The sequence below is a fragment of the Chelonia mydas genome, chromosome 3 (genome assembly GCF_015237465.2).
Source record: "Chelonia mydas isolate rCheMyd1 chromosome 3, rCheMyd1.pri.v2, whole genome shotgun sequence".
In the NCBI taxonomy this organism is placed as follows: domain Eukaryota; kingdom Metazoa; phylum Chordata; order Testudines; family Cheloniidae; genus Chelonia; species Chelonia mydas.
Window position 1 is genome coordinate 30,629,314 of NC_057851.1, and position 288,358 is coordinate 30,917,671.

General features: G+C 42.5%; 2 protein-coding genes across 9 annotated transcripts; one reads left to right on the forward strand and one right to left on the reverse strand.

Annotated features, from left to right (window-relative positions):
• The first annotated feature begins 421 nt into the window (after positions 1-421).
• KIDINS220 (kinase D interacting substrate 220) lies at positions 422-175,482 on the forward strand. 8 transcript variants are annotated; one of them, XM_043542281.1, is made up of 31 exons: positions 422-2,282; positions 22,612-22,759; positions 27,447-27,545; positions 29,499-29,597; positions 31,394-31,492; positions 32,338-32,439; positions 35,475-35,573; positions 37,404-37,601; positions 40,289-40,387; positions 44,751-44,849; positions 45,645-45,743; positions 48,654-48,831; positions 49,654-49,818; positions 51,131-51,310; positions 53,136-53,301; positions 54,538-54,689; positions 59,703-59,992; positions 62,421-62,561; positions 63,082-63,325; positions 63,511-63,599; positions 73,879-74,023; positions 85,184-85,346; positions 136,744-136,922; positions 138,367-138,593; positions 146,728-146,838; positions 147,821-147,877; positions 151,346-151,378; positions 159,557-159,703; positions 169,533-169,631; positions 170,476-170,724; positions 173,012-175,482. In XM_043542281.1, exons 2-31 carry the CDS (start codon positions 22,652-22,654, stop codon positions 174,281-174,283), a joined length of 5,388 nt encoding a protein of 1,795 aa, XP_043398216.1. In that variant the 5' UTR covers positions 422-2,282; positions 22,612-22,651; the 3' UTR covers positions 174,284-175,482. The 8 variants fall into 8 exon arrangements, with proteins under 8 accessions (XP_043398216.1, XP_043398218.1, XP_037750042.1 ...); XM_043542283.1 differs by lacking the exons at positions 147,821-147,877; positions 151,346-151,378 and adding an exon at positions 17,210-17,282; XM_037894114.2 differs by lacking the exon at positions 151,346-151,378.
• A 61,667-nt stretch (positions 175,483-237,149) lies between these two features.
• Positions 237,150-240,103, reverse strand: ID2 (inhibitor of DNA binding 2). Its single transcript, XM_007053184.4, has 3 exons — positions 239,111-240,103; positions 238,528-238,592; positions 237,150-237,791 (listed from the first exon to the last, which is right to left on the reverse strand). The coding sequence occupies exons 1-2, from the start codon at positions 239,456-239,458 to the stop codon at positions 238,536-238,538; spliced, it is 405 nt and encodes a 134-aa protein (XP_007053246.1). The 5' UTR covers positions 239,459-240,103; the 3' UTR covers positions 237,150-237,791; positions 238,528-238,535.
• Positions 240,104-288,358: the final 48,255 nt, after the last annotated feature.

Consider the following 288,358-nt stretch of genomic DNA (forward strand, 5'->3'; position numbering starts at 1 on the left):
TTTTTTTTTGCTGGGCTGTTTTTTTAAAGGATGGTTAACATAGTGTTATTGCAAGTGAGCTATACATCTTTCACAAGGTCCTGGATTTGAGACTCAGTCCTTCATTCCCTTCCTCTCTCCCACACATGCATATGTGTGCACACACAAACTATCAAAGCAACTTGCTTGTAGTCAGATGGTAGAACCTCTGAAGAGGTGGAGTTCCATATCACATTGCTTGAATCAGGTTGTAGACTGAGTTGGATCCTTTCCCAGTTTTTCTGTTTGTGTTCAACCCCTGCCCCCAAACTTAATTTTAACATATGCAACATAAACTTCAAATATAAATCCTTGATGGGGGGAAGAGGAGGTAAATGTGCTGGGTGAAAGAATTTTTTAGGTTTTTGTGGACCATATCCCCCACTGCACTAGTTTACAAGCATTAATATTTATCATACTATATTTATAAACACCATAAGGGTATGGTAAATGGCACTTTACAAACTCTGAAAACATCCCTAGCCTGAGCAGCTAGCAATCTAGCTCAGACAAATGTACACTGGATGACATAACAAATTCAAGATGATGTTGGGACGTCTTTTGAGATTAGTGTTTAAGGTTTTACAGAAAAAATTGGATTTGAAGGAGAAGGATGATGCTTAGGGTTGAAATCCTGGCCCCACTGGAATTCAGTGGAAGTCTGGCATTGACTTCAATAGTGCCTCTGTGTGAGGCAAGGGACAGCTGTTCCATGAGTAGGTGATAGCATAAAAGTGAGACAGGGCTGTAGGAGTATTGAGAGCAAAAGAGATCAGAAAATATATATAGGTAGGACAAAATTGTGAAGAACCTAGAAGATGAGGACAAATTGGAAAAAGATGGGAACCTTGTGAAGGGACTTGAAAACGGGGGTGGCGGTAGTGAAGTTGGAGATGATTTTAGAAGCAACATTGTTGATAAACTACAGACGTAATATGTGCAGAAGGCTAAAATCAATAACTTTCTGCATAGCATCACCAAGTCCTCCAGCTACTTAGATTCAGACAAACAGTGGAACACTTTGAATTGTGAAAAGAGCTAATTATGTCTGGGAAATGTTTGAAACTCCATAAAGCTCAGGAGGTTAACACAAGAGAGAGGGTACACTAATGGAACTACTTATGTGGATAAAATCTTGTGGGTGTTTCAAGAATCATGACCTGGCACTGACGCTCTTCAGCACAGGGAGCCGGTTATCTTGCCTTTGTTTGTAAACCCTTAGGTGCACCTCACTTCTCAGATGACCGCTGCTAGCTGAACGCTCAGAAATAACAATTCCTTTTGCTCTTAAAATGTTTGAGTTCAAGCTCATTTAAATGAATTCACAATGAGGCGCATCTCCCTTGTGAATTTAGATTACGGAGCTGAGCACAACGACTGCAGCTTTCTTTTCTGGCGATTTCAAAACAAAATTAATCAGGTCTGTGTTTATACATGCTCAGAACCCCTATCGTGGGGGTTGCACAAGTTGACTGGCTATATTCGTCGTGTAGCATCAGCTGGCCTTGAGACAAGATTGCAGTTGCAGTCTCTGCTGCAGGGACTCCTCTGGCCCCAGACACCACGGTGAGAGGCGTGCGGTGGAAGAACCCGTTCGTTAAAATAACGTCTGACAACCACCCAACAGCACAGTGGTCAGAGCTCGGTCTTCTGGGGCGGGCAGCGCCTCAGCCCGCCTGCTGCCGGCCCACACACCAACTTGCTTATCTCACTCGCCCTCTCAGCAGCCAAACGACACGCTCCTGGTGCTGGGACCGCTGAGGCCGGGAACATTTAGCAGCCGGGCAAATCCCGCCGCTCTGCCCAGGGACCAGCGGCCACGGCCCGGTGGGTGCAGCCTGAGGCCAGCGGTGGCGCTGGCGCAGAACTCCGAGCGGGGCGCCCCCGGGCAGGTTTCTCAGCCGGCAGATGCTGAGGCGGAGTCTGTTGAAGGAGGAATTACTCAGAGGAGAAGGGGAGGCTGCTGGGTTCCCGCTGCCCCCGCGGGGGTTCGAACCCCGCCCCTCCAGCTCCGAGTCTGGCACTAACGGCTAGGCCAGCCGCCTTCCTGGCATCCCCCGCCCCTCCTGTGCCCAAGGCGACGGGAGGGCTCACGTGACCGGCTCCGAGAAGGGAGTGGGGGGGACAAGGAGGAGGCAAGATGGCCGACGCCGCTGCCGGGTGCAAGTGAGGAGCCCTTTGCGCTGCCACCCCCGCCGCCGCCTCGGCAGAATCTCCCAGGACCGGAGAGGCCGCCCGCGGGGGTCGAGTCCCGCCGGCTAAGGGTAAATAGCGGGAGAGCGCGGAGCTGTCACACAAAGGGCGCGACGGAGCCGCCTTGAGCCCTCGGCGGCGGCTGCCCTGTCTACGGCCGGACGCTGGGTAGCGTCCCGGCCCCGAGTGCCGCTCGCTGCCTGGGCTGGGCAGGGCGGCGGTGAGGCTGTCCAGAGAGAGGCACCGCCCGCCTGCTCTGTCCCTCCAGCTCCCTCAGCCGCTGTGTAGGGCAAGGCAGAGCGCTGCCCGGGCCCATGAAAGGGCCCGTCCTTGGTCCATTTACACCCCTGTGCAGTGAATTTTCATTTATACCCTTCCACCACCACCCCTGTGTAGGGAATTTTCATTTACACCCCACCACCACACGCGCTTGCCCATGCACAAGCACACATTTAATGAACAGCTCATGGGACACTACGGTCATGAACAAGCACGGTTGTCAGCCACACTAGAGCATCTGTCTTCTAATGTTTTTTTTTTTTTTTCATTATTGCTAATGTGCGAAGACAAACATGGTCTTGATGCAAGGTATAACTCTCTGTCAAACCTGCTTACTCATGCCATGTTGCAGAAAATTTTAAAAAAATAAGCTGCAGAGCAGGTGGAAAGACAACATAACAAGAGGAAAGGGAATTGCTCTTCAATCCAAAAACCATATAAAAAAGTAAAAGTAATTAATTATTGATTTACTGGGTAGATGCTTTTTAAATGTCTAAAATATATTTGAGAGACGGGGTGAGGTAATATCTTTTATTGGACCAACTTCAAGAACGTTAACATCTGTAAGGCAAGTAATATAATTTTTTTTAAAGGGTTAAACGTATTCACATTATAGAGACAGTGTCATTTGAAGGAGCCATTGAAGTGAATTCATAGATTATAGCATATATGAAATGCTATAATCTAACAATTTTCTGTTTTACAGATTGTTAGTAGGATAAATATGAGAAATAAAGAAGTCTCTGTCTTTTTGAAATCTCATTACATGATAAAAAGAAATGAGTTAACAGTAAACATGTAAAGATGGGAAACTGACAAGGAGATGGGAAACTGACAAGGAAACTGCTGCAAGGAGTTAGTCTAAAACATAGATAGCACAAGATGCACTAGGTGACACACAGTGGTAAGTTAGGCTCCAATCCAGTAAATGTATCACCGCGGGTAGACTCTCGCGTTGGCATGAAGCACCGGTGAATTCACTGGGGCTCCATGTTAAGCACAGAGGTTTGCCCATATGGATCAGTTGGAAAGATAGGGGTCTAGGGATTTTTCATGGTGAATAAACCTGTTCATACATACAAGATAAGAATCAAAACAATTTTTAAAAACCTTAGATCTTTAGATTTTAATATATTATATGTCATTTTAATTTTGTTTGATTATCTTCAGTAATTGTTGTCAGAATAGCTGTAAATGTCAATTTTTTTGCATGTATCTAGATTGTTTTGTTGGCAGTTGGAGTCAGAGTTGAACACCTTGTTTTTCTTGTTAATTTAAAAGTTTATGGACTTGTCATTAACGCTATATGGGATATGTGTATGATGAGTAGTGTTAACGTTGCAAGCTAACAAATGATAAAATACTCTAGTGGAATATGGTATAGACTCAGTGTTCGCTTTTTTACCAGAGCAGAAAGTAATCTGAGCTATTACTGTACAAAATAGCAGAATGGTTGTGTATCAGAAATTAGGTCATTGGTTCTGTGTGTAGACAAAGAATTGTACATATAATTGTTCCCTATAATCATAGATCATATATCTTTTTTTATGAGTATTTCTTCCCCATTGCACATCTGAGGCACAAGTGTAGATTTTAGTAACTATGTACTATAAAATGCACTGTCTGTTTAAGGAGTCAACTAGGCATTTACTGTTAATAAAGAAAAAGATCTTAGCAGTAACATGTTGGGAATGAAAAGATGCGAGCAGAAATCCATGAAACGAGAAAGGAGTAGTGAGTGAGTCAAGGCAAGACATAACCCATGCATGAATCCAGTGCTGGTTAAGATGGAGAGGAATGATCTGATCTTTTGGCTGAATATCATGGAAAACTTCCTGAAGAGAAACTATTCCAAAGTCTAATAAGCACTATGTTGCTTGGCAGGCTAAAATCTGGTCAAAATATTAGAAAGTTTACTACAGACAACTATCTTGTTCTGGCAGGGAGATGAGATGCTTCCGTCATTAGGTCCTATGATCTTGAATGAGGCTGACTTGTTTTTCTTGGGGGGAAAAAAACCCCAAAACAGCCAAATGGGAAAGTCATGATTTTTACATAAGAACGGCCATACTGGGTCAGAGCAAAGGTCCGTCTAGCCCAGTATCCTGTTTTCTGACAGTGGCCAATGCCACTTGCCGCAGAGGGAATTAACAGAACAGGTAATCATCAAGGTATCCATCCTCTGTTGCCCATTCTCAGTTTCTGGCAAATAGAGGCTAGGGACACCATCCCTGCCCATCCTGGCTAATAGCCATTGATGGACTTATCCTCCATGTATTTATCTAGTTCTTTTTTGAATCCTGCTATAGTCTTGGCATGGCAAGAAGTTCCACATGTTGAGTGTGCATTGTGTGAAAAAATACTTCCTTTTGTTTGTTTTATACTTGCTGCCTATTAATTTCATTTGGTGACCCCTAGTTTTTCTGTTATGAGAAGGAGTAAATAACACTTCTTTATGCACTTTCTCTACACAAGTCATGATTTTATAGACCTCAATCATATCTCCCCTTAGCCATCTCTTTTCCAAGCTGAAAAGTCCCAGTCTTATTAATCTCTCCTAATACGGAAGCCGTTCCATACTCTGAATCATTTTTGTTGCCCTTTTCTGAACTTTTTTCAAGCCCAATATATCTTTTTTGAGATGGGGCGACCACATCTGCATGAGTATTCAAGAGGTGGGCGTATGGATTTATATAGAGGCAATATGATATTTTCTGTCTTATTATCTATCCCTTTCTTAATGATTCCCAACATTCTGTTCACTTTTTTGACTGCCGCTGCACATTGAGTGGATGTTTTCAGTGAACTATTCACAATGACGCCAAGATCTCTTTCTTGAGTGGTAACAGCTAATTTAGACCCATCATTTTATATGTATAGTTGGAATTATGTTTTCCCATGTGCATTACTTCGCATTTATCAACGTTGAATTTCATCTGCCATTTTATTGCCCAGTCACTCAGTTTTGTGAGATCCTTTTGTAGCTCTTCGGAATCTGCTTGGGACTTAACTATCTTGAGTAGTTTTGTATCATCTGCAAATTTTGCCACGTCACTGTTTACCCTTTTTTCCAGATCATTTATGAATATGTTGAATAGGACTTGTCCCACTATAGACCTCTGGGAGACATCACTCCTTATCTCTCTCCATTCTGAAAACAGACCATTTATTCCTACCCTTTGTTTCCTATCTAACCAGTTACCAATCCATGAGAGGACCTTCCCTCTTATCCCATGACTGCTTACTTTGCTTAAAAGCTTTTGGTGAGGGACCTTGTCAAAGGCTTTCTGAAAATCTAAGTACTCTATATCCTGAATGTGATTTAGAGAATCATGTTGTCAGCAAGAAATATTGTGATAAGAACATTATTAAGCAGGCTTATTTTCTGGGCCACAGTTGGGTTCCACTTGGTGCAAAGATCACACAGAATGGATTATTCTTCCTTACTACAGTCATTTGAGATAGTTCACATTGGTACTTTTGTTTGCTTTGAAACTTTATTTTTCTTTAAAAGAATTGTTTGAAACAGAAAATGACAGTAATTACCATGCTTTTATTATGTAGAAGTTTTCAGTATATTATAGGAAATAGGTAGTGCAATATATTACTAAAATCCAAATGTATTGGATCAATCACTTGTTGTTCATCCACCAATATTTAAATTCTGTCTTAAGAGTGCAAGATTTTTCTGGCAAGATTTATGCTTTAAAAACCCTTGTCACATACTGTTCATGGGTCTGTTATCTGCTAGATGTTTATTTTCTTTTAATGTTTGCTCTTTTTATTAAGCAGGGAAGTTAGACTTATAAGGTAGTAATTACCACTTTTTAGCCTTTGTTTAAAATATATACTGCATTTGCTTTGTTCCAGTCTTTTGGTACCTTCCCAATTCTCAGTGACTCTTCATAAATTTTTTGACTCTGATATGTAGTTTTTATAAAGGCTGTCTGATTTCTCCTTGTTCCTTAACTGACTCATTCAAACATGGGGAGGAAAAAATGCTTTCAAATGCTGAGAAAAGATAACAATCAACATAGGGTATTAGTCAGGAGGGGAATTGAGACAAGGGGGAGATGATTCAGGAGAGGATTACTGAGGTGTTCTCACAAACATTCATCCTGCCTTTTCCTGAGGGCCAGAATTAGATCTCCCCAAGCCCTTGTCTTCAACCTCTTGTCCATCATTTGGCGGGAGGGCTGTATGAAAATTTGACTATAATTAGATGTTAATTAGAATTCTGACCAAAAAACTTATATTGGTCCTCAGGACCTACTGAAGTGTATTTAAAAGGAGGCAGCACTTCTTACACATGGTACCTGCAACATTACCTAGTTTGTGATACAGTATTGGTTATTATAATACTCTGGTACTTCCTGGTGAAAATAGTTGCTGCTTTTCTATTCCATATGATCAGTTCAAGTTGAACCCTTTTGCTCCTTCCACTGTGTCAGGCAGTCCCTGCTCCAATATTAGCTATTCTTCTTCATCTATTAGACCCTCAGATGGGTTGGATACTATGTCAGTAAATCATATTTGTTATCAATTGAATAACCATTAAATACATTAGGAGCAAGAGAAACATGAAGTAAAGTGTAGGTCCACTATTAGCATGGCAGGATAGCTAATAACTGATGACATCAAAATGGCTGAGGTGTTTGATGCCGGTTTTGCTTTAGTCTTCACCGAAAAGTTTAATGGTGAGCAGATATGTAAGACAATTACCATTAACAACCAGGGGAAAGAACACAAGCCAAAATAGTGAAAGAACAGGTTAAAGACTATTTAGATGAGTCGGATGTCTTCAAGTTGGAAGGTCCTGATAAAATTCATTCTAAGTACTTACGGTACTGAAGCAATCTTGGAACCATTAGCAATTATCTTTGAAAACTCCTGGAGGATGGGTGAGGTCCCAGAAGACTGAAGAAGGGAAAATATAGTACCTATATTTAAAAAGAACAGAGAGGATCTGGGAAATTATAGACTGGTCAGCCTAACTTCAATGCCTGGAAAGATACTGGAACAAATTATTAATCAATTTGTAAGCACCCAGAGGATAACGGGTTTATAAGGAATAGTCAGCATGGATTTGTCAAGAACAAATTATGCCAAACCAACCTAACATCCTTCTTTGACAGGGTTCCTGGCCTAATGAGTAGGGGGAAAGCACTAGACATGTTGTATTTTAATTTTTTTAAGGCTTTTCACACAGTCACATATGACATTCCCATAACTAAGAAACTAGGAAAATGTGGTCTAGGTGAAATTACTGTTAAGGTGGGTGAAAAACTGTACTCAAAGAGTAGTTATCAACGGTTTGCTGTCAAACTGGGAGGGCATGTCTGGTTGAGTACCACAGGGGGCAGTCTTTGGTCCAGTACTATTCAACATTTTCATTAATGACTTGGATAATGGATTGGAGAGTATTTGCGGATGACACCAAGCTGGGAGGGGTTGCAAGCACGATGGAGGACAGGATTAGAATTCAAAATGATCTTGACAAATTGGAGAATTGATTTGAAATCAACAAGACTACCCGCTCAAAGGTGACCAAGAATGCTTCTTGGTTGCCCCCGGGCCCATTTTTGAGAGTCTGATGGGCTGCCTGCTGGGTGGAGGACATTATCTGAGGGTCCTGGTGCCATGGCATTAGATGCAACCTGCGGCTGCAGGAGTGTTGCTGCCTGCTGAATTAGGTGTGGCTATAGTTCCTGCTGCTTTGCTACCAGCTCTTGGAGTAGCTGCTGCTGCTGTTGGGCCGCTTGCTGTTGCTTCTGGGCAGTAGCTGACCCTGCTGTTGCTGGACTGCCTGCTGTTGTTGGCTCTCTTCTTGGGCCGATATGCTGGCACGTCTGCTGTCCTTCTAACAGGACTGGGCTGGTGCCTGCATTCTCCTTCAGTTATCACTGGGGGTGGAGTGGGGTGGGGAAGGGATTTGCATCAGAGTCCAGTGGTATCAGCCTGTGATGAGAGTCTGTGGGGCTGGGGGTAGGGAAACCCAGGCCTGTCCTGCTTCATCAGGTTCCATCAGGCCCTGTGATTGGCACATTGGATATGTGACCTGGGGGCGGATGCCACAAGCCTGCTCCCTGAGTCACTTTCTACCTGTTGTCAGGGGGGTTCTCCCTGACAGTGATTTGGAGGCCCGCTGTTTCTGGTCTCAATGGGGCAGCTCAGAAACAGGGTCTGGTCTGGGTAGTGTGGAGCTCCTCCGGCCTCTCTGCAGGAGCAAACAGTTTAGGATTTCTCCCTTACTCTGCCCGGCTTTGTGTCCTCCGTTTTGAACATGTCCAGCAGGTGCAGCTGGGTGGGGCCTTCTGGGCCCGGAGCTCCTCTTTAATCCTTGGTTCCCCAATGTGGGGCTTATACACCCCGTCACACGGATATGTAGGTTAGATATAAGGAAAAACTTACTTACTGTAAGAGTAGTTGAGCTCTGAAATAGGCTTACATAAGAGGTTGTGAAATCCCCATCGCTGGAGGTTTTTAGGAACAGGTTGGAAAAACACCGTTCAGGGATGGTCTAGGTTTACTCGGTATAGCCTCAGTGCAGAGGGAAGGATTTGATCACTTCTGAGGTTCCTTCTAGCCCTACATTTTACTCTGATGCTATTATTGCAAAATATGGAATGATAGGGAAAAAATGTTTAAAATTAGACTAGGCAACTCAGACAGTAAATTGCAGCATTTTTTTGTAAAGCCCACATTTACTCTCAGTAAAAACAGCAATGATTTGCTGATTTACCAAAAATCTAGTCTATCTAAACTGCAAGAGCTCCTAAAGCTAGCTGCACAGGTCCTGACAAACAAAACCTGTAAGCTTCTATTTACTCTCACAATCCTACTCACACCAGTTTCAAATTCCATAGAGGGAAAAAAATGTTATTTCATGTTAACCTTTGCAGTCACTCAGTATACTCTCTCATAGATCTCTCATGTTTTTAAGATCACGGATGAGTTTTGCCTATTTGGTTTTTCAACTTTGAATGAACTAGTTGAATCAGCTGAAATGATTTCAAAATATTTTCTCTGTACCTGCAGAAGAAGCTACTGAAGTCAAAAATAATTTGGTACTTCAACAAATTCTCCACTAGTTCAGTGGTTTGACTTTCTATAAAACGTTGACAGCACAGATTAACTGCTTGAATAGTAAGATTAGGCCTTAACATAGGTTGTCATAATTTCAAATTTAACATTAAGTAGGTTTATTTTAAAAACGAAAAATAAACATTTTTGATTTAAATAAATTATTTTTGTATAAAACTTGAATTTTATCCACTTGACTTCTCTATTCAAAATTTACAAAAGAAACCAAAATAAAACTATACAAAATTCAAAGAGCATAAAAACTACCCCGTGTGAAATTCCACACTGATTGACCTACTGCTTTTAGACTTAACAGGAATTTCTCCCATTTTGAGCCCAATTAAGAATGCAGTCCTAATTTATGGAGTTGCAACTGGGTGCCTCCATATTTACTTCAAAGAGACCTCAATCAGGAGGATCACTGCTGTTGCAGTAGTTTACTGTACAGATGCTGATTGATCGCCTGCCTCAAAGAACTTAAAAGAAAAAATGGCTAATGGAGGAAGAACAATTTAGAAATTAGGCTTAATCATACTTTCAGGATTTTATTCCTAAAAGGAGAGAGTCTTAATTTTAAGGAGGTAATTATTTTATGTCCGTGACATGTGGGAACCCTAAACAACAGTTTTACTGTGCTGTTAAGAAATGGTTTATTTCCTGGTGCTTAGCATTTCAAAAAGTAAAACTTCAGAGTACATCTAACATAACAGATTTGTTTAAGCCACTGTTGATATTTTTTTTTTGAGGACTGCAATGTCAGTTATTTAGCTATTTCCTGAAGGTTTAATTGATATCTGAGGGATAAAAATCTACATTAAATCAGAATGTTCACCAGTTGAATAATTTACAAGGCTGTGCATTTATCTACAGTGCAACAGGACTGTCTTTGCACTTTTGAAATGTGGAAGTCAGTGACATTAAGGGAAGAATCTTGCTTTCAGTAGGGAAGGTATGCTGAATACTGTGTTCCCTCATACTCACTGTAGAATTGCTAACTGAGAATTTGCTGATAAAATGTTGACCACAAATACGTAGTGTAATTTATTCTGAAAACATTCACCATTTTTTGCTAATACATTTTATTTATTGCAACTTTTTTTTGGTATAGAAATATTTGTTCCTCTGGCAGAATGTTTTCAAGAAAATGTCAGAATATAATAATATGTAGAAAATGACAGAGTAGAAGGCTAATCAGTAGACTTTAAAAAAAATAGTAGTTTTGTTGGAATTACAAAATATAATTTTAAAAGTTTAATATTAACTGAAAAGTTTTGTGTTTGCAGTGCCTATTGTTGCAATGGTTGATAAATGTTACTGTGGCAGTCTTTTCCTTATTGGGCTATTAGGCCTTCTTACAGCAAGGTACTTAACCCTTGTTTAACTTTAAGCATGTGGATATTCCATTTGGCATGGGATTAAGTACCTTGTGAATTAGAGCTGTAGTGCTAAAAACAGTGGATGGAAGTAATGTTTTACTTAGGCCTAGTCTACACCGTGGCAATGCTTTAACGTGGCTTGTGTAGTCACGGCATTTTAAAAAACCACCTCCATGAGCGGCGTAGCTACCAGCGCTGGGGGCAGAGCTACCAGCGCTGGTGCACTGTCTACACTGGCGCTTTACAGTGCTGAAACTTGTAGTGCTCAGGGGTGTGTTTTTTTCACACCTCTGAGCAAGAAAGTTGAAGTGCTGTAAAGTGCCAGTGTAGACAAGCCCTAATTCTGTTGATGCCTTTTATATGATTTTGTTTGAGGGGATATCAAACCCCTTTGTATGTTGGCCACATCATAGCATGCTCAGGATGTGAACTTTAGATTGTCTGTATTGTTCCTCTTTGTGATACATTGTGGCAGCTGACTACGCATCCATAATTTCTTATGGGATGGAAAAAACTCACATTTCTGTTTTTCTCCTGTGACTGTCAAGCCCTCATGGCAACAAAGCGACAAAAGCTGATAGGAACCACTGCAGAAATGGCTGAAGCAGGGACTGCTGCACTGGGAGAAGGGAGGGGGGGGACAATGGGCCCCAACCAGGGCTACCCCAACACAATCCATACCCAGAACTGTGCAGGGGAGACACTTCTTTCCCAAGCACTAGGAACCAACCTGCTATCTGGCCTTGAGAAAAGAAACTGCACGCCCAAGCCAGCCAGAAACTAGCTGATAGGAGCAGCGAAAGGGGGGGACTCCTATACGCTGATCTCTGAGAAATTTCTGCAGTTTTGACCAAACTTACTCTGCCTTGTGCTGATTAACAATTTGCTCCAACTCCCATCTGCCCCCTCTCTAACAGTTTCTTAATTTCAGCCTCACTCCATACCTACCCCTCTTGCCTTTCTCTTTGCCCCTGCCCTAATCTGCTCATCACCTTCACTTTTCTTTAATTTTAGCTTAAGATTTCCTAACTATCCCCTAACACAGATTTCAGAGTAGCAGCCGTGTTAGTCTGTATTCGCAAAAAGAAAAGGAGTACTTGTGGCACCTTAGAGACTAACCAATTTATTTGAGCATCCGATGAAGTGAGCTGCTCACGAAAGCTTATGCTCAAATAAATTGGTTAGTCTCTAAGGTGCCACAAGAACTCCTTTTCTTTTTCCCTAACACAGAGGTTCTCAACCTTTTTCTTTCTGAGGCCCCCCCAAACATGCTATAAAAACTCCACAGGCCACCTGTACCACTATAAGTGGTTTTTTGCATATAAATGCCAAGGCCAGTATTAGGAGGTAGCAAGCAGGGCAATTGCCTGGGGCTCCATGCCACAGGGGCCCCCACAAAGCTACATTGCTCAAGCTTTGGCTTCAGCCCCGGGTGGTGGAGCTCAGGGCCCTGGGCTTCAGCCCCATGCAGTGGGGCTTCGGCTTTCTACCCTGGGTTCCAACAAGTCTAATGCTGGCCCTGCCTAGTGGCCCGCCAGTGGGTCCCAGACACCGGATTGAGAACCACTGCCCCGGAACACTACCTCCACAAGTGGAATTAACAGGATATTTGCCACCATCACATTGTTCATTGTGCTTGTATATTATATTCCTTTCACATACCCTGTGTCTGATATGTCTATTTAGATAGTCTCTGCCCCAAAGTATGCACAATCTACTTTCGTGCTTGTATAGAACCTAGCACAATGGGGCCCATTATTATAATAATGGATGCTTATATACTAATTATCCTGTTTGTCTGGAATGGATTGTAATTTTTAAATCATGTCTGTTGGAATTATTAATAATATAAATTTTTAATATTAATATGGGAGACCACCAGACACCAATTTAACCACGAATTCTTTAAGTAGTCTAAAGACCAAATAGTGCTTTGTATAATTGCTCCAAACAGCCTAAAAATAAGTAGTCACTACATCCAATACACTAACAAGGTATTCATAAGCATGTGATCAGTATACTCATAAATAGCCCAGACTTAGGAAAACTGTCTCATCCTGGTATGCTCCAGCATGATGAGATAGGGTCTGACAAAGAACCCACAAATTCGTAACAAGAGTTATACCCTTTAACAAACAAATGGCATAGCCAATTACCATTTTAGCTAACAAACCAATTTGAGACAGTTCCGCCATCTTTATTTCCAGATTTAATTTAGATAACATTTCCAACCTCCTTTCTCCCTAAGGTCTTTTCTCGTTGCCTCTTCTGCTGACCAACACCTTTTTTTGTTTTGTTTTGTTTTTTTGGTCAGACCTGGTTTCAAATAGGCTTCACTTTTAAGATAACGCTGGTATGTGATGTAGAAAGGTCTATGTTGGCTCCTTTTAAGACATTCTTGTTTTCTTATTTAAAACCATCTGTAGTCACCCCTATTTGTCAGAGTGAGGTCTTCTTTTTAGAAATTCCCCTTATCTCATTAGTTATTCTTTTAACCAGACATCTTCCCTGCTTCATTCTGTCTGGCTTTATAACTCATTATTTTCAAGTCCTTCCTTCTACTTGCTGGTCAGGGTCTTTCTTTACAACACACACACTGTGACGTTCCCCTCCAGTGTTATCCGGACTGGCGATCTGCTAGGTCACTTCAATCCTTGAATCTGGGAACCAGCCTTACCCTGCTCTGCTGTGAGAACCCCCACCCCTGGGCTGTTCACGCACAGCTTCTGGCATGTAAACTGCTCTGGGATTGTGCAACTGAATGACACTAGACAATATCTCCAGTCCCAGACACAACCCTAGGAACCTCTGTCATGCAGTGCCCAGTTATGCCCACTGGACGCTGCAAGCTTATATGAGTTTGTCAATTTAACAAAGAAATGGATACGTACTAGGCCTGTTATCCCAAGGGGAGCCTCTGACATGCTTCAAACCAAACACGCTGCTTCAGGTAGAATAAACAAACACATTTATTAACTATAAAGATAGATTTTAAATGATTGGTTTAAGAGTAGCAGCTGTGTTAGTCTGTATTCGCAAAAAGAAAAGGAGTTACCCATTACCATAAACCCATTGTTTCATGTTATCTATGTATATAAATCTCCTCACTGTATTTTCCACTTTATGCATCCGATGAAGTGAGCTGTAGCCCACGAAAGCTTATGCTCAAATAAATTTGTTAGTCTTTAAGGTGCCACAAGTACTCCTTTTCATTTTAAATGATTATAAGTCAAAACATAACAAGTCAGATTTGGTCAAATGAAATAAAAGCAAAATGCATTCTAAGCTGATCTTAACACTTTCCATGACCTTACAAACTTAGATGCTTCTCATCACAGGCTGGCTGGTTCCTCTTCAGCCAGGCGCTCCCCTTTGATCAGTGCTTCAGTCGCTTGGTGTGGTGTCTGTAGATGTAGGTGAAAGAGAGAGGAAGAGCATGGCAAATGTCTCTCCCTTTTATCATGTCCTTTCTTTCCTCTTGGCTTTGCCCCCCCCCCCTTCAGAGTCAGGTGAGCATTACCTCATCGCAGTTCCAAACTGACCAGAGGAAGTGGGGTGACTCCCTCGAGAGTCTAACAGATTCTTTTGTTGTTGCCTAGACCAGTGTCCTTTGTTCCTGTGAGGCTGGGCTGGGTTTGTCTCATACCTGCCCTGATGAGGTGTGAACTGCCTCTCTGCTCTTGGAGAGTTTTTCTCTGGGCTTATTTTAAGCCATGAAGGATGCATTTTCAGCCTCATAACTATATACATGAAATTACAACCTATAACAACATTACTATAACATCACTGTAACAACAATGCTCAGTGCATCATGAGCCTTCCGAAGACACCCGACATGACAAACTTTGCATAGGATACCACACAATCATTTTACAAGGATGAACATGGGGGTGCTGGGTGTTCCCCCGAGGTGCAGAGTGTCACACACACACATTAGCTAATTCTAATTCTTTAATTTTGTATTTATCCTAAGTGGCCTTCCATAATGTCATTAAATCATGACTTTCAGATGGAGAATTGAGGTATGTAGAGATTAAGTGACTAGCCTAAAGTCATGCAGTCTATGGAAGAGTTGTAAATAGAACCCAGTTCTTTTCCAGTGTCCTAGTCCACTGCCCGAATCACAAGATCATCCTCATTCTTGTGGATGAGGACAGCAGCATAAAATGAATCCATAGCAGCTTTGAGATTGTTCTGCCTTTTCTGTGATTATGTAGAGATGTTTGAGTAGAAAATTTGCTAAGCTTCATTAAACGCTGGGCTGCCTGGGTAAAGTTTTTGGTGTCTGTGCTGACTACAGGAAATTATACCCTTCTGGATATCACATGACTTTCTGTCATTGAGGAATTGCTGTTATCTATTATGTACATGGCATGTGCAGCAGGCATGGGTGAAGATGCCAAGATTTGTCACCAACCTAATTAATGAGGTAGACAGAATCACTGTAGAGCAGGTAGCATTGATTTGCATTGCCATAATTACTGGATGTTATCAGCACAGCAGCCAAGAAGAATTGGGATGATATGCTTACCTATCCTCATTAAGGACATGAAGGGTTACATTTTAGTTGTGAGGAGACATATGGTATTGGTCCATTAGTAGATGGAAATGGTATAGTTGTAAACAGTAAGGCAGAAGCATTTTAATATTTCTGTTCTATTTTTGGGGACAAACAGATGAGATTGTTATCGCCATTTCATGAGACTTTCTTTCCATTCCACTAGTATCTCTGGAGGATGTTAAACAGAAGCTTCTAAAATTAGACATTTTCATATCAGCAGATCCAGATAACTTTCATCCACGAATTTTAAAAGAGCTGGCTGAGATGCTCATTGAACCATTAATATTGATTTCAATAAGTCTTGGAGCACTGGAGAAGTTCCAGAAGATTGGAAAGAAAGCTAATGTAGGGCCCTATGAAATCCCTTTTATTATTGTGGATTTTTGGATTTATTTTCTGATTTTGTTTTTTTCCATTTTTATGGTATTTTTTAAATCAAAACTGTTTGATACATTGACAACAAATAAGTAGCCTTACTATAAATGCATGAAAGTGTTCAGAATTGGACTGCAGTGTGAAAAACTGATTTTGCAAAAAAAAAACCCCAAAACCCTACAATTTAAACAGATATACAGTATAAGTATATGGTAAAAGTAACATATTTTAAATCACTTTTTAAAGTAGTACTTGGTAATATGACCAAACTGACATTGTTGACAGTAACACAAGAAGTCCACTGACCTGTGTGTGGGGGAGGAGGGAGTGTGTGTGTGGAGTGAGGGAGTGTGTCCACTGCTTTCTTGTTAAGCACAGCACTTGCCAGCTTGAACGCTTGTTCAGACAACTGCAACCGCTCCTGAGCCTGAGGCTAGTGCACAGACAGGTGCTCCCCTATCCCCCTACCCTGGCTCAGCAGAGACCAGGTATACAGGCGGGGGACACCCTGACAGCCCCCTATCCTCCCCAGCTCTGCACAGCAGATCAGGAGGCTCTGATCCAGACCAGCTTGACTCTCTTAAGTGCAGCTGCACGTAGCTCAGTTGTGCAGCCCGCCCTGTCTGCCTGCCTCTGTGGTTCTGGTGCCGGAGAAAGCAGGATTCCACATTAATGTTTTGATTCTGTGATTTGGTCTGTGTTCTCATTAACACAGATTTCATAGGGTACTATTAATGTTGTGCCAGTTTTTAAAAAGGGTAAATGGGACGACCCGGGTAATTACTGGCCTGTCAGCCTGACATTGATCCCAGGCAAGGTAATGGAGTGGCTGATATGGAACTTGCTTAATAAAGAATTAAAGGAGGGTAATGTAATTCATGCAAATCAACATTGGCTTATGGCAATACCTTTCAACCTTTGGTCTGTGGGCCCCTGGGGGGTCCGCTGACTATGTCTAAAATTTTCAAAGAGGTCTGCATACCCATTTGAAATTTTTTAGGGGGTCTGTAAATGAAAAAAAGGTTGAAAACCACTGCTTTATGGAAAACAGATCCTGTCAAACTAACTTGATTTTTTTTTTAAATGAGGTTACAAGTTTGCCTGACAAAGGTAATAACGTTGATGTAGCATATTATGACGTGGTACCACACAATATTTTGATTAAAAAACTAAAATGATATAAAATTAACATGATGTACACAAAAACTGGCTAACTGGTGTCAAAATGTAATTGTAAATGGGGAATTGTCATTGTATCACAGTGTTTTCAGTGGGGCCCTCAGGGATCAATTCTTGACCCTATGCTATTTGACATTTTTTTCAGTGATCTGGAAGAAATCATCAAAATTATCACTGATAAAGTTTGCAGATAACACGACACAAAAATTAGGGGAGTGGTAAGTAATAAAGAGGGCAGGTCACTGATTCAGAGGGATATGGATCGCTTGCAAACTAAGTGCAAGCAAACAATATGCATTCTAATACAGCCAAATGTAAATGTATACATCTAGGAACAAAGAGTGTAGGCCATACTTCAAGGAGGGGGGACTCTCTCTTGGGAAGCAGTGACTCTGAAAAAGATTTGGGGGTTGTGGTGGATAATCAGCTGAACATGAACTCCTAGTATGACGCTATGGCCAAAAGAGTTAATGCGATCCTTCGATGCAGAAACGGGGGAATCTCAAGTAGGAATAGAGAGGTTATTTGATCTCTATGTTTTGGCATTGGTCCAACTGCCACTGCTCTCTACAATTCAAAAGGATGTAGATAAACTGGAGAGGTTGGTTGAGAGAAGAGCCACAAGAATGATCATTAAAGGATTAGAAAACAGTCCTTAGAGCGATGAGCTCAATCTGTTTAGCTCAACATTCTAGCACATTAGAAGCAAGAGGAAGACCAAGGATAGGGTAGGCCTGTTACTCAATGAAGCGGGAAAAACAATAACAGAAAATGTGGAAATGGCAGAGATGTTTAATGACTTTGTTTCGGTTTTCACCAAGAAGGTTGGTGGTGATTGGACGTCTAACATAGTGAATGCCAGTGAAAATGAGGGAGGATCAGAGGCTAAAATAGGGAAAGAACAAGTTAAAAATTATTAAACAAGTTAGAGATCTTCAAGTCACCAGTGCCTGATGAAATGCATGCTAGAATACTCAAGGAGTTGACTGAGGAGATATCTGAGCCATTGGCAATATCATTGAAAAGTCATGGAAGATGGGAGAGATTCCAGAAGACTGGAAAAGGGCAAATATAGTGCCAATCTATAAAAAGGGAAATAAGGACAACTTGGGGAGTTACAGACAAGTCAGCTTAACTTCTGTACCCGGAAAGATAATGGAGCAAATAATAAAGCAATCAATTTGCAAACGTCTAGAAGATAATAAGGTGTCAGGGTTCCCTCCCCACTCTGAACTCTGGGGTACAGATGTGGGGACCCACATGAAAGACCCCCTCAACTTATTTCTACCAGCTTAGGTTAAAACTTCCCCAAGGCACAAATCCCTTCTTGTCCTTGGACGGTATTCGCTGCCACCACCAAGTGAGTTAGACAGAGATTCAAGGAAAAGAATCACCTGGTGTTCGTGTTCTCCAAAATATTCCCCCCCAAACCCCTTTACCCCCTTTCCTGGGGAGGCTTGAGAATAATATCCTCACCAATTGGTACAGGTGAGCACAGACCGAATCCCTGGGTTTTTAGGACACTAAAACCAATCAGATTCTTAAAAAAAAAACAACTTTATTATCAAGAAAAAAAGTAAAAGAAGCTCCTCTGTAAAATCAGGATGGAAGGTAATTTTACAGGGTAATCAGATTCAAAACACAGAGAATTCCCCTCTAAGCAAAACTTTAAAGTTACAAAAAACAGGGATAAACCTCCCTCTAAGCATAGGGAAAATTCACAAGCTAAAACAAAAGATACTCTAACGCACTTCCTTGCTATTACTTACTATTCCTGTAATTTTAGATGTATCATTCAGTAGGAGCTGGATTACTTGTTTGATCTCTCTCTCTGTCTCCCTAGAGAACACATACAGAGCACAAAAACAAAGCCCCTCCCCTCCCAGATTTGAAAGTATCTTCTTTCCCCATTGGTCCTTCAGGTCTGGTGCCAACCGGGTTAATTGAACTGATTAACCCCTTACAGGTAAGGGGATTCTGTACCTCTGGCCAAGAGGGATTTTATTTTCATAGAATCATAGAATATCAGGGTTGGAAGGGACCTCAGGAGGTCATCTAGTCCAACCCCCTGCTCAAAGCAGGACCAATCCCCAATTTTTGCCCCAGATCCCTAAATGGCCCCCTCAAGGATTGAACTCACAACTCTGGGTTTAGCAGGCCAATGCTCAAACCCTTGAACTATCCCTCCCCCCACAACCTTTACTGCATACATAAAGGTTGTTACCCTTCCCTTTATATTTATGACATAAGGTGATAAGTAACAGTCAGCATGGATTTGTCAAGAACAAATCATGTCAAACCAACCTGATAGCTTTCTTTGACAGGGTAACAAGCCTTATGGATGAGGGGAAGTGGTAGACGTGGTATATCTTGATTTTAGTAAAGCTTTTGATACTGTCTTGCATGACCTTATCATAAACAAACTAGGGAAATGCAACCCAGATGGAGCTACTATAAAGTGGGTGCATATCTGTGGTTCACAGTCATGCTGGAAGGGCATGATGAGTGGGGTCCCACAGGGATCAGTTCTGGGTCCGGTTCTGTTCAATATCTTCACCAATGATTTAGATAATGGCATAGAGAGTATACATATAAAGTCTGTGGACAATACCAAGATGGGAGGGATTGCAAGAGCTTTGGAGGATAGGATTACGATTCAAAATGATCTGGACAAACTGGAGAAATGGTCTGAAGTAAATAGGATGAAATTCAACAAGGACAAATGCAAAGTACTCCACGTAGGAAGGAACAATCAGTCACACACATACAAAATGGGAAATGACTGCCTAGGAAGGGGTACTGTGGAAAGGGATCTGGCGGTCACAGTCAGTGTTCCTTCTAATTTTTCCCACCCATGTGTGGAATGAATTTTGTTATGTGCACCAATATGGAGGTGATGTGTGACATATCACCTCCATATTGGTGCACATAACAAAATTCATGTGGTGGGGGTGTGGCTGAGGGGTTTGGAGTGCGGGAGGGGGCTCAGGCTGGGGCAGAGTGTTGGGGTGTGAGGGCTCCAGCTGGGGGTGTGGGCTCTGGGATGGGGCTCGGGATGAGGGGCTCAGGACTGGGGCAGAGGGGTTTGGGGTGTAGGAAGGTGCTCCAGGGCTACAGCGGGAAGAGAGGTCTCTCCCAGGACCTGGGCTGGCGGGGAGAGGTGCGTCTCCCTGCCATGGGAGCTCTGGGGCTGGGGCTGCAGGATAGGTGCCCCTTCCCTGGCCGCAGCAGGGCCAGGCCACGCCTGGGTAAGGGTTGGGCCTGGGCCGGGCTGGGCCACTCTGGCCGTATGTCGGGTCAGGCTGCCCGCGTCTGGGGCCCGCAGCAAAGTTGGGGCCAACAGAGGGGTGCCTGGTCGTGGCAGGTTGGGGTGGGGGTGGGGCACCCCTGCGCCGGTCCATCCCCAGCTGCGGCAGGTACTGGGTGGGTTTCCTGAGCGCTTGCACAGTGCTAAATAGGCTGCTGTGCAGCTGTGCAGCTGACAGGGAGATTAGGTCATAGTGGACCAGAAGCTAAATATGAGTCAACAGTGTAACACTGTTGCAAAAAAAGTGAACATCCTTCTGGGATGTATTAGCAGGATTGTTGTAAGCAGGACAAGAGAAGTAATTCTTCTGCTTTGCTCCGCACTGATTAGGCTTCAACTGGAGTATTGTGTCCAGTTCTGGGTGCCACGTTTCAGGAAAGATGTGGACAAATTGGAGAAAGTCGAGAGAAGAGCAACAAAAATGATCAAAGGTCTAGAAACCCTGACATTTGAGGGAAGATTGAAAAAATTGGGTTTGTTTAGTCTGGAAAAGCAAAGACTGAGAGGGGACATAACGGTTTTCAAGTACATAAAAGGTTGTTACAAGTGGGTGGGAGAAAAATTGTTGTTCTTAACCTCTGAGGATAGGACAAGAAGCAATGGGCTTAAACTGCAGCAAGGGAGGCTTAGGTTGGACATTAGGAAAAACTTCCTAACTGTCAGAGTGGTTAAGCCCTGGAATAAATTGCCTAGCGAGGTTGTGGAATCTCCATCATTGGAGATTTTTAAGAGCAGGTTAGACAAACACCTGTCAGGGATGATCTAGAACAGAGGTGGGCAAACTTTTTGGCCCAACTGCCATATCGGGATGCGAAACTGTATGGAGGGCTGGGTACGGAAGGCTGTGCCCCCCCTAAACAGCCTGGGCCCCTCCCACTTCCCACCCCCTGACTGCCCCCCTCAGAACGCCCCACCCATCCAACCCCACCACTCCTTGTCCCCTGACCGCCCCCTCCCGGGACCCCCACTCATAACTGTCCCCCTGGAATCCCCCCATCCCTTGCCTCCGCTCAAGAACCTCTGCCCCATCCAACTGCCCCCTGTTCCCTGTCCCCTGAATGCCTCCCGGAACCCCCTGCCCCTTACCCAACCCCCCCACCCCCTTACCATGCTTCTCAGAGCAGCATGTCTGGCAGCTGTGCCGCCGGGCCAGAGCTAGACACGCTGCCGCTCTGCGCTGCAGGAGCGCATGGCCCCGCCGCCCAGAGGGCTGCCTGCGCAGCGACGTGGCTGCAGGGGAGGGGGGACAGTGGAGGAGGGGCCGGGGACTAGTGCTCAGGGGCCGGGCAGGACGGTCCTGTGGGCCAGGTGTGGCCCGTGGGCCATAGGTTGCCCACCTCTGATCTAGAATGATAATACTTAGTCCTGCCATGAGTGCAGGGGACTGGATTAGATGACCTCTTGAGGTCCCTTCCAGTTCTGTGATTCTAGGAACATAAAGAAGATTAAGGGGTGACTTGATTACAGTTTATAAGTATCTGCACAGGGAACAACTATTTAATAGTGGGCTTTTCAATATATTAGAGATTGGTATAACACAATCCAATGGCTGGAAGTTGAAGCTAGACAACTTGATGACAAATTCAGGGTAGAAATAAGTCATAAATTTGTGATGGTGAGAATAATTGACCATTGGAATAATTTACCAAGGGTCATGGTGGATTTTCCATCACTGATCACTTTTAAATCAACATTGGATATTTTTCTAAAAGATACGCGCTAGGAATTATTTCGGGGAAGGTCTATTTCCTGTGTTATAGAGGAAGTCAGACCGGATGATCACAGTGGTCCCTTCTGACCTTGGAATCGATGCATCTATTAGGGGCAGAACTCTTAAAAATAACTGAAATGATTGAGTTTGGTATATAGTTTGTGGCCAACTGTGCTGCAATTGAGTTCCTATATACTAAGAAATATGCAACACAGGTAATACCTTTCAGGGGGACAAGAACATTTGTACAGTCCTGTACGGTACATATATAAACTGTGAAAGAATATTATCTGTTTCCTTCAGAACCTGTTGTTCCTGCACAATGCTAAGGATAGGGTAAACCCTTGAATTTTCAAAGAACTGCAAAAGATTTAGCAACTCGGTCTTCATTTAAATGTCGATTTAGAGTTGTTAGTCACGGAAATGTTTTATTGCTGAGAGTCGCAGATACTTATGTGCAATCAGCAGTTTGGTTTCTGTAATAAAATCAAATCTTGTTTACTAATACTTTTTTTTTTTTTAAATACAGGTATATATTGTTATAGAAGTACTTGAAGTACTATCTAAAAATGGCAAGTCTCATGACTCAGAGTCTTGTGACCTATGTGGAAGAGGAAAATGTTCCTGCTCTAAAAGCACTTCTTGAGAAGTGCAAAGATGTGGATGAAAGAAATGAGGTAAGATGAGTTTTTCAAAGATTTCTTGAATATTGTTACATGTTAATTGCAGGATGAATAACTGATATGATATCACACTGGCTATTTAACGATGATAAATTCCTATCCAGTCATTTTCTTCTGTGGTCCTTTCTTTGTCCTTGAATTGTACTCTCAGCTCATAAGAGCCATACTGTGGCCTATCTATCTTAGGTATTTAGATGGTCTCCATTGATGTAGTATCTGACTGCCTCACAATCTTTCAGTATATTTCTCCTCACAACACCCTTGTGAGGTAGGAAAATAATATTATCCTCATTTTAGATATGGGGAATTGATGCACAAAGAAACTAATGGTTGTGTGACATTCTCCAGAGTGCAACCTGGACTGCTGTGTTCCCTTACCTCTCCAGCCTGGAATGCTTTTTACACTGCTTTGCTGGTGAACGGCAAACCACTCCAGGCTCTGCTCACTCACAGCCACCAGCATGAAAAGTCACACCCAGCTGAATACATGAATGCTCTCCCAGCCATCCATGAATAACATGCAGGGTGACATCTCCATATTTCCAGCCTTGCACCCAGAAATGTGTGTATTACACTGTTCAGTACCTTCCTGAACAGTGTAAGCTCATATATCGTCTGTCATTCCAACAATGGGAATGATTATGCACCAGCTTTTGTTATCTCAAGTAGAGGTTTACCAAACACTTCAATCAAACACACTAGTTTAGGTAAAACAATAAAGCAAGTTTATTAACTAGAGAGAGAGAAATTTTAAGTGATTACAAGTATGGATGTATATAAGTCAGTATTGGTTACGAAAGAAATAAAAAGGTAAACACACAAGCTAATTATTAAATTTTACCAAGGTAATAGGTTTAAAAGCAAAAGGTTTGTCTCACCATGAACTGCCATACATTTTGCTGGCTGTATCCCTTTTCAGCATGGGACCACTCCTCCCTTTGTTCAGTTCTTTGAGAGTTGTTGTTGTCATGAGAAGAGAGATGGAGAGAGGAGGCTAGGGGCAATTTCCCTCTCTTCTTATACTCCAACCCTTTGTTCTGGAAAAATCCTTGCTGGGTGTTGGAGGCAAGCAGTTCCATTATGTATGTGAGCTCCAAACTGTCCTTCAGGTGAATTGTAAATTCTTTGTTTATACCTCCCGCCTTGCTTGTGAATAACTGATTAAATAGGTAATGGCCCTTTAGCACTTTGCTGGTGTGCCAGTGTGTCTTTGTCTCTGAGAAATTGGTTTGTGGGTGTTACCCAGAATTACAACATATTCCAGTAACAATCATACAGTTAAATCTCCTACATTTTCACAGTGTTGTTATGCACATCTTAATAGGACAATTATATTCAACAGTTTGAGTTTTCAAATGATACCTCACAGGGCAAACTTTGTACAAAATATATCATAACCATATAAAAGTTGTGAACATGGGGTACAGGGTGTCATATGAGATATAGGGTATCACAGGCTGTCGAGATTTTGGCTACTAAATGCCTAAATCCCTTTTGAAAATGAGACATAGTCTCCTGAATCAGTTAGACGTTGCAACACTGAGTACAGAAATGCTTAAATAACTTTAAAAATCTGGGCTTAAATGACTTGCTCAAGGCCTTACAAGAAGTCTGTGACAGAATACGGAATTGAACCTGGATCATCTTATTCCTGGTCTAGCACCCTAATCACTAACCATTTCTCTCTCTCTTTTTAAGGGATCGAGTTTGATTTTGTCTAATTATAACATAGCAACAATGCTAAAGTACTGAGGATGCAACGCAGACAGTCAGCTATATTGTAGTTTTCTTAGGCAGTCCAGCGGATGCTTACAAAAATCATTTTTTCTTTGAGTTTTGTACATTTATGCTACTGTGATACTTTTGGTTTTGTATCTTTGTCACTTTATTAAGGGTTGAGAAACATGATTTGACTAATTGATTATTACAGAGTATTGGAACTTCTGAGAAGAGGCGATGGCTAGTGTTTAGCATAATAACTTCTTTCTTTGAGTCTTTTTCGTTTTACATTAAAAACATGGATTTCACAAACATTATTTTTTTAGCAAGCAGCATCAACATAGAAGCATGTCCTCTAGCATATGAATGTTTAGCATATCTGGCACATAAATACATTGCAATGCCAGCTACAAAAGTGCCATGTGAATGCCTGTTCTCACTTTCTGGTGACATAAGAAGTAGGTAGAATTATCTCCTGTAAATGTAAACAAACGTGTCTCTCTTAGCCTGGCTGAACAACAAGTAGAGTGGACTTGTAGGCTCTAGAGTTTTACATTGTTTTCTTATTGAGTTCAGTTATGTAACAAAATAAGAATCTGCATTTGTAAGTTGCACTTTCACAATAAAGAAAATGCACTACAGTACTTATATGAGGTGAATTGAAAAATACTATTTCTTTTGTTTATCATTTTTACAGTGCAAATATTTGTAATACATATAATATAAAGTGAGCACTGGCAACTTTGTACACTGTGTTGGAATTAAAATAAATATATTTAAAAATGTAGAAAAACATCCAAAATATTTAATAAATTTCAATTGGTATTCTATTGTTTAACAGCGTGACTAAACTGCGATTAATCGCGATTAATTTTTTTTAGTTAATCGTGTGAGTTAACTGCAATTAATCGACAGCCCTAAAAATATGTTTTTATTATTGAAAAATATTAATATAGCACCATACACTTACTTGGCATTTTACAGATATACAGTCATGTTTTCTTCCCAGAAGAACTTACAATTTATTACACTGTAAGATATGCCCTGTAGTGCAAAATGTACAACTGTGATAATTATTCATAGTGATACTATCTGGAAAAATCCAATTTAAGCTAATTTAAGGAAAATGCCTGTTACAGCAGAAATCTCTCCTGGATGAGTCAATGCATTTCCATCGTTCATCGTACCAAAAGCAGAAGAAAGGACCGATAATATATATTCCTTAATTAAGTAGTCAGCAGCAAGTGATTAGTAACCTTAACTAAAGCCACTGTAATCAGATAAGGTGATTCATCTTGTTAGTAGTTTACATTTTCAGGAAAAACATGGAGTTTTTATGGCACCTTAGAGACTAACAAATTTATTTGGGCATAAGCTTTTGTGGGCTAAAACCTACTTCATCAGATGCATAGAGTGAAAAACACAGTAGGCAGGTGTATATATATTACAGCACATGAACAGATGGGAGTTGCCTTACCAAGTGGGGGGGTCAGTGCTAACGATGCTAATTCAAACAGGGTGGATGTAGCCTATTCCCAACAGTTGACAGGAAGGGGTGAGTATCAATAGAGAGAAAATTACTTTTTGTAGTGACCAAGCCACCCCCAGTCTTTATTCAGGCCTAATTTGATGGTGTCAAGTTTGCAAATTAATTCCAGTTCTGCAGTTTTTTGTTGGAGTCTGTTTTTGAAGTTTTTTTTTGTTGAAGCATGGCAACTTTCAGGAAAGTTACTAATGTACTTCTTACAATGACACGGCTGTTGTAGGCAGGCATTCAGTGCATATTACTAAAACTGAGGGAATTTGGATGCTGTTCTTTGCATCTTTAAGGGAAGCAATGATCCATTCAGATGTAGGGTAACTTCTAGCTTGAAGATGGAGCAAGGTGGGAGGAGGGTAGGGAGAAATCCATCATCTCACAGTGGCCAGCTGTAGGCACTTTCAGACAAATTCTGTTATCTGCAAACTCACCATAACCTTGAGTTTATCAGATTCTCTCTCTCTCTCCCTTCCCCACTTTCCCCAAAGTCTATTCTTCCTCACAATCAGAAATTATTTTCTACGATGCCCTAATGGATTGTGGAGAAACCATCATACAGGAAAGCCCTTGTATGGACTCTTTCTCATAGCTAACGTGACTTATGGATTGAGAGAGGATGCAAAGGATGGTGTCTAACAGCAAGCAATGTTATCTGGGTTAGTTCTTTTGTTCCTTGTGCTGGGAGAGATACTTTTCTCCGAGAAGGCATCTCCGTAGAACGGAGTCAGCTTTGTATCAGGTTTTTTTTATTATCCCTGATGGCTTGATCATGCAAGATGCTAAATGCCTTCCAGTCTTGTTTGTTTCAGTGAGATGAGACCTTGCAGGATAAGATTAATAAACTCTAAGTTGCTCAGTTGTCTGGTACAATGACAAGCATATTGTCTGTGTTCAGAAAATAATACATGTGTAACTGAACTATGTTTTCTGGACTTCCAAAAGAAATTTCAGTGTGGACTTTTGGTGCTCTGCAGATTCCAATTCATTGGTTGGACTATGGTCTTTCTAACTGTATGGCTAAGCTTCTTCAAGCTGTGAGTAAGGAAGAAAAAACTCTGGACCTCCAGATGTGTTAGGTGGACAAATGAGTTGTGCACTGTTATGCTTTTAGTGTATTGCAATTATTTTCTAAAAGCCACTCTTTAAATATTTGAAACCACTTACTATACTATATGGACTACTATATGGACAGATTTAATATTGTGTTGCCATTTCTTTTTTCACCAACTTTTTTCGCATGTTTGAATATGTTAAGTTTTACCAGTGTTTCCCATATACTGAATCTAAGCATAAATTAAGTGAGCAGTACCTGAACTTCCTTTATAGATGATGGTACTTCACTGGTTGTTTATATAACTATGGGATTTTAAAGATGTATCAACTTGTCTAAGTAGTTCAGTTGTAACTATCATTTGATTACAGAATGGTCAAACCCCATTGATGTTGGCTGCTGAGCAAGGCAATTTAGAAATTGTCAAAGAATTGCTCAAGAAAGGAGCTAACTGCAACCTGGAAGATACAGTAAGTATTAGTGTCATTTTCTTTTTCCAGGATGGTTCCTTAACTAGCACTAATGTGTCTGGCCCTAAATTATCATGTAGTTCTGCTTCAGGTCTGTTAAGTGAAGCACCTTTGCGGCTGAGTTCAGATCAGTTATAATGGTAAAATAGTTAACACGTTTACCACTGTAACTGATCCACAAGGAAGCTCTCTTGACTAGGTAGGTGCTGGTTCCTTCTTTGTAGCAGCATAGAACAGCAGTGTATAGCTATTGGTCATGTAGCATCACAAAGCAGGCTGTGTCCTGGCATTTCCATATTTAAACTGAGGCCACTATGAAAGTTTGTGTATTTGGAAATACAGTACAGCTTTATTTTATGAGGTGTCTTTCATGGCTTATCTCAATTTTTTTTACAAAGCTGTAGTAAAGAATTATTACAGAATTACATAATAGCAGAGGGGAAAGAAATCACAAGGCATAGATGAGGAAGATTGCTTAGCTGAGTTTTGAAAAAAAAATGGAGAATGGATGAAGTAGAGAGATAAAAGGCAGCTAATTCAATATGGGAGGAGCAACACTGGAGAGAGCTCTTGCATCAGCAGTAGCAAGTTTGCATGGAAAGATCCAGAGATAAGTGCTAGATAAGCAGGGGACTTGAGGAGTGGCAAAAGAAACAGGCAGGGTGGAGGAAGATTTAAAGACAAGATGGGAAATTTTGAACTGAATCCTGAAATGAATGGAGAGGCAGATAGGTTTATTGATGATAGAAGTGATGTCATTCAGCTGCTTTAAACCTGTTAGAAGCTATGCAGAATACTGCTGCTAGTTTGAATTTGGGAGGCAATAGAGATGAGTAGCAATAGTTAAGGTGGAAGATAAATGGATATATTAATATTACATCAGAGGTGTGGAGCAGGGGCAGTTTTATACATAGCCAGTGTTGTGGGGTTGGTGACAGGAAGATTTTACAAATATAAATATGAGAGGAGAGAGTTCAGAGTCAAGTATGTTTTCAAGTTATAGACAAAGGAGAGGTGAATGGAAGATAGAGTTATATGGATTCTCCTTCCCTGCTGCTCATGAGAATGAAAACTCCTGAGACTTAGTTTACTTGTTTGAACAATCAGTGAAAGAGAACAGATGGATTTTGAACGCTAAGTACATTACAGTTCAAAACTATAAATGGAAAAAAGTGAAAGGTGGAGAAATGATGACCAAGAGGGAGAAGTTAGACAGACAGGTGTAGATGGCTGATGATGGAGCTTTGTGGAATTTGGGAAGAAGTGTCTTGGCACAGGAGAGAAACCACAACCATCAAAAGAGTTAAGTCTGAGGGAAATCAAGAGACACACATACCTATGTATAAAAAACGGGGAGTACTTGTGGCACCTTAGAGACTAACAAACCTGACACACACCTATGTATGTAGATTCTAGAAAGCTGAAATGTTTTAGCGTTGAAGGCTGCATTGAAGTGAAAAAGAACCATATATTTTTAACTACACAGAAGAGAGTAATTCCCATCCTTTGGTCATGGAAAAACTCAGAACTATAAACTTGTGATGGGGGAATCTCAACATGCTGGTTGTTAGTTTTGTTAGTTCTAGTAAGTATTGATACAGATTTGAGTTTAAGCCATCTTTATCCTCTTGGCTTATTAGTCAGTATGATGAAGGCTTCCATTTGAAAAAACAGACTTCACAGTTTGGAAATACATTAAATCTTGCATTATATTGAACACATACCCACAATTTCACAGTGGGTGTATATTGTCATTAGTTGAATAAATCAAGCACATTATAAACATGAATTTGTACTTTATACTAAAAATGATACTTGATAGCTCTAAGGGAACCACTGTACACTGGGACTAGTAGCTTCGTATGTAAAACCTTCATATTGTATCCTCTGTAAATATCACTGATTGAATTTTTAAAAAACCAACTACATCTTTCAACATTTTTCTTGTTGTAGGATAACTGGACAGCTCTTATTTCGGCAGCTAAAGAAGGATATGTAGACATTGTAGCAGAGTTATTTAACTGTAATGTAAATTTGGAGCACCGGGATATGGTATGAATTTTTTTCTAGTTTTAAAATGGAATAGTTATGCTAATAGGGACAAATATGGAGTTGATTTTCCAGCTATGCAAAACAGAATGAAGATCTTCTATTGTTTGTTGAGTACTTTAAAATGTAAAGAAGTTCTGCTTTAAAATGTTTGTCTAATGATAGAAAAGAACATACCTTTTCTGGGGTGGTTTTCTTTTTCTGTACATTAGAATTTCTTCTAGAGTTTAAACTAAAATACTGTAACTGTCTGTGAAATGTAAACTGTATTATGCTTGAGACTTTCTTGCATGCTGGAGGAATCTCAGGTCTTGAAAGTTTTAACCATTTTATTTAAACATATAAAATTAATTATATTTAATCTTTGCAAATGTAAACTAGGAAGAGGCAAAGTAACAAGCACTCCAATGGTTGATTTTGTTAGCTGGGTGAAGAATGCATCCTAAAGGATAAATTTAAATCACTCCAGCAAGTTCAGTATAGTTTAGGGGCTTGGTTATCTGGGCAATTGTATGTATAACTGATAGGATAGTCTCCTTATGTGGCATATGTTAGGGATAATTAATCTCATTAAATTGCAAAGTCCAACTCTTTAAATTCTTAGGATTCTGGGGATTTGATTTTGCTGGGGAAGGTAGCTAAAGAGAAAAATACTTTTTGTTGTTGTTTTTCTTCAGTAAAATAAATGTTAATATGGTGCTCTGGGTAGGGATAAAACCATTTAGAGTAACTCCTCACTTAACCTCCTAATTATGTTCTTGAAAAATGCAACTTTTAGCGAAACGATGTCAAGCGAATCCAATTTCTCCTTAAGAATTAATGTAAATAGGGGGAGTTAGGTTCCAGGGAATTTTTTTTCTCCAGACAAAAGACATTATATACATATACAGTATAAGTTTTAAATAATTTTAAACAAACAATTTAATACTGTACTCACCAATTATGATTTTGAAGCTTGGGGTCGGGGCGTTGGGGCTTGCCCGGTCCCTGGCTGAAATGCTGGGTGGACAGCGTGGGGTGCCCTGACCCACCTCCCCAGCAGGCGCACCGGGCGGGTGGAGTGGAGCAGGAGCCCTGGGAGGGTGGAACAGGACAAGCCCCCACACTCTTCCTGGCTGGAATGCCTGGCGGGCGGAGCGGGCAAGCCCCGGGCCCCGGCAGGAGCACCGTGCAGGCGGAGTGGGGGAGCCAAACAAGGTTATAAAGGAACATTGCAGGACTTTAAAGGAGTATGTTCTCTAATAGATCAGCAACCTAATAACGAAACAATGTAAACCAGTACAAGCTTAAGTGAGGAGCTACTGTATACTTTTCCTTTATGGAAACATGCACATTCAAGTGGCAAGCCATGCTCTTGAACTCCGTCTGTTTAGTTTTATAGAACAGTGAATTCAGATTTGTCCGTGAGTTTCCCAATAACTTTTATTCAACTGTAACATTGGCAGGTTTGTCCACTTTCATTTGAGAGCCATTATGGAAGCATCTTATTCAAACTAGATTCCGCAGTGCTTTTGTTTGAAGTCTGATTTTATCTGCGGCAAGTTTGATAAAATCATTTAGGAGAGCATTTTTCTTCCTCCTCCCCACCTCCTGCCCTAAGTTCTGTATGTTGCAGCAAAAAAAGTTTAATTTTAAATGTTACATGTTTGAATTTTTAGACTAGTTAGATGGCAACATTTGTCACTATTGCTTGTGATAGGCTCATAAACAGGAGTCTAAGAACAGGTGTGCAACAAAAAATGCATAAATATAGGTTTTAAATAAATCTCTCTAATATTTTTCTTTGTTGTGTTTGACAGGGAGGGTGGACAGCCCTAATGTGGGCATCATATAAAGGTTGTACTAAAGTAGCTGAGCTGCTTCTTGAGAAAGGAGCAAACCCAAACATCACTGGGCAGGTAAGGTTTGATCTTTGAGAAGAGAAATATTCCTCAAAAACCTGAATTGTGTAGTAGTAGTCTCTTGAGAAGAACTATGAGTTTTATACAAAATTTTATACTGCATTTCATGGCAATAAAGTGATAGTTTTATGATTTAGTGTCATTGGAGCAGATGATGTTAAAGATTTCAGTAAAGTTTACATCAGGAAGATATTAAGATAGTGACAGTAATTTCTATGTGTATTAAGCCATGTACAGTAGAAGGAGAATTCTATTCAGTTTTAATTACTTTATTTCTAGAAATCAATAATTGAATAAACATTTATATAATTAAGAGTAGTAACATCTCTTGTTTTAATTATTTCTCGGTAACTAACAAATAGTGTGGGTTGTAACTGTGTCATATATACAGATACTCCTGAGAAGACTAGTCATGATACTGATTTTTGGGGCTCTATTCTGTCTTCTGCATGTGTTGGCATTATTAGCTCCCATTGATGTTAGAAGGTGTATATGGTGTATATGTACGTGGTGTATACGTACGTAGTGCGTTTTATGTTCTGTTTGTCATTACAACTGTGTAAATAGTGAGCTATTAGGATATAATCTTTTTAAATCCTTGTTAAGAATAACTGTTTCCAAACAATACATGACTTTTCTACTACTGACTAATCCATTTAATTGGCAACAGTTACTGAAGTATGATCAATAGATAATTTTGTGTGTATTTCCTTTCATGTTTTATGAAGACTGAGGCCATTCTAATAGATATTAATGTATAAATAATGTATAAAACAAGTAGAGTTAAGAATATGTTTTTGTTTCCATGGCTTAGTTTTTATATTGTTGTTATCTGATCCAAGCAATATAGCGTTTATCCAATCATTTGGGCAGCAGGACGTGGCCACTCGGATATAGTACATCTGTTACTGCAACATGGAGCTAAAGTCAACTGCTCTGATAAAGTAAGCTATGATGTTTGTTTAGCATTTTTATATTATTACAGAATTGTTTGTACAGCCCAGGAAAGAGTGTTAAACGTCAAGGAAATTATCTAGCATATAATATCCAGAATTTCTCTTCATTAAACATTTCATTTATGCAAGAATTTCAAAATTTATACATTTTCTGACTAAAACATCTGTCACTGATTCTGAAAAATTTGACTAAATTACATTTTTTTGCTCACATGGTTAAAATCCCTGTGGTATGGACCAAGTCACTGGCTTGGCAAGTATCCTTTGCAAATCTTGCTTCATAGTATATAATAGTTTACAGTGAGTAATATACTAAATATAATATCAAAATATTGCAGTGAACACTGATTGCCTTAAATCATGTTTTTCTCCTTTTGCTTCTATAGCTTTTGGAAACAGTGCTAACCTGACTTGCATACATATATAATTCTGGTATCTAGAAGCCTGTGAGAAAGGAGTTAAAATTGCAAGCATTTAAAATGTGGTAACTTCATTTTGTGAAGTGTAGCTTTTTGACCAGTTAGCTGATCACTGTTCCATAGCAAATAGCTTCTGAAAACACAGCTTCAGATTAAATAAAAAAACACAGCTTCAGACTAAATAAATAAACTTAATAGGCCAGGTGAGAGAACACCACCTGCATCTTATTGCTTTCACAAATAAGTTTGATCACCTAATAAAGATGAGATCATAAAAAAACTTTAAAATAAATAATATTTATTTTTAAGGTTTAGTTGAAATATTCAGGAGAAATTGGATGACAAAATTATTTTTTTAATTCAAAGTTACTTCCTGGACGATTAAATATTCTTTGGATTTTTTTAAAAGTTCCTGTTCCAAGGCATGGGTCAGTGTGATAATGAAAATGCAGATTGATGACACTTAACCGAAGGAAGAAAATGGAAGTAAATTACTAAGTACTGAGTTTTGAAACAAACATTTCATTTCGTTTTCCATTTTGCAAACTGGAAGGTCATTTAAAAAAAAAAGAACTTAATATTTTAACTTTCTATATTGTTTTTCATTGTCCTGAATAACAATACAACATCAAAACATTGCTTGTTCTTTTAATCCCCGACTCTGTCTCATCTTAAGGGACATATTATTTATTAGGGAAGCTTACTTTTGAAATTTGGGTTGTTAATTTTAAGTCCTCGATGAGACTCTTAGAGTTACAGGAATAAAACCCTTTCCTCACACAAGCTCTTTACACTTCCATCTGTAAAAACTGACTCGGTTGCTAGTCAGTTTCCTTTTATAAACAGCTGCTATTAAGTGACCCCTTTGTGGTGCTCAGGATGTCTCTGTCTAAAAACAGATTGTATGGCTCTCCATAGAGTAAAATAATAATTTTTTAAAAATTGCATGTGTCTGAAAATACTCCTCAGATTGATCTTTCAAACAATCTTTTTCCCGATGAAATTAGTAGTCATTAATTATAGGATTTTATTCCTTGTATTAAGTAACTTTCAAAGAACAGCTGTACAGGATTTCCTACAATATATATCTTTATTTTTTAAATGTAAAAGCTGCCTTTCATGAAATCTTGATGCTTATACACACTGATTAATACAAAAATTAACCAAACACTGTTCTCAATCACAGGTTAAATTATTAATCTGAAAATAAATTCCCTTCCCTATCTGAACTGTAGTTTTCAACCAAACCCTTCATAAAATGCCTAAGAAATTAGATGCATGTTGAAGCATACTCTGAAATTTTGGGGCTAGGGTAGGGAGGAGGAATTGAGTTTGTCAAGGATCCCTCCAAAAAAAAAAAAAAAAAAGTCTTACCATAAGCGCTCTCTCTCTTATTTCAAAAGCAGAGGACTAAAAGGTCATTGCCTAAGCTTACCACACTAGCAGCAATATTACATGGGGAGGGAGGTGGTCTCTCAAATGGGAAAGACTGAAATCATTTAATCCCTTATCTAACAAATGCCTTAAACACATACTTAACTTTTAGCATGAGCATATTCCCATTGAAGTCAATGGGCCTACTATTCACATGATTTAAAGTAAAGCATATGCTTAGTTACTTTGTTGGACTGGGGCCTTGTGGTTTTGTAAATCAAATCCTGCACCTCAGAGTCCTTCGGAAACTAATACACAGCTCTTGCAGACTGTTGAGACCTTATTGAAACTTTGATGAATCCAGAATACTTGTTCAGTCCTCCATAGTCTTCTAACTTGAAATACTATAGGATCTTCAGTAACTGCCCTTATGCTTGCACTACATCTTCCCCTGATCCACCGAAAATACATCCATCACCACTTTGTGCACTTCCCTGTTTCTTTCCTGCCCCCGGTAAACCCCTTGTGCACTGCTTTATGTTTAAATTTCTTGACACTATAGCCCCAAATGCTTACATTGTGGGTCTTATCTTCCCCTATTCTGTCTTTCTACCAGTGATTTTAGCATCACTAAAAAGAAAAGGAGTACTTGTGGCACCTTAGAGACTAACCAGTTTATTTGAGCATGAGCTTTCGTGAGCTACAGCTCACTTCATCGGATGCATAGCATATCGATATGCTATGCATCCGATGAAGTGAGCTGTAGCTCACGAAAGCTCATGCTCAAATAAACTGGTTAGTCTCTAAGGTGCCACAAGTACTCCTTTTCTTTTTACGAATACAGACTAACACGGCTGTTACTCTGAAACCTGTCAATTTAGCATCACTGTGCTGTTAATTCCTTCTCCAGCTCTCACCTCCATGAATTTTCACATGTTGCCTCCTATCCAGGGAATAACCCAGTATGCTAAGATACCAGTGTCTTCTCAAAACTTTTCCCTAAAACTCCACTCCTATGATATGCATCTGTTGCGATTATGAGGGGTGTATCTTTTTTTTTATACTGTAAAATAATTGGGGAAGGCAAGGCCTGTCTTTATTTTTGTGTATTTTATAGTGCCGAGCACACTCTGCTAGACAGTATAGGACACTAGTCCATTCTTGACATTAAATACAGTAACTCAATTTGAAGAACATATTAATAAATTTTGTGATTGATTTTGTTTATAGTATGGAACCACACCATTGATTTGGGCTGCTAGGAAGGGTCATTTGGAATGTGTGAAATACTTGCTGCAGATGGGTGCTGATGTTGATCAAGAAGGGGCTGTAAGTAACTAATTTTGTTTTCCATGGTAAGATGTGTCCACATCTCTTGTTTCTAGCATAAACAGATTGACCTTTCTGGTGTGCAAAAATAAAACAAAGCAATGAAGAAAAAGCAATTTATTGGCCTTGATCTGTGTGCAGGTTATTTTTTAAGATCTAATCAAAAAGACATACAAGAAATCAAACTATCAGAGAGCTTTTTATGACTATGGATTTTGTACTCTCAGCTGTGACATTGCTATATAATTTTTTAAATGATGAATTTTAAATTTAACAGATACATTACAGAAGTAGTGGAAAATAGTGGCACACATTTAATTTCTTTGGATTTATACAATGAAAAGGAACATCTGTGCTATGTTTTAAGAGTCACAACTTAATAGATTGTCAGTTGCTATTTTTAGAGATTTAACTGCTGTGTCAAAGCTCAATGATAGGCAGAATCTTGGTAGGCCAAGCACCTATCACATGTTGCTATTTGAATAATAAATCATATATAAAAGTTGCTGTGGCTCTTCATGTTTTCCAGATAATATGTTTAAAACTTATTGCTTTAATTGCCTGTTTTGTCTTATAACTGAAAGGCTGTTTTTATTTTAAAATAGTTATTGAACAGTGTTCGATATTTGAATTGAAAATAATGTAATTAGTTCATTTAGAAAGGTGACCTCTCTGCATAAAATGTTCAATAAAAATTCCATAAGAACACACAGTACTTACATTAAATACATACGGCAGCAGTCTTTGTCATCTTTAGTCCTGCAAAGGAAACATGCAGGCAAACCCCTACACCTGAGCAGTTCTCTTTACAGGATTGGGGCCTAATGTGATAGAATAAGCTGACAGTTCCCAAGAATTCATGTAAATGAATTGCATCCTGAATTCAGAAACAATGTTGTGCTTTGATGAAGACAAATGTTGAGTTTGAGTGTAGTAGTGCACTTTCTCAGTATACACTGTATGTTGATGCATGGGTACTGAAATAATAGTCAAGCCCTAAACTAGTAAAACAGGAATTCTATTTGGCGTCACAACACATGGATTTTTGATGAAAATGAATATTTAAATTGCTCTAATTATACAGGTTAAAGTGGGTGCTGCGAATAACCCCTACAAAAAAACAAAAAAAGTTACCCCCCCCCCCCCAAAATGTTTCAGCATTCGTCTTATAATTTAAACATTTCATATCACTCACATTTAAATTGTGATATTCTTACTCTGAAAAGTACTTCAAATACTCTTTAAATAATCCTACTGAAATTAGTGAGACTGCTCAAGAAGAAACATACTACTTAATGTAAGGGTATTAGTCTAGTTGCTGGTGAAAACTTTGCTATCTCATTAGCATTTCATTCTAGATAACTCTTCAGATGGTTGGAGGAGGGACAGTGGAGGGTAATATTCTCACTTCAAAGTGTGCAATAAAAAAACAGTTTGTTCTGGGGTAAACAAATAAAAAAAGTGGTTCTAATTTATTTTTCTGAAGTGGAATTGGCATATTTAGTGCACTGATATGATTTTCATAATAATGCAGAAAGATTGTACAGTTCATATTTTTTTCAGAAGTTATGACAAATTGCTTTAGGATTTCACACTTGCATTTAGAAAGCTCTTTGAGATAGTGCCTGTTTATTTTTAAACTTTATAAAGTACATACTGCCATATATGGTACATTTAATAAATATCTGTGCTAACATTTGAATGCTCGAGAAAGTATTTGATACTTTCATGAGAAATCTTTCATTCTTCTTTAGATAGCTTGCAGTGTTCAGGTATTGTAATTATTTGTATTTCTTATTTAGGGTGTAATAATTTCTTCTTTTTTTTCAGAACTCTATGACTGCACTTATTGTGGCAGTAAAAGGTGGTTACACTGACTCAGTAAAGGAAATTCTGAAAAGGAACCCAAATGTAAATTTAACAGATAAAGATGGAAATACAGCTTTGATGATTGCATCGAAGGAAGGGCATACTGAAATTGTTCAGGATCTACTTGATGCAGGAACTTATGTGAACATTCCTGATAGGGTTAGTAAGTGCTCTGATGATAAACTTGGTGTCAAACATATGCCTGATATATTAGCCTGCATAACTTTATATAGTGTATAGTGGTGTTATTAACTCATATGTAAACTACGTATTTTCATATTTATTTTTTAATTTTCTGCAACTAGGTGGCAGACTTTTGTGTTACCATTTTAAATCAGCCATGGGCAACGTGCTTGATAGGAAAAAGAAATGTTATTTGTATAGAGCTAAAGAAAGTCTAACATTCTTCTGGCATTACCAGTTGCCACTAACGTATAGGTGGACTAATGTCACCTCTTCAGCATGCCTTTTTCCAGCTCCCTTGGTTTGTAAGAGTCATGAAATCCATTCAGGGCCTGGGTTAACACAGCAGTGCAATACACTGTGGGACTATCCACTTGAGTTTCTTAACAGATGCTCCTTTTTGTTTTTTGATGTCCTTCCAAAAGATATGCTGTAGATCAACCATAGTATATTGAACTCAGGATTCATTTATTGGGTGGTGAAGAATAATACCCTCCCTTGCTGGAATTACTGGTTGATATTCTATGTTCTTTGTTATTCAGCAAATAAGAATAAGGGATCAGGGTTGTCCCTTCTAGCATTAATATTAATTAAATAAATATTGTTTACCAGAAAGTCACTTTCTTTTAATTTTCAATGCCTTTTTCACTTTTAACAGAGATCAGTCTTTTTTTTCCTGACACAGCAGGTGCTTAGAAAAATGTAAGGGGTCTGGAGGCAGTTTTAATAGTTTCTAAAGTGTTTCTAGCACTGTCAAGTTACAAGGTAGAGTCATTCTGGATTGACATCTTGCTTTTTCTTTCTTCAGTAGTGATAGAAATTTAGCAGCTAATATTTCACAAGCTGTTATGATTGGAAATCAAAGTGTTAAGCATTCTTTTCTAGTTCTAAAACAAAGGACATTGGCTCAGTTTGAAAGTATATAGGCAAAACTGATGCATAAAAATGCTAGGAATCATTTTACAGCAGCAGTAATGATCGCAGTGAATTATATCTATGCTACTACCTCTTGTGACTCCACTGCTCTAGTGTTTTTTTGATAGCAGAGGCTTAAATCATATTGAAAGTCATTTGGCGACGGCTGCAGGAGGTGGGGGAAGATAGTAATCAGAATGAGGTTATTGTAAGGTCTGATATCTTTGAGCTTGACAGAATTAGTAGGCATTGATCTATACTATTAAACAGCTAATATTTTGTTCTGCTAAATACTAACACATAATACATTTGGCTCAGTGACAAAAACTCTCAATGGTTGCTGCCAGAGTTCAAAAAGTCAAAAAAAAATTTTTTTTGCCGCTAATGGTTTCCACACTTAAATATCCACTTCATGTGTCTCCTAAACAGTTTTGTACTAAACTGCAGTGTGTGTCTGATGGCGTATGTGGCATGAAAAATTATTGGTCTTACAGAAACAAAGGTTAAAATACTTAATACTCTCACCTTCTGTTAGGAGCCAGATATGTAGTGACTTCTAATTGGCATGGATTGGAATTCCTCATTCTTAAATTTTCTGATTTGGGTCCCAATTTGAGGTATGGTATTGGTTGAGTAATTATTTCACAGTTCCAAAGGATACTTAATTTTATTATATGCTCTCCCATCCCCTATCCCCCCTTTTCTTTTTGGTACAAATTACTGTGACAAAAAGAAAAGAAAAAAAGAAAATTTTGAGATAGAATAATACTATTTTGATTCTGGTTGTCGCTGCAAATGAAAACAGTTTTATACAGAGGGATTTAAAATAGTGAATAGTGGGAGCACTAGCACCGATTTTGACTTGGTGCATTTAAGTTTAGTATTTTGCTACTAAATACTAAAGGAGGGGATGTTACTGAAATTCACGCCCTTAGACTGCTTATACAAAATGGTGATTATGTTTAGATACTTGTTCATTTACTGATGGCATTTATTTTCTCTGTTTCACTGTGGAAAAAAATTAGACATGTCATATCAGTTCATGGCTTCAGTTTTTGTATGTTATAACAATTACAAATTATGTGAATTGAGAGGAGTTAAATAAAATTTATATTGGATTTTAGGCCTTATTCTTCAGATTGTATACTCATATAATTCCAATAACTTCTGCGAAGTTACGTCTTCTTTTTTATGTTGGAGTAACTGAGACCAGAATCAGCCCCATGTGCACAGCATTTATTTATCAAAAAAAAAACCCATTGCTCTATGAAGAAAAAGCACAAATTCCTGAAGGACTTCAGAATGATTTTTCTGTATGAACACCTATGAATTAACACAGAATTAAGCAAGAAAAATTTATCTTTTCCCATATTTATTCTTTCTTGTTCTTTCTATGCTTGCTTTATTTTAAGATTTGGTTCCTCAAATTGTAATCTTGCACATGATTAGGTTTTACTTCAAACGCTTAATGTTTGACCTCTTTGCAATAAAAATACTTGTTGAAAAATGGAAGCTTTTTCTACTCTCTGAGTATATTTAACCAGTGTAAACTACTAATAGGTAATCTGAATTTCATTACATAAAGATTTAGTAAAAATTGACATGATTTATATGTTCATAGGCTATAATTTGTCACCTAATGTGATTTTCAGGCAAAATATTATGTTTTCTTTTTGGTAAATCATTTTAATCAAATGAGGGAAGATTAACCTATTGCTCCTGTTTTCTATCATTTAATTTATTTTCAGAGTGGAGACACTGTGTTGATAGGGGCTGTTAGAGGAGGTCATGTTGAAATTGTGAGGGCCCTGCTACATAAATATGCTGACATAGACATTAGAGGTCAGGTAAGTACAATGGCGGTGTTTTGTTTTGTTTTTTATGGTGGAATGGGAAGTTGAGAATTGTACAGTTCCCTGAAAAATACAGCTTGAAAAATTTGTCCATAGTCTTACCAGCCAGAGGACAAAGTCTACTAACTAGTATGAAGAAAAAAAATCTCTTCTGACACTGCTCTTGCTCTTGAAGGAATACATCTTATATGCTGTATTTAATAAAAATATGTTGTCAACCAACTTTTTACTTTTAATTACCTAAAAGAAAAAATATTTATTGAATATATTTGATGCATTTTACCAGTATTCCCATAACATATTTGCTGAATAAATTATATTAAATATATTGTTGTCAGTACTATTTGACCGGGCCTACTCAAAACATGTTTCTTGTTTTTGTTAGAACTTCTTTCCCTTCCTGGCTTAACTCCACTTTTTTTTTTTCTTTTAATACTCTGCATTATTATCAATTACTGTTAGTTTTTTCTTCCACACTGTGCTTCTACTCACTTTTTCTATCTTCTTCCATGTCTTCTTCCTCTTCTTTCTTCTCCCTCTAAAGCCTCTCTCCCAATACTGTATTTCTGTTTTCAAGCTTGTCACATCCAATCGTTCCTTCTACTCCTTTAACCTTTCCCCACCACCTGTATGTTGGCGTGTAGTAAAGCACCCATGCACTACTTGCTAGAACACTAAACTTACTAGCCACAAAAAAAATAGATTTGGTGCCTCAGTGTCTGTGCAATGACCAAGAGAGAAGCCAAGCTGTCTCCCCCAGCAGCTATGAAAGGGGGAGGGTTTTTTTAGGCCTCCTTCCAGCATGCTGTCACTGGACCCTGCTTGTGAGTTCCGTCTTTGTCATATCAGCTTTTGTCTACTACATGTCTGATAAATTTGGAGCCCTTCAATGTCCTCAGGATACTGGAATGGAAAAGGAAAACGTTCTTGTAGTTGCTTGGCTGCTACATTGAAGAGGGAAGGTTGGGTCACCACTGCTTGACCTCCTTCCCCAAGTCTCTGTTTTTTACTTCTTCCTCACTGAACAGCTTCTGGGGAAGGTCAGAGCTTTTCCAAGCAACAGTGGGACAAAGCTGGCCTGATTCTCTGGTGTGAATTCTCTGCCAGTGAAAACAGACTAAAGCCAGATAATTTTTCATTGTACTGTAGCTTGCTAAAATTATAATGAAAAGTAGAGATGAAGTAGACTACTTCAGTAGTCTGTTGGCAGACTTAGACAACACTACATCGATTCATATATGGTTAGTTTTTGAAGGGTTATCAGGTTATCTTCTCAGGCAAAAGAGCTAGAATATTATTTTTAAAGAAAATCTTTTGATTCTGCAAAAGTTGATGATCATTGCCTATAAAAGTTTCCTGCTTGTCCTTGGGGAGTAAACAAGTGGATTTTTTCCCCAAGCTCTGCTTGGAGAAATTGTATGACTTGTAGACCAAGTTTTAAATCTAAATTTAAAAATGACTGTATTTTTTGGCTAAATATTTAAACCCCAGGCCATGCAAATAGGCCAGAGTTCTCAGTGGGTCTGCCAGCACACTAAACAAAATGACTATGTACGTATAAGCTAACTCTCTAGTGGTGAGACCTTCCATTCTTTCTTGACCATAAATCTGGAACCCCTTGATCCTGCCTAAGCACAACATAGTCAGGCACTGAACTGATCACCAGAGCCAGTCTCTTATACTAGTGGTTCCAGTACTGTAGACTGTGAAGCATTTTCTTCTGGTCCTTTGTGCTGGCTCTAACTTCTACTGCCTTCTGTACATGCAAAGAAAGAGCTTGGAGACCTGTAAAACAAAGAGTAGCTTCTGCTACTAGAAGCTCTTGTGACAGGGAGAAGAAAAAGGAGCTGCTCCTCAGACCTGGAGCTACTTTTGTGATTGGATGTATGAACCATCAACATGAGAGGAATTCCAACAGAAACAGTCCAGTTGGCTGGACACCATACCAATCCAAAAATATCTACAACTGGAAATCTACCACATGTATACAATGGCAACTGACATGATGGAACTCTGTATTGCAAGCCTTCATGTCTCTTCCCTGGCTCCCAATTCATGAACTACTTGCAAGCCCAGCAGATAGTTCCCCACTAGTGCCCTTCTTTGAACTTGAGAGTGGATGGGAAAAAAAAACATACATAGGGTGGGACAGGAAGTCGAACCCATGTCTTGGATCTGCTTGTACAGTCACCAAGGTGTCTGACCAAATTAGGATGGCTTGAAGGCTTTGTTGCATTGGCCAGCACAGTTCCCATCATTGCCCTGTGCACTACATCTTGGGTGGTACTCAGGCCTCATAGAGATGAATCATCCAATCAGATTGCCTTGCATGCTCGTCTCTCTGTAGGCTTCCTTTCTTTCCCCATTAATGTTACATAGTGTGTGAGAATTCCCCATTTGTCCCTGCCCTACTGCTTCCAGCAAGCCAGTCCTGGGTGAAGGGATGGACTGAATTGTTCATTAGCTCTTGGCTGACTACATGTTCACGATTTATTTTTCATAGCTATCTAAAAACTCAGTACAAAGATCTCTGATCTTGCAAGTGAAGAAGATTTGGGCCTTTTCTGTATTTGGATTGTAAAACCTATCTGAGAAAGCCTAGCAATCTGCAAGAAATGGTGTTGATTTTTCCATAGGTAGTACATTTCCCTCTGAGTCATGACTGAAGCAATGCCCTAGTATGGTGTTAGGAATTGCTGTGTTGTTGGAAATGCCATCTTTTGGATTAACCAATTTATTTGAGCATAAGCTTTTGTGAGCTACAGCTCACTTCATCGGATGCATACTGTGGAAAGTATAGAAGATCTTTTTATACACACAAAGCATGAAAAAATGGGTGTTTACCACTACAAAAGGTTTTCTCTCCCCCCACCCCACTCTCCTGTTGGTAATAGCTTATCTAAAGTGATCACTCTCCTTACAATGTGTATGATAATCAAGGTGGGCCATTTCCAGCACAAATCCAGGGTTTAACAAGAACGGCCGGGGGGGGGGAGAAAAAACAAGGGGAAATAGGTTACCTTGCATAATGACTTAGCCACTCCCAGTCTCTATTCAAGCCTAAGTTAATTGTATCCAATTTGCAAATGAATTCCAATTCAATAGTCTCTTGCTGGAGTCTGGTTTTGAAGTTTTTTTGTTGTAATATCGCAACTTTCATGTCTGTAATCGCGTGACCAGAGAGATTGAAGTGTTCTCCAACTGGTTTATGAATGTTATAATTCTTGACATCTGATTTGTGTCCATTTATTCTTTTACGTAGAGACTGTCCAGTTTGACCAATGTACATGGCAGAGGGGCATTGCTGGCACATGATGGCATATATCACGTTGGTGGATGTGCAGGTGAACGAGCCTCTGATAGTGTGGCTGATGTTATTAGGCCCTGTGATGGTGTCCCCTGAATAGATATGTGGGCAGAGTTGGCAACAGGCTTTGTTGCAAGGATAGGTTCCTGGGTTAGTGATTCTGTTGTGTGGTATGTGGTTGCTGGTGAGTATTTGCTTCAGGTTGGGGGGCTGTCTGTAGGCAAGGACTGGCCTGTCTCCCAAGATTTGTGAGAGTGTTGGGTCATCCTTCAGGATAGGTTGTAGATCCTTAATAATGCGTTGGAGGGGTTTTAGTTGGGGGCTGAAGGTGACGGCTAGTGGCATTCTGTTATTTTCTTTGTTAGGCCTGTCCTGTAGTAAGTGACTTCTGGGAACTCTTCTGGCTCTATCAATCTGTTTCTTCACTTCCGCAGGTGGGTATTGTAGTTGTGCTGGATTTGTGCTGGAAATGGCCCACCTTGATTATCATACACATTGTAAGGAGAGTGATCACTTTAGATAAGCTATTACCAGCAGGAGAGTGGGGTGGGGGGAGAGAAAACCTTTTGTAGTGGTAAACACCCATTTTTTCATGCTTTGTGTGTATAAAAAGATCTTCTATACTTTCCACAGTATGCATCCGATGAAGTGAGCTGTAGCTCACGAAAGCTTATGCTCAAATAAATTGGTTAGTCTCTAAGGTGACACAAGTACTCCTTTTCTTTTTGCGAATACAGACTAACACAGCTGTTACTCTGAAACCTATCTTTTGGATGGTACTTAAAGCAGGTCCTAACTATTTTGAGTAGTTAAAGATCCTCCTGGCATCTTATAGAGGTGTTATCCCCTATTTTCTAGCCAAATTCTGGTGTAAGGAATTACCTTCCTTGAAGTTTTAGTTGGATGTGGTAGTGTCCTCTGCCTTTCCTGAACTGTGATATAATTTTGCCGTTACTTTAAATAGTGATTATCCCATATGGTCTACAAAATGGATGCTGCTGGATGAAAAGTGCTATGTAAATCGAAAATGTTGTTGTTTTTGTTTTGTAGGATAGCAAAACTGCTTTATATTGGGCTGTTGAAAAAGGAAATGCTACAATGGTGAGGGATATCTTGCAATGCAATCCTGATACTGAAATGTGTACAAAGGTAAGTGACTGGGATTGTAACCACAGATATGGTGTGTTCGTTTTTTGTCTTCCTCCTGAATGGATTTGAGACCGTACCAGCAAATTCCAATTTCATTGGCAAGACAGACAGTTCACTCTTACAATACTGGTTAATTTCAGCTTTATATTTCTGTGCTATATAATCAGTGCTCTGTACCCTCTGTAGTCATGCCTTTTGCTGGTAGAAACCAATCAGTGCTCAGTAAGAGCCATTCTGGAGGGAAACTGAGAGACTCTTGTTGGTGATGCTTGTGTTGCTGAGGTAAAGTGAATGGCAGTTAATGTGGTGAGGGAGAAGGAGAGACTGTGCTAATAAGTAATAAACTTGAGCTCTGACAGTCAGTGATTGCATGTACAGGAATTGAAAAGAGAGAATACTATACATAGCAACGATTTAACTTTTTCCCCAAATGCATTGGTAGCCATATTTTGGGAATTCCCCACCCCCACCCCCCCCGCCCTTTAGACTGTTATGAAAGCAACTGGCTTTGGACTGTGTAATAAAGTGGCTGTAGAAAGGCATTTACATTGCTTATGATGAATGCCTTTGATCAGTTTACTCTGTTCTTGAACAGTAAGTGCATTTTTAAGGGAAAAATTGGGAAGCACTATTTTTTTATGTTGTGATGGTTCTAGAATGATAAAAGTGTCCTCTCTTAAAAGTAAAGAATTTAGTTTTTTAAAACATTCCAATTATGGTTGCTCAAAAGGAATGATTTTGTATGGAGGTTTTTATATTTGTTTTTATAAGTTTTCTTCTATTTTTTACTTTTAGGATGGAGAAACACCTCTTATAAAAGCAACCAAGATGAGAAATATTGATATAGTAGAGCTTCTGCTGGATAAAGGAGCTAAGGTTTCTGCTATTGACAAGGTAAAGAATATTTGGTAACTGATTTATAGCATGTCTAGTCATGTTAGTTTTGTACACAAGTTTGGTAGTGAATCGTGAGTGTTTTTTGAAGCCAGATAGAGCCCTGTCTTTTGGGAGCAATCCATGGACTTCTCCGTCCTATACCCTATATTTTATTTTAGTTCTTACACTGTAGCCATCATCATGGTATCTTAAGCAACATGAGTTCTACCAATGGTTGGACTGCTGGTGTGCTGAGGCTACAGCCTATGATGCTGACCAGTAAGTTCTCATTGTTTTCTTGTAGTACTCAGTCTGTCTGTATCCGTCTGTTGCCTCTTGTCTTATACTTGGACTGTAAGCTCTTTGTGGCAGGGGATTCTTGGTTTTCTCTTTGTACAGTCCTAGCACAATGAGGTCCTGGTCTATGATTGGGCTCCTAGGCACTGTAGTAATAGCCCTCTCCCCCTGCAAACAGGTTTCTGTGTAGAGTCCATTCAAAATTAAAGGACCTGCTGGTAGATACCACATTGTTCAGCAGTTCAGAGTTTTTCAGTGTTAATGGCCCTTGAGTGTTCTGTGTCAGCTTCTTTTACATAGTCTAAGGCAGAGTCTGTCCACTTGGTGTCAAGTCTGTGCTACAAAATGGATGCTCTGATCTACAGTGAAGGTTACAGTCATAAATAGGGTTGCTGCAAGGGCTCCCCGCCGTTCACTCTATCTCCCCTCCCTCTGTCACTCGCTGTCTGCCCTCCCCCCCCCATTTTCACTGGGCTGAGGCAGAGGTTTGGGGTGCAGGGGGGATGAGGGCTCTGGCTGGGGGTGCGGGCTCTGTGGTGGGGCTGCAGATGAGGAGTTTGAGGTACAGGAGGGGGCTCCACGCTGGGGGGTGGTGGGGCTGAGGGGTTCGGAGTGTGGGAGGGGGTTCTGAGCTGGGGCAGGGGGTTGGGGTGCGGGAGGGAGTTTGGGGTGCGAGCTCCGGGAGTGAGTTTGGGTATGGGAGTGGGCTCTGGGCTGAGGCAGGGGGTTGGAGTGTGGGAGGGGCTATGGGCTCTGGGCTAGGTGTGTGGGCTCCGGGGTAGGCCAGAAATGAGGGGTTGGAGTGTGGGAGGGGGCTCCCGGCTGGTGCGAGGCAGGAGGGGTGTGAGGACTCCAGCTGGGGGTGTGGACTCTGATGTGGGGCCAGGGATGAGAGGTTTGCGGTGCAGGAGGGGGCTCTGGACTGGGGCTGAGGGGTTTGGAGTGCAGGAGGGGGTTCCGAGCTGGGGCAGGGGAGGGGATGTACAGGAGGGGATCAGGGGTGCAGGCTCCGGGTGGCAATTACCTCAGGCGGCTCCCGGAAGTGGTGGCATGTCCCTCCAGGCCGCTCCTAGACAGAGGCACAGCCAGGCAGTTCTGCGCGCTGCTTCCATCTGCAGGCGCCATCCCAGCCAATGGGAGCTGCAGGGCCAGTGCTCAGGGCAGGGGCAGCACGTAGAGCCCCTTGGCTGCCCCATGCCTGCCCCATGCCTAGGAGCCACAGGACATGTCGTTGCTTCCGGGAGCTGTTCAGAGCCCCGCTGCACCGCCAGCTGGACTTTTAGCGGCCCAGTTAGCGGTGCTGATTAGAACCGCCAGGGTCCCTTTGACCGGTTGAAAACCAGACGCCTGTCAACCCTAGTCATAAATGGAATTCACAAGACAAAATGCAATTCATAAGTTGACATACACATTTCCTCAAGCAGTCACATTATGTGTAAGCTGAGCTGATTATGCTTGATAAAAACACTAGAAAATAAAACCTTTATAGGTTCTGTCCATTAACATTCATACTTTCAAAGTGTTAATTTGTATTGTCTTCAGTGATATACAATACCAGAAGAAGTTAAATTTTACATTCATGCATAAGAAGGAATTTCACAAATACAATAAAACTTTCAAAAACAAGCAAGTTCCAATTGAGTAATTCTGCCAGGAGTACAAGTCTGGACAAGCAATTCCAAAGAATCATAACACAACTTAACCCGAGGACCAATAGTGATGAGGTGGACAAAATAATGTGGCCAAATCTGTCTTCTTTCTCTCTGTTTAGATCAGTGTTATTGTTTGGCACTCATATTTGGTTTTGATTGATACTCTAATAATAATTAAATAAGTGAGTCAAAGGACTAACATGATGTACTCTACTGCCCATAATAACCCCATAACCTTTTCTGTGTATTTCTTCTTGCTATTTTCTTCTTCCTTCCACTCCTGTCTTCATCTTTCTCTTTGTGTTGTCCATTTACATTGCAAGCTTTTTGGGGAGAGAGGCTTGTTTTATTTTACATCTGTAAAGCACTGAACACATTTTTGTGAGGTAAATAATAATAACAAAATTAATGTGGTATTGATTTGTTGTTTTGGGAAACTTTAAGACTGTGAAAATGCTTTCCTAGTTAAAGCTGTCAGTGTAACACAGTTTTATACAGCAGAAAATAGCATAACCGGGTTTCAACTGTCTGATGTTACTAGTTTCACAGTGGTAGCTGTGTTAGTCTGTATCAGCAAAAACAACAAGGCGTCCTTGTGGCACCTTAGAGGCAGGACTCCTCGTTGTTTTTTTTGATGTTACTAGAAGATTGATGTTAATAGCAACTTTTGGTTTCACGGGCCTTAAAATATGGAGAGAGACTACTTAAGATAGCTGCATTTTTTAAAATGTATTTTTACTATTATTATCCTTCTCCCTTGCCTACATGTTGTTAACTTTTTGGTGAATTTCTTCAATGTTACATTAGGGAGCATGTACCAGGGAGGGGTTTATGTCATTAAGATTCCTTTTAAAATATGTTTTGTTTCAGTGAACTACACCACAGTAATATTTTGGAATATGTACTACATTCAAAATCTCACTTTTCAAAATAAACACCCATAGCTATTACTAGAGTTTTTCACTTGATGTAATTACAGAAAGGAGATACTCCACTTCATATCGCCATTCGTGGAAGAAGCCGTAAACTTGCAGAACTGCTTTTAAGAAATCCAAAAGATGGCAGACTGCTTTATAGACCCAACAAAGCAGGAGAGACACCTTATAACATTGACTGTAGTCACCAGAAAAGTATTTTAACTCAGATATTTGGTGCCAGTAAGTGTGAACATTATTTGTCTTTTCCTTAAGTATTGATATCTGCTTTTGAAAGGAATGGAGCTCCTACTAGGATTTAAAGGACTAAATAACTAGCAAAAAGAAAAGGAGTACTTGTGGCACCTTAGAGACTAACCAATTTATTTGAGCATAAGCTTTCGTGAGCTACAGCTCAGTACATTAGAAGAATCTTCTAAGGCCATGTTTCTGCTTATCCCGTTGTATGATGAAAATTGAGTGTAGTTTAGAAATGTGCAAATTTAATATGGGGAAAGGTTGTGATCTGTAAAGAAAATTAGAGCTTCACAGGAATATAGTAGGAAAATCCATTATTCCAGAGCTCTAATACGGTTAGAATTAACCTTTTGTCATTTGTTTCTGAACAGGAAACTAATGTGAGATGTGAAAAGAAAAGGCGTACTTGTGGCAGCTTAGAGACTAACCAATTTATTTCAGTATAAGCATAATTTATTTGAGATGTGTCGACAATGACTCCCATGCATTTGGTTTTGGCTATATTTAGTCCTTGTTTTTGAGAGGAATTAATTTGCTTTAACTTGCTGTGACTGTGGGATATTGTCTGAGTCCTTGCATACTAAATGTTAATAGTTTTAACAACTGTACAGTTCCTATGAGCTGCATCCTATATTCTTACTATACTGTGTATACACTTACGGTTGAAATCCAGTTGAGCAAGAATATATAAACAAAAACAATGATTTTTTTGTTTTGAATTACTTATTATACAAGTAAATTTGTCATGATTTCAAGTAATTGTATGAAATATATAATATGAAAAAACAATGTATATTTACATTGCAGGACATTTATCTCCTACTGAAACTGATGGAGACATGCTGGGTTATGATCTCTATAGCAGTGCCTTGGCTGATATTCTCAGTGAGCCAACCATGCAGCCACCTATCTGTGTAGGGCTGTATGCCCAATGGGGAAGTGGGAAATCTTTTTTGCTCAAAAAACTGGAAGGTAACATTTGATTTTTAGCTTTTTCGTATGGTTAGATACATAGTCTATAAAATATCACATAGGTGTTTCTACACTGAGGTAGACCATCTAGTCCAATATCCTTTCTCTGGTTCGATAATATATAACTCTTCTCTGAAACTCTCCCACCCCCTCATATTGCACCCATCAATCAGGGAAAATATAAAACATGAGGACTGATAACCTTTAATTTAGCTAGTGCTGCCATAAATTTGTACATTTTATACAATATTTAACCGGTTTTTAAATCTTGCTAACCTATTAGTCTGCAAGGCTTCCTGCGGCAGTGAATTCCCCCATATGGTAATTCTTTTGCTTTGAAAGTATTTCATTTTGTTAGTTTGGAATTTTACTTTCAATTTTAAGTTAGTTTATCTTTGTATTATAGGAAAGGGTGAATATTGATGGCTATTTCTTTGAGATATTATTTGCTCTTTTTACATGTATCACCCATCTTGCTAGTTTATCTTTCAAAATTAAATTCTGGTATTTTAATTCTCTTATGTAAGTGTTCTTTGATTCTAGTAATTTGCGTTGCCATTTTCTGGACATTTTTGTTTCAGAGGTTAACTTTTTGAGAGCACATAATCATGCTGACTGCAATATTTGAAGAGAAAATCACCATTAACTCATTTAATACCATTTAAACATTTTCCATGTATTCTCTATCCTCTTTGTAATGCATGTAAACTCTTATTTACTGCTGCTCATTGAGATTTCCAGGTTGACCCTGTAAATATTTGAGATGTTCCATCTAATTCATAAGTTAAAGTATCACCTTACTTCTGAGATGTATTATAATGATCTCTTCAATTTAATTCATCATCCTGGTGCCCAGTCACTCAAACTTACTCATATCTGCTTACAATTTTTATGGTTTGAATAACTTAAATAATTATTACTTGAGTGGATATATCCATTCACTCATCCACCTTATCATTCCCATCATAAATAAAAGTAATGTACGTTATTGGTGCTAATATCTACCCTAAGTTAACTTTTCTATTTGGAGAACTTTTGTTTATTCTCAATCTTTGTTAGCTGTTCCTCAGTCATTTTTTAATTTATGCCACAATTTTTTTACCTCTCACTCCATGGATACTAAATATGTGTTGCAGGAATTCTCATTTGTATGAACTTAAACTGAAAACCAGAAATAAATACATAATATAATGGTTTTTATACTATGATGGTTATTATCAAGGTTCTAACACAATTGGTTTGCAGGAATTTATTTTTTGTCATAAAAATATACAACTAAGGTTGACTTTTCTGTATGCTTTTTCTGTTCTAGATGAAATGAAAACTTTTGCAGGACAGCAGATTGAACCACTGTTCCAGTTCTCTTGGCTTATTGTATTCCTTACGGTCTTGCTGTGTGGAGGGCTGGGTTTATTGCTTGCTTTCACAGTGGACACAATGCTCGGAATAGCTGTGGCACTGAGCTTATTAGCAGTTCTATACATATTCTTTAGTAAGTTTGTTTTCACTTCATATAAAACATACTGGTTCCATCTATTTTTAGAGTTCAGTATTTATTCATAAGCAAATGCTGTGCTTCTGAAAAAAGTCAAGTCATTTTGCAAAAAATACAAAGAAAATTGAGATTGTTTATTTTCATTGTTTTTAATAATAAACATTGGAGAATAAACTTAGTAAGAACAACAAAATAATGCATTTGACTTCATTAATATGAGTTAGAACAATAGCTGTTAAGTAAAAATTCATTGACTCAACTCCCATATCTTAATTTTATGTCACTTCAGTTCTGGAACTGAATATTTTTAACAGAAGTTCTTAATATTCAGGCAATAGCAAGGTTTTAAAAGTGTAGGGCTCAGTTTTAAAAATGAACACATAATACTTCAAATGATTGAAAGGGTGTGATTAAAATTGCAGAAATATTTAAAAGCAGTTGGAAAAAATATATTAAGATGGAGTTAAGATATATATCAAATTAACGATAAAATATTATATAAAATGTAATTGTCACCAAAACTGGCATTGCAAATCCAGGAAATTCAGAGATAAATTAAACTGAAAAGATGCCCATATGTGGTAAAGTGCAGAAATGCTCAGTTTAAGTCCCCAGAATACCTGTATCTCTGCTTCATAGTGATGTCATGATGGGGGCAGGGAGGATTAAAAATAATTATTTTTTAAAATTGGCTTTAAATTAATTTGATAACAGACATTAATATGCCGTAAACATAATTGTATGATTATTGCTTGCTATCACTATAGGACTGAATTAAGGTTGCATCTGTGGAACAGCACAAAGCAGCTGGAGTATACTGGTGAATCTTACTCTTAATTTGCTAGCATGAAGCCACAGAACTTCTAAGAGCAGTAATAGTTGGGGCCAGTCTAGTGATATCTGGCAGCTAAGTAATCTATGAATGAGAACTCGTGACATACATTCACTTTCACTCTACTAACTCATATCAATTAATTGAATTACAGCATGCACATTAACTGGAGAGGAAAGATGGTGATTGGTTGAGTTACTGCAGATGTCATAATTACCCCATATAAGTTACCTGAGCTACTGGCCTGGACCTGTTTTAGTCTATAACTCTAACAGATACAACTGTTAGCAGCATAACTTTATTGCAATCTGATTTTTTCAAACATAGACAATACACAAGATTTCAATGATTTTTAACTAGTTTAAAGATTTTGTTTTAGTAACTGTCCATTATTAAGAAAAAGAATGGTTTGATGCTCAATTTCTTCAGGGACCCATTTTTGGTTTGTTTTAACTTAATTTAGAGTATTTACTTAACTATGGAGTCATGACTAGCATTTCCATAATAAAATATGAGAAGCAGTTTCTCATTGGCTTTCTTTCCAAGCTCTGAGTTTGACACTCTGTGTATGTACAGATCCCTTTGCATACCTGACAGTGTTCTCAAAGCCACCTTTGTTTTCTTGCTTTAAAATCCCATCTCAGTCATGAGAGTTACATTGCAGCTGCTATTCTTGTGATCAAACAAGACTGGATAGGGCCAACTTTAGAACCCAGAAATGCATGTTTTCATTTGGTCAAGGGACCACTGTTGCGTGTAACAAGGCCATTATACTTCTGTGGCTTCAGCTAACTGCTTCCACAACACTTAGTTCAGGCCACTAGTGTGGAATTGGGTGTGAATAGAGGCTAATTCTTTCTTTTTCATGACAATTCCAAGAACTACAACAAAGCCACTTGGCTTCATTTGTTCTGCAAGTATTAAGGTCCTATCTGTTCAAACTTTCATGACTTTTTTATATTGAGATGTTAAGAAAGTATTTTATTACAGCTGTGATTTACTTTGGTGGCCGAAGAGAAGGAGAAAGCTGGAACTGGGCCTGGGTATTAAGTACAAGGTTGGCAAGACATATTGGGTACTTGGAGCTGCTTCTCAAACTGATGTTTGTGAACCCACCAGAATTACCAGAGCAAACCACTAAAGCTTTACCTGTCAGGTTAGAGTTATTTCATATGTACTTTTCTCTCTCTTTCCTACGTAATTCAGCTTCACACTGGTAACAATCTGTAAACTGTACAGTGAAGTAGGAATCTAACAGGATTAAGTATGTGTAGTTTACTCTCCTTCAAATAACTCTTTATGCTCTAGTAAGAAAAAGAGAGTAATTATAGATCGAGATAGTTTGAAGAAAATAATATTGGTTACCAAGATAACCATGCAAGATTTGTTCATATTAAAAATCACTTGAAATATGCAACAGATGCATATTTTATGATATTTTAAGTACTGTATATATGTTTTTAATGATCATCACATTCAAATGAATAGTATTTGTATTTCTAGAATGATACCAAATATTAACCCTAACTTTTATGATTGCTAGTAGAGTCCCTTATGCTGTACTGAGGAGCTAATAAAATTACTTTATGCTACATCTCAATTTGTACACCGCAATTTAACTAGCAATGAAATTTAGGTTAAAATTGTAGTGTTATAGTTTGGAGTTATGATTTAGTTTCATTCTTCCTTTTCCTCATGTAGGTTAGTAAATCTCAACATAAAATAGCTGCCCTATCACTAGTGCATGTATAGATTAAGTCTAGTAAAATTTCAAGTAGTCACAGCATGACCATATACTTCTTAAAATTATGTATATACTTTTCAATATATTACATCAGAAAGGCTGATATGGATCCTTTGTTGTTCATTAGTTATGCATTTTTCTATCTTTGATTACTAGTGCAGTCTGATGCTGTACATATATCAATTAGAATTTTACTTTCATGCCTTTTAATTCACCATGAAACTGCTGACATACTGGTATTGTATTGTCTTGTTTTTGTATTTTTTATCCTGGGTACATATGAGAGAATCCTGCACAATGTTGTTGATGGATTAGTCTTTTTTTTTTTGTGGATTGTGATAATTAAAATTTCGTCTTTTATATTTGCACTCTGAGAGACTGCAAGACAAGTATTTCAATAAATCAAATGCTAAAATAAGACAGGGATGGAGGCAAAGGAAAGGTTGAAAATGGGGGAGAAGGAGGCAGGGAAAAGAGACTAAATTGCTACAAGAGCAGTGGTATACCTTAAAGAAATTCTTATTGAAATGTTCATTCTGCTGCATTTGAAAGGGTACCCTTCAGTTGTAGGGGAAAAGGAAGGTTTTATTTTCACTAGCCAAAAAGGATTCTACATACAAGATACATCTTCTTTTTGTGTCACTTCAGATTTCTGTTTACTGACTACAATAGACTGTCCAGTGTAGGTGGTGAAACTTCAATGGCTGAGATGATTGCTACCCTCTCTGATGCATGTGAAAGGGAGTTTGGTTTCTTAGCAACAAGACTTTTTCGAGTATTCAAGACAGAAGATACACAAGGTATTTATTACTCAAATGACTTTTCTGATTTTTCCATTTGACTGCAGTTGTAAAGTGTTCTGTTTTTTCACATCGGTACATTGTTTATGTTTAAACTGTAAGTTTTTGATATGTAGAAGATAGACTACTGCTGTAATTGTACCCTTTCCATTCACCTTGGAAAAATAAGCTGAGAAACCATAGTTTTTTATGTAGAAAGATTATAGAAAAACAATTAGCTGAAAGCAAAAGGTATTCTTGAGCATAGTTGAGAATTTTTCATGAATATAGAGCTCATTAGAGGTTGCAATTATTTTCCTTGCCATTTAAATCACCTCCTTTTTGACACGTGCAAAGCAAAGAGCATTGGAGAGATGGGTTAACGGCAACCAGTGTTGCTCAGCAAATAGGCTTCTGCATTCTATCTCAGTTGTAGATTTTTCAGGATGTGTGACTTTATTTGTGGGAATAATGGATTGCCAAAACTGAGCTTAGAAGACCCAAAAGCACATATTGTAGAATCATAGGACTGGAAGGGACCTTGAGAGATCATCTAGTCCAGTCCCCTGCACTCATTGCAGGATTAAGTATTATCTAGACCATCCCTGACAGGTGTTTGTCTAACATGCTCTTAAAAATCTCCAATGATGAAGGTTCCACAACCGTCCTAGGCAATTTATTCCAATGCTTAACCACCATGACAGTTAGGAAGTTTTTCCTACCTAAACCTCCCTTGCTGCAATTTAAGCCCATTGCTTCTTGTCCTATCCTCAGAGGTTAAGAAGAACAATTTTTCTCCCTCTTTCTTGTAACACCCTTTAATGTACTTGAAAACTGGTGTCATATCCTCTCTGTCTTCTCTTTTCCAGACTAAACAAACCCAATTTTTTCAATCTTCCCTCATAGGTCATGTTTTCTAGACCTTTAATCATTATTGTTGCTCTTCTCTGGACTTTCTCCAATTAGTCCACATCTTTCCTGAAATGTGGCACCCAGAACTAGACACAGTAATCCAGCTGAGGCCTAATCAGCATGCAGTAGAGCAGAAGAATTACTACTTACCTTGCTTACGACACTCCTGCTAATACATCTGTAACCATGCCTGAGTGCGTCACAACTGAGGATGCCAAATTCAGGACGAACTGCTGAGAAATAGGGAAAACACAACCCAAAACTGGTGCTTATTCTTTTATAAGATATACCAAACCAGCCACAAAAGTAAACTCCTGTTTCGCCATGCTGGCTAACAAGAAAACATAAAGGCAGGCATTCCAGTTCTTATATCACCACTAGAAACACTGGATTCAGAGATGAGTGGTTCTTTACAACCAGTCTCATCAAATAATAGGTTCTTCTGATCCCAAAGGACCAGCCGCACACCCAGGTCAGTATATAACTTAGATCTTACCCAAAAATCACGCTGATGCCAGTCCTTTAGTATCTAAAATCTAAAGGTTTATTCATAAAAAGAAAGAAAGGTGAGAGTTAAAATTGGTTAAAGGAATCAATTACATACAGTAATGGCAAAGTTCTTGGTTCAGGCTTGTAGCAGTGTTGGAATAAACTGCTGGCTTAAGTCAAGTCTCTGGAGTACATCCACAGCTTGGATGGGTCATTCAGTCCATTGTTCAGAGCTTCCGTTTGTAGCAAAGTTCCTCCAGAGGTAAGAAGCAGGATTGAAGACAAAGTGGAGGTGTTTCCAGAGCCTTTTATAGATTTTGCCATGTGGAGGGCATCCCGTTGTGGAAAATTACAGCAATAAGATGGAGTTTGGAGTCACATGGGTAAGTCACATGTTCATGCTCAATTTCCCTCAGTCACTGCAGGAAGCCATTACCTACATTCCAGACAGCATGTTTACATGACAGTCCACTCAGTGAAGATGGGCGTCTCCCATGGTCCATATTCAACCAAGTGTTTTCTTGATGAGCCACTTAATTCAAATAGTCCCTCCAAGATGTGCTGGGCGTTACCCCAGGAGCAAACATTTGAAATCCAAGTATAGAGCCAATACTTATAACTTCAAATACAAAAATGATACATGCATACAGATAGGATAATCATAACCTTTTCATAGACACCTTACTTGATGATCGTTGTACAAGATTTGATGCAAATATATAACAGTGGTTGCAACAATGATCTGTATGGTCATAGTTTAATCAGATAACGTCACAACATCACAGAATGACGATAGCTTTTTTTGGAACAGTGTTACAGTATTGACTCATATTTAGCTTGTGATCCACTATGACCTCCAGATCCCTTTCCACAGTACTCCTTCTTAGGCAGTCATTTCCCATTTTGTATGTGTGTGACTGATTGTTCATTCCTAAATGGAGTACTTCATATTTGTCCTTATTGAATTTCATCTTATTCACTTCAGACCATTTCTCCAGTTTGTCCAGATCATTTTAATTTTAATCCTATCCTCCAAAGCACATGCAACCCCTCCCAGCTTGGTATTGTCCGCAAACTTATTTTTAGAAGAGTGCTCTCTATGCCATTATCTAAATCATTGATGAAGATATTGAACAGAACCAGATCCAGAACTGATCCCTGCGGGACCCCACTCGTTATGCGCTTCCACCTCTATCACTGTGACCAACTCTGTGACAGAAGTAGGACAGAATCTTCTGGCTGACCACAAATGGAAAAGGGTGGACTCTTCTCACCCATAGATATTTGTACTTCCAGTAGCAGTGAGGAGTTCAAAAGCATTCCAAGGCTGCTGACTGACTTGACAGTCAGAGGGAAGACATTCTCAACAGAATGGGATGTTGTAGGGAAGATGAGTTCTTCAAAGCACTTCTCAATTCACTCAAATATTTCCTCCATCTTGCCTGAGTTCAGCTTTAGCCAACTGCTCTTCAGCTAGCTGCACCTGCTGCTTTTGGCCAGGCACTGAGGAAGCTGGTATGTGATGCTGTTTCGTTGATGATAGAGATGATGTGGTGGGTGTAATCTGTGTACGGCCGGCACTCCAGCCATGCTGTTTATTCCACTTTACACAGTGGCTTCATATAGGTACTGAATATGATGGGCAGAGGTTTGAACCTTGAGAAACACCACAGGTGAGGGCTCTGGAGATTGAAGGAATAATTGCTCATTGTTACCCGCTGGGTTTGGTTTGAGAGAAAGGAGAAGGAATTTCATTTCATCCCTGCAAGCTCTCAGGCATCAAACAGGAGTATGCAATTGGTGTTAAATGCAGTCAGGAGAATCAACAGGAGTGCAAATATTACATCATTTGTCCACGGGCAAAAGAATAATCCATCAACAAAAACAGTTATTTTTTCTGTTCCATGCCCCTCCCCTTACTGACGGGGATCTAGGATACTAGCACTTGTCAAATGAAGTTGGAGACGTTTTTGCTGGCTTCTTGATCATCTTAGTCAGAAGTGGAAAGTTTCCTACTTCACAGGAGGAATCATCTGTTAGTAGAAGGTCCTAGATGTTCTTGACTCTTTTTCACTAGGTAGTAGGGCATGGATAAAAAAAATCACAGATTGTGGCTTAGATGGTCACTTCATACTTCTGAGACTTCTTTTTGTATTAGTAGTTGAATATCTGTCAGTTTTGAACTTAAAACCAGGTAGTTAGCAATCTAATTTGTTTGTACACATGAAAATTTTGCAAACTGATCCCACAAAAGGGAAGGGAGGGTTTGGAAAATTTAATCCAATAATATTTAGGTATATATTCTGTGACAAAGCTCTGTCCTTGCCTCCATGGGTCCCGCGTTTCCTGGTGGATTTCGCTAGCCTCAGAGGCTCACTGTGACCCTCCACGTAACCCTTCTTTCTCTAGAGACAAGGGTCACAGTCTACTGAGCCATTTTCATCATAAGCGGGCAAGGGAGGTGAGGAGAAGTTATCCTTCCTTGCACAGTCTCTGTTGTCTCCCAGTCTCAGTGACTAATCAGGGGGCAAAGGTGGTGGTGGGGAGCCCGGGCCCACCCTCTACTCCGGGCTCCAGCCCAGGGATCCTAATAGTATCAGCTATGGTAGCTGACCTTTTAGAAACATGTCATGTACAATTCCCTGGGCTACTTCCCCCACAGCAGCCCTCACTTCCTCAAGCTCCACTTCACCCTTCCTTCAGGGTCTCCTTCCTTGTGCCTGATATGGTGTGTACTACTCAGCCTCTCCAACAGCGCAACTTCCTTCCACAGCTCCTGACATGCACCCCCACCTGACTGACTGGGAGGCTTTTAACTAGTTTCAGCCAGCCCCTGATTGGCTTCAGGTGTCCCAATCAACCGAGCATTCTCCTTGCCTTCTGGAAAGTTCTTAATTGGCCCCAGGTGTCTTAACTGACCTGGAGCAGCTTCCATTTCACTTAACCTGGTACCAGGGATTTGTTTAGCCTGGAGCTAATATATCTATCTCCCACTACTTTTCTATAGCCATCTGGCCTTGCCCTGTCACAATTCACGTTCACTCACCCTGCAGGCTTTGAGCAAACAGTTGCCAGTGCTTAATAAATAATCATAATGAATAATAAACTGCTGAGATTAAATCTTAATGAAAACAAAAATAGTTTTTTCAGCCCTCCTCCTATGAAAATAAAAAAAGTGAAAGGAAGGGAGTTTGTGCATGGATAGTGTAAATCAGATGACAGAAATAGACTTCAGAACAAGAAATTTTTATAAATCTATGCCCTTATCCTGCAGCGATCCTATTTCTCCTCTGCCATAGAGGCAGTGTTGTCAGACTTTGCAGAACTCGTGAACACAGACTGCCTCTGCTTCACACATGAGCCCAGGACTTCTCACTGTGAGAAGCTATCAGCCTGTTTCACAGCGAAGACTACCCGCATACAGGATGGGTCTCTTCGACAAGAGAAACTGCAAACTGAAGACTGGATTGGTACCCCAACATCCTCTTTGCAAGAATTTGGCCAAACTTAGCCCACCATTTTTAGACTGTTATAATCCTATACAGAGTTTACAAACTTGAGCATTTTTATATTAAATTGGATAGAAAATTTAGAGATGCATGCAACATCCAATGACTATTTTATGTTTTACAGGTAAAAAGAAATGGAAGAAAACCTGCTGTCTTCCATCCTTTGTTATCTTTCTCTTCATACTTGGTTGCGTTATTGCTGGGATCACACTGCTGGTCATTTTTAATGTAGATCCAAAGAACATGACAGTGAATGCTATTCTGATATCGGTTGCATGTGTTGTTGGTTTGGCCTTTATCTTGAACTGTCGTACATGGTGGCAAGTGTTGGACTCAGTCTTAAATTCCCAGAGAAAACGTCTTCATAATGCTGCTTCCAAGCTTCACAAACTGAAAAGTGAAGGGTTCATGAAGGTAAGGATCGATATTATGAATCATTCATTAACACAAAGAAGTATAATAATCCTCTTACTATAGAATGTCATCCATCTGATCAAACCAAACCTCTCAAACATTAGAACAAGTTTTCAAATAAATGAAAATTGCTGTCATCTGAAAATTATATTCAGTGCATATGATCTGTCTCTTCAACCAAGGATTACTTGATTGGCTAAACACATTTTCAGTTTACAATTTTACTTTCTTGTAGAAAGACACAATACTCTAGACAATAAATTATCTAAATGACCTTGTAAAGGGGTCCCACTCACCACAGGGTGCTCCTTATTGTGGTTGGGTCTGGGAATTAGATCTCGCGTCTTCTGGCACGCCCTTCATTGGTTGTTTGCACCGTGGCCCCTCTTCCTCTTGGGCCTCAGGGTGCTCTGTCTTTGTGAGTTGACACTCCAGTCATATCACCGTATAGTGTCCTCCTCTCAAGGGTAGCAAAGTCCCGCCAGACAAGCTGTCTGGATGCTGCCTCAAAAGGTCTTCCATTTCATGTCTCCAGTGCTGTGCCACTTTCCCAGTGGCTGATAGGGGAACGTGGGTCCATCCACTACTCCAGGTTCCAGTTCAGGAACCCTATGACTAGCAATTCAGGTCTGCTCAGACTTGCACCCTGTTGCTGTTTCCCTGGGCCATTTCCTACTCTACCTCTCCATCTCCTTGGCTTTCTCTGGGTTTACCACTGGACATTCCTCTGCTCCCTGTGGCTGCTTCACCCGTCTCAACCTCTTGCCAGACTCCCCCTTCAGGGCAGGACCCCAGAGCTTATTCTCCTCCTGGGTCTCCTTTTTGTTTCTGGACAACTTTCTTTCTCTCTAGGGAGTGACTGCAGACCTCCTCCTGGCAGCCCCCTCCTGCTCTCACTTCCTGGCTTTATACTCCTATCCTGGCTCCTCCCCCAGCTGTGCTTCTTCTGCCACTAGGCCCTTTCAATCCGTCGTTCCCCTCCAGGTGCAACATGTGATGTTAGTTGGCCACTCCTGGCCCACATTAGCCTGCTCAGGGCATGTGTGAGTTGGGCACCCCATCATAGGACCTGCAGTAATGTGATAAAAGCAATTGCTTCAAGTACTGTTAAGATTCAATATAATCATAGAAACTTTACCACAAAGTTAATAACGAATAAATTACTTTGAGCATTGTCAGTCATTTGCCATCCATAGTATCTTTGGTTAAGAAAAGAATGCAGCCAATGATAGAGTGACTTAATTTTTAAGAGCCAGTTAAACACTTGGTAGCAAAAGTGATAGCATTTACTGGTGTTGCTACTGTTTATGGAGAAGCCCGGTGGGGACTCCATAGTTATGGTTGCATTCTAAAATGTGATTAAAATGGGGCTTAAATTCCTGTTTGGCCACTTTTTTCAAAGAGGAAAATCAGTGTTAAATTTCTCAGAGGGTTATATTTTTATACCCTTTGAATTTTTATATAGTTTTTGTTTAGTTTTTCTTAAATTTTTAAGAAGTCTTTGAAATTAGGCGCTGGCTAAAATTTGTTCATGACTGTCTCTTTTCCTTGATCAAAACTTACGTGCTCTGTACCTAAACTTGTTTGTTTGGGGCTGGGTTCTCATGAAATCTTGTCTGTCCGATTTAAGTTAGGAGCTACACAGTTCCATCATATTTATCTTACAGTGGAGCATGTTCCATGCACAGCTATTTATGAAGAAAATCATTTCCATCAGGAACTGCACTTGCATCCTTTTGTCCCGCAGTCCACTCCCACTTAAACTTTAAAAAAAACACTAAAAAATTTACTGACAATATTTATTGTGACGCGTTTAAGGTTTCTACACAAAGCTACAAAAGACATTCAAACAGGAAGGCAGATAGCGTAAATTTTATGCAAAGAGTTTTCTTAAGTAATTCTTCTATTTCACTGGAAAAATTAGAAGAAGCTACAGATGTTTTGAACTCTTTTGACTCACTCTTGAAATGCTGAGTTACTGCAAATGTGTATTAATTTATCACTGTTAAATGAAGCTAGTATTGTATTAACTTATGACAGTCTGTGACCAGACCAAAACTACAGAAACAAAAAATATTCATCCTTTCAGAACAGCCCTCTTAAACTCTCTTTAAGGAAGAAAAAAATCCCGTTTCAAATAAATAACTGTGTTTTCATGGTTATTTAACTGATTTCTTTTTTAATTCCATTGTATTTATCTTTTCCCCTTTCAGTAATTAAAGTTTTAGTTAATAATATTAAAATATTGTTGGGATGGATAGATAATTTTTAAAAGGAATGACATTTTAAAAAATATATAAAACTTCATTAAAACTAGAATTGTGCTTAGAAAGCCTTTGCCCCAAATCTAAAATATGCCCCATATTTCCACTAAATAGCTTCTATTCTTTCTTTTAATTTTTAAAGGTTCTTTTTTTAACTTTTTTAGGTTCTGAAGTGTGAAGTGGAACTGATGGCCAAAATGGCAAAAACTATTGATAGCTTCACTCAGAATCAGACAAGACTTGTCGTAATTATAGATGGACTGGATGCTTGTGAACAAGACAAAGTTCTACAGATGCTTGACACAGTGAGTTGTTGTTTTGCAGAGATGATTTTTGCCTACCTCCTAGGGAACAGATCCTCAGCTTGTGTAAATTGGCCTAGCTCCAATAGAACCTGTAACTGTTTACACCAGTGAAGGATCTGCTCCCAGAAGTGTTGAGAATAACTCTTTAATGAATAAGTGCTTTGAGATCTAAGGCGCTATGAATTAGTGTCATCTTGAGCTTAGTTTTTTTGGTTGAAGAGTTTTTTCAAACTTCTCAACTAAAATTTGTATAAATTAAAAGGATATTTTAGCTGACAAATTTTCAGGAGTTACAAATTTGGTATTAATTTGTAGTGGTATATCAAGCATATTATTTTCATGGTACTATTTAATATAATTACTTCTGACAGTAAATGTAGTAGAAAAAATATGTTGTGTTCCATATAGTTTGTCTATTGAACTCATCAAAACAAAATAAATATAAAATTTTAACTATAAGAATGTTTAATGGCACATAGTAAAAAACCAATTTACAATCTACCTTTTTTTCTGATTGCAGGTACGAGTGCTGTTTTCAAAAGGCCCATTTATTGCCATTTTTGCAAGTGACCCACATATTATTATAAAGGCAATTAACCAGAACCTCAATAGTGTGTTACGTGATTCGAACATAAATGGACATGATTACATGAGAAATATTGTCCATTTGCCTGTCTTTCTTAACAGTCGTGGGCTCAGTAGTGCAAAAAAGCTGATGGTAGCTTCAACTACCAATGGAGATATTCCATACACAGATACTTCAGGTAAATTTATAATGCAAGGAGACTATAACAAGGTTATAAAATAAGTAATCTTGAAACCATTAATCTTTAGCTTTTTAATAATATCTTGTGCAAATATTTGGTAACTTTAGACATTTTACAGTTGGAATAAGCAGATGAAATGGAAGAGTGAAATGTATTTTAATGGGGAAAATGTCATTCTTTAGGAATACATGAAGAAGTTGACAGAAGAGTTTCTCAGAATAGCCTTGGAGAGATGACCAAACTTGGCAGCAAAACTGCTCTTAATAGACGGGTGAGAAAGATAGTAACATAAAAGAAGAGATATTTATAATATGTATCTATTTTTGATTTAATTATGGTAATTCAAAATAATTTTATCACAATATCACCTTCAAAGGCACATCAAACCCTCTCCTTGAAATCAACAAAAATCATCCATTAATAAAAAGTCTGACTTGAAGGTCAGCAAACTCAGGCTTGGGCAGAGCAGCTGAGAAGCACATTTCAGAGTCTATCCAATTATGGAGACAGCTATTCCACAAACATTTAAATTAGGGCTGTCAGGCGATTAATCACACTGTTAAACAATAATAGAATACCATTTATTTAAATATTTTTGGATGTTTTCTACATTTTCAAATATATTGATTTCAGTTACAACACAGAATACAAAGTGTACAATGCTCACTTGATATTTATTTTTGATTACAAGTATTTGCACTGTAAAAGAACAAAAGAAATAGTAATTTTCAGTTCACCTAATAGAAGTTCTGTAGTGCAGTCTCTTTATCATGAAAGTAGAATTTACAAATGTAGAATTATGTAAAAAAAAACAAACAAACTTCATTAAAAAATAAAACAATGTAAAACTTTACAGCCTGCAAGTCCACTCAGTCCTACTTCTTGTTCAGCCAATCGCTCAGACAAACCAGTTTGTTTACGCTTGCAGGAGATAATGCTGCCTGCTTCTTGTTTACAATGTCACCTGAAAGTAAGAAGAGGTGTTCTCATGGCACTGTTGTAGCCAGCGTCACAAGATATTTACATGCCAGATGCGTTAACAAAAAAAAAAATCTACATTTGTAAATTGCACTTTCACGAAGATTACACTGCAGTACTTGTATGAAGTGAATTGAAAAATACAATTTCTTTTGTTTATCATTTTTACAGTGCAAATATTTGTAATAAAAATAATACACACTGATTTCAATTACAACACAGAATACAATATATGTGAAAATGTAGAAAAACATCCAAAATATTTAATAAATTTCAATTGGTAGTCTGTTATTTAACAGTGCGATTAAAACTGCGATTAATCACAATTTTTTTGAGTTAATCGCGTGAGTTAACTGTGATTAATCGACAGCCCTAATTTAAATCTAGGGGCTGTTAGCTGGAGTGCCTCAAGCTAATCTCAAATGCTAGGATGAGACACAAGAAGAAAGGTAATAATTTTCAAATTACTCAGACTTAGATCCATATTTGACTTTGTAGATCCCTCTTTGTAGCCTAACCTTTCATCGTCAGTGGTTGGTGCTTCAGAAGCAGGACTCTATCAAGAAGAGTAGCCTGGAACAATGTAGATGCACAGCTTTGATTTCTCTACTTGTTATTCTGTGCAGAGCTTCTCTGTAGTCTCTGCACTTCTGGACAAGGAGAATTAATGTTATAATCTGTAAACCCAGTAGTAGAAATAAACAGCTCCTGTAAAGCTGGTTCTTCTTTGAATAGTGTCCCTATGGGTGCACCACTGTAGGAGTGCTTGTGTCCCTGCATTTGATTTAGTTAGTATTGGTCCTGCTTTGAGCAGGGGATTGGACTAGATGACCTCCTGAGGTCTCTTCCAACCCTAATATTCTATGACTCTATGATTACTGATTGGAGAACTTTGGTAACAGTGTCCGTTAGGACCGCACATGCGCTGACTCTCCTTGAGCCCCGCCTTGAAGCTGCCCCTCCTCAGTTCCTTTTCAACTGCCCCTGCCTAGAGTTAGCAGTCTATTTGCGACCATTTGCTGCTTTAACATTTCTGTAGTTAGTCTCCCCAGTGTTAGCTGTAGTTTTTTTCTCTTTATTTTTTCTTCCCGAACAAAAACAAAAGAAACAAGATTTTATTTCCTCCCCTTTTTTTCTGGAGGATCCTTCTCCCAACGGGGTATGCCTGGTTCGCCAGGCTTCGAGAAGTGCCTCTCCTGCAAAGAGGCCAGCTCTGTCGCAGACAAGCAGTCCTGGTGCATACACTGCTTTGGGGAAGGCCACATCTCACAGAAGTGTGGTCTCTGCAAGCAACTCAGACCCAGGTCTTGAAAGGACAGGATGTTGAGACAAAAGATCATCTTCATGGAAGCAGCCCTCCAACCTCACCTCAGACCTGTGCTGAGAGTCCCTGGAAAACGTGAGTCTTCCCCACAGCACTCAACATCCAAGGACCGTGAGTCTAAGAAATCAGCCCCAGACCCCTCTCATAAGTCATCAAAAAAGAGAGTGGGAAGTCCCCAGATTGAGCCCCGAGCCAGCCATAAAAAATCTCCAGCATGCTTGGTACCGTTAACACCAAGACAATCCCAGCATCCATGGCTCATGAAGATCTGGAGTGGCAGGTACCATTTATGCTCCTAAAGATCCCATGGGCACAGGCACCGAGTCAGTGGTATCAACGGACAAAGATAGGAGCCAGCACTCCAGTAAGAAGATGCTGCCGGTACACACTGTACCATCGGTGCTGTCATCAATGCCCCATCCAGCCCTGGGGTATTTGGTGCGGGCAAGATTCCCAACTCCATTGGTACCACCAGTGGCACCAGGTTGATCAGCACTGCCAGAATTCCAGCACTTAAGAGACCTCCAGGTATCTGATGTACCAGAGTCTCCTCTTCTTGACACCGGGACCTCAGCACCAAGTCTTCTCCACACACCTCCCCTCTTCAGTGCAGACTCAGACAGCAAGACGGAGGAGGCCGTTTCCCACTATTCCTCTCATACTCCCTATGGTACCCTCTACTAAGAGGCCCCCCGAGCATACCCTCAGACAGCCCCACTACCACATGGAAACCACCACCTGCTTTAGTCCACTGCCCAAGTGGCCATGCTGGGATCCTTGGGCTGTATATTACCCCCACGTTTCTCGGGCTTCCAGTTTTACTCGTGAACCCCTGAGACGTGACCCCTTGGCCATGGCATCCAGAATCTTGGAACCTCCAGAAGAGATTGTGGAGGAACAGGAGGGTGGCACTGAGGAAGAGGTGACTTGGAGGACCAACATATCTTCCTCCTCCCAAGATAAGGCCCGTCATGCCTCCACCAGTGTCCTTAGCTGAAGTCTTCCAGCTTTTCCAGGACTTGGCAAACAGAGTTGCAGATACACTGCAGATTCCCTTGGAGGAAGTCAAGGACACCCATCACAAAGCTCATGTATTACGCTCCTCCTCATCCTCTAAAATAGCCCTTCCCATTGATGAGGCTCTCCTGGACCCCTCAAAAACCATCTGGCAAACCTCAGCATAGGTGACATCTATTTGTAAGTGGGCTGGGGAAAAAAATTATGCCTTGGTGGGGAGGCGGAATTCTTCTTCTCCTAGGTTCCCCCCAACTCCATTGTCGTCTATGTGTTAAACTCTTGTGGCTGTAATACCAAATGAGGTCCACTCCCTATGAATGGGATTGGAAACGCTTGGACCTCTTCGGGATCAAAGCCTATTCCTTGGCCACAGTACAGTTCCGAATCAATAATTATGAAGCCTTAATGGCGAAATATGACTGTCAACTATTGGAAACTTAGCAACTTTATTGATCAGCTTCCTGAGTCACAGCTCGACCAGTTCAAAGCTGGCATCCGGGAGGGAGAGCTAGTAGGCAAAACAGCACTAAAGTCTGCCTTCAGTGCAGCTGACACAGTGACCCAGTCCATTTCCACGGTAGTGGTTATGTGGCTGTGCCGTGGTTACATCTTTCAGACTTCCCTAAAGAGCTAGTTGACTGTCAGAGACCTTCTCTTTCAAGGCACCAGGCTCTTCGGAGAAGACGGACCCATCTCTTCATACTATTAAAGATTCTAGGGCTGCTGTTCACTTGTTAGGGATCTACACGCCCAGACAAAAGACAGAATTCAGTCTGCAGTCCCAACACAAATCACACACCTCCCAATACACGACTCAGCGCTATTATAGAATCAGAGAATATTAGGGTTGGAAGAGACCTCAGGAGGTCATCCAGTCCAATCTCCTACTCAAAGCAGGACCAAAACCAACTAAATCATCTCAGCCAAGGCTTTGTCAAGCCAGGCCTTAAAAATCTCTAAGGATGGAGATTCCACCACCTCCCTAGGTAACCCATTCCAGTGCTTCACCACCCTCCCAGTGAAATAGTGTTTCCTAATATCCAACCTAGACCTCCCCCACTGCAAATTGAGACCATTGCTTCTTGTTCTGTCATCTGTCACCACTGAGAACAGCCTCGCTCCATCCTCTTTGGAACCCTCCTTCAAGTAATTGAAGGCTGCTATAAAATCCCCCCTCACTCTTCTCTTCTGCAGACTAAATAACCCCAGTTCCCTCAGCCTCTCCTCGTAACTCATGTGCCTCAGCCCCCTAATCATTTTCTTGCCCTCCACTGGACTCTCTCCAATTTGTCCACATCCCTTCTGTAGTGGGGGGACAAAACTGGATGCAGTACTCCATGTGTGGCCTCACCAGTGCTGAATAGAGGGGAATAATCACTTCCCTCGATCTGCTGGCAATGCTTCTACTAATATAGAGCCCAATATGCCATTGGCCTTCTTGGCAACAAGGGCACACTACTGACTCATATCCAGCTTCTCTTCCACTGTAATCCCCAGGTCCTTTTCTGCAGAACTGCTGCTTAGCCAGTCAGTCCCCAGCCTGTAGCTGTGCATGGGATTCTTCCTTCCTAAGTGCAGAACTCTGCATTTGTCCTTGTTGAACCTCATCAGATTTATTTTGGCCCAATCCTCCAATTTGTCTAGGTCACTCTGGACCCTATCCCTACCCTCCATTGTATCTACCTCTCCCCCCGCAGCTTAGTGTCATCTGCGAACTTGCTGAGGGTGCAATTAATCCCATCATCCTGATTACTGATAAAGATGTTGAACAAAACCGGCCCGAGGACTGTCCCCGGGGCACTCTGCTTGATACCAGCTGCCAACTAGACATCGAGCCGTTGATCACTACCCGTTGAGCCTGACAATCTAGCCAGCTTTCTATCCACTTTATAGTCCATTCATCCAATCCATACTTTTTTAACTTGCTGATAAGAATACTGTGGGAGACCATATCAAAAGCTTTGCTAAAGTCAAGATATATTACATTCACCACTTTCCCATAGCTGTAGAGCCAGTTATCTCATCATAGAAGGCAATCGGGTTGGTCAGGCATGACTTGCCCTTGGTGAATCCATGCTGACTGTTCCCGATCACCTTCCTCTCCTCCAAGTGCTTCAAAATGGATTCCTTGAGGACCTGCGCCATGATTTTTTCAGGGACAGAGGTGAGGCTGACTGGTCTGTAGTTCCCCGGATTCTCCTTCTTCCCTTTTTAAAAGATGGGCATTATATTTGCCTTTTTCCAATTGTCCAGGACCTCCCCCAATCACCACGAGTTTTCAAACTTTTCCAAAGTTTTCAAGTTACGAACTTCAGAGAAAGAAATCTATGTTACCCGGGCATAAACCATTTGGCCCATAGTCTTCCATGTTGCAACCAACCACTTCCAAACACAGATTTTGATGTATTGGTCGAGGCATCAACAGACCACTCCCCCCAACTGCTACAGCTGACCAACTCTTCCTACTGCCTTGGAATGTTCCGCAGCACTTGGGAACACATAACACTGGACCGATGGATCCTGGAAATTGTTCATAATGGGTATTCCATCCACTTTACCTTCCTCACCCCTCCACAAAACCCTTCCCTATACCTCTTACAAGAGTTTACTACAACAAGAGATAGTCTCCTCCAGTTAGGAGCCATAGAACCAGTACCTCAACATCTATGAGGCAAAGGTTTTTACTCTTGCTATTTCCTAATACCCAAGTGGAAGGGAGGTTGGAGACCCATGCTAGATCTCAGAGCACTCAACAAGTTAAGCAAAGCTCAAAAATTCAAAAAGGTCAATCTAGCTACGATTATTCCAGCATTGGAACAGGGATACTGGTTTTCGGCCCTCGACCTTCAGGATGCCTGCGTCCATATCGCAATCCTATCATCCCACAGACGATTGCTTAGATTTACCCTGGGACAAGACCACTATCAGTACAGAGTACTCCCCTCTGGGCTATCATAAGCTCTGAGAGTATTCTGCAAGGACCTCTCAGTGGTGGCTGTGCATCTATGCTCCCAAGGAATCATGATTTACCTCTACCTGGATGATTGTCTCCTCACAGCCCGGTCCTTTCAAGACGCTTGCTGAGTCACCAAATCCACAATACACTTGTTCACAGAGCTGGGCCTATAGATCGACGCCCAGAAATCAACCCTCACTCCAGTGCAGCACCTGGAATTCATAGGCTGCAACCTTGACTTGTAGGCCAGAGTGCTCTTACTCCGCCCCCGGTCATTGCTTCTCATAGGATACCTCATAGGATGGGGCACACATCTAAATGACCTCACAGCAAAAGGCCAGTGATCATCCACGGAGATATCCCTTTACATCCTCTTCGAGCTCAGGGTGGTCAGGAATGCCTGTGCCCATTTCCTCCTGCTGATCAAGGGATCACACATGAGAGTCCTAACAGACAACATAGCATGTATGTATTACATAAACCAAAAAAGGGGAGCCAGATCACCTTCCCTCTATGCAGAAGCAATAAAACTATGGAACTGGTGCTTCTCCCATAATGTTACGCTAGCAGCAGCTTACCTTCTGAGCACACAAAACTTGATAGTGGACAGTGTCAGTCGCAAGTTCCCGCACGACCACAAATGGGAGATAAACCCATCAGTACTCCATGACCTATTCGGGCGGTGGGGGACACCAACCACAGACCTGTTTGCCACTTACCTGAAGAAGAAATATCCATGTTACTGCTCTAGATCAGGGATGGGGCAACACTCCTTGTGCAATGATCTCCTTCTTCCCTGGGACAGGGAACTTCTCTGCATCTTTCCTCCATTTCCCTTACTGTTGAAAGTCCTATTAAAAATAAAAAGAGAAGAAGCACACGTCATACTGATTGCTTCCACTTGGCCAAGACAGACTTGGTACTCTTACCTGTCACAACTTGTGACATGCCCACAGATCTCTCTCCACTCCACTCTGTACCTCCTCTCGCAGAACGAAGGATGCACTCTACACCCCAGTCTGGGGATTCTTCACCTCAAGATGTGGCTCCTTCATGGTTCCAGTGCATAAAGATCTCCTGCTTGAAGGAGGTACAAGAGGTATTGCTACACAGTAGGAAGTCCTTGACAAATCTTATTTACCTGCAGAAATGGTCCAGGTTGCGGATTTGGTGTACTTCCCAACAAATCTCCATGACATTGCAACTCTTCCAAAGATCCTAGACTATGTACTGACTCTAAAAAGATCAGGACTGTCTCTCAGTTCTCTCCTGATCCACCTAGCAGCTATAGCAGCCTTCCATCGACAAGTAGAGGGATACTCAGTGCTATCATACCCAACCACTAAATGATTCCTTGAGTTGACTTTTCTCACAACCCCAGTATCCTACCCCTACATGGGATCTAAACCTGGTGTTGAAAGGCCTGACTAGACCTGCTTTCGAACCCATGGCCACCTGTTCACTTACACACCTCTCAATGAAAACGGCCTTCCTGATAGCAATCACCTCGGCTAGAATAGGACAAATAGTGGTTTTGATGGCTCCTTCCTACACACTATTCTTTAGGGACAAGGTTATGCTCAGGCCACATCCAAAATTCATCTCTAAGGTAACCTCCCCCTTCCACACAGACCAATTTTCTACCCAAGCCTCACCACCACAACAGGGAGGCTATATTACACACATTAGATGTCAGAATAGCCCTAGCCTTCTACCTAGACAGGACAAAGGCTTTAGGAAGTCTCCTAAGCTTTTCCTTTCTATTGCGGAAAGATCCCAGGGCTCAGCAATATGAGCCCATATACTCTCCAAGTGGGTCTCAAACTGCATTAGACACTATTATCAGGTTCACAACATGACCCCGCTAGAGAGTATTTGCACACTCTCCACGAGGTCTATCTCCTCATCCGCTGCCTTTTTCAGGAATGTCCCTATCTCAGAAATCTATTGAGTGGTGACAGTACGGTCATCTGTAACTGACCTGACTCTGAAGTCCCAGCCCTCCAGTGGGATACTGTTTGGAAGTCACCTACACTGGAGCACCCCTAGGGAGACTACTCAAAGAATAAGTAGTTATTAACTTGTTCAGTGACGATGGTTCTTCGAGATGTGTGTGCCTATGGGTGCCCCACAACCCACCCTCCTCCCCTCTACTTTGAAATTTTTGTCTATGACTCTGGGGTAGAGAAATAACTGAGAAGGGTCAGCCCGCGTGCGCTAACTAGCCTCCTGGCAGGGCACAAGGAGAGACAGCACATGTGTGGGCCTAACGGACATTGCTATCAAAGTTCTCCGATTAGCAGTGCAGGGACACAAGCGTATCTACGGGGGAGTACCCAGAGGGACACACATCTTGAAGAACCATCATTACTGCAGAAAGTGAGTAACTTCTTCCCTTCACAGCTCCCCACACATGAGCAGAGTCCTTCTATCCCATTTGCAAAGAAAGAAAGGTACTTTTTATGTCCTTAACCACAAAAGCAAAAACTACTACTACTAGCACGGTACTGTGTTGCTGTCTCTCTTCTGCCTCCTATATCAGTTTTTTCATATTTATAACTTATTAATTTTTCCAAATATAACAAATATACCAAAATACCAGATTCATCACACTACACAAAGTAAATAAAGAGTTAGGAAAAAGGGAGGGGAGGGGAATCGACAAAACTGTTTTCAGGGTCTACATTATCATAGACTGCTAAAAAATCAGCCAAAATTGCTTGGAATTTTTCAGACATTCTCTTCCTGCGGAATTCCAGTCATTTGTTAGCCGTGAGGTCAGCTATGTCACCGAGGCAGGCATCAGTATTAGATGGGGATCAACTTTTCCATTTTTTCAGGTTTAATTTTTTTAGTGACCAAAGCTGCATGATGGAAGCATGCCACCTTGTTACCAGGTAACTGCCAGATAGCAGAAATATATAGAAGAATGAAACTTAAGGGGATTAGCTCCAATTTAGCATCCAATATCAGACTGTTCCTTTGACCCATCTCATACGAGAAAATTCTTGATACAAGGGCACTCCGAAAGTCCATGAGCTAATGTAGCATCAAAGAAATTACATTTTCAACAGGGGCAGGCATTTATGAGGCCCATTACTATTAAGCTGTGTGGGGACCAGTATATTTGAAAAAGTGTCTTTTGGTGAATAAGCCATAGTCTCATGTCTATAGTTGCTTTTTTAACATTAGATACAATTATATTTCGTTGATTTGGAGATAGTTGCATATCTAAATTTCTATTCCAAGTGACTTGCAAATTATGAATCCTTGGCAGAGTTTTTTTGGGCCAGAAAATCCTAAAAGGATAACTCTGGCCAGGAAGTTTTTTTTCAATATAATAAAAGTTCTGGAGGTTGTGGAGCTCCCAATGGATCTCGTCCAAATGTATTTGTAAGTAAATGCTTTAGCTGGAGATATTTCCATGGTCTGGAGCAGGGCAAGCCAAATTGTTGCTGAAGATCTAGATCTGGTTTAAATGTATCATTGTCAATTAGCTGTGACAGTCATCATTCCTCTCTCCATCCAATCCCTTCACATCAAGATTTTGCCACAGATTTTAAGGATAGGATTGCTCTGTAGGACCACCTCTACATGAAAGAATGGATGGCAGCAGAACTTTCTAGTCAAGTTTGACCAAGCTTGCCTAACAGCTGTTATTGTTGGAGCCATCTAATCTATAGTAATTTGATTCTACAATGCCTGAAAGGGAGAGAGAGAGTATACAAATTCTTGTTCAATCTGTACCCAAGGTGGAGTCTGGGGGGTCATATCTAACAACCACAAAGAGGCTGGGCTTAGCAACTGCCTCCTATATCAGTTTCTGTGTGACAGATGCTAGGGCTATGAATGAGGATTTTTTGATTCCTCCAAAGCAAAGATATGCTCTTTTGTGGTTTTTTTTGCCTTAATTTAAAAAGTGGTTTTATCAATGTTAAAAATTGTGTTCGTACAAAATATTGTGACTTACCATTGTATTTTGTCATTCATAATTGTGGTGTGAAAAAACTCTGCTGTTGTTTGTAAGGCATAGTAATGTGGCTTATTAGAAATAATTTACAACTTGTGTTGCTTGTATTGAATATTATATAGTTTAACCAAAGAACATTTTTTTTCTGTGAAAATATTTTCATTGTATTTGAGAACAAATCTGTGCCTTTGGCTGAACTTGTAAAAATTAGAATATTTTTAAGCACAAAACCTGAAATGAGAAGCCCTTCAGGTATGTACAGTTTGGAGAAACTAATCATTATTTTGTTTTTTTTTATTTGTCAGGATACTTACCGAAGACGACAGATGCAGCGGACTATTACACGCCAGATGTCTTTTGATCTGACCAAGCTTCTGGTTACAGAGGACTGGTTTAGTGATATCAGTCCTCAAACCATGAGAAGATTACTCAATATTGTTTCCGTGACAGGTGAGTTTGACGTGTTCATTGTGCACTCTAAGCAGTTTGTTGTGGTGATTGATCAGAATTGTAGGGTGCTCTCAGGAATGGTGCAACACACTGACCTGCATGCTTACTGTAATATTAGTACAAAAAAAATCACAGAAAAGCACTGTATAAAAATTTAAAATAAGCTATGAATACTCCAAAATACTTAGTATGAGGCACTATTTAAAAGGTTGTAGGTGAAAGAGTAATGTATATGAAGGGCAAAATTCATGCATTTGTTTCCAAATGTTTTTTAAAAAATCCTATTTCTAAGGTAAGATGCTTTCCTAGAATGCTAGCAGATATGGCCAAAAAGAGATTCAGTGGCTTCATATTTCAAAAACTAGAACAAAACTAAATGTTCACTTGGAAATTTAAATGTAACCTGAGCATTTTGTAAATCTTCTTTTTAAAAAAAGTCATGTGCTGGGTTTAGTTGTTGGTCATTAACGTTAATGGGAGCCAGAGGGCTAAAATCCTGCTGAAATTATTAGAAAACGTATTCCCGTGTGTATGATACATTTAGACTATACTTTTGACATGAAGCATAGTATTCTCATAAGCAAGCTAGGGAAACGTGGTCTACATGAAATTACTATAAGGTGGGTGCACAAATGGTTAAGGGTAGTTATCAATAGTTTGTGATCAAATTGGGAGGGCATATCTACTGGAGTCCTGCAGGGGTCAGTCTTGGGTACTAGTCAGTATTTTCATTAATGACTTGGTTAATGGACTAGAGAATATGCTTATAAAATGTGCAGATGACACCAAGTGGGAGGGGTTGTAAGCACGTTGGAGGACAGGTTGAAAATTCAAAATGACCGTGGAAAATTGGTGTGAATTCAGGAAGATGAAATTCAATAAAGTCAAGTGCAAAGTATTTCATGTAGAAAGGGAAAATCAAATGCACAACTAAAAAATGGGGAATAACTGTCTAGATGGTAGTACTGCTGAAAAGGATCTGGGGGTTATAGGGACCACAAACTGAATATGAGTCATCAATGTGATGCAGCTGCAAAAAAGGCTAATATGATTCTGGGGGAGTATTAACAGGAGTGTTGTAAGACACAGGAGGTAATTGTCCCACTCTGCTAGGTATTGGTGAGTCCCCTGCTCGAGTTCTGTCTCCAATTCTGAGCACCTCAATTTAGGAAAGATATGGACAAATTGGAAAGAATCCAGAGGAGAGCAATAAAAATGATAAAATATTTAGGAAACCTGACATATGAGGAAAGGTTTAAAAAAAAGTGTGCCTGTTTAATCTGGAGGAAAGAAGACTGAGGGGGAGACCTGATAATGGTCTTCCAATATGTTAAAAGCTGTTATAAAAAGGATGATGCTCAATTGTTCTGAATGTCCCCTGAAGCTAGGACAAGAAGTAATGAGCTTAATTTTTAGCAAGGGAGTTTTGGGTTAAATATTAGGAAAAACTTTCTAACTATCAGGGTAGTTAAGCTCTGGAATAGGCTTCCAAGGGAGGTCCTGGGTTCCCATCATTGGAAGCTTTTAAAAACAAGTTGGACAAACACCTGTCAGGGATAGTCTACGTTTACTTGTCCTGTCACAGTGCAGGGGGCTGGACTTGATGAATTCTCAAGGTCCCTTCCAGCCCTACATTTATCTGATTCTATGATTTAAAAGCGGCAAAGAGTCCTGTGGCACCTTATAGATTAACAGACGTATTGGAGCATAAGCTTTCGTGGGTGAATACCCACTTCATCGGATGCATGGCTACCCTTCTGATACTATGATTTAAATATATTTCCAGATTGTACAATATGGTGTAATGAAAAATGATCACACAGCTAGTACCTTAAGGTGAACTGCAAGGCAAAAATAACAAAAAAATGTTTTTTTTTGATGTATAAAGAAGGCCTCAAAGGTTTTTTATTATTCTTAATTCTTGGCTTTTATGCCCATATTTTTGAGGGGACTAGTGGAATACAGCATCATTGAAGACTAGAACCTGGAGCTGCAGCCTTTAGTTGCGAAGTGAATAGATGTTGTTCTTCGAGTAGTGCCCTTAAGAGCACTCCACTCCAGGTCTGAATGTGCCCCACATGCCGTCAAATGGAGATTTGCACTGGCAGCGTCCATTTGGCTCGTGTATGTGTCCTACACTGAGATTATATAGGGCTGTGTGAGTGAACTGCCCTTATTTTCTTCTCAGCTGCCTCAGCCTGAGGTGGCGCTCGAGCACGCCTCCACTAAAAGAGTTTTTTCTTTTAGTTGCTAATTTAATTTTAGATAGTTTGCTTGCTAGTTAGGTTAGTTTGGTAGTTGAGAGAATTAGATTTATTCCTCTCCCCTCTAAGGAGGCTTGCCTTCCTTGGAAGGGCATATCCGGCTCACTGGGGTTAAAACACTGGCTTACTTGCTGGGAGGACATCCTAGTTAGCAGCAGTCACACATTCCTCAGAAGTGTAACTTCTGTCTGGTCCTTAATCTCCCAGTTTTACCTTGCTTAGGATTTAAACTGAGGCTACTAATGATGAAGCACTCTCTTTTCCTCACTTCAGAGCCAGGTCAGAAGAACCACTGTATACACACTGCTCTCTGGGTAGATCCAGAGCTCCTTTGACCTCACCTCAGCTCTCTCTTGGTAAGGGGAAAACTACAGAGATCTCCTTGAAGAAGAGGAGCTGCACCTCCCTTCATAAGGAGCCTGCTCCTTAAAGACCTCAGTCCCCCAGCAGGTCAACGGTCTCAGAAGCTTCAACCTCTTGACTTGGTATCATAGCGACAAAGGACTCCTCCGGTACCTGCATGTCTGGAAAGCCCTTAAGCTCTTCCAAGAGGAAACACATCTGTGACCGAGCCTCAATACTGTCCAGATATGACAAAGAAGGCAAGGAGAAACATTCTTTGAGACTGATACCATCAGACTCATCCTTATCGCTGGTGCCTCCCTAGATGGGTTCCTTGGTACTGTGTAAGCCTAAGGCCCTTACTCCATTGGCACCTGCCTCAGAATGCTCTAAATCTTCAGTACTGTCTACTTCTAGAGACACAAACACCGTCATATTAGTACTGCCTTTCTGTTTGGTACAACAAGAGTTCAGGTCCACAGAGGATTTAACAGAGATAGATGAACCAGAATCTCCACTGCTTATGGGTACTGAGTATCTTGTGGTACCAAGACCTTCTCAATCACCGGACTCCCATCTGTCTCTAGTACTACCCGATTCACCACGTTTTCAGCTGGGCCTCCTCTTCTGGATGATATAGAGGATGATGATGGAGACCTCCCTTTAGTCTCCTCTATCTCGGTGCAGGGCTCTCCTACACATCCATACAGGGACCCATTCTTTGAAACACCTGCAGAGAGAGAGAGGACTTTCAGAGGAGAGGACTTTCAGGGGACCAATCTTGGATGCCATTTCTTCTCCTACATGGCCCCCCACAATGGCCATACTGTGATCCCTTGGCAGCAAACCAACAATTTCCCAAGTTTCTGAGTCTTGCCCACTGGGACGATAGATACACACAGCTCCCCCCCACCCGCCCCAGCCTATTCCTCAGGAGGAGACGTTCAAGGAACAGAATGTAAGAGCAGATAAGGAAGCTACCCCTCAAACTACACTATCCTCATCCTCTCCAGATGAGGTGGTTGTGTGTCCACCTCTGTCTGTGACAGAAGATTTTCAGCAATTTCAGGTCCTCCTAAAATGGATGGTGAAAAATCTGCAGATACCACTCAGTGAGGTCAAGGAACCACAATGTAAGCTGTTGGACATTCTGCAGTTGGCAACATTGACCAGAGTTGTGTTACCTATCAATGATGGACTTTTGGATCCTGCGCAGATAGTTTGGCAGACCCCAGCAACAGTACCACCAGATTGTAAATGGGAGATAAGAAAATATGTTGTCCCCCCAACGACTCCAAATTTTTATTCTCTTGCCTCCCACCTAAATCTTTGGTAGTGGATGCGCTGAATGAACAAGGGAAGGAACACCACACCAAGCCAATCCCAAATGACAAAGACCAGAAACTTCTGGACCTTTTTGGATGGAAGTTTACTCAACTGCAACCCTACAATTTTGGATCACAAATTACAAGGCAATCATGGCAAAATACGATTACCTTTCCTGCGTGAAATTTACTGCTTTTATTAAGCACCTTCTACCACAGCAAAGAAAGCAATTTCAAGCCGTCATTGCTGAGGAACAGTTACTGGCCAGGACATCCCTTCAAGGAGCAGATGCTGTAGCCCATTTCATCTCTAGTGTGGTGTTTATGCACAGGGCATCCTGGCTCCAATTGTCAAGCTTTCCCAGAGAGGTCCAAAGCACTGTAGAAGACCTCCCCTTTGATGGTCTGAAGTTGTTTTTAGAGACAACAGATGAGTCCCTACGTACTTTAAAAGACTCCAGGGCCACTATGATTTCTAGGAATTTACACCCCTACAAATAAATTTAGTAGGTAGCAAACCACCCAGAGATCTTGTCCAATCCAATTCTCTAGGCTCCAAAAAACCCACTGAACCCCTCAGAAAGAAATGTAGATTCCAGAGGAAAAGAACCACTCATCCACCTGGCCCAAATATTCGGCATCAAAACACCAGTTTTAATGAGTTGATTGAGGGTTCAAATCCTCCACAGTCTTTACTTCACCATCTGGAGACTGACTTTCCCATTTTCAGCATACATGGGAATGGATTCTTACAGACAAATGGGTCTTGAAGATTGTAACATTGGACTTACATCATCCACTTTCCCTTCCTCCCTCTTTTCTACCACCTTTCCTCATCCCTCTTCAGGGATCTCTCTCATAAGCTTTTTAGTGAGTCAGGAAACACACTCCCACCTTCGTTTAGGAGTGCTGGAGCCTGTCCCTGCTCAACACAAGGGAAAGGATTTCTACTCAAGGTACTTCCTCGTAGCAAAAAGAAAGACAGAGCGTGGAGACTAATTTTAGATTTAAGGCAACTAAATACATTTGTAAAGTCTCTGAAGTTCAGGATGATGACTCTGGCAGCTATAATTCCTTCACTAAATTCAGGGGATTGTTTTTTTGCCCTTCACCTACAAGACACATTTCCATGTAGTGATACACACATCTCACAAAAAATACTTTTAGTTATAGGCCAGGATCATTTTCAATACTGGCTGCTCCCTTTTAGAGCTTCCTTGGCTCCGAGAGCTTTTTCAAAAGTTTTAGCAGTGGTGGCTGCTTATCTTCATTGAGAGGCGGTTTTAGTATTCCTGTACCTCAGTGATTGGCTGTTCAAGGGTTGGTCTTACAAAATAGTGCTGTCATCCACCCAGAGGACCTGTTCTTTTTTCCTGAAATTGGGTCTTCAACTCAATGTAAAAAAATCCATGTTTATTATTGTATGGAAAATGTAGTTCATTGTGGTATCCTTGGATTTGTTGACAGCCAGGACCTACCTTTCCATTGACAGATTCATAAGACAATCAGATCTAGTCAGGACTATTCACAGGAGCACTCAAACCTCAGTGAGAAACTGCCTCCAACTCCTATGTCACATGTAGCTTTGGGAAAGCTGTAGTTTGGGTAATTGTTCTAAGCTGTCACCTATTCCTTTGTAGTTCTCAAATCCTCCAAAATAACAAAAGTCAAGACTTCAGTATTCCTGATACTTCTAAGGTGTAAAATTATTTGTGAATGTGAAACAATCAAAGAGCAGTAAGAAAGGGTGCATGCAAAGTAATTTGGCCTTTTGCATTTCACTATTAACATAAAATCTCTGACACTCTTGACGCATCCCCTCCCTCAGATACAAAGAGGGTACAGAGAAAATCGAAACTAATGATTGTGCTCTGGATCGAAGGAATGAAATATACATATAATTTTGGATACAAGTATGAGAAGTTCCTTACCTTTACAACTTACTGTACTTTAAATGTAAAATCAATATAGCATTTCTGTCAACTAAAAAAAGTAGTAATGGAAAGGACCTATTTGCTCCTCTCAGAATAGAAAGTTTTTCAGAGTAAAATGTTCTCTGTATGGTCTTGTCTGTGTATGGAGCAGCCTGTAGGGTATGGGTAGCTACATGCTGCAGTGAAAACCAGGCTGTGTCCACACTGCAGTGAAAGGCTCTGGCAGAGGGTAGGCAGTGGAGGAAGGCCTTTCCTCACTGCCTTTCCCCTCTGCTGGAGCCTTTCCCAGTGGTGGGGAAAAGCTCCAGCAGGATCTCGCTGCTAGAGCCTTTCACTGGGGTGGGGAAAGGCTTGGGCAGTTCATTGTGGCAGGGAAAGGGTCCAGCTTTGGGGAGCTGTTGGCACCTTTCCCCGCTGCCTTGACCCAGGGGTTTTCCTGCTCTGGCACAGACCACTACACTGCTGGAAATAGTGGTGTAGATGGGGGAGGAACCGCTTGGGTGTGTAGAGAGCCGTGTAGCATATGCCAGAAACTTACAGTATATGTCTTTACTGTACTTGCCTAAGCAGTGTCCCACCATCTACACTGCTACTTATACTTGTTGTAGGTGGGCATGCTGTGTCTGTACTTGACACACCACTGTAAGTTGTAGACACAGTGTATGATTCACCAACGGGGTAAAATTGGAAAAAGTTTGAGTCAACTTTAAAGTTCTTGTTAATTTTTGTTTTGATGTAAGGCAATTGTACCTCACTATCCAAATGGATCAGATTTGATTCCCGCCCCACTTTATTACATGTGTCCCAGCATCGAAAGCATTTGGCTCTGAATGACTGTGATTTTAATAAGATTAGAGAGTATTGCTTTTTTAGAAAATTGCATTTGTAGACAAGTTGCTAATGCCAGTATTTCCATTGCATAGAAATGAGATGCAATATAGTATTAACCTTTTTTAAAAACTACTGGGTAACAGTAAATATTAAGTATTTACAAATGTGACTTTCATATGCTCTTTATTGCTTAAATAGATTTTTGATAGTATTTAGCATAAATATTTAATGTACAAATATGAGTTCATTAGGTAGTGTTGGCAGGATAAAAATAGGAAAATTAATAAGTGAAGATGTGTCAAACTACCCGGAGAATATTTGGGTGCTGGCAGACAGGCATAGCTCCTGGTGTACAGATTACTAGAGAAATTTCCTATTCATAACAGAATCCTTCTATTAAAAAAAAACTGCTCCTAATTTTAAATTTGTCAGATCCGGTTAGTTGGGAACATGTTGAATTTCTAAATAAAATTATATTATACAAATTTTCTCTCATCAGACAAGCTTTTCAGGTTTTTGCTTGTAGATTCTCTTGTTTATAGTCTAATCTGGTTCAACAGGAATGTTACACTAATTATTGTGTGTAAGATATATAAACTCATGGAATCATAGAAATGTAGGTCTGGAAGGGACCTTGAGAGGTCATCAAGTTCAGCCCACTGCCCTAAGGCAGGGCCAAGTAATACCTAGGCCATCCCTGACAGGTTTTTGTCCAATCTGTTCTTAAAAACGTCCAATGGTGGGGACTCTACAACCTCCCTTAGAAGCATATTCAAGAACTTAAGTACCCATTTAGTTTGAAAGATTTTCCTAATATCTAACCTAAATCTTCTTTGCTGCAGATTAAGTTGATTACTTCTTGTCCTCTCTTCAGTGGATATAGAATCATAGAATTGTAGGACTGGAAGGGACCTCAAGAGGTTGTCTAGTCCAATGGTTCTCAACCAGGGGTATGCAGAGGTCTTTCAGGGAGTACATCAACTGATCTAGATATTTGCCTAGTTTTTCAGTAGGCTACATAAAAAGTACTAGCAAAGTCAGCACAAACTAAAATTGCATACAGACGATTACTTGTTTATACTGCTTTATATACTATGCACTGAAGTGTAAGTACAATATTTATATTCCAATTGATGTATTTTATAATCATATGGTAAAAATGACAAAGTAAGCAATTTTTCCGTAATAGTGTGCTCTGACACTTTTGTATTTTTATGTCTGATTTTGTAAGCAAGTAGTTTTTAAGTGAGGTGAAATTTGGGGTATGTACTCCGGATGAATTCTGCGCCCCTGCGGGGGCACAGAATTCATATAGTCCACATATTTCTGTGCCCCCTGCACAGAAAAATGCAAAAGAACTCTGCTGGGGGACAGGTGCCTCTTCCCTTCCCTGGCATGCCTGGAGCAGCCTCAGAGAAGCAAACCACTGTCGGGAGAGGGGGGCTGGGCGTGCGTGCCTGTGGGGGAGATGATTACCTTCCAGGGGGTGGGGCTGGCCAACAAGCGAGAGAGATTCTGTCCCTCTCACTACTGAGGCTCGCTGGGTGTGGAAGGGGGCAGGTCTTTTTATTATGCAAAAGGAAGGCTGTTTCCTCAAGGCAGAAATGTAGCAGTCTGCCTACTAGTTAACTGATCTCATTCTTTGAGGCAGAAATGTAGCAGCCTGCCTGCCTAGTAACGTGTCTGTAACTTCTTGAGAATCGAAAAAACATTTAATTAAATATTAGTATCAAGTTACTAATCAAAAATTGTTTGTTTTTAAATCAAAGAAAATAGCTTTTGTTAAAAACCAATAAACCCACATTTTGTTAATGTTGCTGTTGATGGTTAATTGATCCTATTCTCTGAGGCAGAAATGTAGCAGCCGGCATGTGTAGTAACATTGTTAATGATCCTGTTGTTAGTTAACTGTTCCTATTCTCAATCAATTCCCCCAGGAGCATAAAACCTGTAAAAGTTTTAAGACGCCTACATTGCCAGACTGATGTAAAGCCTTATAAATGACAGTAAGGGAGTCCACTAGGAAGATCTATGTGCTTTCTCACTTTTTTCCTGTGCCAAAGTGGCACAATGGGGTTAGATTACAGCTCAGGATTTATTTTACTTACCCATTTTAAAAAAAAAGGCTTTGAGGGCAAATAAAACATTTACCAAGCAGTCAAAAAAAAAAAAATGTCAGGACCATCACAGCCAAGCACTTCTCAAAGTACCCAGCTAGGTCCAGAACAATGATTAGCAAAATTGTATGACTTTCATGTGTGAAAGTCTGAGCAATTGAAGGGGTTCCTCCAAAGGACTGTTTAAAGGTGGATCATAGCACACATCCTGTGGATATGTGACACCAGGTGTGAAACTTACTCCTGGGGGAATTCTGCACCAAAAATTAAAAATTCTGCAGCAAAAAAATTCTGCACACGATATTGAAAATACTTCAAAATTCTGCATATTTTATTTGTCAAAATAATGCAATATAATCATGCTAGTTTCAATTATTTTGGTAATGTATTTCAAAATATCTGTCAGCAAGTATGTCTGTAACAATACAGACCAAAAAAAAAAATTCTAGTAAATGTTTTTGACCAATAGATTTCTTACTAGATTTATTAATACAGAACTTTGTGTGTGTAATTAATTTAAATTACAATACAGAACTGTATTTTCTGCACCTGTCAGAAGCAGTGCAAAGACTTGGGGGAGTCAGAGGTAATGGAGAAGCTGAGGGAGAGGGAAGGAGCTTAAGAGTGAACCTGGAGGATGTTGGGTGTGGGTAAGAGAAGGGTTGTTTTTTGTTGTTGTTGTTGTTTTTTTTGGGGGTGGGGATTGTTAGAGCTTTGGGAAGCCTCCCCTATGCAGACCCTGGCTGACCCCCAAGCCTCTCCCATTCTGTCAGGCATGTCTGTCCCTGCACCGCCCACGGGTCTTTGCAACCTCTCTCTTCCCCACCCCTAGGCTCAGCGCTGTCACCCCACAGCTCCTGAGCCCATGCACCAGTCTGTACCCCCAACTAGACATTCTGAACTCCAGTGTGTGACCCCCTCAGCAGCCCTGTGTGCCCCATTCTGTCCTAACCTGGCTCTGTGGGCAGGGTGCTGTGATGAACTTCTACTTCTGGGGGAATTCTGCAGCACTGGACATAGAATTTTGTATTTTCCTGCATAAAATACATTTTGCCTAAGAAGTGCTGTAGTCCTGCCCTTTGTCCACCAGAGGCCACTGTGGCTCCAGAACAGCTAGCATGAACACAGCCGGCTGTTTTGGTGCCACAGTGGTCTTTGGTGTGCAAAGACAGCACTTCTTAGGCAAAGTGTATTTTATGCCGGAAAATACAAAATTATGTGAGACAGACGAATTCTGCGCTTCTGCAGCTGCACAGAATTCCCCCCAAGAGTGAAAACTAAAACTGTATAAAATCTATAACCATGAGATATTTGTGTACACTAATATAATTTAACTACAGACATCATAATGGGATCTTTAAGGGTGATAAATTATGAACCACTTTAGCAATCTTAGTAATGCTACTTCAACAAAAAAAAAACCACCACAACCCAAATGCAAAGAAAGTGGACACAATAGGAATACAATATTAAAGTGTGAGATTCATATGTAGAATGGATTCACAATGTGTGGTTTGCAGAAGGTGGAGTCTTTAATATGAACTTGCATCAAAAATTCATATAGAATCTTGTTACCTGTGATTTAGAAGTTTGACAGTATTCTGAAAGTGTTAACTGAATACTCTTTCTTCAGCACATGCAAATCAGAATTCATCTTAGTAAAGAAACCTCTTGTCATATTGTTCTCATCAGAATGTTGAATGTCAACTACATGAACTGATTTTAGATCCCTTTTTCTGCCTTTAATAATATGCTATATTCGTAAACCCAAACCTTGCCTTTCTTGTTAATGAAGTACTGCCTTTTGTTTCCAGCTTTGAGATTTTCTTGATTTACTATTCAGGATACCAATTATCTGCCTGTTTGCTATAACCATGAGTGATATCTTCCTGGTGGAAACAGACAGAAAATCTCTTTGGATGAAATAATGAATTTTTTAAAAATGTTCTGAAATACAGTATAAATGTAGTGCTGTAGAATGTTGCTAGAGTCGGGCAGAATTACGGTCAGGCACTGCACATACTTTGCCCCACAACTCTGCTAATGCACATTAATTCTTACTTGTAACAGGCTGGTAGTTGTAATCCAGTGCCTGGCCGAGCAGAGGCTGATAGTCATGGTGGGTTTTGAGATATACACAGATATCCAGTAGGATTTTTTATTAGACTACCAAATTAGATATTTTACATGTGACCCAAAACAAATTTGAACTCCATAGAACTAATCTAACCTTTTCCACTTTCTGCTGTTAGGAGAATACATGATTTTCATCTGTTATAGAGAGTGACAAAAGATCAAGCTATTAAAAGAGTTTCTTCCTTTCTCACCCCCCTTCTTGTATTTTTAGGACGTTTATTGAGAGCTAATCAGATCACTTTCAATTGGGATAGACTGGCTAGCTGGATTAACCTTACAGAGCAGTGGCCATACAGGACATCCTGGCTCATATTGTATTTGGAAGAGACTGAAGGTGTTCCAGATCAGCTTACTTTAAAAACCATCTACGAGAGGTAGGTATGGTTCTAGTGATGACATAAATTTCTAATAACTGCTATTAAAAAGTCCGCATTTGCCAATATTTACCACCCAAGTCTTTTCCCCTATATTTAAAATCTTTAAGTATTGGCAAACGTTGTTGTTGTTGTTTTTTAAATGTCTTTCACTGCTAATTAAAGCAGGTGTACTGTTTATATATGTCTGTGTTTATTTTATTAAGATCTGTACTGGGTGGTCATACATAGTTGGTTAGCACAGCTATTTTGGGTTTTCATAATCTAATTTTCATCCCAACAAGACGACATTTTCTTTGCCAATCTATAGGTAATAAAGTATAACTTTTAAAATATTAAAAGGGCCATAATATAATATGAAATGGTGTTATTTTATTTGGTAATTTATTCTTGAAATTCTATCTAGACTTCTCAGTGGAGCTTTCAGTGGTTTATTATAGGGAGGGCTGATAGCATCATCTGTTAGGATTGTCCAGCACTTTCCCATTATAAGATCCTGTTTTCATTTGCTTATAACTTTGCTAAACTTTAATAACGTGTACTGGAATTTTACATGCCAGGTTGTTATACCAATAAAATAAAAACCAGCAGGATCTTATTAAAGGGGAAAATGCAAAATGCCACATTTATTGTGAATACAGAAAGAATCATAGTAAGCAGTTAGTTATAGCTATAACATTCCATTCAATTTCATATTTATTCACACATTCATTCACACACACACATACACACACACACAAGTTCTGCGAGGTTGTTATCATAGTTACCAGCCTTAGAGTTGCTCATGCCAAGCCACTGGCCAGGTGGCCTGGCCATGAGGAGGGAGCAGGGCCTTGTCAGATCCTCATCTGATGCTCCTGGAAGTTGGTTTGCAGAATCAGACCCCAAAGTTCTCACTTTCTAGAGTCCATTTTTATAGGAATTTCTTCCTATGCCAGTCTATGGGAATTGCTTCATCATGCTGTTGCTGAATCAATCAGCAGATGGCACATTCCTGACGGCTCCGTGCTGCCAGATGTTATCTTGCTCTTTGGTTCTCCCATTCTTGAGGCTGTTGGATGGATTCCAGTCTGCCCTCCGGGAGTCCTCTGGTTATTTCCACTTAACACCTTCTTCAGCCGATGGACACTGGATTCTTAGGCTGGCACCTCCCTGATCATTCAGTTATTATCCACACCAAGCATCCATCCACATACATTCTCTATCTCTATTTTAATCACAATTGTTAACAAAGCGAGATGAATACAACAAAAGGGCGGGGAGTCTCTGGGTGCTGTTTCTGTTGTTACAGAGCATTGCTTTGAGTCTCTCTCTGTGTGAGTAGTTGTTGTTGCAAAGAATTGCTTTGAGAACAGATTCTGTCTTAGAATGTACTAACACAATTAGCAGCTTGCAAGTTTCACACATAGAGGGAGAGAAACAGTACCAAAAACCGAGAGACCTCTTAGTTTAAATTCCAGGGTATTACTAGTTATGGGGAATCAAACTCATTTGTGATTTTAATACAGAACTTCTTTAATATGATCCAACAAGATGTCTATCTCAGGATGAACTTGTGTGGGAAAAATTTAGCCAAAATGGTTCAGCCATTTCCAAGAATGAGAGTAGGGAAAAACATGTTTTGCCTGTTGTAAGAAAAAAAGTCTGGTGACCTTTTTTTTATTAAAAAGTTCTCAGGTTCCTATGCTTTGAAATGGGGATGTAAAATTTGGCAAGCAGGTGGTCTTTGTGTCAGGGATTTGCCTTCCTGCACGCGTGAAAATCTGCCCATGTTTGGCCGAGGTGTAAGACTGAAAAATCGCAGTTGACGCAGACTTGTACCAGCAACTCCTTCACCCTTGCTTCCCTTTAGGAGCTAAAATCTCCAAAGATTCACTCCTCACTGAGCATGTTCAAGCCTCTCACAGTTCCTAGGGCTGACCAGACTGCACATGCACCATTCCCACAAAGCAACTGAACATGCTTCATCCTCTCATAACTCTTATATGCGACCTGATCTCATGTGTGTCATCACCACAGAGCAATTACAGCTCAGCTTGCAAAGCATGGGCATACTCTGTACGACCCAGGGGCAAAACCAGACTTACCCTGTAATGACTGCTTCTGGCCAGAGTGGGGCCATGTACTGGAACTGATGGCAGAGAGCCTGTTGTTCTTGTGCTCTCAATGAATCCATTGCTGGTACCCAGACGGCATGGAGGAAGAAGCCATCTGATTCAAAAGCAGAGAGGACAACAGCCAGACAGGGAGGAAGGGAAAGGAGTAGATTGGAATAAGAAGTCTGCTGAAACTGGGACTGGAGTGGAGGAAGGGAAAAGAAACCTGGACTGGCTGGGTAAGGAAGACTGATATTTAGGAGGTTTTCAGGGGGAACACATGGAAACTGATGAGGGGAAGGGGGAACTGGAATGGGGAAAACACTGACCTCAGATGAGGAGCTAGAGGAAGCAGGAATGTTGAGAGTAGAAACTGGTATGGGGTGGAAAATGGGTGGTGAGGAGGGGAAACAGATCTGACAAGGCGTTGCGGGGATGGAGTAGAACTAGAATTGGCTGGGCAAAAAGACTGTGATAAGAAGCAAAGGATGGGAATTGTATGAAGAGCCCAGAAAAGGAGATTAACAGCGAATGAGTGTGGAAGGAGGGGAGAGAGAGATTGGATGAGGAGCTGGGAGCAGGGAAAATGGGACTGGCTGGAGAAGGAGACTGGGAGTGATGGGGATAGACTGGGAGTTGTGGGAGACTAGGACTTGGACAGCAAACCTGGAGGGGGGAGACTAATACTGGAAGGGTAAGAAGACTGGAACTGGGATGAGAAGCCTGAGGGCTGGAGATAGGGACTGAGTATGCAAGGAAAATGGGACTGGGACAAGGAGCCATGGGTGAAAAAAGATACGACTGAATTAGGAACAGGTTGGAGAGAATGAGGAAAGGGATCAATCTTAGGAGGAATGGGTAGAAGAGTCTGTACCCACTAGAGCACACTCCCATCCAGAACCTGGAATGGAACCCATGGTTCTTTAGTCTCCCAATTCCTCTGCTGCCAGCAAATAGCTGTGAAACCAATTGACAGAGTGTGTGTTTCATCCCCCTCCAGTGATGGGTGACAAAGGATGACAAAATTCTACTGCTATCAGTTACTGTGTTAGCTCAAGTGGCAGAGGTGTGTATAGTGGATCTGAAGTGTCCAACACAGCTGATGATCCCTGTGGGTGTCTGTCACAGGGTCCGCACAGGTTTCCTCCTTCTCCCCCTGTGCCCTGTGCTTAGGCTGGCCAAATAAGAGTCCTCATCCCTTCTTCCGGTGTTTCACCCTTGTGCTTTTATTTACAGTGCTACAGTGTAGTCTCCCTTTATCCCCCAACAGTTATCCCCTTTCTAACCCGTTCCAGGGTCTCCTGGCCCATGAGGCTCCCTTCCTGTGGAGAGGAGACAGAGCTGTAGCCTCCTATCCCCTCCCAGGCTAGCCTCCTGACTGAGCTTTCTCTAGGGCTTTTATAAAGCCCTTCCCTTCCTCAGCCCAGCTGCTGCTACTTAGCTCAAGTCCTTGCTGTGAGCCGGCCCTCATTAGGGCCTGCAGCTGGGCTCTCTGCTGACTGCCTGGGCCCCTGCATCTGGCTTCCCTATCAGAAAGCAGGGCTTAGCCAGCATTTTGGCAGGGCATTCAAGGGGTTTTACCCCTGCCCTGCCACAGTGTCGATATGATGCAACATGATGGAAGTTCCTTTTTTTCCCTAGTTTAAAAAACTCCCTGAAAATAACACACACAAACTACATTAAAAGTACATCATTAAGGTTTCAAAGTCAAGGATTCAATATTTAGGAAAAGCCATAATTAGAATTTCCTGTGCAACTTTAATTTGGTCCCCTAGAGCATATGCATTATGATTAAGGCTAAGATTTTGTCATGAATATTTTTAGTAAAAGTCATGGACAGGTCACGGGCAATAAACAAAAATTCATGGAAGCCATGACCTGTCTGTGACTTTTGCTACTCTATGATTTCCCCTGCCACCGTGGTGGCTGGGAGCTGTGGGGTTCCCCCTCTGCCCTGGTGGCTGGGAGCTGCAGTGTGACCGTATTTCCCAAAGAGAAAACAGGACACTCCTGGCCACTTGCCCGAGGCATCCCTGTTTTTTCCCTGCCTGTCTTTCCTAAGCAAGCTGTACCCTTCTAAACCAATATTCCAGTCATGTGTATTATCCCACCAAGTCTCTGTGATGCCATCTGTCATAGTTGTGATTATTCACTAGTATTTCTAGTTCTTCCTGTTTATTCTCCTTCTTGTATTAGTATACAGACATCTAAAATACTGATTTGATTTCCTTTCTGTGTACCTTCTTATCTCTTCTTTGTCCCTACTATAATTGCTCATTCTCCCCACAGACTCTGACCCTTCTCCCAAGTCTCCATCTTTTTGACTTACCTGTGGGCTTTTGTTTCCTTCCCCCATTGAATCTAGTTCAAAGCCCTCCTCACTAGGTTAGCCATACTGTATCCAAAGATACTCTTCCCCTTCCGTGATAGGTAGACCCCATCTCCGCTCAGCAGTCTTTATTCCTGGAACAGCATCCAGCATCCCATGGTCAAGGAAGCTAAAGCCCCCCTGCTGACACCATCGGCGCAGCCAGGCATTCACCTCACCGATGCATCTGCCTGTGCCCTTACCCTTGACTGGAAGGATCAAAGAGAACATCACTTGTGCCACCAACTCCTTCACCCTTACTCCCAGAACCCAGTAGTCACTTCTGATCTGCTCAAGGTCATGCCACAGTATTATTGCCCATATGGACAGGTGGCATGGGATAGTAGGGCTGGATGATCCTCGACAATCCCTATGTAATGTCTCTATTCCGGCCCTTGGGAGGCAGCACAATTCTCAAGTGCCACGTCAGACCAGTAGATGGATGCCTCTGACCCCCTCGGAAGAGAATCACCGACCACCACTACCCTGCGTTTCTTCTTGGGAGTGGTGGCTGTGTTCCAGCTGTTGGGGTACAGAGCTTCTCCTCCTCCAACTTTGAGAACGATTACTCATCCCTCGTTGCCAGGGCAGTATAATGATTCTTCATCTCTGTGGTCGGTGAGGTGGGAGCAGGGGTGGAGCACTGCCTGGCACCCCAAGTAACCAGAAGCCAGCATCCTCCTTGTGACAGAGCCATAGCTTCCTCACCCTGTGGTGTGACAGCAGTCTTCTCTAGCTGGGTAGCTTCCTCAGCCTTGAAGGTCTCCATATGATCCATATGTGACCCCTCATAGGAGACTGCACCTCCGAGTGCTCCAGGTTTGGCTCAACTCAGTCTCTCACTCCTAGATTCACTATTTGGACTTACTTGTAAGCATTCTGCTGAAGGAATGGTCCTCACTAGATTGGTGGATGAACCAGGACAATGTATGTTGTGGAGTCCCATTTGCTCTGCCTACTCTGTCCATGATTTTAGTAATGAACCCTTCAACCATGGGTTGGGAGTGCATTTGGGCATCTTCCAAGCCCATGGGCTTTGGTCTCCTCAAGAAGCAAAATTACACGTAAATGTCTTCAAGCTAAGAGCAATTTTCTGTGCATGCCAAAGCTTTCCACCTCATAAATGGGATAAGATTCTCCAAGTACACATCGACAACATTACAGTGGTGTTTTGCATCAACAAGCAAGGGGTCACAAAGTCAAACAGACTGTGAAAGTAGGCAATCAATTTGTGGAATTTCTGCATACAGAACTCCATACTCTCAGGACATCTCACTTACCGGGAATTCAGAATACTCTGGGAGACCATTTAGCATGTCTTTCACCTCAAAGTAGGAGTGGCCACTTTAATATCCTGGCTATGGTGTTTCATATGGGGGTTTCCGAAAGTGGGGACCTGTTTGCACCTGACAGGACAGGGAATGTCCTGAATTTTGTTCCAAGGCAGGTCACAGCCTCGGGTCAATCTAGGATGCTTTCCTTCTTTCCTGGAGCAAGGTCTGATTGTATGCTTACTCATTAGTGCCCCTAATTCCCAGGGTCATCCTCAAAACTGAAGCGAGTTTGAGGAATAATGATCCTTATAGCTCCAGGATCATTGGGATAAATGTGGTATTCTGAGCTCCAGCACATATCTGCCAGGGAGTCTCTGCTTCTGCGATTTAATAAATAATCTTATGATCACACAGAATCATGGGCGTGTGCTGCATCTGAATCTTCAGAAGCTGCATCTGACAGCGTGGTTCATAAGTAGTTAAATGCAGAAGAAGCATGTTGCTCAGTGGCAGTCCAGGATGTCCTCCTTAGTAGTAGGAAGACTGTCTACAAGGACTAGTTACGTGACTAAGTGGAAATGTTTCTTTTTCTGAGCAGCGTCCCACAAACTATTACCTTCACACATGTAGATTCAAGAAATTTTAGACTGTCTCTCTCATTAAGCAATATAGTCTGTCCCTAAACCCTCATACAGTTCATTTGAATTCAGTTTCAGCATTTCATCCTAAAATCAATGATAAAACTGTGGTCACTAACCCAATTCCTTAAAGATGTAAATAGATTATTTCCTTCTGTTCATGGCCCAGTGCCCACTTGTGACTTAAATTTAGTATTGTCTGTTCTTATGAGTCCCCCACTCGAGCTGTTGGCGTCTTGTTCGTTTTTGCATCTCTCAGTGAAGGTAGCCTTTGTAGTGGCTGGTTTCAGAGTAACAGCCGTGTTAGTCTGTATTCGCAAAAAGAAAAGGTGTACTTGTGGCACCTTAGAGACTAACCAATTTATCTGAGCATAAGCTTTCGTGAGCCACAGCTCACTGTAGTGGCTATCACCTTAGTCAGGAGAGTGGGGGAATTACAGGGGCTTGTCATGGATCTGCAACACACTTTTTTATAAGGACAAAATTCAGCTAAGACCTCATCCTAAGTTTCTGTCAAAGGTGGTTTCCAATTTCCACCTTAATCAACCTATATATTTACCATTTTTTCCCCACAAAGCCACGTGCTCAGAAAGGTGAACAAAAGCTGCACGTCCTAGATTTGCATTGAGCTTTCTCTTTTTACCTGGGCAGAAAAAAACCTTTCAGGGTCTCTGCCCAGTAACTTGTTTCCTGTGCAGAATGCAAGAAAGGGGTACTTGATTACAACCCAGAGAGTCTCAAAATGGATTACCAGTTGCATCTCTGTGTCTTATGTGGCAGTGGACAGGATGCTACCTGAAGAGTTAACAGCACACTGTACCAGAGCATGTGCAGCATGGGGCATGTCCCTATTCTGGACATTTGTGGCGCAGCAACGTGGTCTTTGAGCCACATGTTTACTAGTCACTATGCTCTTATGAAGAGATGAAGTGAAAGTGGGAAAAGCAGTCTTGCGCTCCCTGTTCTGATGAGCCTCAGAGCCCTAGTGCCCTTGATAATAGCTTGGGAGTCACCGACAGTATAATGGACATAAGCAAGCACTCTAAGAAGAAAAACAGTAACTTACCTCCTAACTGTTGTTGTTCAAGCTGTGTTGCATACATCCATTACACGACCCTCCTTTCTTCCCTAATACATCAGTGTCTACCATCTGTTTTTGGTGTGAAGGAACTGAAGGAGGTGCAGGGCGACTCCACCCTTTATACCCTTGGTACAGAGCATGAGAAGCCAGGGTGGGTGGAGGCAACCCAATGAGTACCACTAGGGAAAACTCTCCGATGCTGATGTATGAGACAGACAGACACAAACCTACAAAAAGAACAGAAGTACTTGTGGCACCTTAGAGACTAACAAATTTATTTTAGAGCATAAGCTTTCATGAGCTACAGCTCACTTCATCGGATGCATAGAATGGAACATATAGTAAGATATATACAAACACACACACACACACACACACACACATACATACATACATACATACATACATACATACATACATACATACATACAGATAAGTTGGAAGTTACCATACAAACTGTGAGAGGCTAATTAGTTAAGATGAGCTATTATCAGCAGGAGAAAAAAACTTTTGTAGTGATGATCAAGTTGGCCCATTTAGACAGTTGACAAGAAGGTGTGAGGATACTTAAATGGGGAAATAGATTCAATATGTGTAATGACCCAGCAACTCCCAGTCTCTATTCAAACCCAAGTTAATGGTATCTAGTTTGCATATGAATTCAAGCTCAGCAGTTTCTCATTGGAGTGATGAAGTGAGCTGTAGCTCACGAAAGCTTATGCTCAAATAAATTTGTTAGTCTCTAAGGTGCCACAAGTACTCCTTTTCTTTTTTCATTGGAGTCTGTTTTTGAAGCTTTTCTGTTGCAAAATTGCCACCCTTAAATCTTTTACTGAGTGGCCAGAGAGGTTAAAGTGTTCTCCTACCAGTTTTTGAATGTTATGATTCCTGATGTCAGATTTGTGTCCATTTATTCTTTTGCGTAGAGACTGTCTGGTTTGGCCAATGTACATGGCAGAGGGGCATTGCTGGCACATGATGGCATATATCATATTGGTAGATGTGTAGGTGAACGAGCCCCGATGGCGTGGCTAATGTGATTAGGTCCTATGATGGTGTCACTTAAATAAATATGTGGACAGATTTGGCATCGGGCTTTGTTGCAATGATAGGTTCTTGGGTTAGTGTTTTTGTTGTGTGGTGTGTGGTTGCTGGTGAGTATTTGCTACAGGCTGCTGTCTGTAAGCGAAGATTGGTCTGTCTCCCAAGATCTGTGAGAGTGAGGGATCATTTTTCAGGATAGGTTGTAAATCTTTGTTGATGTGCTAGAGAGGTTTTAGTTGGGGGCTGAAGGTGACAGCTAGTGGCGTTCTGTTGTTTTCTTTGTTGGGCCTGTCCTGTAGTAGGTGACTTCTAGGTACCCTTCTGGCTTTGTCAATGTGTTTTTTCACATCAGCAGGTGGGTATTGTAGTTGTAAGAATGCTTGATAGAGATCTTGTAGGTGTTTGTCTCTGTCTGAGGGATTGGAGCAAATGCGGTTGTATCTTACAGCTTGGCTGTAGACAATGGATCGTGTGGTGTGTCCTGGATGGAAGCTGGAGGCATGTAGGTAAGTATAGCGGTCAGTAGGTTTCTGATATAGGGTGGTGTTTATGTGACCATTGCTTATTAGCACAGTATTGTCCAGGAAATGGACCACTTGTGTGGATTAGTCTAGGCTGAGGTTGATGGTGGGATGGAAATTGTTGAAATCATGGTGGAATTTCTCAAGGGCTTCTTTTTCCATGAGTCCAGATGATGATGATGTCATCAATGTAGCACAAATAGAGTAGGGGAGTTAGGGGACGAGAGCTAAGGAAGCATTGTTCTAAGTCAGCCATAAAAATGTTAGCATACTGTGGGGCCATGCGGGTACCCATAGCAGTGCCACTGACTTGACACCTACAGTGTAATGGACATATGAAACAGATCTTGAAGAACCACAGTTATGAGAATGAGAGTAACCTTTTTTTTCCAGTACAGTTTTGTATATTCTAATACTTCATATCAACATGAGCTAGCCATTCTCTGTTGCTAGATTCTACTAGTAGACCTTATCTGCTCAGAGATAAAACTTTGTGGTGTACTTTGCTAATTTAGGCTTAAATTGTCTTGGTTAATATTCTTGTCAAAGTAAGTTGCAATGTGTTTTTAACAGTAATTCAGTGAAAATAAGTAGGATACCAAGTACAATACCAAGCTGGGAAGGGTTGCAAGCTCTTTGGAAGACTGCTGTGAAGAGCAGGGTGATAAATTGTTCTCCTTATCCAGTGAGGAAAGGACAAACAGTAAAGGGCTTAAATTAGAGCAAGGGAGATTTAGGTTAGACATTAAGAAAAACTTCCTAACTGTAAGGAGGATTAAGCACTGGAACAAATGATCTAGTGAGGTTGTGAAATCTGTGTCACTGGAGGTTTTTAAAACAGGTTAGACAAATACTTGTCAGAGATGGTCTAGATAATACTTAGCCCTGCCTCAGTGCAGGGGACAGGACTAAATGATATATTAAAGTCCCTTTCAAGCCTATATTTCTATGATTCTATGATAATTGAAATTAATATTTATTGAGCAAATTTGTTACTGGTTTTTAAAAAAGAGTATATTTGCCCATTTACATCTTGAGTTTCTAATTTTGGGTTTAAAATATTCTGCTGCTGCCTAGAAATTTTCTTGCTAAATCCATTGACACTTTTTTTAATCTAACAAATACTGAACCTTATCAAGATGAGCTGTCTAATTTTAAACAGCTCTGTATCGTCCTTCTTCTTAGATAGTTCTACCTGACTTGTTTTCAATTCCATACCAAAAATGGACATGAAACTGAAAACAGGAACCCAGAAAATCCATAGTAATGTCAATATAATCCAAATCCCAAGAAAAGTTTTATCTTTGACACTGTGATGAAAGAACCAAAACTAACTTCATTCAAAACATGAAATAGATTTAAATTGATCAAATATGGGGCAAAACTAAAGGATAACACTGTTCTTTGAAGTGATTAAACTATAAGGCATGCCACTAGAAAATGGTCTATGCCACTGTTTCTCACTCTATAGGGTCTCAGTACTCATAGATTGAGTTCATTCTGCCTCACATTCAACAAAAGCTGAAGGAACACAAAAATAGTACCTCCCCGGAGCAAACAGCTGGGCTTTTGAAATGCTTGATTGTGCCCATAATCTGCTAGAATTTTCCACTAAGCACCTTTATGCTGGAGAAGAATGGAGTTTTTTTGCCCCTGATGGCCCTGGATCACTTTGGATACAGGGTTTTGAACATTGCCAAGTGGGTGTACTGAATTTGTTTCATCACCTTCCTTTGGTTTGCTCTCTCAAGACTAGCAATTTAAGGAAAATGTATTGTAAGAAATTCAGTTCTTGTCAACGAATAATGGCATGCTTATGCCACCGAGCAAAAGAAGGAATAGATTTTATTCCACATAACACTGTCAAGGGGAGAGATGACCAAGACAGACAGCAGGGTTAGGGTTTAACATTATGGTTACTGGAGGGAAAGATTGATGACTTGCTGAGTTACCTATGATGTCAGTGCTACTGCTCAAGCTCTTCTTTCTGTGGTTCCAAATGGGCACTGTCAAGAGTAAATTGTTGTTATGAAACTGAAGAAAAGAAGAAGAGCAAATTTACAACAAATATACAACAATATTTAGGCTTACTGGCAGTATCCATTAAAATTGTTTCAGGTTCAGGGTAGAGGCTGCATTCCTGCCTCTCCCACCACTTGCTATCTCGACCAAATAAGCAGCAAGGTGTGTGAATCTCTAGTCCTGATTTCCTTCCAGAAATTAGATGTGATCTTAGTAATATTTTTCTCCATAGAATCATAGAATCATAGAATATCAGGGTTGGAAGGGACCTCAGGAGGTCATCTAGTCCAACCCCCTGCTCAAAGCAGGACCAATCCCCAATCAAATCATCCCAGCCAAGGCTTTGTCAAGCCTGACCTTAAAAACTTCCAAGGAAGGAGATTCTACCACCTCCCTAGGTAACGCATTCCAGTGTTTCACCACCCTCTTAGTGAAAAAGTTTTTCCTAATATCCAACCTAAACCTCCCCCACTGCAACTTGAGACCATTACTCCTTGTCCTGTCCTCTTCTACCACTGAGAATAGTCTAGAACCATCCTCTCTGGAACCACCTCTCAGGTAGTTGAAAGCAGCTATCAAATCCCCCCTCATTCTTCTCTTCCGCAGACTAAACAATCCCAGTTCCCTCAGCCTATCCTCATAAGTCATGTGTTCCAGACCCTTAATCGTTTTTGTTGCCCTTCGCTGGACTCTCTCCAATTTATCCACGTCCTTCTTGTAGTGTGGGGCCCAAAACTGGACACAGTACTCCAGATGAGGCCTCACCAATGTCGAATAGAGGGGAACGATCACGTCCCTCGATCTGCTCGCTATGCCCCTACTTATACATCCCAAAATGCCATTGGCCTTCTTGGCAACAAGGGCACACTGCTGACTCATATCCAACTTCTCGTCCACTGTAACCCCTAGGTCCTTTTCCGCAGAACTGCTGCCTAGCCATTCGGTCCCTAGTCTGTAGCTGTGCATTGGGTTCTTCCGTCCTAAGTGCAGGACCCTGCACTTATCCTTATTGAACCGCATCAGGTTTCTTTTGGCCCAATCCTCCAATTTGTCTAGGTCCCTCTGTATCCTATCCCTGCCCTCCAGCGTATCTACCACTCCTCCCAGTTTAGTATCATCCGCAAATTTGCTGAGAGTGCAATCCACACCATCCTCCAGATCATTTATGAAGATATTAAACAAAACCGGCCCCCATCTCCATCCTAGTGAGGCCTTTCATTGTATACTTAATGTGGAACCATCTAAATGTCTTAGAATCCTTTTTATGTTTCTTTTTATTCACTCTGGACTGTCATGCTGTATCCAAGATAGCCCTTTCTACGTTACATTTTTCATTGTTATTCTGTAGTCATTCCTACAACTTCAGTCATTTGAAGTCACATTTGGTCTGAAGGATGTGTGCTGCTTCTGCACCCTACACATTCTCATGCTCCGATCTGAGGACATATATGAAAGGGTAAATCCACCACTGCTCTAGTTCCTTCTTAACTATCTGTGGCTAGAGCGGAACATGCGGAGCCTGTTAGCTACACAAAAGTTAACTTGCTTGTTTTGTCTATTTGTTTAATTCTTTGTTGTTTTTATTTTCTCCAACACACACTGTGTGTCTTGGGGGGGTTCCCTGACCCCTGTTGTATTAATTTAGATGGAATATAGGCATGTAAAGATGTTAATTTAGTTACTGTCTAATATTAAATGCTTTTAAACAAGGTTTGGGGTTGGTATACAGAGACTTCAGCCTGCATAGTACCCTGGCAAACACACCGGTAAAAATTCTTTCAACCTTTTATAAAATATAAAAACAGGAAAAACAGTTAAAGCATGTGAAATGTAAAATATTAAATAAGGCTTTTATTTTAACAACATCTCTTGTTTCCTTTGCCTTTAGCTGTTGTGCAGTCTCTCAGATGGTATCAAAGATGGTAATAACTGTCCTTTTGGGGAAAAGAGAAAGGGGTTAGCTGAATGGGCTAGAGCTGCTGTTGTTGATGTTAAAGTCCAATCGTGTTTAATCTTAGGTGATGTTTGTGATTCAGATGGAGCCAGTAGAGCTGGCGATGTCATTTGGGTCCTTCTCTCTGGCCTGATGTGATCAGCACCCCTCTCAGGATCAGGATGATGAAGGCTTGGGGTACCAGATGACAGTGGGAGTGGCAGCCATGATGATGAAGCTCTCTAAAGTAGCCAGTTTTTTCTCCCCAAAATCTTTCTGATTTGCCTGTCTTTGTGACCACCTCTTTGTCTCCTGACAGCAGACCTGCTGACCAAAGAATTGGGCATAGTGACTCACCCAAATCTTTTGTTGTTGCATCTCAAAGCCTGGCTCCTCAGTGGCTCCCGTGTGTAATGGGTTTGTTTTCTCTAAGAACAGATGAGTAGTAGAAAACCATGCATGGGAAAGACTTACTTGCCAAAGTGGAAGCGATTCCAGTCCTGGTGCATCCCGTGGGCATTCTTTCTCTCCAAATCACACCTCACTCAATACTTGGAACACCTGCTGAATTAAAAAACCCTGGGCTTGTTACTGAGCTCCATCAAAGTCCATCTGGCTGCTGTTAACAGTATTTCATGTACCAGTTGAAGAGCTTTCAGTATTCACACACTCTATGACTGCAAGGTTCATTTAGGGTTTGACCAATCTTTTCCCTCATGTTACAGTACCTAGTCCACCTTGGGACTTTATTCTAGTTCTTAATGCATTGAGGAAGCTACCTCTAGAGCCCATTGGGAGCTGTTCTCTTCTCCATTAATCCTTCAAGACCTCATTCCTTGTAGCCATTACTTTGGCCAGAAGGGTGGGGGAGTCTTTCTGACAGATCAACCCTACATAGTGGTTTAGCTGGACAAAGTGACTTTACACCATCATCCTCCCTTCTTGTGGAAGGTCTCATCAAATTTTCACATCAATCAGCACACTCGGGTGCCAGTCTCCTAACGCAAACCCCAGACTTCAAGGAAAGAAGCCAGTCTTCACACTCTGAATATAAGAAGAGCTCTTGTATCCTACTTAGAAGGAATAAGCTGTTTAGACCCTTTTCTAGACACTCTGTCCCTTTCACAGCCAGGATGAAAGGAGTTCCTATTTCAACCCAAAGACTATCAAAATGGGTCTCATGCTGTTACAAAAAGTTCTGAAGTGCACCCCTGCCCCCGCCCCCCCCCGCTAGGGTAACTGTACATTCCAACAGGGCACAATTCATCTCTGTTGCCCTGCTTAAGGACACTTGCAGAGTTGCCACCTGATCATCTGTGCAGTTTTTCCTGGCACTGTGCTATTCGTCTCTCATCCAGGGTAAATGAAGTCTTTGATGTAGTTGTTCTCAGAACTGTACTAGATCAATCTCCTCAGCACCCACTTTTGTCGTTGGGGCACTGCTTGGGAGTCATCTAAAGGGAGCACCCATAAGGGCGACTATTTGAAGGAGGGGAAATTATTTACTTGTACAGTAACTGCAGTTTTTTAAGATGTTTTGTCCCTATGGGTGCTCCAGTACTTATCCTCATTTCTCTCTGCTTCAGAGTCCTTGCCTTGCCAGATTTCATAGTTGAGAAGGAAGTGAAGCAGTGGTGGGCCCTCCCCTCCCTAGATTGGAGCACAAGAATATATAGGGTGTAGGCATGGATTCTCGGACACTGCTGCCAAAAATCTCTGGTTGAAAGTGCTCAGTAAAGCATACATCTAATGTGGAGCACCTGCAGGGGTAAAACATCTTAAAGAACTCCAGCTGCTGTACAGGAAAGTAACCTCTCCTTTACCTGTTGTCTCAAGTCGAGACATTAATCTGTATCTACGTTGTAAATCAGTTTCTGTTTGGGAGATTGGTAAGGTTGTCAAAAGGAGTTCTAGGAGTTACAAAATATCATTGCCTGGACTGAGTCTCAAGTTACAATCAAACAATATGCCTTTTAATATGGTTAAATGTATATATCCAGAAACAAAAGATGTAGGCCATACTTACAGGATGGGGATTCTGTCATGGGAAGAAATGACTCTGAAAATTTTTTGGGGGGTCATGGTGGATAATCAGCTGAACATAAGCTCCCAGTGTGACGCTGTGGCCAAAAAAGCTAATGTGATGCTGGGATGCATAAATAGGGGAATCTCAAGTATAATCTCAAAGAGGTTATTTTACCTCTGTTTTTGGCACTGGGGAGACCGCTGCTGGAATACTATGTCCAGTTCTGTTATCCACAGTTCAAGAAGGATGTTGATAGATTGGAGAGGGTTCACAGAAGAGCCATGAGAATGATTAAAGGATTAGAAAAAATGCCGTACAGTGATAGGCTCAGCGCTCAGTCTATTTAGCTTAACAAAGAGATGGTTAAAGATGTCCTGGTCACAGTCTATAAGAATCTACATAGTGAACAAATATTAATAATGGGCTCTTGTAGTCTAGCAGAGAAAGGTATAACACAATTCAATGGCTGGAAGTTGAAGATAGACAAATTCAGACCGGTAATAAAGTGTAAATTTTTGACAGTGAGGGTAATTAACCATTGGAACAACTTACTAAGGGTTGTGATGGATTCTCCATCGCTGACAATTTTAAAATCAAGAGTAGATGTTTTTCTAAAACATACGCTGTAGGAATTATTTTGGGGAAGTTCTGTGGCCAGTGTTATGCAGGAGGTCAGACTGAATGATCACAGTGGCCTTGGAATCTATGAATATATGAATTTTAGGTTTGGCTCATCAATATTATAGAATCTGTTCCTCAGCTGAGTGGACTCAGCACTCTTTTTCCCCTATTTTACTTTTGTAAAGCTGTCTCTGTTTTGATACCTCAAAACAAAAGCAAGAATATTTTATTTCCTCATGTTGGCAGAATTAAATTTTTATTTTTTTTATAATTTTGATGGTTAATGTTGTTTAAACATTTTTTATTTTTATCAGTTTAAATTTTCACAGTTGTGAAAAATTATGGGTTTTAAACATTGCTTTCAATTTTTATCTATTGAAATGTTCAGTTATGGAAAATTATGGGGGAGTCAAAAGGTAGGGCTGGTCAGGCCACAATTATTTAATGAAAGTAGACACTGAGATTCAAGAAGTTTGGTTTTTAAACAGTTGTAAAACTAATTGTCAGCATCACATGTCACTATATACAAAGTAAATATTCTTAAATCAAACCCTAATATGTTGTCAAGTAATACTTTTCTTACTTTGCCTATATGTAAATTTTGATTATTATCAATGAAAATATTTTTTAGTCAGTTTTTGAGTGTATAATGAAATCAATATTTACCAATAAAAATCTAATCCTTCCAAGCCTACTCATGTTGCATATTATGGAAATGGTTTTCTGCCAAGGTATATTAGAATCAGAGAAGGTTAGGGTTGGAAGGGACCTCAGGAGGTCATCTAGTCCAACCCCCTGCTTGAAGCAGGACCAATCCCCAATTTTTGCCTCAGATCCCTAAATGGCCCCCTCAAGGATTGAACTCACAACCCTGGGTTTAGCAGGCCAATGCTCAATGAGCTATTTTGCAAATTGGTCTTTTTACATGGACACATGCCTGAAGCTTTAGTACTGAAGAGTAGGGATATGCTATTACACCTCTCCCCTACCCCTCATCAGAAAAAATTAAGTTGCTTAATTATTATTCTAAATATGTTTAGGTACAGGGGTTCCAGATATATTCCCAACATAGAATATGTTTTTTAGTCATTGCAGTTGTTTTACATGTATGACTAAGGTTAAGATTTGTCACGGTTCTTTTTAATAAAAGTCACGGGCAGGTTGCGGGCAATAAACAAAAATTCACATAAGCCTGCAACCTGTCTTTAACAAAATAACCTGGGGGGCGGGGAGAGGCTGACAGAAGTCATGGAGGTTCATTAAAATCACAGAATCAGTGACCCCTGTGAGTAAATTGTATCCTTATCTACGACTATTGGAAAAGTACCATCTGTTAGGGAATGTATGAGTCATCAGGACTTCTAACAAGGACAGGTGTGCACTGCTCTCCTATTAGTTCATGGCATTATATTTATACCTGCCAGTCACATGCATGAGGCACAAAGTCAAGAGTTTGGCTAGATCTGCTATGACTATACAGCTTCATTTCAAGAATTACAGGTAAACAGTTTCTTGTGCATGCTAGTGTGTTATAATTGTGGTATAACCTGTATTATACATGAAACACTGTTGTAATTTGTTTTTTAGGAATAGGCTGTATCTAGTGTACTAGGATCAATAGCTTAACTCTAAAAATGAACTAAGAGCACTAGTTTAAACTGCATCAAACTGGACCACTCTTCTTCTAATGCCAACTATGCATTATGCACTGTACATTAGTATACCAGCAGATGGCACTAATACATTAATTACCTCGGCAAAGTACTTTATATGGAGCTAATACAACATGAAATTGCTCTGTCATGCATGGTTTAGGATACACACTTTTCTGCAAAATTAATATCTTTGATTTATTTTCCTCAGAATGTATTTTGATTTTAAGTTTTATTACAAAAGATAAATCACTTTCACAACTTATGTAGTTAACTGCAACAAAAAACTGTTAAGAGTGTAAAGATTGCAAAGTCATGCACTCAGTGTCAGCATAAAGGTTGCCTGTATAACTGTGGTTCAGCCCACCTGTGCATATACGTCATAATGCAGTTGTTAATTACATGATCACATACAGTTTTTTTTCCTAAAGATGCCTGTCTCGTTCCTGTTACTGGATGGCTTATGCTTATGAGGATAAATCAGAGTTGTGTAGCAAAGGAGGCAGTTGTCTGTGAGATGCCTGTCTGCATTGTTGCAGAAGTTGGAAGGTGTGCAGTGAATAAGACAGGGGATTGCAGGAAGAGAAAGGATGGTCCCATGCCTAAGACAGGTGAATGCTGTCCAGCTTGAAGAATTTATTTTATCCTTGTCTCTGCCACAGCATTCCTGTGTGATGCTGGGCAAGTCACTTTTAACTAAACATTTCACAGATAACTAGTGTGTGTTCATCATTTTCTGGGTGCCCCATTTGATACCATAGGCTATGATTTGCAGAAGTGCTGAGCATTCACAGCTGTAGCTGAAGTCAATGGGAACTATGCTTTGTGCATATTAAGTGTCATATGAAACCTAAGAACTCTGAAAATTCAGGTCCTAGGTGTCTTAAACTGGGCACCCAAAATTAATGGACACTTCTGATCTGAATCTCTCTGTGCCTCAAGTTTCCCATCTCTAAAATAGGGATAACACCACCTAATCTCATGGGGTGAAGTGAAAATAGATTTGTTAGTGTTTTTGAAGCAGTCAGATACTGAAGTGTTGAGTTACATAAAGTCCATGATGAAGTTAATAAAAAAAAAAAGTGGTGGAAAAAGTGGTATGTGATCATGTAATTAAATACTGTATCATAATGCCTAGGCATGAGGGGGCTGAATTAAGATTACATGGTCAATCTTAATGCCAGCATTTCCTAACTTTTGAGTGCTTGACGCTGTAAACCTAAAGTTCTTTTAATGTAGTTTTTTGTGTGTGATTTCCTAGGTTTTTTAAAAAGCTAACCAAAAAAACTGAAATTCCATCATGCATCAGATTGACATCCACATAGGTCATCCACAGTGTTGGAACCAGATGTCTGCCACTTGAGCTAAGTGAGTAGCTGATAGCAGACATATCAGTCATCCTTTTGTGGATCAACACTAGAGAAGAATGAGGTGCATGCTTTGCCAGAAGGTTTCACAGATATTTGCTGACAGTGGAAGAATGTTGAGACTGGGGAATATTGGCTTCAATTCCAGGTTCTGGAGGGGAGTTTTCTGTAGTCACAGACTCTTCTACTCCTGTTCTCCACCTCCCCCAAGCATGACTCCTTCAAACCTGTCCCCTTCAGCCTGTCTCTGTCCCTGTCCTCTCTCTCCCATCCCCACTCCAACTTCTCATTCCACTCTGTCTTCTTGCCTACTAAGTCCCAGTCTCTACCCAGTGGAAATCCTCATCCCAGTTTCCTCGCCCAGCCTGTCCCTATCTCCCACCCCATCTCCTCATTCAGTATGTCTCCCCTCTCATCAGGAGTTCTTTGTCCGAGTATCCCCCCCTCCATCATTCCCCAGCTTTCAGTCCTGTCTCCTTACCTCAGCTCTTCATCCAGTCTCAGTCATGTATTCCTGCACTATTCCCCACTGGCTCCCAGACTACTTTTTCAGCCGGTCTCATTATCGCCATTCCTCCCCAACTCTTTGCCTAATCTGCTCCCATTGCTTCATGTCCCCTCTGCAGTTGTCAGCTGCTTTCTCCTGGGAGCCAGCAATTGGAGCACTGAGAGCACAGGAAAGACGTTCTCTTTGCTCTCAGTTCCTGTGCCTGATGCCACATATAGGCAGGAGGACTAATTGCAGGGAAAGTCCTGTTTAAGACCCTGCAGCGCTGAGCTGGAGCATGCTCAGTGTAAATGGAATCTTCTGATAATTTAGCTGGCGAATTCTAACAAGTCTATAATAAGCATTTGCAAAATGAGATTTTTCAAAGACTTATAACTTGGCTAAATTCAGGTGTTTTTAAGCAAACACCAAATGGCACATCCCTGACACCAGAGCAATCCCTAAACCAAATGTTGAGTGTCTCCTCTGAAGCATGGAGGCACCAAAGCTTCTCAGCAAAACATTTGTAAGAATTTTTTTTAACAAGGCCAAAACCATGTATTTCCCGTAATGTTGTTCTTGGAAATAGATAAACCATTTTTTGCTGAAACTTATAAAAAAAAAAAATTCAGCCTGAGGTAGACACATGGCATGGAAAACTTAAGCCCAAATGGTTAACTTTTGGCAGAGTTATAAACAATTGAAAACGGGGATTTAAGATAGGATAGGAGTACTTGTGGCACCTTAGAGACTAACAAATTTATTTGAGCATAAGCTTTCGTGAGCTACAGCTCACTGCACTGGATGCATGCAGTAGAAAATACAGTGGGGAGATTTTATATACACAGAGAACATGAAACAGGTGTTACCATACACACTGTAACGGGAGTGATTAGGTAAGGTGAGCTATTACCAGCAAGAGAGAAAAAAACCTTTTGTAGTGATAATCAAGGTGGGCCATTTCCAGCAGTTGACAAGAACATGTGAGGAACAGTGGGGGTGAAAATAACCATGGGGAAATAGTTTTACTTTGTGTAATGACACATCCACTCCCAGTCTTTATTCAAGCCTAAATTAATGGTATCCAGTTTGCAAATTAATTTCAATTCAGCAGTCTCTCGTTGGAGTCTGTTTTTGAAGTTTTTTTGTTGAAGAATTGCCACTTTTAGATCTGTAATCGAGTGACTGGACTGGAGTACAGTCATGGACGGTTATAAACTGTTTAGGAAGGACAGGCAGGGCAGAAAAGGTGGGGGAGTAGCACTGTATGTAAGGGAGCAGTATGACTGCTCAGAGCTCCGGTACGAAACTGTGGAAAAACCTGAGTGTCTCTGGATTAAGTTTAGAAGTGTGTGCAACAAGAGTGATGTAGTGGTGGGAGTCTGCTATAGACCACCGGACCAGGGGGATGAGGTGGATGAGGCTTTCTTCCGGCAACTCACGGAAGCTACTAGATCGCATGCCCTGATTCTCATGGGTGACTTTAATTTTCCTGATATCTGCTGGGAGAGCAATACAGCGGTGCATAGACAATCCAGGAAGTTTTTGGAAAGCGTAGGGGACAATTTCCTGGTGCAAGTGCTGGAGGAGCCAACTAGGGGGAGAGCTTTTCTTGACCTGCTGCTCACAAACCAGGTAGAATTAGTGGGGGAAGCAAAAGTGGATGGGAATCTGGGAGGCAGTGACCATGAGTTGGTTGAGTTCAGGATCCTGACGCAGGGAAGAAAGGTAAGCAGCAGGATACGGACCCTGGACTTCAGGAAAGCAGACTTCGACTCCCTCAGGGAACAGATGGCCAGGATCCCCTGGGGGACTAACATGAAGGGGAAGGGAGTCCAGGAGAGCTGGCTGTATTTCAAGGAATCCCTGTTGAGGTTACAGGGACAAACCATCCCGATGAGTCGAAAGAATAGTAAATATGGCAGGCGACCAGCTTGGCTTAATGGTGAAATCCTAGCGGATCTTAAACATAAAAAAGAAGCTTACAAGAAGTGGAAGGTTGGACATATGACCAGGGAAGAGTATAAAAATATTGCTCGGGCATGTAGGAAAGATATCAGGAGGGCCAAATCGCACCTGGAGCTGCAGCTAGCAAGAGATGTCAAGAGTAACAAGAAGGGTTTCTTCAGGTATGTTGGCAACAAGAAGAAAGCCAAGGAAAGTGTGGGCCCCTTACTGAATGAGGGAGGCAACCTAGTGACAGAGGATGTGGAAAAAGCTAATGTACTCAATGCTTTTTTTGCCTCTGTTTTCACTAACAAGGTCAGCTCCCAGACTGCTGCGCTGGGCATCACAAAATGGGGAAGAGATGGCCAGCCCTCTGTAGAGATAGAGGTGGTTAGGGACTATTTAGAAAAGCTGGACGTGCACAAGTCCATGGGGCCGGACGAATTGCATCCGAGAGTGCTGAAGGAATTGGCGGCTGTGATTGCAGAGCCCTTGGCCATTATCTTTGAAAACTCGTGGCGAACGGGGGAAGTCCCGGATGACTGGAAAAAGGCTAATGTAGTGCCCATCTTTAAAAAAGGGAAGAAGGAGGATCCTGGGAACTACAGGCCAGTCAGCCTCACCTCAGTCCCTGGAAAAATCATGGAGCAGGTCCTCAAAGAATCAATCCTGAAGCACTTAGAGGAGAGGAAAGTGATCAGGAACAGTCAGCATGGATTCACCAAGGGAAGGTCATGCCTGACTAATCTAATCGCCTTTTATGATGAGATTACTGGTTCTGTGGATGAAGGGAAAGCAGTGGATGTATTGTTTCTTGACTTTAGCAAAGCTTTTGACACGGTCTCCCACAGCATTCTTGTCAGCAAGTTAAGGAAGTATGGGCTGGATGAACGCACTATAAGGTGGGTAGAAAGCTGGCTAGATTGTCGGGCTCAACGGGTAGTGATCAATGGCTCCATGTCTAGTTGGCAGCCGGTGTCAAGTGGAGTGCCCCAGGGGTCGGTCCTGGGGCCGGTTTTGTTCAATATCTTCATAAATGATCTGGAGGATGGTGTGGATTGCACTCTCAGCAAATTTGCGGATGATACTAAACTGGGAGGAGAGGTAGATACGCTGGAGGGGAGGGATAGGATACAGAAGGACCTAGACAAATTGGAGGATTGGGCCAAAAGAAATCTGATGAGGTTCAATAAGGATAAGTGCAGGGTCCTGCACTTAGGATGGAAGAATCCAATGCACTGCTACAGACTAGGGACCGAATGGCTAGGCAGCAGTTCTGCGGAAAAGGACCTAGGGGTGACAGTAGACGAGAAGCTGGATATGAGTCAGCAGTGTGCCCTTGTTGCCAAGAAGGCCAATGGCATTTTGGGATGTATAAGTAGGGGCATAGCGAGCAGATCGAGGGACGTGATCGTTCCCCTCTATTCGACACTGGTGAGGCCTCATCTGGAGTACTGTGTCCAGTTTTGGGCCCCACACTACAAGAAGGATGTGGATAAATTGGAAAGAGTCCAGCGAAGGGCAACAAAAATGATTAGGGGTCTAGAGCACATGACTTATGAGGAGAGGCTGAGGGAGCTGGGATTGTTTAGTCTGCAGAAGAGAAGAATGAGGGGGGATTTGATAGCTGCTTTCAACTACCTGAAAGGGGGTTCCAAAGAGGATGGCTCTAGACTGTTCTCAATGGTAGCAGATGACAGAACGAGGAGTAATGGTCTCAAGTTGCAATGGGGGAGGTTTAGATTGGATATTAGGAAAAACTTTTTCACTAAGAGGGTGGTGAAACACTGGAATGCGTTACCTAGGGAGGTGGTAGAATCTCCTTCCTTAGAAATTTTTAAGGTCAGGCTTGACAAAGCCCTGGCTGGGATGATTTAACTGGGACTTGGTCCTGCTTTGAGCAGGGGGTTGGACTAGATGACCTTCTGGGGTCCCTTCCAACCCTGATATTCTATGATTCTATGATTCTATGACCAAAGAGATTGAAGTGTTCTCCAACTGGTTTTTGAATGTTATAATTCTTGACGTCTGATTTGTGTCCATTTATTCTTTTACGTAGAGACTATCCAGTTTGGCCAATTAATTAGCAAACTGGACACCATTAACTTAGGCTTGAATAAAGACCGGGAGTGGATGTGTCATTACACAAAGTAAAACTATTTCCCCATGTTTATTTCCCCCCCTACTGTTCCTCACATGTTCTTGTCAACTGCTGGAAATGGCCCACCTTGATTATCACTACAAAAGGTTTTTTTTCTCTCCTGCTGGTAATAGCTCCCCTTACCTAATCACTCTTGTTACAGTGTGTATGGTAACACCCATTGTTTCATGTTCTCTGTGTATATAAAATCTCCCCACTTTATTTTCCACTGCATGCATCCGATGAAGTGAGCTGTAGCTCACGAAAACTTATGCTCAAATAAATCGGTTAGTCTCTAAGGTGCCACAAGTACTCCTTTTCTTTTTGCGGCTACAGACTAACACGGTTGCTACTCTGAAACCTGTCCATAAGATAGGATGTATCACTCCATCTTAAATATAAGCAGTGCTACAAGCTCTGCCTTGAATTACGAATGCTCTAGTTGTCTATAATAAAGTAGTTCTTGGGTAAGAAAAGCAAAACTTTGACTGCCATTATTTCAGTTAAGCACCAAGATTATATTGTAAAAAGGGATTATGCTGTGAATTAGGTAGCTGGTTCCTGAGTTGTGGGTTATTTCATATCTTCAAGTATTTTTTCTAGTGTAAGTAATATGTTTTAGAAAGAATTTGTGTAACACAAATACTTTCTATATAGATTCCTCTGAGAGGCTGTTGTACTCGCTGAGCACAGGGCATATGTTCCCTTGAAGTAGTCTGGAGCTAAAGATTTGGCTTGGTGCCCTGCAATGGTGGCCTTGTGATCCAAATAATTTTCTAGGATTCTCTGAATAGTTATAATCTTTTAGTCTTGTTTTCTTCGGAAAAGGTTAGAGCATACAAAGTTATTGAATTGCTGCAATTTCTTTAGACATTTATGTCCCGATTGTCGCTCCTGTGAGGTATTTCTGATGAACCTACCAGCTTGGTGTGTCATATGCCTTCAAGGCTGTATACTGTGGAGCTCCTTGAGGAGCTGGCTTTTCCGATGGAGACATATGGAGGAAAACTAGATTGTGAATAGAAGAAGTTTTTTAATGTTTGGGTTTTTTCTGGATCCTGATTTCTGGATTGCGACCACTCACCCAATCTAGACTATTTGTATTTTTTGCCCCTTTGCAAGTATCAAGGGCATTTCAGGGTTTTAAGCCTTTCCTATGCCTCTTCTACCTGGTCCTCAGAAGCTTTATTGAAACATTAAACCACACTTGTAAAAGAAATTCAAACTTGTAACTGTAGTTGCTTATCTATAAGTATATACAATACTTAGGACCCAAGTTAATATGTAAGGATTCTTGGAGAATTTATCCTTTGTAAGGCAGATTGAGGGCAAGGTCCGTCTCAGAAAGGAAATAATAAGATAACATTTCTATCCTGGATCTTGGCCATCTCCCTAAGTTTAGCCTATATGGAACCTAGTGAACAGTAAGGAAAAAGTAGGAGAGAGGGAGAGGTAAGAAATTGTAATAATAAAGAATAATTCTTCCCTAGAGACAGGAAATAAGTAGAATCAATGACCACCACCTGTAACACCTTCCTGCCAAAAAATGTTTCTACGGTGTCTGTAGTGCTTGAGTAAAGTGTTGATTTAGGAGTAGGTTGGTAGCTTTGGGTATTTCTTCTGTAGTCACTCACTTTCAGCCCAACATCCAATGGCAATATAGCAAATGAAAAGGACAAATCCAGTGTCCATGTTTCAGTGTTGAATAAATGGTCTATACGGTGGACAAGAAGCTGGATATGAGTCAACAGTGTGCCCTTGTTGCCAAGAAGGCTAACGGCATTTTGGGCTGTATAAGTAGGAGCATTGCCAGCAGATCGAGGGATGTGATCATTCCCCGCTGTTCGGCATTGGTGAGGCCTCATCTGGAATACTGTGTCCAGTTTTGGGCCCCACACTACAAGAAGGATGTGGAAAAATAGGAAAGAGTCCATCAGAGGGCAACAAAAACGATTAGGGGGCTGGAGCACATGACTTACGAGGAGAGGCTGAGGGAACTGAGATTGTTTAGTCTGCAGAAGAGAAGAATGAGGGGGGATTTGATAGCTGCTTTCAACTACCTGAAAGGGGGTTCCAAAGAGGGTGGATCTACACCAGGGTTCGGCAACCTATGGCATGCATGCCAAAGACGGCACGCGAGCCCATTTTTAATGGCACGCTGCCGCCTGCTGGGGTCTCAGCAGGCAGCAGCATGCCATTAAAAATCCGGCCCGGCCCGCTCTTCTCCGCTTCCCGCCCCCTCCCGCGGAGGCAGAGGGCAGAAGCTTGGTCCTGCCGGCTCCCCTGCCTCTTCCCGCAGTGTGCTGGGTTCCTCCTCCTCCCCGTCCCTACCGGCCGATCAACTGATGGCCCTTGCGAGGGAGGGGGTGGGGGAGGAGCGGAGTCAGCGTGCTTGCTGCTCCCGGCGGAGGCAGAGAAGAAGCAGGGGCAGGGCCTTGGGGAAGCAAGGCATATCCCCTCCAGCTCTCTGCCCTGAGCCCTGTACCCCCCTCACACACCCAGCCCTCTGCTTGACTCCTTCACCCCCCCCCCATGACCCCAGCCCTGACTCTGGTACCCCCACACATTCCCAGGCCCCCCACACCCGATGCCCTGACTCTTGCAGCCCCCCACATACCCAGTCCCCCCACACCCCGTGCACCCCCCCACATCCTGACTCTTGCACCCCCCACTTTCCCACCCCCACCCTGAGCACCAAATGGGAGCTCCTGCACCCCTCCCGCCAAATGGGAGCTGCCCAGGTAAGCGCTCCGCACCCAAATCTCCTGCCCTAACCCTGAGCCCCCTCCCTCATTCTAGCTCCTGGCCAGACCCTACACCCCAACTCCCAGCCTGCTCCTTCACCCCCAGCCCTGTGCTCAGTACACTCCCACCCTCAGCTCAGTGCAGAGAGAGAGGAAGAGAATGGGCTAGAACCAGGGAGAAGGTAGGTACCCACTGTATGTGGGCAGGGCTGGGACCCCAGACCGGCAGCAGGCTGAGCGGGTCCGGCAGCCGGGATCCCAGCTGGCAGGAGCCGGCAGATGGAACCCCGGAGCGGCAGCGGGCTGAGCGGGCCGGCAGCATAAGATCAACATTTTAATTTAATTTTAAATGAAGCTTCAACATTTTGAAAACCTTGTTTATTTTACAATACAACAATAGTTTAGTTACATAATATATAGACTTAGAGAGAAAGAGACCTTCTGAAAAACATTAAGATGTATTATCGACACGTGAAACCTTAAAGTGAATAAATGAAGATGCGGCACACCACCTCTGAAAGGTTGCTGACCCCTGATCTAGACTGTTCTCAGTGGTACCAGATGACAGAACAAGGAGTAATGGTCTCAAGTTGCAGTGGGGGAGGTTTAGGTTGGATATTAGGAAAAAACTTTTTCACTAGGAGGGTGGTGAAGCACTGGAATGGGTTACCTAGGGAGGTGGTGGAATCTCCTTCCTTAGAGGTTTATAAGGTCAGGATTGACAAAGCCCTGGCTGGGATGATTTAGTTGGGGATTGGTCCTGCTTTGACTAGATGACCTCCTGAGGTCCCTTCCAATCCTGATATTCTATGATTAGGAAAAACTTCCTGTCAGAGTGGTTAAGCACTGGAATAAATTGCTTAGGGAGGTTGTGGAATCTCCATCACTGGGGATTTTTAAGAACAGGTTGGGCAAACACTTGTCAGGGATGGTCTAGATAATACTTAGACCTGCCTTGAGTGCAGGGGACTGGACTAGCTGACCTCTCAATGTCCCTTCCAGTTCTATGATTCTATGAGGCTGTGAAGGCTTATCTTGGCTGCTCCTGTTCTCTGTCTCAGAGGTGGGAGGCCCTGATATGCTACTTTACACCTTACTGTATGTGGCACTCACTGCTTTGAGGAAGAAGCCTGAAAGTCTGGGGATTTCTGTAGTCTTCCTGTCTGAGCTTCTCCGGGCTTCTACTGTTGTTTTCAACGTGGAAAGGAAACTGGAGTCTACTGGGCCTGGTGTCACATGTGTGTTCCTCTGGGTACACAGTAAGAGGGATGAGCTTTACCTGATGCTGGATGCTTTGGGGAAGGGGCCCTTAGCATCTAGGATTTCCGTAGTTCACCACCTCTGAACTCTTTCTGGTTGTTTTCCATGTGAGGAAGAGATGGGGAGGTCTGTTGGTCTAGTGGGAAGCGTGTTATGTTTATTGTTGGATTTTATTAATATGTATTGTGTAAGAAGCATTATGATGTATGTATGATATTGTTTCTTGCTACTGTTTTGCATAAAAATATAATAAACTAAAAACACTCACAATATAGGCACTCAGTGTATTTATATATACTTTTTTATATACACTAACTCTCGTTTAACATTGTAATTATGTTCCTGAAAAATGCGACAACAATTGTGAAGCTTGGTTGAGGTGGTGAAGTCAGAGGGTGGGATATTTCCCAGGGAATGTCTTACTGCTAAATGATGAACTAAGAATCGGCTGAGCTCTCAAGGGTTAACCCACTGTTTTTAATGTAGCCCCACAATCTACAAAGCAGCACAAATGGAGGGAGGGGAGACAGCATGGAAGACAGAGACACACCCTGTGTGTGAGAGAGAGATGCACATTGCCCCTTTAAGTAAGCTGACCCTACTCTGAGTACAATGCCTTTAAGTAGATCAGCAAGTTGAGACAGGTTTCAGAATGGTAGCCCTGTTAGTCTGTATCAGCCACAAGTACTACTCCTTGTTTTTTCAAGTTGAGTAAGCAGCTGCTGCTGGCAAGCTCCCTCCATCCTGAGCCCTGTTGTGTCGTCCCCCCTCACCCCTGCTCTATGGAGATGGGGTAAGTGGGGTACAGGGGGAGGGGGACTCCCTGACATTAGCCCCCTCTTCCCCTGCCCTCTGCACAGCAAGCAGGATGCTCCGGGTAGCAGCTCCAAGGCAGAGGGCAGGAGCAACACCTGGCATTGTGGGGAGACAGCTGAACTGCCAGCAATTGATAGCTTGCTGGGTGGCTGCTGCACAGGGAACTTAGGGGAACGGAGATGGGGGGCTGCCGGTCCACCCTGGTTCCAAGCTCCCACCAGCTAGTTCCAACGGGCTGCTCTTTCTGCAAGCAGTGGACAAAGCAGGTGGCTGCCAAATGACGTTAGAAGGGAGCATTATGCAGCTTTAAATGAGCATGTTCTCTAATTGATCAGCAACGTATCAACAACAACATTCAGTGGGGCGACTTTAAGGGAGGAGTTACTGTACTTTCTTTCCTACAACGTATCAAAGATTCTACAGTGAGAGGCAAAACAGCAAAATTTGACAGAGTTGGGTACAGAGAAAGGGAAAGGGAAATATGAAACTGAAAGAGTAATTTTTTTAATGGAAATGTAAACAGGTTAAAGATGGAGGTAAGTATTTCTACAGAGTGGTTACTGTATTTCTTTGTAGTGAGAAGCATCTTGAAGGGAAGGGGAAGGATGAATAGAAATTTGTCCATTTTCACTACCGTAAATGAAGTTTTAAGGTGAGCTTTAGAAAGGATTTAAGTCACTCAGAGGATTCTGAAGTTACTGCATATGATGTCACACAAAGTGAGAATGACCTCTAACTTTGAAGGTATACAAAAGAAGAAGCCAACTCCACAGACAGCCAAATAAGTGGAAGGATTATTTTTGAGAGAGAGGATTTTATTGTTTTTTGTAGTATTTTTCTAGTTCCTGTCAGTGTTATAGGATTAAGGATTTGGGATGCTGCTTTGGCAGTTTTCCTACAAAACAATCCCCACCCCACCCCCTTTCCAGCCCTCGCTCATTTTCCAACAGCAATGAGCACCAACGCTATTTGTACTGTTTAGGGGAAGCCCACACTGCATTCAGGTCCAGTATCTGCCTTTCCTTCCCTGCCCGTGTACAGGAAGGCTGAGCTCTCAGCTTCAAAAAATCATCTCATGGAGGTTGCCATGGGGCCGCAATTGGATCCTGGCTGGGGAACCCCCCGTCCCCATCCATTGGCCTGAACAATCTAAGAGTGCTCCCCATACCACGGTGCCTCCATCTGGCTCCATTGGTACCAGTGCTATGAACCCCGTGCCAGTGCCTGGCCATGAGCCACGGAAGCATGCACTTAAGTATGGCAGTAAGTCTTCCTCCAAATCCCAGAAATATGCTGCACCATCCATGAGTTCCGGTCACGGAGGAGCGATGCATTCCAAGGCTCACAAGACAAAAGGCCACACTGCTTGCTGGATCCACAGGTCCCAGTTCCGGAACTGCATACCCCTTCTGCTCTAGCTCATCCAGCGTCTCATGACTTGTCGGTCTTAAGACAGATCCCTGCACCAGTCCTGGTTCTGTCCATTGACTCCAGGGAGACTCGGAAGTGCTCTCGGACCTCATGAACTGTTCGCCCTGGAAAGAGTGAGGTCTCCACGTGTTCCGGTGCACTCACCTGCTTGGAGGGGCCTATCTACCACCTGCTGGCTGTATTCCTTTTAACAATCCCATTCCAGCAGTTCCATCGGCAATGCTGTTTGTGGAGGACTCTGATTCCTCTGAGCCTGAGGATTCAGATAGTTGACATGGTCCACTGTTTCCATTCCAGAGACATGACTACCACAGGGTTCCAGCAGCACTGTGGCAGTTCCCTCCTTTACTGCAGTGAAGGAGCGACTGGTATCCAGCTCTTTGGGCACTGACACAATAGCAGCAGGATCAACCAGGTTGGCCATATTACAGCTCATGGCTTCAATATTCGCCTTCAGAACTGTCTCATTCAGCACTGGAGGGCTTCCCTGTTTCTCCACTCCGCCCTTCGTCGAGTAGACACTTGAAACTGGGGTTAGACAATGCACTGATCAGTCCGGTTCCAACGGTTCTGGAGAGATTCCCTTCGTTGTCCCCAGATGTGGCTGTGTCATCAACATCTCCTCCCCACCAGACGACTATCATCTGTTTCAAGAGCTACTACACAGGATGGCCAATGCTCTTGAGATCCCACTAGAAGAAGTGCAGGATAGTCAGCCCCAATTACTAGACATTCTGCACACACTTGTACCAGCAAAGGTGGCCTTACCGATCAATGATGCTATTCTTCAACCAGCAACACACTGTGTGGCGTACCCGGCCACCTGTACCTCCACGACAAAGGGGGCTGAGAAAAGGTACTATGTCTCCCTGAAAGGATCCAAGGTTTTATTTTCACACCTCTGCCTAACTCCCTGGTGATCCAGGCTGTGTTGGAGAAGACCAAGTAGTAACACCCACGTTCCACCTGACAGACAGGGAGGGCAAGAGACTGGATTTTATGGGTCAAAAGGATTTCGGTTCTGGATCTCTAACAGCTTGGCACTGATGGCCAAGTATGATTTTGTGAACTGTGGACAAATGGCAGAGTTTGCAGATAAATTGCCTCAGCTGGATCGTTCCCAATTCCAAGCAGTTTTACAGAAAGGCAAGTTGAGAAAATCCATACGTCAGGCTGCAGTTGATTCAGCGGATGTGTCCTCACGGCATCTGGAATGGTTATGAGGAGAGAATCCTGGTTGCATTCCTTAGGTTTCCCTGGAGAGACAGAATCAATTGAAGATCTTCCCTTTGATGAATCACACCTCTTCAACCAGAAGACAGATGATTCTGTATACTCACTGAAAGACTCTAGAGCCACCTTGCAATCCTTGGGTATTGTTACACTAGTGCCAAAGTGAAAATTTTATTGCCTGACACCTATACAGTGCAACAGACCTCCACACTTCTACCACCAGTGAGCCTACAAGCCTCCTCAGAAATGCCCTAAAGACTACAGAGCCGATCCACCTGTTCTGGCAGTGCAGACCTTTGCACAACACACTTAGTCGTCGAGAAAACAGTATTTCTGAGTGCAACTAAAGAGCCATCAACCACTCCATGCACCAGTGCTCCTACTAACCACCTCTTTTGGGGGGTCTCTCAAACTCTTTCTGCCAGCATGGGGAGCAATAACAACAGACAAGTGGGTCTTGGACATTGTTCAACATGACTATACCATTGAGTTTATGATGATGCTTCTTCCCATCCCGATCTCTTCTCAAGGATTGCTCTCATAACAATATTTTGACCCTAGAGGTGGATTCCCTGCTGCAGAGAGGAACAGTGGAGCCAGTCTCTGCAGCCTTTCAGGGCACAGGGTTTTATTCCAATTGCTTCCTAGTACCCAAGAATAAGAGGGGGGTGGATGGAGACCAATCTTGGATCTCCAACACCTCAACCATTAGATTCGCAAGCGAAATTTCTGCATGGTCCTGCTTGCAGCTATCATTCTCTCACTAGAAAAAGGCATGTGGTTTACGGTTCTCTGTGTTCAGGATGCCTGACAATTCCTGACGTGCAAGGTGGGTCCTTGACACTTTTAATACAGGATTCTCCTATTTGGACTTACCACTGCCCCATGAATCTTCACAAAGGTTCTCTTTGTGATAGTGACTCACTTCCGAGGTCAAGGAGTCCTTGTCTTCCCCTACCTGGATGATTAGCTGCTAGCAGTGCCATCCAAAGAGGATGCTTAAGAATTGACATCCCAGCTTCTTCTCCTCTCATCCGTAGGGGTGAGCATCACCATCGAAAAATTGACTTTGCACCCTACACAGTCCCTGGAATTCATAGGAGCATGCATTGAGGTGGCCTCCACATGAGCTTATCTACCAAGGGAAAGGTTCTAGAGCCTACTGGACCAGATGGTCCTAGTGACCACCAACCCTTTGGTGTCAGCCAGGACCTCCCTTTCCCTCCTAGAGCACATGGCAGCATGCACACACGTCATGCCCTTTGCTCACCTACGCTGCCTACAACTATGGCTGCAAAAAGTCTACTTCCCTTGCACCAACCCATGGACACCAGAGGTCGTCACTTCACTTCGGTGGCAAACAGACCTGCTACAAGTCTCCTTCAGGATGCCATTCCTCCTGTCCTTGCCAAGCATGACAGTTATAATGGACGCATCATTCACAGTCTAGGATGCCCACATGAGAGATTGCATGACACAAGGCACATGGACCATGCGAAAAGCTAGAATACCCATAAACATACTGGAACATCGGGAAGTATGCAAAGCATGCCCCGTGTTATCAGTTATCATCCCGTCCTTGTCATGTCAGACAACACCACCACAGTATACTACGCAAGCAAACAAAGGGGCAGGAGATCCCCAATGCTGTGTATGGAAGCGTTACACCTATGGAAACGGTGCATTGCACATCATATCCTTTTGTTATCTACCTGGTACCCAGAATGTGATTGCCGATGCTCTCAGCTGGAACTCTATATACTCCTATGGGAAGTCTAAGCCAAAAAATTAAAAATTCTGTGCACAATATTTTAAAATTCTGCAAAATTATGCATATTTTATTTGTCAAAATAACACAATATAATCACACTAGTTTCAATTATTTTGGTAATTTCAAAATACCTGTCAGCAAGTATGTCTTTAACAATACAGGCAAAAAAGATTCAGAAAATGTTTTTTGACAAACAGATTCCTTACTATGCATATTAATACAGAACTCTGAGTAATAATTCATTTAAACTACAATACAGAACCACATTTCACACACCCCTCAGAAGCAGTGCAAAGGCTTGTGGGAGTCAGGGATAATGGAGGAACTGAGGGAGAGGGAAGTAGTTGCTGGGAAGGAGCCTGGGTGTGAACTTGGAGGGTTGTTGGGTATAGATGGGAAAATAGGGAACAAGTTTTTTGAGGGGATGGGGAGGGATTGTTAGGGAGCTTCCCCCATGCAGACCCTGACTGACCCTAGCCTCTCCCATTCAGTCAGGCACATCTGCTCCTGTCCTCATGTGTCCCTGTACCCCCTGTCTATATGTGTCCCTCCATCCCCACTCAGACACCCACTCCCCCCGTCCGCATGTGTCTGTGCTCCCTCATCCAGCCCCTTCCCCATGTGGCTTTGCACTCCTTCTCCTGTGGCCCTGCGCCTCCACTAGCATTCAGCCCTTGCCCCAGTCTGTTCTTCCCCACTAGCCCTATTGAACCCCTGTCTGTGATCCCCCAGCAACCCTATGTGCCCCACACTGTGTCTCTCCATAGCCTATCTCTTGACCTAGCCTGACAGGCACTGTGAAGAAGGCATTGCAGGCTCTCTCTCTTCCCTAGCTGGGGCTGGCTGAGAGTGGCTGCACTGTTCTAGCACCACAGCACCCTCTGGTGGGCAAAAGGCGGAACTGCAGCAACTTTCCAACAGAAGCGATTTACTGCAGAAAAAATTAAAAATATGCACAGAACATGAATTATGCACATGTGCAGTAGCACAAAATTCCCCCAGCAGTATTTGTGACAGACCACAAATGGGAGTTACACAACACTGTTGTTGTGGATCTCTTTGGTCACTGAGGGACTCTGATCAGGGACCTCTTTGCATTCCATACCAACACCAAGCGCATTCAATATTGCTCCAGAGTGGGACTCTGTGCCCACTCACATGATGATGCTCTGGTCGTCAATTGGTCAGAGCAGCCGAATTATGCCTTCCTCTCACAGACACACTTCTACCACGTGTCCTCCACAGACTCTGGCGGGGGAGAGTGACAGTCATTCAGCTTGCTCCATTCTGGTTTACCCTTCTTCTCTGCATGTCGAAACATCCTACACTCCTGTTCCAGATGTTTCTGGAACTGTTAACTCAACAACATCAGACTCAGGCCCCTGACTGCTTGGTTTGGGGACGGCAACTAGTATTAGTTACTACTACTACTACCACCATGGGGCAACCATCTTGTTTAGTATGAGAATGCTTATTGCTAGTACAAGATGCCCTTTTCAGTAGCTGGAAGGACTCTAAGAGATGCTCCTATTAGGTTAATTGGGCATGTTTCACTTCCAGGGCACAACAACAAGGCCTTGTCCCCAAAGCTGTGAGCATCCCAATGCTCTTAAACTATTTCATCTATCTGAAGGCTCAATTCCATCAGGGTGCATGCAGTGGCCATTAGCACTTTCCACCCTACAGTGGAGGGGCATTTGATTTTTACCCATCCCTTGACTGCCTGATTCTGGAAAGATCTTATATGTAGATATCCACCCATTCGGCCTATTGCCTCTCAGTGGGACCTCAGCCTAGGTCTTATCTCATTGACAAACTCTCCTTTTGAACCTCTGGCCTCCTACCCCCTTTCTCTTCTCTCCATGAAGGTTGCTTTCCTAGTTGCCATTACCTCAGCGAGAAGGGTTGGTGAACTTCTGGGGGCCATGGTGGCAAACCCCCATTTCACCACATTCCATAAAAACAAGGTTTCACTGTGACTACATCCCATATTTCTACCAAAAGTGGTTTCCCAATTATACCTAAACCAACCCAGACATTTACCTACCTTCTTTCTCAAATCACATGCTTCTAATGATAGTTTAAGGCCAGGAGGAACCACCAGATCATTTAGAATTTCACCAATTTTGTTCAGTAAATGAGATAATCTGGAGAGCTCCTTCTCTCTATCTGGTCCAAAATATCTGAGCCTGACGGTTTGGCTATTGAATTGCAAGTTCCAAATAAGATAGGCTTTTCTTCTAAAATAATAGAGACTCCTCCTACCCCTCATGCAGGCCATCCACTCTCTGTGCATTTGCCAGAGTTTGAATAAAATCCTCCAAGTAGAAATATCAACCATAGCAAACCAAGCAGCCTGACTTTTCTGAATTTCTTTCCAGATGGCCTAGACTTGAGCTTAAGACCATCTACCATTGCATCCTGTGCCTCAGTGTTAATGTCATAAATGCATGTTTATCTAAATCCAAATACATTAATGATGCTCCTGTGTCAAGGTTCTGTAGGGCATCACATGTGTCCAAAACAATTAGAACTATTTTCCCCACATGGGATCTGCCCATGCTGCTAAAAGCTGCCATGATCAATCCATTCAAATCAGTAGCATCTCACTGTACTATATTTCCGTAAATATGTACTTTCTGGTCACAATAATGGGACCAAGAACTCTCTGAAATCTTTGGCACTTAAGACACTAGTACTGAAAAATAGTAGTTTTGTCCCCAAAGTCATAAAGTAACCAGCATTCCATTCCTCATAGGAATTGTTCTTCCCTTATTTTGCCTGAATGCAAAACTGAAACAAAAAGCAGATTATCTTTTGAATGTCAGAAGAACAATTAAAATATACCAAAGTAGAACAGATCAGTTCAGAAAAATAGCAGTTATTTGTTTCATTCCATTCTGGTTCCCTTCTGTGTGCAGATCCTAAGGTCACAATTTGGCCTTAGACTATTAACTACTTCTTGTAGTGCTATTTTTTTTACTGCTATTTGAGTAAGTCATTTTGAGGAGTAATTTGTGGGTAAGTCCTGTTGTGTGTCAGCTCTGACATACCTCCAACCTTGCAAGGAAGAGGACCCACCCATATTTACAGAATAGTAGACATACTGTATTGCTTCAGAGTAAAGAAATGTGTGTATATATATAAGGAACATATTTTTCTTTGTCGGGACAGTTGCCATGATTCATCCTCATGAAAGCGCTGATATATTTCTTGATTTAAATTTAATATGTTACCTTTCCAGCTCTTTGAGTTAGCATATTGCTTTCTGATTGCTTTAAGGCTATATATATTTTGGTATTATTTTTCAATCTTATTACCAAAGTCAGTTACTTTTTCTTTTTTAGAGTTGAAATCTTTTCTCTGTTACCAAATACCGTTAATCTGATCCTGCTGCCAATGCGCCCTATATGCTGCCTTTCTTATCTCTTTTTCTTTTGGTTAAATTATTTAAAACTAATTTGCTTATAAATGCAATGGCAGAGGCTATAGGTTTGGGGCGGGACCTAGATTTGTGTTAGAAAGTTGAGCAGCTTCATTGGTGCTATAGTCTGTTTGTGTCATGTAGATGAAAGCCTGGCACATAGTGGACTAACCTAAATCAAGACAGGGAAATACCATACGCATAGTGTGTGTTTAAAAAAAACTACAAAACCAAACCCACAAATGAACCCTCCAAGGTGAATACTTCTATCTCCTTGTTTCCCATTTAAATATGAAAATGTTGTATTTAAAGCATATTAATAGTATCAGGATATAAAAAGGTATGTGTTGTTTTATTAAGGAAATCTGATTTCTTGAAACAATCAGAAAATAGTATTCTTTAGCACTAGTAGTAAAATTTATTTTTTCCATAAAAAGCCTCATTTATTTTTATAGCAATTTGATGACACATCTGCTTGCTTTATTCAGCTGAAAAAGAAAATGTTGGTTCTTGATGTTTTGTAGAATTGCTTTGTTAAATTATTTTCTAAATTGTTCAACTTTTAACAAATGACATTTGATACTAACATTGGAAAGCAATTTCACCTAATTAAGTAGATCCTTCTATAAACCATTGGAACATTAAGATGACAAACTGTTCATTCAGGATTATTTTAATTGGTACAATTATTGTAATTTTGTTGCAATTATGTGTTGAGCTAAAAGCTTTTGTCTAAATCATTTGAGAGGTTTTTGTTAACATACATAAGTAAGAAGAAAGGGAGTAAAATAAAAACTGAAGATAAGCATTATCTGTTTCCTTTTCGTTACAACATTTTAGACAAGTATCTATTAAATTATTCCTTCTAAAAACTGTATTTCACATTTTCAGCAAACCTTTTAACAACGATAAAAATTAAACAAGATCATTTTAAAATCTTACTTTTCTGTAAGATTATTATGTTCCTAATTCCTGTTTTGACACTGTTTAAACAATCCTTAATAAAACAAAAGTTAAACACATTTTTGAGAGATTTCTGGGCAACATTGACTCTATTCTGATGTATTGATTTAAGAAGTGTAGTATTTTTAAAATGCATTTGTTGTTAGTGATTACAGAAATTAAAGAAAAAGACCTATAAGGTCATCTCATTCATCATTCTGCTTATAGTGTTTCCTACAGTAGTCATTTGTCCAGTCCAGTTTAAAATGGGTTACTTCTTTTGGAAGATTGTTCAACAGCCCAATGGATCTCACAGATGGGCTATTATTCCTTAATATTTAGCCTAATTTTTCTGTGTTCAATTTCATTCTATTACCTCAAGTCATATTGTTGGACAATCCTAAACAATATTATTAATCATGTTTATCATGTTAGTGCATAAGGACTAACCAAGAATACTATACACATTATTTACATTCTAATTGATTTTATAACAATATAAAAAATGAGAACATAAGCAATTTTTCAGTAATAGTATGCTGTGACATTTTTGTCTGATTTTGTAAGCAAGTAGTTTTTGAATGAGGTGAAACTTGGGGGTATGTAAGACAAATCAGACTCCTGAAAGGGGTACAGTAGTCTGGAAAGGTTGAGAATCACTGTTCTGCATAATCTGTGTGCTTTAGTTTCCTTATATATTAGGAGATAATATCGCAGAGAAGCATTGCAAGGATTAATTATTAATGTTTGTAAAGTGCTTTGAAAGTGGTGGATAGAAGCTACAGTATACAATAAGTAAAAAAAAATACTAATATTTGATCATGAAGATTTTACATTTATATAGCAGACCTCATTCAAATGGACCCCAAAAGATCTTTGTAAATATTGTACAAACTATAGATAAAATAGGAATTCCATTGCTCCCTGTTTGTAGTGATGCCACTTCTGTGGTTACATATGGGTACTGTTCACACAGTAACACAGCAACCCTACATAATTTTAGGACCACAAATTGTATGTATGTATGAGTATATGTGCATGTTTCACTGTTGCTCTTTTCCTTATCTTTTTGTATGGCAATTTTCTTCTTAGATTGTAAATTCCTTGGGGCCAAGACTGGTCTCACTGTGTTTTTGTACAGTACCAATATAGTAAGGCCTTGATCCTGACTGGGACCTCTGCTCTGCTGCAATATAAAAGTTAAATGATAACTCTAAGTAATTATAGATAACAATAAGATTGGAATATATTAAATCAAATGGAATCAAAAAGCCTTTTATAAAGTACTTTTGACTTTAATATTGTATACCTCACATTCCTTCCTGTAGTGCATTTTCATTTTTTTAATGATTGTACAAAATTGCTTTGACTATCATTAGGATGGGGTACGTATTTATCCAGTGGACATTAGAAACCACTTCAATGAACATTAACTTTCAGTGGGATAAATTACTCTTTCCAAAACAAGCAAACAATATGCAGTACCGAAAATAGGCATCTTATTTACTGCTATTTGGATCTGATAGCTGTAGCAGGTTTTGCATAGAAAGCTTTCCAGAATACGTAGTGTAATAGGAGTATTTAAACAGCTGGTGCATCTGTTCAGTGAAATCTTTGTACCACTTAATGCGCATCAAGTGGCTATAATTTTTGTCTATATAGCATTATCAAAATATAGCTTCTTTTTTTGTCTTTATTAAAATAAAACATTGATTCCTTATCTTTTTTAATATGGAGTGTATAATGGCATCTTATTTTCCTGTTTTCATGCAAATTTTTCCTGAACAAATAGTGCTCTGAAGCTGTTTGTTGCAAACATGTTTGAAAAACTCAGTTATATATTTGCAGAAGAATTTTTGAAATAGTGGTAGTATTGTAATTTCTCTGCATTATATAGGAGTTTTTAATCAGGATAAAATAGAATCTTTATGTATTAAAACAGACTATTTGTACTTATTCTGCTCAGAATGCAGAGGAAAATTTACTTGTGTTTATAGACCAATTCAAAATGGAATGTTCTTAATATCAGGTTATTAGGATTGTCTTACACTCTATTTGGCAGAACTTGATTTGGAATTTAAGCCAAAGGCAGACCAAATGATAGGCCAGGTTCTTCTACGAGTGCTGGTCCCTCTGGGTATTCATTTTGGGTTCACATGTGCTTCAAGTGCCTGAGACCAGAAGATTCTTCAATAGCAGTGTCCATTGGTTCATACCTGCATCCTACATCTCCTTGTGTTCTGAATCAAGGGTATGAGGTGCAGCACAGATTGCTGCTTTTCCAGTTTCTTTCTACTGCTCGTGGTCTGGAACTGAACACTTCTGTGTCTATAGCCTTTTCAGTACTCCCGGTCAAATTTTGTCTTTGTAAATCATTTATCTTAGATAGTTCTGATTAGTCTTAGTGAGATAGTTTGGGGTTGGGAGGGTTCCCCCACTCTTTGGGGCACCTAGTATGCCCAAGATTCCAGACTTCAAGCCCTGCCTGTCCCTCCCCTGCAACAGCCAGATTTCACAGCTGTTGATCAGATCAGATTTCATGGTCCATGACATGTTTTTCACGGCTGTGAATTTGGAAGGCCTCTACTTATGATCCCACATACTTGCCGTACTAGGACTCCTGGTATCTGTACTTTTGGGTCCTGGATTATGAAGACCGTGGGAATCGCTTTCAACAAAGACCACCTCCCACAGAGGAACCTCCGTCCTTGCTGAAGCACTTCATCAAACTGAAACAACCCAAATACTCAGTACCACTGAATTGGCTGCCAGTGCCATGTTTTTCCTTTTCTGAATGAGGCGGTAGCACCAGCCTCTCCCTGGCCACTGGACAATTGTAGGCAGTATCAGGACCTCTTGAGAAAGATCACAGAAATTCTGCAGGTCCCACTAGAAGTGGTTGAAGATCCTACTCATAATATTCTGGATACTCTCCAGACCTAGTCTCCTTCTAGGGTGGTGCTCTCTGTAAACAATGCTACACTGGAGCCTGGGAAGACGATTTGGCATGCACCAGCTACCTAACCCCAAAGAGCACTAAGAAAAATTCTTTGCTCCCTTCAAGGAGGCGGCATATTTGTTTCCCCACTTTAACTATCTAGTAGTCTAAGCAGTCACAGAGCAAAACAGGATGCACCAACCTATATTGCCCTTTTGGATAAAGATTCCAAGACACTAGATCACTTTGTCAGAAAGAACTTTTCATCAGCCAGCTACTGTTCCACAGTGAATGGCCTTATTCATGACAATAAACTGTCAAAATTCACTAATAAGCCACCACAGGAATGTAGGCCCTAATTCCAGGCAATCCTGAACAAAAGGAAACTGGTTTCCAGATCATCCGTCCAGGAGTCACACAAACTTACCCCAGGAGGAATTCTGTGCCACTGCACATGTGCAGAATTAGTGTCCCCTGCAGATTTCTTTGCTTCCCCGCAGAAAAATGACTTTCACAGAAGCAAAGGGAAGCCACAAGAGTGATCATGCGACCTTCGCCAGCAGTATGTTTTGGGTGCCAGTCAGCCATCAGAGAGGTTAATCACTGTGCGGCAAGGGGCAGGACTGGGGAAGATCTGGCTGGTGGCTCCTACCCTGCGCCTGGCTCAGCTGCTAGTCCTGGCTGGGCTGGGGAGGACGGGACTTCCTCTTTCTCTCCCCTCCACCCCGTACTTCCTGCATCCATCGCTCCTCAGCTGCAGGGGGAGGGATCACTGTACAGGGAGCTGTTTCCCCCATCTGCCCAACTCCTGTGCATCCAGACCCCCTCATACCCAGACCCTCCCGCTGAGCCTCACCCGCCAACCCCCAGAACCCCCCTGCCGAGCCCCATTCCCCTGCGCCTGGACCACCTCGAAGAACCACCTGCAGCTGGATCCCCACCCCACTGAGCCCTAGCCAGCTGCACCTGGATCCCCATCCCACTGAGCCCCAGTCTCTCAGCATCTGGACCCACTCACTAACCCTTCCACACTCAGACCTCTCTACCAAGCTCTAGCCCACCACATACAGACCCCTCCCCACCGCTGAGCCCCAACTACCTTCACCTGGACCCCTCTGCAGGGTCCCATTACTGCTGCACCCATAGCGCCCCCCCCAACAAACCCCTGTGCATCCAGATCCCTGCCTGCACCCATATCCCCCACTGAGCCTCCTGCATTCAGATTGCACCACACAGAACTCTCTCAACCCACACCTGTATTCCCCACACTAAGCCCCTCCACACTTGGATTTTGCCGGGCTGAACCTGCCTTGCCCGCACCTGGGGTGTTTCTGGGGCAGGCCCTGTCCTTGCGCTGCATCAGGATTAGGTGCAGCCTCACCACTGAGTCCATGTCCCAGGAGGGAGCTGCAGAGTGATCTTCAACTTCTGTGGAGCCAGTGGCCTGTGCTCCCCAATGCCATGCTGGAGCCTCCACATTTGACAAAATTTGCAGAATTTTTAAAATATTGTGCACAGAATTTTTATTTTTGGGGGGCATAATTTTTAATTTTGGCGCAGAATGCCCTCAGGAGTTCACAGTGCAGTGGACAAAACTCCCTGCTGCATGGTGACCTTGGTGGTTATGAGGCAGGCTTCTCAACTGCAGTCCTCAGTGTTCCTTAAGGAAGGCCACGCAACAGTAGAAGTTCTCCACAAAAAAGTTAATCTATTTAGCAAGAAAACAGATGAGTCACGTCACTCCCTCAAAGACTCTCATGCCAACCTCTGCTCCTTGGGGATATACACCTTGGCACCCCACAGGAAATACTCTAGGCCACATGCTCCTAGGTACCACTTGCCTTTTTATCAGTGGAAGACCAATGTGGCCCCATAGGAAGCGCTAGAGAGTACAGTGTAGCAAGGACTCTGCATCCCCTCTTCAGTCCCAGCCACCTAACATGAAGTCATTTTGACTGGACATTCAGGAGCTGTCAGATGGTCCTCACAAAGCCAGTTACCACCACCTCCTCTGGTGGCCACTTGGCTTGTTTCCTTCCAATGTGATATGCTGCTATAAGTAGGTCTTAGACATCATCTCAACAGGCTAAATGATACAGTTCCTCTCTGCCCCTTCTGCAACCCCTCCCCCCTCAGTCCTTGTTCAAAAAAACCATCTCTCAGGAGAGGGTTATCAGACAGGAGATGGACTCCCTAATCCAGGTCAGGGCTATACAGCCTGTAAACTCTCTCCACAGGATGAAGGGCTTTTACTCCAAATAACTCCTCGTCCCCCAAATGAAAGGGGAGCTTGAGCCCCATCCAGAACCTCAGACAGCGAAAAGTATTCATTCACAATTCAAGATTCAGAAAGACTACCATGGCCTCAATCTCTGAACAAAGGTGACTGGTTTGTGGCTCTTGATTTGAAGGATGCCTATTTTCATATAGACATTCATCCTGCACTTTACGATACTCCTAGAGCATTTCAATACAGAGCCTTCCTTTCAGCCTCCTCAGGGTTTTTACTGAGGTATGGTCCATAGTAGCCATGTACTTGTGCTGACAAGGCAGCCCAGCATTTCCCTACCTAGACAACTGGCTGCTCACCAGATGGCCGTATCAGGAAGTGCAGGCAGGAGTTTACCTTCTTACTCAAACTTTTTAACTCCTTAGGTAAACCTAGAAAAAGTCCACTTTGTATGGGAATTAAATTTTTGAATTTATGGGGGAAAATCTGAACTTGATTGCAACCAAGGCTTGCTTACCTCAGGACAGATTCCGTGGGATGACAGACCTCACCCAGCTTTTACTCAACCCTCAGATGACAGTTAAGTCCTACTTTGTCCTGCTAGCCCATATAGCCTTATGCACTTATCTGTGACTCCCTTTGCCAAGGCTTCACCTGTGGTGCCTTCAGGCATGGTTGTGGATGGTCTGCACTCTGAGCTGGGACTCCCTGGACAAACGAGTCTTGCTTCTTCAGAGCATCCTGATGTCAGTCACCTGGTGGGAAACCAAGGGCAATGTCTGCATGGGAGTTCTCTTCATTCCTGTACTTCCCATAAAGACACTCATTACAGATGCCTCCCTGTTGGGAGTGGGAGTGCACCTGCATGACCAGTGCAGCTCAGAACTATGCAAGAATCCAAACTACATATCAATCTTCTCAAGCTGTGGGCATGCAAGCATGAAGCATGCAAGATGTTCCTACCCTTCAGCCTGTCCACGTATGTCCAGATCAGGTTAGACAATGTGACTACAGTTTATTAGATAAACAAATAAGAGGGACCAAGGTCCACCCCGCTCTGTCAGTAAGCCATCAAGCTCTGGAACTGGTGTATCCAACTTCAGATTACCCTCTTAGCAGTGCATCTTTTGAGATAAATGAACTGTCTGCCAAACAGTCTCAAAAAGCATTTTCAGAAGGATCATGAGTGGGAGCTCCTTTCTTTGGTGGTGCAGTATATTTTCCAGCAATGGGGATTCCCGTTCTGGGACCTTGTTGCAACCCAAGGAAAGAAGACGTTCCTAACCCTATTGCTCTCGAGCTGTCCTGGGGTACAATTCCAGAGGGGCTGGTATCGTGATTGGACACGCTGGTGAATATCATTCCCCTATTACTTCACATCCTTAGAATGATCAAGCAGGACAAGGTAACAGTAATCCTGATAGCACTCTGGTGGTCAAGACAGTTCTGATTCACTGCTGTCCTACAGATGACATCTCGCCCAGACATATGCTTACAAATCTTTCCAGACCTACAGTCTCACAGTGGAGGCAGGGCCAACCATGCCAATCCAGCATCTATCCATCTTGTGGCGTGGGTTTTGGATGGACAATGAATGTCGAGGGATCATGTTCTGAAGAGGTCCAATCCAGCCTTAATAATAGCAGGAAACTATGCCGCCAAGTGCAAACAATTCTGTTTTTGCTGTCAGGAGCGTCACTTACCTCCTGAGGAGTCTGGGATCCCTCTTACCCTAAAGAACTTTTTCTCCTTGAAAACAGTGAACTTATCCATCAGTTCACTGTGTGTACATTTAGCAGCTATTAATGCCTTTGATGATTCATTTTTCATCCATCTCACAACCTTGACATTTCTAAAAGGCTTTATCAGGATATTCCTTCCTGTATTAAAACCTGTTGGCACTTATGAACCTGCCATTCAAGCTGTTGGCCTTTTGCTCCCTCCTATACCCATCTGTAAAAGTTGCCTTCCTACCAGCTGTCACTGCTTTTAGGAGAGTGGGTGAGCTCAGGGCCTTTAAGGTGGCCCTCCCTACATGGTGTTTCATAGGGATAAAATATGCTTGAGATTGCATCCCAAGTTCATCACACAAGCACCTTCTGAATTTCATCTGAACCAAACTGTTCTCTTGTCCCATCTTTTATTCAAAGCCTCATGATAACAGGGAGGACAGGAAGCTGTGCACCCGAGATGTACACAGGGTTCTCGCCTTCTCTTTGCACAGGACAAAGCCCTTTTGAAAGTCTCAGATTTATTTGTCTCCATCGCCAAGATGATGAAAGGGGAAACAGTCTCTCTTCCCAAAGACTCTCTAAATGGATTTCCAGCTGTGTCCTCCTTTGTTATGAACTTAGGACATCTCCTCCTCCTCAGACTGTCAGAGCTCATTCAGCCAGAGTGCAAGCTGCCTTAGTGGCTGCTCTATCAGGAATTTGCCTCTCAGAGATCCATAGGGCAGGAGCTTGGGGTTCCAGTCACACTTTTACTAAGCATATGCCCTGGTTCAAGCTTCTGTCAAGAATGCTTCCTTTGGTTCAGCGATCCTGTGATATGTGTTGCAGAAGGCTTCCTTGTACCCTCCTCCTCAATGAGCACTGCTTGGGAGTCACCCAAAGGGAATACCCCTAGAGACCAGCACTCAAAGAAGAAAGGAAGGTTACTTATCTTACTCTAACTGGAGTTCTTTGAGAAGCATGGTTTCTGTAGGTATTCATGACCTATCCTCTTTCTCCTCCGCTCAGCTTCTCGCTTGATTCACAGTACAGTAGGAACTGGAGAGGTGGTTGGTCTGTGCCACCCCTTATACACTTGGTTCAGAGCACAAGGAGTGTAGGGCACAGGTATGGACCAATAGACACTGCTGTCTCAGGAATATGGAGCATGTGCATACCCACAGTGAATACCCATAGGGACCACACTTCTCAAAGAACTTCAGTTACTATAAAGTAACGTTCCTTTTTTGACTGTCCATTTCTAAACACTAAATGCTTTTAAAAATGGTTTATTTATAGTAGCCACCAAAAAAAATACATTAAGAAAAAGCTAATAAAAATCAAGACACCACAGTTAAGGCTGACATCCTGTTGGCTTACTGTGTCATCTCGTTACTTCTACTCCTTCTAATAGAGCCCTTAAAGAAAATAACTGTGGCCCAAATAGTAACTTTCTGCTGTGAAACATGTGGGAAGGTGAAACAAGATTTAGAAATGCCAAGATTCACATCCTAGCATTTCTGATGCATGCTGCCTTTTGGAAATGGGCAGGGAATATGGCGTGCAGACATAGAGAAGGCAAGCTTTCAGCTTGCTGCTATTAAACTCTCATTTTCTTGCCTCTCTGCTGGGGAGCAAAGAGCAATGTAGACCCCTAAGAAATTGCCCTGTTGTGTTTAGATTTTGCAAGCCCAGCTTTTTATGGAAATGCAGATTTTTTTAAAAATCCACTATTGCAACTCTGATATTGTTTAAATGTACATTTTTTTGTTAGTAAATCCTTTTGCTCTCATCAAATCATTAAAAAAAAATCTAATTAGCTAATTCAGCTGACTGCTTAGTTTACTGCTAGTATTAATAAGCATACATTATACTATTTTTCTCTCATTTTTTATTGTTTTTCAGATATGTAATTGTTAATAGGATTGTACACACTCTCATCTCATGTTCTGTGTTACTGATTTCCATTTTTAGCTAGAGAATTCAAGTGAAATTGACTTTTGTGGCTAGCTATTTTTCCTTTATTTGCACAATCTATTGTGCTGTTTTGATCTGTTGTGCTTTGATTCCATTTTAGGTACCTCATGTAGAGTTATAAACCCTAAGCAACCAAAGCAATCACCAAAAACTTATAATCATTTTTTTTCGGATATAGACAAACTAATGCTGCGTCAAACTTGCCCAACCTTACCACATCTGTTAAACATATTGCTGTATTTAAAAGGTCACTCCTGTAAATCCTGTCCCTTTCACAAATTATCTTCTGAAACAGCTCACTTATACTCAGAACTCCGTTATCTTAGATGTTCTTGAGATCATGTATTTTTCTGGTCCCAAATGTAGTGTGTGTAAATACATGGGGTTTTTTTTTTGCTCATATACCAGGATTCTTCTGATTGACTTCCCAAGTTGTGCACTAGTTGCATTGTAGCTTACTGCCAAACTTTAGGTTTTTGGACTGTGTAGAATTTACAGCAAGCACTATTAAGGTCAGCAGGAGAAATCCTACCACAATTAAAGTCAGTGAAAATTTTGCCATTGACTTTAATAGAACCAGGATTTCACCCTGAGTTTTGCTACTAAGTAGTGATTATGGACTGTGATATTTCCTATTCTATGTATAGAACAATACTGCAGTTACTGCAGATGTTCTGAGCCGAAAATGCTGGGGTTTAATAGTGCTCACTGTAACTGAATTTTTCCAAAACAGTTTTAAACGTAGTAGGATCATCCTGTATTATGCCCCACAATCTGTTGGGAATTGGCTTGTGCTGTTCAGCTCTGCTCTCTTGTATTGCAATTTGGTAGATAATCCCTGAACAGACATTGCTTCATTTTGATCATAATGTGCTTCCTGGCTTTTCTTCTAGAGCTACTTGCTAGGTCCCCATAATTGTGAAAACAAACAACTGTAGGTCAGGGATGCTCCCTCACTTGAGGCATTGGAGTGAATGTTATATGTATTGTATTGACCACCACATGTTTTTTCTTTCTTTTGAAGAAAGCTACTGGAAGTCCTAGGAACTCCAGTTGTTCCTACATGTTTTTTTGAGAGGAAGGGGAAGTGTTAAGGGGCTGTATTTTCTACAGCATCCACTTGCTTCTCTAAATAGTGTTCATCTTGGCCTCATCATGCACTATGTGTTTTTGCATTTTTTCTTGGCCTCCCTCTATTACTGTGATTACCCCATTCAGTATCCTTTATTCTGAAAAGCATCATGTACACCTGTGGCACTGTAGTAATAATTACTACTACCAGATTAAGTTTTTTTTTAAATGATCAGCATATTTAATATTCACCTGTCATGTAATTCAGATCACTATCTCCTGAGCTATTCAGAACCATTTAGTGAATGTGTTTAGAACCCATAATCAAAATAAATGTTTGTAGGATTCTTGTGAGACTTCCCTTTAGCTGTCATAAATTTTAGGCCCTTTTTTTTTTTTTTTAAGGCCAGCCACTAAAGGGTAAGATGATCGCAAACTAAAAACACTGGAGCAAATCTAACAGAGTCTGCTGATAGAGGACAGGGTGACATTCACAGCAATAATTACTGTACATCACATGTTTATAATAGATATAGGGAACATACGATATAATTTCTAAATATGAAAAACAGCTACTTTGTACTTTCAGCAACTGTTTAAGATAACATTTGAAAAATATTAAATTGCCCAGCTGACTGTCAATTTAAGGCAGTGGTGCCAAAACTTTTCCTGTTGCGCCCCCCCGCCCCTTTACCAGGAATGGAATCTGTACTTGCCCTCCATCCATTACTGCACAGTTGGCTCAGCAGAGGAGCTTGGGCTGAAGGAACGCTGGAGGCTGAACTGGGGATGGGGGAGGAGCCTGGGCTAGAGGCGGAGCAGGCCTGTGGGAGGAGACTGAATGAGAGCAGAGCTGAGGTGGAGTGGGGCTGGAGCTGGGATGGGGGCAGAGCAGGGCTAGGTGTCACTCCCTCCCTCCCTGCCCGCCATGGGAGTTGGCTTGGGCCTGGACACGAGTCCCCTGGAACATTCCTACGTGCCCTTCCCTCCCTCCCCCCCCAGTTTGGGGGCCACTGATTTAAGGGCTGGAACTGTTGGGTTTTAGCTATAGATCACTTTTAAATGAGGAAAGAGCCAAAAATAATCTAACACTCCTGAAATATTTCTTCAGATAGCTTTAAAATCAGTAATTTGTTAATTTTAGAAAAAACAACATTTAACCTCATAAAAAATGGCATATAATGAGAAAAACCAAATAAATCCTTACATTTCTATTATTATATTATACTGGCACTACAGAGTGCTTGCTATATTAGAGTCTATTCCTCAGAGGACCTCGGTATCCACAATTCCCACTGATTTCAGTGAGAGTATCAGGGTGGTCAGCATCTCTTAGAAAGAAGTTGTAAGCCATTGAAACAGTTAATATTTTGCAGGGATGAAAGTTTTCATTAACTCTTTGATGCCTTTGATTGTAAAAAAAATTATTTGCTTTCTGAGAAAATCCAACTGCTAAACAAGAATAATGTAGGCTTGGTCATAATGCGTGGATTTTGAATCTATTCACTTATATTTTAAGTATAAGTCACTTTTAAAGTGCTTTGTATGCTAACCTTTTTAATTTTTTATCTGAGAAATACAGACACACATGATTTTTGTGGCCCTTTGCCAAAAGATTCTCATTTACATAAATATCCCTTTCAACAGAATAGTTTAATGTATTGAGTTCAGAAGGTTAGAAGAGAGACTTCAATCTTAACCCAGCAGTGGGCTATTGGCTTCTGAACAGTAGCATTGTTCATCATATTCAGAACACTGTTCACATTCAGGCTTAAGCAGAGCTGGTATTAAAATTCATCTAATTTATTTCATGTGACTCGTCAGCTGTGTTTTTTATTTAAATCTCTATCGCCTTTTCTTTGGGCATTTTTGTTTTGTAATTTTAAAAAGTATTGAAATGGATAGGCCACTTTTTAACTATTTAATCTGACCATTTTATGGTTTGTCAGTTGTCACAATATGTTAAAATGTCCCATTAGTTTATTATGATTTTTGTGCTTCTTTAAAAGAGGCCACTTCTGTTTTATGTTTCTGAATATATTTGATTACCTGCATCTAACCAGTCTTTTAAATTGAGTTTTAGTGGAATTTGCGTGTAAGATTCAATAGAAGCTTGGTGCATTGAGGAACTTAAATAATTTTTATTTTATCTGAGAGTTTATACTTTATATTTGTTGTCAGATGCCTCTGCAGAGATTAAAGCATGAGCGTAAACCCTAGCTTTATTTTGATACTGCCTCCGACCTTCTAATTTTTTCCTCCTTTTCTAGCACACAGTCTCTGTAGCTAACAGTCACCTCAACCATGATTTTTTTTTTCTTGAACCTGATTGAGAAGTGAGTGGTTGTACCTGGCTTGTCCAGTGAAATTTCCAATATCAAATATTGTAGCTCAGTTCATTGATTCTACATCACTCCTAAAAATTTAACACTGATTTATCTACTGAGGTCATGATCTTGCAGAGATGTACATACATGCTGAACTTTTTACTTATTTATTCAGGAAGTTTTAACAAGTTAACATCCCTACCATGTAAATATCAGATTCAAAACAACTGTTACAAGAGTTAACTTTTATATAGAGACATTATATAGGAATACGGTCATCAGATCATTCTGTTTAACAGGATTTTACCATATTACATAGTGAGCATTATTACCACAGTTATAATATGTCTAAGGGGACCCGGCCCTCTGCGGGGTGGTGGGGCACCTCGCTACACCCTCTCTACTGGGTTGAGGAATACTCAGTCTATGGCCCAGACCTTCAGGAAGGGACTGAGCAAATAGTTCAATATAAGACCGGGCCCTGGGTCAGGGCGGGGCCAGCAAACAAGCAGTCAGAAGCTCAGGCCCTCTGGCAGGGCCTGAGCAAATAGTTTAACAGCAAACTGCAGGTTCCTGGCTTTGAGCAACCAGGGAGGGGGGAAGACTGCCACCCGCAAGGTGGGTGGTAGGGGGGATGCAGGCCCACCCATTCCACTGCATCCCAGCCTGGGGCCTTGGCTGCGGCAGAAGACCCGTTGCTGTATCAGTGGGGATCCTGGCCGCAACACACTGACGTTGGCAGTGCTGCAGCCAGACTAGGGTCAGCTGCCCCTGGGCTACTTCCGGACTCCCCCTCATAGGGTACCTGGGTCAGGGTGGTGTCCTCGGAGGGTTCCAGCACCATGGGTTCCTCCAGGTAGCTGGCGAGGGGTAGGCTTGGCAGCTCCTCTGGGTAGGTGGCGACAGGTAAGCTTGGTGGCTCCTCTGTGCACTGGTTGGCATTAGGCATTGGCTGGTCCAGCCAGTCCTCAGGTTGGCCGTGGATTGCCGGGGTCTCCCAAGCTGGAGCCAGGCCACAGGCATCTGGCCTCTCCAGCAACTGCAGCCCAAGTGAGCTCTGGGGTTGGGCTTTTATACTTCCTGTCCTGCGCCTTGACCTCTGGGGGGCAGGTGCAGGATCCACTGGCTCCTCCCACTTTGGTGTCCGGGGAGGTTATTCCCTCTGTGGGCTGGTGGGGTACCACACCACCTCGCTACAATGTCATTTCTAGAAATGTTATTAAATTGAGTGAAATACATGCTGAATTTTATGCACAGTGAGTGGTTCTGCTGAAGTCAATAGAATTCTCACAGTTAAGCAGCAAAACTAAAGTGCTTCGTGTAAAGTTAAGCACCTGAGTAAGGCTTTGAAGGATTGGGGCCTTAATATAAATATTAACATTTTAGAAGCTTTATTATACTCATTTGAAGTATTTTTAAAAATTTATTATGTCCATTGCAGTTCGCTGCAAAAATAAATAGTATGTTGTATTGAAATGCGTTTTAAATTTTTGCTGTTCTTATTATGCATGTATATATTCCAATATTAGTGGTGTTATTATGGTTAAGATTCTGGCAGCATTTCTGTAGTAAACACTTTTCAAGTATAATCAGCTGTAAAAGTTGCCTGCGGAATAAAACTTTGGTATAAGATTCTAAAATGAATCATAAAAATAAAAGATATCTTTCAGCTAATGATATAACCTGAAACTCATTGGACATAGTTAAAGTGACTTGGTAAGAAATTTAAAAATACTTTAAGTTAAGTATTAAATATTTTTCCTTCAGACATATGCCAGTGTATGCGTAATACAAGAGACTATTAGTATGTTGTTGGGCAGAGCCACCAATTAGCTAGCTGTGTCATGCATAGTTGGTACAGACCATTGAGACTGTGCTGGTTTTTTAGAGACAGTGTGAATTAAGGATGGAGAGAGAACCCTTAATCATAAAACTTCTCAGTTGGTTACTAAGATTAGAATGGATATTTAAGCTTAATGCTTCCAGATAATTTCCTCATCCTATTTTAGGTATTATAACATTATCCATATGTAGGTTGTTGCATTCTAAATGTAGTGCTTGTCATGTCACAGTGGAGAACTATCTGAAACACTGGATTTTTCTTAAAAAGTAATGCCAAGTCAAATTGTCTGCAGAAAATGCAGACATACTCTAACTTCTGCATGTCAATTCTGTGCCCCAAAGGATTTGGTGTCATGGATATGATAGTATGTACTGGGGCAACATTTGAAATGGAAATATTACTTTCTGATAAATTTCGCTTATTTGAAGTTTACCTAACTGTCTGGTGTTTATTTTCTTTAGAATTTCAAAGAATATTCCTACAACTAAAGATGTTGAACCTCTGCTTGAAATTGATGGGGACATACGGAATTTTGAAGTATTTTTATCTTCACGGACACCAGTTCTTATAGCACGTGATGTAAAAACCTTTTTGCCGTGTACTGTAAACTTAGATCCAAAGCTACGAGAAATCATTGCAGGTGAGTATGTTTTCAGATAAAACAAAAATGGAAAATTGTATTATAATTTTCTTTATTATAGATGTTGTTACTGCTTGGAACACTCACTACCTCTGAGTTAGTAGGTTTGTAGCATTTGTGTCCAGAGGGATTATTAGCTCATCTAGTCTGATGGTCATACGCCATTAGATTTCACCCAGTGATCTCAGCATTGAGACCAATAACTTGTGTTTGACTAAAGCATATATTCCATAAAGTCATCAAAATCTTGATTTGACGATATCAGGAGGTGGAGAATCCACCACTTCACTTAGTAGCTTGTTCCAGTCATTAATCACTCTCAGTGTTTAAAAATGCATGCCTTATCTCCAGTTTGAATTTGCTTCAGCTTCCAGCCATTGGTTCTTGAGTTATGCCTTTCTCCACTAGGTTAAAGAGCCCTTTAGTACCCAGGGTTTTTTTTCCCTCATGAAAATACTTGTACACAAATCAAGTCACCTCACAAGCTAAACAGACTGAGTTCTTTAAGGGTATGTCTACACTGCAATTAGACACCCATAGCTGGCCCATATCAGCAGACTCAGGCTTGGGCTAAAGGTCTGTTTAATTGTGGTGTAGACATTCGGGCTCAGGATCTACCAATGTGATATTTGCCATCATGTGCCAGCAATGCCCCCCTGCCATGTACATTGGTCAAACTGGACAGTCTCTACGTAAAAGAATAAATGGACACAATCAGATGTCAAGAATTATAACATTCATAAACCAGTCAGAGAACACTTCAGTCTCTCTGGTCACTCGATTACAGACCTAAAGGTCGCAATATTACAACAAAAAGACTTCAGAAACAGACTCCAACGAGAGACTGCTGAATTGGAATTAATTTGCAAACTGGATACAATTAACTTAGGCTTGAATAGAGACTGGGAGTGGATGTGTCATTACACATGATTATCACTACAAAAGGTTTTCTTCCCCCCCCCACCCTCCCACTCTCCTGCTGGTCATAGCTCATCTTAAATGATCCCTCTCCTTACAGTGTGTATGATAACACCCATTTTTTCATGTTCTGTGTGTATATAAATCTCCTCACTGTATTTTCCACTGAATGCATCCGATGAAGTGAGCTGTAGCTCACGAAAGTTTATGCTCCAATAAATTGGTTAGTCTCTAAGTGCCACTAGTACTCCTTTTCTTTTTGCGAATACAGACTAACACGGCTGCTACTCTGAAACCTGTTTATTATCCTGGTATTCTGATGTTTTCTTGATTGGCTTGCCCATTTCTTCAGCTGGTTTCTCATACATGACAATCGAAAGCCTTTGGAACTACCCTAAGTCCTCTTTTTTTTTGTTGTTGCATACTTAACTCCAGTGAATTGACAAATAATGAAAGGAACTTAAAACTAAGCACTTCATTGAGTCCTTCTCCTTTCCTCATCTTGTATACATATTTAATGTTTCAGATGTTCGTGCTGCAAGAGATCTAATGAATATTGGAGGATTACCATATCCCACAGTGCCCTTACCTGAGGCAACAGCCAGAGCATCATCAGTGTTCAGTCAGCCTTCATCAGTCTGCTCTTCATCCACCTCCTTCAATGGGCCTTTCAATGGTGGAGTTGTGTCACCACAACCTCATAGCAGCTACTACAGTGGCATGACAGGACCTCAGCATCCATTCTATAATCGAGTAAGTAACCAATTAACTATTAAATCACACTTAGCATGATTTAATCTCATAATATTGCAGCTAGTCCTGTAAATGCTTAAAGGAAAAGAAAACAGATAACCCCCCACCACCTAAAAAAACCACCCAATAAAAACGGACAGGAGAAAATTGCAGGAAAAAATGGTAAAACTTGCAGGGATGGTCACCCATCTACTGCAATCTAATGGAAAAGCATATGGAAAATTGAAACAAAAGGGCAAACTGTAGGGAAAATGTCTTTTTAGTTAGAGACACTATTAAATAGTGGGACACAGCAGGAATTTTTTTGGTGGGTGTGTCAGGGTGAGCTTTTTTTTCAATACACAATTACTAATACAGTTAATTTACTCAGGTGCTGTCTCAGTATGGCACTGACAAATTGGCCTGAAATCAGAAGATGAAATTCAATAGAGACAAGTGCAAATTACTTCTCACCTAGGAAGTAAAAATCAAATGCAAAGCTACAAAATGGGGGAATAACTGGCTAGGCAGTAGTTCTGCTGTAAAGGGTCACAAATTGAATATGAGTCAACATATTCTGGGGAATATTAACAGGAGTGTCATATGCACTGTTGAGGCCCCAGCTGAAGTATTGTGTCCAGTTCTGGATACCACCCTCTAAGAAAGATGTGGCCAAATTAGAAAAAGTCCAGAGGAGAGCAACAAAAATGATAAAAGGTTTAGGAAACGTGACCTGTGAGGAAAGGTTAAAAACCTGGGCTTGTTTAGTTTTCAGAAAAGAAGACTGGGGGGGAGGGACACTTGATAACAGTCTTCAAATATAATAAGTGCTGTTATAAAGAGGACGGTGATCAGTTGTTCTCCATGTCCACTGAAGGTGTAGAACAAGAAGTAGTCAGCTTCCCAATCACTGGAGATTTTTAAGAACAGGTTAGACAAACACTGATCAATTATGCTCTAGGTTTACTTGGTCCTGCCTCAGTGCAGGGACTGGACTAGATGACCTTTGGAGGTCCCTTCCATGATTCTACAATAAACAGGCACATGGAAACAGAAAGTAAAATTGTACATACTGATTTCTGCATAGCCACATAAAGCCACAGACGAGCTGCCCCTTCACATAAATGTGAAGGAACTCAGGGCAACGCGCTTGGCAAGCGAGGTGTTCCTCCCACAGCTTGCGAGCAAGACGGTGCAAGTGTTGACAGAAAATACAGCAGCGATGTTCTGTGTCAACAAGCAAGGAGGGCCCTGTTCCAAGATCCTTTGTCAGGAAGCCCTTGGGCTATGGAACTCCTGCGTGACTCATTCCATCCACATAGAGGCCATGCACCTCCCAGGGGAACGGAACATGCTAACAGATCGCCACAGCAGGTCCTTCTCCTCTCTCCTCTCACCATCTTTCCACACGGAGGTAATCAGTGCCATCTTCCAGAGGTGGGGGACTCCCCAGGCAGATTTGTTCACCACAGCACATAACAAGAAGTGTCACCTCTTTTGCTCGAGGCTCGGCTGGGACGGGACAAGGGCGCTGTAATCAATGCCTTCCTCCATCCATGGTCAGGCAGCCTGCTGTATGCTTTTCCAGCTATCTCTCTGGTTCACAAGGTGCTCCTGATTGCTCCGGCATGGGCTCGCCAGCATTGGTTCAGCATGCTCCTAGACGTACCAGTCACAGCCCCGTGGATTCTCCCTCTCAGACCAGACTTAATCTCGCAGGATCAAGGGAGGCTTCTCCATTCAAGCTTCAGTCCTACACCTGACAGCATGGCTTCTGCATGGCTGAATCCAGAGGAGCGGGAGAGCTCTGACCAGGTGCAGCAAGTCTTGCTAGGTAGTAGAGCACAGGGAGGTTGCCATGGTAGTAGCTCTCCTGTAAGTAGTAGAAAGCCATCTACTAGGGCTGTGCTGTGCTTCAGGCTGTGCAGCTTACCAATGTACACTTCTAGTCCCCCAGTTCCCTACCTACAAGCTGGACTCCAGGTCTGGTTCTCTGCTCATCTTCATTGAACAGTGCAGAGAGCATGCACTGTGATCCAATTAACTCCCTCTTGTAGGGAAAGGTGGAGAGCAAGAGGTACCTCTAGACAGGTCTCAGCAAGTCAGGAAAACAGTAAACATAATGTCAGAACTCAGGCAGCAGCAGGATGGCAAATTCCAGGGCCAGGAAGAAAAATTCCATGGCCGTGGAATCATGCAGCCTACTGGGCCTGTATTGAGATGGTTGGGAGAAGACCCCCATCACATCTCTGATGTATGGTTGTCTGCAAACTTGGGAAGCCAAAGTTCCTCTGGTTCCCCTCAGTATATATATATATATGGTCATCTCCGGTTTTTGACCATAAGGGCTAGAAATGTCCTATTTTTTAAATGAAAGCTGAGACTGTGGAGCAAGAGTCTACAATGGAGAGCTAATTCCACAGTTGTGGAATCAGGGAATAACTGAGCACAGTCTATACGCAGGCAGTAAAAAGCATAATTTCAAGCAGTAAAATCCCCCAAAGGGGGATAGGAAATGGTGGGTCATGAAATAATTTTTGACCAATTTATAGGTTGCAGACCAAAAAGAATCAAAAATAGTGATTGACCCAGCCTCTATTTGATTCGGAGGACCTGCTATAGAGGGAGGGGGATAGGGCCTTTGTGCCCAAGATGATCATTCGTCATCTCACACACGCAAGTTCTCCCCATAGTTTGATGTGGCTAGAAGATTTTTTGAGAGGGAATAATCATTTAAATTACATAATTCAAGAAGTAACATATGAAACTCTGAAATAAAATTCCTTCTCTTCCAGGAATAGATTGCTATATAGAACCTGTAGCACATGGTAAATAGACTTCATTCAAGGTACTTTATGATATATTTCTGTAATAGTTAGGAGGTTTAAGGCCTAGATTGATACTTAGTCTTAAATCATTTTAAGAAGGGGAAGATTAAAATGTTGTTTCTGGGAGCAATTTTCCACTATTGTAACAGGAAGACTATTGTTCTCGGGACCTCATGCGTATTGCAAAATATTCAAGTCAAAGAGAGTAGCTCACAGTGAGAGGAAACTAGCATTTTCAGTTTGGATTGCTGTCTTCTGTCTAGCATCAATACCAAAGGTTTAAAGGTTGTAGCAGTATATGATAGGTACTGTCACACATTGGAAGTGTACTCCCTAGCTGGTAAACGTGAGAGAGAATCCAAAGATCAGTTCACCTTGCCACTAGGACAACGGAGTTATTTGAGTGTTTCATAAACTACCCAGAGTCATAGCTTGTCCCAGCTAGATAGTTGAAATATATTGTCTTTAGACTTTAGTTCTTTAGTTTTCATTTCACTTCATTTACAGCTTCCTTGGAACGTGTACAAAGCACACCAGTTTCTTAGTCCTTAGGTGAGCTTTGTGGGAATTTTCCAGCATTTTGGTTTTGATGAGCTTCTGCAGAACTGTAGGCCTGATTCCATCAGTAATTTGCCTGGTTTTCTGCCAGTTCACCTGACTGGCTGCTGGGGAGCCCACACTTCCACAGTCCATGGCTCTGGGGCAGCTCAACCATGCAGACTGTCTGGGCAAGGACCCCATGGCTTCCAGGGTCCATGGCTCTGGGCAGGTGTAGAGTCAAGTCCCCGGATGCTGTGCTGGGAGCCTGGAAGGCTTGTTGGGTACGATGACTTTAACAGAGGCTCTCAGGGGTTAGGCTTCTGGCTCCGCAGCAGGGACCATGGCAGCTTTGGGGGCCTGAGAGCCTCCACTGGAGCCAGGGCTCTCAAGGTTTCTGGGATCCCTGCTCTGTTGTGGAGGACTTCCCTGACTCTCCAGTGGGACTCCCTGGACTGTCCCCAAAGTCAGGAAAAAGAAAAGGGATACTTGTTGCACCTCAGAGATTAACAAATTTATTTGAGCATAAGCTTTCGTGAGCTACAGCTCACTTCATCAGATGCAACAAAGTCAGGGGGGCATGAGGAGTCTCTGGGAGTCAGGGCAACCAGCCGCTTCACTTCATTTAGGAAAAATTGAACCAAAACAGTTTTGATTTTTCCAGAAGGAGAACATTCCAGAATTTCCTTCCCATGAGAAATTCCTAAACTACTGGTTTTGAATTTGAACTATCATAGAATCATAGAATGACAGAGTTGGAAGGGACCTCTGGAGGCCATCTAGTCCAACCCCCTGCCCAGAGCAGGACCAATCCCAACTAAATCATCCCAGCCAGGGCTTTGTCAAGCCTGACCTTAAAAACTTCTAAGGAAGGGGATTCCACCACCTCCCTAGGTAACGCATTCCAGTGTTTCACCACCCTCCTAGTGAAAAAGTTTTTCCTAATATCCAACCTAAACCTCCCACACTGCAACTTGAGACCATTACTCCTTGTCCTGTCATCTGCTATCACTGAGAATAGTCTAGATCCATCCTCTTTGGATCCACCTTTCAGGTAGTTAAAAGCAGCTATCAAATCCCCCCTCATTCTTCTCTTCCATAGACTAAACAATCCCAGTTCCCTCAGCCTCTCCTCATAAGTCATGTGTTCCAGACCCCTAATTATTTTTGTTGCCCTTCACTGGACTCTCTCCAATTTTTCCACATTCTTCTTGTAGTGTGGGACCCAAAACTGGACACAGTACTCCAGATGAGGCCTCACCAATGTCGAATAGAGGGGAACCATCACGTCCCTCGATCTGCTGGCAATGCCCCTACTTATACACCCCAAAATGCCATTGGCCTTCTTGGCAACAAGGGCACACTGTTGACTCATATCCAGCTTCCCGTCCACTGTAACCCCTAGGTCCTTCTCTGCAGAACTGCTGCCTAGCCATTCGGTCCCTAGTCTGTAGCGGTGCATGGGATTCTTCCGTCCTAAGTGCAGGACTCTGCACTTGTCCTTGTTGAACCTCATCAGATTTCTTTTGGTCCAATCCTCCAATTTGTCTAGGTCCCTCTGTATCCTATCCCTACCCTCCAGTGTATCTACCACTCCTCCCAGTTTAGTGTCATCTGCAAACTTGCTGAGGGTGCAATCCACACCATCCTCCAGATCATTAATGAAGATATTGAACAAAACCGGCCCCAGGACCGACCCTTCGGGCACTCCGCTAGATACCGGCTGCCAACTAGACATGGAGCCATTGATCACTACCCGTTGAGCCCGACAATCTAGCCAACTTTCTACCCACCTTGTAGTGCATCCATCCAGCCCATACTTCTTTAACTTGCTGACAAGAATACCATGGGAGACCGTGTCAAAAGCTTTGCTAAAGTCGAGGAATAACACGTCCACTGCTTTCCCTTCATCCACAGAACCAGTTATCTCATCATTGAAGGCAATTAGATTAGTCAGGCATGACTTTCCCTTGGTGAATCCATGCTGACTGTTCCTGATCACTTTCCTCTCGTCTAAGTGCTTCAGAATTGATTCCTTGAGGACATGCTCCATGATTTTTCCTATGTTTCCTTTGACATGTTGGAATTTTCCAGGGTATAGAAAATTTGGAGTTTCAACAATTTCTAATCTGTGATCCTTTTAAATCCTTAGTAATTAGACTGAAGTATAAAATGTAGAGGCATAACAGTTGCCAGCAACAGATGAGTGCCTGCCACCTAGTGATGAAGTGGTGTACTATATTAAGAGAGACAAGGTGGGTGTTTTGAATTTTGTCACATGGAACACTCAAACTTTGTCATGTGCGGGAATACAGGCCCAATAATGTGGATCTATATAGATGCTACAGCACTGTCAGAGAACAGCTGTAAGGTGGTAAATTGTTTTTAAAAATGTCTAAATATAAAATATTTATGCAGCGTAGCTGTAGCCATGTTGGTCCCAGGATATTAGAGAGGCAAGGTGGGTGAGGTAGCATCTTTTTATTGGACCAACTTCTGTTGGGGAGAGAGACAAGCTTTTGAGCCACATAGAGCTCCTAGTTCAAGAGCTCTATGTGGCTCAAAAGCTTGTCTCTCTCGCCAACAGAAGTTGGTTCAATAAAAGATATTCCCTCACCCACCTTGTCTCTCTTAATATAAAATAGGAATTTTCAAAATGAGCATATGTACAAAGTATATATGTATTTTGAAAAATTATGGAATGGTTTCAAAAGAGCCTTAGAATCATAGAATGTCAGGGTTGGAAGGGACCTCAGGAGGTCATCTAGTCCAACTCCCTGTTCAAAGCAGGACTAATCCCCAACTAAATCATCCCAGCCAGGGCTTTATCAAGCCTGACCTTAAAAACCTCAAAGGAAGGAGATTCCACCACCTCCCTCGGTAACGCATTCCAGTGCTTCATCAGCCTTCTAGTGAAAAAGTTTTTCCTGATATCCAACCTAAACCTCCTCCACTGTAACTTGAGACCATTACTCCTTGTTCTGTCATCTGCTACCACTGAGAACAGTCTAGATCCATCCACTTTGGAACCTTCTTTCAGGTAGTTGAAAGTAACTCTCAAATCCCCCCTCATTCTTCTCTTCTGCAGACTAAACAATCCCAGTTCCCTCAGGCTCTCCTCATAAGTCATGTGTTCCAGTCCCCTAATCATTTTTGTTGCCCTCTGCTGGATGCTTTCCAGTTTTTCCACATCCTTCTTGTAGTCTGAGGGTGCAATCCACACCATCCTCCAGATCATTAATGAAGATATTGAACAAAATCGGCCCCAGGACCGACCCTTCGGGCACTCCGCTAGATACCGGCTGCCAACTAGACTGCCAAACTGGACACAGTACTCCAGATGAGGCCTTGATTCCTGGAAACTAAAGGTAGATTATTTTTGATCTCTTTATTTTATTTAAACTCATGAGTCTTATATTGCCTGGCTCTATAAGAAAACTGAGAAGGAAAGAACTGAAAAAAATCATTTTAAAAGCACACTGTAGCATTTTTATAAAAATATTAAAAATTGGGATCAGACAACACATTAAATGTGTAAACTTCAAAATTACAAATGTATTTACAGGTCAAAATAAATATGTTGCAAGTTTGAAAAGCAGTTTCTACCTATCTTATCTGCATCATCAATTGCAGGATTCCCTATTTTGCATGTCTACAGTTGCTGTATTTGCATAACACACTGATGGATAACAATCCAATCATATTTGGGGTGCTGGTCTAGGTGGTATTGTTGTCTGACATTCACAGATCAAATACAGAATCCTAAATTTGGTCATGGTATGTAAACTACTGAGTTCTAATTCTGACTCAGACACTGGCGTGCTTTGTATGTTTTGCAAGTTACTTAACATTTGTCTCCTTAAATCCCATCTATTTAAAAAAAAAAAAAGAAAGAGAGAGAGAGGGAGAGAGATACTTGCCTGCTCCACAAGAGTGATTAGAGTCAATTAGTATTTTTTATCTACCTTATATTTTTCAAAGCAAGAAACATTTAACAATAATTCTAATAAAAACTTTGATTGTTTTATTGTAATTAAAATTTACATTATGATTTAAAATATTTTTGTATTAAGAATTTACATTTTGTATACTTGTAGTTTTATAGCATCGTAATGTGCTGTAAAAATGCAAAAATCTAAAAATTGAACATGATTGTATTAAAATACTCTAAAAATAAAAGAAATTAAAAAACTGGTAGCTTTAATGTCTGGTCTCTTATTTATTCAAACAAAAAAAAATTGGATGCAACGAGCATCCTATAATCAAAACTTCCACTGTTATGTGCCATGCACTCCATTTTCTATGTAGTTCTATAGATATCCAAGTAGGATGAATATTACGAAGTTTTGCAAACTGTAGTGAGCTCTTGTTCACTGTAATTGTATGTTAAAGAGCTTTGTGATGGTGAAATTAATAGCAATAAAAAAAACCCCTTCATCCTTCTTTGTTCACTCCTCCTGACCCCTCCCCCCCAGACATTGCGATGGGACTTTCAAAAGTGTTCAGCATTCACCTTCAGCTGTTCCCCTGTGAAGTCAATGCTAAAACTCTTATTGGCGTCAGTGGGTGCAGAGAGGTCAATACTGAGCAACTTTGAAAAGCTAACCCTAGAGCTTTTGAATAAGTAAAAGATAAAGCTTTTAGTATTTGCAATTTCTAACTTTATTAAATATAGCATTCTTAAGAAGTTGTATTTTGTTGAAATAACTTTTCTTTTGATTATTATTACATTTTGATTTGTGTAATGTTGTCCTTTTTTTTTTGTTTTTGTTACATGTTTCTTTCCATAGCCATTCTTTGCCCCATATCTTTACATGCCAAGGTACTACCCTGGCAATTCTCATCACATCTCACGTCCATCATTAAAAACGGGTTTGTCCAGAGATCAGAACAATGGCCTAGTAAGTATTTTGAAGGAAAATTAAAATACTAACCTAAAAAATAAGAATACTGAGTAATACAACAGTAAGGTTGTTAACTGGAATATAATAATACACTATATTTTTATAAATAGTTTTAAGAAATTAAGATATTGCTAACATGAAATGTAAAATGTATTTTGTTTTTACTTTTAGTAAATACCATATATAGAGTGGAAATTAATTCTAACATCCAAAAACCAAGATTAGAATAGTTTTTACTGACACATGGGATTGGCAGGATGACTTTTTAGTGAAAACACCCATTTCCTGCTACCGTAAATAACATATGTGACTTAGTAGTATGACATAAACATCTGTACTTGTAAATTTATATCTCACTTTGTAAAATATTGTAAAACACTTTTATATAGAGAATATATATTTGTATAATATATAACGAAAGACTAGGATAAAATATAGTTGCATCCTATTGCTTTGCATAGAATGTGGGATATCAAAAGGCCAAAATAAAATTATTGTTAAGTAAAAGGATTGCTTATTTTAAATTGTTTTAATTCAAACTAAAACAAAATACATTTTATGTTCAGTATACGTCCGTTGTAGTTTTACGTTAAAGTACATATGGTTCAAATCTTACATTTACATTTCAAAAGCAAAAATAAGTTCTATGCTTTTTTCTAGGTGCATATAGAAATAAAAATAAAATCCCTTTTTAAAGATTTTCATATTTTACTGAAATAGATTGGTTCAAAAGAGAATTTAGAACTGAAGAAGCTTAAGAAAATAAAAACCTCATTTGATAATCACTTTAATACTAGAATATTGATGCCTTTTAGCATAGCTTTAAAATATTTTAAAATCTTTTTTAATCACTTCAGTAAAACAAATGTTTCTGTTGAATGATGTATTATTCTTAGACTCATTTCCATTCATTGTTTACTTCATATTTTTTTGAGCCCTTAATCATTTTACCCAAACCATAATATTTTGTTGTTGTTAGGATATTATCAAGGAGGATGCCGATGAGGGGCTTTCTTCACCCACAGCCCCCTCAATGGTAAATGAGTAGTCATGTGGTGTGGAAATTTAGCATCTCATTGCTTCGTCAGCAGTAATGAGTCTGCATTGATTTTAACTGCAGTTCACTAACACTGCATCAGTGGCTTGGTGGGCAAATAGAGTAGTTGAACACTAATAAATGTAGTTTGTGAATGAATTCAAGAGCTAATATTTACTTATAAGACCTACTGTAATTATTTTCCTCTTAGTCTTCCCTGACCTTCTCAGTAGCTATGAAGTACAGAGTCTTCAGCTAAGAGTACAGTGTTTTCCATCTTCACCAGCAGTTCCCTGATGGTTAAAAGGAGTGGGGAATGGCAGTTGGCCATTCATTACTTAGTTTTTAGAACTGAATGGCTGGTTAACTTTATTCTTCTATCCTCTTCTCTTTTGTTCCCATATCCCACATAAAGCTGCTGCAGTTATTACAGCATAAAGCAACTTTATATAAAAATAACAAAAATCTGCTATATATTATAATCATATTCATGAGCTAGCATATTAAGGTCTACCTTTACTCATGCGTAAGTTAATGTTAGAATTTTGTGTTCCACAACTTTCGTCTTTATTTCATTATAAATATCCATACAAAGATATCTTCCTTTATATGTAGCTGTTTTAACCCTTAATTGTGGAAGTCAATAGAAAACCATTCTGGCCATCAAGCTCTGGTGACTGCCAACACAAAAAGGTTAACATAATTTTAACCATTATCTTAATTACTTTATCCTGTTATCTGCAACAGCCTAAATGTGTGACTTGAGGTATTTTTTGTCTTTCACTGATGCAGGAAAAGGTTTGCATAAAATGTCTTTTTTTTTTTAATTACGCAACAATGGGAAAAACAAGAATTCCAGCATAATTATGGCAACAAAGACCAAGCCTGCATTAAAATAATATTAATTAAGGATTTTATAGGCACGGCGTGTTTCTCATTCTTTAATTAATGCTGCTGAACCTACATATAGCAGCATTCAAGATCATATATTGTTCTGAAACCCTGTAATATTTTGATCAAAATGTAAAGTTAATGGGGCAGTTAAAACCCTGATTCTGAATTTTGTAGTGTTTGTGAATTATTTTGTTTTAATACCTGATTGTCTTCTCCTCTGCTCTCTGTGAAGGAGGCTGGAAGGGCTCTGGTATGCTTCCCTACCATCCCATATCCTCTGAAAGCCCTTTCACAAGTAGGCTCTGTCAGTCAGGATGGCTTAGCGATCCCTAAACCGCTGGGGAGTCCCTGTGCAATGTAATACTGACCTTGCTGGCTTTCTGGTTAAATTTCTGTGGAAGACAGACAGTATTACTCAACGTGTTTGTTCTCCATTGATTTAACCCATGATGGAAAAAATGAACTGTTTTCATGCTTCCATTGAGAGTATAAGATGAATTCTTCAGAGTTATTACAGGCTCAATAGAGGTGTTTGAGGCACTTCAGTTATCCACAAATGATGGATATAATAGACTGTAATAATTCTGTCCAAGTATTTAGGGAGTCCTTAATCCATGCATCTTAGCCACTATATATGATAATAGCTTTTACTTGTTCTTTAATGCATGGATCCATGCATGCAAAATAATTCAGTGTACTAAAAATCCTTTAGTTTGGTGATCTAATACGAGCACCACATGTAGGATTAAAGCTCAGTCTTGATTCCTGAGTTTTGCAGGAGCTAGAAGGGTTGATTTATTTAGCCCTGAGTAGAGGAGAGACTTGCTTTTTAGTAAGTTTCTTTGGCCAATGCAAGGAGCTGGTATCTCTGGAAAACCCATTTTTTTTCATATGGGTCAAAATTTCCGTGAATTGGTAGAGCTGCGTGGAGAAGGTCTTGTCCCAGTGCAGGGGACTGGAGCTAATGGCTTCTCAAGGTCCCTTCCAGCCCTACATTTCTGTGATTCTATGGTTGCACAATACCTCTTCATGCTTTGTGGCTCCTGCTATTGATGTCAATATGTCAATAAAGTTAACCAGTTTTATAACGCAAGATCCTAAAATCTTAGAGCCTGATTCTGATCTTTCCTACATCCGTGTAAATCTGAAGTAACTTCTTGGAAAGTAGTGGACTGATGTGGGTGTAAAACTCGTGTGATTATAATTACATGTTTAGTCTTTTTTGTGCATTATGTTGTGCAGAGTACATTGTAGGCACTGTGTGAGTGCGCACGCATGTGTATATGTATTTCAAACTTGTATTTTGTGTTCCAGCCCTATCTAGTCCATAATCTTCATGGGTTTCTGGAATAGTGGATAAAGAATACTGTTAAAATTCCTTGCAGGGTTAATGCTCGTTCTCTTTAGTAAATTAACTGATTTGGGGCCTGATCATGTGCCATTGAAACGGAATGGAAACTTTGCCATTAACTTCAGTAAGTGCAGCATTCGGCCTACAGGGCATTATAATACTGACCCTTGCTGTACTTTTGTCTTGGAGTCTCCAAAGTATCTTCTTCACAACGAACTTAGTATTCTTTAGTCTGTTCCAAAATCCAAGTAGACAGGTAAGCAGTTTGTTGTGCCAGTAGAGTATAGTGTGGTAGTTTTAATGAAACAGTATTCGCTTTTGTTTTCCAGTAGCACCCATGATTTTCTGGGCACTTTTTTCAGACAGCAAAGAAGGCATGATCTCTGCCCAGTCTAAAGAGTTTGTCACCAGATTGCAATATGAACAAGATCTATGTTATCTACCAACATATAGCATGAATCAAATTTGCATTACTAATTACATTTGTTAGGATGGAGCATGCCTCAACATAATTGTATTGTTTTAAAGTTGTTTTCCCTGTTGTATGAAATCAATAGTGCCTTGAGGCATATAATGTACTTTCATTGAAGTGGCCCTAAACTGGACCTGTGCAATCATGTAATTGTACATAAACCTTGCCTATCCTTTAAAAATAATGGAAGTGTTTTTTTAATGGACAGGTCTGGGTATGGACAAAGGATGTAGCCTGGGAAGTTTTTCACTTATTCTTGCAAATGTTAATGTGAAATTAATCCCCTTAGAATACAAACTATAAACCCAATTACTATTTGTTCTCAAAATCTACCTTTTCAGCTCTGTTTTCCTTGCTTAGCTATGAGGACTTTAAAATTATTCAACAAATAATGTTGTAACTTAATTTTGAAATGACGAAGGAATTTTAGGCTGCAAACCAAGATTTTTCACTGCAAAAATGATGCAGATCTTCCCTCTGACCTAGGATATTAAACCTCAACAAGTATTCATCTGCTTTTTTACAAGTACAAAAGGAGAAAGTCACTTATCAGAAATATCTATCTTAAATGTTTTATTGCAGTATTAAAAAAATCTCAGTATACTAACTTTGTATTATAAAGCTAGTTTTACATGCACTGTTTTAAATTAGATTAATATGAATGCATAAGTGTCTATTACATCTTTAGACATTTTTGTTGTTTCACTTTAAGCTTCTGTCTTTTCATTCTGTTTTTGTCCCTTTCTTGAAGCTGTGTAAATCTGGGTTAAACAAACAGAGACAGGTACAGCAACTTTCTATGAATTGTCATTCACTTATTTGATGGAATCATTGCAAAAGCTATCATACTGGCTCTTCATGCTAGGCTGTCTATAAATTAATGCTCATTACTAGCCCTTAGGTTTGCTTTTAGCTTTTGCATGGCAAATATTTTTCAGTGTAATGTTCTCTAAGCTGAAAAATGTGTCAGTTTAAGTACAGTTTTAATTCACTTACCTGACGACATTATCCCCAAAGCAATTACGTTATTTATTCTTCAGGCAGTGTTATTTATAAAGAGTGATTTGGACTAATGTGTATTTGTTTCAAATAGTTTATACTTTAACAAAAATCTAAATATTTTAGCATTTTTCCCATATAATTTTTGATAGACAAAAATGCTTCTTTCTAAACTAACTTCTAATGCATGCAGAAATAGTGACTTGCTCTTGACTGCTAAAATATTTTGATTTAATGCAAGAATACCTGTTCCATCTTACCTCTGTGTGAAATTTCCTTCTTTATTTCTTTGTGTTAATCTACAGATGCTATATTTGATTGATTCACAGTTCACAAACTGTTGAAACTCTTCACATTGTTCTTAGAGTATTTATGTTAGCAACACCATTATAAAATAGTTTTGGCCATAGTTTATGGCTGTCATTTTTCAAAGTACAATAGATTTTTCCACTAAAAGTATAATTTGAACTAATTAGTAAATTGTGATTATGGGAGGATTAACTTAGTTCATGCTTTTCAGCATCTCTTATTCACTGCATTCATTGTAAGAATATTGTTGAGAAATCACATTGGAATAGGAAGAAGATTGGAATAATACATCCAAATATCGCTAAAAATTTCTGAATTGTGCTGACAACTTGGATAAAAATTTTAATATCAGAATGATTAAAAATGTTATGACCTTTTTGGTTGCCTTTTGGACAAGTTTCTCAAGCAATCAAGTCAAGGTAAAAAATGTGTAAGTTTTAACCAAGAGAATCAAAACATTTTTTTTTGTTTACCTTCATGTTAGATTGCAGTTACCCTTTAGAACAGAAATGTATTTGTTAAAAAAAACCCATAATCTGTAGTTTTGTTAGTATTTAAATGCTCCATATAAAATTGTGTTTAGTTTTATTTGTAAAAGAAACTGGAATATCTTTTACTATTTACAGACCGTGAAATAATTATGAGATAATTAATTGTGAATATCAAAAGTGAGTGTGTGGGTGGGGAAATATTGACCAAAACTATCTGGTAAGTAGAGACTAAGAAGGTTAAGAAGGTAAAAGTGATTATAAAAGTTAAGTATTGGAAAACATAAAGATTACATAAGAAGGGAATACAAATAATGCTCTAGTATTGCCCTATGTGCCTGCAACAGCCTCTCTTCTTGTATACCTAGCAGCCTCTATATTGTTTGGAATCATAAGAATAGCCATACCAGATCTGACCAGTCATCCATTTAATCCAATATCTTATTCCCAGCAGTGTGCAGTGCCAGATGCTTCAGGGGAAGGTGCAAGAAAGCCTGTAGTGTGGGCAGTTACATAGTTCAGAGGGAAAGCTTCTTCCTAACATTAATCAGTTAGTGATTGGCTTATACCTTGAAGTATATTAGGATTTATATTCTTTAAAAAATTAAATTAAATATTGTCTAGTGTAGCTGTAGGTGTTCTCATTATCAAGAGTAAAAGTGATTCTTTCCTTGAATCTTTCTGAAAGTGAAGTACTTAAATAAAGAGAAAAGAGAGAAACACTATAGAGAACATAAATATATTCTTTACAGGTAAACCCTGATAACTGAACTGTAGTTAACCAAAGCAACAACTGTTTGATGTTGCGCCTCTAAACTTTGGAGAAGTGGAATTTCTTTGCAGTGTGACCTATTTAAAGTGATGGACCTTCACAGGAATTGAGCTTCAGTCCTGTGGTGCCTAGATGTTACACAGTGCTGAAACCAAAATTCCATAAGCAGGAGCTGTGAAGGCTACGTGGGTGTGCTGCTAATAGAACTAGCAATTCTGATGGCTCTGGGGGTATCTGGAATAACCAGATTACAGATCGAGGTCTCTGCTTGTACCACCTTTCAGAAATGTCTCTTCCTGCTCTGCACTCTCCCTCCCCAGCACTCTGTTCTGTCTTGCACACAGATCTTAGATTTCTGTGCACAGAGCTAAGCTTTGCAAGAGTGGAGCTGAAGAGGGGCTCTGTTCCTACAAAATTGAGGGGCTTTTGGCGATTAACATCATTTCTGTGGAATGTAAGAGTTCCACAGGACCGAGCCCTTTGGTTAAGTAATCCTATGCTTATACAGAGGTTTTGGATGTCCTCTGAGACCTCTGAATAATAATGGATTTATATGTGTTGGGTTATGATGCCAGAGGCAGAAATTAGTTATCTAGAAAAGGAAGAGGAAGGATTGAAAACCTGGAGTGTCACAGCAGAATGTGTAATGATAAAAGTAAGGTAGCATTCTATGGCCTTCTCTGAAATTCCAGATGATGTAGTGCAGTGGTCACCAACCTGTAGATGGCGATTGATTGGTCAATTCTGGAGCCTCTGCCAGTCAATCGCAATCTCTGGCCGCTAAAAGTATGATGGTGCAGCGGGGCTAAGGCAGGCTCCTTGCCTGCCCTGATCCCACACCGCTCCTGGAAGCGACCAGCATGCCCCCACAACTCCTGGCGGGGAGGGGTCTCTGCGCACTGCTCCTGCCTGCAAGCACCACCCTCGCAGCTCCCATTGGCCAGAAACGAGGAGCTGTGGGGGCAGTGCATGCAGGCAGGAGCAGCATGCAGAGCCACGTGCCCCATCCCAGGGGCCACAGGGCATTTTGGCCACTTCTGGGAGTGGCGTGGGGTCGGGGCAGGCAGGGAGCTTGCCTTAGCCCCACTGCGCCACCAACCAGGAGCCGCCCAAGGTAAGTGCCGCCCGGCGGGAGCCCACACCCCAGCCCTGAGCCTCCTCCCGGAGCCAGCACATTGAACTCCCTCCTGCACCTCAAGCCCCTGCCCCAGCTCTTAGCCCCCCCCATAGCCAGCACCCCATACCTCCTCCTGCACCCTGAACCCCCTCCCGCACTGCAACCCTCTGCCCCAGCCCTGACTCCCCTCCCAGAGCCAGCACCCCATACCTCCTCCTGCACCCCAACACTCTGCCCCAGCCCAGAGCCCCCTCCTGCACCCAAACTTGCTCCTGCACCCCAACCCCCTGTCCAGCCCAGTGAAAGTGAGTGAGGGTGGGGGAGAGTGAGTGATGGGGGTGGGGGGGAATGAGCGGGCGGAACTTCTGGGAAGGGGCGGGATAGATCCTGGGTTGTACTTAAATTCAAAAAGTGATCTTGTGCTTAAAAAGGTTGGAGACTACTGATGTAGTGGTACCTTTAACTATTTAGATGTTTATAGTTTACTATATATGGAATGCTTAAGGGTGACTTTGGAAAGGAAATATTTCACCACAGTCTCATATTGAACTGATGCAACCGAAGTTTTTAATCATGCTTGATCCAAATATTTGCACATGGCTGAGAATATAAAGCCAAGATATACAGTTAAACTTAAATTTTCCAAAACTCCCTGTTAGCTAAAACAATGTCACAATACTAACAAATGCAAATATTAACAATTACTAACAACAGTTAACTATGTTCATTATCCAAAACTCCAACTATTACATTTGATAATTAAAGTTGTACTGTATAGCATTCACGCTTAGATGGCACTTTTCAATAACTATGTTCTTCTGTGAGTAGAACTAACTCACTCTGAACTTTCCCAATTATACTGATATTTTTACATTGTTTTATTACCACTAAATAAATGTTATAATATTTTGAAACCTCTCTTATTCCTTTTAAATATGTAGAAATACATTTAATGTTGAAATTTCTTTCAGCAGGGGTCTGTCTTGGGTCCAGAACTATCCCATATTTTCATTCATTACTTGGATAATTGAGTAGAGAGTGTGCTTATAGTATTTGCAGATAATACCAGGCTGAGAAGGGTTGCTAACACTTTGGAAGACAGGATTAGAATTTCAAATGACCTTGACAAATTGAAGAATTGGTCTGAAATCAACAAGATGAAATTCAGTAAAGACAAGTGCAAAGTACTACACTTAAAAAGGAAAAATCAAATGCACAGCTACAAAATGGGGAATAACTGGCTAAACAGCAGAACTGCTGAAAAGAATGTGTGGGTTATAGTGGATCAGAAATTGAATTTGAGTCAACAATGTGATGCAGTTGTGAAAAAGGCTAATATCATTCTGGGGTGTATTAACAGGAGTGTTGCATGTAAGACATGGGGCTTAATTGTCCCACTTTACTCAGCACTGTTGAGGCCCCAGTTGGAGTAGTGTGTCCAGTTCTTGGCATCGTGCTTTAAGATGTGGACAAATTGGCGAGTGCAGAAAAGAGCAACAAGAAAGATAAAAGGTTTAGAAAACCTGACCTATGAGGAAAGGTTAAGAAAACTGGCCATGTTTAGTCTTGAGAAAATAAGATTGAAGAGGTATTTGATAACAGACTTCAGATATGTTAAGGGCTGTTTAAAAGGAGGACTGTGATCAGTTGTTCTCCATGTCCACCAAAGGTAGGGCAAGAAATAATCGTCTGAATCTGCAGCGAGGGAGATTTAGGTTAGCTATTAGGAGAATAGCTATTATGGAATCCCCATCATTGGAGATTTTTAAGAACAGCTTAGACAAATGCCTCTCAGGGATGGTTTAGGTTTACTTGGTCCTGCCTCAGCACGGGGTGCTGAACTTGATGACCTCCGGAGGTGCCTTCCAGCCCTAGATTTTTATCATTCTGTTTTAAGGGAGAAAGTTATAGAGAACTATACTTTTTTTCTTCAGTGTGTGCTCTTTGTCTCTAGTGTTCTTCTGTAAACCATTGTGTCACACTGTCTGGAGTGGTTCATGAGCATTAGTGCCAATCTCAGGGCAGACTGTCAAGAAGCAGGGCAGAGACTCCAGACTGGGTTGTATTTCTATAATTAGATTTCACCAACCCAGTAAGGAATATGAACTTGAAAGCACTATAACAGTCTTAAAACAGAGTCAGAGGCAATCTGGTTGATATTCCAGTCTATCTCCCACCCAGTCAAGCTGGATTTAGTGATAGTTGGTTGCTATACACCAAAGATCACAAAATATTCAGGTTGCTCCCAGTCCCAAGAGAGCAGTCACTTACCTCAGATCAACTTGTACATTAGATCTCTCTCCAAAGACAATGCTTGTAGCCAATCCTGTAATAAACTAACTAAAGATTTATTGACTAAGAAAAGAGAGAGTTATCACAAGGTTAAAGCAAGCAAACTTATATACACAAATGAGTTAGTGTTTTAAAAGATAACACAGATGTAGTAATCTGTTAGCTCTGAATGGGAAATTAATATATAGTTGATATACAGAACTATACTGGCAAAAGAGGTCTTGGTGGAATTTTTCTGTTTGTCTGTATGTAAGGTGATAACTTTTGAATACCACATCCAATGAGTTCCAAAATTTCAGGGAATGTTATAGGTGTCAGTGGGCAGAACCCTTTTCCTTTTTGTGAAATCAGAAGAGGGAAATGGGGGGAGGGAGACAGAGACCCTTGCATTTGATTAGCAGATCTGGCAGCATCAGTCATCTTTGTAATTGTCTATAAATCAAAGCAGCCATTAACACTTACCAGCATAACAATACCCCTCATCTCCTCTCTGCCCGTGTCACAGTACAGTTTAAAATTTTGACATCCTGAATTACTTATCTCCCAGATAGACAGAAAAGAAATGAGAATAGTTGAGGGAAAAGGGAAGAGCCCCTATCATGGGTGGACTGGGTGATGGTGGGAGGGGGATGGTGGGCCACTCAGACCCTTGCAGAGGGGAATTGAGAGGTACACAGGACCCCTGGTATTCTGGGGAGAATGAGGCTCAGTGGTATGGGGGACACACAGAGCCCCAGCCATGTGCTGGAGGGGTGAATGGTGGAAGAAGAGGGAAGGGAGAAATGAGGGAGCGCACAGTTCATGACACGAGGGGAGAATGTGAGCCCCTGGCATACAGGTAGGTGAGGAGGGAGGTTGGAGGGAGTCTCTAAAATAGAGAAGGATTGGAGGATGGCTGGAAGTATAGGCTGGATGAATGGACTATAAGGTGGATAGAAAGCTGGCTAGATCACTGGGCTCAACGGGTAGTGATCAATGGCTCCATGTCTAGTTGGCAGCCAGTATCAAGCAGAATGCCCCAACAGTCTGTCCTGGGGCCGATTTTGTTCAATATCTTCATTAATGATCTGGAGGATGGCGTGGATTGCACCCTCAGCAAGTTTGCAGATGACACTAACCTGGGAAGAGTGGTAGATTCACTGGAGGGTAGGGATAGGATACAGAGGGACCTAGACAAATTAGAGGATTGGGCCAAAAGAAATCTGATGAGGTTCAACAAGGACAAGTGCAGAGTCCTGCACTTAGGATGGAAGAATCCCATGCACCGCTACAGACTAGGGACCGAATGGTTAGGCAGTAGTTCTGCAGAAAAGGACCTAGGGGTTACAGTGGAAGAGAAGCTGGATATGAGTCAACAGTGTGCCTTTGTTGCCAAGAAGGCTAACAGCATTTTGGGCTGTGTGAGAGGGGCATTGCCAGCAGATCGAGGGATGTGATCATTCCCCTCTATTCGGCATTGGTGAGGCCTCATCTGGAGTACTGTGTCCAGTTTTGGGCCCCACACTACAAGAAGGATGTGGAAAAACTGGAAAGCGTCCAGCAGAGGGCAACAAAAATGATTAGAGATCTGGAGCACATGACTTAAGAGGAGAGGCTGAGGGAACTGGGATTGTTTAGTCTGCAGAAGAGAAGAATGAGGGGGAATTTGATAGCTGCTTTCAACTACCTGAAAGGGTTCCAAAGAGGATGGATCTAGGCTGTTCTCAGTGGTAGCAGATGACAGAACAAGGAGTAATGGTCTCAGGTTGCAGTGGGGGAGGTTTAGGTTGGATATTAGGAAAAACTTTTTCACTAGGAGGGTGGTGAAGCCCTGGAATGGGTTACCTAGGGAAGTGGTGGAATCTCCTTCCTTAAAGGTTTTTAAGGTCAGGCTTGACAAAGCCCTGGCTGGGATGATTTAGTTGGGGATTGGTCCTGCTTTGAGCAGGGGGTTGGACTAGATCACCTCCTGAGGTCCCTTCCAACCTTGATATTCTATGGCAAACAGGGAGCTTGTGATTGGTGGGGGAGGAATGAAGGATGGTAGGAGCCTCTGGTACATGCAATGAGCTTGACCTTCAAAAGCAGCTGTCTGATCCTCTAGCATAAATAACAGGTGTTTACTTTGTAAAATGTTCTTTTCCAATGTAGATATCATTATTGAGTGTTTGTCATGGACGCTCTGTAAAACTTTCAAAGAAAGCAGTATTCTACAGATTGCCCTATATCAATTAATAATTGGACCCAATTTACAGCTTGAAACATATCACTAATATAGATGCTCAAATATATTGCTGATGGATGTGGCATAAGAATCTAGATGGACAGTTTATCTGGGTATATTTTAACAGGATAGTGAAATTGCATAAACGTAGACTTACATTTCTTCCCCTTCACCTTGCTTTAGCCGCCTCTGTATCGTGGCACAGAAACCCCACAACTAGGAAGAATTTATGCTTTTCTGAGAATTTAGAGCCTTGTTGTACTGGCCACCTGCAGATGCATTCATTTTCCTTCCCCACACCCTCTTTGGTGTTATTTCCAGAAGCTGAGCTAGTTACCCTATGTCATCTGAGTCTAACGTTAGCATGAAGAGTTTAGGTAAAACAGTGGAATCCAGATTTTTTAATAAGGCCTAGTCTTGCTTTTAAAATTTGACCTAGTTAAATCTATGCAAACCCCTAATGGTGATGCTGTAGTTTAACCCTTGCTTATATTGATAATTTGTTATATCTTATATTGATTTTTTTAATTAGTTTGGTTAAACTAGAACACTTTTCTAGGATGAACAGTGTCTCAGCCATTTCCCTCTCATTATTATTGTTATTACTACCACCATATGTTAGCATTTTCCAGTATTATATTTAGATAATTTGGCACTAATCATGGTATTCTTACTTTTTAGCTCCATATCCAAAAATGCATGTAATTGAAGACCATTTGATTTGCATCAGACATGCTTAGCATTTGAATATATTGTTTGTGCACATTTTTCCGCTTGCATAGGGAACAGGAACAGTCACAGGATCAGCCACTGGAGGATCACATGTGCCTTTGAGCTCAATGAATGTGGAAGCCGTATGTGAGAAGCTGAAGCAGATAGAAGGGCTGGATCAGAGTATGTTACCTCAATACTCTGAAACTATAAGAAAGGTGATCCATTATTGTACTTCAATCATTTACATAACATTGAAACACAGGAATGCATGCACAGAAGAAATTATTTAACTGACGTATTGCATGAAAAATCTACTGAATCATTTTGAATATCAAAATAATACTTTTTATCTATGTATGTTCAAAGTAATGCAGCTTCTTTAATGCAAGGAAAATGTCCTGAGTGCTTCGTTATCTTGTATTTAAAACTGAGGTAAGGGCCCTAGTCACTAAAGTGAAATGTCAAAATGTGTTTTTTCTTGCAAAAAGAATATTGTGCATTATTATAATTAATTTACCCTGTTCAGTTTACCATGGTAATTTTCTTAAAGCCTGCATTTAATTTATTTTTTTACTCTCAGATGAGATTGTATAGTCTTTACCTTATTTTAGATCGAGGAAAAAAATGTGTCTGAAGACTCTTCCTCTCTCCTTTCCAAAGTCCTGTTATGTTTTCTGTTCAGTTAGGAGATAGTTCTTCCCCAGTTTATTCCCTTATCGTGGCTGATATATAAATGTTATATATGGAATGTTCTGGATGTGTGCAGAATACTAAAATTCTACATAGCCTACTGAAAGGCCTAGTACTGTCAAACTGGGTGCTCTGTGTGAGAGTTAACACAGGAAAACTACTTCTAAAACCTACCATCTCTACATGAATCAAGCAATGTATTACAAAAGCCTAATCTCAAAAGGTATGCTTTGCCTCTTGGTAGAGTAACTACATTTTTTTCAAAGAGTAAAAATAGGATCCCTGTCCCAGAGGGCTATTACAGATAAGTATTTTGTCAGGAAAGTGTGTAAAGGAGGATTTTGGCAGATATAGTATCTGTAGGGAGTCAAAAGGGGAGAAAAGATCCCCTTTCCGCCCTCCCATAGCTTTTCAGCCCAAGAGTTGGAACATATTACAATAAAGTATGGGCATCTATTTACCCTTCATTGTTTTCTCCAAGTCCCAGCCCTGTGATTGTATTTTCTACTCCTGTAACTGCAGGCCCTGCAACTAGTTTATAGAAATCTCCCATGCCCCAAGACTCCCCTATCTTTTAGTCTTCTCATTTTATTTTTATATACTCCCTCTCTCCTGTTTTCTGTTTTTATATTTTATGTACCTTTGTTTTTCCTCACTTCATCCTCTGTCTCTCCTCCATTCAGTCCATTCACCCTTTCCTCCTCCCTCTTTACCTCTCACCCTTCCATATCTCCCTCACTTTCTCTGCCACACTTATTCACTCTCTCATTTATTCTGTCTTCCCTCCCATATGCTAAAATGACTCCCTTGTGTCCCCCCTGCCTTTTCACAATCATTGCTCCCCACTGATGCCAGGAAAGTGAAGAGCAGTGTTGAGGCTGGGTCAGTAGCCATTTCTGTATTAGGGTGGTGTTGCTGAGCTTTCTGTAAGTTCTGATTCTTCTTTGAGTGCTTGCCCATGTCCATTCCATATTAGGTGTGTGTGCTCACCACATGCACCGGTGCTGTAAGTTTTCCCCTCAGCAGTATCTGTAGGGGACCGGCTCTGGTGCCCTCTGGAGTGGCGCCCACATGGCGCAGTATAAGGGGCGCCACCGGCTCCCCCCACCCTCAGTTCCTTCTTGCCGCCAGTGACAGTGCTGGAACATCTGATGCTTTGGCTAGCATTGATTCCTTCTCTGTTCTTGCAAAATTTGAAATCCTGTAAAATAGTTATACATAGTAGTTTTCTTAGTTACCCTTAGTAGTAGTTCTCAAACTCTCTGTTAGTCCCAAACGGGACCTGGTCAGGGCATGCCCTGGTCCCCAGGCTTTGAGCCCTGTGATGGTTGCAAACGCCATATGCCCATCAGTGGTCCCCATACCAGCTGCTTAAGGACACACAAGTGACAAATGCCATATCTGCAAGTCCTTCAAATCTAGGACAAAGAAGGAGCGCAATATCCGTCTAAGCGTTCCTAATGGAGTCGTCGCTCACTTCTGCACCGGAGCAGCGGTCTGACTCTGCACCGAGCACTGTGGTCTCCGTGCACAGTGTTCCCCTGGTGCCGTTCACGAGCCGGCACTGGTCTCCCTCCATCACTCTGGTCAAGAAGCCAAAAAAGACTGTGAGGGGAAGATCTCCTACCTCCTGCAAGGGAAAAGAGAGGGCACAGGGCGAGCCAAGACCCATGTCAGGCAGCAGTACCATTCCCCATCAAGAGGGACGTCCCACCAGCTTTCACCTGCGCACAGCCATCACGCCTCAGAATGGGAGAGGCAGGCTCAGTAGAGCCCTCTTCGGTCCCCTCACCAGGGGCAGCGATCGAGGAACTTGAGGTGTACCTTGCCGGTAGATTGGCGCAGACCCTCTGAGGCATGCTCCGCCTGGCAAGAACTTCAGGACCAGCCCCGACCATCTTCAAGGGCCCAGGACTGATCCTGGGACCAATCGGGCACCAGATACCGCCGACCACCGGGCTGTCATTGCCCGTCTCCAAAAGGAAGGTCACCCTACTCAGGACAAGAGTCACCGCTCAGCCCGATCCTGGTTGCCCAGGACCAACCGCTTCGCTGGTGGCTCGGAGTGAGGTTCCGTGATTGCGGGACAAGCCCTGGTACCGACGGTGCCAACGACATTATCAATACCGAAACCTGTCCCATGGCCCCAAGTGCAGTGGCTGGTCCCATGGATACCGTGGATCCTTTGGGGGTTCACCCAGCCTTCCCAGGCTGCCCAATGGGTGTTGGGAGCCTCGGACAGGCCATGGCCTTGGTATCCCGTCCGCCGCAGGAGACTTCAGGGGGTAAGACCCTGCAGGTCCAGGAGGACCCAGGAAAGCAAGCTGCTGGATCACGACTGGATGTGGAGGTTCCCATTGCACAGGCCTCAGCCTCGTCTGGCAATGACAAGGACATCACGGGGCCCACTCACCCAGTTCCTCAGGATGATGCCGAGGCGCACCAGGAACTTTTGAAGAGGGTCGCTTCTAACCTCGGGCTTCTTGCAGGGGAATTGGAAGAGCCCTCAGTCTCTCTGATGTCCTCTGTTCCTCGGCTCCTGCTAGGGTGGCTCTACTCTTTCATAAAGGGATTTCTAAGATCACTAATGCCCTGTAGGAGACTCCCTCTTCCCTGGCCCCTATCTCTAAAAGGGCGAAACGTAAGTACTTCATGCCAACCAAAAAGCATGAGTACCTGTACTCCCACCCAGCCCCCAATTCCCTTGTGGTCGAGGCAGTTAACCACAAGGAGAGGCAGGGACAACCCGGGCCCACCTTCAAAAATAAAGACTCAAGGAGGCTGGATTTATTCGTCTTCCAGCCTTCAACTGAGAGTGGCCAACCACCAAGCCCTCCTTCACCGATTTGACTTCAATATGTGGCAAACCATGGCCAAGTTCGTCAGGTCGCTCCCTGAGGCTTCCAAGAAGGAGTTCTGAGCGATCCTTGATGAGGGCACGACCGCGGCCAGGGCAGTCCTTCAGGCGGCGTGAGATGCTGCGGACGCTGCTGCCCGCACCCTGTCTTCTGCTATCTCGATGCGGCCAGCCTCTTGGCTGCTCCTCTCTGGGTTGTCCACCAAGGCTCAACAGTCAATGCAGGACCTGCCCTTCGACAGCAGGGCCCTATTGGCGGAGCAAATAGCAAATTGCATGGCCTCAAGGACTCCTGCACCACCCTAAAACTCCTGGGTCTTTACGTCCCTACCCCAGCATGTAAGCGGTTCAAACCGCAGCAGTCGCAGGGCCAGGGGAGTCAGCCTCAGCAGGACAAGCCCTATAAACAAGCCAAGGGCTACAAGCGCTGCCCAAGCCACCTGCCTCCACCTTCTGCCCAGTTGGACTTGACCTGTAATAAGTAGGGGGCCAAATGGTCATTTTGAGGGTGAACCCGAGGTGACCTACCAAACTATTCCCCGGATCCATCCTTCCCTGTATTCTCCAACCTCCTCTCCCTCTTCCTCCCTGCCTGGACAGCTGTAACCTCGGACCAATGGGTCCTCAGTACAGTGAAACAGGGTTATACCTTCCAGTTACTCTCCCCCCCCCCCGCCTTCCCTGTCCCTCTTCAGGGACCCCCTCACAAGAGTCTCCTTGTGCAGGAGGTAAAGGGGTTACTACAGCCAGTTGCAGTGGAAGAAGTTCCTCTTGAGTATCATAGAATCATAGAATATCAGGGTTGGAAGGGACCTCAGGAGGTCATCTAGTCCAACTCCCTGCTCAAAGCAGGACTAATCTCCAACTAAATCATCCCAGCCATGGCTTTGTCAAGCCTGACCTTAAAAACCTCTAAGGAAGGAGATTCCACCACTTTCCTTGGTAACGCATTCCAGTGTTTCCCCACCCTCCTAGTCAAAAAGTTTTTCCTAATATCCAACCTAAACCTCCCCCACTGCAACTTGAGACCATTACTCCTTGTTCTGTCATCTGCTACCACTGAGAACAGTCTAGATCCATCCTCTTTGGAACCCTTTTTCAGGTAGTTGAAAGCAGCTATCAAATTCCCCCTCATTCTTCTCTTCTGCAGACTAAACAATCCCAGTTCCCTCAGCCTCTCCTCATAAGTCATGTGTTCCAATCCCTTAATCATTTTTGTTGCCCTCTGCTGGACGCTTTCCAGTTTTTCCACATCCTTCTTATAGTGTGGGGCCCAAAACTGGACACAGTACTCCAGATGAGGCCTCACCAATGTCGAATAGAGGGGAACCATCACGTCCCTCGATCTGCTGGCAATGCCCCTACTCACACAGCCCAAAGTGCTGTTAGCCTTCTTGGCAACAAGGGAACACTGTTGACTCATATCCAGCTTCTCTTCCCCTGTAACCCCTAGGTCCTTTTCTGCAGAACTACTGCCTAGCCATTCGGTCCCTAGTCTGTAGCAGTGCATGGGATTCTTCTGTCCTAAGTGCAGGACTCTGCACTTGTCCTTGTTGAACCTCATCAGATTTCTTTTGGCCCAATCCTCTAATTTGTCTAGGTCCCTCTGTATCCTATCCCTACCCTCCAGCATATCTACCACTCCTCCCAGTTTAGTGTCATCTGCAAACTTGCTGAGGGTGCAATCCACGCCATCCTCCAGATCATTAATGAAGATATTGAACAAAACCAGCCCCAGGACCGACCCTTGTGGCACTCCGCTTGATACCGGCTACCAACTAGACATGGAGCCATTGATCACTACCCGTTGAGCCGGACGATCTAGCCAGCTTTCTATCCACCTTACAGTCCATTCATCCAGCCCATACTACTTTAACTTGCTGTTAGAAATACTGTGGGAGACCGTATCAAAAGCTTTGCTAAAGTCAAGGAATAACATGTCCACTGCTTTCCCCTCATCCACAGAGCCAGTTATCTCGTCATAAAAGGCAATTAGATGAGTCAGGCATGACTTGCCCTTGGTGAATCCATGCTGACTGTTCCTGATCACTTTCCTCTCCTCTAAGTGCTTCAGAATTGATTCCTTGAGGACCTGCTCCATGATTTTTCCAGGGACTGAGGTGAGGCTGACACTGAGGTGACTACAGGAACAAGAGGTTCTATTCCCAGTATTTCTTAATCCCAAAGGCCTACGGCCCATCCTGGGCCTGCGAGACCTCAACAAGTACCTAAAGAAGTTAAAATTCTGCATGGTTTCCCTGGCTTCTATTATTCCCTCCCTGGATCCAGGAGACTGGTATGCCACCCTCGACTAGAAGGACGCATACTTCCACACAGCACTCTTTCAAGGACACAGACACTTCCTCCGGTTTACGGTGGGGCCCCACCACTACCAGTTTGGAGTTTGCAATCCTTCCGTTTGGCCTGGCAACAGCACCCGAGAGTGTTTACTGAGTGCATGTCAGTGGAGCCAAGTGCAGCTTATCTCAGGCGCTGGGGTATTCAGATCTACCCGTACCTCAACTACTGGTCATCAAGGGCAGTTCCAGTCTCAAGTCCAAAGTGATGTCGCGGTGCTTCAGGCCACATGCTGCTCTCGGGGCCTACTGGCAAATGACAAAAAGTCAACGTTAGTGCCGGTGCAGAGGACAGAGTTCACCAGAGCAGTCCTCAAATCAACCTGCACCTGGGTGTTCCTGCTGCTGGAAAGGTTCCACACATTGACGAACCTCATCGCAGAAGTCTCCACGTTCCCTCTGACTACAGCCGGGGTCTGTCTGCGCCTCCAAAGTCCCACGGCAGCATGCACTTACATTGTCCGAATGCAGCCCCTGTAACAATCTCTGGGGATGGTCTATTCCCAGTCCAGAGACCCCTTGGAAAAGATCGTTATCATTCCCCAGGTGATACTTACCTCACTACGATGGTGGACTGACTGCAGGACAGTTCTGGAGGGGGTTCATAGAATCATAGAATCATAGAATATCAGGGTTGGAAGGGACCCCAGAAGGTCATCTAGTCCAACCCCCTGCTCGAAGCAGGACCAATTCCCAGTTAAATCATCCCAGCCAGGGCTTTGTCAAGCCTGACCTTAAAAACCTCTAAGGAAGGAGATTCTACCACCTCCCTAGGTAACGCATTCCAGTGTTTCACCACCCTCTTAGTGAAAAAGTTTTTCCTAATATCCAACCTAAACCTCCCCCATTGCAACTTGAGACCATTACTCCTCGTTCTGTCATCTGCTACCATTGAGAACAGTCTAGAGCCATCCTCTTTGGAACCCCCTTTCAGGTAGTTGAAAGCAGCTATCAAATCCCCCCTCATTCTTCTCTTCTGCAGACTAAACAATCCCAGCTCCCTCAGCCTCTCCTCATAAGTCATGTGCTCTAGACCCCTAATCATTTTTGTTGCCCTTCGCTGGACTCTCTCCAATTTATCCACATCCTTCTTGTAGTGTGGGGCCCAAAACTGGACACAGTACTCCAGATGAGGCCTCACCAATGTCGAATAGAGGGGAACGATCACGTCCCTCGATCTGCTCGCTATGCCCCTACTTATACATCCCAAAATGTCATTGGCCTTCTTGGCAACAAGGGCACACTGCTGACTCATATCCAGCTTCTCGTCCACTGTCACCCCTAGGTCCTTTTCCGCAGAACTGCTGCCTAGCCATTCGGTCCCTAGTCTGTAGCGGTGCATTGGATTCTTCCATCCTAAGTGTAGGACCCTGCACTTATCCTTATTGAACCTCATCAGATTTCTTTTGGCCCAATCCTCCAATTTGTCTAGGTCCTTCTGTATCCTATCCCTCCCCTCCAGTGTATCTACCACTCCTCCCAGTTTAGTATCATCCGCAAATTTGCTGAGAGTGCAATCCACACCATCCTCCAGATCATTTATGAAGATATTGAACAAAACCGGCCCCAGGACCGACCCCTGGGGCACTCCACTTGACACCGGCTGCCAACTAGACATGGAGCCATTGATCACTACCCGTTGAGCCCGACAATCTAGCCAGCTTTCTACCCACCTTATAGTGCATTCATCCAGCCCATACTTCCTTAACTTGCTGACAAGAATACTGTGGGAGACCGTGTCAAAAGCTTTGCTAAAGTCAAGAAACAATACATCCACTGCTTTCCCTTCATCCACAGAACCAGTAATCTCATCATAAAAGGCGATTAGATTAGTCAGGCATGACCTTCCCTTGGTGAATCCATGCTGACTGTTCCTGATCACTTTCCTCTCCTCTAAGTGCTTCAGGATTGATTCTTTGAGGACCTGCTCCATGATTTTTCCAGGGACTGAGGTGAGGCTGACTGGCCTGTAGTTCCCAGGATCCTCCTTCTTCCCTTTTTTAAAGATTGGCACTACATTAGCCTTTTTCCAGTCATCCGGGACTTCCCCCGTTCGCCACGAGTTTTCAAAGATAATGGCCAAGGGCTCTGCAATCACAGCCGCCAATTCCTTCAGCACTCTCGGATGCAACTCGTCCGGCCCCATGGACTTGTGCACGTCCAGCTTTTCTAAATAGTCCCTAACCACCTCTATCTCTACAGAGGGCTGGCCATCTCTTCCCCATTTTGTGATGCCCAGCGCAGCAGTCTGGGAGCTGACCTTGTTAGTGAAAACAGAGGCAAAAAAAGCATTGAGTACATTAGCTTTTTCCACATCCTCTGTCACTAGGTTGCCACCCTCATTCAGTAAGGGGCCCACACTTTCCTTGGCTTTCTTCTTGTTGCCAACATACCTGAAGAAACCCTTCTTGTTACTCTTGACATCTCTTGCTAGCTGCAGCTCCAGGTGCGATTTGGCCCTCCTGATATCTTTCCTACATGCCCGAGCAATATTTTTATACTCTTCCCTGGTCATATGTCCAACCTTCCACTTCTTGTAAGCTTCTTTTTTATGTTTAAGATCCGCTAGGATTTCACCATTAAGCCAAGCTGGTCGCCTGCCATATTTACTGTATTCAAGTAAATATAAAGAACAGGGTTCTGTTCAACAACCCCCCTCTGTCCATCGAGTTGGTGTCAGACACCTCACATCTCAGCAGGGGTGCACATCTTGGTGACCTCCAGACACAGGGGATGTAGTCCCCAGAGGAGGTGAAGTTGCACATAAACCTCAGAGCTCTGAGCAGTCCAGCTGACGTGCGGAGTCTTCCTGCCCCACCTGTCAGGCAAGGTGGTACGAGTTCTGACGGACAACACAGCCTCAGTGTTCTACATCAACAGGCAAGGGGGAGCACGCTCATCGACTCTCTGTCAAGAAGCACTCTGTCTATGGAACTTCTGCATCAGCTACAAAATCCACCTGGAAGCTTGTCACCTTCCCGGTGTCAAGAATACGCTGGCGGACCAGCTCAGCAGGGACTTCTTCTCTCACCATGACTGGTCGCTCCATCCAGAGGTAGCCTGCGTGATCTTCCTAAGGTGGGGAACTCCCCAAGTGGACCTGTTCGCTACGAGACAGAACAGGAAATGCCACCAGTTTTGCTCTCGGCAAGGTCTGAGCAAGGGCTCCCTCTCTGAAGCCTTCCTCCTGTCGTAATCAGGGAGCCTGATGTACGTGTTCCCTCCAATTCCACTCATCAGCAGGGTCCTAGCAAAGATCAAGAGAGACAAAGCACAGGTGGTCGTGATCACCCCGGCATGGCCTTGCCAGCACTGGTTCGGCATGCTTATGAGCTTGTCCACGGCCCCTCCCTAGCCCCTGCCCAACCACCCGCACCTGCTTTCACAGGACCACAGCTGTCTCCTACACCCCAACCTCGAGTTCCTCCACCTCTCAGCATGGATGCTGCATGGTTGAACCCAGAGGAACAGACCTGTTTGGAAGGAGTCCAACAGGTCCTCCTGGGGAGTAGGAAGCCCTCAACCAGATTGACTTACTTGGCCAAGTGGACAAGGTTTTTCCCGCTGGTGCTACATAGTGTAGTATAATCCATCCACACACCAGTGCCTCTTGAAGCAGGAAAATCCTGGTCTGATCAGGAGTTCTGGACTGTTGGAGACAGTTAGGGTTTGGGTAGAATCTTTCCTGAGCCATGCTTTTGACCTTTGTGTTACCTCTTACCTCTGTATGTTGGTCTCATGTCTCCACAGCTGTTCAAGTGTGACTAGAGTTCTAGTAAATTTGTTCCTGATCAATCAGGTGTTCTTTAGAGTAATACATGACTCTTCATATTTGGGGAGAGAGTTTGTCACAACCAAGGAATTGGGATTTGATCTTGAAATTGCCATTTGGTAGTCCATGGCATATACTGCAAGGCTTCCAAGGTAACCTCTATTTTTTAAAGGAACCTTCAAGTTTGAAAAGCAAAGTCAAGATTACTAAAAAGAAATATTTTTCAAGTAAATGATAAATTAGAAATATAAAATCCTTGTAAGAGTCCAAGATGATTTCTGGGTAAAATGAATCTTCTTATGAAATATTTACAGGGTTTTTTTTAATGTACCAAGTTCTTTTTACATAGTTTTACTTATTTTATTTAGGCAAACATAAATGGTCGTGTCTTGGCTCAATGTAACATTGATGAACTGAAGCAGGAGATGAACATGAATTTTGGTGACTGGCACCTTTTCAGAAGCACGGTAAGATAAAATTTTGAGCTTTTCCGTATCAACAGAAAGCTGATTATAGTTTTACATTTGATCTAGAACGCCTCATTTATTTTGCTTTTTCCTTGGTGCTATAAGTCAATTCTCATGGTAAATGTGCAGGCATGTATCATTACATTGGCTGCATCTTAAAACAAACTATTAAAGTATTGGTAGTATTGGACTTACACAAGCCATCCAGTGAGGGGCATCTGTATCTCTGATACTGTTAAGCCATACATGTATACTAAAAGATCTGTTCTTCCCTCAGCTTGAGGGTAAATAACATAGTTAATGGGAACTAGGGACAGGCATCAGACTGTTAAATTCTCCACAAAGATGTTTGAGTGCTGTTGATTCTCTACTCCTATACTACAGAATATGTTTGTGCTGCTAATTCACAGACTTGTAAATATTGACAGTTACTAGACAGTGTTTTATTGTGAGATTGACGTTTATTAAATCTATTAAATGTGCTATTTGTTTTTTCACTCTTAAACTTGTAATTAGTATTTTGTTTTACAGGAATTGTGTACTTTAAAATTGATAGTCTTTGGCATGTTAATGCTTTAAAAAGGCTGTGTACAGTAACTAAATATTAAGAATGATTTTCATTGCAGACAATGAGGACAGTTCCATAAAGAGCTCTCTCCCAAGTAGTCTTTTTTTGGTGATTCATTCACAAACACATGCAATTTTACAATTTAAAAAAAGCAAGTTGCATTTTCCTGTTTCCTTTTGTTTGGAATATAATACAATTTAAGAAAGATTACTTGCTCAAACCATTTTATCTTGCTTTGCTGTGTAATGACATTTGTCCTGTTTTTTACATGTTAAGGTACTCGAAATGAGAAATACAGAAAATCAGGTTGTTCATGAAGATTCTCGTGCAGTGAATGAACATGTTACCAATGTTATTCCTCACAATGAGCTTTCTCGTCGTCCTGTGCGTAATAGTGAATTGCCTCACACTGAGCTTACAGGAATTTCTGCTCAGGTTCCCTACGCTCTCAACTTCAGCTTTGAAGAACTGAACACAATTGGTCTCGATGAAGCTCCTCCACATCATAATAATTTGAGCTGGCAGGTATTTACTAAAGAGATTTATTTTGTTTACCTAATATGTGGGAAATTATTTTTTGTTAGATGATAGGACAGGCTGCCAGTCCACCCTGTCTATTCAGATACCCTCTCAACTCCCTGTCTTGCCCCAAGACCATAGTCTGGAGAGAGAGTAGGGAAAACCCCCAAATAAACCATTTCTGCTGCCTCATCCTAATTTTCTCTCACCCCCAATAGCTATTCCTCCTCCCTGGTAATTCCCCTCCAGAGGGAGAGTATGACTAAAGTACTTAGTTCACCTTGCATAAGGCAAGGTAAATACTAGATATTTCATCAGATAAATTCTATTAATCATACTGTTCAGTCCTCACAAATGGTAAATATTTTAATAACTTGCTACCAGCATGCCCCACTTAAAGGTTGAAACATATATTTATATATAATTTTAACATGCACAGTACTGATGGACGTCAGAGCCTAGGTCCTGTGTTGGCAAGTGATCCAGCATTAAAATCTGGGGTTGGAATCCTCCTCTCATTCTCCCACAAGTTTTGTGCATATAATTTTTGGCTTATAATTTCCAAAATCACACTAAGTATCAGCAGTTTTAGATATATGGGGCCTTTACAGAGGTTATACAGTTGATAAATGAATAAATGTTTTAAAGCAGTGGTCAAGATTTTCAAAAGTAACTAGTGATTTTCAGTGCCTCAAATTCTGGGCACCCAAAAATTGAGGCCTGATTTTCAGAGGGTAAATGCTCAGCACTTCTTGAAAATCAGGCATTTCAAGTTGGGCGCCCAGAAACTGAGGCACCCAAAGTCACTAATTACAACTCTTGGCCAATCTTTTTAATCATCATAGTTATAACTGAAATGTACACAAAATGGTTTAGGACATAAATGAATGTTTCTTATGAATGCTTTGGGTAGAATACAGTCTCAATATGTGCTTTTCAACACCAATATGGTGTGGCTCACTGTCTTTTATTTGTAGTTTTTCATTATATGTCAAGAGCCCAGGAATAATGGAAACAAAGATTTTGAAAGACAAACATTTAAAAAAAAAACAGCTTTGATACGAAAAGATCAAAACTTTAGAACCACAACAGAGAGAGAGACATTAATTCAGAAAAGTAAGAAATTAGTCAGTTTGACTGTCTACTTTTGGGAAGCATTGGAATCCACCATTCAGAGGATATGTAGCAAGTTTGCATTAATAAATAGACAAAAACTGGCTCATCTAAAGGGGAAAAGGCACCTTTTGGAAATGGGTAGCCAAATTAAATATTCTTTAGTGAATTAATTTAGCTGTATTCAGTAGGGAGTATGCATACATAACTGACCATATCCATCTTTGAGACGGCAATGTTTCATTATGGGCACTGAATTGCTCTAGCAGTTTGTCTTTCATTGAATATAGAAGACACTTATTTTAGACATTGTTTTATTCAGCATTAATCATGTTTGACAACTTCACAAAAGCCTAGTACATAGGAAAGAATCTTGTGAAGAGCTGTTAGTAATATTTAATAAATCACAAGACCTTAGTAGTAGTAGTATAGAGGGGGGTAACAAAACTACAGCCCGCAGGTAAGATCCTTCCTATGGCTTCTTGCACATGATTGCTTGCTAAAGGGAGCATGAACAGTTTTTGAGGAAAAAAGGAACAGAATCAAAAGAATAAAAAAAATGCATGTAGGACCAAGAGCAAGGTAAAAGAGAAAGGATAAGTGAAAGAGAAGGAGCGAAGAGAGAAGAGGTGAGGAACAGAGTTCATATTCTTAATCTGAGAGACTGATTTTTCTGAAACCAGCTAAATACAATGAAAGTTTCAGTTGTATATATTCAATACTAATGTTTTTAATTAGTTTCAAAATTTTCCCTCACAAATGTTTGTTGGCAATGAAATGTCCTTGAAATTTAAATGAAAAAAAAAATCTTATATACATATGTAAATACGTGTGTGTATGCGAGAAAAGCCTAAACTCAATACACCAAATTAATTTAATAATTATAAAGTGTTTTCAGAAAGGATAAACTTTAAATGTTTTGATAAAATACAGATTTGTATGTAATTTCTTTTTGCAATGGAACAGAAATGACTGTTTTTGTGGAGTTGATGAATGAGTGTGAATACAAATATGACTGTTAAGCATTTATACAGATCTTTTAAATGGCTGTTTAAGAATTTAACTGCCATGATGCATTACAGACAAAAGTTTTTCATTCATGCATATGTGCTATTGCTTCTGGTTATATTAAAATAACAAAGATAATAAGTGGTTTTATTTTTTTTGTTTTTTTTTCCAGTCACAAACTCGCAGAACTCCAAGTCTTTCAAGTCTCAATTCTCAAGATTCTAGTGTTGAAATCTCAAAGCTGACTGATAAGGTGCAGGCAGAATACAGAGATGCATATAGAGAATATATTGCTCAAATGTCACAGCTAGAAGGGGGTGCGAGTTCTACCACTGTAAGTGGCAGATCTTCCCCACATAGCACAGCAGCTTTCTGTATGGGGCAGAGCACATCAGGGGGCTCCCTCCATTCCAGTATAGAACAAGAAAAAGGAAAGGATGGTGAACAGAAACAAGATGATGGACGAAAGCCCTTTCTGATGAAGAGGGGTGATGTTGTAGATTACAGTACTTCAGGTGTTTCCACTAATGATGCATCTCCTTTGGATCCTATCACTGAAGAAGATGAAAAATCTGATCAGTCTGGTTCCAAGCTTCTTCCAGGAAAGAAATCTTCAGAAAGAACAAGCATTTTCCAGGCAGCAGATTTAAAACTAAAAGGAGTTACTTTGCGCTATCAGAAACTGCCAAGTGATGAAGATGAGTCTGGAACAGAAGAATCAGATAACACTCCACTTCTCAAGGAAGGAAAGGACAAGAAAATGGATGGGAAAGTGGACAAGCAACCAAAATCCCCAGAACACGGATCTGAGCCTATTAGAACCTTCATCAAAGCAAAGGAGTACTTGACAGACGCCCTTTTAGACAAAAAGGATTCCTCTGACTCTGGTGTGAGGTCCAATGAAAGTTCTCCAAACCACTCCCTCCACAATGATGGAGCGGATGATTCACAGCTTGAAAAAGCAAATCTCATTGAGCTTGAAGATGACAGCCACAGTGGAAAGAGAGGAATTCCACACAGTCTGAGTGGCCTTCAAGATCCAGCTGTGGCACGCATGTCAATTTGCTCAGAAGACAAGAAAAGCCCTTCAGAGAGCAGCTTAATAGCAAGCAGTCCTGAAGAGAACTGGCCTGCTTGCCAGAAAGTCTATAATCTAAACAGAACACCTAGTACAGTCACCCTAAATAATAACAGTGCTCCAGCCAATCGAGCTAATCAAAATTTTGAAGACATTGAAGGTATCAGAGATTCCTCTCAAATCATTCTGCGCCCTGGCTCCAGCTCAAATTCAACTGCGGTTCAGAATGAGAACCTAAAAAGCGTGGCTCACAAGCGAAGCCAGCGTTCAAGTTATACCAGGCTTTCGGAAGATTCTTCAGAGCTCCATGGTGTTACAGCCTCAGGCGCTGCAGGTTTTGGAGAAGAGAGAGAGAGTATTCTGTGAAAGGAACAAACAAAATTAAAACAGAGCACGTCTGTATGTCATAATTTTCTTAAAATCCCTGGTTTGTCAGTTCATGCTCTTGCTAGACACTTTTTATCTCTTTCAATAGCCTCCACTAACAAACCTGGATTTTTTTCCAGTCCTTTTTTTGGAAAGAAAAAATAACCTACACTATAAAATATTTCATTACCCCTTTCCCTAATTTATATTGCTAGTAAATATAATGCTCTTTTCCACAAATGAAAGCAGTACTTGTCTTTCTGCATGGGAATCAAATTCCTTGCCAAAGAATTTTTGGGAAAAAGATGTTTTAGGATTAAGTAGGTCAGGAATATTTCATATAAAAGTAAAACATAGACATTAAATGTCTGCTGCAATGCACAAAACTCACATTTTGTTATCCCTTCTAAAAATTCCAATTAAATAGCTTACTTTTAGCAAAATGTTGTACCATGTGTTGCCATCTGAATTTACAGAAGCCAGAAGACACAATATTAAAATCCCTCTGGCCCTTGGTAACTTGAAATTTCATACTTTTCATTAATTAGTTGATCTTCAAAAGTGTGTGCAACGTATGAAATAGAATATGTTGGTTAAGTATTAAGATACATGATTGGCTAACTGTACATCTTCATCACCTGTTAGTTTGTTCTATAATTGCTCTTGTTTTTGGCAATTTTATTTGTGCATTGTGCTGATAAGCTGTGTAGAGGACGTTGTCTGAATATAGTGTTAGAATTAACAGATATTTAGTATGTAATGTTCTCTCATTGATTTAGTGAGTGCTCTATTTATTGTTGGTATGTAATTTCACAATCGTTGCACTAAATAGTTGTAACTGCTGTTACATCAAGACAGTGTTTGTATGTAATGTCTGAATTTCTGAAGTACTGTTCTGCATGCCCTTTCACTAATATATTCTTTTTCACCTGGTTATAGAAAGGAAAAAGTAATTAGTGTTTGCCATTTTAAAAGTAACATTTAAAAATGAGAAGTTCAGTGATAATGTAGTGTACCAGCTTTCTTATGTTAGAGATAGAGTATTTAATCGTTTGTGTTTCAGTCAGCTAAATAATGTATCTGAATGTCACTGTAGCAAATACTTTGTACTGTACGTGAAATTTGCATGATTTTGGAAACGTGTTCAATCAAATGTACTCTAGTAGTATAGAGGGAATAATAAATAAATTGGCATATTGCTTTTGTGTCTGAGTTTCTGTTTATTATAGTGATTGTTTCCTCATTTGACAGAAAAATCAAATGTACTTGAGAGATTGTTATGGTTAAAGCAATCTATGAATTTAATAATGATTAATGCTTTACAAAGTAATATTTTTCATTAATAGAATCCCCATAATAAACATCAAGATACAAAAAACCACATTTGATCCATGGAGCAGGCAAACTTGGATCATTTTTTAGTAATTGGTACATGCGTGAGGGAGGTTAACCTCCCGCTGCTTGAAAATATTCCAGCGTCGTAATCATGTTTTTCATAAGTCACTTTGCTTTAGCTAGAAGTTTTTTGTAATGTGTTCCAGTCTCAGTGCATCTTCAGTCAGATTCATCCAGCTGGACCATGTGGTAATGGTCTCTTTTATCCATATTGAGAGAATGCATTTCTGTGCCAGAGTCAACAGAAAGAGGAGGTTGGCTGTATTGGTTTCTTTAGTTTTCCATTCCCCACATGTCCCCAGCACTAACAATACTGAATACTTGGTATGTTAACACCACAGAATTCTTAAACTTGTACATAAGACTCTATCATTTGAATTGTATATTACCATATGGTTGAAATTTCTTGTGTACACTATTATTTTTGTGATGTCTAGTGTAAAGATTTTGAGAAATGCTCCATTTTCAACCAACTTTACAGAAAACACAGTTTCATAATCTTTGCTAACCTTCTGGAAATTTTTTTTGGTTCAGGTCCCTTTCCTATATTTTACATATCTGTGACTGTACATCACTGATTGCCCTGTGCAACAACATAGAGTCTCTGAAAGTAAAAGCTTTTTTTGGAAAGACAGTTACAAAAATTGTTTGAGAGAGAAGGAAGAGAGGTACATCCTCCTCCTGGAAGACAACTTGGCAGTATTACAGAAGCTACTGTCTATCTCACATGCCTTGTTATCTCTGTAACTCATCAAATAATCTAATTGGAGCAAATGTGAGATGGTCTTCACATAATTTTAAACTTTTAATTCTCTAGAAGAAAGTCTCATCTGCCAGTCCTCATGGAAAGCTGGGTCTTTCTATTTGGAATGAAATATGAGATGCCATGTTAAAAAAAAAAAACAACACAACTTTTGCACAATATTTTCTAGCTTTCATTGGCCAACACTACTAAAGGCAATTGTTTGATAATTGATAATTGAAACAGTAGGAGCTAAGTGGCTAGCAAGGTGAGTTTCAATAGATAGCCATGTGCAGTCGTTAGTTCTTAATCTTCCACTATGCTAAAAACTAGCTGAACTAGTTTAGTAACTGGATCAATTCAGAAATGCTTAAAATTCAGAAATGTTAAGCCATCTCCCATCTTACATTGTTGAAGCTGTTCAAGTGAGCAAAGAGATTTTCAAAGCTTCTCTGATGCGCCACGCTTCCTGCTGTGCTCTTCTAACTGCCCTGGTGTCTGGCTGTGCGTAGTCAGCGGCCAGGTGATTTGCCTCAACCTCCCACCCCGCCATAAACGTCTCCTCCTTACTCTCACAGAGATTGTGGAGCACACAGCAAGCAGCAATAACAATGGGAATATTGGTTTCGCTGAGGTCTGAGCGAGTCAGTAAACTGTGCCAACAATCCTTTAAACATCCAAATGCACACACTACCACCATTCTGCACTTGCTCAGCCTATAGTTGAACAGCTCCTTACTACTGTCCAGGGTGCCTATGTACGGCTTCATGAGCCAGGGCGTTAAGGGGTAGGCTGGGTCCCCACGGATAACTATAGGTATTTCAAGAACCCCAATAGTTATTTTCTGGTCTGGGAAGTAAATCCCTTCCTGCAGCTGTTTAAACAGACCAGAGTTCCTGAAGACGCGAGCGTTATGAACCTTTCCCGGCCATCCCACGTTGATGTTGGTGAAACGTCCCTTGTGATCCACCAGTGCTTGCAGCACCATCGAAAAGTACCCCTTTAGGTTTATGTACTGGATGCCGTGGTGGTCCGATCCCAAGTTAGGGATATGCGTTCCATCTATAGCCCCACCACAGTTAGGGAATCCCATTGCAGCAAAGCCATCTAGTATGACCTGCACATTTCCCGGAGTCACTACCTTTGATAGTAGCAGCTCAATGATTGTGTTGGCTACTTGCATCACAGCAACCCCCACAGTAGATTTTCCCACTCCAAATTGATTACCGACTGACTGGTAGCTGTTTGGCTTTGCAAGCTTCCACAGGGCTATTGCCACTCGCTTCTCAACTGTGAGGGCTGCTCTCATCTTGGTATTCTTGTGCTTCAGGGCAGGGGAAAGCAAGTCACAAAGGTCCATGAAAGTACCCTTACGCATGCGAAAGTTTCGGAGCGACTGGGAATCATCCCAAACCTGCAACATTATGCCGTCCCACCAGTCTGTGCTTGTTTCCCGGGCCCAGAATTGGTGTTCCACGGCATGAGCCTGCCCCAATAACACTATGATCTCTGAATTGACAGGGACCGCGGTTTAAGAGAAATCTGTGTCCATGTCCTCATCACTCTTGTCACCGCACTGCTGTCGCCTCCTCGCCTGCTTTTTCAGGTTCTGATTCTGCACGATAATGTGCGAGATGTTTACAATGGTTATAACTGCTGCGTTGAGCTGAACAGGCTCCATGCTTGCTGTGCTATGGCCTCTGCTCGGGCAATCCAGGGAAAAGGGTGCAAAATGATTGTCTGCCGTTGCTTTCATGGGGGGAGGATTTACTGACAACATTTACCCATAACCACCTGTGACAAATTTTTGGCTGCATCAGGCATTGGGAGCTCAGCCCAGAATTCCGATGGGCAGCGGGGACTGTGGGAACTGTGGGATAGCTACCCACAGTGCACCACTCGGAATGTCAACGCTTGCCACGGTACTGTGGACGCACACCGCCGAATTAATGTGCTTAGTGTGGATGCATGCACTCAACTTTATACAATCTCTTCCCAAAAATCAACTTCTGTAAAATCAGAGTAATTTCATAGTGTAGACATACCCGTAGGCTCTGAAGTTTTACATTGTTTTGTTTTTGAGTGCAGTTATGTAACCAAAAAAACCTCTACATTTGTAAGTTGCACTTTCAGGACAGAGAGATTGCACTACAGTACTTGTATGAGGTGCATTGAAAAATACCATTTCTTCAGTTTATAATTTTTACAGTGCAAATATTTGTAATCAAAATATACACTTTGATTTCAATTACAGCACAGAATACAAGATATATATGAAAATGTAGAAAAACATCCAAAATATTTAATAAATTTCAGTTGGTATTCTCTTGTTTAACAGAGTGATTAAAACTACGAATAATTGCAATTAATTTTTTTGAGTTAATTGCGTGAGTTAACTGTGATTAATTGACAGTCCTATTTTAAATTATAGTACAGAAAACAAAGAGCCTTCAAGTTTTTCTCATTTAGTGGTTTCCTTCTGTTACAAAGGATCAAATTGTACAGTAAAAAACTTCTCTGTGCCTCTGCAGAATTTGATTCAAGGCCAGGCTGACGATATTTGGAGTAATCTCTGTCACTGAAAGCCCACTTGGAGGCCTACAAAAATAGGTTGACTTTGAATAGCTTCAGGCACAATCTTTTCCCTGTACAAAGCTTATAATCTACTGAGTGTGTTCATCCTATTTGTATAAATGTATCATTCTTGTATCTGAAACTAGAAAAATTAAATATAACTCTGAGGTCCTATTGTAATTATGCAAAGTGTGGGCCACTAATGGTGGCTTCGAATCTTGATGGCTCCCATTAACCAGGACAATTGGTTGTAAATGGTTCTGTTTACTTGTAAGTCTTCCTGTATACCTGTGTGCTGGCAAGTCGGTAATGAAGTCTTACAGTGACATGTGATCATGTCACCTGAACTGGAATCTATCTTTAACCTGGTGCTTTTCCATTTAGAAGGAGGGGTGGGAACCCAGAGAGAGACAAAGGATTCCCGCCTTGTGCAAAAGATATATAAGGGGTGGAACAGACCAAAGTGGGCTGCAGTCATGAGAAATGCCCTAGCTACCACCTGAGCTGGAACAAGGACTGTACTGGGGAAAGGATTGGTCCCAGATTAGGAAGTCTGTGAAAAAAGCCTATTGAAACCTCTCTCAGGATGAGATGTTATCTGTATTCAGTTTTCTGACTGTATTAGGTTTAGACTTGCATGTTTTATTTTATTTTGTTTGGTAATTCACTTTGTTCTGTCTGTTATTACTTGGAACCACTTAAATCCTACTTTTTGTATTTAATAAAATCACTTTTTACTTATTAATTAACCCAGAGTAAGTATTAATACCGGGGTGGGGGGGGACATAAACAGCTGTGCATATCTCTCTATCAGTTGTTATAGAGGGCGAAAAATTTATGAGTTTACCCTGTATAAGCTTTATACAGGGTAAAACAGATTTATTTGGGGTTTGGACCCTATTGGGAGCTGGGTATCTGAGTGCTGGAAACAGGAGCACTTCTTAAGCTGTTTTCAGTTAAGCCTGCAGCTTGCCGAGGACGTGATTCAGTCTTGGATCTGTGTTTGCAGCAGGCAAGCATGTCTGGCTCAAACAAGGCAAGATACTGAAGTCCCAAGCTGGCAGGGAAAACAGCCTCAGAGGTAGTCTAGGCACATCAGGTGGCAGTCCCAAAGCGGTTTCTGTGATCCAACCCATCACACATGGAACCAGCTGTTTCAGCGTGTTCCACCTGGGCGAGGAGACATGGATGCTTTGCATATGGAGACTCTTCTTGTAGTTTCTAGTTCATTGAACGGAGGTACCTCACTTTCTTACTACCAGAGATATAGAACATGTTTTTGAAGCACCTTACAAATCTATCAACCATCTGAAAAGGCTTTTGAAATGATTCACCAATTAAGTTAACAATATGCGCCAAACAGGTTATATGCACAGAATTTGGAAACAGTGTAGAAAACACAGAATCAAACGCCTTTTTCATGTAACTAGCATTGTTAGTATCAATTACTTTTGACTGCAGCCTGTGAAACAGTTGAGTAATTAACAGCATCTAAAAACACTGTATCCACCAAAAAAGAGTTAACATGCCCACTGCAATCAGGTTGTAATGGTGCAAACAGTACATTCAGAACTGATCTTGCCTCATCATCACAACATTCATCAAAGATAACAGCGATTTTCTTGTCTTAAAGCTTCAGTTTTAAGTTTTCCTTTTCTTTGAGGTACACTTCAGGTAAGTATGTCTCAGTCAGTTGTGTCATATCAGGAATCGCATCACCATTCCGGACCCTCCTGTCAAGAAATTCCCTCATAAGTGGGTAGTCAGTCTTTGACAAGGGGATGTTGGCACCTGCTAGTATCTTCACCCATGCTGTACAAATCTGAAAGTAGAAGAAGTTAGATAAATCTTGAGTGAGCACAAATATTAACCATCCATGTGACATAGAATCATAGAATATTAGAGTTGGAAAAGACCTCAGGAAGTCATCTAGTCCAATCCCCTGCTTAAAGCAGGAGCAACACCAACTAAATCATCCCAGTCAGGGCTTTGTCAAGCTGGGCCTTAAAAACCTCTAAGGAAGGAGATTCCACCACCTCCCTAGGTAACCCATTCCAGTGCTTCACCACCCTCCTAGTGAAATAGTATTTCCTAATATCCAACCTAGACCTCCTCACTGCAACTTGAGACCATTGCTTCTTGTTCTGTCATCTGCCACCACTGAGAACAGCCTCACTCCATCCTCTTTGGAACCCCTCTTCAGGTAATTGAAGGCTGCTATCAAATCCCCCCTCATTCTTCTCTTCCGCAGACGAAATAACCCCAGTTCCCTCAGCCCCTCCTCGTAAGTCATGTGCCCCAGCCCCCTAATCATTTTCGTTGCCCTACGCTGGACTCCCTCCAATTTGTCCAAATCCTTTCTGCAGTGGGGGGACCAAAACTGGATGCAGTACTCCAGGTGTAGCCTCACCAGTGCCGAATAGAGGGGAGTAATCACTTCCCTCGATCTGCTGGCAATGCTTCTACGAATAAGCCCAACATGCTGTTGACCTTCTTGGCAACAAGGGCATACTGCTGACTCATATCCAGCTTCTCGTCCACTGTGTTCCCCAGGTCCTTTTCTGCAGAACTGCTGCTTAGCCAGTTGGTCTCCAGCTTGTAGCAGTGCACGGGATTCTTCCTTCCTAAGTGCAGGATTCTGCACTTGTCCTTGTTGAACCTCATCAGATTTCTTTTGGCCCAATCCTCCTATTTGTCTAGGTCACTCTACACCCTATCCCTACCCTCCAGCATATCTACCTCTCCCCACCCCCATCTTAGTGTCAGAACTTGCTGAGGGTGCAATTAATCCCATCATCCTGATTACTGATAAAGATGTTGAACAAAACCAGCCTCAGGACTGACCCCTGGGGCACTTCGCTTGATACTGGCTGCCAACTAGACATCAAGCCATTGATCATTATCCTTTGAGCCCGACAATCTAGCCAGCTTTCTGTCCACCTTATAGTCCATTCATCCAATCCATACTTCTTTAGCTTGCTGGCAAGAATACTGTGGGAGACCATATCAAAAGCTTTGCTAAAGTCAAGATATATCACATCCACCGCTTTCCCTGTAACCACAGAGCCAATTATCTCATCATAGAAGGCAATCAGGTTTGTCAGGCATGACTTGCCCTTGGTGAATCCACGTTGACTGTTCCCAATCACCTTCCTCTCCTCCAAGTGCTTCAAAATGGATTCCTGGAGGATCTGCTCCATGATTTTGCCAAGGACTGAAGTGAGGCTGACCAGTCTGTACTTCCCCAGGTTCTCTTTCTTCCCTTTTTAAATACGGGCACTATATTTTCCTTTTTCCAATCATCCGGGATCTCCCCCAATCACCACGAATTTTCAAAGATAATGTCCAATGGCTCTTTAATCTTAGATTAATACATGTATTCATATATTTAGTTCTGAATTTCTAGTTTTTAATTTAGATTTATAGTACAAGTAAATAATCACATAGTCATCACCTACAAACAAGTAGTTTAAAAACAGAGCTGTCTATTCAGCATCTCAGAGCAAGTGAAGAGACCCCCATCGCTATGACTGTTTTATGCTACTTATTTTTCTGTATTATAACATTTTCTTATATTTCCACTCACCTCCACATGTTCTTTCTCTGCTGGTGTTTTTCAGTGTACTTGCAATGGTCTTCTGATGTTTATTTGTGCCTTCCTCTTCAGACGCATCTTCCTTCAGTTTGTGTTTTTTTGATGCAAAATGATCCACAATTACACAGCATCGGTCATGATTGAGAACAACATTGCACAATGCAGTTTTGTAGGGAATTCTCGAGCATGAGAAGCAGGTGTAGCTGTTTTTGATGTGTGATGTGAAGGCCATTCACGTCATGCAAAAGAATAAATATCCCTTTGCCCTGTGGTAACTTCATTTGGACCTGGCTGGATACTTTGGGAAGTGCTTGGTTCTGATTGTCCTGACATTGTATTGACTGTTTGAGGGCAAATAAAACATTTACCAAAGTCTTTTTTTTTTAAATGGGTAAGTAAAATAAATTCTTAGCTGTAATCTAACTCCATTGTGCCATTTTGGCACAGGAAAAAATTGAGAAAGCACATCGATCTTTCTAGCTGAGGATTCCCTTACTGTCATTTATAATAAGACTCCTTTACCTCAGTTGGCAACGTAGGGGCCTTAAAACTTTCACAGGTTTTATGCTCCTGGGGGAATTGACTGAGAATGGGAACAGTTACCTAACAATAGGAACATTAACAATGTTACTACCTGGCAGGCTGCTACATTTCTGCCTCAGAGAATGAGATCAATTAACCATCAACAGTAACTTTAACAATATTACTAACTACACAGTCAGACTGCTACATTTGTGCCTCAGAGAACGAGATCAATTAACTCAGGCAGGCTGCTACATTTGTGCCTCTAGCCTGCCTCATGCATAATAAAAAAAAACCCTACCCTTCCATGCCAGTGAGCTGCAGAAACAAGGGAGAGGGACAGAGTGTCTCGCTCTCTTGCTTGTTGGCATGCACATACGCCCTTCTGCCCCTCCACCCCGATGGTGATCACGCAGGCATGCATGCCCAGCCCTCCCCCACCCGTCTCTGAGGCTGCTAAGGCATCCTGGAATAGACACGATGCCTGGGCTGCCGGGAAAGAGGCACGTGTCACCCAGCAGATTTTTTTTTTTTTGCGTTTTTCTGTGTGGGGGGCACAGAAAAATGCAGGCCATATGAATTCTGCATCCACGCAGGGGTGCAGAATCCCCCCAGGAATAATGAGGTGAATTGAAAAATACTATTTCTTTTGTTTTGTATTGTAAAAATGATAATGTTTGTAATAAAAAATAATATAAAGTGATCACTGTACACTTTGTATTCTGTGTTGTAGTTGAAATCAATATATTTGAAAATGTAGAAAAACATCCGAAAATATTTAATAAATTTCAGTTAGTATTCTATTGTTTAACAGTGCGATTAAAACTGTGATTAATCATGATTAATTTTTTGTTAATCGCATGAGTTAACTATGATTAAGCAGTAGCCCTACAAAAAACATAAATGTTGTTTTATCCAATGACGTGACCAGACTAAGAGGTACATGCTGCACACATGAAAACTGAATATGAACCCATGCTATACACCTTACATACCACTGTAATGCTCACGATGTGTCATTCTGTGACACTGCAGCTACAAAAAAGTAAAGTAAAATCCTGAAGCATGGAGCTGACCTGTAGTGGGGTCAAGAAAGTAATGTGATACATTTGTGGTGTGGAAGAAAACATAGTCTTCTCTCTCAGGTTGGTTGCAACAAATCAGAGACAGTTTATTTTTCTAGCACTTGCAAGGGGAGAGAGTACACCCAGACAGGGGTTCCCCCGTCCCAGGCAGGTCTCCGTTAGATAAACAATTAGGGCAAGCATTTATACCTTTGTTACAGACAGTAATGATCAACAACCGCGTCTTGTTTATTCATACACCTTCCTGCTATCTTACTTTTCTCAGCAGTTCCTGCTACAGTCTGTGTTCCATTCTTATCTAACGCAAGGTCAAAAAACAGTATCTCTTACAGTTCTTTCCCACTCGCTTCTCAGGCCCTGCTTTAAAGTCTCGCATTATCAGAGCTAGTGATGGCCTGACTCTTGCTCTATTCCTAGAACTTAAGATGTCTGCATTCAAATTCCCTTCATCCTTTCCTCTACTTCCACAGTGGCATCGTTGTGGAGCAGGAGGCAGCTAACACAATTTCAAGGATCCTAAAACTATTTTGTACTGTGGTTTAGAAACTGAGTATTTGGGTGTAGAAATAAAGAGCATTACTTCCTTGGCATATAACTTCAGTTTGTTTGAACTCTCACGGTCTAATGGGCATTAGGGTATTTATCAGATGCTAGCTTCTGGAAGTTCCAAGGCAGTAATGAATCAGATATGGAAAAGCAGAGAACTGTCTGGTTCTGCGGTAGAAGATGTCAGAACATCTGTGCATGAAGAAGCCCAAACTTTTAATATGAGCAGAAATTGAAGAATCCAAATTCAGTAGAATGGGGAAGAGAAAGGATAGAAAGACAGGAGTCTCAATCCACCCTGTTTACTGTCTTCTTTATCAGTCTTATATTACATAATATACAATACTGATCTTTTGCTGTTTAAAGCCTACTTGATCAGTATAAATGGTAGTTGAGAAAATTTTAACAAGAAACTTGGAGTCTGAATTTACCAGGAATATGGGACAGTTATTTGTGCTTTGATCCTAAAGCTTGCTAGATTTCAGCAAAACTAAGAGGAATGTCTCTATATGAAGAGGGTTGGAAAGTTTTAGTAAGGAACAGGTAAATGTAAATATTTTCAAAACATGTATCCTGCAGAAAAATTCTGGGATATTCTTAAGACAAATCATTAATGGGACCTGTAAACCCATCAAATGGTCTCGTGATGCAAGTGTAATGCCAAGAGATCCTGGTTGTTGATGGATGGGATCAAATCAGGGACCTCTGGAGCTAAACATATGAGCCTCTACTGCATGAGCTAAAACACACATCTCCATTAACCAAGACTATAGCATGCTCATCACTCTCTAACTGGTCTAGTTGCCACTAGAAGGGGACAGAGTGCCACACCAGGTAGGCATGGGTTACACAAGCAAAAAAAAAAAAAAAAAAAATCTGTACTTTTTTCCGACTTGAAACTATTAGGTAGCAACTTCTCTGTACCTTGCACACAGTTCCATAGCAGAAATGTTTCTCCAGTGCAGATTATCAAGGTTTCTTGCATTTTTCAGGAGTTAGATTTTCCTTTGATGGTAAAACATAGGGGCTGACCTGTAAAGGACCATGGCTTTCTCCCCTCAACATGTTTTGGAACCATGTGTTTGTGTCTTGTTCTTCAGTTCAAATTCTTTCATAAGTAACATTTGATAAGTAATATTTTTAGTTAGTCCATGTTTTTGAAATTCATGCCCTGCTCCCTGTCTCCTGGAAATCCCAAGAGCCATAGGATTCTTATGTGGGAGATCTGTTTTCTAAATCAGTCACATGGGATTGCAGCTACTTGGTTAGATTGATATGAGCCACTTCAGCCATTTGGGCCCCGTGTGAGAGACCCTCAAAACACAAATTCTTTCCTCTGCCTTTGTGATATTGGGGAATAAAAAGAAAAGTGTTTGGGATTTTGGCCAGAGAATATTTTATACACAATAACTTCAAAGATAGAAATGACTAGTTCTGGTAGTTGATGTTCTGCTCCTATTTCTCCTACATTCAGGGCACCCTATGGTTTCTCCAGAGATTCAAGTCATGGGGAGAAGGAGAATAAATGAAATATTTAAGTTTTGGCAGATTTTGGTCCTCTGGCAACAAAGGTCTTATAAATATACTTGAGAGGTTGAGCAAAAATATATTTGTTTTTATAACATGAGTTTATACTCATGAGTCTGACCTATGTCTGTTAAAGAAGGGAATAAGAAAACAGCACTGATGATTAACTAACCATTACCAGATTTTTTTATTATGTGAATCTAGAATGTGGACATTACTAGAACTGGTTGGAAATTTTCCAGTGGAATGTTTTTCCATCTGAAAATGGCAATTAGTTAAAAGAAAATTGTTTTGTGGAAACATGGATTTTGATGAGTTTTCCAACGAAATACAGGCAGGTTTCCTGCTAGCTCACCTGCCTGGCTCCTCTGCTGCCCATGAGAAGAACTGCCTCACAGTCAGGACCCTAGGGCTTCTGGGGTTCCACAGCAGTAGGGCAGCCCCACCACACAGACTTCCCTACAGCTGAGGACCTCAAGACTTCCAGACTCCTAGGCCAACTGGCTCCCAAAGCTTAGGGAGCCAGCTCCCTTGAGAGTTGGGCAGTCTGAAGAGCCAGCTGGCAGAGGAGTCTGGAAGCCCTGGGATCCCAGCCCTGTGCCGTCCACATGGCAGAGCTATTCTCCAGCTTTGGACCACAAAGCCCTGGCAGGAACTGACAGTAATTTACATGATTCTTGTCCATTTCGTGGCTGCCCATTGACAATTCAGTGGTGTGCAGCCATGAAACATGACAGGAATCATGTCAATTTCAGTCATCAGCCACCAGGGATCCCAGGAAGCATGATTTATTTTGAAAACATCATGTTTTGGTGTTTCCAAAATAAAATATTGCAGGATTTCAGTTACAAGAAAATTGTCATGTTTTTTGGCTTTTCGTCCTGACTAGGACAAAAAAAAAATTCCAAAAACTTGGAAATTATCATAGAACGGGATTTCGGTTTTCTGGCCACCTCAAGGCATTATATGATTATGCTATAATAAACATGACTCCTTCATGTTTCAAATGTTCTTGATGAGCTCTTAAAATAGTGCTATGACAACTATGGCAATTTCCTGCAATATCTTTTGGAGACCTTATTCAATTAAGTTTAATGACAGGTTTCAGAGTAGCAGCCATGTTAGTCTATATCTGCAAAAAGAAAAGGAGGACTTGTGGCACCTTAGAGACTAACAAATTTATTTGAGCATAAGCTTTCATGAGCTACAACATATGAAGTGAGCTGTAGCTCATGAAAGCTTATGCTCAAATAAATTGGTTAGTCTCTAAGGTGCCACAAGTCCTCCTTTTCTTTTTAATTAAGTTTAAGTATCTTTTGGGTTCACTGTATTAAATGAATGATATATGCATTATTGTGGACTAGGGTTGTGTGACTTCTTGAAGGGGAAGATGTGACAAATGTGAGACCTAGAGGTTCAAAGGACTAAACCGAATAAGGTGCCAGACAAGAATGGACTTAGCACAAAAAGTGTTGAGGTGTTTTGGGGGAGTATCTAGGGGGAGGTGAATACAAATTTCCCACCACTGCTTATGCAAAAACCCAGCCTTTTGAAGCTATGCCCTGAGAAGTGGGCAATTGTCTCTTGATCACCTGTTAACATGAGGCCAAGATCAAAGGCCCAAGCTAGATAAAGGAAACCCTGAACTATTCATGGTTGTTCTGGTTCTGAATCTGAGACAGTTATGAACTTGTAACCACAAAGAAAACGCAGTTGTGGGTTTTGAAGGTCTGACACCTACCAGAGCTCAGAGCTGGTGCCTTCTCTGTTAATGTGTAAATATGTTTTAGAAGGGAATATGAAGAATGCTTTTTCAGCTGAACTGTTGTATGACCTACTGCAGTACATAAATGACCTATGCTACAGAGAAGTCTTCGTAAATAAGTAAAATTCAGAGGTTTCTGTATCTCATCGTTTGAGCATAACATATAAATGCTGTTTCTGACGGGGAGGGAAAGGGAATAATTGTTCTTGATAAGGCTTCAAGTACATCAGAGTTTCTGGTGATAAAAGTACAAAAACCAAGCTTGCGTGATTTGTATATGTCCCTAGAATCTTGAACTAAAAAAAAAAAGCTGCATGCTATTGTCTATAGGGGATAGTAAAGCTAAAATGGAAATATTGTGATGCCTTGCTGCCTTCCCTCCCGAACCAAACGGCAAGGAATCGTTCAGCAGAGAGTTTTCATAATTTTCTTAATTTTAAAATATTTTTCTCTTCCGAAAAGTCTCTCACTTTTTACTTAGCTAAAGGCAACACAATGTTTTATTCTGTTGGCATAGGTATTTGTACGCCACCTATGTATCTGGGCACCTTCAAGTATTCATTGATTTGTCCTCATAGTCTGGGAATTAGGAAAGTAGCCTCATTTTAGAGGCAGAGGACATGGACACCAGAAAAATCAATTAACTTGCCCAGGGCCACATGAGAAGTCTGTGGCAGAATCAGGAATTGAACCTGGATTTCCTGGCCCCCAGTCAAATGCTTTAACCATGAGATCAGCCTTTATCACTGACACCAGAAATCCCATGCTAGTTATAGAATCTTAAACCAAAACTAAAGAAAAACTACAAAGTGATCCTAAATGTGGGCAAAGCTTTTGGAATAATTCTGTGCTTCATGGATGATTCCCATGGCAAGGATAAGGGAACTAACACACATAGCAGTAGTTCAGCAGTAACCCCTTGACCAATTCAATCATTCAGTAGCTCAGTTTCTTTCATTCTGACCATGGAATCACTAATTAGCTAAGTATTTATAATTTTTTTCATTTGATTATATGGCAATATTCACGAAGAAGTGGTCTCTTAAAATCCCATAGACACACACTGTATTGTTTTGACAAAACATTACAAGGAAGGGGCACTACAAATAATAGTGTGGAAACTCAATCCACTGTGGGAAAGAGGGAGTGAAAATCATTCTGTTTCTTCCAAACTAAATGGGGGTGGCATTTTAAATATGGCTGGGTATCTGATGCTACCTGGCCGATCGTGAACTGTTTGTTACAATTCAAGACTTTGGGGGGGAGGGAAGAAGAAGGAAAACAAAAACTAACACAGACCAAAGAGAAGCTTAGCATCCAAGGTAATACTAAAGAGGGAGAAACTGCTACTTGAACATACTTGAAATGATGTTGCTGTGTTTCTTAACAGCACTGCTTAAAGGCCTTCTAAATGAGTATTGTCCCTTTAGTACTCTCTTACTTGCTAATCTTCTCCTTATTTTCTTTCACAACACTAACTTGAATGGGAATGTAGTGATGTGTGATTGCTTGGATAATGTCAGTTATGGTGCCCATATCCTGACGACAGTAAAACAGATATAAAAAAGAATTTAGCATCCTCCTTTAGAAATGTCATCATCTCTGTTTTGTATGTATTTGCTGGTCAGAGGTTTTACTTCTGTTTCACTGAAGTATAATGATTTGGCTGTAGAACCTCAGAAAACCTGGGATCTTGTCTGTAGCTAAAAATATAAAGGCCTTACAGTCTTTGAAATTGCATGCCATATATAAAAATGCTTCAAATTATGCTAGTATAGGAGGTATTGTATACTAATTTAAGGTCTGAGGTTCAAGTTCTACATTGTTGTTAATCAAAAACTCATGGAAAAGCTACCCTGCAATCACTATATACATTAATAGATGGAATTGGCCTAAAGAGTATTTCCAGACTCCTTTGCAGCATTTTAGCCCCCTGGTTTTCATTTGGCATTTCTTAGGAACACCACAAGCTAGATGGAGAAAGTTTCCAGCAGCTGAAAGCAGTTTTGTCAGCCATTTGGGTTGTGACAGGACCCGCCGGGGTAAACCTGAAATTGTGGGCCCACTGTGCCTCCTTAACTCTCCAGCCTGGGCTGTCTCTCACAAAGCTATGCCAGTAACAAACAGCAAACCCCTCAAGGTGCTGTGATCACTCTACCATAAACATGTGAAGATTCACACCCAGCTAAACTGCGTGAAGGCTCTCCAAGCCACTCATGAATCATACAGAGAGAGGCACCATTCAGTGAACCCAGCCCCCAGCCTTGCACCCCAGAAATATACTGTCTTAAATCACTTTTTCGTCTCCTTGTTCCGCATTAGTTTGTAGCTGAGGTTTCCATTTTCCCACTTCCCAACCAGGAAGCTTTTCCCCTCACCTTTATGCTCGGATCTCCTGGGTTTAAGAGCTGTGTTTCCTGCCAGTACTGCCTTCCCAGTAACTGACAGCCACACACAGTGCATTCGCTGCCTGGGAGAGGGACATGTCCCGCAAAAGTGTACTTATTGCCACAGCCTGACTGCCAGGGCCAGAAAAGACCGGGACATTTAAGTAAGACTTCTGATGGAGAAATCTTTGAATCCAGCATTGGACCCTGGCCGGATACTTCCCCTGAGCAGCTCTCACTCTCCACTAGATTGTCCACCAACCCTCATTCTCCACGTCCCTCTAAAAGAAAATCTCTTTCCCTCTGAGACATCGCTTGCCAGGACGCCATCCCCTGCAAGGTCAGTTGCCTCAGCTTGAGGAGACACCCGGAAAGGTTGGACTTTAATTGGGTGAGCATTACCTGCGTCAATGGAGTGGTATGCCCATTCAGTCAGTCCTGGGGTGGCTGAGAACGTTGGCGCGTAGCTAGTGCACAGCTCCTGGATCTGCTGTCGCTGCATACACCCAAGGGTCATGGAGAGGTTCACCTCTTCCACACCACCAGCACTTTTCCCTTCGTAGTAGACACCTTCAGGCCACTCAGCGTCCTCTCTTCCCTGGGCTGTAAACTGACAAACCTTTAATTCTCTGGAATAAAAGGGCTTTAGAGAATTAATATGGTACACCTTAGGCTTTCGGTTGGAGGTGGGGAATCCTATGAGATAATTAACAGCTCCCAGGCGCTCCTGGACCGTGAATGGCCCTTCCCACGATGCTTCCATTTTATGGGCCTGGAGCGCCTTTAAGACCATGACCTGGTCCCCTGCTTTGAAGGGACACTCTCTGGCATGTTTATCATACCAGGCTTTTTGCTCTTTTTGAGCATCCTGTAAGTTTTCTTTAGCAAGGGCTAAAGAGGTTCAGAGGGTGTTTTGTAGGTTGGTTACAAAGTCCAGAATGTTAGGTCCTGGAGAAGGTGTAAATCCCTCCCATCCCTGCTTCACCAACTGTAATGGCCCCTTAACCTCACGGCCATATACAAGTTCAAATGGGGAAAACCCTAAACTGGGGTGTGGTACGGCTCTGTAGGCAAAGAGCAACTGCTGCAACACTAGGTCCCAATCATTGGAGTGCTCATTTACGAATTTACGTATCATGGCCCCCAAAGTTCCATTAAACTTCTCCACCATGCCATTTGTCTGATGGTGGTAAGGAGTGGCAACCAAGTGATTTACCCCATGAGCTTCCCAAAGGTTTTCCTTAGTTCCTGCCAGGAAATTAGTCCCTGCATCTGTGAGGATGTCGGAGGGCCAACTTACCCTGGCAAAAATGTCTGCTAGTGCCTGGCACACACTTTTAGCCCTGGTGTTGCTTAGAGCTACTGCTTCCGGGCATCGGGTGGCAAAATCCATGAAAGTCAGTATGTACTGCTTTCCTCTGGGTGTCTTTTTCGGAAAAGGACCCAGAATATCCACAGCTACTTGCTGAAATGGAACTTCAATGATGGGGAGTGGCTGGAGAGGGGCTTTGACCTGGTCTTGGGGTTTTCCCACTCTTTGGCATACTTCACAAGACCGGACATAGGTAGAAACATCCTTGCCCATTCCCTCCCAGTAGAATGACGCCCCCAAACAGTCTTTGGTCCTGTTCACCCCAGCATGGCCACTAGGGTGATCGTGGGCTAAGCTCAAGAGCTTGGCCCAGTATTTAGTTGGAACTACCAACTGTCTCTGAGGATGCCAGTCTTCCTGGTGTCCAACAGAAAGAGTTTTCTTGTATAAAAGTCCTCTTTCTACAACAAACCTGGATCGATTAGAAGAGCTGAGAGGCGGTGGGTTGCTCCGTGCCGCCATCCAAGCTCTCTGGAGGCTTTTATCTGCTTCCTGTTCGGTCTGGAACTGTTCCCTTGATGCTGGAGACATCAGTTCCTCATTGGATTGTGGACCTATGCTTGGTCCCTCTGGAAGCGATATAGGGGATGGGGCTGTTTCCGTTGACTGTGAACCGCTTTCTGCTGGTGCACTATGTTGGGATTCAGGCTCCGGCTGAACCTCTTGTGTAGGGTTATCGGCTGCTGCCGGTTCAGGTTCGGTGGGGCCCTCTGGTGTTGAGGTTGCAAGTACTGGATTCAGTGCTGGCAAATGGTCTGGTGCTGGTTGTTCCGCTGGTTCCGGTTCTGGGACTGGATCCACTACTGCTGTTGCAGACATTGGCCAGGGGTCCGGGTCCATCACCTCTGACTGGGTCCTGATAGAAGTTTCCGGAACAGAGCTAGGCCTCACGGCTTGTTTAGCCTGGCTACGGGTGACCATTCCCACCCTCTTGGCCCACTTCACATGATTGGCCAAGTCTTCCCCCAACAGCATGGGGATGGGATAATCATCATAGACTGCAAAAGTCCACGTTCCTGACCAGCCCTGGTACTGGACAGGCAACTTGGCTGTAGGCAAATTGAAAGAGTTGGACTTGAAGGGTTGAATCGTCACTTGGATCTCTGGGTTGATTAAATTGGAGTCCACTAAGGAAGCATGGATAGCTGACACTTGTGCTCCGGTGTCCCTCCACGCGGTGACCTTCTTCCCGCCCACACTCACAGTTTCCCTCCGCTCCAAGGGTATCTGGGAGGTATCTGGGCCTGCGGACCTCTGGTGTGATCCCGGTGCAATGAATTGTAATCTGTTGGGGTTCTTGGGGCAGTTGGCCTTTACATGCCCCAGCTCGTTACATTTAAAACATCGTCCAGCTGACGGGTCACTGGGGCGAGGTGGGTTGCTGGAGAACGGGGTGGTGGGACAATAAGGTGTCTGGAAGGTTCTTTGGGAGGTAGGTAGGGCCTTGGGCAGCCCCCGGTAATAGGGTGTGGTCTGGGGTTGTCCCTTCTGGTCTCCGCTCCAACTGCGACCAGTTTTCTTCTTCTCTGCCACCTCCACCCATCTGGCTCCAATCTCTCCTGCCTCGATTACAGTTTTGGGCTTCCCATCTAGGATGTATCTTTCTATTTCCTCAGGAACCCCCTCTAAGAATTGTTCCATTTGCATTAGGAAGGGCAAATTTACTGGAGATTCAACACTTGCTCCTGATATCCAGGCATCCCAATGTTTCACAATGTGGTAGGCATGTCGGGTAAATGACACGTCTGGTTTCCACCTTAGGGCTCTGAACCTCCGACGAGAATGCTCGGGTGTTATCCCCATTCTGACTCTCGCCTTGGATTTAAACAGTTCATACTTGTTCATGTATTCTTTAGGCATTTCAGCCGACACCTCAGCTAAGGGTCCACTGAGCTGCGGCCTCAGCTCTACCATGTATTGGTCTGTAGAGATGTTGTACCCAAGGCAGGCCCTTTCGAAGTTTTCTAGGAAGGTCTCAGTATCATCGCCTGCCTTGTAGGTGGGGAACTTTCTGGGATGGGGAGTGGTACCTGGAGAAGGATTGCTAGGGTTTGTTGGTATATTCTGCTGAGCCTTTACCTTCTCCATCTCCAGTGCATGCTTCCTCTCTTTTTCCCTCTCCTCCTCCACATGCTTCCTCTCTTTTTCCTTCTCCTCCTTCTCCAGCCGCACAAGTTCTATCTGTCTTTCATGTTCCCTTTGTTTTTCCTCAGCCTGAAATCTGGCTAATTCCAGCTTTTGTCGAGCCGTGGATTTTGTCATCCTAACCTCTCTGTTTTTAACTAACTTTACACCCGAGGTTTAGAAATAAACAAACAAAACTTGGCTGTAAAATTTTGCTGTGCTGGAATAGAATACCTATTCTCTGATAGTGATTGTCAGCCTACAGAAAAAGACAATTCCCTTTGTCTCTGCTCTGGCCTCAAATCAAAGCAAAAAACCTCCAACTACTTGGAAACCTGCTTACCAGCAGCCCAAAGGAAAAAAAAATTCCTTTTCAAACTTGTGCTCCTTGTAAAAAAATCAAAATCCTAAAAAAAAAAAAAAAAGCCCCTGCCATTTGTCTCCAGGCAAATGGGTAGAACACTCCCCCCCATTTACTTTTAGGGAAAAAAAACTTCTGGTTTACCAAGACTGTGAATTTCCCTGCAGGAGGTTAAGTACCCTGCCTCCAGGCAAAGAAAACCTGCAATTCACAAAGATAATCCCCTTTTGTCTCTGCTCTGGCCCCAAAGCAGAGAAAAAACAAGCTGCTTTCCAGCAGCTCCAAAGGAAAAATAAATTCCTTTTTAAAATCTGTATTTCTAGTTCAAAAAATCTCAAATTGATCTCAAAATGATTTCAGGTTAATCCCACCACTCTGCCACCATGTCAAGGTTCCTCCCCCACTCTGAACTCTTGGGTACAGATGTGGGGACCTGCATGAAAACCTCCTAAGCTTACTTTTACCAGCTTAGGTTAAAACTTCCCCAAGGTACAAATTAATTTTATCTTTTGTCCTTGGAATAACCACTGCCACCACCAAACTCTAACTGGGTTTACTGGGAAACGTAGTTTGGACACGTCTTTCCCCCCAAAATCCTCCCAACCCTTGCACCCTACTTCCTGGGAAAGGTTTGGTAAAAATCCTCACCAATTTGCATAGATGACCACAGACCCAAACCCTTGGATCTGAGAACAATGAAAAAGCATTCAGTTTTCTTACCAGAAGACTTTTAATAGAAATAGAAGTAAATAGAAGTAAAGGAATCACCTCTGTAAAATCAGGATGGTAGATACCTTACAGGGTAATTAGATTCAAAACATAGAGAATCCCTCTAGGCAAAACCTTAAGTTACAAAAGAGACACACAGACAGAAATAGTCATTCTATTCAGCACAGTTCCTTTCTCAGCCATTTAAAGAAATCATAATCTAACACATACCTAGCTAGATTACTTACTAAAAGTTCTAAGACTCCATTCCTGTTCTATCCCCGGCAAAAGCAGCATATAGACAGACACAGACCCTTTGTTTCTCTCCCTCCTCCCAGCTTTTGAAAGTATCTTGTCTCCTCACTGGTCATTTTGGTCAAGTGCCAGCGAGGTTACCTTTAGCTTCTTAACCCTTTACAGGTGAGAGAGGATTTTTCCTCTGGCCAGGAGGGATTTTAAAGGGGTTTACCCTTCCCTTTATATTTATGACAATAGTTAAATATGGGAAGTTATAAATTAAAGGTGGGTAAGGAACTGGTTAAAGGGGAGACTACAGTGTATCATACTGAAAGGTGAACTGTCAGGGTGGAGGGACATTACTAGTTGAGTTCCTCTGGGAGTTATTAAAGTTAAGGGCCAATGTTGGCACAAGAACAAATGGATATAAACTGGCCATTAACAAGAATAGCTTGAAATTAAACGAAGATTTCCAACCATCAGAGGAGTGAAGTTCTGGTGTAGCCTTCCAAGGGGAGAAGTGGGGGGCAAAAAAACCTAACTAGTTTCAAGACTGAGCTTGATATGAAAGGGACGGTGTGCTGAGATTGCCTATAATGGCATGTGGCCCACCCATGACTGCTAGTAGCAAACCTGTCCAAAGCCTGGAGATAGGACACCAGATGGGAAAGGCTCTGAGTTACTACAATGAATTTTTCCCTAGGTGTCTGGTTCGTGGGTCTCACTAACATGCTCAGGGTCTAACTGATTCCCATATTTGGGGTTGTGTACTTAAGTCAGATTGGTAGAGACCCTGGGGGGTTTTCGCCTTCCTCTTCAGCCTGGGGCCTGGGTCACTTGCTGGTTTGAACTAGAGTAAATGGTGGATTCTCTTTATGTCTTTAATTCATGATTTGAGGACTTCAGTAACTCAGACAGAGATAATGGGTCTATTACAGGAGTGTGTATGTGTGTGTGTGTGGCGGGGGGTGGGGAGGTTAGGTTCTAAGGCCTGCGGTGTGCAAGAGGTCAGACTAGATGATCACGATGGTGCCTTCTGGCCTGAAAGTCTGTGAATTTGAGTCTATGGCAGCATCCTTTTTGACTGTCCTGTGATAGGTCATGCTTTGTCCTCCATACTTTCTTTTCCTTCCAGATTGGAATCCAAGCTAAAAAATACCTTGCACTTCTGCCATGGGATAGGCTAATGACATGGCCAAACCATTGTAGCCATCTCTGTCTAATTATTGAGTCCCAAATCTGCTGATCTATGCGATGCAGCACTTCCACACTGGTTATATGATTTCTCTAATGAATTCTCAAGATTCTTCTTAAACAACGCTGGTAGAATGCATTCAGTTCCTGATGTGCACTTCCACCATCTGCCATGTTATTGAGGCTACGATGGTGTTAGAAGAGCAGTAGTGTTACGCAATCTCATGTTAGTGTGCAGATGTATCTTACTTTTCCAGATGTTTGACAAATGAGAAAATTATCCACTGTCCATTGGTCACAAATGTCTTCAGTTTATTGAATTCTTGCCTTCACTTCTGTAGTGAGCTGGTCATTAGTAGATGTACTTCCAAGATAAACAATGTCAAATATGTTGTACTCAATCAATCACACATCCGCCCGTGTTGACAGCATTCTCTCATCTCTCCATGGTCTTGGTCTTTTACGTACTGATATGAAGTCCCACTTTAGCAGCTTCTGATTTTATGCTTGTAAAGAGTCTTTTCATTTCATCCAAGTTGGCATCCAGTATAACTGTGTCATCTTCAAAATCTAAGTCTTGGAGGCTATGTCTTGCCCAAACAATACCTCTGTCTTTGGCAGCAGCTGTTGCTCTTCTCATCACAAATTCTATGATGGTGCAGAGGAGAAATGGGGATAGTATGCAACTTTGCCATACACCAGCACCTATCTTAAACCATTCCACGTCTCTGCTCTCTGTCTTGACACAGCACACAGAGTCATCATACAGCTTCTAATCAAAGTAACAACCTTTGCAGGAATTTCATAGTGTCTCAGGATCTTCCAGAGAGCTTCTCTGTGGACACTATCAAACACTTTCATAAAATCAAGGAAGTTTAAAAATTTTCTTCTCTGTTAGTATTCTAAACATTTCTCAATAACTCTTTTCAAGGTGAAAACCTGATCTGAAATCAACCTACCAGATCAAAATCCAGCTTCCCTGAGTACTTTATCAACAGCAGTTTTCCTCCTATTTAAAATAACACAAAAAAGCACTTTTCCAGATACAGATATGAGAGTCACCCCTCTCCAGTTATCACAAATAAGCTGTTTCCTTCTTTTAGGAATTTTACGTATGACACCTCTTCTCCAATCTTTAAAAACAATCTCCTTTTCTTAAGCCATTCTGTGTAACCAGCACATGCAATTCACCATCACATTCTCTCAAGCTCTTAACATTTCAGCATCTGTCTTATCACTGGTGTTTTACCACTTTTAGTAGATATTGAAACCCCTACAGATCTGTTATTTTTAACCAAAATCCTTTTTGTGTATAAACCAAAGTGTTTTGTATCTACAGATCTAGTGCCCTAAACCTATCAAACTGAAAAGTTCTTTGTATTTTGGTTGAACCTTAGTGGGTGAGCAAGTAAAGGAATGTATATAATCAATAGTGGAATGTGTATAATATTTTACTCTAATCCCATTGACCTGTTGAGAATTGTGTCCAGATGTCCAGGGAGGACCACTGGTAATTGACAAAATGTTTGTTATTACACATGTTCTGTGATTGATGAGACACTGGTGATTGACAAGGGATATTTGTTATCAGATGTGTTCTGTGATTGATGAAATAATGACCCATTGATTGATGTTTGGGCCAATTAAAACCACTTATAGTCACAGATGGTTTTGGTAATAATGGATTGGTCACAGATGTCTTTAGTTTATTGATTCAGTAAGATGAGATATCTGGCTAGAACTCATAGTTTAGAACAAACATGGGGGAACAATTTATTTGGTCTGAACAGTATATAAAGGGAAGAGTTTTGGGAGTTAGTCAGGAGTGGATCAAACTGCAATGTCACTTCTCCAGTCTCCAGATCGGTATGTATAGCCTTTCAGTGTTCTGTATAGTGCTGTATTAATCTGTGACTAATAATCTTTGACTAATTTCACTTGAACCTGTCATGTGACATCTCGTATTGTTATTAAATTCAGACACACAACACACTCTTCAACTGGTTATGGCCTCGTTTACTTCCTCAAAGACAATTACTTATAGAGATATAGGTAAGTCTGCTGCTTCTTTGTATCTTCAATATGTATTAGTGGTTCAGGGTGGTTGAGTACAGCCTGGAAATGTTCTATCCAATGGGCTCTCTGTCCCTCCTCTGTGGTTAAAATTGTACAATCTTGAGCCTTCACATTGCCACAATGGTTCGAGAATTGTGATGTCCTTCTCTTGCTTTTTTTTTTTTTATCCGTTTTCTTGTCTCTCTTCTGGCTGATCTTTTAACTTTCTCTTTGCCTGCATATTCTTGTTGCAAAGAAAATTATTACTAACCTTTCTGTAACTGGTATTCTTCGGGATGTGTTGCACATGTCCATTCCCTGTTAGGTGTGCCTGCGCCGCAGGCAGTCACCCGAAATTTTTCCCCTCAATGGTATCCATCAGGTTGTCTCTAGCACCCTCTGGTGCTGTGGATCATGCGCCAGTATAAGGGATCCAACCGACCATGTACCCTCTTAGTTCCTTCTTTCCGGCCAACTCTGACAGAGGAGTAAGAGGGTAGCTCGTGGAATGGACATGGGCACACATCTTGAAGAACAACAATTAGGGAAAGACTAGTAATAATTTTTTCTTCTTTGAATGCTTGAACATGTCCATTCCACATTAAGTGACTCCCAAGCAGTACCATAGAAGGTGGAATCAGAGTTCATGGACATGCTGACTGCAACACAGCTTGACCAGACCCGGTGTCATCTTTAGCTTGCTGGGGGATGGCACAGTGGGATGAAAATGTATGTACTGATGACCAAGTTGCCACTCTGCAGATGTCCTGGATCGGGACCTGGGCCAGGAACACCGCTGTGGAAGCTTGCACCCTCATATAATGAGCAGTCGCTATAGCTGGTGGCAGGACCCCGCTTGCTTGTAGCATGTGCAGATGCACAATGTGATCCAGGATGAAATCCTCTGAGCTGAAATAGGAAGGCCCTTCATCCTGCCCGCTACTGCCACAAAAAGCTGTGTGGATCTACAGAATGGTTATGTCCTCTCAATATAGAAAGCCAGGGCATACCTAACATCAAGTGTATGGAGACGTTGCTCCTCCCTGCTCGTGTGTGGTTTCAGGAAGAAAACTGGCAGGAAAATAGCCTGATTACTGTGAAATTTCAAAACCACGTGAAGGAGGAATTCGAGGTGAGGATGAAGCTGTACCCTGTCCTGAAAGAAGACCGTATATGGGAGTTCTGACATATGTGCCCTGATCTTTGATACCTTCCAGGCCAAAGTGATAGCTTCCAGGAAAGGTACAAGGGGCATGTTGCCAGTGGCTTAAACGAGGGACCTGTGAGTTTTGACAAAACTGGTTTTAGGTCCCATGGGGGAATGGGCTGCTGAATCTTTGGAAATAGTCTTTCAGGGCCCTTTAGAAAATGAATGGTCATCTCATCTGAGAAAACTGATCGATCATTCACCAGGACGTGGAATGCCAAAATCACTGCCAGGTATACTTTAGCTGATGAAATTGCCAGATCTTGCTGTTTCAGATGTAGCAAATACTCCAGAATTGTCTGCAGTGATGACAGGGTGGCCAAGAGACCTTGCTGTGAAAACCAAATGGAAAAACGCTTCCACTTGGCAAGGTATGTAGTTCTGGTAGAGGGCTTCCTGCTACCTAGCAGAACCTGGCAGAATTGCTCCAAACAGGCCAGCTCCTTGGGATTTAACCACAGAGCTTCCAAGCTGTCAGGTGGAGGGTGTTGAGGTTTGGGCGGCACATCTGACTGTGGTCCTGCGAGGAGAGGGAGCAGCATCAGAGTCACTATTGAAAGGCCTAGCAATGTGGTGAACCAGTGCTGGCAGGGCCAGGCTGGGGCTACAAGAATGACTCACACTCTTTCCCGCTTGATCTTCAACAGGACCTTGTTCATGAGAGGAATGGGGGTGGAGAGGCATAGAATAGGTGCCCCATCCAAGGGAGCAGGAAAGTGTCTGTGAGTGAGCCTGGACTGTGGTCTTGCAGGAAGCAGAACTGGTGACATTTCCTGTTCGGCCTGGTTGCAAACAGTTCTACCTAGGGAGTCCCCCACTTCTGGAAAACTATCCTTACTACATCGGAATGAAGGGACCACTCATGGAGACTGGAGAAAAACCTGCTGAGGTGATCTGCCAGCTCGTTCTGGGGTCCCAGAAGGTCAGAAGATTTGAGATGGATCAAATGCCTTATGCAGAACTCCCACAAGCAGATATCTTCCTGGCACAGGGGTGAAGAGCGAGCCCCTCCCTGCATGTTGAGGTAAAACATGGCTGCCATATTGTCCATGAGCACTAGCACGTTCTTGTTCATGATGTGGGGTAAGAACACTAACAGGCCAGGCGGACTGCTTTTAGCTCCCTGACATTTATGTGTAGGGAGAGCTCTTCTGGAGACCACCAGCCCGGTGTCCTAGGTGAGCCCCCCCCCCCCATCCTAGATCTGACGCATCCTAAACTAAGGATAATGAGAGCTGGGACCTGACAAAGGGGACGCCTGAGCGGACCAGCAGAGGGTCCCTTCACTAGTTGAGGGAGGCAAGGACCAGCGCAGGAACCGTGAGCACCAAGTCCAGGTGATGGCAGCTCAGTGAGTACACCAAGGCCAGCCAAGCTTGAAGGGGTCTGAGGCATAGCTCGCATGCTGCACTGCATATGTGCACACAGCCATGTGGGCTAACTGTCTGATGCAGAAACGGGCTGTCGTGACTGGATGGCCTTTGACTTGCACTATCAATTACCCCAGTGTCCAGAAATGGGCTTCTGGGAAGAAAGCCATTGCATGGGGGGAACTGAGGGTAGATTTCTGCTCATTTATAAGCAGGCCCAGTGCCTAAAAGGTCGACTGTATGAAGTGGATATTGGTCTTCAGTTGGGCCTGGGAGCGGTCTTTGACCAGCCAGTCATCAAGGTATGGGTTTACTTGTACCCCTCTTCTTCTGAGGAAGGCTGCCACTACTGCTATGCATTTCGTGAAAGCCCTGGGGACTGCCGAATGTCTGACAGGGAGAACCATACATTGGTAAAGTGAGTTTGGTTTACAATGAACCTGAGGAACCATCTGTGGCCTTTGAAAATTGAGACGTGGAAATAAGTCTCTCTCAAGTCGAGGGTGGCGTACCAGTCCTCTGGATCCAGGGTGGGAATGATGGAGGCCAGGGAGACCATACAGAACTTCAGCTTTTTGAGGTAGCCATTGAGACAGAGCAGGTCTAAAATGGGTCAGAGACCCCCTCCTTGGACTTTGGAATTAGGAAATATCAGGTTTAAAACCCCTTCTTAAGTCCTGAGGAACCTCCTCCACAGCTCCCACTCGGAGGAGGGCTTGCACCTCCTGGGCTAGAAATTGCTCATTAGAAGGGTCCCTGAAGAGGGGCAGGGAGGGTGGGTGGGAGGATGGAAATAAACTGGAGCATTTAACCCCCTTCCAGAGTGTTCAGCATCCAGCGGTCCATGGTGATAAGAAACCATGATGAGGTGAGTGGGATAGGCGGTCCAAAAACAGAGGGGACACGATACGGTGGCATGGGAGCTGGGCGTCCCATCAAAAGTTCTGCTTGACTGTCCCCAAGTATCTGGGTGGGCCAGGTAGGATGCTGAGGTGGATGGAGGCAGTTGCTTGTGTCTAAACCGCCTGTTTTGTTTCTTTTGCAGGTCCTGATGGGGAGCTAAGAAACAGTTGAGTGCTGGGGCCTGAAGTGCTTCCTGGAAGGTGCTGGAGTGTGAGACCCAGGGACTTGAGGGTGGCTCTGAAGTCTATCAGGCCATGGAGCTTTGCATCTGTTTGCTCTGAGAAGAGCTAAGTGCCTTTAAATAGAAGGTCCTAGATGGATTGCTGGACCTCAGTTGGCAGTCCCGAGGACTGGAACCAAGAGCATCTGTGCATGACCTGGATCTGGCTGCCGAGTCTGCTGTGTCCAGAGAGGCCTGCTGGGAAGCCCTGGCTAAAGACTTCCCCTCCTCCACCAGAGCAAAGAACTCCTGCCTGGACTCCTGGGGAAACAAGTCCTTGAATTTTGACATTGACTCCCAGATGTTGAAGTCGTACCTCCCCAGCAACACCTGGTGGTTGGAGATGCGGAGCTGTAGACCCCCAGTAGAATTTTGGTAGACCCTTCTACCAAAAAGGTCTAGTTTCTTTCAGTCTTTTACCTTAGGTGTCACTCCTTGCTGCCCTTGTCTGTCCCTCTCCTTGGCTGCCAAAACCACCAGGGACCCTGGAAGAGGGTGCAGAGTATAAGTACTCATACCCTAAAGTGGGAACAAAGTCCTTTTTTTCAGCCCTCTTTGAGGTGGGAAGCAGGGAGGATGGAGTTTTCTACAGGGCTTTAACCTGTCCCATGGTGGCCTTATTGAGAGGGAGTGCCACCTTTGATGGGGCCACCATGGTCAAAATATCGACCAGGTTGTGAGAGAACTCTGACTACTTTCACTTCAAGCCCAAGGTTCGAGGCCACTCTTTTCAACAGCTTCTGATGAGCTCTGAGTCATCGTGGGGAGGCAATACATGCGCTCCTGTCACTGCCTCATCTAGGAAGGAGGAAGAGGAGGCCTGCACCAGCAGGGGGTCCTCCTCCTATCCTTCTGCACAGACTGGGTTCTGCAAGTGTAGGTCCTCAGGGTTGGTACCAGGCTCAGTACTGGCGTCTGGTCAGGTGCTGGTCGAAGAGACAGAGGCACACTCCTCTCCAAGACCACCGAGTATGAGTGTCTGGAAGGGGGCCCTTGCATTGGGGGTAAAACCCCACAGGTTCCAAAGTGGCTATTGCATCTGCATAGGCCAGTACCTACTATGCCAAGTACTTGTGGGTGCCCTCCACCCAGTTGCACAACTGGATACGGCTGACTGGTACTGCGGGGGTACTGGTAACAGTTCCTTAGCTGGAGTTATGATGAGCTTTCCTCTGGGACCATAGAGGCGTGGTACCCGTTGGTAGTGCGGAATGGTGCTGAGAAGGGAAGACCTGTGTTGAGCCCAGCAGGGCCGGTTTTTCTCTAGATGGTACCAATGGGCCCAGTATCGAATGGGAGCTTGGAGCAACATGCTCCCTTCTGCTCACCAGCACTGATTCTTGTACAGTCGTTGATGGCGGTATCAACAGCGCCAGCAAGTCCCTGGCCACAACAAATGTCTCCAGGGTAGATGGTACCACAGTCCTGCTGGTGCCCCATTGTCCCTCTGGTGCTGAAGGTTGGTCTGGGACCAGACTCAATGGAGCCTGTGTACAGGACACAGTCAATGGTGCCACCCTCTGAGCAGGGTGAGAGGAGTGGCCAGACTCAGACCACACTCCGCTGTGCTCCCTGTGCTTGGCTTTCTTTACAGTTGGGGAATGCCCCTCTGAGCCAGCTGCTGCTTATGTTTTTTCCTTGGCACCGGTGAAGAGGAACAGTGCCAAGAGACACTCACAGCAGGAGGAGCACTCTGCACTGACACTGAGGTACTCAGTCCCGAGTCCAACTAGCTCGGCTCCGACGAGGGTCAGACTGTTGCCTCCATTGGGAGGGATTTTAACCTGGTCTTATTGTCCTTCTTAGTACGGAACTTGACGTCCTGGCAGATCTGGCAGCAATCCCTGATATGAGTCTCTTCCAGGCACTTCAAACAACTGGAGTGCAGGTCACTCACAGACATAGGGTTGCAGGAGTCACAGGGTTTGAAACCTGGAGACCGAGACATACACTGGCACCAAGACCGGACGAAGATTCCACTAATATGAAAAAATATGCCAGCTATGTACAACAAATTGACATTAGTCCAAATGAGAAATAAAGAACTGGGATGAAAGAAACAAAGGGAAAGGTAGTAAACTAAGTTTGTTGAAGCAAGAGGAGCAGTGCTAGGAACTGTCCAGCGGTAAGAAGGAACTGAAAGGCTGCAGGGTCAGTTGGACCCCTTATATCAACACATGAGCGCGTAGCACCAGGGCACTCTAGAGCTAACCCAACGGATACCACTGAGGGAAAAAATTTCTGGCAACTGTACATATTGTGCATGCACACCTATCATGGAAAGGACATGTGCAAGCACTTCAAAGAAGAATAGCTTTTTTTACTGCTGTCTTGTTCTTGCTGAATTCTCTTCTTTAATTCTTTCCTCTCCAACAAACCTCCATGTATTTGGTTGGAGCCATTCTTCTTTTTTAGATCTTCTCACCGCGCACCGTACTCCTGAGTGCATCCACAATTGTTTCTTTGAAAAAACTGCCATTGTTCTCCTATGTCCTTCATTGGTGTCTTTAACTCTTCAGAGCTATTGCTAATCTGCATCTTGAAATCCACCCTCACTGCTGGAACTACTAACTTTCCAGTATCATACCTACTCTCTGCCTTGCGTGGCGTTACCTTCATTAGTTTTATTTTGATTGTCCCAATAACAAGATGATGGTCACTTCCAACATCAGCCTCATGTACATCCAGTAGTGATCTTGTCCTGTGCTACTAGTAGCAATGTTATCAAGCTGTTTCTGGGTGAAGCTCATCATTTGATTTCCATGTCAGTTTGTCTTTCCTTGGGCGGAAATAGTGTACCTCCAGTGCAAAGACTGCATAAGCTGCAGAGTTCAACAAAACATTCTTCATTGTCGGTCTGTCCTGGGACACCATGACTTCCCCATTATGTGTTCATATCCAGTATTAGCATCACCAACCTATGAGGATAACAATGTCATATTTATTGATCTTACCAAGGACACGATGCAGTCTTACACAGAAGCACTGTTTGACCTGTTCGTCGCTATTGTTTCTTAGTGCATAACACTGAACAACCGTGACTTTTGCACAGTTCATCACAAAGTGAGCAGTCAACATGCTTGAATTTACAGCCTCTTACTTCTGCAGTGCCTTAGCAACACAGACCCAGAGCAACCAATGTCTTCTCTTTTTATAGTAGGACTTCCCATATTTCTCAACCCAGAACTCCAAAACAGCTGAGCTATCTTCTAATTGCTCCAATTCCAGAATCTTTTCTGATCATATACCACAACCCTTTGGAGACACTGCAAGAAAACACAGTTTGTTGGGGGAATGAATTTGTGTGTTAAAATTTGCTTAGTGTGGACTGAAAACACCATAAATCTTAGTGGAGGGGCGGTGGCTGATGGGAGAGTTCTACAGGGTAGATGCTGAGGGGTGGATACTTGCTTCCTTCTTCCTCATTATGTCATATTCTGTTCCAAAGCAGCAGAGATCCTTAAATTGATGAGCTAGCTGAGTTCTGTGAGGAAAGCAGGATCAAGGCAGCTGGTTCCTCATTTTCAGGTGGCATTACCTTGGTGCAAAGCACAGTATGGGAGAGATGAGTTAATTGTAGTGTGAGCAGAGCAAAGATAGCAACAGGAGATGGACCTAGTGACTTTGGTGCCAGCCCCATGGTCTGAGATGGAACCTCTTCATCATCCACAGCATTAGCTAGCTTCTTCTGCATTTAACTGTACTTATCTGTAAATAGTTTTAGATAGTTTGTATAGTTAAGTATAGTTTTTAAGTAGTTAGGGCCTGGGAAGGGGGTCAGGTTCCTCCTCCCCAGATACTCTCCATCTGTAAGGTGTAACTAGTAGGCCCGAGATCTCAAGATTTGAGAACTGTGTATCCTGCCCTCAAGTCTTCCTGATCAGCAAGAATCAGATCAAGTGAACAGTTTATGTGCCAGGCCAGCACAGCCTGAACAGACTAGTCTTGCCCCCACACATAGTGGAGGCTTCTGTCTCATGGTGAGATAACACAGAGGTAATATGTATGAGGGTCCTTTTTGTCCCTCCCCGACTCACAAAAAACTGGTCACAGGCACCTCCTACTAAAGTGGAAAGCCCAAATGGATAAACACATGGCACACAGCACATGAATCCTCCAAGAGTCTCAATTACACACAAACTGCCTGGAGCAATAGGAAGTACATGAGGCCTGCAAATTATTCCTACTATTCATTTGAACCTTGCATGTCCAACTTGTGTGTCAGACATATCAGACCACATGACAACACTGTTCTACACCAAAAAACAAGGTGGAGCAGGGTCTACTCCTATTTGCATATAAGTGGTCAATCTTTCGAACTAGTGTATTTGCCACCAGATCACCATCTCGACAGTGCACCACCCTGAGATGCACAACAAGCTAGCAGACAGACTCAGCAGGATCTACTACAGGAACCATGAAGCGGAACTGTATGACTCGGTATTACAGAACATATTTCAGTAATGAGGAGCCCTGTCTTGGGACCTCTTTGGGCATTTCTTGTTCTCTTAAGATGCAATCTGCTGTTTTGGGGAGCTCAAAGTCAGGGCTTCAGAGGAGATGCATGTCTAGTTCCATGGTTGGAACAGCTGATATATACCTTCCAACCCATCCCTCCTTTACTTTCGGGTTCTGAGAAAGATAAAGCAAGAAGGATCCCTGATGATCTTAATTGCTCCCAGATAGCCCATAGTTGTATGCAGTGTTGCTGTAGCCCTTTTGGTCCCAGGATAATAGAGAAACAAGGTAGGTGACTGTACGTGTGTGGGACTCACCCCTGCGGCGCCTCCTGCTGGTGTCCTGGGAATTAGCCTTGGGAAGGGTGACCACCTTACTATATACAGTGCTATAAAATCCCTCCTGACCAGTGGCAAAACCCTTTCACCTGTAAAGGGTTAAGAAGCTAAGATAACCTCTCTGGCACCTGACCAAAATGACCAATGAGGAGACAAGATACTTTCAAAGCTGGAGGGGGGGAAACAAAGGGTCTGTCTGTCTGTGTGATGCTTTTGCTGGGAACAGATCAGGAATTCAGTCTCAGAACTTCTGTTAGTTAGTAAGTAATCTAGCTAGAAATGCATTAGATTTCCTTTTGTTTAATGGCTGGTAAAATAAGCTGTGCTGGATAGAAAGTATATTCCTGTTTTTGTGTCTTTTCGTAACTTAAGGTTTTGTCTAGAGGGTTTCTCTATGTTTTGAATCTGATTACCCTGTAAGGTATTTACCATCCTGATTTTACAGAGGTGATTCTTTTACCTTTTCGTTAATTAAAATTCTTCTTTTAAGAACCGGATCGATTTTTCATTGTTCTTAAGATCCAAGGGTTTGGGTCTGGGTTCACCTGTACAAATTGGTGAGGATTTTTATCAAGCCTTCCCCAGGAAAGGGGATGTAGGGCTTGGGGGGATATTTTGGGGGGAAGATGTCTCCAAGTGGGCTCTTTCCCTGTTCTTTGTTTAACACGCTTGGTGGTGGCAGCATACGGTTCAAGGACAAGGCAAAGTTTGTACCTTGGGGAAGTTTTTAACCTAAGCTGGTAAGAACAAGCTTAGGGGGTCTTTCATGCAGGTCCCCACATCTGTACCCTAGAGTTCAGAGTGGGGAAGGACGCTTGACAAGCCGGTACTAATTGGACTCTCGGCACCGCTCCCGGTACTGGTCAGAGCGGTGCTCGACCCGGAGCCGATCCCAGTACTGGTCTCGTCGAAGGTCACCGTTGAGATCCAGATCAGGCTCCCGGTACCGATACGACCGCAGGCACCGATCGACATCTCGGCTCCATTCTACATCTCACCACCGGTCCCCAGCACCACGGCACTGTACAGCACCGGGGGACTCTGCACTGACACATTCGGCACCGCCTTGGCCGTCTCACTCTGCCTCCACGTCATCACGCTCACAAGGTGGCCACCAGGGCGAGGACGGTGCAGGACAGGGGCGAAGGCCAGGACCTGGGCCAAGGACCTCCAGAGTGGTCTTTTTGGATCCCCTGGGCATACCATCAGGCCCAAGGGGTTCCTTCGGGGGCTTCCCATTCCCTTCGGAGCCACGAGTACCAGAGGCCACTGTGTCTCATCCCCCCCCTGCCCCGCCAGGGGGTTCTGAGGGGACTGCTCCAGCGCCAACATAGGCCCATGCCCCTAGCGTGGTGGACCTTGGGCAACAAGTTCCTCCACGTGAAGACCCCAAGCAGGATCCCTTAGTCCCAGGGGTATCTTCCTCGTCCTCGCCTGATGACGCAGTGGCAGGGACTATGGTTTCAGGCCCTCCTCCTATGGACCTCCACGCCCACCAGGAGCTGCTCCACAGGGTGATGCACAATATGAACCTCCAGGTAGAGGAGGTGGTGGAGGTAGAGGACCCGGTAGTCGACATTCTGTCCGCGGAGGCACCATCCAGGGTGGCCCTCCCAGTCATACAGACTATACAGGCCAATGCCAAGACAATCTGGCAATCGCCAGCCTCTATTCCACCTATGGCCAAGGGGGTGGAAAAGAAGTACTTTGTCCCCTCAAAGGAGTACGAGTACCCCTACACGCACCCCCAACCATGTTCCCTTGTCGTGGCTTCAGTCAATAAGAAGGAACGGCATGGTCAGCAGGCCCCGGCGCCCAAATCAAAGGACGCTAGATGCCTAGACTTGTTTGGGCACAAGGTGTACTCGGCCGGAGGCTTGCAGCTCAGGGTGGCCAACCAGCAGGCACTCCTGAGCAGATACGATTATAATTCGTGGCACTCTGTGGAGAAATTCAAAGAGTTGGTTCCACAGGAGTCCAGAGAGGAATTTGGGGCTGTAGTGGAGGAGGGCAAGAAGGTGGCCAGAACCTCCCTACAAGCCTCTCTGGACGTGGTGGACTCAGCGGCTAGGACCCTGGCCTCAGGCATAGCCATGCGCCGCATCTCGTGGCTGCACGACTCTGGCTTACCACCTGAGTTGCAGCAGACACCTGAGGACCTACCTTTGATGGCCAGGGCCTAGTCTCAGCCAACAGATTCAAGGCTGCAAAGTCTGAAGGGCTCGAGAACTATTATGCGCTCTCTGGTAATGCATACCCCAGTAATGCAGAGAAGGCCCTTCAGACCACAGCCTCAGAGGCCCTACCCTTCCCCTCGGCCAAGACTGGACTTCTTTAGAAGATGCGGCTGAGGTGGTAGGAGAAGAAAAACTGGCCACCAAGCCAGCCAAGGCCAGGGCCCTCCCAAGCCATCAGCTGGGCCTAAGCAGAACTTTTGAAGGTACATCCGAGGACGGAGCACCAGTCTCCATTTAGGATCCTTGCCCGCTTTTCCAAGATCGTCTCTCCATTTCCTCTGTGCGTGGTCTCACATAACATCAGACCATTGGGTCCTTCACACGGTGGAAAGGGGTTACTCCCTTCAATTTGCTTCCCCCCCCCCTTACTCTGTCCCTCTTCAGGGACCCTTCTCACGAGCACCTCCTTCTACAGGAGGTCCAATCACTCCTAGCTGTGAGGGTGATAGAGGAGGTTCCAAGAGAATCAAGGGGCAGGGGTTTTTACTCCCGCTACTTCCTAATCCCCAAGGCCAAGGGCGGGCTTCGGCCCATCCTGGACCTATGCAGACTCAACAAATTCATGGTAAATTTGAAGTTCTGCATGGTCTCTCTAGGGACCATTATTCCTTCCTTAGATCCTGGAGACTGGTACGCCACCCTCGACATGAAGGACGCATACTTCCACATTGCAATCTACCCAGTGCACAGACGCTTCCTTCTCTTTGTGGTCAATCAACAGCACTTTCAATTCACCTTCCTTCCTTTTGGCCTATCTACGGCCCCCAGGGTGTTTACCAAGTGCATGGCTGTTGTGGCTGCCTCCCTTCATCGACAATGGATCCAAGTGTTCCCATACTTCGATGACTGGCTTATTTGGGGCCGCTCCAGGGATCAGGTGCAGTCTCATGTCCAGCTCACCATGAACATGTTCAATTGACTGGGCCTCCTGCTCAATGTCGCGAAATCTACTCTGGTACCAACCCAGAGGATAGAATTCATAGGAGCAGTCTTAGACTCAGGCCTAGCCCGAGCACTTCTGCTGGAAGCATGCTTCCAATCCCTGGTGAACATCGTCCATGGCCTGTAAAACTTCCCAGCCTCGTCCGTGAAAACATGCCTATGCCTCCTGGGACATATGGCCTCTTGCAAGTATATGACCATGCATGCCAGGCTGCGGCTATGTCCACTCCGAGCCTGGCTATCAACAGTATACTGCCCAGGTCGGGACAGCTTGAGCACGGTGGTTACCATCCTGCCAGGGATATTAGCCTCTCTAGACTGGTGGCTGGACCTCAAATCAGTGTGCGAAGGGGTGCCATTTCACGCCCCGCAGCCCTCCATGTCCCTAGTCATGGATACGTCATCCCTGGGGTAGGGAGCCCACCTCGGGGTCCTCCATACACAGGGGCTATGGTTGGCAGGAGAGTTAACCCTGCACATCAACGTACAGGAACTCAGAGCTGTGCGCCTGGCGTGTCAGGCATTCCGAGAGCGCATTCAAGGCCGTTGTGTTGCAGTCCTCACAGACAACACAACGGCCATGTTTTACATCAACAAGCAAGGGAGAGCCCGGTCATCCCCCCTCTCTCAGGAGGCCACTCATCTGTGGGAATTCTGTATAGTTCACTCGATCCATCTGGTGGCATCATTTCTCCCAGGAGTCCAGAACACCTTAGCAGACCACCTCAGCAGATCATTTCAGACTCACGAGTGGTCGGTTCACCCGGACGTCATCCACTCTGTCTTCCTGAAGTGGGGCTTTCCCCTGATAGACCTATTCACCTCTCGTGAGAATTGGAAATGCCAAGTGTTCTGCTCTCTACAAGTACACTCTTCGGGTTCCCTGTCAGACGCCTTCCTCGTACAGTGGAAGGATCACCTGTGCTACGCCTTCCCTCCATTCTCGCTAGTCCACAGGGTCCTGCTCAAGCTGCACAGGGACAGAGCCCATCTGATTTTGGTTGCCCCAGCATGGCCCAGGCAGCACTGGTATACCACTCTCCTAGAGCTGTCGGTGGACACTCCAATTCCACTCCTGCTGTGGCCAGACCTGATCACTCAGGACCACGGACGACTCTGTCATCCCGACCTGCAATCTCTCCACATCACAGCATGGATGCTGCATGGCTAACTCAATCTGAGCTGTGCTGTTCTCGCTTGGTACAGCAGGTCCTTTTGGGTAGCAGGAAGACTGCTACCAGGTCCACATACTTAGCCAAGTGGAAGCGTTTTTCCTGCTGGTGCACTCAGAGTCATACGGCCCCGCTACAAGCGTCAGTACCTATCATCTTGGACTACCTCCTGTCCTTAAAACAGCAGGGCTTGGCAATATCATCCATCAGAGTGCACCTGGCAGCTATTTCAGCTTTCCACCTGGGCGAAAACAGGCGTTTGGTCTTCTCCAATCCTATGGTCAGCAGATTTCTCAAGGGGTTGGAGCGCCTGTTCCCACCAATTTGACAACCGATCCCTACGTGGGATCTTAACCTGGGCCTCCCCAAACTCATGGCTGCCCTGCTTGAGCTGATGGCCACCTGCTCGCTCCTGTACCTTTCCTGGAAGACAGCCTTCCTCGTAGCTATCACTTCGGTGAGGCGTGTGTCTGAGCTCAGGGCACTCACATCGGAACCACTGTATACAGTGTTCCATAAGGACAAGGTACAGCTGCGACCCCACCTGGCCTTCCTCCCTAAGGTGCTGTCTGTCTTCCATCTCAACCAGGACATCTTCCTCCCTGTCTTCTACCCGAAGCCGCACACCTCTCGACGGGAACAACAGCTGCACTCCCTGGATGTTCGCAGGGCCCTTGCCTTCTACATCGAGCGAACAAAACCTTTCAGGAAAACGTCACAGCTGTTTGTTGCTGTGGCAGACCGGATAAAGGGCCTTCCAGTCTCCTCCCACTGCATCTCATCCTGGATCACATCATGCATCCGTGCGTGCTATGACTTGGCTGGTGTCCCAACTACGCACCTGACCGCCCACTCCACGCTGGCTCAGGCTCCATCTTCTGCTTTCCTGGCACACGTATCCATATAGGAGATATGTAGGGCAGCGACTTGGTCATCGGTGCATACCTTCGCCGCCCACTATGTGATAATTCAGCAGTCCAGGGGTGGTGCTGCATTTGGTTCAGTGGTCCTTCACTCTGCGACATCTCATTCTGACCCCACCCCCTAGGTAAGGCTTGGGAGTCACCTAATTGGAATCGATATGAGCAAGCACTCGAAGAAGAAAAGACGGTTACTCACCTTTGTAACTGTTGTTCTTCGAGATGTGTTGCTCATATCCATTCCAAACCAGCTCTCCTTCCCCTCTGTCGGAGTAGCTGGCAAGAAGGAACTGAGGGGGTGCTGGGTTGGCTGGGGCATATATCCAGCGCCATGAAGGCACCACTCCAGGGGGCACCTCAGCCGACACGCTGAGTGTTGCTGGGGTAAAAATATTCCGACGATCGTGCGCTCGGCACGCACACACCCTAATTGGAATGGATAGGAGCAACACATCTCGAAGAACAACAGTTACAAAAGTGAGTAACTGTCTTTTCCTGAGCCCTATCAGTGAAATTTGTCTTTCTGGTTACCATCACCTCAGCCAGAAGAGTAGGTGAACTGGGGGCCCTCATGACTGAGTCTCCTTGAGATTACACCCAAAATTCACCCCCAAGTGATCTCTGAGGATGAAGGCCATTTGGAAATCACTTGGACTATTTATGTGCTTTACATGCTGCTTTGTTACGACTTAACGTTGACTCCTCCTCCCTCACTTGACTAGAGTTCAGGCTGCATCGGTAGTCTCACTTTGAGATGTCCCTCTCCTGAAAATCTCCAAAGGTATGAGTGGGGACTCTCTTCGTGCTTTTATGAGATACTACGTCCTGGTGCAAACTTCTTCAGCTGATGCATCCTTCGGCAGAGCATGTCCTCCAGTTGGTGCTACAGCAGAGGTCTTCGCACCCTCCTCCTCAATTAATTGGTGAGTCACCCACAGTGAAAAACACATAGGATGCACCAGCTGAAGAAGAAAGAGAGGTCCTTGTCCAATAATTGGAGTTCTTCGAGATGTGTGGCCTGTATCTATATTCCACTACTCACCTTTCTTACCCTCTGCTATGGATCCTTTTCCTAAGCTTATTTGTGGTACTAAAGTAATTGGAGAGGCAATTGATCCACACCATCCTTTGTACCCTCAGTTTGGAGAACAAGGAGGGGGTGCAACAGACACTGCTAGGAAGAATCATTTGGTCTTGAGTGCATGGAGCATGTGCACCCCACAGTGGAACACAGATAGGGACCACACATCTCAAAGAACTCCAGTCCCCGTACAAGGTAAGTAACCTTTATTTCTTCTTCACATATATGTCCCTATGGGTGCTTCACTGTAAGATGTGCGCAAGCCTATGTTCTCTCAATCAGCAAATGCAAAGTAATGCCCACAGGTCTGCCCCTGCACAGAGCAATGTCTTGTGCTTTGAACAAGGGAATATAGGGAGGTGCAAGTCAGCCACCAGTGAGTTCCTTCTCAAGCACCTGTGGCTCAGCTGTGTGGTGTATTCAGTTTCCCACCTTTCTCTCACCATATGAAAATCCTCTTTTACCCTATTTATTTGAGTTATTTACTTTTACTTTTATTTGTTTAGCACTTTTGTGCTCCGAAGAGGAACTCCTGGGGGAGCCCCCCCCATCCAATTTTTGGACCTTTCATTTGTGCTGGAGCACAATCTGTTATGCCTAAAACCACAGACCTGCTACAGGTCCTTTCCCCTCACTGATGGACCCTTGAGTTTCCTGCAGTGTTTGGGCGACTCCCATATTTCCTCAAAGTATAAAATCTGTCTGGGGTTCAAAGGCAAGTCCAAAAAAGACAGAGAGATTATACTAAAGCTCCTACTAATGGAATGTGCTATACCTCCACAGAGGTCTGCTCCCCTTATACATCAGCCTCAGTATCACACCTACTCTTTGGTTATAGTCACAACTTCGTCTGTGGCCCTGGAGGCAAAGACTTCAAAGAAAAAGAAGTACATCTTCTCAAACAGATAAAACAAAAAGTGGGGTAGGTCACCCCATAAGACCCACTCTTGGGAGAGCTCATGTTTCTCAAAGGGTACGGTGGAGGCTCTGATTGAGTCCCGTACTGAGGCATTGTTACTGTGTAAGAAGCCTCATACAGACAAGCCCTCTACCATGAGAGCACCTACCACAGCAGCACTGACTGATCCCTTGCGGCACTGCGATATCCCAGAGGACTATGCCCCAGTACTGTTCTCTTACCACAGTGCTGAGGAAGGGGAGGACCCTGCAACCTCCTCAGTAACGCAGCAGTCTCCTCCTACAGGCTGACGTTCCCACCTAAGGTACTTACCCAAGTCTTGACTATAGGCTACCAGAGCCCTCTGCCTCATGAAAGATGTCTGGCTTTGGAGGTTCTTGTAATTCTGATGAACCTGAATCTCCACTGTTACAGAGATCTATCAGAGCCCCCTCACCAGTACCAGTGAGACCCACCTAAGTCTCCAGCCTTTGCTACTGGCCCTGATACCTGATGTTCCCTCTCTTAGCTCAGGAGAAGATTCATCAGACTCAGAGATCTCAGTCCAGGAATCCATCCTGGCACCATAACACCAAACTCCTGGGGAAGAGGATCCTGGGGAACCTACCAGACATCGTAACCTACCAGACATAGTACAACTGTCATTGGGGACCCTTCCCCATCTTCCTCCCCAGTGAGGTTACAAGGACCCATGGGACCATTTCAGCAACCAGTTCTATAGGATACCAACAAAAGTGTACCAGCACTCACGGTTACCAACCGCCCATCCCTTGGTCTTCTTCATTACTGGATGATACTCAGGAGGAGCATGAACTGCAGAATTAGGAGATCTTGCCTCCTTCAGTCAAATCCTCTTCATCTCTGGATGAGGTGGTAATGCCATCACTGCCTTCTTATGTGGATGATTTCAAGAACTTTCCAGACCTTCATGAACTTCCCAGAACTTCATGAAGAGGCTGGCAGGCTCTGTCCAAATTCCTCAAGTGGAAGTCCAAGAGTCACAACATTCCTAGGTGGATATTTTGAATATTAATCCACAAGGAAAGATTGCCCTAACTCTTAATGAGGCATTACTATCTCCCTCACATACCCTGTGGTGAACACCTGCTATAATTCTACTCATCTGTAAAAGGGCAGATAAGAAGAACTATATTCTATCAAAAGGATCAGAACATTTCTTTTCCGAACCCAGTGCTAATTCCCTAGTGATGGATACAGCCAACAGAAGGAGCTGTCAAGCTAGATTCACACTTTCTCCAACGGACAAAGAATCCAAACACCTGGATTTACTGGGTAGGCAGAGCTACTCATCAGCTGCTCGTCAATTTCATATTGCCAATATAAGGCTTGCATGGCAAAATACAATTTTATCACAATTTACACATTTTATTGAACACCTGCCACAAAGCCAGAGAGATTGATTTCAGTCAATCATCTCGGAAGACCAGTTAGTCACAAAAGCCTCCCTCCAATCTTTCCAAGACTCCACTGGTGCACCTTCTAGGCCGACGATCACAGCTGTGGTTATGAGGACTGCCTGGCTCCAGTCCTCAGGCCTTCCAAGGGAGGTGCAAAACACTGTGGAGGATCTCCCTTTTGAATGACCCAGCTCTTTAGTGAGAATATGGACTCCTTTCTCCACATGCTTAAGGATTCCAAGGCAATGTTGTGTTCACTGGCGATTTATGCAACAAAAAGGCATTTAGATCCCAAAGGTCCAGGGCATTCCAATACTATCAGCACACCTTCTCTAGGCCTCAGAAACCCTTCAGGAGAAGATCCAAACAACAAAAAAAGGAACTACTTCCCCATACTTCTACTCAATCTGCCCCTCCTTCTAAGGGGCAGTTTTGACACCAAGGTAGAGAGAATCAAGCAGTTCATTCCACCAGATCCTTAGTTGTACAATTACTCACCTCTTGAAGACTGACTGTCCCACTACTTAGCTGCCTGGGAGCTTCTTACCTTAGACAAGTGGATATTGGAGGTCATCAAAGTGGGTTACTCTATCCACTTCCACTCTATCCCTCCTTGCTACCCATCCCTTCCTGTCTCTCTTCAGGGACCCCTCTTATGAAGAAGACTTAAGACAAAAGGTTCAATCCCGCCTCCTCCTGGGGGCATTAGAGCTGGTTCCACCAGAGTTCATCAGAAGAGGGTTCTATTTCAACTACTTTCTAGTTCTGACAAGAGACAGAGGATGTATACTAATCTTTAACCTCAGGAACTCGAACAATTATGCCCTAGCACAACACTTCAGAATGGTTACACTAGCTACCATCATTCCATCTCTAGATCTGGGAAACTGGTTTGTTGCCCTGGATCTACAGGATGACTACTTTCATGTGGCCATTACCCTTCCCACAAGCATTCCCTACGCTTTGTATTAAGAACAGATCACTATCAATATCAAGTTCTCTCCTTTGAATTCTCCACAGCTCCGAAGGTGTTTACAAAGGTCCTCTCAGTGGTAATGGCTTGTCTCTATCCATGGGGAATCTCAGTATTCCCATACTTGGATGACTGGCTGCTCAGAAGCTGGTCAACTCAAGAGGTCCTGCTGACAACACACAGGGTGTTAACCTTATTCCAATATCTGAGCCTTCACATCAACCACAGAAAATTCACGCTAACTTCAGATCGAAAGATAGACTTTATAAGAGCCACTTTAGACTTTATAGGCCCAGTATCAGCAAAAGCCTATCTACCCAAGGAGAGATTTTCCACCCTGTCCAGTCTAATCTCAATGCTACAGTTCAGCCCACAAACAACTGTAAAAGTCTGCCTACAGCTGGTGGGCCATATGCCCACCTCCACATTTGTGACACCTCTCACAAGACTGCACCTCATAGGTCTCCAAATGTGGCTCAGAACAGTGTATACTCCAAAGAGACACAACCTATCCAAACATATCACTAACTCAGAAGGTGTTGCACTCTTTTATTTGGTGGAAGGACACACTGAGGTCCTGCATAGGAAATGTATTTTCTCATTCCACATCATCGAAGTTCCACAGAACAGATGGTTCTCTGTTAGGATGGGACACTCACATACAGGGTCCAAGGCAAGTAGTCTCCACGGGAATCAGCACTTCATATCAACATTCTGGAGCTAAGAGTGGTATAATATGCATGACAGCACTTCCTCCAAGGTATACAGGGTCATTCAAGGTAATGCTGTACAACATAAGAACAGCCATGCTGGGTCAGACCAAAGGTCCATCTAGTCCAGTATTCTGTCTTCTGACAGTGGCCAGTGCCAGATGCTTCAGAGGAAATGAACAAAACAGGCAATTATCGAGTGATCCATCCCCTGCCATCCACTCCCAGTTTCTGGCAAACAGGGCTAGGGACACTCAGAGCATGGTGTTGCATCCCTGACCATTCTGGCTAATAGCCATTGCTGGATCTATCTTCCATAAACTTATCTAGTTCTTTTTTGAACCCTGTTATAGTTTTGGCCTTCACAACATCCCCTGGCAATGAATACCACAGGTTGACTGTTTTTTGTGTGAAGAAGTACTTCCTTTTGTTTGTTTTAAACCTGCTGCCTATTAATTTCATTGGGAGATCACTAGTTCTTGTGTTATATGAAAGAGTAAATAACACTTCCTTATTCACTTTCTCCACACCAGTCAAAATTTTATAGATTTCTATAGTATCCCCTCTTGTCTTTTTTTCTAAGATCAAAAGTCCTAGTCCTTTCAATCTCTTCTCATACAGAAGCTGTTCCATATTCAATACCCCTAAATCATTTTTGTACCTTTTCCAATCCTAATATATCTTTTTTGCGATGGGGTGACCAGATCTGCATGCAGATTCAAGATGTGGGCGTACCATGGATTTATATAGAGGCATTATTCTGTCTTATCTATCCCTTTACTAATGGTTCCTAACATTCTGTTATCTTTTTTTAACTACTGCATATTAAGTGGATGTTTGCAGAGAACTATCCACAATGACGCCAAGATTTCTTTTTTGAGTGGTAACAGCTAATTTAGACCCCTTCATTTTGTGTGTATAGCTGGAATTATGTTTTCCAATGTGCTTTACTTTACATTTATCTACACTGAATTCCACCTGCCCAGTCACCCAGTCTTGAGAGATCCCTTTGTAATTTTTCACAGTCTGCTTTGGACTTAACTATCTTGACTTAGCAAGGCAGCAATGTATTACATCAACTTCCAGAGCAGAGCAAGATCACAATCCTTATGCATAGAGTCACTAAGGCTCTGGAACTGGTATATTTCCCATAAAATAGAGGTATCAGCTATCTGTCTTCCAGGCCTCCAGAATACAATTGCAGACTCCTTGAGTAAACACTTCTGGCAAGATCACAGATGGGAGCTCAAAGACTCTGTCCTCCACTGTATCTGCCAGACCTGGGATCTACCACAAGTAGACCTGTTCGCCCCCTAGAATAATGCAAGATGTTGCCTGTTCTGCTCCAGGGAAGGTTGTGGACACAATTTTACGGGGATGCTCTGATAACCATATCCCCACACCATAGGCACTTACTCTGTGGGTTCTCCAGGGCTGGAGCACCCACGAGGAAAAAATGGGGGGTGCTGAACAACCACCAGCAGCCCCCCATCTACTCCCCCTGACCCTGCCAGCGCCTTCCGCCCACTGGCAGGCCCTGCAGATCAGCGCCTCCCCCTCCTTCTCTCACCTGCCACCATCAGCTGTTTCGTGGCATACAGGAGGCTGGGAGGGGAGGGGGAGGAGCAAGGACGCAGTGCTCAGGGGAGGTGGGGCGGAACTGGGCAGGAAGAGGCAGGGCAGTGGGTGGAGCGGGGGTGGCAAGAGGCAGGGCGGGGTAAGGCCTTGGGGGAAGGGGTGGAGTGGGGGCGGGGTTTGGGGCAGAGCCGGAGGTCGAGTACCCCCTGGCACTTTGGAAAGTCGCCGCCTATGCCCCACACCTTGATTTATGCTTGTCCAACTCTAATGCTGATACTCAAAACCCTCCTCAAGCTGTGCTGAGAGCAAGAGCTATTCTCAGAACACCAAGCTGGCTAAGACACGTGTGATACTGAAATCTCACCCACCTTTTGGCAGTAACACCCCTATGACTTCCTATCCCAAAGGATCTCTTGACACAGAACTCAATGACTCTCATCCATCCTAACCCCGCCTCCCTCAATCTCAGAGCATGGCTCTCGAGCATGGAGTCAGCCTGGTTGGAAGCAGGTCAGTTGGTCCGTTTATCCAGGAGAATACTCAGTATCTGCAAGACCTACTCCAAAAGTGGAAATGTTCTCACTCCTGGTGCTCTCTTCCTCCCAAACCTTGGAAGTCCCACATCCCAAGACACTGGACTACCTACTGCAATTAAAGACACAGAGTCTGTCAATGAGCTCTATCAGAGTACATTTGGGCCATCATCCCCACCTCCCATTCTCCCATCCAGGGCTTTTCAGTCTTTGCCCACTCTTTCACAGCCAGATTCCTCAAGGACCTATACAACTCATTTCCTCCTGTTCAGAACCCAGCCCACACACTGGGACCTCTCAACCTAGTTCTTAATGCCCTGAGAAAATACCATTTCCAATGGATGGCTACAAGGTCTCTCCTCCACCTCTCCCTCAACTTCCTAACCACCATTACTTTAGCAAGATGAATGGGAGAACTGGGAGTACTCATGGCTGATCCACCATATACCACCTTTTACAGGACAAAGATATATTTTGCCCCCATCCTCGTTTTCTCCCAAAGATCTCCTCAGAATATCATAGTAACCAGAAGATTTGCCTGCCAGTGTTCTATCAAACACTCACGCCTCCAGAGAAGAATCAAATCTTCATTTATTGGATATTAGAAGGGTCCTTGCCTTCTCTCTGGACAGGACCAAGACCTTCTGAGCCTCTGTGTCATTTGCAGAAAGGATGAGTTCCACACAAAGGCTAAGTGGCTGTCCAGTTTTATCTTGACCTGCTACATAAATGCTGGGGTGCAGCTCCCTCACAGAGTAACAATGCATTCCATTAGAGCTCAGTTCACATCTTTAGCTCTACTGAAGAATGTTCCTATAACAGAAATCTGCAGGACTGCAACCTGGTCTTCTATCCATACTTTTGTCAATCACTACCCCATCTTAACTGCTTCCACACATGACACCACCTTTGGTGATGCAGTCCTCCGAATTGTTTTGGACTTACCTCCTCAGCACCCAGCTCCTCACTGAGTTACTGCTTGAAAGTCTCTTATGTTGGCACATCTCTACAAACATATACTTGAAGAACGAGAAGAGGTTACTTACCTTTTATTAACTTGAGTTCTTCGAGTGCCCTACCTCCTGCCCTCCTCTTTCCTGTGGAGTCTCTGACTTCACAGATGAGAAGGAATGGAGTGGCTCACACCTCCCTATATCCTCGCATTAGAAACACAAAGCATTGTTCTATGCAGGCGTGGGCCCACAGGTGCTATTTTGCAGAGTTTCCAACTGAGAGCACGTGAGTGTGCACACATCCTGCGGTGGAGTACCCATAGGGACAAAATATCTCAGAGAACTTGTTACTGAAAGGTAAGTAACCTCTCCTATCAAGTACTTAAATACAAAACTTTGAAGGGAAAGGGGAGGCCTTTGCTTGCAACTTTCAAGCATTTTCATGGACAACTTCAAGCTTTTTCATAGGTACCTTTAATGGAATGACCTTTTTTCATTTTTTGACTTGCAAATAAGTGCTCAAGAAATATGTAGCAGTCATCACCAGGGTGAACAGATCAAGCAGCCTCAATGTATCTGACTCATTGGTCAGAGACTCTCAAAGGCACTAAAAAAAGTTCAAGTTATTCTGCAGACCCATTTTTGGCAAAGTTTACCCCAAATTGCTTTACTTATAAAGTTTTGATTCAATTTTGAGAGAGAAATGGATTGAATTTCTATACATGCCTGCTAAGTGCAAGATACTTTGTTATTTAAAAGGCTACTATAGGTGCAAAACTCTTTGCAGGTACTCATCTATGTGAACAGACCCTTCCTGTTAAGAAAGTTGATCAAATCACCACATGATTTTAAATATGAGCCACATGCTTCCATGGGACTGATGGGATACTTGTCTGTCAGTAAATCATATTTGATATGGATCGGCTTGTTGATGATAAATATTAAATTATTTAAAATATGGGTATATTAAGGCTATAATTGCATAATTCCCTTAACAATTATGTAAAGTAACGTAGACACTTTGAGAGAAAGGGTGCTAATTTAGGCTGGGACATGGAGCTATCTACGTATAAATCAGATGCAACAGGAGAGGAGAGTTGCTCTGTGAGGGCCAGGCAGGTGATTTATATGTGAATTCAGAATCTTGTATTAATGTTTGAGAGAGGAAATGGAAATCAATCCTGCTTGCCCCAAGAAAATGGAGTTTGTCACATCCCAAAATCAGACACCTCCACACACACTACTGTTCTTCTTTGGTACAATGACTATGGGCCATGCTAAATTCCTCATTACTCTTGGATGTGCAACTTGCCACAGGAACTCGTAGTATTGTGTCTCATGTTAGCTGAAGGGGGTGGAGTATTCAGTTTTTAACACCTTTGCCTAGCCAGGAAGATGCACCATTTTCTCCCAGATGAAGACCTAGCTACATCAATTCACAGTTACATCCCCTCCAGCTTGGACTATTCTCCTGGATTTGAATCCAAGAGCTACAAAGAGCCTGAAGTTGTTGCAGCTTGTAGCAGCAGGCATATAAGCAACAACATCTGACGCTGACATATCACACCTGTTTTTTGTTAGCTCTTCTTCAGGTACAAGTTTCCCCATGGGAGAAGATAAAAGAGAGAACAAACTACATGTGACAGATGTTACTTAATTCACTTCTTGAAGGCACTCAGATACTATGCATATGAGCAATATGAGAACCTGACTAGATGTGTCAAAATATCCAAAAACTGTTTTTATGAGATTTCTGTCCCAACCAAAGGCAGACCTTCACCCCCAAAAGCTTGCTATCCTGCAGTAAAAGAGAGATTTAACAGATTTGTAGCCCAACTTTGTAGACCCAGGAGGTTCATATACTAGTGTTGAGTAACCTTTTGAGGTTTCACCATCACTAGTAAAAACCTAGAGCTAGATTATACTATCAACTTTTGAGCAGAAATTTCTATTGATCTGGTCTAAACACTGGGTGCCAAGATCATGGTATGCTTGCATGGAAATAATAACTGAAAAAACACACCTTATAATGACTTATTTTGGCAATTAATATAATTAGCTTAGTTACCTAAAATCTGAACAATTTTTATAATCTTATACAATGCTATGTTATGTATGCATCAATATCTTTGTGAGAATGCACAGGAGATAGATAATGTTCTTCTTTGAGTGATTGCTCATGTGTATTCCACAATAGATGTGCGTGCTCGCCATGTGCACCGGTGCCGGAAGTTTTTCCCCTAGCAGTACCCATAGGGGGAGCACCCCAGCGATCCCTGGAGTGGCATCTCCATGGCGCAGTATAAGGGGAGCTGCATGCTCCCCCCACCCTCAGTTCCTTCTTGCCGCCAATGAAGGTGCATCAGAACTGCTGTGCTCCAGCTTTGCTGTAGCTCATCCCCAGAACTTTTCATTCGTTCAGTGCTAGTACCTCTAGTTAGTTAGCTGTTACAGTTAGTTCATTTAGTTAGAGTACCTGGGCCGGGGCATGCCCCGCGCACTGGGTTTTAAGGCGTGCAACACTTGTAGGTGATCTATGCCAAAGAGTGATCCGCACTCAGACTGTTTATGCTGTTTGGGTGAGACCCATATCAGTGATCATTGCAAGATTTGCAAGTCATTTAAACCTTGGACTAAGAGAGAAAGAGACATTAGGTTCTGGGCCATTTTCATGGAGTTGGTGCTGACCCCGGCTCCGGTGCGCCGCTTCAAGTCGGCACCAGCCACAGCAGTATCAGTGTGTGGTGACCTCCTGGTGCCTTCAACTAGTTGGCACCGCTCCCCGTCTATGAGGCATTAGAAGGCTAAGAAAGTGCCTTCTTCGCAGCGACACCAAGGTAAACCAGGGGCAGAGACTAGACCCATGTCGGGCAGTCCTCGATCCTCTCCGGTCTCTAGGCTTCTGACTCATGTTGAGCAGAGTAGCCCGGCCGTGTTGGATCGGGGATGTCCGGATGCCTTCCACGCCGGAGGCCCTGTAGGCGGCCAGAGACATCATGACCATGGCGGTACCAGGAGCGCCGCCGGTGTTGGTCCCCCGCTCCAGAGGCAAGCCACTGCTGGGTTCTTCACAGTCGCCCCCGGCGCGGCACCGGTCTCGGTAGTGGGAATGTTCCCGACACCGTTCTCTGCCCAGTGACCATTCAGAGCGCAGTCCACATGGATCATCCTTGACTAACCGCCGTTCCTCCCGGTCCCATGACAGCGGCAGGTCATTCGTCAGCCCGGTCTCCGCTTTTAGTCGCCTTTCCATGGGCCTGGCCAGCCAGGCCGAACAGCCGGGGCCGTCGGTGCCACAGTGGGGGGGTGAGGTGAGGGCCCGCTTGGTAGCTGGAGCCTCAGAGGAGCTGTCGGCCTCTCTCTCCAGGCCCCCGAGGAGAGGGTCGGTGGGACATATGTCCTCGGCACCGTGCCCGGAAACTGACCAAATGGTGTACTCTCCGGTGCCGGCGGATACCCAGAGCACCGTACTGGCTTCCTCACCCTCCCCAGATGAGGTGATAGTGGCCCCACCCCCCTCTGTCCCGCAGGAGGACTTTAGGGCCCATCAAGAACTTTTAAAATGGGTGGCATCGAGCCTTCACCTCTAGGCAGAGGAGCTGGAGGAACCCTCGGGCTCCCTGTTTAATGTACTGTCATCTTTAGCACCGGGCAGGGTGGCTTTGCCCCTCCATGAGGGGGTGACAAGGATTTCAAATGCCCTGTGGCAAACGCCGGCTTCCTTGGCCTCCATCTTGAAGAAGGTGGAATGCAAGTACTTTGTACCCGCCAAGGGGCGTGAGTACCTCTACACCCACCTGGCGCCCAACTCCCTGGTGGTTGAGTCGGTCAACCACAGGGAGCAGCAGGGCCAACCAGCCCCTACTCCAAAAAATAAAGACTCAAGGAGACTGGACTCTTTTGGCAGAAAGGTTTATTCATTCTCGAGTTTCCAGTTGCGGGTGGCAAACCACCAGGCTCTCCTGGGCAGATACAAATTCAACTTGTGGGGTTCGCTGCCCAAATTTGAGGATTCTAAAAAAGAGTTCAAGGAGCTGGTGGAGGACGGTGCAGCTGCTGCCAGTGCGTCCCTGCAAGCAGTGTCAGATGCAGCAGACACGGCAGCTCGATCCATGGCCTCAGCGGTGTCCATGAGTGGTGTCGTGGCTCCTGTTGTCTGGGCTGTCCAGTGAGGTGCAGTTGGTCATGCAGGATCTCCCGTTTGACAGCAAGGCTCTGTTTGCGGAACAAAAGGATACAAAGCTGCATGGCAGAAAGGACTCCCGCAGGACCCTGCAGACCCTGGGTCTTTATGTTCTGGCTCCGGCTAAAACTAAGTTTAAGCTGCAGCAGGCCCCTGCTCCAGCTGCCCAGCCTAAATACGAGGCTGCCTATAAGAAGTCGGGAGACTATAAGAGGCGCCCTCAGCGACAGTCACAGCCTGCCCCGCAGACTGGGTCCTCCAAGGACAAGCAGGTGGGAAAAAGGCGGTTTTGATTGGATGCTGGGGGGCACCCTGACAGTTCCCAAAGGGGTTCCCCCCTCAATAAAGCTTCCCTTCTGCAATTGGTTGTGTGCTTTCCTCCCGGAGTGGTAGCGACTAACCTCGGACCGCTGGGTCCTCAACACGATCTTTTGGGGCTACGCGCTACAGTTTGTTTCGCCCCTGCCCAACCATCCCCCCACGCCCATTCCTTCTTTTGTTCACACAAAGCCCTGCTGGAGCAGGATGTGGGGTGACTCCTAGACCTGGAAGTGGTGGAAATAGTGCGCGGGGAGTTCAGAGGCAAGGGGTTCTACTCCCACTATTTCCTTATCCCGAAGGCCAAAGGAGGACTCAGGCCCATCCTGGACCTGTGGGATCTAAACCAGTTTATGGTCAAACTCAAGTTCTGCATGGTATCCCTGGCCTCCATCATCCCCTCTCTGGACCCAGGGGATTGGTATGCCACCCTGGATCTGCAGGACGTGTATTTCCACATCCACATATTCGAGGGGCACAGACGCTTCCTCCGTTTCCTGGTGGGACAGAATCACTACCAATTTACGGTCTTCCCGTTTGGCCTATCCACTGCCCCAAGGGTGTTCACAAAATGTATGTCGGTGGTAGTGGCCTACCTCAGGCACTGAGGGGGTCCAGATCTTTCCCTACCTGGACGATTGGCTGGTCAAGGGCAGCTCCCGGTAGCAGGTGCAGGATCACGTGATGCTTCTATTGTCCACATGCATTGCCTTGGGCCTGTTAGTAAATGACACCAAGTCCATGTTAGTCCTGGTCCAGCGCACAGAGTTTATTGGGGCACTCCTGGATGCCTCATCAGCCATGGCCTCCCTTCCACCGGACAGATTTGAGACCCTAAAGGGGCTCATTGACACAGTCACAAAGTTCCCTGTGACAACGGCCAGAGCGTGCCTCTAGCTCCTGGGTCACATGTCAGCATGCACGTATGTGGTCCACCACAACAGGCTTCAAATGAGGCCCCTCCAGCTTTGGCTGGCCTCGGAGTTCTCCCGGGACAGGATGGACAAGGTCCTCACTGTGCCCGACCTGGTGATTGTCTCCCTTCGGTGGTGGTCAACCCCGAGCAACATGCTCCAAGGGGTCCCTTTCTGGGACAGGGCCCTGTTGTTGGAGCTGGTGTCCGATGTGTTGGACCTGGGTTGGGGGGCCCATGTGGGGACCGTTCAGATGCAAAGGCTGTGGTCGGCCTCAGAGCTATCCCTACAGATAAATGTCAAGGAACTCAGGGCGGGGCGTCTGGCGTGCGTGGCCTTCCGCTCGCATTTACAGGGCAAGGTGGTCAGGGTCCTCACAGACAATATGGCCTCGATGTTCTATATCAACAGACAAGGTGGGGCCCGATCCTCCACCCTCTGCCACAAAGCCCTCAGACTGTGGGACTTCTGCATAGCCCATGACATCTCCCTGAGGGCCTTCCACCTGCCGGGCGCCCGCAACACGAGGGCAGATTGCTTGAGCAGGGACTTCTCCCAGCACAAGTGGTCTCTCCACCCAGAAGTGGCTCACCAGCTCTTCCAAGTGTGGGGAACTGCCCAGGTGGACCTGTTTGTGACAAGACAGAACTGGCGCTGCCCCTGGTTCTGCTCCAGGGGGGGTCTGGGAAGGGGTGCTATCTCCGATGCCTTCCTCCTGTCGTGGTCAGACCAGTTTCTCTGTGCCTTCTCCCCGTTCCCTCTCATCAGCAGGGTCCTGGAGAAAGTAAAAATGGACAAGGTACAGGTCCTCCTGATTGTCCCAGCACGGCCCTGGCAGCATTGGTATGGGACCCTCATGGACCTGGCAGTGGTTCCGCCGCAGCCATTGCTGCTCCACCTGGACCTGCTCTCCCAGGACCAGGGCCACCTCCTCCATCCCAACCTAGTGGCTCTCCACCTCACGGTGTGGCTGCTCAATGGCAAGGCGGGGAGGAGCGGACGTGTTCGGAGGGGGTCCAGCGTGTCCTCCTGGAAAGTAGGCGGCTCTCCACATGCTTCGCCTACTTGGTGAAGTGGTCCCGGTTCTCCAGATGGGCCACCAAGCAGGGTGTTTCCCCGGTGGCCACCCCGATCCAGCTTATCCTGGATTACCTCCTTCACCTTAGAGCCCAGGGCCTGGTGCCCGCATCAGTCAAGGTGTACCTGGCGGCCATATTGGCCTTCCATCTGCCGGTGCAGGGACACACGGTGTTTTCCCATGCTATGACTGGACGATTCCTTAACGGATTGGACCATCTTTTTCCATATGCTAGGCCCCCTGTCCCACCATGGGACCTGAACTTGGTATTATCCCGTCTCTCGGGGCCCCCATTTGAACCTCTGGCCAGGTGCTCCTGGCCTCACCTCTCATGGAAGGTGGCCTTCCTGGTTGCTATCACGTCGGCCAGGCGGGTCTAGGAGCTCAGGGCCCTGACCTCTGAACCCTCATACATGGTTTTTCAAAAGGATATGGTTCAGCTCCGCCCACACCCCACGTTCCTCCCTAAGGTGGTCTCCACCTATCACTTGGGCCAGAACATTTTCCTGCCTGTCCTCTGCCCCAAGCCGCACATGTCCAGTGAGGAACTCCACTTCCACATGCTCGACGTGCGTAGGGCGCTGCCTTCTACCTGGAACGGACTAAGCCATTCAGGAAGTCCTCACAACTGTTTGTTGCCTCAGCTGAACGCATGTGGGGTCGGTCCATTTCCACCCAGCTCCTCTCCCACTGGATCACCTCGTACATTCACACCTGTTATGATCTGGCGGGTGTTCCCCCACCACCAATTGTAAAGGAACACTTGACTCGGGACCAGGCCTCGTCAGCTGCCTTTGTGGCCCATGTCCCTATCCAGGATATTTGTAGGGCTGCCACTTGGTCATCGGTTCACAAGTTTATCTCGCACTAGGTGATTGTCTGCCAAACCAGGGATGACGCCCGGTTCGACAGGGCCGTACTCCATCCTGGGGATCTGTGAACTCCTCCCACCTCCAAGAAATACAGCTTGGAATCACCTATTGTGGAATACACATATGCAATCACTTGAAGAAGAAAAGACAGTTACCTTTTCTGTAATTGGTGTTCTTCGAGATGTGTTGCTCATGTCTATTCCACATCCCGCCCTCCTTCCCCTCTGTTGGAGTTGTCTGGCAAGAAGGAACTGAGGGTGGGGGGGAGCACGCAGCTCCCCTTATACTGGGCCATGGAGGCGCCACTCCAGGGGTCGCTGGGGTGCTCCCCCTACGGGTACTGCTAGGGGAAAAACTTCCGGCACCGATGCACGTGGCAAGCACGCACACCTATTGTGGAATAAAAATGAGCAACACATCTCGAAGTACACCAGTTACGGAAAAGATAACTGGCTTTTCTCTAGGGTAGCTTCCAACAATTGCAACAATGTAGGGCAGAGGGCTGTGTCAGGTTAGGTAAAGATGGGACACAAAAATACACGATCTCTCAGGGCTTGTCTACACTAAAATTGGGTTGACTTAGTTTAGGTCGACCTACAGCCACCACAGTAATTCAGCTGGTATCCACATTACCCTCCTTCTGCTGGTGGTGCACGTCCTCACCAGGAGTGTTTGCACTGATTGAAGTGGGGCATTATGGGGCACTGACAGCTGAGTGTGGGGCACTGACAGCCATGTGGGGTTCACAGCTGGAGCCCCCTGCCCACCCCAGGGTGACAGCGCGCGCTGTCTATGTTTTTTTTCAAGGAATAGATCAAGGTGGCAGATGGGCTTCTCATTGTTGCAGCTGTGGTTGACTTGACTAAGCTATTTGTATTTGCTTCAATTTCTTCTTTTGTGTCTTTCTTAACTAACAGTGCTGCTAGCATGTGGCCTTTGTAAATGCTGGGTGCTGCAGTATAGTTTGTCTTGCAATTCAACTGATTGTCTAGAGAGGAAGGATAATCTTGTGGTTAAAGCAAAAGACTGGGACAGCTGGATTCACAAAGGGATTTAGGTCCTTAAAGTGACAGTTAGGCACCTCAGTTCAACATTTAGACAATGTAGGCATTCACAAAAACTCTCCTCGGTTGCTGTTTAACCCTGCAGGTGCCTAACTTTCGTCCGTTAAAATCCTCTAGATACCTATGTTTTGGCAGATGGGCATGAATACAGTCAACTCAGTCCTCACCCCACCCAGCAGCTTGTGCCTGTATTACACCTAGGGCCCTTCATTTTCAGTTTTTATTTTATTTTAATTTTTCCCGGGAATTTATCAGTGTTTTTATTGCCACAACAACAAAAACAGGTGAAAATCAGCGCAGAAACTATTAATAATTTTTCTAGGTCAATATTGGGGTTTATTTTGGTGGATGGAAAGATGGTTCAAAAAGTATTCAGTAGATCAACAGTTCTCAAACTGTGGGTCGGAACCCCAAAGTGGGGTGCGACTCCATTTTAATCGGGTTGCCAGGGCTGGTGTTTAGACTTGCTGGGGCCTTGGTCCAAAGCCCAAGCCCTGTCTCCTGGGGCCGAAACCCGAGCCCACCGCCCAGGGATGAAGCCCAAAGACTTCAGCCCTGGGGAGTGGGGCTCGGGCTTCAGCCCTGGGTGGCAGGACTCAAGTTACAGGCCCCCCGCCCGGGGTGAAGCCCTTGGCCTTGGACTTTGGCTCCCCCTCCCGTCTGGGGCAGTGGGGCTCTGTTGGGCCCCAGTCCACCTTCCTGGGATCATGTAGTAATTTTTATTGTCAGAAGGAGGTTGCGGTGCTGTGAAGTTTGAGAATCCCTGCAGTAGATTAATGCTTTGAATTCCATTCATCAATGTGGTTTGCTGCAGAACTAAAATAGAACTCAAAACACAATGCCACCTCTGAGTTTAATAAAACAATACATCTCTAATCCCCAAATAAAACTTTTCATTTGAATAAACAGTTTACTGTTGTAGACTTAGAACTATTAGCCTATAAATATTTACATTTGATAATTGGGCCACGCCATTTGCAGCGCACACACTCAACTTCATCCTTTTTCTTGTTTTTTTTTTTTTAACTTTTAAATACTTGTGTTCTGAAATGTATTCTGATACAGATTTTCATTTTCTTCCCATTTTAGTGTGTCAAATCTTTAAATTGTTATCTGCTAAGAGCTTGAAATGTGTACGTGGTGGGCGTGAGATTCATCAGTACGTTCAGATGCGCACGCACTTCAGAGCTTGGGTGCGTGCCTGTTTGTTTGTTGTGTGTATTTTGTAGACTAATACATAGCCTTACTTCAACAGGCAGCTTTGCATATACACACGGACTAATGTAGTATCATAATACATAAGCTCATACAATGTATTGTATTTTCCTAATAAAACAAGTTATTTTTTATATATTTGAATGATACAAAAGTGGGGTAAAAATTGGTTTAAACTGAAAATGAAGGGGCTTAACTATACCCAGGCCCTTGTGGGACCTCCAAACTAGGCATATCCAATCCAGTACATGTGCTCAGAACATGCTAACTCCCATAAGATGACTTGGGGGCAGGGAGAAGGAGGAGGGATGAGTTCCTTATAACCTTTAGCTCAGTTGTTAGGGCACTTACCGGGGATGAGGGAGCTCCTGGTTCACTTCCCGCCTCTGCCTGATGTGGAGAAGGGATATGAAAGTGGGTTTTGTTTATAATACTTGGGCCTACAAATTTACTTTAATTTGTAAATTCAACCGTGAAAAGTAAGTGGAAGTTCATAAATGGTCACAATATCCCAAAACAACAAATGTTGCTGGCAAAAGGAAAACAGAAAAGCGAAATTAGTACAAATAATAAGACCTGTCACCAGCCAATGGGAGCTGCGAAGTTGGCGCTCTTGGTGGAGGCAGCGCACAGAGCTGCCTGGCCATGCCTCCATCTAGGAACTGAGGGAGGGGGATGTTGCCGCTGCCAGGGAGGCGCGGAGCCAGGTAGGGAGCCTGCCAGCCCTACCAACCCCCGGTACCATTGTTTACCATCTAGCATGGTGTCACCATCATTGCACATCTGACTCCCTAGACAGGTACACTTATTTACTACTTCTAGTGTTTCTCTGTCTACTCTGATTACTGCTTTTGGGACGCTGATAACCACATATTTTGTCTTACCATTGTTGATAAACAAACCAAATTGTTTTGCTGTTCTACCAAAAGCTGGGTCTTTACTTCCAACTAAGCAGGAAAATTTCATCAGCAAAAATGAAGTAATCTAATTGTGCTTTATCATTTGTCCATAAAATTCCTCAGTGCCTTCTGCAGTTATTTTCCTTATGAAATAGTCAATGACCAGCACAAAGAATAGTGGGGACATAATACAATCTTGACTTACTCCAGTTGTTACTGCAAACCATTGGCTGATGTTGCCACCATCGCTGATTATACATGTGATATTATCACATAGATTCTTGATTATTCTGATTATTTTTACTGGTATTCCATAGTATGTCATAGTTGTCCAAAGACTCTCCCTGTGTATGCTGTCAAAACCCTTCTGGAAATCTATAGCATTTAATACAAAAGGTGCTTTCCATGCCACATTTGGTTCTATAATATGCCTGAGAGCAACAGAGTCTGCACATGATGTCAGTGGTCTAAAACCTTCTACTATCTCTCTAAGCAGGAGATCTGTTAGTTTCTTAATACATTCCAGGATGATGATGCAAGTGATTTTCCCAGGCATTGAGAGTAATGTGGTTCTCTTCAATTGTTGCAGTTGGTAAGGTTATCCATCTTTGGCAATTTTACTGGTAAGGCCTCTCTTCCCCAGGTTGGATTCTTTTCTTCATTCCACATTCTGTCCAAAATCACAAGGAAAGTCTGAAGTGTTATTTTGTCACTTGCTTTAAGTATCTCTCCAGGAATCAGAGTAGCAGCTGTTAGCGATGGTCACATAAACACATCCTATACCGGAAACCTACTGACCGCTATTCCTACCTACATGCCTCCAGCTTTCATCCAGACCACACCACACGATCCACTGTCTACAGCCAAGCTCTACGATACAACCGCATTTGCTCCAACCCCTCAGACAGAGACAAACACCTACAAGATCTCTATCAAGCATTCTTACAACTACAATACCCACCTGCTGAAGTGAAGAAACAGACTGACAGAGCCAGAAGAGTACCCAGAAGTCACCTACTACAGGACAGGCCCAACAAAGAAAATAACAGAACGCCACTAGCCATCACCTTCAGCCCCCAACTAAAACCTCTCCAACGCATCATCAAGGATCTACAACCTATCCTGAAGGACGACCCATCACTCCCACACATCTGGGGAGACAGGCCAGTCCTTGCTTACAGACAGCCCCCCAACCTGAAGCAAATACTCACCAGCAACCACAACACACCACACAACAGAACCACTAACCCAGGAACTTATCCTTGCAACAAAGCCCGTTGCCAACTGTGTCCACATATCTATTCAGGGGACACCATCATAGGGCCTAATCACATCAGCCACACTATCAGAGGCTCGTTCACCTGCACATCTACCAATGTGATATATGCCATCATGAGCCAGCAATGCCCCTCTGCCATGTACATTGGTCAAACTGGACAGTCTCTACATAAAAGAATAAATGGACACAAATCAGACGTCAAAAATTATAACATTCAAAAACCAGTCGGAGAACCCTTCAATCTCTTTGGTCACTCGATTACAGACCTAAAAGTTGCAATTCTTCAACAAAAAAACTTCAAAAACAGACTCCAATGAGAGACTGCTGAATTGGAATTAATTTGCAAACTGGATACAATTAACTTAGGCTTGAATAGAGACTGGGAGTGAATGGGTCATTACACAAAGTAAAACTATTTCCCCATGTTTATCCCCCCCCCCACCTGTTCCTCAGACGTTCTTGTCAACTGCTGGAAATGGCCCACCTTGATTATCACCACAAAAAGTCCTCCCCCGGGCCCGCCACTCTCCTGCTGGTAATAGCTCACCTTAAGTGATCACTCTGGTTACAGTGTGTATGGTAACACCCATTGTTTCATGTTCTCTATGTATATAAATCTCCCCACTGTATTTTCCACTGAATGCATCTGATGAAGTGAGCTGTAGCTCTCGAAAGCTTATGCTCAAATAAATTTGTTAGTCTCTAAGGTGCCACAAGTACTCCTTTTCTTCTCCAGGAGTGTTATTCTCTCCAGCTGCTCTCCCAGTTTTAAGTTTACTGATGTGTTTGCTAACTTTTATTGAAATATCTCCTAAATCAGTATCACGCTCTGGCGGTAAGTCTTCATCATGTATTTCTAGTAGTTTGCTTGTGCTTAGTCTATTTCAAATAGCCTGCAAATATTCTGCCCATGTTTTCCTTTTTTCTTCTTATATACTAAGAGTCTTTCCATTTATGTCTTGAACAAGGCCTTCAGTACTGTTAGAATTTCCTGTTAGCTGTTTGATCGTCTTGTACAAGGTTGTAGATCAGCTCTTTGGCCAGCATCTTGAGCCTCTTGATATTTTCTATCAGTCTATGCCCTTTTAACCCTTCTAGCACTCCTTATTTCCTCTGGGTAGAACTTTACATTCTTCTTGCCACTTGCTTGTCGCTAAACATGTCTTAGCATTCACATGTTTTTGCTTTCTGCTCCTTTGTGTCACTTACAAATATATAATACAATCCCTGGCCCATACAATTTACAATTTAGGCTATATAAAATGTGGCATGATGCAGCAAGAGATTAAATTTTGGCAATGGAAAGGGAGAGAGATTTACACATAAGTATTAGTATTCTCCTTAATTAATACTTGACATGTTTCCATGTTTCCCAGGGTGTATTCTTCTGCAAACTATTTCCTTTGATGGGGCAAATAATTTTTCCCCAGTTTCTACACACAAAATTATGTAGAAAAACCTGTTTTATTTTCCCAAAACAAATAAAAACAATTGGTGTGATGTATGAACATGGCTCTACTCCTCAAAACAACAAAATAAATGTTAAAAAATCTATTTTTCATTTAAACCTTTCTTTCAGACTTCAGATACCAAATGTTTAAGAACTTTAGGTTTCAAAGTTGGATCAGCACAGGCGACAGAAGTAATGTACTGGATTTTCACCCAATTTATACAGTATACAATATATAACTATCAGGATGAAATTATAAAATTATTTAAAATAATCCATAAATGATTGCACTTTTCCCTTATTAACTAAAATTTAAAGCATCAACTGATTTCTTTCTTAAAGATGATTTGTGCACAGTAGTACAGGCATAAAATAAAAAGAGAGAAAGCAGGCATTTTAAAAAAGGGGAGAATCTGCCTTCTTTACGTAGACCAGAAGGTGGTGCTCACCCTCCATGGCTAGTGCATGTTACATGAGTAAAGAATTACTGTATAAAGAGACCAACATGAATGGAATGTGACTCAGAGGTACTAATTTTAATCTGGAGTCAAGACGCTTTGTAGCAATTTTGTCAAAATATTTGCACTGATTCTTTAAATGACTTGTGATAAATATTTCAATGCATTTGAAACCTTTTTATCTGCTTTGGAAATGGTCAGCAAAAAACAAAGGGGCTGTTTGTGTTTTCTGTAACCTGATGAAAGGCTTTGAAGAACTCTGACCACCCCAAATCTTCTGGACAGGGAATATTCTTAAATCCCTTGTTGCGTTCTCTTGTTTGCCAATGGGGCCTTTACACTTAAATCTGTGGCCGCATTTGCAACTTTTAGGCCTGCTCTATGCCACATAATTTTACAGCTAATAAACATGTTTGCTAACACATCTTAACTAACTTGTTGACCACGATTTGTCCTGATCTACCATATTCAGCATCAAGTCATGTAACATGATTGTTGGCAGCTGCTGTTTTCAGATACAGTATAATCTTATAGTTTACGCCAGGCCCCAGTAAGAGGGTGAAAAGTAATTGATCTAGGATTCCCTATTCATATGCAGAAACTTTTAATGTACCCTTGGCATATGAGGCCAATGTTATATAATAAAGGGAGGCCCAATTCTTCACCTGAGCATCAATGTGAAAGTTCTAGGGACCAAGCTTTAACTTTGCAGTTGATCTTTTGAACGATAAACATTTCAGTATGAACCCAATGAGTGTCAATCTCTAGTAAAACATTTAGAACTAGGTGACTAATAAGCCCCAAGCACTGGTCAGAGGAAATGCGTGGTGGAAATGCCAAATTAAGTCACAGGTAGTTAATCCTTGAAGAAGGAAACAATTTAATTTGCATTTTTAAAAGCAGGTGTGATGTTCTATTCTTCTTCTCCCTTTCCCCTGCCCCCTCCTGCCCTGCAAGAAACCCCCACATCCTTGGCAATGGAAAAACTCCTGTTTTGACAGTACATGAGTGAGAAACATTAGTTTGGGTCTACTAATATATTTGTCACCCCATAATTCACAAGTGTCCAAGAAACACAGTTCCTTGCTTTCTAAGGGGCTATGCTGTAATCCTTAATGCTCCTGCCAGTTTTTTTCTTAACTTCCTAAGACCCCTACCCCGCCCCCCCCCCAAAAAAAAAAAAAAAAGAAAAGAAAAATTGACCTTACAGCAGCATGCATTACTGCCTGTTTACAACCTCAGCCGGACTCAAGCTTTAGGTGGAAAATCAGCTTTGAGGGGGAGGGAGGAACCTGCTGGTGTTTGAGTGCGTTAGCTTGTTACTGTGGGAAAAAGAGACCGAAGACCTCAAAACAGATTAAAATCCTAGGGCCTGATTTGGGTTCGAGAGAATTCATCTGCAGGAATGATTTTAGGGGCATTGAGATATGCTGACTTGTTTAAATGAAGTTTTTTGTTTTTTTTTTTAATTTAAATACTTTCTTGTGGGGTTAATCATTCACAGTGCAAAATTAGAACAAACTGCATGCAGCCCTACTGTTGCTGAGCCAGTAGCAGGGTTTCTCCATAGGAGGCATTGAATGTTTGCTACAGTTCTGGAGACTTTTAATCACTGGTTTGACAGAGAGGTGGGTGTAGTGTGAGAAGCAGTAGATTAGCTCTCCTCCCCCACCTCACCCTATTCTGAATCCAGACTTTCAATGCAACGCTTGTGTTCTTATTGCATTGACCCCTCACAAAGGGTTGCACTACTGATTGGTCAGGGCAGCTTCTGTATTAAGAGATCAGAGCTGGCTTTCTCCCCAGCTTCAGAGGATGGATTTGGTGTCAAGGTCAAGGAAAGGCAGCCGATGCAGACTGTGTGGTGCCACCCACACATCTGTTCACTATGATGAAAGTGTTACTGGCCTCAGGTGGAGGTGCCTTTTCCTGGAAGAGTCCACAAATCTCAACCCGACCCACCAGGCCTAAGGTAATTCCTTCTGAAGAACAGTCCTTACCCAGACCATTATCAGAGTTCCCCTCATTCCACTGCAAATAACTCCATTCAGTTATAGGATTTTGAAGTTGACTTGTTTGGAATTCCCAGTTTAGGAAACTTTATAGCTTAGTTTAAAATAGAGTGCAATACTAGGAGGTTCAAGTAAATGCATCCCCACCCTCCCTCTTATGTTATGGCAACAAAATAAATCAGATGAAGACAGGTAACTTACAGTGGACAAGTGCAGTATAACAAATGCCCTTGAGTAGTACTAGAATGTATACATAAGAAATACCAAATCATACTTTGCTTTTAAAAATGTTGAGTCTCATTACAGGCTTAATTTCTCTCTCATGGAGAAAGAGTTAATGCTAGGACCAGCCAAAGTTTAATCAGTAACACATCAGTGATTTAGTTCAATTCTCAATAGTCATATGGAGAAGCTGCTGCAACTGATTAGAAAACCCATTTCATCGAGCTATTGCATGGAAGCATGTAAATTCCAGTGTGGAAAGGCAACAGTCACTTCATTATTCCAAATCACATGTTAACGCATCACCAACTTTTGCATTCAAAGCCTTTTGCAGAAATTAAGTGGTTGGGAGACTAATAGCTAGCCACAGCCCTTAATTCTGTGTAATTATTCTAAAAGCAAGTTACCAGATCTTGGGCAGCACTACTGGAGAACTGAAAGTGAGTCATCAACGGGGGGGGGGGGGGGGAAATCAAACACCACGGGAATTTCTTAGGACTAACTACTTTTGTGTATATTTCCAAACTGTTCCTCAATAGCATCGGCTCTGTAATAATCCATAACTCTGGCAATTTCTTATACGTTGTTTATAAGATGATTGGCTAGAAGTTTGGAACATACATTAAAATAAGTTTTAGTCAAATTACAAGAAATTAAAAATAAACTTATAGTAATTTTATTATTTATGTTCTACACATATTTGAACTGTTACTTTGTAAAATTATAACACCCGGCTGGCCCCAGCAAACTGTTGGTCCCCAAGAATAAAGCAGGAAACCAGTTCAATAAACACACTTGATTTATTTTGTATAAAAAGGGTTAAGTTTACAACTAAACTTTTATAAAAAGTTTAGCATGATTAAGTACATCATTACACTTTTTGCAGAAATGTACATTTCTGCCACTATACAAGAAAACTCTGATTAAAGAGTTCACAAGGTTTCACTCTCATATATATATATATATATATATATATTTATATATAAATATATACACAGTATTCAATCCTAGGCTTGCATCAAAAGGTCATTTCTGACCATGGACTTCCCTAAGAAATTGAACACTGGATCCTCCTGGTACTCACGCTCCACCTTTGGAAAAAAAGGCAAAGTCTGCTTTAAAATGGGCAATTCCTTGTGAGTTTTTATGTTTCACTCCCCATGCTGGGAATAGTATATAAAGGACACCTTCCAACTAGGGAAAGGGCATTTAAAGTCTCTTCATAAATAGCTAAGATCAGTCCAAGTTGGGGAGGGGGGAGAGATCTCAGTTTTTTTCTTCTTTATTAGTTTTAAAAGGTCCATTTAATTAGATGTAGATTCCCCCTCCAGATACAGCTGAAAAATAAGTTCAGCACCTCAAAAAAAAAAAAAAAAAATCCTGTAGACATTTTCTTGTGGGGGAAAAAAAAGTCAGCAAACACCTGCAAAAGATTGAAAAGAGGAGTATTTAGGAGAATGCTAACAGGGCAGAGATCCGGACAGACTGGCGCCAGAGAGGAAGCCACAGTTTGAACATTTAACCAAACACTCAAAGATTGGGCAAACCCTGGCGTCCAGATGCAAAACACACACACACGCACCCCCCTCAAAAGCACAAATTAAATATTAAAATAACATACGTTCAGCAGGAGGGGCAGAAAGAGGATTCTCAGTCCAAACTCTATTTGGATCTCTGTAACTGCACTGCTCAGAGGCGCCAGTCTGCCTCTTACAGCAATTATTTGATTAAAAGCAGACACTTATTTAACTGATAGTGCAGACAATCCCACATCATAAAATTTAACGGATTATGCTAAAATCGTCAACTAAATCAGTCACTTCATCTGAAGGTTAGGGTTTTAGGAACAGATAATCACAGAATTTACATTTTGTGGTGATATATTTAAGTACAAAGGGATAGTATCAGGGTAAACAGTCTATACTACTTATTTGCAAGACGAAAATACACTTTCATTTGGGCTACCCCCAAATGAATTACTAGTGCAATTGTTATACCTTGATTACTGGTTATAAAGGCATCCTCCGATAAACCTGTTACTTTTATTATAAATTAAAAAGTGTCTTAAATCCAAGCCCATACACACATTTTCCTCCCCTAAATAAATTGTATTTTGCATTATATTTATTCTTTGAAAACGAAGAGCCACAAACACTCACCATTGAATTTAGCCACAAAGTGCTTTGCTGTCATTTGACATTAATTCTGAAGGGAATTCAGATGCCTGCAAAGAAGAAAAATAAAAACAGCGCAGTGTTAAATATCTTAACAGTACAACAAAAAATACAAAATACTCTGGATCATGAAGCTCATTCCATCTGACATGTCACAATTAGATTCACAATGACAACCAACATTACTAGGGCTGCCTAGCAATTGGGGTATTTTCATCTATTTCAATCTAAAATGATTAGTATTAGTTACAAAAAAACATGTAACAGTTTCTCATGCCAGTCACCCCCTATCATCAAAGATACATCACGCTAGTACTGACTTCCTAACAGCAATGTCCATTATCACTATAAAGGTCCAATCTCAGACTCTGCATATAGGCCAGGAAGACAGCCAACAAGGAGGGAGAAAAGCCAGCCAAGGCTAATGAGACAAGGTAGGTGAGGTAATATCTTTTATTGGACCAACTTCTGTTGCTCAGAGATACAAGCTTTCAAGCTTACACAGAGCTCTTCTTCAGGCCAACACAGCTACAACAACGCTGCATACAGCCAGGGCTAAGACATTTACCTGTAATGACAAGATGCTGATGTCTGTGTTTAAGGTGGTCAGAGGAGTTCTGGAGGAAGAATTTGGTCCTGGTCTCTGGTGATGGAGGCTGACAATACTGGGGTGTGAGTCTAAAGCAATCTGCAGGTCCAGGATGTAGTCAATAACGTGCTGCAGAATTTCCATCTTGCTCACTTTCTTGTTCTGAGGGATGCTGGGCACTAGCTCTTTCAGTTTGGAATAGCAGTCGTTCATGTTGTATAGCAAACTCATAGGATCGTCCACGGGGGTTTTGCTCCGGGATATTCCCAGGGTGTGTTCAGAGAGGCTGTTTTTCCTGACGGATCTGACAGGACTGAAAGCTTTCATGCTGGGAGAGAGCCCGACTTCCAGGGTACAGAAAACACACACTAAGGGATCTCTCTGCCTGCTTGACTACCTCCCTTTCTTTTCTTTCTCTAAGCAGCTGCCTGAGCTCAGAGTGAAGCAGCAAGCTGCCTCTACTTGCTTTTATACTGCAGGCTCAGGAGCTGCCAAATCCAGCCAGTGCTTGCTGCCATTGGAGGCACCCAATGTGTCCATCAGGCCGGGAAACATTCTCACTGGTACAAAAAAACCTAAAAGAAGGTTCAGGCCTTCCGCATTCTGAGCCAATCGTGAAGAACGGGGTGTGGCTATTCTAGGCACAGCTGAGGATAGTAAATACTGTACAGTAACTGCTGAGCCCTCCTGACTCATTTTACAAAGGCACTGAGAAAGGAATGAAATGGGCATTTTGCATTGTGGTTGCAAAGAGCCAGGTCTGATCACAGAGCCCTCAGCCCTCTCCAGTACAACAGATGCTCCCCTAATATTTTCGTCGTCATTTTAAAGAGCTAGTTTGGATAAAATTGGAATGAAAAATGTTGCAAATTTAGGATCTGAAAATGAACTAGGCTCTGGGACCATAAGCACATTATGAGCATTTTTGTGTGTGGTGTGGTAGCGGTGGACACACTATAAACATGATAAGTGCAGAATACACCAAAGGAAGTGAGCTATAGCTCACGAAAGCTTATGCTCAAATAAATTTGTTAGTCTCTAAGGTGCCACAAGTCCTCCTTTTCTTTTTGTGGATACAGACTAACACGGCTGCTACTCTGAAACCTGTCATAAGCAGATAAAGTCTGCAGTTGTAACATGGTGTCAGTGAAGCCTGATACTTCCTGAAAGTCAGTTTGAATTATAGTAACAAACAGGTCTTTCTTTTTTAAATATGGTTGTGTACACCACCTTCGCTAATAAGCATTGTATGCTGAAGCACTGCAGGAGGTATAAGCATAAAAAAGTCAAATAAATGAACAAGATCAACTTGAACTTTCTCCTATAATGACAGAATACTCAGCGACAGAACTGATAGCTCAGGGATTTAAAAGACTGAGAAGTCACTGCACTGTTAGCTTGTTGTCTCATGAGTAGGATAGGGCTATTTTAAATGTTGCTATTAACTGGTGATCATTAGGCAAATATTGAAAGTGCATTTACACATATTACCTCTGAAAGGCTGCTGACCTGTAACCCACCAGTGCACGAGACGTGACTGTAATTAAGTCTGCATAGATTGATTCTGGTGACAAATGTGGATACTTACTGTACTGTACTTCTGCATCTTTGCTTTTGCTGAAGCCAATGAGACACATCTTCCAGAAACATTACAAACATACAGTGATTATTTTGATGAGAGAAACAGTCTTTGAAATTTTCCTTTTGCCCAATCGCATTTTCCACATTTTGTCTTGCACTTGACTGCTGATTATCAGAACTAATTCCCATTGTTTCACGGACTACTCAAGGAAGGCTAAAGCTATGAAATTGTAAACTTCAAGGTATGGAAATTATATATGATTGATTGTACTGTAACTTGTTAAATTTTCCAACACACATAGTTCTGTACTGCACAAAAACCACTTACACTACATTAATATATAGATGTAAAGTCAGAGTGGGCATTTGAGAATTGTATTAAAGAAGACACACAAGTATTTGATTTATCCATGTTGTTGGGTCCTTGTTACATAGCTACATCATACTCCATTTGAGGGGGCGAAAGGGATCATTATTGGGAACTGGAGGCAGAGCTCTGTAGGGATCAATCAATATTTTCCTCCAATTAATGTCGCATTCCTTAGCTGGTGTTTGGGGAGGTCTCTGACAGGACATTTTGCTGACTGCAACACAAGCTTATTTGCCCCAGGGCTTTTATCTAGGGGTGTAGGCGGTGCTGAGCCTGACAGGAACACAATTCAATCATTTTGAAATGTGAAGGGTGAAAGTGAAGCTCTCCATTCAATCTTACAGGAAGACAAGTACATTGTTTAAGTACAATTAAAAGGCACAGTCAATAAAAACTGGTGTGGAAAATAATCAACAGCTTAATTAAAATAAACAAATACTGACTATAACTCCAATCCTTCTAAACACTAAATTAACAAAATCTCATTTATATTAAATCTGGTGATTTATTATCACAGATTTTACCCTACTGACTTGCTTGTATTTCTGTTCCACACGTGCCCCAGTGGAACAGGTTTTGTTTTGACACTATATGGGTACAATAATAGCCAATATAAATAAATATCTTCATGTTTCTCTCATTATCTGCCATCCCTGGATAATGAAACAATGTTACAGTCCTCCTAGGCTTTTGCAAAGGACTGGTTCATTCAGAGTTGGTTTCATTCCTCCATATCGAATACTTAACAATTCACATTTTTAAAATTTTGTTTTATAGAGTGGAGTTATATGAAGAGGAACTAACCAGATTAATTGACTCTGTGATCAAATGATTGCCATGCTATGTGTACTTTCTGCATGAAAAGTGGTGTTTAGAGTACACAAACTCCACTTCTGCTTGGGGACTCTTGCTTTGTGTTTACACTCCGTCATTTTTCAGACTGATTTTAAGGCCTGTTTTGAAAGTCTGTCACTCTTGAAAGATTTTACAATATAAGATAGACCCCCTAAAACTTTGAAACTCCCCCCCCTCCCAATCCTTGTAGTCCAAATTGTCCCAGCAGTTTTACACACAGCCTTGGATTTTATTTTCATACTGTGCAAAAGGTGAATGGATTTGTGTGCAGGGAATCTCAGAAAACAGTACCCCTTGGAACTGCTGTAGCACTTTCCCTCAGGACCTCCAAGAACGTTGCAAAGAGGACTAGATGACACTCCATGTGAAACTCCCTTAGAAATAGATGTGAGTCCCAACCCTGTATCTGTTTCTCTATTCCCAACCTCAAAATGCTGCTGCTAACATCTGGAAGAAAAGTATGCGAGCTCCTGTCACACAAAGCGGTGCTCTACTGCTCTCCCCCCCGGCTGCACACAACCCTGCAGTAGAGGGAAGCATCTTCTTCCCTAGAACATGAGCCCCCCCCCCTCCTTCCGCAGGGGCCACCCCTCTCTCCAGGGCCCCGAGAGACGGACCGCCCTGTAGTGAGCGGGGCTAGCGACTGGGGTGCGGAGCGGGATGGAGCTCCCCGCCCTGGCGCAAGGGGGCTTTGATCCGCCGCAGTGAGCCGGCCTGGAGGGGAATTCCCCGCCTTGAGAGCCCCAGCTCGCCAGGCTCTCCCCGGCGGGCCCCCCCGGCGTGCGGGGACCAGGCGGCGCAGCCCCGCCCCCAGCTCCAGCCCCGAGGGCCGGGCCGGACTGCGCGGCGCCAGCCCCGTGACATCACCCCTCGCGGCCTTCCCCCGCCTTCCCCGGCCGGGCCCGGCGGCGCCGCTTAGGCGGCTGCCATGGCGACCGGGGCTGAGCCCTGGGCTGTGGGAGGCTGCGGGGCCCGGCCTGGCCGCCCCGGCCCGGGCATACGGGCACCGCGGGGGCCCGCAGCTGAGGCGGGGAGATCCCCTCCCTCTCCCAAGCCACTGCGTGGGGCCCGGCAGCTCCGGGGAGCTGAACAGGGGCCCTAGGCGGGGCGCCGGCTCCCGGCCCCCCGCGGCTGCTCCCTCCCGGCCCCGCAGGACATTCCCGCGCGGGGCTCGTTCTGTGCCCAGCGCCCCGTCCGAGGCAGGGTCCTGCTGGAAACCAGAGGCGGGGCGAGGAATCTCCCCCCCCCATTGCATCCGGCAGCCTCACCGCGGTGCTGCTGCCCTCCATTAGCATGATCTGGGCTGGTCCTTATCAGAAGAGAAATGAAACCCCTGTGCCCCGTTGGTCCACCGTGTGAAACAGTAATGAGCTCATAATGAGAAAGGAGAGAAACCGCGGCTCCTTCTCTGTGCAGGGGTGTTTGAAAAGTTCCCGACCCTGCTCTCTCACCAGGCAGATTGTTGTGGTTTTCTAGGAAACAGCCTCTGGGTTACATAAGAATTCAGGTTGTTGCCCCCTGGGTTTGACACTCCCAAGACGTCTTGGGAAAATGGAGCTCTTCATGGGAAGCAGAGCCCGTCTATCGGCTCTTGGGTATCAGTCACTTATTTTCCTTATGATTAAGGATTTTGAAAATTTTCATACCCAAGACCCTGTATGTGTAATAAAATGTATCTAAAAACCAGCTAGAACTAGTATAAATGCCTTTAACTGCTGCGTACTTATGTCATCAGACTTTACTAAAATCTGTTGTTAATCCTGTCCCTTCTCCACCTTATTGCCACAACCCAACATATCAAAAAAAGTATGTTGGCTAAATATGTTTTGACATAGAGGTTGTCAATGTTCCTGGTGAAATATCTACCTAAACCCAATTGCTTTGAAGTGCCTGATCCTTTTTGTTTGTCTCACGTTTCAGATCCATTCAAAGAATGCAGTTTTAGACTTTTTGGGGGGAAGAGGGGGACAGCCTGCATGCAAAATACTTAGTTACACATTCTGTGAAGCACGCTGATCCGTAACAGCGTTTTCTGCTTTTACAAAGGATTTTCCTGTTACTTTGTTCCGGTCGCAAAATTAAAAAAAAAAACAACCCCAAAAAAACCTAACTTGGGAGAGATAAGGTCTGGAAAACAATCTGGAATTGCCAGTCTGTTGGTGGGAGCTCTGCAGGGCTGGCGTCAGGAAGTCTGCGCTGCCTTCTATTACTGTTGATCCAGCTTTATGCAGCTGCACTTAGTACAATTAGCTTGTAGAAACAATCCTGCTGTAGGCAGCCTCTTCCCTTCAAAGTGCTTTTCTATACTGATCTCCTCACATCATGATGTTGGAAATCAAGTCACAAGCTGACCGCTGTTTGGCCAACGTCATCTGTGGGAATTCATTAACCTCCATCTCAGAGATGCAACAAGAGATTGTTTGTCCAGAACTAAACTCACAGCTTAATATTATGATGTAGCCCATACAGGAAAAAACCTGTGTCCCATTTTTTGTTGTTGGCTATAACAAAAAACACATTGTGCTTATAGAGTGGGGAATGTAGCTGAAACCAAGCATGAGCCTGCTCCTGCTAAAACTCTGCCATCAAAGTGATTGTTTTTTGGTTAATCAGCCTGCAGTTGACATAGAAGCAACTTATCCCCTCGCTCATTTTGCTGGGTGCACTTTGCAAGCTCATTTCCCGTCTGAGTTTGCTCTGCTGCTCTCAGATGCTGCTGCTGACACATTTCCTCCCCTTACACTTTGCACCCACCTTATCCCTGCCCGAGATGCTCAGGGCTGATTGTGTCTGGTGGGGGGCGTTCAATGCAAACTGCAACTGTTGTGGGGGTTGGGATTCGCCCCCACCCCTCCACACATACTTTCCGCTGCTTGATGATCAGATCTAGGCCATGCAATCACTGAGCAGCAAACAGCCCCCTCACCCCCCGCCCCCTGACTCCTTCCTATCCATCACCTCAGTCCCAGATTGCAGGGACACCAACTGCTGCTCCTGCAAGCTCTTTGCCACGCGCCTGTCGTGTGCTGCTATGCGTAAACCTTGCTGGTGGCTCACGCGACTCCACTTCCAGCAGCGGCCCCAGGAGGGGAGGGAGCAGGGGCGGAGAGTAACAGCAGGGAGGTGGGTGTGGGAAGCTGGCTACAGAGCATGGTGGAATAGCTGCAGTCGTGGATTGAATCATCAGGAAGAAGAGGCTGCTTCATGGGGAGGGCCAGCAACAGACTGCAAAGATCCCCTTCATCCATTTCTCCAACCACTATCCTGACAAGGGATCCAGGGTTTGGGCCATCAACCACCACAGTGCCCTGAGGATATTTGCACCTAAACTCTGGCCTGGCCCCAAACACCCCACACATCCTGGGGTCATTCGGGAATGAAACCCCCCAGCCCTAATGTCCTCATGCACTCCCAGGGATGTTCGTGATCAAAAACCCCATTCCCAATGCTCCTGTGTGCCCTCTGGGACAGTCATGATTAACCCTCCTGTTCCCAATGTCCTCGCATGCCCCTGGGGAATGTTCATGATTGAATAGACCCGCGTGCAGTGGGGATATTGGTGCCTGAATCCCAGTTCCCAATGTCCCTGTACACCCCCAGGAATGTTTGTGCTCAAATCCAGGTTCCCAATGCCCCCGTACAGCCTCAGGACTTGTCATGGTTAAACCCTGGGTCCCAGCACCCCAAGGGACGTTTGTGCCTGATCTGTGGTTCCCACCATTCCCGTGCACCCCCGAGGATGTTCAGGTTCAAAACCTGGTTGCCAATGCCTCCAGAGATGTTTGTGCCTGAACGCCACTTCCAACCCTCTTCCCCGGGCAACCTGGAACCTCAGTTGCAACCTGCCCCAATCCCCACTCACTCCAAGGACATTTGAATCCAAATCCCAGAACTATGTGCCTGGGGCCTGGCTTCTTTAACATAGAACTGTGCCATCTGCAAAGGACTATTGTTATGTTGATGGTACTTGAAGGGTGATGCTGCAAAATCCTTTTACATGCGGGTTCTGCTTGAAATAATAAATGTTAATTGTTCAAGGTGTCCTGTATATGCCAGTATTACCTCCTGCTTATCTAGTGACTTGAAAGTAAACACATCTCTTTCTTTTTGAATCCTGTTCTCTCTGTGTGTTCAGTCCTGCTGAGGTAATTTGACATTTTAATTAGATTAAGTCACGTCTTTGCCAAGTAAAAGTTTAGTTGCATGTGCTTATACTGACCCAACTAAATGACCCCATAACTATTATTGTTGTGCTGAAATCTGGGACCAGTCAGATCCCCCACTGTAGTAGGAATAATATTATGCATCAGAATATATTTACAGCTGAATATCACATGTCATACTTAGCTATTCATTTAGATCAGGGGTGGGTAAACTTTTTGGTCCGAGGGCCACATCGGGGTTGCGCAACTGTATGGAGGGCTGGGTAGGGAAGGCTGTGCCTCCCCAAACAGCCTGGCGCCCGGCCCCTATCCACCCTCCTCCCACTTTCCGCCCCCTTCAGAACCCCCGACCCATCCAACCCCCCTGCTCCTTGTCCCCTGACCGTGCCCTCCCAGGACCCCCCACCCCTAACCGCCCCCCCCGAGATCCTCCCCATCCACCCCTTCCCCGCTCCCTGTCCTCTGACTGCCACGACCCCTATCCACACCCCCGCCCCTAACCACCCCCTGGGACCCCACCTCCTATCCAACTCTCCCTGCTCCCCATTCCCTGACTGCCCCCCTCCCCCAAAACTTCTGCCCCATCCAACCGCCCGCTGCTCCCTGTCCCCTGACTGCCCCTCGGAACCCCCTGCCCCTTATCCAACCCCCCCCACTCCCCACCATGCTGGAGCCAGCCACGCTGCCACGCTGCCCAATAGGAGCGGCGGGCCAGAGCGCTGCCCATGCAGTGGCGTGGCTGCAAGGAAGCGGGGACAGCGGGAGAGGGGCCGGGGGCTAGCCTCCCCGGCTGGAAGCTCAGGGGCCGGGCAGGATGGTCCCACAGGCCGGATGTGGCCCGCGGGCTGTAGTTTGCCCACCTCTGATTTAGATCCTTAAAATCTTCCAAATTTTGCACCCATAGCAGCTCTCAAGAAAATAAATCAAGGGAGTGTAGCATAAAATTACTTACAATGCATGGTATGAAACAGAGATATGCCAAGGAGAAAAGAAAGCTACAGGCTCTTTCTGAGGGTGTATGTACACAGCAGCTGGGAGATGTAATTTCCACATGCTAGCTCTGCTCAAGCTGGCTCTAAAAACAGCAGTGTGGCCAGTGACTCAGGAGGAGTGGCTCGTGCTAGCTGCTTGAGTGCAATCCCACCTGACTGGGTAGGTATTTTTTGGTCCCTAGTGAAAAAGGGCCACAAAATTCCAATTTTAATTTCACTTGAAGGGTTGAGAAATTGAATTATTGCAAGGAGCCTTTGAAAATCTGTTCCAGGTGCTTCTTTGCAAAAATTCCAACCTTCATTAATTTTAATGAATGAAATTCATTAATGAATTAAATTTAATGAATTAATGGGGTAAAGTGTATTTGCATAAAGCGCCATGAAGATTTCAGCCACATAGAGGAGGATCAAGATCTATGCCATCATAGAATCGTAGGACTGGAAGGGACCCTGAGAGGTCGTCTAGTCCAGTTCCCTGCACTCATGGCAGGACTAAGTATTATCTAGCTCATCCCTAATAGGTGTAACTTGCTCTTAAAAATGTCCAATGATGGAAATTCCCACTCTCCCTAGGCAATTTATTTCAGTGCTTAAACACCCTGACAGGAAGTTTTTCCTAGTGTCCAACCTAAACCATCCTTGCTGCAATTTAAACTCATTCGTCTTGTCCTATCTTCAGAGGTTAAGGAGAACAGTGGATCTGTGACATAATGGTCTCACAGTGGATCTGTGGCATAATTGTTGGGGAACTCATTTTGCTGTAATTGCATCTCTCCTTTTTGACCGGAATCCATCAACTCAGTAATGGAGAGCAATCTAATATAAAAACAGACACTTCTACAAGGGTGACACTGAAACTAGAGCATTAGGGCAGCACCCACAGTCTTCTGGGTGTTTTCCAAATGTAGACTAAAGCATAGAGTAAAATTTTCAAAATTGCCCAAGTGATTTAGGAGTCTAAGTTCCATTTTTCAAAAGTGGAGATAGATTTTCAAGGGTAGTTAGGAACCTAAAGAATTCTAACTCTCATTGAAATCAATGCTCATTAGCTGATCAGGCACTTTTAAAAATCCCAGTAGGCACCTTTCTGTAGGTGCCTAAATAGATGTAAAATCTGGCTCCACTTTTGAAAATGGGACTTAGGTCTCTAAAAATTGTGACCATAGTCCCAGTCTCAAGGAGATGACAAGGTAATGTTCGTGTTTCAGCAAGCTACGGTATTGAACGTTGGTAACATGTTCATTCTAAGGTGCTGTGTGCTGTACAGGAGAAATCCCATATATGTACTCTGACCTTTCCATTAGAGACCAACAAAAGGTCATCGGTCCTTCTTACCAGAGCTCAACTATTCAAGTTCCTTTTAGAGCTAGTGTTAAGTTTGGTGCCCTTGTTTATTATGAGCCATGGATTATAGAAAAATCAAACTGACCACATTTTATATGTATTTTTATAATTTACTATTTCTGTCACTGATCACCAGGCAGTCATCAGTCTAGTCATTTTCAAAAACTGTTACACTCTTTGTAGGTAGGCAGTAGGCTTCCAATTGGGAGAAATTAAAGTAATCTGAGGTCACCCGTTTCATTGTTCAGGTTTCAGCTAACTATATTGTTGGTGAGTAAGCCTGATGTCAGTAGCTCCAAAGGGTGGAATGCTGCGCATATACCCTTGTAGAACCCCATCTACCCCTATTAATGAAAATGTGAAAGTATGCTCACATATTCGATGTGTTAAATTTGGTAACACGTCATGCCACTACAGCTAATGGAATTGAACTCAAAATTGAATTATTTAAGGCTTAAACTGTTTCAAGCAGAGATGGGGGTGAGAGAACTTTAAAGGGATCCAAGAACTTCTTAGAATATTCTGGGCCAAAAGTCATGAGAGCTAATTTATAGCAGCTGAGGCTGTGACTCATGATGATCAGAAGCTAAACCCTTTTGCAACTGTTTATTGTCTGCCTCCTCCCTTTCACCCTCCTCTGTTTTCTTTTCACCTTCTTCCTTTTCCTCTGTAACCTGTATGCATGCCCAGATCACAGCCCCATTTTGTATCCCATTCTACCTATCACAGTGTTGGTAATTCTCAAGATTTTATTGCAGCTCTTGTGATATTTAGTGTTTTTGTAAAGCCCCAGCTCCTGGAGTCATGAGAATCTAAGTTTTAATTTATTTAAAAAATAGGTAAGTTTCTAGCCCTTGCGGTTGTGGAGAAAAGCTGGAAAATGTGACCCAAGTGTAACCTAAAGGCACAAAAGCTGGAAAATGTGACCCAAGTGTAACCTAAAGGCACAAAAGCTGGAAAATGTGACCCAAGTGTAACCTAAAGGCACAAATATCAGAAGGCAAAGAAAAAGAGCCCAGAAATCACCTACTACAGGGACAGGCCCAACAAGGAAAATAACGGAACACTACTGGCCATCACATACAGCCCCCAGTTAAAACCTCTCCAGCACGTTATAAATGATCTACAACCTATCCTGGAAAACGATCCCTCACACTCACAGACCTTGGGAGGCAGACCAGTCCTCTCTTACAGACAGCCCCCCAACCTGAAGCAAATACTCACCAACAATACACACCACACCACAGAAACACTAAACCAGGAACCAGTCCCTGTAGCAAACCTCGTTGCCTACTCTGTCCCCATATCTACTCCAGCAACACCATCAGAGGACCCAACCACATCAGCCACACCATCAGAGGCTCATTTACCTGCACATCTACTAATGTTATGTATGTCATCATGTGCCAGCAATGCCCCTCTGCCATGTCCATTGGCCAAACCGGACAGTCCCTACGTAAAAGAATAAATAGACACAAATCAGACATCAGGAATGGTAACATACAAAAGCCAGTAGGAGAACACTTCAATCTCCCTGGATATTCTATAACCGATTTAAAAGTAGCTATACTTGAACAAAAAAACTTCAGAAACAGACTTCAAAGAGAAACAGCAGAACTAAAATTCATTTGCAAATTTAACACCATTAATCTGGGCTTGAATAGGGACTGGGAGTGGCTGGCTCATTACAAAAGCAGCTTTGCCTCTCCTGGAATTGACACCTCCTCATCTATTATTGGGAGTGGACTACATCCACCCTGATCAAATTGGCCCTGTCAACACTGGTTCTCCACTTGTGAGGTAACTCCCTTCCCTTCATGTGTCATTATATTATGTCTGCATCTGTAATTTTCACTCCATGCATCTGAAGAAGTGGTGTTTTACCCACGAAAGCTTATGCCCAAATAACTCTGTTAGTCTTTAAGGTGCCACCAGACTTCTTGTTGTTTTTGTGGATACAGACTAACACGGCTACCCCCTGATACTAAACAGAAGAGACTGCACCTGTTAAACATGAGCTAATGTTTATGGCATTTCTACCTAAACCATATCAGGCACGTTGTGTGAAGAAAACAAACTTCTTTTCTGGTATTAAATTCCCATGATTTGCTGGGTAAATTAAGGCAGTATCCAAGGATGGATAAATCTAGTTCCCAGAATGGATAAGCAAGGATCCACAAAGTTTGGATCTATGGTGGGAGCCCACTGCCAGAAAGAGCAGGGAGAAGCATTGCAAGGAAAGGACAACTACATGGGTTTTTCTTGGACTGTATAGCTTCTTCCATTTGCTAACTCTGGCCTGGGCCACTCTTTGCTGTTGGGTCACAGGTACGTTGTTAGGCTCCGTAACCTGTCCACGCAAGAGAGAAGAGCAGGATGGACTCCCACTGCTTGCCAGCTCAGTGGAGTTGCTCAGTCTCTTGTATCAGTTAGTCATGAAAGAAGACAATTCGGCCTGAAGTCATAGTTGATGCCCCCCTCCGAGTCACACTTAAGAGTCATCCCTTTGTTTTGAACTGCGGGAGGAGGATCTGAGTCAAGCTGCAGCCAGCCCAGCCTGTGTATGACTGAAATGGGCATGTTAGTCTGAACATGTGCAGGAGTTCATGTCTGTGCTTGCTGCTCTCAGCTGTCCATCTGGTGACATGACAGAGAGGAGCACCACCAATCCAGAGCAGCAAACACAGTAATGTGCTAAATGGAGGCACAGGAGGAGGAAGAATGGCCCCAGGGCTTGGAAAGCGGATGGAAAAAAGCAAAAATCAGGGCTCTGAGGAGGGACAGAGGAAGAAGGCCCTTCAAGGTTCGTGGGCAGAACTGGGGAAAGAGCCTTCCGGGCTTAGAGTGAGGAAAGAAGGGCTGATTGTCAGTGCTTACATTTGGGCCTTTTGGAGGGGAAGCTGATGCTGTTTTTCCCCATATTTTTTAGACATTTGGCATGTCATGTGTATGTTTTTAGGTTTTTTGATAGCACTGTTAGGGCTATTTGTGTTTGGTATGTTTTGCTGTTTGCAGTGGTGAGGTTGTGTTTAGAAAGAGTTTTCTCCAGGAAGAGAGGTGCCTTTTGCCTTCTCTGTGAAAATCCTCCCAAACCTAGCTGAGTTTTAAGCATCTGAAAATGGCTGCTTGCACATGCTCAGTAGAGACTTGTTAGAAGCCATCAGCTAAACTTGCTGAAGATTCTATCTGCACTGAGCCTGCTCTATCCCCAGGCTACAGGGAATGTGGGGCTTTCTCTGTAATTGTTCATTCCAGTTGCTGGATGTTGAGTGGTACTGGGCACTGGAATTGAGAGAGACTGTCTCTGTTGTGCTCTCAATGCTCCCTGGTTGGCCCCGAGGCAGTGTGAGGAAGAGAATGCAGCCCGAGGTAACTGCAGAGAGGTAAGGAGCAGGGAATGGTGGTGGGGGAATGGAAGAAAAGAAAGGATGATATCGTGGCTTAGGCCATGGAATAACACTGTGGAAAATTGGATTTTAACCTTGCCTCTGCCACAAAGTTCCTATATGATGCTGGGTAAGTTACTTCAAACCACACTATTTACAGATGGCCACTAATTGTGCATTGGGAGCTGTGCTTGAACATCTAAAGTGCTATAAAAATGCTGAGGTCTCTGAAAAATCAGGCCCCAGGTGTTTGAAGTTGGGTACCCAAAAGTAGTGGATACTTTTGACAATTTTTTCCTTAATTTTTCAGTGCCTTACTGAGCCTCTGTACCCCATCTGTAAAACGGGGATGATATATCACCTTACCTTCCAGTAAGGTGTGTTAGGAAGTTAAATTCACTAATGTTGCGAAGCAGTCAGATGCTACAGTGATGAAAGCCATTGGAAAGCTGACATGGAAAATAATAATTCTATATTCAACTGCTAAACTTTAACAGTTCAGGCTGAAATTTTTTAGCTAGGTCACCAACTGAATGATGAAGATAAAACAAAATATTTAATAGCTATCTATTCTGTGTACTGAATAAAGCAGGGGTCCTGTGGGAAAATAGCATGTGATAATGCAATTAAAGACTATATCATAATGTATACTTGCAGAGAGTGGGCAAATTAAAATTGCCCAGGAAACCTTACTTCTGGCATTTCCTAACTTATGAATGGATCACGGTGCAAACTTAATGTTCTTTTAATGTAGTTTTTTTCATATATATATATATATATGTATGTGTGTGTATGTGTATATATATATACATAGAGTGTTTGAGGCTGGTTTTGGGCATTCTGCATAGTTAGTTAATTAGGTCTAATAACTGGGAGACCTATGGTACTGCAAATTAGCAAATTTGGCAAACTAGACGTAAAGGAACAAACACAATTTAAAAAAGAATGGATAATATATCACAAATGAACTTTATTTATTTTGACAATGAATAGTTGTTAAATGAACAAAAAGAGGGTGTTTCATAATATACTACGTACGGGGGATGTGACATCTAGGCGTTATGACACCAGAGCGGTGGAGGGCACACAGGTAAGCAGGCTGGTCTTGGCTACATGCAAAGCCACATGAGATAGCATTTGGCGGACTAGTAAACTTGTGCAAATGAATGGTGTGTGCCTACAAACATTAGCCCACATTAACTCAGTACACAATGAACTTACTACACTTTCAAATTCGATTATAGAATATGTATTTCTTGGCCAGGTAGTATGCTTTGAAGAATTGTTTGCACTTGTCTGTTAAGTGTGCACAAGCTAATGTTAGTGTGATTTACCCCTCCCCCCATGAGGATGTAAATAAGCCTTAAGTATAATGTGTACATGTGATGGAGTGTTCACCCTATACCCACCTTGAAAAGGTTAAGGAAGCTGAGAAATGGCCAGTTAGTGTGATAGGCCCCACATGAGGGGATTAGTCTGGAGAAACAACCCCAGACTGGAAGGTGAAGCTCTCGTGAGCAGGTGGGGGCTGGGCTAGTATAAAGCCAGGAAGCTGGCAATCGAAATGGCTGTAGTGAGGAAGTCTGCAACAACTCTTTATGAATTAGAGTGGGAAGGAGGGAACCTGGGAAGGAGTAGGACCAGTACCCTGGGAACCAGGCCCTAAGCTTCTTGTCTTTACTTTTAAGACCATTCATGATTGAGCTGTCCCTATCAGCACTATTATTTAGTCACATCATTGAGCACTCCCTTTGGTCCTCTCCCCCAGCCTGCAATGCCAGCCTTTACTGCATTAGTCTGCTTCACCCGCAGACATCTTCATGCTTTTCCCTGTGCTGACCCCTATGCATGGAACAAACTCCCTGGAAAAATCGGCCCAGCTGCTCTCCTGTTTTCCTTCAGATCCCTCCTTGAGATTCCCTTCTGCCATGATGCCTTCAGAACAGTGTTGATAACAGTGAGGCAGGCGGTGAGCGAAATCATCTGTACAGGTAGCCGATGTGAAAACATGCTCCTGTTTCTGCAATAGTGCAGCTGGTGCAGGAGGGATGGTTGAGAGAGTGTGGTGAGGGTGTCCCCACGGGATGATGTTCCCCAGCTGCCATTAGTAACCGATGCAGATGAGAGCAGCCACAAGGTTCACCTGTTGTCATTTTCTTTCTCCTATGCCTAGAACTATTTTATCAACCTTCCTTCTGCCACCAAACAGCACCTACCTCATTTCACTCCGAATGAGTTCTGTGCAGCTGAAACTACACAGCGTGGACCTCAGCTCCATGCCCAGCTGAGGGACTGATTCATATGCAACTCTCTCAGAAATGCTGGAGGGCAGGGATAGGATACAGAGGGACCTAGACAAATTGGAGGATTGGGCCAAAAGAAACCTGATGCGGTTCAATAAGGATAAGTGCAGGGTCCTGCACTTAGGATGGAAGAACCCAATGCACAGCTACAGACTAGGCACCGAATGGCTAGGCAGCAGTTCTGCGGAAAAGGACCTAGGGGTTACAGTGGACGAGAAGCTGGATATGAGTCAGCAGTGTGCCCTTGTTGCCAAGAAGGCCAATGGCATTTTGGGATGTATAAGTAGGGGCATAGCGAGCAGATCGAGGGACGTGATCGTTCCCCTCTATTCGACATTGGTGAGGCCTCATCTGGAGTACTGTGTCCAGTTTTGGGCCTCACACTACAAGAAGGATGTGGATAAATTGGAGAGAGTCCAGCGAAGGGCAACAAAAATGATTAGGGATCTGGAACACATGATTTATGAGGAGAGGCTGAGGGAACTGGGATTGTTTAGTCTGCAGAAGAGAAGAATGAGGGGGGATTTGATAGCTGCTTTCAACTACCTGAGAGGTGGTTCCAGAGAGGATGGTTCTAGACTATTCTCAGTGGTAGAAGAGGACAGGACAAGAAGTAATGGACTCAAGTTGCAGTGGGGGAGGTTTAGGTTGGATATTAGGAAAAACTTTTTGACTAGGAGGGTGGGGAAACACTGGAATGCGTTACCTAGGGAGGTGGTAGAATCTCCTTCCTTAGAAGTTTTTAAGGTCAGGCTTGACAAAGCCCTGGCTGGGATGATTTAATTGGGGATTGGTCCTGCTTTGAGCAGGGGGTTGGACTAGATGACCTCCTGAGGTCCCTTCCAACCCTGATATTCCATGATTCTATGATTCTATGACAGGCCTAAAATCTGCCAGCTACATCTTGGCTCCAAGTGCAGAGAGGGGAATTGGTCAGTGGTGTGGTGGGTTTCCTGTATATATACGTTTTATATATATATATATATATATATATATATAATCTGTTAATCCTCTTAGAGTGACAGGGAGTTCTGCCAGCTTCTGCGACTTGCCTAACTCCTTATGGAAGGGAGAGGCATCATTCCCACCCAATCAAAGGCTTCACACAAGCAATTCTTGTGATTGTTTTAGTGTTTTTATTAATTAAAATTGGAGACTCCAGAGAGCCAGTGCCAATCATCTGACAATAATGGGGGAAGTCCTGAGTGTAGGCACTAGAGATCTCTGAGGTCCCGTGAAATGGAGAGATTGCTGTTTGTGAAACATTCTGCAACAGCCAATCTTGCAAGTCTGCTGGTTTTTAAATGAAATAAAACCCCTTAAGTCCCGCACAACAAGGATACTAGCTTGTACTTAATACTGTCCAGACCACAGAGGCTGAGCATGAATACATGAGCAGACCTGCTGTGAAGTTTTGGACACTTCTTATGGCTGTGTGTCCTGGTTCTTTTTAATACACAGAAAGCTTGATTCTTCACTGCTTTTCATGCTGTCTAATCATATACACCCTCTGTAAAGTAAGGGCAAAATGCTATCAGAAAAGAACAGTATCATTTTCCATTTTTTCCATTCACTTTGCAAAGGTGTAAAGGCCTACACAAGGAACCAAGGCAGTGAAAAACAAGGCCCACAGTCTGTTTCTGTCTGTGCATCATGGGTCTGCGAAGGTGTGAGAGGTCAGTGCAAACACAAGCTGTTACCTTGCCACTTCTGTAATGCTTTCAAATTGGGCAGCCTGCAAGACTGATAGATGCAGAAGTAAAGTCTTAGTTCAGATAGTTTCTGGGTGATTGATTTCTCTGAGTGGCTCAAAATTAAATCCATGGTGTGGATCTGTATTTGTGTGAATTGGCACAATAACAGTGCTTAAAATCTGTTGATTCCAGACATCTTGTACCATTAGAGAGCCTTACAAGGTCATTTATTTATTGTGCTACATTTCAGGTAAAACGGAATGCTCTTTGCTCTTTCTAGTCTTTGTTATATTACCCTGATTCTCATTTAAAATTTCTGAAGTTTCTGGAGGAGAGCGAGGTCCCCAAGCTCTGCTGGGATTTCTGGTCTGTCCCTTTATATATGTTGGTTCTGAATATGCCAGTATTTTGACATGAGTGTGATGGTCCCCTCTGGTGTTATCCGGACCGGTGATCTGCTAGGTCGCTCCACTTCTTGACTCTGGGAGCCAGCCTTACCCTGCTCTGCTGTGAGAAACCCCACTCCTGGGCTGTTCACGCACAACCTCTGGCACGTAAGCTGCTCCATGGACTGTGCAACCGAATGACACTGGCCAATACCTCTGGCCCCAGACACAACCCTAGGAACCTCTGTCTTGAAGTGTCCAGTTATGCCTGCTGGACGCTGCAAGCTCAAATGAGTTTGTCAATTTAACAAAGAAATTGATATACACCAGGCTTGTTCACCTATCTTAAAAAAAAAAAAAAAAGCAGTTAGAATTGGAAAAGGTACAGAGAAGGGCAACAAAAATGATTAGGGGTATGGACCAGCTTCCATATGAGGAGAAATTAAGAAGACTGGGACTGTTCAGCTTCAAAAAGAGATAACTAATTTTGGATATGATAGACATCTATAGAATCATGACTGGTGTGGAGAAAGTGAATAAACAAGTGTTATTTACCCCTTTCATAACACGAGAACCAGGGGTCACCCAATGAAACTAATAGGCAGTAGGCTTAAAACAAACATAAGGAAGCACTTCTTCACACAGCACATTGTCTACTTGTGGAACTTGTTGTCAGGGATATAACCAGGTTCAAAAAAAGAATTAGATAAGGTCATGGAGGGTCATAAGTGGCTATTAGCCAAGATGTTTATGGACACCACCCAGTGCTGTGTGTGTCCCTAAGTGGAGACTCTGACTGCCAGAAACTGGGACTGGGCAACAGGGGATGGATCACTCGATAAATTGCCCCGTCTGTTAATTTCCTCTGAAACATCCTGGCACCGACCACTGTCTGACCAAGGATACTGAGCTAGACAGACCAGTGGTCTGAGCCAGCATGGCCATTCGTATGTTCTTATGTGTGCTGAGTAATTCTACTTCTGTGCAAATGCACCTTATTAAACGTTATCCCGGTCACACAATTTACACTCTTATTTGAATGCATATACAAATGCTTGCACCTTTCCCACATTTCTGACCAATTTGGGAAGACATTTTTTACACTTATAATTTCAGAGTTTTTTTAAAAAATAAAAATGGTGGGACTAAAAATAGAATGAAGAGGAACTCTTTATTTCATAAAGTACTGTTGTCAAAATGCAGCATAGCTTATTTGAATATCTGAGGCTCCCAAAGAACTCAGCAGATATTCTTCTAATTTTGCAAAATAGAGTTTATTTCTGAGATGAGAACAAATGTGAGAAATTTCTGCCCAGAAGGTAATGTATAAGCTAATGAATATATAGACACTAAGAATGACAGTGCCATCTCGACCGTAACTAAAGTAAACACACCTGATGAATAAGCATATATTGGCTAGAATAAATAAAATGTGTAAGACCAGATGTGGACTGTGCAGGATACAAAAGAGTAGCCGAGTGAGTAAACACAAAGTGAAAAAAATCCTTAATTGTGAGGAATCAGTGGCAATGGGAAACACAGCTTAAGGAGCAGTTGACCCTCCTTTCTAGCTAAAGGAAAACCTGCCAGTTCTGTCAGTATTATTCTCATCTGAGGCAGGTCAGCAGCAGTCTGGTACATGTAACATGCAGTTCAAAGGCTGCTTTTGCTTGTGAAGGTCTCTGACAAGGCTGTAGCTTTTCAAACCCGACAAGTTCAGCTTGCAACCCTTGTCAGATATATTAGCATCTTAGCAATTTTCCCCGTACATAGGAGCTCCGTGTAAAACTCCAGAAGGACCCCATGACGTTTTCCTTTAGATCTCTCCTGCAACAAAATCACTTGGAGCTGACCAGGCTGTGAGTGGTCAGGTCTACCGGTGGAAGCGAGAGTATGGCCAACCAGTCAGAGTTGGGACCAGTGTGGGCAGAGTCCAGGAATTGAGCCAAGTGTAGGTATTGGAGGGAAAGAAATCATACGGCCAAGTTGGGGGGTAAACCAGAGTTGTAAGCCAGAGGCGGAGCTGGGGATTGAAGCCAGAAGTCTGAAGGTGGAGGGGAGCAGGGGCTGAAGCAGGGACTGGAAGTGAGCTGGAGCAGGAAGCAGGCTGGAGCAGGGCTGGAACAAAGCAGGACCAGGGACTGGAATGGGCTGGAGCATGGGCTGGAACAAGGGCAAGTGCAGCTGCAGACATGGTACATGTTGAGCTGCTGCTGATATGCTGTGGGGGCCAGGCTTATAAGCCTGGCTGCTAAAGCAGCAGATAATCAGGGGCTATGTCCACTTCATCAGTTCTGCAGTGGTGCAGCTGGTCTCATTGGTTTCCTAACAGTGAAGGTAGGGAGAAGGCCAGCAGCTGATCCTAGCTGGCCTGGTCCCTGACAGCAACCCTCTCCTTTTGGTATTGCCTACCAGGAGACTTTGGGCTGAGTTTCTCAGGTCAGGCCCTGTGGAAGGTGTGCAGATGGTCCGGGACATGGATATGTTCTGCTGGTTGCCATGAACTTCTCTGGACCGTATTCCTCCCAGTCAATCAGATATTGGAGTCTCTTGGACTTGGTGGGGTCCAGCAGATTCTGGACTCTTGGCCCTTCATGGTTATTGGTGGATTGGGAAGAGTAGTGAAGTGTGGGAAGGGATTCTCAATGAAGAGTTCAGACGGGAGATGTGGAACATGGGGTGGAACTTGAGGGATTCCCGCAATTGCAGTTGAAAAGCTAGCAGATTAAGTTTTTCATGTTTGCAAACGGCGCCAAGTACTTGTGGTCCAGCTTTGCAGATGGATGGGTGAATTGCAGATCTCGGGAAGACAGCCAAACCTTATCCCATACGTTCAGATTGGGGGTTGACTGACCGTGTTGGTCAGCATGGATTTTATATTCCTTCCTAGTGTCTTTGAACAGATGAGCTGTTTCCTGCATTGTGAGGAGGCCACCAGATGTTATAAAATGCACCATCTTTGTTAGGAGATTGACTACAACTAGAATTGTGGTGTACCCTTGAGATGGTGGCAGCTCCATGATGAAGTCCATCAACACAATGGCTCGAGGTGGAGTGGGCTAGGGCTGAAGAAGACCAAGCAGTTTTGGACAAGGGTTTTTGGTACTTGCACAGAGGTCACAGGACGGCTACCGAAGCATGGAGGGCTGGCCACCAGAAACTCTGATACCAGGGCCTGCATCTTGAATTGACCAAACTGACCAGCTAGAGGAGCATCATGGCAGACTCATAGGACTTGCAGCGTGGGTCAGCCAACGGCTACACAGATGCACTCCTTCTGATCCAGAATTCCTTCATGGAGAATGAAGGTCGAGGAAGTCTGGGCATTGTCATTGTCTAGGGCTCGGGGGATCTGAACTGGAAAGGGATCATGGGGCAGCAGGGAATGTATGGAGGGTAGCAGGTCTCCTGAGGTGCTGAGCTGTCTTTGGGAATTCCAGGTTTTTGTAGTCTGTGAGGACTTGGATTGGGAACCTGCACCCTCCAGGATATGCCACCATTCCTCAAAGGCTGCTGTGATGGCCAGTAGCTTTGGGAATGGCATAATTTTGTTTTGCTGGGGTGAGCTTGCATGAGTAAAAAAGTGGAAGGATGAAGCTGGCCATTGGAGACTGCCATATGGGAGAGGACTGCTCCCAGCGCAAAGTTTGAGGCATCCACTTTTACTGTTAATGGCCAGCCCAGGTTGCAGTGAATCAAAATGGGGGCTGTAATGACTTTCTGCTTTAGGCACTCAACAGCCACTTGTGCCTCTAGGGTCCAAGATACATGGGTTCCCTTCTGCAGGAGGGTTGTGATTGGGGCGGCCATCCCTGAGATACTGTTGATGACCTGACTATAGAAATTGGCAAAGCGCAAAAAGCATTGCACCTCTTGTATGTCTCTGGGTACCACCAAGTCAATGATGGCTGTCCCTTTGTGCAGGTCCAGGGGGAGCCCTTCAGGGTAGATGATGTAGCTGAGAAACTTTACTGTGTCCTGGTCAAACTGGCACTTCTCTAGGTTGGCATACTGGCGGTGTCGACGAAGCCTTTCTAAGAATGACTGTGTACGCTGTTTGTGCTATGCTTGGTTCTGGGGAGGAAATAAGGATGTCATTGAGATAGATGACAATATTGAACTGATCTAGCATGTCCTGGGAAATGTCACTGATAAAGTGCTGGGTGGTCACGGGAGCATTACAGAGACCAAACAGCATGACTGGTTATTCCAGGAATCCATAATGGGTGCAGAAGATGGTTTCCCACTCATCTCCTTCTTGCACCTGCACCAGATTATAGGCCCCTTGGAGGTCTAACTTTGTAAAAATTTGGGCAGAGTGTAATTGGTCTAGGAGTTTATAAATGAGGGGAAATGGGTAACGGTTCTGAACCATCACCTTATAGAAGGCCCAGCAGTCAATGCAGGGCCTCAGTGAACGTCCTTCTTTTTAATCAAGATGATCAGGGTTTCCTTCTGGAGAGGTGTGTGGCCAGATAGACCCCTTCTGCAGATAGGGCCTCGAGTTCTGCTTCCGAAAGGGTGTATATGCAGCCAAAGGGAATTTTGGAGCTTGGCTGAAGGTTAATTGGGTAGTCGTATTTGCTGTGTGGCGGCAGGGTGTCTGCATTTCCCTTGACAAATACATCTGCAAATACTTGCGAGGTATTCTTGTGGCAGACGGGACGGTTGGGGGTGCACCCAACTCCTGTGGGCCTGTTCCTTCACAACAGGATTCCCCAAATGATGACACAATCCGTAGAGGATATCTGTTCTGTCTTTGGTCTTTGGAAGGCAGAATCGTTGACAATATGGGGAGCAAAAATGCACTTTCCCTTTTTGCCAGTGGATACAGGAGTCAGAGGCAGCAAGCCAGGTCATTCCCAGGATGACCTGAAAGTGGAGGGCACGAATCAACCCGAACTGAAGAGTCACTCAGTGCCCTGAAGGGTAATAAGCCCTAAGGGGGTAGTCTGGTGAGAGACCAGCCCGAAGGCCAGGAGCGACACATCAGTGGTTTCCACCAAATCTGAGGAATTCTGAGGCACATGATGGTCCATAAAATTACTTGAGACCCCTGAGTCAACCAGAGCCTCCAGCTGGAGGGCTGGGCTTATCGGGAGTAGGACTTGGTCCCAGATATCACCTGACAGTTCTTTCTCACAAATGGTGAAAAATTCCAATAACTCCAAAAGCTGAACAGATTTCAATGAAACCTTCCAGAATAATTAATTTCTTGGCAATACAGGCCTTTTGGGGCAGGCTGTGATGCACACACAGACTCACACCTTCTCGTCTCCCCAATTTCTTGGGATTCTATCAATGTCAAGGCTTTTTTAGATTTAATTTAAAAAGAAATTTCTAGGCCTTTTTCTAGATTTTCCTGTATTTCCTTTAAAATGGAAAGCAGTTGCTAAGGCTGAAGGTCCATTATGGCTTTTTCCCTCCTAAAAATTGTGGTTTATTCATGGTGCTTCCTTTGCAGCTGCTCAGACACTCGGGCATCTTTGGTGTTAGTGAATTTAATTTGTTTGTACTCCTTTATTATATTTTGCTTCCTTGGCATGTGTTCTGTTTCTAATAAATTGGGAGAAAGGGATGGGATAGTTGTTTGGAGCACTTATGTTACAATACTGTTACAGATGGTGGGGGAAGAAAACAGAGAAAATTATCTAACATTCACCAAAATATACACAAATCCCTTTGGTGTTGGAGAGCTTAGTGGCTGCCAGGCCTTTGCTTATGTGGAGAGTTTCTTTTGTTAAAGTGTTAGAAATGTTGCCAACCATTATCAAACCCTAGCACAAGTAGCTGGGCTCCACTTTACCTGCAGCAGAGGAAGCTCTTAGCTAGAAGACTTTTTGTCTTTTATATAAAATGACACACCCTTGGCCATAGTGGTGTGATGAGTAGAAATATGGCTAAAGTTGCCTTTGTTTCTGAGATGAGACCAAGCCTGAGAAATTGTTAGGGACTATATATATACACATTTATTTTAAAAAGTTACGGAGAACTGAAAATAGAGATGTACCTCCTGATCCTGCAATGAATATTACATTGGCACAGGGATCTGCCTCCATGGAAATCATTGCAGGAATGGGGGCTTTAGAAAGGAAGCGCCACCTCTACGATTAACAATGCACAAATCCTGATCATTTAGTAACACTGTATTACCATGACAGATTGTTCCTGACGCAGATAACTAGTGGGTTCTGCACAGCAGCCGCAAGATGAGAAATTAGTAAGTTTTTGAACTTCAAAACAAAGTACTGTAGCATCGCTCCTTTTTAAAATGCTTTACCAACTACTAATAAGTATGCTTTTTCCTGCCTCATCTTTAATGAATTTATAAAAGAATATATACAGTAGTCCTGAAATCCTTGCCAGTCCTTCATCTTGTTTTTCTTGGCATGGTGGTAGGGAATCAGGATTCTGAAGTTCATTGCTAATGAAGTACCTCATTTTATGAACCTGTTGCTGGGTTGTTGTTTTTTTTTTCTTCAGTATCTGAATTGGCTGTGCTATTATGCAGGGCCAAAAAAAGACACTGAGGAGACAAAACATAGACACAGCCAGTTAAAGATTTTTACTTCTATTTATTTTTTAATGTGGAAAGTATGGTGGATAATTAATTATCATGATATATTTATTGCTTTATGGATCAGTAGATTATAATTCCATAACAATTCTGTAATCATGTTTTCAAGGGTTAGACAGTCAGGGGGGAAAGTTCCTGGTTTGAATAAGAGAATACAGGTCGCAAATGTTGTTGTGGGGCTGTTACTTGAGACGGAGACAGTCGAGCACTTTTGCTACCTCGGTAGCCAACTTTCTTAACATGCAAAAATCAACAGTGAGATCCAGCACAGGATCCAGTGTGCAAGTGCTTCCTTTGGGAAATTGCTTTGACGCATTTTCACAGACCGTGACTTACGGCAGGACACCAAGATCCAGGTCTATAAGACAACTGTTCCCGAAACCTGGGTGACCTATCGACAGCACCTCAGAGTTTAGAGAGGCATCACCAATGATGCCTCCGGGAGATCCTTCACCTCAAGTGGCAAGATCGTTGCACTAACGCCAGCATCCTTGCTGAAGCCAATGTCACTAGCATCAAAGCAATGATCCCCATGCACCAACTTTGCTGGGCTGGACATTGTGTGCGGATGCCACACTCTTGCCTCGCAAAACAAGTCCTCTACTCTCAACTCACCCATGAGATCCTATGGTGGTCAGAGGAAATGCTACAAAGACATACTGGAAGCGTATCTTAAGAAAACTGATGTGGACACCACAAGCTGGGAAGAGCAAGCCACCAACCGACCCCAATGGCGCCATATCCTCCATCAGACAGTGGCCCACTTTGAGGAGAAGTGCCTTGCCCTTGAAGCTGAAAAGAGAGAGAGGAGGAAGGGAAAAGAAAATAACTTTTTTCCAGCAGGCCGCTGCCCTGCCACAAAATGTCTGTACCTGCTGCGGGGGGATTTGCGGTTCCAGGATCAGGACCCATATGTAAATCCATGATAGAGATCATCCTTGAAATTTTGGGATTGCCAATCAATCAATCAGTTGAGACAGACAAAAGCCCTAGGTAGGAGTTTGAGGAGACACTGGGGTTTGGGGTAAACCTAAAGCTGAACTCCAGGTTGCAGCTAGAATGGAAGAGGAAAGGCAGGGACAGAACCTTGAGGTGGAAGGGGTGAAGGGAAGCTGAAAACACTCACTCAGGAGTGAGGGAGGAAAAAAAGGTAATTAGACAGGAAGAATTCACGCTGGTAGAGGTAAGAATTAGGGACTCTGGGGTCGTGCTAAGTGTTCAAGAAACACTAGGTAACTGATATTATTGACAACTGAAATCCTCTAAGGCAAAGAAAGCAGGTTCTTGGAAATCAGGGCTGAGGGCGTGCTCTCCTCCATTGAAGTCAATGGCACAGCCCCCACTGGTTCCAGTGCGGCAGTGGGTCCCTAGTGAAGAGAAGTAAAGGTAGAAGAGTAGCTAAATGTTTTCAAACTGTTACTGTCATACACTTTGTAATGTTTCATTTTAGACTTTGTAAAATGTAAAAATTAAGTGGTTGTGCTCGGGAAAGGTGCTGGGTTAGTGTGGGAATGGGCAGTTCTCTGATTATCCATAGGATGGGTACAGTATTGGTAGTGGCAATGCAAGATCCCTCATGCCACTCCGCTAATGGGTGTCAAGCCTGACCACTTCTAGGGATGAGAGAAGGGTTCAGCTTCCAGGCCAAGTTAGTCTTTGCCTGTACTGAGGCTGCTAGCAAAGGTGCCAGTTGTGGTGGCGATTGAGTTACTGTTGATTAGTAAGTGGAATGAGTCCACTAACTCATTCCACACAGGCCACTGACCAGCTAGGAGATAGTGACTGAAAATGGGCACTAAGAAACTGGAGCATTGATCCAGTGACCTAGAAGTAAAAGACTCTGTATTCCAGTTCCTGCCCAAATGTTGTTTCTATTTATTGTCAGGGCCAGTTAGACAGGCAGAACTGCAGAGTCTCAATGCGTGGATGAGACGATGGTGTAGGGAGGGGGAGGTGTCTAGATTTATTAGGAAGTGGGGAAACTTTTGGGAAAAGGGGGAGCCTATACAGGAAGGATGGGCTCCACCTAAACCAAAATGGAACCAGGTTGCTGGCACTTAATGTTAAAAAGGTCATAGAGCAGTTTTTAAACTAAGGGCTGGGGGAAAGCCGACAGGTGCAGAGGAGCAAATGGTTCGGATATCCTTTAGGGGAGGATCTATTACTAGAGAATCTCTATGTCCTAGTGAGGACAAGAGGATGGAAAATCATTAAATAAAGGTAGGGTCTGATCAGAAAGAGTCAAATAAAAAAGAGTTCCATTCAATTACATCATGTAATGGCAGAAACTAAAAAGAGACAAGTTTTTAAAGTATTTATATACCAATTCTAGACATCTAAATAATAAAATGGGGGAACTAGAGCTCCTTGTGTTAAATGAGGATATTGATAATAGGCACCACAGAAACTTGGTGGAATGAGGATAATCAATGGGATACAGTAATACCAGGGTACAAAATATATCGGAAGGACAAAACAGGTCGTGCTGGTGGGGGAGTGCCATTATATGTGAAAGAAAGCGTAGAATCAAATGAAGTAAAAATTGTAAATGAATCAAACTGTGCCATAGAATCTCTATGGATAGAAATTCCATGCTCTAATAATAAGAATATAGCGGTAGGGATATATTATCAACCACCTGACCAGGATGGTGATAATGACTGTGACATGCTCAGGGAGATTAGAGAGGCTATTAAAATAGAAAACTCAATAATGATAATAATTGGGGATTTGAGTTGTCCCCATATTGACTGGGTACATGTCACCTCAGGACGGGATGCAGAGAGAAAGTTTCTTGACACCTTAAATGACTGCTTCTTGGAGCAGCTGGTCCTGGAACCCACCAGAGGAGAGGCAATTCTTGATTTAGTCCTAAGTGGAGCACAGGATCTGGTCCAAGAGGTGAATATAGCTGGACCTCTTGGTAATAGTGACCATAATATAATTAAATTTAATATCCCTGTGGCAGGAAAAACACCACAGCGGCCCAGCACTGTAGCATTTAATTTCAGAAAGGGGAACTTAGACAAAAATGAGAAGGTGAGTTAAACAGAAATTAAAAGGTACAATGCCAAAAGTGAAATCTCTGCAAGCTGCGTGGAAACTTTTTAAAGACACCATAATAGAGGCTCAACTTAAATGTATACCCCAAATGAAAAAACATAGTAAGAGAACCAAAAAAGAGCCACCATGGCTAAACAACAAAGTAAAAGAAGCAGTGAGAGGCAAAATGGCATTCTTTAAAAAGAGGAAGTTAAATCCTAGTGAGGAAAATAGAAAGGAGCATAAACACTGGCAAATGAAGTATAAAAATACAATTAGGAAGGCCAAAAAAGACTCAAAAAGTAATCGCAGGTTTTTTTTAAAGTATATCAGTAGCAGGAAGCCTGCTAAACAAACAGTGGGGCTACTGGACGATTGAGGTGCTAAAGGAGCACTCAAGGACAATAAGGCCATTGTGTAGAAACTAAATGAATTCTTTGCATCGGTCTTCGTGGCTGAGGATGTGAGAGAGACTCCCAAACCTGAGCTATTCTTTTTAGGTGACAGATCTGAGGAACTGTCCCAGATTGAGGTATCATTAGAGGAGGTTTTGGACAAATTGATAAATTAAACAGCAATAGGTCACCAGGACCAGATGGTATTCACCCAAGAGTTCTGAAGGAACTCAAATGTGAAATTGCAGAACTACTAACTGTAGTCTGTAACCTATCATTTAAATCAGCTTCTGTACCAGATGACTGGAGGATAGCTAATATGGCACCAATTTTTAAAAAGGGCTCCAGAGGTGATCCCGGCAATTACAGGTTTGTAAGCCTGACTTCAGTACTGGGCAAACTGGTTGAAACTATATTCAACATGGTTTTACTAAAGGGAAATCATGCCTCACCAATCTACTAGAATTCTTTGAGGGGATCAATAAGCATGTGGACCAAGGGGATCCAGTGGATATAGTGTACTTAGGTTTTCAGAAAGCCTTTGACAAGATCACTCACCAAAGGCTCTTACGCAAAGTAAGCTGCCACGGGATAAGAGGGAAGGTGCTCTCATGGCCTGGTAACTGGTTAAAAGATAGGAAACAAAGGGTAGGTATAAATGGTCAGTTTTCAGAATGGAGAGAGGTAAGTAGTGGTGTCCCCCAGGGGTCTGTTCTGGGACTAGTCCGATTCAACATATTCATAAATGATCTGGAAAAAGAGGTAAACAGTGAGGTGGCAAAATATGCAGATGATACAAAATTACTAAAGATAGTTAAGACCCAGGCAGACTGTGAAGAGCTACAAAAGGATCTCTCAAAACTGGGTGACTGTGCAACAAAATGGCAGATGAAATTCAATGTTGATAAATGCATAGTAATGCACATTGGAAAGCATAATCCCGACTATACATATAAAATGATGGAGTCTAAATTAGCTGTTACAACTCAAGAAAGAGATCTTGGAGTCATTATGTATAGTTCTCTGAAAACATCCGCTCAATGTGCAGCGGCAATCAAAAAAGCAAACAGAATGCTGGGAATAATAATAAAGGGATAGATAATAGGACAGAAAATATAATGTTGCCTCTATATAAATCCCTGGTATGCCCACATCTTGAATACTGTGTGCAGATGTGGTCGCCCCATCTCAAAAAAGATATATTGGAATTGGAAAAAGTTCAGAAAAGGGAAACAAAAATGATTAAGGGTATGGAACGGCTTCCATATGAGGAGAGATTAATAAGACTGGGACTTTTCAGCTTGGAAAAGAGACAGCTAAGGGGAGATATGATTGAGGTCTATAAAATCATGACTGGTATAGAGAAAGTAGATAGGGAAGTGTTGTTTACTACTTCTCATAACACAAGAACTAGGGGTCACCAAATGAAATTAATAGGCAGCAGGTTTAAAACAAATAAAAAGAAGTATTTCTTCACACAACGCACAGTCAACTTGTGGAACTCCTTGCCAGAGGATGTTGTGAAGGCCAAGATCATAACAGGGTTCAAAAAACAACTAATAAATTCATGAAGGATAGGTCCATCAGTGACTATTAGCCAGGATGAGCAGGAATGGTGTCCTGGGAAGCTGGGAATGAGTGACAGGGGATGGATCACTTGATTACCTGTTCTATTCATTCCCTCTGGGGCACCTGGCACTGGCCACTGTTGGAAGACAGGATACTGGGCTAGATTGACCTTTGGTCTGACCCAGTAGGGCCATTCTTATGTACACAGGCTAAATTCTGACTTCTGTAATATGGGACTAAGGAGTTAGCAGGCCCTAATGCTTCATAGGGACAAGGCTTTTTGGCTTCCTCGCTGTCTTGGAAAGCAGTCACTAAACCAGAGAGGCCACATCATGTACGGAAATGTCTGGGAAAGTACTGCTAGTTCTGGATGTGTCGGAAGGTGGAATCTTGGAATCCAGCTCCTTTTCCACCGTTCCAAAGAGGAGGCAGGGCTGAGTGACTGCGGGGCAGCTCTGTGGTTGCTGCTGAAAGAGGGGTCCCTTGTCTAAATTAGAGTAGCATTGCTTGGGTGCTGACTGTGGAAGGAGGTCTGTGTCAGTGGAATGCCCCAGCCAGGATTTAGTACATCTTTCTCCTGGGTGGAGTAAGCCTTTACATATACCTTTATTATGGTTAAGGCTGTATGAGAGATGTGGAGATGCTATGTGGTGATCTAAGAATACTAAGATGTAGTAATTTTATGAATACTGTATGTGACCTGCTCAGCGAGAGGAAATTATTGTATATTGGGTTATAAGACTTTTCTGTATGAACGTATTGATCTAGCTTAACAAAGGGCTGTGGACAAAACAAGCAGGGAAGCAACACAATAACTATAGATAAGAAACCTTCTAGCAAATATTGTGGAGTCAATTACGGTAGAACCTCAGAGTTCCGGGGCTGCAGATTGTTTGTTTGTAACTCTTAAATGTTTGTAACTCTGAACAAAAAGTTAGGGCTGTTCTTTCAAAAGTTTCCAACTGAACGTTGACTTAGTACAGCTTTGAAACTTTGCTATGCAGAAGAAAAATGCTGCCTTTAACTATCTTAATTTAAATGAAATGAGCACAGAAACAGTTTCCTTACCTTGTCAAATCTTTTTTTAAACTTTCCCTTTATTATTTTTAGTAGTTTACATTTAACACAGGACTGTATTGTTCAATAGTTGCTTTTTTTTTCTTTTTTTTTGGTCTCTGCTGACTCATTGTATACTTCCAGTTCCAAATGAGGTGTGTGGTTGACGGGTCAGTTCCTAACTCTGGTGTTTGTAACTCTGAGGTTCTACTGTACAGGATGACACTTTCAGGCAGCAGGCCATAGTGACACAACTCTTTTTGTCAGTGCTGGTAATGAAGAGATCAAAAGAACAGTTAAAAAGCCCTTCTCAGGAGAAGAGGGTGGGGATCAATTGTCAGCAGGTGTCCAGAGAGACAAGCTGATGCAGAGGGAGACTCTGCAGAGGGAATCTAAAGAAGTTGGGCCTTACTCAGGTTCATGGAATGGGTAAGCCTTAGGGAGAGACAAGCATGCATACAGACTGTTATATTGGTGTTAAGATCTGTTTTCTCTTAAATGCTTTGGTTCTATATAAATGATACTTTGCTTTAAGAAGGCTGTTTGGTCAATATATTAACCACTGGTCATTGCTTCTGGAGGGAGCAAACTGTAGCATCTAAACCTAAATCAGGCCTGCTGAGGCAATCATGGTTAATGCCAGGGGACAGCAGCCCTGCTCTGGGAATGGGAGAACCACAGGATTCCATCCTGAGACAGGTGACATCTCAAGGCCTGAGGGGGGATGCACGTGGCGACACCAGAAGGGGGTCTGAGGTGCAGTTAGCCCAGTAAGTGTGATAGGCTGTGCCAGGATGTCCATTTCAACAGGGGTAAAAAAGTCTGTCTTCTTGCTTAGAGTAACATTCTGAAATGTATGTTGTAGCTGAGGTTGCCAACCCTACAGGATTGGCCTGGAGTCTCCAGGAATTAAAGATTAATCTTGTAAATTACAGATTATGTCATATGATGAAATCTCCAGGAATACATCCAACAAAAATTGGCAACCCTAGTTGTAGCTGTGCCCTGCTTGACTTTTCTATCGCAGTTTGTGGTGACAACAATATCATTTGAAGTTTGCTGTGACTGTTTACAAAGATATTATTTAATATTTATATTCTAATAGTGCCCAGAGGCCCACTCAGGATTAGAAGTTCATTGTACTAGGCATGGGGGACACACATACAAAGACAAGGTCTTTGCCCCAAGATGTTTATAATCCAAGTAATCTTAAAAATATACCAAATTTGAGAAATGTTTAGAGGTTTTTTTTTTGTTTTTTGTTCCAGCATATTCCAGTAATCACCAGAAAAATGAAAGCTCAGATACGAAATAACCATCCTGGTGGTGGGTCAACATCTCACTCCTTTGCTATGTAGGGGAATCTGGGGTTTGGAATGAACTCTGAACTCCCTGCTGGCTGGACAGGAGGAGACACATTGTGCCATAGAGAGAACATGGTTAGTTTTTGAGGACAGTAATAGTTCCACTGCACTCATATGCACTGCTGGTAGATTCTTGAAGGGGCATGAAGAAAAATCTTGGAGGAAGCCATATATTCCATTGCCTAGGTTGAAAGGTTAACACTGCAGGGTATTAGTGATCTGCACCACATGCACTCCTATTAATAAGGACTTGAAACCTGAATAGATTTCTATGGTTTCTGATGAAACACTCTTAGCAATGCTAGTTTTCCTACAGCAGCTGCTGTATTAGGGCCCAGTTCTGCTTCCACTGAGGTCAACGGCAAAATTTCTTTTGAAGACTACTACATTGGGACTGCAATTAGGCCCTTACACAGTATAGCTCTGTCTTTGAAGAATGTGTCCTACATTAATAATTAAAATTGTTCTTCTCTTTTTCATGTTACTAGGCTTCAGAGACTTGGAAAGCTAGGGCAGGGTCAAGTTGCCCAGACCAATTCTGTGACTCAGCAGTTGTCATTTTAATGAGCAGGTAAAAACTATTACATCATGGACCATGCTCTCTTTTAAGTAATCTAATCAAGATACATCTGTCAACCACAAATTAATTTTTTCCAAATAAACAGAAACATTTTCTTCAAACTTGTCCTGATTTTATAAAAAGTAAAATAATAAAAACTATGCTGGTTAACCCTCCTTTTTGACGAATACACAACCAGCCATATACGTAACCACCTGCAAATGACATTTGTTTTTATAAATCATGTGATATTTGCATAACTAGAATATCTTTATGAGAATGACTCTTAATTTTGAAATAAAAACTACCGTAGATGATCATAACACTGTATACATATACATGGTACATTATAAACATAAACTCACCCATATCTATACTGTTTCAAATTGAAGTAGTTCAAATTAAACATAGTTGAAATCTATATATCAGAAGCTAGCAATTGTAGAAAATTGATAAGGGAAGCTATGGGACACAAAGAGAACTCTGTAGCCAGTAGAATTAAGGACAGTGAAGAATTTTTAAAATATATCAGGAACAAAAAGAATCCTAAAAATGGTACTGGTCTGTTACTAGTTGGAAATGATTAAAATTATCAATAATAATGCAAAAAAGGTAAACGTGTTAAATAAATATTTCTGTTCTGTATCTGGGGAAAAAAACAGATGTAGTTATATAATATGATAACACTTTCCATTCCTCTAGTATCTCAGGAGGATGATACTAAGATGATACAGTAGCTTTTAAAGTTAAACATTTTAAAATCAGCAGATTCAGGTAACTTCCATCCAAGAGTTTTAAAAGAGCTGGCTGAGGAGATCACTAGGCTGCTAATGTTGATTTTCAATAAGTCTTGGAACACCAGGGAAGTTGCAGAAGAAAGCAAATGTTGTGCTGATATTTAAAAAGGGTAAATAGGATGACCTGGGTAGTTATAGGCTTGTTAATCTGACATTTTTCCCATGCAAGATTATGGATTGTTTGATACAGGACTTGAGAAATAAATAATTGAAGGAGGTTAATGTAAATAATGGAAATCAACATGGGTTTATGGAAAATAGATCCCATCACACTATCTTTTTTTGATGACATTACAAGTTTGGTTGATACAGTGTTGACATATTATACTTAGGCTTCTGTAAGGCATTTAACTTGGTACCGCATCATACTTTAATTTGATATTGTTAAAGGATTAAAAGATTAGAAAAACATGCCTTTTAGTGATAGACTCAAAGAGCTCAATCTGTTTAGCTGAACAAAGAGAAGGTTAAGGGGTGACTTGATTACAGTCTATAAGTATCTACATGGCAAACAAATATTTAATACAGTAATTGGCTCTTCATTTAGTAGAGAAGGGTATAACATGATCTACTAGCTGAAAGTTGAAGCTAGACAAATGGAAACTGGTGTAAATTTTTGACAGCAAGGGTGATTAAATATTGGAAAACTTACCAAGGATCATGGTGAATTCTTCATCACTAACAATTTTTAAATCAATATTGGATATTTTCCTAAAAGATCTGCTCTAGCAATTATTTTGGGGGAAATTCTATGGCCTGTTTCAGAGAAGCAGCCGTGTTAGTCTGTATCTGCAAAAAGAAAAGGAGTACTGTGGCACCTTAGAGACTAACAAATTTATTTGAGCATAAGCTTTTGTGGGCTACAGCCCACTTCATCGGATGCATTCCTGTGTTTTGCAGGAGGTCAGACTAGATGATCACAATGGTCCCTTCTGGCGCTGGAATCTATGAAACTGATGAACAGACGGCAAGTGTTAGAACATAGCTGCCATTAGCAAAAGCTATTTGTAGCATTTTGGGCGGGGGGGGGGGGGGGAACAAGTTGTCTAGGGGACTGCGATTTTTTTGTTAAACAGTTTAACATCTTTGCATAGTTTTAAAGCACTTTTTGTGTAAACAGCAGAACTGAAGTTCATCATCCTGTGTATCTAGAAGACACCACTAAGTGCAATAATTGCATCATTTTTTGAATGCAAATGAAAACGAAAAACAACAATACATTCTTGAAAGTGAAGCCTGCAAGTTTATTTTGTCTTCCTGGTTGTATAAGAGCTCTGCTAACTAGTGTGTAAGGCATGGTTGAGTAATAAAACATGCCAGACTCTAAAAGGCAAAAACCTAGTTCACAGATGTTGTAATGTAAGGAGATAATTTTAGAGAGTGAATGGGGTGAAAAGGCTGGATTTGTTAGAGAGAGGGGATACCTATGGAGGCCTTTTCTGTGAGCAATACCATGACTTCATTACCATGTCAATTCTGGGAAAGGGCTCTGATTTAACACAGCAGTTGGCTGGATCCATATGGAGCTGATGAACCTCTGAATGAATAGTGAATGGAAAAACTGCTGGAATCTGCCTTCAGCTTTGTTCCCAGGATAACCAATGTAAAAGGCCTAAAAGCAATACTGCACAGATGGTGTAAAGAGGTAAAAATCTGCAGGATTTACCTTTTTTTTTTTTTTTTTTAAATCCTACTCTGCATATTTTGTGTGTATGTTTTAAATCCATATTTCAGTTTCCCCAACTCCATTTCTTTGAATGTCTTACACATTTTTGTACAAAATCAGCTTTTGGGAGGTAGAAATTAAACCAGAAAACATGTGTAGCAGTAAACATTTTACATAAAAATAAAATTTTAATACCCAGTTTTGTATGGTATAGAAGTAATTGAAAACATAATTATGAAATCATAGGATAGAAAGAAAGGATAGTGAAAAGTTTGGAATTACTTTCACAATTCACCCTATGTTGTGGAATATGCAGATGTTCCACATTTACACAGTCATGTATGTCCACTACATGCTTTTATAGTCTGAAGCATCATCACAAGTGCCAATACAGTAAATCAAAAGACTCCCTGGCATTATCTAGTTTCCTTTCTGGCTTTAAAAGTTAGAACAGATGTCACCAGAGAGAGGACAAAATGGATTTTACCCACCGAGAGGAGCTTTTCTTGCCATCATTAATAGGAAGCTCCTTGAAATGCTAATGTACACAGTTTGTGTTGCCGGGTTTGCATAGAGATGGTGGGAAACAGCTCTGATCCCAACAAAACCTTTTGTTATTAATCAAGAAAAATCTGCTCTTCTGAAACAGCAAAGTGCTTGAAATGGTGTGGTTACTTGCAATGTGGAGATCTCTATAGCAATGTCAATGAACAAAAATGTAATAACTGTTGAACAGTTCTACGGGATATGGCTCATCTAGCGATTTATTTTCAGTGATTTTGCATACTCCTCTTACTTTCCTTTGTCATTACAGCCTGGCTATTTACAGTGAAAAGAACACAGGGTTCACTTTTCAGTTTATTTCCTCAGAACTGTCATTCTTTAAAATCTTGTTTCATTTCTTGGCAAATCTAAAGAAACAAGATTGGAAAAGCACTTGAAAGGGCAAGCATTTTTTTTATTGAAGAAATGAAAAAGGGAGCTGGAGTTTGTCTGATTTAATGATAATATCCATTTAAGATATTTTCCTTGGTTATATATAGGATTATGGGATCTTATGAGCTCTTCTACTATACTTATGTACTGTCAAATATTAGGGTTTGGTTGTGCTTGCCTTGATAGCAGAGGAACTTAATAATTGTTAGTGATAGTCAAAGGAGCAGGTTTGGGCCCTTGCTTTGCTTTGCAAAATATGAAGTTGTATGTCTTAAGAAATGTATATAAAGTTCTACTGCAAAAACTATTATCTGCTACCAGTCTGTAGCTGTGCCATTTTAGATAGTATCCTTGTCAGAAGCATTTCTGCCCCAAAGTGAAGGGGGTAATGTAACAATAAGAATATGAGTTAAAGCCACAGATGCAGAAATAGCCTGAATTAAGATGAAAACTCTGTGCTCAGTATTCCCGTTCTTACTCACCAAGTAGTCCCACTGAAATCTCTAGGCCAGACTGTGATCATGGTTACACCAAGTTCTCTCCCTTATGTAACCTGTTTCACCTAAATTCTACAACACAGATTATACATCACTTCACAAACATTGAACTGAGACTTCAATAACCTAGGCACAAGTGAATGAATTAAGGATGAAGAGTTAGCCCAGAGTTTAAGCCTTTTTTAATTTCCTTGGTTTTGTTGCTCTAAAGCAGATACTTAACATTGCATCACCGTGGATTATTGTCATTTAATTCCTATTGTACTTTTTAATGATGGTACTAAAAAAGAAAGAACATAGTATCTATTTCTTTTTTTATTAGTATTACTATATTACATGCAAGATGTTTGATGAGTTATTCTGTTGTGTACAGAAGGTACAATATATGTATTTAGATAGAACTATGAGCAAGTAAACAATACACATTTTAAAAAACTATCTGGTGATTGGATGGAAGAAGATCTAGGGAAAGGGTAGATGGAAAGAGAGGATTGTGTGGAAATATGTGGAGTAAAACTGAGCGAGAAGGATTGGAGTAGGGAGACTAAAGGGAAGAGATCAGTGGAAAAGGAGAAAGATAGAATGGTGTTGGGAAGGGAAGAGACAAAAAAGGAGGAGGAGTTGTGTGTTTGGAAGTGTAGGGTATAGTGGCAGGAAAGCATTAGTCCTTTCATTTCAGTTAAAAGAAGCAAAGGAGTTTCTATCATAAAGTGTGTTCTCATGCTCATAATGTCTTTAAATATTAATTTATTAGCTAGAATTTTCTTGCTTGCTCTTTGCTTGTAGATCTATATGTTTTTAAGTTTTAGCAAAATCCTTCCATCTATTCTTTTTTTTTTTCTTTAGAATGGGTAAAATCCCTTTCCCATTAGAGGAAAATTTTTTAACCATGCTTTAAAAAAATTCCTCACCAAAGTCTACATACAAAAACCACTGAAAGTTGAAACTCAGCTGGACATAGCACTTATGGAGAGTGGTGTTTGTTTGTTTGTTTGTATTACCCATGGCACCCAGAGGCCCATTGTGTTAGGCACTGCATACCTGCACCCATATACTCTGTCCCTAGAGATTACACTCCAAGAAGATAAGTGACATATGGACAATTGTATGAAATATCAAATATAGAGAGTCCTTATATATGTGTTTTCTTTTTAAAATATTATATATTGCCAACTCTTGTGATTTTTACCATGAGTCTTTCATTATAAAGCCCCAGCTTCTAGAAGCAAGTGATTACATGAGAATTTCAGTTTTCATTTAAAAAAAAAAAAAGAAAGAAAGGGAAGTTTCTGTCCTTTGTGGTTGCAGAGAAAAGCCTGAAAATCTGGACCTGATCTACACTTAAAAGTTTTGCTGGAGTTGCTGTGTCAGTTAGGAGTGTGGGGAAAAAAATCACCCCCTTAACTGACATAGCTATGATGTCAAAATCCCTAGAGTAGACACATAGTTATGCGGGCAAAAATGTCCTTTTGCCAGTATAGCTCATTTTGTTCTGGGAACTGGTATAAGTTACACCATCAAAAATACTCTTTTGCCGATACAAGCTGTGTCTCCCCTGGGAGGGCTTGCTGGTATAACTATCCTCCCTCTGCACTGTGGCCAGGTTCTCCCACCCAGTGCAGACCACAGCACCTCCACCAAATTGCAGTGCATGAACCTGTGCTGACCTGGTCAGTGTTAACTTGTGGGGAGCTGCACTGCAGGTCTGCGAATCCCAGTTCCCATACAGAGGATATTGTGAGATAGGTGGGAGCATTCAGCAGAGCGAGCCATTGGGGCCAAAGTTTTCGGCACCTAAAATAATTCCTACAGAGCATTCTCAGTGGGCATCTGCTAAGATTTCTTTTGGTCACAGACTAATGAAGTTCTGTCCCCTTCATGACATCAGTGCACATTCGCTTTACTTGGAGTGGCTAGGAACAAGGTTTTCTCCTGGGAAAGTCTCTGAGGGGGATTGTAGGTGTCTCTAAGCTGCAAAAGATCTTCCTTTAATATCAGGCCCACAAGAAACCTGCTGAACACACAGACATTTAAAGCATGTTCTCCTATGTAAGGTCTGGTCTTTATACCGAGTCTCACTGGTTTAAGTAAAGGTGTACTTTAAAACTGATTTAATAAAAATTGCTTCAAAACCCAATAAGGGACACTCTTATATTGATTTCAACCTGGCTTTTATTGGTTTGGGTTGTGCTGGTAAATTTATAGGCACAAGCTAAACTGATATAACCTGTTTTAAACTGACAGAAATGTGTTTCCACAGGAGTCTGCACCTGTTTAATTTATCCCAATTTTAGTTAAACTAGTATAAATTACAAACGCTGTGTGTAGACACAAGATCTAAAGGTCTCCATTGATGGCTAAGTGGTAAATGACTGCTAACCTGCATATTTCCCCCCAAATTCTACTCTCATTTATAGTGGTACAAATCCTAAACAACCTCCCTGCAGTAGATGAGGTTACTCTACATTTATACCAGTTTAACTCAGAGCAGAATTTAGACTTTCAATCGCTCTGCTGGAGAGGTATTATGTTCTTTCACTCTGTGTATAGGTACTTTTGTATTAGGGCTCTGAAATGCAAACATTTACTACCATGAATAATGCTTCCACATTATGAGTTGTCCCACTGAGGTCAATGGGTCTGATTCTCTGCTGCCTTGTCCCTTGTATTGTCATTTACACATGTGGAAGATGAGTCTAAATTGATACTAAACCAGAATTCTCTATTCCCCTGCTGTACTGGTACAATACAGAAGGTACATGAAATCAGGCCCCGTTTGACTAGCACTCACTGCTTTCAGCACTTCTCCTGACAATAAGTGTATGTAGGATCAAATCCCTGCTTTGTACATTAAAATAATAATTTTAAAAATAGAAGGAATATGTGTAAATTATTTAGGACCAGCTCCTAACTTCAGTGGGACTTCTCATTCAAGTAAACTTAATCAAGTGTTCACAAGCTCAGGTGTTAGTCTGTTGAAAAATGCATACATGCAAACAGTGAAAAAGGGCAATCTTTTAATATATTTAGATCAAACTTCAACAAACTTTTAGTCTTGTTATCACTTTTGCTTTCTCTGTTTTTTGTTCTTCAAACTTCCACAGTCAGGTAGCACCCTGCAAGCCGCTATGACTCCCAACACCTAACATGGCCTCATAAACCCTGCGGACATTAAACTACTGGAAAACAGATTGGGTTGGTAAAAATAAGTGTGCACGTTCTCACAGAACCTGAGAAAATCACACCTTCACTTTGTTAAAAAAAAATCTGTTTGTGCCACTCCAGTAATCACTTCATAACTGGTGGGATAGCAGAACATATGTCTCAGAAGTGACTGAATATAAAAGCCTCTACCTCTAGTGTTATTTTCTTTAGGAGAAAAAAATACCTTTTCAGTGTGTCATCTTGAAAATCAGTGCCAAGGATTTTCTGCTTAAAAATTACAAATGAAATGTAAATTGCTCAGGAAAGCTAAATGAAACAGGTTTTTTTATGAGGTGTATAATGTAGCATGATCGTGTACTAAAATACTTGAAGCTGGAACAAAGATTATAAACAGTGGGCCCAATCCTCTACTCCTTACTCAGGCAAAACTCTCATTGGTCTGCTCTTGCAAACACTGAGGTGCTGTAGTAATGTGCAGAGCTACCTCCCCTCTCACAGCAGGCAATGGGATTTTAGGGCACTCGGCACCTCTTAGGATCAATCCCAATGTTTGTAAGTTTAAAAAGTCCAACTCATTTTTCAAATAGACCTCTTTGTTCTAATGTACAGATGTATCCTGGTCTAAGAGATCCAGTTGTTCCTATCTTTGTTTTGCTAGAAATATATTTTTAAAAAATTAACAAGGTCAGCATAGACAAGCTTTATTTTTATAAGGATTTTTATATTTCGCTAGTGAAACATATCTCCAGTCTGGTCAAGTAGTCTTTCCCTACCTCATCTTCTGTTTCAGCCTGTGGCTTTGGGATGATCTTCCTTTGCCCAGCAGATTTGGCCTTGTGGTAATGTGAGATGATGTACTCAACTAAACTCCTAAGGAAGTTTCTTTTCCTTATACATAATTTTGGTATCAAAGGATCTGGAGCCTGAATTTATTTCCCTGCTGTCCATTCTTGTTGATGTAGATTTCTTTTCCCTCTCTTTTAGCTGTAATCTATGTGTGTTCAAAATGCCCAATGACTGGTCAGGGCAGCCGGACTAGGGCTAGAAAGTGTATTGTTGGGACTTAGGTGAAACTCCAGGGATGATTCTTTCGGAGTTTTATTAGCCACTGCTGAGATGGCAGAAGTAGAGCAGTGTCAACAAGGATGCTGTGAATGGCTTTTGTAATCCTGCTGTAGTTAAAGTATCCTGCATGCCACTGTTTCATAACCATTTCTTAGTAATCCTTTTGTGGTGACTAGAAGCACCTCTTTTCAAACATACCTTTTGGACTCTGAGCCACGGTGGTAAATATTAGGTAATGGGAAATTTACAGAGGGATGGTTAGAATGCACAATAGATGGGACTTGAACATTGACCCACTGGGCAGAGGGGAAAAAGTGTTTGTATTTTCAGGAATTTATGGTGGTGAAGTAGTTTAAGACCCTCTAAAATACATCAAAATTGCCCTCTGATGGGAACACTGAAGGAAAAATACTACTCTAATGCTAAAGGTTCAAGGAGGGGATGAGAGAGAGGCTATTTAGTTTACAACCAGTGAGGGGGTACATATCCGTGATGTAATACCAGTGAAATCAATGTGACACCAGGACAGCACTGGCAATGCTAACTTTAGAAGTTGTTGTCCCAGCAAAATTCTTTTTGGCAGGGCTGTCATCTCCTCAGTTTCTCTTTCACACAGATCCCATCAATCTTCTCCTTTCCCCCTCTCACCAGTGGAGTGTCAATCAATGTGCTCAGACAGTTGAAGATCCTGAGAGTCTCATGTTAAGCCTGGGGCTATTCTGTGGATTGTGGGCTCCCTGGGCTGCTGGCTCTGATTGTGAGATGTGACCTGATCATTCAATTGGGTTTCATGTAGGTCATCATCTTGGCTACACATCTCATCTAGAAAGCAGCACGTTGGTTCGTGGCTGGAGCCTTAGTGCAGTTCTGACTCAGCAGGATACGTGCCACTAAAAAAGTCAACCAGACCATAAACTGCAATGCCGTGGCTTTACCTTTTAGACTTTCCATCTCCTTACCTTGCTTAGCTATTGCACCTTGATATCACAGGGTAGAAAATAACCTGCAGACTTAAAAATATACATACCTTAAACATTTAGAAACAACTGGTTTATTAAATGAATCTCTTTCTATTGCTATGGAGCCAGTGCTTCCTTGGTGGCTTTTACAGCATGTTGTACATTAACTAATTTGTGTTTCATAGAAGTGAGAGAACATTCATAATTTAGGCTACACAGGATTTTCTGGCCTTGGCTACTGCATGTTAATTCACATAAACAAGGTTTTCCTAAGTAGCATTCAGCTATGGTTAGTCTTCATTAATGAAAATTCTTTGTCATGGTGGTTTCTGAGAATCAGCCCAAAATAATTGCAGCTAGAGTAGCACTGGATATAGTCATGAGTATTATAACATTTAAATGCTTGTGGTGACTGCATGCTCTAGATCAGGGGTGGGCAAACGTTTTGGACCGAGGTCCACATCAGGGAATAGAAATTGTATGCCAGGCCATGAATACTCACAAAATTGGGGTGGGGGTGTGGGCTCTGGGGTGGGGCTGGGGATGAGGAGTTTGGGGTGTAGGAGGGTGCTCTGGGCTGGGAATGAGGGGCTTGGAGGGCAGGAGGGGGATCAGGGCTGGGACAGGGAGTTGGGGTGTGGGGAGAGGCTTGGGGGTGCAGGCTCCGAGCAGTGTTTACCTCAAGCGGCTCCCGGAAGCAGTGACATGTCCCTTCTCCAGTTCCTATGCAGAGGCATGGCCAGGCAGCTCTGTACGCTGCCCCATCTGCAGGCACCACTCCCATTGCGGCCCCCTATCTAGCACCCCGGCCGGAATGGGGCCGAGCCGCGTGGTGTGGCCCCAGACCCGGCACCTTAGCTGGAGAGCCGGAGTGGGGCCAAGCTACATGGTGCGGCCCGACCCAGTGCCTTGGTCGGAACGGGGCCGAGCCGTGTGGTGCGGCTCTTGGGCCAGCTTAAAATGGCTCACGGGCCGGATCCAGCATGCGGGCTGTAGTTTGCCCACCCCGGCTCTAGATGTCAAATTAATTGTAGATAAAACATGGACATCCTAAAATAAGAGAATATTGTATCTAATTTTATGTCCCATAATTTTGAAACAGGCTCAGATGAAGAATAATAGAACTATGTTCTTGGAATCTGTAATACAGTGATGAAAATCTATTAGAAAAAAGTTCTATTCTGTTTTGCTCTTTTCTGTCTTTTCCACTTTAATTACCTTTGTTCTTACTTTTAGTGTCAGAAATAAGTCACCAATTTCTGCACTCCTTAACATATGCAAAGATTCATCATGTTTATCTGAGTGGCTGTGTACCACTTCTTTCCCTCCTCCTCCTCTTTAGATAGCCAGGACTCTGGTGGTTCATTTTTGCTTAATCTCGAAGGTTTCCAATCCACTGGTAAAGTTCAGTAAATTTCTGTAAACAGTAGAAAAGTAAAGCTGAGCTGTGTCTTTAAATTTGACTAAAACCAGATAAAATTGTATTGAAAGAATAATTGTACCAAGTCACTGAAAGACCAGAAGGCTCTATGTTATGCTGGATACTGAGAAACACATGGAAACTAGTGTTAGGATATCAGTAACACCGACCAACAGAGTGCAACAGTGTATTTTAAATTCACATTGGAACCAGTTGTAACAAAATGTGAAGATGGTAACTTGCCTGTATTTAAAGTGTAGATATACTTAATGAACATCCTTACTACAAATGTCAGTGTTTATTTTCAATAGCAAGCTGGTTGGCTGGTGGTTGTGATTAATCAGATTGTAGCCTGGTCATGGAAACTCTATTTCAACTATGTGCTTAGAATCCCCGTTCTCCTTCTGACCAAACTGATCCAAAAGTTAATGTGGCTGGAGGAGGGACTTTGAAGAGGCATGGCTACCTACTGCGTCTCATCTCTTTCATGTTTCCTCTGAGTCAGAGTTGTACTGAGATGGACTCAAGAAAAAAGGTGTTCATTTTCTCCTTGCTGCAGGCTCCTTGACTAGGGAGGGATAAGTGTCCTGTTCTTGCATACTGGGCATTGAGTAAAACAAAGTTGAGTCTCTGTCAATGTAGATGGTACTGGGAAAAGAGATGACTTTGCTAGGGGAAAGGGAAAAATCGCTTATTATGGATGAAAATCTGGCAGCTTTTAAAAGATACACTGAGTTATTCAAAACTGGATATCAAGCTACTGTAGTCTAGAGCTGGTTGAATAATATTCATGAATAGTTTTTGCATCAACTGATGCAATTGTCACAGATACATTTCCCCCTCTTTGACCAGCTTTGTGTATGGTTGAATACTATTCAAATCAATTATTCATAAATTTTGAGCAATCAGTAGATAATTTATTCAGAATTAATTTATTTTCATTATTCACTCAGCTTTCTGGTAGACTGAGGATGAAATACTCCATAGTCCTACTCCAGTTGACTTCAATAAGCCCAGGATTTTACTGAGTGAATAGTTTTTTGTTGTTTTTTGGTTTTTGGTTTTGGGGACGGGGGGCGGGGGGGGGGTTTAAAGCAATTGCTTTTTCTTATAGAACTTCAGTTTAAATATTAATGGTGAATACCAGTCTGTAAATTTGTCAGTGTGCAAAGGAGATTCAAGACTGAATAGGAATTACCTTAGTTTTTATTAAATGAATCCCTTGAAGTTTATTCTTTGAACATGGGTATGCCAATTTGCAGTTAAGGTGCTTCCTCCACTTCCTAATATATTGAACTCATGGCCCTGCATGCTGTTACCCTCCATCTGCACAGTTTGTCTTCCACACATAAGAACCAAAGCCCAAACTTATTGTCACAAAAATCCCATGACATTTCTTGCAGAATTAGTGGTCTTTAGGCCCAGTGTCCTGGCCAGTTTCCAACTTCAGTAATTATTAAAATTGGCAGAGAAAAATATTTGAATTTTCTAAATTTGCAAAAATATTTAGAAATTATTTGTAACTTTTTATGTGTTCTGTTTTTCAACCAGCATGAAGAAGAGTTGAAATTTTGAAAAAATTCAACCAAAAAAATCATTGTAAGTTTTCCCCTGAAAATTTCATTGCATTTTTCAATTTGTTTTCCTAATTATAATCTATCTACCTACATTCCACCTGGGAATATGACATGTTTCTTCGCTTCCTGTCCTAAACCTGTGTCATGTAACTATATACAATTAAAGAGCTGCTGGCATTGGGCCATAGCTGACTGCATTTAGTTGGTGGGCGAAGTGATTCCTATATAAATACTTTAGCTTGTACAGTTAATTGGCAAATGGTGTAAAGTGCTTTGGGATCCATCTGGATGAAAGTCACTACATATGTGTAAGATCATCATTATTATCATGTATTTGGTATATACAGAGACTAAGCTGAGCTCCTGCAGTATGCTTTGCACTATACAAAGATATATGCAGACAGGGTTCCTGCCCCCGAAGCTTATCATGTAGGTCAGCCAAAGACAATAGTTATCAGGCATACAAGATGCATAGGTTGAATGTCCAAGAATCAAGTCCTGGAGTTTGGGTTTTTTGTTTTTTGTTTAATCTATACTTATTGTGATAGTGGCTGGAACAATCTGTGGAAGAAGTGTGTTGTAAGGAAGAATTTTAATGAAGACAAAGTTTTTTTTTGGTGTGAGAGGAGAGGGGGGAATTCAAAGCTGAAGGAACAAAAAAGAGTGGGAGAAGGATACAAATGGACATTTAAGAAGGCAGTTTGGGAAGAGCATAGTGACTAGGAGGAATATCAGGGGACATAAGAACATGTGTAGAGTAGGGGAGGATTGGAAACTTAAACTTGGTGCAGTTTGAAAGGTGTGAGGGAGCCAGTGAAAGGAGTTGCAAAGGGAGTTATGTAGTCAGAGCAGCAGGAGAAAACGAGGATTTTAATACCACAGTTTGTATTGAAAGGTGTGGGGTCAGAAGATGTGAGGAGAACAGGAATGAGGAGGCTGCGGCAGCTGAGGAAATAGATGACCACCAACACCTGGCCAGGGTTTTTAGCTGGAGATATGAAGAGGAACAGACATATTTTAGAGATATTATTGAGGAAGAGACGAGGTTTGCTGAAAGATGGAATCATATTTGATGCAAATCTAAGATTACAAGTCTCTGATGGGGCAGATGTCAGTTCTGTCATCTGTGAAGAAGGGGAGAGTGTTGTGACGAAGGGAGCTCAGACTTTGAGATAAGATTGGGCTGTTCAGACAATGTAGAACAACGATACGTACCATTTTGGCCAGGACAGTCCTCTTTTTAAGCCCTGTCCCAGCCATCCCGACTTTTTTGGCAAAACTGGGCATTTATCCAGTTTGCTCTTGCCAGCTGATCATCAGATGGCAAGAGCAAACTGGATAAATGCCCAGTTTTGACAAAAAAGTGGAGTGGAGCCCCCTAGCAGGGCACGGAGGAACGTGCGGAGGGAGGGAGGGCAAGCAGCAATGCCAGCCCTGTGCGGGAGGGAGGGCTCAGGAAAGCGGCTCAGGCAGGGCCAGCCCCGTGTGGGCAGGTGACAGGGGGTCTTGGGCTGGTCCCATGCATGGGAAGGAAAGGGGGGCCAGCCCCGTGTGGTGTCCCATTTTCCCTTTGGGAAAACATGGTCCCCCAAGCCAATGCTGAGGTGTGCGATTGCATGGGATGTCGGGGGAGGACTCTGAGGCGAAGAGATAGGTTTGAGTGGTGGTAGCTGACACTATGGGAGCAGCTGCAAGTACTACCAATGTATTAATGTTTACTAGCACTAAAATCAAACGGGTCTTTTTAAAAAAGCTAGAAAATTCAGGTAGGTCCAGTTTTTAGAACAATAGTTCAAAGAGCACTTTCAGCAGCATTTTTGTTTTGTAATAAGTGTCAGAAACATATGATTGAAAATAAAAACTCCGAACTCCATTGTTCAAAGCTGTTGCTAAAATGAAGGACCAATATTAAGGAGTCTATTTAGGATTCTGTACTTTAGCATTATGTGATGAAGGATGGTTTTGTGGTTAAGGCACTACAAAACTCAGGAGCTGTAGGTTCAATTCTCATTTGTACTATAAACTTTCATTGTTGTTTTGGGCATGTCATTTAATCTCTCTGTACCTCAATTCATCTGTAAAATGCGAATAATTATTCCTTTCTTACAATCTAAACAGACAACCCAGACAAAGGATGTAAGCTCTTGGGGGCTGGGACTGTTTCTTACTATGTGTTTGTACAGTGCAAACAATGAGGTGATGATTCTGGAGTGCTTTAGGCACCACTGTAATGCAATATTAATATTTATTAAATTGAATAATGATTACTATAAAAAGTCCACATTTACTAGACACTATCTGAAATACCTCTTTTTCTCTGAGAACAATTTATAGCTGTGGCCATTGTGTGGTATCAGTTGTCAAATGACTTTTTGATGGCTGTGAGAGTGTGTGTGTATACATATAGTCTTTTCTGTCTCTGAAAACCTACATATGTGGGTTTTTTGTACTGGTTCTCTTTCTAAATATAAAAAAACTGATCTACTAAGCTTATCAGACTGTGCATTGTGTAAATGGGCTGTACAGGATTGAAAATGAAGCCTTCAACAGACTAACAAAATTAGGTGTTTAAAACGTACAGTTCAGCCCGTTTAATATCTTTATTAATGACAGTTTTCTCATGCACCAAACCATTTTGCACTAATTCAGTGCAGTTTTGTCTGTTTCATAATAATTGACAGTAAATGACTTCCTGCTTAAATATCGATTGAAAATCAGTGATTTCCTGCTCCCAACTGCACTTAGTGTCAATCATTGCACATGGCCCCATGTGGCACAAGTGATTTTTTCCATTAACCACATTGTGTTGGTTTGTTTTAGTTGAGTTGTGTAGGGCTGGTTTCTGTTGTGTTACTCAGGTTCAGTGGTAGATGTTCCTCAAGTAGCACCTGTGGGACTGTTCATGGAGTAAAGATAGTGTGGGTAAGGGTATCCAAATCTGATCCATTATCTATATGTACAACTGTGATAATCAATGACCTGGATAAACTGAAAGCATTTTTTCACTCGTTAACATCAAGGAACTGAAATAAAAAACACTTTGCTTTCACTTTGAGCTGGAGTAAGATCAAATTGTTTACTGAAAAATCTTGGTGTAAAAAATGTGACAAATTGATGTTGCCATGAAGCAGGCTTGACTGTGATTTTTTTTAACCCATTTTTTGTGTGTGATGCTGTTTTATAATGCTGCCTGTCAATGTCTTTCTGTGAGAGATGAACCAAAATGGCCAACCAGTCATCCACAAAAGGAAAGGGTGAGGTGTCATTGCTAGCTAGAGAACCATCTTACGTTATTCACCGTGCATCATCCCTCCTTCCATATGTCTTTGCTTGCCTGTGAAGATGAGTAGGCATTAGAAGTGGGAGGCTGTACCTGAATCATCGGTGGAAGAAAGAGATGGCATTTGTAGACAATCACCCAAGCTAATAGCCACAGAAAGACAGGCACCCCAATTTTGAAGGCCTCATGCTGCTTTATATGTGATTATCTATGTTTATTTTTGTTTCCTCCCCTGCCCCCCAATACCTCTTCAAAACAATTATTATTTTTCTTCTTGGTAGTTATCTTCGTTTGTTTCAAACAAGGCAAATGCTTTGGCTTGAGCTGGTACTAATGCTGCTTTGTGGAATGACAAACAGGTGAATTTGTAGTGAGATTGTAGACACTCTCAGCAGTCACCAGTAACTTTCCAATATGTTTTATCCCTGGGAGCGAATGGAGGTATAACTTTTATGACATAAAGTTTGTAACAACATACAAAAGATACAGGTGTGCCTCTTGATCTCAAATAGTGTTTTTAGTTACTAAATTAAATGTTCCAGTTTAACAGAAGGCCTTTTCTGTTGTCTAGAATGTCTGTAGTTCACCTTCATTATAATGATGATATTATTTCTTCTTTAGCGCCATTCATATCAAAGGATAGTAAAGAGTTTTAAATTCCATATGCAGGGAACATTTCATCTCCTATGGAAATGCAACCACCTTGGGTAAAATGCCAAGAATGTAGGTAGAGAATGTAATTAGCCATGTTGGAATTTGTCCAGTACACTGAGATTAAAATCCCTAATCTTACAAAGAGTGCCTTGAGATCTTTAATGATCACAAATGGTCAGATCACTACTTTGTCTCAGCCTATAATGCTTTAGTACAACAAGCATATTTTCAGTTGTAAAGAGCAGTCATTTATAATTAAACCAGTAAATTTACTCTCAGTCTAGTTTCCAATAAAGTTACAAAAGTATCACGAAAATGTATGAACATAACAGTATGATACCATGACTATTTAGTCAAAAAATTGGTGGGCTGTATTCTGTTCTCATTGGAGCTGAATCTTTCCATGTAAAACTGGAGGACATCCTTTGAAGCTAATGGAATTCCTCTGGATTGACACCGGTATAACTGAAAGCAGACTTTGTCTCACTGCGTGTTTTTATGTACATATAAAACAGATATATTTGAAAAGTTAAATATTTATGTTCTATCTAAATATGGGAGATTCTCTTTTTATTTTTAAAACCATAAAATTGTTAACAGACCCATGAAAAAGAATACTATGGCTCTGTCTGTTTGTTAACCTTCACCACAAAAATTGATCTGTGGGAATTTCTCGCAGTGTAACATACTGTATCCAATTCCATAGTTATTACTGTAAACCTATTAGTGCCACCTGGGTTTGCATATCCGCAGTGCTGTCCAAGGGAAGACAGATTAGCTCTATCACATGTTTTGCCAGAGGGACAGCCTCACGAGGAGTCTGCCCTCAGGGAGAGAAAAAGGCTCAGACCTTTAATGAGAATACAGTGCTTTATAATAGCATTTGGTGGCCTAGAGATTTTCTGTCAAGTCATTTCAAATTAAATTGGCAGCCTTGCAGTGTTCAACCTATATGAGTTTTTGTGCTGTGTATATATTTAATGTTAAACCAATTCTCACATAAGATCAGCAGAATGTATAGAGGCACTGTTTGCACACTCTCATTTTTTTTTCTTTATAAACCACTGAAAAATGCTCTTTATAGAGTGACTCTGAAATTTTACTTGGAGCTGAATCTTTCCATGTGAAAATTCAGACAAGGTAATTTCTTTGCAAATGTAATCATCTGCTTGTTTAAAATCATTACTTGAGCAAACATAAGTGGGCCAAATTTGGATTTACATCAGTGTAACTCCGTCAATTTAGAGAATTGATTATGGATAGACACTCTCATAAATAAGAGCAGAATTTGGCCCCATAGAAGTATATTTATTTCAGATGCTGTTTTGGAGGTTTTGCTTTTATTTTACAAAGTCACACAGGATGACTTAGTCTTTCTTGTGTTTGGAAATTAAAAAAAGAACAGCAGAGTGATTAAGGTTTGAAAATAGTTTATTTTCACTGAGCAGAAACTCATTCCATAACGTGTATCAGTACTCAAGATTTTTTAGGGTCCAGTCCTGCAAACACTTACACTTGAGTAACCCCGTTCCCCTGGACATTGGCAGTCCCATTAAAGTAAAAAGTTCTACTCAT

Excerpts from the sequence above, each read along its gene's own strand:
- ID2 (XM_007053184.4), bottom strand. The coding sequence starts at position 239,458 with ATGAAAGCTTTCAGTCCTGTCAGATCCGTCAGGAAAAACAGCCTCTCT. Across the intron at positions 238,593-239,110 it reads TCAGCATCTTGTCATTACAG|GCATCTGAATTCCCTTCAGA; the intron begins GTAAATGTCTTA and ends TCTTCTTTGCAG.
- KIDINS220 (XM_043542281.1), top strand. The coding sequence starts at position 22,652 with ATGGCAAGTCTCATGACTCAGAGTCTTGTGACCTATGTGGAAGAGGAA. Across the intron at positions 37,602-40,288 it reads ATGTGAACATTCCTGATAGG|AGTGGAGACACTGTGTTGAT; the intron begins GTTAGTAAGTGC and ends ATTTATTTTCAG. Across the intron at positions 159,704-169,532 it reads ACTCTGAAACTATAAGAAAG|GCAAACATAAATGGTCGTGT; the intron begins GTGATCCATTAT and ends TATTTTATTTAG.